Raw genomic sequence first — 286,672 nt, 5'->3', positions numbered from 1 at the left:
AACTCTGATGCAAGACAGAGCAGGCAGAGGAGCCGGCAGGACGGTGCTGCCGGTGCGGGAGCCCCGCGCCGCCGCTCTGGGAAGCGGCGCTCGTTAGAGAGCAGCAGGGGTCCAGTCTCGCACCCCAGGTCAAGGGCCAGAAATGCGCCACGCGGAGCAAGATGCCGTGTCCAAGAGAGTCGCCATTGCCACAACTGGATCTGCAGTAATAGGACTAGTGACTTTCCTGAGTCTTCCTCCACCTGCTGTCTTTTCACCTCTACAGCACAAGCCCTGTTCGATTTATCAAAGCCTCGGAGCCTCCGGAGTGCACAGAGGCTTCATCGCTGATCTAGAAATGTTGTCCTTATTGATAGATCCTCCCGTGAACCTGGTTGCCGCAGGCTGCTGGCTCAGCTTTTCCGCCTAGCTGTGACCGTTGCAGTTGGGATGAACGAGCTGTGGAGAACACCAAGAGACACACAAGCCAAGGAGCCCCTGTTTCCTGTACTTTGTGTGTCGCCACACTGTGTACAGGCAGCCACAATGGGTCTTTTGAGTGAAACGGCCTCCCCCACTAAGCTCTCACAAAGAGGTCGTCGGCATTTTGGGGTTTGTGTTCAGCAGGCCTAAAACTTCTCCAGCAATGCTTTTAGAAGGGAGAAAGCCATCGAGAAGAATAAAAAGCACGACACTGGGACACCGGACTGAATGCTGAAGCTAAAGGAGGAACTAACAAAGTAACCTTCAACACTATGTGCATACGCTTCTTTTGGTTTTTAAATTATCCTTTTTTTTTTTCAGTATTGACTTCTGACCAAGGCAGTCAAAGATTTCCCATTAATTTCAGCAACATATAAAACCAGTTTCATAGTCTCAGTTTGTTTGTTCCTTAACCACTACTAAGGATCTGCTAAAACTGGTTTGTAAGGATGTGAATGAGGTTAATCTGTGGCCCATTTAAAAATCAGATAGGGAGGCTGTAGGATATATATGTATTTTTCATATAGAGTAGTATATATATATTTCATATATATCAGGATAAATATTTCTTTTTTCATCTTGATACTGGTCCCCAGCTACTGTCTCTGCTATTAGTGTTTTCACTTTTACAAAAAGCTGTAACAAATGCTCAGTGAGGATCTTTGCATGGATTCCCACACTACAGGGTAGAAGATACGTAAATAGGGAAACAAAAAGCTTCCTTTCCTCCTTTCTTCCTTTTTTCCCTTTCCTCCCCTTTCCCAGACTGTAGGAAGACCGACTGCCTCTTTACACAAAGTTTGCAAATGTGTTTAGTTCACTGTCAGTAACGCGGACTGTTGTCAGGTCTCTCAGCCAAACTCCCGAGGTGTAAGGGAATCGTTTCAGGCAATGTCACACAAATGTCGCACAAAAACCAACCTGGAAGTTAAAATAGAAGTTCCCTGACAAAGCTTTGGAGCAATTTTGCTGACTCATGATTTGTCGTCTATCTCATGATAGTTGGCATTTTTTTGAGTATCTTACTTTCCATGAAACGGGAGGTAGTTACCTTTTAGCCCTGAGATCTGGAAGAAAAAGTCTTGAGAACATGACGACTTGAAATTCGCTAAAAATAAAACCTGACAAATCACTAGCTTGTTATTACTTATTTTTTTCTTCTCACTGCTTTGATGGGTTTTGAATATTTGAGCTGGTTTATTCTTTCTTTGGGCCTCTTTTTTCAGCAGGAGTTGAACAAGCTTATATTTGAAAACTAAAGATATGTTTAAGAAATGACATTTTTTCAATATGCATTTATGGAATGAAGACAGGCATTTTTAGGACTTTATATTCAATACGACTAGTAAAATGCAGAAGATGACTTGTAGTCCTAATTATGTTAGCATCCTGTGCAGGAATAAACATACAATTTTAAGCAGAGTTTAAATAGTTTAAACATAGTTTTGGATTTAAAGTTACTGAAGAATAAGTTCAGTGTAGGCAGAGGGTGTGTTCCCAGGATCAACTTCATTATGAAAGACTATTTCTAAAGTCAAAGTTGTTGGTTATTCATTTGCAAAGGTCACCTGTCCCAGGCCTCTTTGGCAAGCTTGCCAATAAAGGTGCTGTTATGAAACACGGTTGCAAATTTCAGCTCACTGTTCAAGGGAAGCTGAACTGAGGCCACAGTCTTTCTTTTACATAACTGTCAAAGGTGAATTATTACTATTTTCAGCTGGATGCAGCTCAGAAACGTATGGAAGATGGAAGTGTTACCAAGCTGCTAAGATAGGGGGGCCTGTTTCAACTTCCGTGCAAATGGAGCGGGTTCCTTACCTGCACGGCGTTCCAGCCTGTGGTACGCACGGCAGTCTGTATCCGTTTGCTTTTCTCCATGTAAAATAATAAATAGAAGTTATCAAGAGAATTTAAGGAGAGTTAAGGATACAGTAGCACTGGGATATTCTTACCCTTTGGATCTTCTGGCCAGCCGTTTCCCTACGCTGATGGAAATTCTCAGTGGGATCTTACCATCACAGAGCACAGCCTGCACTGATTCGGATCACGCTGAGTTCAAGCCGGTATAAATTGTGCAGTACCAGGATACATTGCACCCGGAACTGAAATTTGCACAGAAAGCTACTACCTGACCTAGATGACAATTCATTTTCGGGGAGGAAAGCGGTGGGGTTTTCAACACCATTTCAGCTTCGGGCTTTCTAATATTCCAGCAAGGACAGTGGTCAAATGCCCGTGACTCCAGGGAGTTACAGGTGAACCGTCACTGTGTGCTTTCACAATGAGCAGCACATGAACTTGTGCACGTGGGCGATCTGCACGCACGGCTCAGCTGACGCCTGGGCTTTGCTGTCATGGGAAGTCCTACTTAAATAAGCCATTAGACAGAGGACCATTTAAGCACATGCCCAAACCAGTCTCTGTTCTAGTTAGCAGTGAAGTACATCCTTAAGTGTAAGGCAGTGAAATTTAAACGCCTACACAAAGAAGAAAAGACTTAGGCCACCTTAAACATCTGATGAAAGTTAATTGAAATCTGTTCTGAAATGAGGGCTCGCAGGAGGAATGTGGGTGTGGCTCAGGCACGCAAGAGCCTAAGCACCAGGCCTGCCTGATATTAGTCATGTACATGATAATTATGTACGCAACGAGCACCCGGGAATCAAGCTCTCCTGAGAGGTTTATTGGCTAGATTATTTCATAATCTCTACACTTGGGCCAGGAGGAAGAGAAGAGCAACCTGCCGATCAAACCATAAGGAACCGTCATGTGCACTGGACGTTCTTCAGAGCAAAACTCTCGCCAGTACAGATTCAAAGGTACCGGGGAAGAAGCGCTACAGCCTGACCTTTAAAATGTGCAGTCACAGTCACAAAGACCAAGGGATGCCAGCGTGAGCTGCAGAAGAGTCATGAGTCACTTGTGAGATCTGTGCTGCAGAAGGAACACGTTATCCCTTCGCTCTGCTGGTAGTGCCAGTCTCTTTCTGTCTTAAATGATCCATCTGCTGCTGCCCAAATTAGACACACAGCTCTCGCCGTCACTGTGCGAAGCGGTCGCCAACAGTGCTCAGAGCGTGTGGCGTTCTCCGTAGCTTGAGCCTTGCTTAGCATCTCACCTACAGCCAGGGAAACCCCCCTGCGCCGAGCGTGGCTGATGTCCCACTGAAGCCCTCAAAAGAGGAACTGTTGCTGCAACTGCCAGAGCCAATTTGTCAAGGCTAGGTCTGGTGGAAAAATGAACACCTCAGCTGCACAGCTCAGTGCTACTGGAGGTCTGAGGTGGTCGGCTGCTACTGCTCATTTGTCTTCTGCTCCACACAATTTGTTTGGCTCATTGTTCAAAAAATGCTTGAGCTTCAGCTCACCTCGGTATGCTGTTGCTGTTGGTTTGCATCCACTGCATGCATTAACCTGAAACCAATGCAGGAGTGCCTACCAGAGCAGGTGTTACACACTGACATTCAGTTGTTTTAAAGTAGATGATTGTGAAAATACGTGAATCCAAAGAAGCAACCTTCACTTTCCTCATGCTCTCTACCACAATGTATGTATTTATATTGAGATGTCCACAGTTCAAACTATCTCTCCTTGAAAGTTTTACTATTTGCTCTTTGGGGATGTCCAGTATTCAGTTCAGGTGTGAATCCCTGCTTGTAAAGCAGGAGTTCTCCATTTGGCAACCTCTCGGGAATAAAACAAGGAATTGGAAATCTCTTGATGGGTAGGTGTTTCATACTGGAGGTGTTTCTGGCTTTCCACTTCTGAAGAATGAGTAGGTTGCCTTGAAATGATGACATTTGTGGAAGCTCTTTAAGTCTGATGTGTGTTTATTAGGACTTATGGCATATAGGCGGGATGGCTTACAATCTGGGGTATATGAGGAAAAGCATCACAAAATTTATTCTGGAAAAAAGAAGTAATTCAATGAATCAGTTGAGTGGATACCTCCTACAGAAAAAAAAAGAAACCTACATAAGCTCTTGTTCCTACTGAAATTAATAGCCCCACTTCGGTGGTTTTTAAAGGTCCAAGGCATCAAATTTCGTGTTTAGTGTCAAAATCTCGAATCCTGAGCAAACCTGAAGTAGGGGACCGTCGTACAGAGAATACCTAAAGCACCTCTGGGCACTGAACACCGGCGTGGATCCTTGGAGCTACTAGTGCAGCCCATGGGAGGGCAGCACTGCCCCCAGCTCAGCCGGTCTCCAGCCTCACCCCGGGGCATCGCAGACTCCCACGGAAAGGGTCTCCTCTGGTTGGGTGGTTTGGTTATTTTGGTGGTAGTGGCCAGTCTCAGGAGCAGCTTTGTTTCTTTTTCGTAAGGAAGAAGAGTAATTTCTCAGAAGTGGAGGATACAGGGCATCTTCCTTACATCAGCGGGCGCTCACCTCATTCGCGCTCCAGGTCAGCAAGGGCTCTCCAGCATATGCTTAGCTTGAACTTATATGTAAAAGTGATGATGCTTGTGCTTTGTTCAGCAGAGAGAGTTGTTTCATGTGGTTGAAGCCCAAAGCCTTATTTATTTTTTTTGTCCTCAGTTACAGGCTGTCCTTAATAATTGAAGACAAGTGAAGGGTCACAAATTACCCCATTCCACCCTGCCCCCATTTCATCCCTACCTCAAGGGATGTTTTCAACAGGATATAATTATCATCCACAATCATCTACTAACTCTTGAAATAATAGTTTAGTCATGCCTAGCTTTCTCTAGCATGTATTGAAAGAGCAATCAGTATTTGAAAGAGGAATACCCTTTCTTTCCCAGAAATCTGGAAAGTATTACAGGCTCTGAAGAACTAAAAAGCTTGGCCGAAAAATCATTGGTAAAAGGCTGGTTTTTAATTAATAAATTTAAAAACTTTTCTGTCAAAAAACCTCTTAGCATCTTCTTCTCAATTAAGCCATTCAAGATTTACTGACTTTTTCTGCATTTATCCCATTTTTTCTCCTCTCTGTGCCATTTTATTCACAACTGTTCTTCTTCCTTAAATACTTGCCATTGGATATCAGTGAGCTGCAGATGCCTTTTGATGGCCTTTGAAAGTCATTCCCTTAATAAATCTGTTCTTAGCCCAAACGATGTTTTCTTGCTGTGAGCTGTGCCAAGTCTCTTAGTCCCTCCAGCTCCGGCCATCCCTTCTGCTCTTGCGATGTTGGCCAAACAAGGTTGCTCAGTGTCTTTCCTGCAGAGGTCCCAATACTGCCTGCTGCAAGGGAAGACATTATCTGTAGAAGTCAGGCTGCCTCAAGGACAATGTGGATGGGGCCTGGGGTGCTTCCAAGATGGGTGGAGAAGATGCTTCCGGAGCTGGCTGGCTTGGGACCAGTGTGGACTACTGTGTTTGCCTCAGGTCCCCATTCAAGAGCTTCCTTTTCTTCTACGCTACGCTTGAATCATCCATTTTGGTGATAAACTCATTTGGCCATGACAGAGCCTTCCTCTGTATTTGTGCAGTGGCCAAGGCATTGATCGAAGCCTCTAGAAAGTAATAAGATACATAATAAAATAGTAATTAAGAAATCCTCTCTTAGTCAGGGACTCATGTTGCTTTCTATGTCTTTAATATGCCTGGTGTACTTTGAGACTCTAAAAGAATAGCAAACCGTAGTACTTTGAGTTTGTCTGAAGATGATGAAAAAGCCCCGATGATAGAAGGCTTAAATTGGAAAACGTTGTGAGCACACAGTCCACAATGCAGCATTCTTATCTATCTTGACAACCAGCTTTATCACCTCCCAGAGAAAAGGTGGCAAAATCAGTTAAATGAATTACTGTTGCAGCCTTTTGTGGGATCCCTAAAAAGGCACTCCAGCTCCTTGGGAAAAGATGTTCTGTGCCTGCATTTTAAATCATTTCAAGAGTTTAACTTTTTACCAATTTAACTACTAATCAGTGTCAGAAGCTAGCTGCAAGATAATTTTGCCCAATTCTTTCTTTCTCTTCCTTTCCCATTTTAAAGGCTCTCCGGGGATCGCCCTTCTTCAGTCCTGAACACTCTGTTTAAATACTTTAAAAAAAAAAAAAATCTTTGAAATGCAAACATCTAGCTTGGATATGTAGCTTAAATCCGGCATCTAATGAATTCCAAGGGGTTCCCAGCTCCCTCAATTCCTCTGAACATCACACTGACTAATTTAAAAATTCTATTGTCCTAGGAGCTCATGTTTTTTAAGCACTTAGAGAGCATAGTAATGAACATGAGAGAAAAGCCAAAGGAATGTGACAGAGACATGAATTTCAAACTGCAAGTGCCAAAAAAAGTGAACACTTCTTTTCCTTTTAAACAAACTTGCAACCATAAAAGAAAAAAGAAAATAATTGTCAAAACTGATTTGAGACCTACAGCTTAACAAGAGGTTTCCTCTCACTAGATCTCTGGAAATGCTTGGACTTTTTTTGCCATCTGCAAAGTGCTTTTCAAACATTGTTTACTTAATCTTAACCCTCTCCTGGGGGACCAGTGGGAAATTACTGCATTCTTTTTCAAGGTGTAGAAATTGAAACAAACATGGTTAAGCCTCGTCATTTAGGAATTTATTCCCAGTGGATGTAAACTCTTTGGCAATTCCATCTTCAGGAGTGATGGCTGGAGGGAGCAATTGGAGAGGCCAAGAACTGGGAAATTAGAAAGTTTCCAGTGGAAGGGATCTTTAACGGTGAACGGAGATTAAAGGAAGAAGAATATGTAAACTGGAATCATGCTCAGGAGTGGGAATGGTTATTTGGAAGCTCTGTAAAATGCCTGAGAGGTAAAATAAAATCGATAGGCCTGGTGGGGCAAGGGGAGGTGAAGATGGTGCCTCAGAAGAGCATGCATGCTCTGAAGGAAGCGAAGGGCGAGTCGCACAGCCCGCGTGGGGCTGTGGCACTAACCCTCTCCTGTCTCTGTCTTCCTGTCTCCTGTCTGTGAAACAGACCTAATACTTAGGCAGATTTCCCCAGGGAGGGGATGAAACCACTATGAAAACATTGAACAAAGGAGAGCATTTAATGATAGAAGTGAGAAATACAGCTGCACCTCATTGCCTCTGGTTAGCCAAACACTGACTGACCACCATCTACCATTGCCGCTGCAAAGACATTTATACCTAGTACACATGTTTTAACACTGTCAGTTCTCTTGTTTTGTCTTATGCCAAAATATTTGTTTGCAATAAAAAAACCCTGCAGGTCAAAAAACTTTGACAGCATATCTGAAGAATATACACTTACCCTGCCGTGCAACGTCATCAGAATAGTAGCGGTTTCCTTGTTGGCTGTAAGACGTGGTAGGCAAGGTCTAATAGCTTGCTTCCCACTGTCTTGTCTCTCCTGTGGCCACCTCAAAGCTTTAGCCCGAGAAGCTTGGCAGAATTGGTCCATAGTGTGCAATTAATTGCAGATTAAAAATACAACTTCAGGAACTTTGCCAATGAGATAATGTGAGACAGCGCTCTTAGGTGCTCAAGTAGACTGATTTATCCCTAAGCAGTATCTGCCCTTTTAAAGATGATCAGAGCAGCCAAAACTTTTGACTTTTAAAAAAAAAGAAAGAAAAAAAAGCAAAGCTTTTGAAAATTATCCTGCATTGCATTCAGTGTGAATTAGTGAATGATGTCAGACCTGAAAAGTATTGCTTTTCATAAACAATATTATTTGCAATAAATCCTCTACCAAATTGTATTGTAAGGGGGGCAGCAGAAGCAGGATGTTATGTTAGGAGATCTGTATTCCTAACCTGCATTGCCTGACCCTGCCAACAGTCAACATGAAGATCCATTTTACTGCACTGTAGCCATATAAAAAGGAGCTTAAAATGGAAGTAAGATGATTGGAACCAATGAGAACATCCAACAAAATGAATTTGCATTGAAAAATGTTGTTTTGTCAAAGCTGAAACGATTTGTAGGAATGCATTAGCTGTGATGAAATTCTTGATGGTCTCTGAAAACTAGCATCGCCTTCTTACTGCTGACCAGGACACAAACAGAAATAAAACATTGGGATTTTTCAGTCTTGCAATAGATGCTTCAACACAATTTTGTTCTGTTGCATAAAAATAATTTCAAAACCTAATGCAGCTTGATAACACATTTCCAAACGTCGGGAGGGACTTCGTGTCCTGAGGCTAGCTACAAATTATACTTGTGTCTTCTTTGAAGCCCATTTACATGATGACAGGGGTGCAAAATTGCTGTTGTATAAATGAGACTAACTCAGAACATGGGGAGTATCATCTCAAATGAAGCTTGCATATACACCCACAGCGTAAGTATTGGATACTGTTTGTTTTTATAGATATGGCTTTCTATGCCGAGAAGCCTATAAAGAAGACCAACATAGGTGTCATCAAGGAACAGCTAATAAAATAAGAACCATTGAAAGAAATAGACCCTGCCCCATCCTTTAGATCATCATTTTACATATCAGAACTCCTCTCCTTCTGGAAAGTCCATAAAAGTAGCAAATTCTGGATACTGTTTATCGTATATGTATAATGAGCATGGATATTTTTGGTGGAAAATGCTGCCTATTAGCCTCATGCTGTCTTTAGCACAAAGGAGGGGAAAAGTCTTTCAAACCTCAGACCTCACCGGAAGGAAAAGTAGCTGACAGGAAAGCAGGTCGCATCAGTTACAGGAGGCAATTATGGAGAACAGAGTGGAAAAAAGAAAAATGCAAAACAGCCGGGTTTCAGCCACACCGAGGGAGACAAGGTAGAAAGGCTGTGAAGGAGAGCAAGGTTAAGAAGAAAGCACAGGACAAGAAAAGCAGCCAAATAATTTCTAGTGCTCAGGAGAGAGGCCTGAGCGCTGCTCCCATGTCTGACCTGTCTACGTGCCTCAGCTGTGTAAGGGAGCAGGACGACAGTGTCAGCTGCTGGTGTTTTCCTGATCCCACTGCAAATTGGTTCAGGCAGCTGAGTGAGCAAAAAGTTACTGAATTTTTTTTTTTTTTTTTCCCCAACTTGGTAATTTCAGTTTTGTATCCATTAATTTTCTGGTTTGCTCTTTGAGCTGTCTGACCATCAGACAAACTTTGTGTTGCGGCAAAGTGAGTGCCTGGCTGGAACTGTGCTTGTTCCAGCTCTGACTTAGACCAGTTTAAACTGTCATGGAAATACACCCAAGATGTTTTCTAAGCCTAGCGTGAAATCTGCGGGCTTGGGTCAGTGTTAGTTGCTTTAGAGCTATTGCTAGCTCTACACTGGGAATCTCTTCAAGTTCAAAACTTGTTTTTTTGCAGAGACCACCAAGCAGACATCACAGACATAACAGTAATTAGATATCACGTTTGAGCTTACTTAAACTAGCAATTGATTTGGCAGAGGCCTCATCCCCTATTACACATACTTTGAACTATTCAATCTCTATTTTCAATGTTCTTTGCTTAAATCCAAGCAAATCCAGAGTCTTTCCTGAATCCCAGCCCACCCGTAATACTGAAAGACCAGAGAACTTTAAATATTTTTATCTGTGCTCCCTTTTGAGAGACTTTAATGGAAGAGCATGGATATATACTGCATTTGTATGTGCTAATGCACAGGTAGGTTATCCTGCTCTACTTAAAGAGCTGCAAGAAGCAGAGTTACTTGATTTGGATAAGTTATGAATGCATTGCCATTCCAAGAGGCATCCATTCCCTTTGGACTAGCACAGTAAAACTTACTGCATCCTTGTCTGGATAATCAAATTTCATCTGCCAGCAGGCAGGGAAGAGGCTGCTCTCACACAGTAGTGCTCCCGTGGGACTCGAGAGCCATCGGCTGAAAGCAGGAATGCTCACTGACGTGGGAAGGCTGGTAGGAGAAGTGGTCAGGACAAAGTGACATGGATACGCATCAGAGAAAAGCATAAACTAACTGAACAACTGGGCAGAGGTAATGAATATATCCCATGGAGATGAAGGGTGAAAAAATACACAGGACAGAGGTGTGGGATACTATCACAAACTTGTTTGGTCCCAATCACTGGTTTTCACTCACATTTTAAGCAGTGCAATGTGAGCACAAAATGGTTGCCACCACTCACCTTTGCTGGTTTTTACACTGGTTATTGACTGGTGTAAACATAAGTGGTTACAAAAAATGCACTGCTAATCCATTAATGGCATCCAGAAAAAAGCATTTTATGTCCCTACAAAACCTTCCATCGTTAGATCTTACAACAGATTGCAAAGAGCAGTATGGTAAAGCTCAGAACATCTAAGCCAGGCAGGTTTTGTTTCATCTCATGTTGCAGATAGCAAGTTGAAGTGCTGAGAGATGTTAAGTACCTGGTTTAAGCTGCAGAGGCTTGAGCACAACTCAGACCAGTAACTCCCAGCTTGGACTTAGCTCAGCAAAATGAGAACCCTCTTTCCCTGATGTAATAGCTTGAAACAGGAAGCAAGAAAAGAAAGCTGCTTTGACCAAATTTTAAGCTTAGTTTTAAATTAGAGCGAGTAGGTAGTGGCAATATGAAGACCTGGATAATGAATTGGGGGGGGAAAGCAGTGAAGGAAGGTAGGCTAGGGAGAGGTGGTGGGATTAAACTGATGAGATGTTTTTTCTGCTAGCAGTAACAACAAACTGTCCAGCAAAAGCATAAAGGAAACATATATGGTGTGACTGGAGTGTATGCATACATGGGCTAGCTCTAATCCTGCTGCCCCAGGTAACGAGAGCAACAAAAATGCAGCAGAGCAGACTGACAGAATTGACTAACCGGTGGAGACTTGCTGCCTCCTAATACATCTAATACCACTTGGTATCTGAGGGGATTCCACCACACAGCTCTGGGTTGCAAAGTCAGCCAGTGTGTAGCTACCTCGTGGGTATCTGCATGACACTTCATCGCATGGCTGGGATTTGCTCTCGGAAATGGGCCCAGGCGTTGGTCTGGCCAGAGAAGTACTTCACTAGGTCGTGCTGATGAGAAAATCCAGACTTGCCAACCAACTATTAAGAGAAATGAGTGGGTTTTTTCCTGTCTTTGAGGAAGAATCCTTGCCTGTCGCTTTTAATTAGCCAAATTATAGCTGTCATTGTGTTCTGCAGCTCATTAAATACTAGGAGTCTGCTTCAAATATTATGGGGAAATTAAAGAGACAGCTTTGATAAGATCCCTTCTTTCAACCAGAAAGAATATGACTTCTCTTCTATCATGACACTTCACTGAATCAAGCCTTTGTTTGATCCAAGCTCATTTTTCCTCTGCATTACACCTTTCTAGTAATTTCTAAGGACTTTAATAGAGTAGTGCTGTTCTCAGGAAAAAAAGAAAAGGGGAAAAAAAAAAAAATCAATAGATGGACAGGCCTCTGCTACCAGGCGTGCTGACCTCTCACTCTTGCAGCCAGGATGGTTGAGTACTAGATAGCTTTGCCTCAAGATATCTTGCACATAACGTCTTCATATTCTTCCATCAAAGACACACAACCATGTACTCCTGAACTGAAATTTCCCCTCCCTTGCTGGAGTTTATGGAGTTTTGATTATAAATGTGGCACACGCAACTCTTGTAATTTTTTCTCTGCATAATGATTTATCTGTCTACTGGAGGCAGCTGTCGTACAGGCTCTAGTTCAAATACAGTGTATTAATTACAGAAACAGACTCTACCTTTCCACACTGATCATATTTTTTCTTGCTTTTCTGTTGCTCTAAAGAAAGTATAGATCCAAACCTACCTAGATTATAAACCATTCATACTAAAGCATACATTTATATACAAAAAGCACAGGAATAACCAGTGAATAAAAGACTTCCGTGTTTGAATTCTATATTAAAGTCTTACTCCAGCCATAACAAGAGTTGATAATGGATAGATTTCAACTACTCTTACTCTTCTTAAATATTTAATTACAGAAAGCCTTTGGGATCTCAGTCAAGGGTATGGATCCCATTGTACTCAGCACAAATCCAGAACAAAAGGATGGCAAGTTTACAGCACAGATAGAAGGCCAGATGCAGTGGACAATAAATGGGGAAATACATGGAACCAATGGAATGATATTGATCTGTGTGCGATGTCCTGGTCCCAGCACCCTGGTGGCTTAGCCCTTGTCTTTTCTTTTTATCAGCACCGTAAAAAAGCAGGGTGCTTTAAGGTAGCTAGTGAAAGCGGTTAATAAAATAGCCTTGTGCATGCCTTCAGTAAACTCCATTAAAGTAGGAAAAGTGGCATCAGAGAAAACCTGATGGTGTTCATTTCATTAGCTGGTCAGAAAGTGGAGATGGTAGCGTCTAGTGGAGATCAGGTCAAGGGGCTGGCCCTTTTGGTGGGGACAGGGATGGTGTTGCTCAGAGCATGGGCACAGGAGAAGGCAGAGAGAGGGAGAAAGGAGTCCAGAATCAAAATCAGGGAGGAAGGCCAAGTGGGAGCAGTTAGAGAGATGGAAGATGGTCAACATATGGCAATAATATTGAAGGGGATAGAAATAAAATGCTGTGCTGTTTAATACAGGAAAAAGAACACGGAGGAGAGAGGTCAGGTGGGGCAGACACTGGAGAGAAGCTCAACTCTTCCAGTACATTTGAATCTAAAGAAAGGAAGATGCACAAGAAGATGCATGCAAGGACACTAATCAAGGATGCTTTTACATTGCACAAGATCCTGGGAGCAATATAGCTATGTCTACGTGGGGCACTCTCGCCCCCTGTATTTCTGAAGCTTTGCCCATGTTCCAAGTACATTTCCAGGGCCTGTTATTAAATACAAACGTGCTGTTTACTCTCTCTTTCTCTTAGAAATACCAAGTCACCCTGGGAAAATACAGTTAACTTTTATAAAATCATCAGCATGCTGCTTGGTAATTTTAGTCCCATCTTAGTCGCACTATGCGGTTAAAAACTGGGCCACGTGCTTCCTGTTGAAGCAGAACATTGTGTCCCACCTTGAAAGAAACACCACGTTCAAGTGTCCGCATTTAATGGGGCAAACTAATAGGTCTGATGGGGCAGCAAATCTGAGACCTCTATGACACTAGCCCCTCATTTATCAGTCTTGCAAATGTGCAAATAAGATACAGGCTTGTCAATAAAATACATTTCAATTTAATTTTCTCCAAGGCAGAAAAATAAGAGACCCAGAAAAAAAAAAAAATTTGGCGCCTGAATGTCTATCCGTTCATTTTCAAAATCTGCTTTTATTTATCCTCTGGTTTTCATTGATCTCTGGTGATAAATGTGCCAGCTGAGAGAACTTAGTTCTAACAGACAGTTTTTCTTCCCTCTGCCAAAAATGATCAGGTTTCCTCTGTGAGCCATGCTCGGGAGTCTTCAGTCAACTTGAAATATATCTCAATTCAGCGGATTATAACCAAATTAAATACAGCTTTGCTCCAAGAGATTTTTTTTTTTTTAGGGTCTTCAGAATGAATTTTCATTCCTTTTCTGTCTAAAACACACAGGGTTATTGACAGCACGTGTCGGTCTCTGAAATCCAACGCACGTTTCTTACTGCACCTTATTATGAATCCCTCCTCTTCCCTCATCTTTCTCGGCCGAGCATCTCCCCACCTGCCCGCTCTCTCCTTCCCCTCCTGTTTCCAGACCCAAGCCCTCCTCCATCACCCTGCTGGCGCGGTGACCTCCACGCACCCGGCCGTACAGGTCCCCAGCGTGGGGCAGGACCACTCCGAACGCGCCCGCGAGGCCCTTACCGGTGCATCACCCCACAGTGGCTTTCTGCTGGACTTTGCAGGCTCCTGGGCCACCTCTGGGTTTGCTGCTCAGGGGCCTCCCAGCCCACTGGCAGGAGGTGAAAATTAGCTACTCGCAGGTCTGCAAATGGAAAAAGGTGGAAAACCGCTGCTTAAAACCAACCCACTTCCTCCTTGCTGCCGCCAGTGAATCCCTTTTCCTAGGTGGTTTCCCCCGGCTTATTTCCTCCCGAGCCTCTCTGTGTGCATTTGAGTATTTTCTGACTGCAAGCATCTCAGTCAGCTCTGTCCCATCCTGAAGAGCTGAAAATCCCTTTTACGGCATAGGAGTTAATTCAGTGGCAAATCCCAAGGAGCAACTGATTTAAACATTGTTTAATTAAGGGAAAGTGCTTCTTTTAGCCTAGATTTGATGCATCCATATACCCCAAACATACACTTAGTGGTTGAAATGGCTTGATAGGGCATACAACAGCACGCCACATTTGCAGTGTGAGTACTGGCACTTTTCATGTAAAATGCTGGGAGCGGTGAGACTATGTACTAGCGCTTCCCCATCTGCATACCAATACTTCTGAGTTTTCACACAAGGACTTCTGAATTTCCCTTGTGACTGACATATATGAAGCGTGGGTACATGCCAGAAAGCAAACACACGTCAGGAACGTATTTCTACCTGTGCTTGCTCCACTTGGTCTCTGTTTTCTCCCCTGTAATGAAACCTCCTAACCCATTTAAATCAGGAGGGTTACATTTCAATGGTTCAAATCGCCCAACATATAAAGCAGTGGGTAAGTTGAACATTGATTGTGCTTCAGTAAATCAGGAGTTACTTGGGGGTAATTAACTAACTCTGACCTAGTCTTTACCACAAAGGAGTTGGTAGCTTGCACCACAAAGAGGATGAGGACTTGTAGAGAAGTGGTTGCATTTGCAGCTCTATTACTATTATCGTCTGGTTGGTTAATATTAATTAGCAGCATAAATCAAATGAATTTCATTTGGTAATGGTGAAATAATGCATCTATAAATAATGCTCAACACCTTACGTAAAAATAGTTAAAATAAAAAATGGTATGATATTTTACCGTTCCTGAAATCAAACTTCTTGCCATTGCAGAAATTCAATTTTAATGTACTGGTGAAAACCCAGCAAGAAAAGCAGTACAATTATTATTAACAAGTTAGTAAAAAATTCCTATGACACCACCAAACGTTTCACTTCTAGGTGGGAAACATGTTCAACTCACAACTTGACTGTCTGCTTCTGGTTGTTTAACACCAGCAATCTAAATATCCTTTGATCAAGGCTAATGGGGCTTTTTGTATGCAAATTCTCACGGTTCAAGTAAGAAAGTGAAAGTGATTTATAGTACGTGCAGCCAGGCGCACTTGAGCATCACACGTAGTTGGGGCGAGTTGAAGCCTGAAGCCTCGGCACGAGCAGAGCCGGGTGTGGACGGGGTCCGTTGCCCCTTGGCTAGTGGGGCCGACGAGCAGGGCGCCCCGATCCCGGCCTCATGGCGAGCGGTGGGAGGGCTGCTGCTCCTGAGGAGGAGGAGGACGTGGGACCAGACGGTGGTTGTTTAGTTTGGCCGTCCTCGCCTCCCACAGCGGCCGCTCTCTCTGGCAGCATGCAGTCGTTCCCACAGTAAGCCTGGTCTTAGCCTGGGATGCTTGCGTTCAGTTATTGCTTTGGACATAGCCGAAGTTTTCCTGAGGAGCGCGAGCCACGGCACGGGAAGCACATATTTCAGTTTGCAGCCTGGGCCAGAGCAGAGCAGGATTTCTCTGGCAGGAGGAAGGAGGCAGTCGTTTTGCCTCAGGCCTGTCTCCTGGCTGGATGGCGAGGGGCGGTGGCAGGGGAGGTGGGAGAGCTCTGCACAGAAACCCACAGGAATCTCCTCATGGAAAGCCTTCGACTGCCTGAGACACTGGGCTCGAGCCAGGTCCCCTGGGAGTGAAAACAACTACTTAACGGTTTCATAGCCTTCTTTATGTTTATTTGTAAAGCACTTTGCAACAGGTGAGTTAACATTAACTCTGTTCCAAAGAGAGCAGAATCAGACAGAGGTGTCCAAAAGCATCCGGCAAATTAATGGCAAAAATGTAAAGAGAAGCCTGAGCTTCTCATTCACAGGCCACGTTCGAAAAAAAAAAAAAAGAAATCCATGGAAGGTAAGAAAAGCGCATTTGTCTGTAAAAATGTTTTCGTAGGATCACTGTTTGAGCTTGACTCCAGCTGATGTTGTTTAAGTCTGTGAGCAGACAGTGGCTTCGCAGTGAGCTCTCCTTCTCTGAGGAACCACATTGGGAAGAGCCATTTGGACAGAAGGAAACATGGCTTGGATGCTGACAACCTGACTTCATTTCTTATTTCAGGGTGGCTTAAGCCTTCAGAGGTCTATACCAATTAGCTCATAACTTGTTAATGATGTGGTAAGTCACCACATCTCCATTTTGTCTAAGAGATGTAGAAGACAAATTAATGGTCTGCTTTATTGCTCCTTGAAGAAAAAGAAAAAAGTATTTTGTTCCATTTAAAAAAAATGTAGACTCTTAAAATAATATTTTATAAAATTTAAATAATGGGTAGACTTGTGTCCTTGCTCAAAGCCCCGTAACAGACAGCATGTACACACATATACACACCAAAAAACCTGCAAAATGATACAGCAACCAACCCAATGCAAAGTATCGGCAAAGGCTCTGAATCATCCAGGGAAATGCTTGTCAGAATCACTCCTAGAATAAGAGTCTGTGGCTGCTCTGCTCTTTTTATTAGCAGAGAAGAGTTTGATGGCAGTAGAGCGAACCACGTTTTTATTATTTGTTGCACAGGTCCCCTGTGAAACTGCTTTATGTCGCCATCCTTGCTAATTTACGTGCGGAGGTACCACATTGCTCAACTTAACTGCACCCTTGCAATATCAGAAATATGCCTGTAGAACTCAAGGAATAACTTCATTAGCTCAGCCAGGAGAGGGAACTGCTAATCAGCACTAATTGCTCATGCGGGCCTAACGTATATCCTACCAAGTTCAGTAAATACCCAGTAAGTTATGGTACTTCATGTTTTCTACTGTGTGTCAGACTGCAAACCACCCAGCCTATTGCAGCACCATGATCTCCCTCCACAACGCTCCCCCAGGCCTTCATCTCCCCTCACCTTGACCTTATGGCTTTCTCCTGGAAGGAGGGCGAGCTCTGAAGCCAGTTTTGCACGGTGCCATTTTTGTGTCTTTCTGATCAATTGAGTACTCGGCTAAGTTCAAATCCTGGCTAAAACACACAAAGTCTTTTTCCCCCTCATCTCCCCTCTTATCCCCCTCTAGTTCTGCTCATGTCCCAGCTGTATTCTGCCAAACAGCAGTTGTACAAAGCGAGGGTTAAATCAGGCAGCTCGTGTTTGGCCACAAAGCCAGAGGCGGGTTTGGCCCACACTGACTGGCTGCATAACTGGGCTGCGAGCTTGTACCGCAGTGCCACAGCCACAACGCTGCAGCCAGCGCCCCGGCAGCTACCGCTCCTCCGGAGCCCCCCTTGTAATTCCTCCCAGCTTCCCACGGAGGAAACACACACACACACAAGGTGCAAAATACACTTCGCTGTTAGCGTTGCTTATTAACAGTTACTTCAGAAGCACTGTGGTTATCAACAGCTAGTCAAGGTACGGTTTGTTTGCATCCCCTTCCTTGCCTCACTCCAGGCTGAGCCAATGCACTTCACATCTTCCGACGTAAAATACTTCCCAGTGATATCAATTTGCTTCCAAGAGGGCAAACCAAAGCAATTCCTTATGCCATTTGTCCAACAATTCCTTATGCCATATGCCAACAGTCCAACTTGCTTTATGCAGTGCTCATCCTGGTGTTTTATTTCCCTGCAACAGGTAAAACAAAAGGTGCTTGCAATACCTCCTCCCTGCCGACAGCCGTAGCTCCTGTTCCGGCAGGAGCAGCGCTACCAGTGCAGTCGCACCAGCTAGAGCGGGAAATGAAAAAGCCTCCATCAAACTCAGGCAGTCCCAAGGGGATCCACCAGCTCGAGAGCAAGAAAGGCACGTGGCAGAAACTTCATTAAGCAGCTTCTGATGATTTCAGATCTTGGAGTTCACCAAGCAATGAGCGGAGCTAAAGGCAGCTCGCTCTTATAGCCAGCCACCTGCAGGCCACCGACACCACTTTAATGGCCAGCGAGCAGCCTGAGCGCGGGCTGTGTCAGCCACACCTCGATTACAGAGGCCGTATAGAAACTCGTATGGCAGCTCCGTGACACCTCATTTCCTGCACCCCGAACAGTGCAAGAAAAGGCTTGGGTAGCTGAAGACCTGGCCGGCTACATTCACATAAAGTCAGCAGGGGAGCCTCGTGTGGAGGAATATAATGAATTAAACTGGAAGAGGTCCAGGATTCAAGTTACACTAATTATGGGTTTAAAATTAATGTAACACTAAACACCTGCTTCCTTCAATCCTGAGAAAGGTGCCTTAGAAGGGTGTTATGTCTAATTTCTGCTTTTACAACCTTGAGAGGAAGGTGCTTTTACCATGTGAAATTAATTGGTTAGGAGCCCTCCCTGGGCCCTCACATGGAAATCGGAGCCTTTGAAAAAATGAGGGAGTGAAAAAACAACGGCTGTAAGATGAAACTCATGATGGAATAAAGGCAGCACCTTACAGAATTAATTTTACTTTTCCCTGTAATACATCCGTGGTTAGCGTAGTAGTTTTCCATCTGTTTAACCCTTCCTTTTCCATTACAATTTATTTTTAAAAAAACCCAAATCTTTACATGGCTCAGCTATTCCTTTTCCAGCCTGGATTATTTTTCTTTTCCGTGTTTACAACAAAACTAATTTAGGCACACGAAAAGCTGTCAAAGCTGATGAACCTCACCCAGCCTGCCCCCATCTCACACTCTTCAAGGGAGTCCCTCTCTCTTCTGGGGTCCCTGCGCGGCATGGCAGCCGCCCTCCTCCTCCAGGTACCCTCTGACCAGGCACAGCTGGCATCAGCTAAGCAGCAGCCCTGCCTGTGCATGCCACCTGGGAGCAGAAGCAAAGCCACCCGTACAGCACTGCAGCCAGAGGACAATTGTTTAGGGGGCTGCATGCTCCAAAAAGCCCTTCGAGGGTTTCGGGGAACACCTCTGGCCGCAGTCTGGTGACACAGCTCCCACCCATCGAGTGGCAGAGCGCATGTTCCTCTCCTACGTGACCTGGCACGCAGGTGCCTCTCCGTCCATCGCATGGCCTCGTGGAAGGCCAGGGAGGGGAGACATAACCATTCCTGCACGCCGATCTCTAAAAGTTGTGTGACCTGCACACAGCCGTTAACACCTGGGAAATCAATTCCCTTTGGGACTGGCTTACAGCTTGTAAATATTACTCACCCAGGGTAGTTATCCCAGAACAGTTATTCTAGGACATGTGTAGTCACTGTCATTCTTATTTCTTGCAGCAGCTTGTGCTTCCCACATTTCCGATGCCTCCCGTGTGCTGTACTGCACCTGCGGGGAGACTCGTTCTGGTCTTCCAACTTTTTGGGCAACTTGGAGCAGCTGCCATTTTATAAAGGAAAATAATGAAACATAAGAAACATTTTACTTTTCTCTTTGCTGGCTCAGCAGGATCTTTAATCAGGTGGGAACAGGGATTAGCTGCCTAGTATTTTGAGTTTGACAAACTTAGCCCTGAAAACAGCAGCATTGTTGATGTCTTAGGAGTCTCCAGATTCTCCATGGGGCAGTACTTAGAAAGTGGAAACCATCTGACTGACTTGCAAGCATTTTCTTACTCCAGAAAAACAGATAATGAGATAAATCCTCCTCATTCTGCGAGTGGATTTTTCCCAAACTGAATAAAATCAGGTCATTGCTTCCAGCTCTGCGCTAACTGTAAACACCCCTTGCTCCCCACTGCTGCATCCTCAATATGTTGTGGCCCCAGAAGTAAATCCTTGATAAAAAGGTCAAGCAGTCCCATAGCCATCGCTCCAGGGGAAGGCGAGTCCCGAACGGCTGGGAGAGGAAGGTGGGAACAGGCCAGCCGGTTTGATCAGAGGAGGTGGCAAATTACAGAGCCGAAAGGGAAACAGCCCTGAGTGGCTTAACCTGGGCAAACTAGTTAAAACAATTTTTGCACTTGTTGATGCTATTTCAGTCCCTCCGTCTGTAACATCTGGTTGCCTTAGATACATGAGGTAACTACGGCAACTAGATATTACAGGGAGAGGGATAAGAAATAGATCAACATTACTGAATTTGGCAGGCTCTAAAATAGCTTTTCTGTAAAGTAGAGGCAGGTGCAGAAGGTACAACCGCATCGTGGGGCAGTGAATGGCAAAGGTGGCCATGGCAGGAGGATACCCTAGCGTGAGGCTGTGTGAGCACCTGGGGCCATTACCCCTTTACATCTGCTTGCAGCAGGATTACTGGCCAGAGAGCATTAGCAATACTTGGGATGCTCAAAGGGAGATGCCCAGTATTTGTATTGGAGCTATTTTCACAGTAAGCCATCCCATCCCCACCTCCCTACCTGTCCTCCCCCGCCCCCCCCCCCCCCCCCCAAAAGAAAGGAAGGAGCTGGGAGCTACAAGTTGTCCTCCCCAGTTTTCTAACTAAAGCGGGGGGGGGGGGGGGGGGGGGGGGGTATATGAGGTGAAAATATTGTGGTGACCAGAATCACATCCTAAATATCACCACTTCAGTGGCACAAGTGACACCATGCCTTGGTGATGTAATGTACTGTAGTGCCACAAAACAGATCAGAAAATGATGCACAGTTGTCATTTACTGATTATTTTGGTGTTTTCAGAATAATTAATCTGTTAGAAGGCGAGCAGCTTTCAGGCTGTGTATGGTGGCTTGTCATCCCTGTAGAAAGTCATTAAAGTGCACTGAAACATCCCAGTGACCTCTTTGCTCTAGACAGTAGGGAGGAGTGGGTGTTCCCAGATTTGAAAGTGAACCATCCAAGACTGCCAGAAAGACATGTTTATGCCCAAAATGTCTGTCTGACTTTTTTTCTGGCTTGCAGGAAAAGCTGTGTTAATAAATCCGCATGAAAAGCTGGATCCGCGTGCTGTCTGAATATCCTTCACCAGGATTATTCCTACACAGAAATTTTCTCTACATAGCTAGGACAAAGCCTTCATTTCTTACTTGGCTCAAAACTACAGACGTTTACAGAAGGAAGCCAGCACCACTGCTCCATCTGATGCATTTCATTAAAAATACCTGTAAGATCAGGGTGTTACAATAGCTAACCAGTCCCAGTTCTGCAAATGAAAGGCATCATTCATTAATCCTGGCAACATCGTCTTCCTGACCACAAAGGACGCTGCCTTATTATATTGCTTACACATGAAATCCCCAGAAGGTCCCCACATTTTCACCTCAGCATGCTCCTCGAGTGAAGTCTGTACAGAGTTTTTTTTTCCTTAGGATGTTTTCCTCATTAAACAGGCTAGTTGGTAACTAACATAAGGCCGTATTTTTCCCAGCAAATTGCCCTCTTGGAATTCTTTGCTATTTATCTTCACAGACACGAACTAGTTAGATGAACAGAAATGAAATTCAGTCTCAGTAAATGTAAAGTAATACACGCTGGAGGAGTAGTGAGAGCATTTTCAAGCACCTTAAGGGCTCTAAATTAACTACCTCAATTTCATAAAGCGACCCAGGTGGCAGTGCATAGCTCAGTGAAAATTGTTGTTCAATATGCAATCAAAAATGCTGACAAGATATTAGGAAGTTTAAAGAATGGGCTGCAAGTTAAAAAAAAAAAGACAATATTTTAAGACCATTTCAAATGACCAAGCACTGGGCAGACTCACGTATAATATTGTGCATTCATGGGTCAAAAGATTTCAGAAGAGGTATCACAAGGGTTTGGAGGAATTTCATAAAAAATAGCAAATAAGAAACCTTTCCAATCAAAGAGAGATTTGAAGGAGCGAGACTCTATTCTTTAGGAAGCAGAAAACTAGGAGGTGACTTGAGGGCAAGCATGGGAAATGAGAAATGATCTGGAGAAGAGAGATCAGGAGCATCTCCTTTTTCTTCTTTGTAATACAAACAGGGAATATTCTGCAAATTAGAAGATGGGAAGTGCACAACATAAAAAAGGAAATACTTTTACACAGACCGTGCAATATAAATCCCTGGAGATTACTGTGAAAGCAGGCTAGGAGGTTACTGCGTGGGCACCCTTTCCTCTTCTGTACCTGCACTGCAGTCCCTTGCAGGACCATGTGCTGGCTCCTTGGTCACCCCGCATCACTGGCTGAAACCTTAGCTTGCAACCTGAATGAAAGTGGCCATGTAGCAAGATGTATGAGGTCTGGCAGCTAGGAGTTGGGGTACATGCTCCTCTCTACGGGGCTGAAAGCCACCAACAGAGGGGTAGTAACAAGTACGTGACGATAAAGGGCTGCAGCTGCTGGCTCAGTGAATAAAGGTCAGAGCTGCAAAACCTTAATCTACAGAGGAAGTATGAATGTCAAAAACATAATCAGATTCAAGCAGGATTGCAAGTTGTGTGGATAACCACACTCTATCTAACTGATAGAGAATTTATCTCTTTCCATGTAGATGCAAATGGGACTAACCAGCAAGACCTTCTGAAAACACGGTGACCTTGTCAGATACTTTAGAAAAATTACAAACTTTTTCCACCCAACAGGCAACATACGGCCAGGACCTTTCAACAGTGGTGCAGCAAGCTCACCTCCGCTGTCTGCTGTTCAGACACTATTAGCTGGGCAGTGTTTGAAACGAGAGGGCGGGTAGAAGAATGGGGTCACACCACATCAGCTTGGCATAGAGAAGCAAAGTCATTGTTTTGGGGGACACAACCCACCAGAATACTGGTGCATCACGGTATGTTAAACGGTGATGTACATATGTGAAACATCACTGTGTGTTAAATAGTGATGTATATATGTTAAACAGTGAGCATCACTATGTGTTAAGCAGAAAAGAGAGAAGCAATCTCAAGCCAGACAGAAATTTCTCAGAAGTCAATTAGCTTTTTAGCTGTGAAGAAGTTCCCTTTTGACAATTCAGACCCATCTTTAGATCTTTCTTCCCTGTAAAATTGTTGGAGGTGATTCCCTCGCCACCACCAAATTGCCGTGTTAATGTTGCAGCCACTGAGGCAGCTGTGGAGGACAGGCGAGGGCATGGTTCCTGCCATGGGCAGGAGGGGTAGAAGGGCTGTTAGCAAAGGAGGTGTTTGGCGGAGGAGCAAAAATTTCAGGTGAGGAAACATGACTTTTACTCAGAAAGTAAAAAACAGGCTTCAATTTTGTGAGGCCTTTACAGGAGCATTTTTCTTGACATGTGCCAAAATTCATATGTGAAACAGTCACATAAGCAGTGCTGCTCGGTGCGGAACACCTAATGATTTCAATGGGAATGTCGTATCTGGGCTGCTTGCAGAATCCGGGAGCCCTACGTTCAACATAACATCTTTGGTACTGTGTCAGCCTTAATAGGGGATAAGCTGCTCTAATCAGACATCCATTTAGGTAGGGAAAAGAGAGCCTTCAAGTCTTGCTCTTTGCAGACACATGTCTTTCTCACTGTTAATCTGAAAGGTGACATTGATTCTTTTCTCTGTAGTGGAGCCATGATTACTTCATTTATATCTACTGAGGTCTATGGCAAAAACTTTTGTGAAAAGAACCATAAATTTTCACAGCTGACTTGAAAACTAGCATGGGAACAGACAGAAGAAGACCTAAGTCTACTTAAAACTCAGTGAACAAGGTAGTATCCTACTGGGATGAGGGTTTAAGCCCTCTGTATGAGCTCTCTCTCAAGGAGCAGGGCAAAGGCTATATCGCCGAGATTAGGCTTTTTTCTTTATACTGCCATACACAGTGGTTTGAACACGGTACCCACCTTTGGTCATTCCCTGATATTCGAGGCATTAAGCCCTGCTTTAGTCTACAGAGGCAAAAGAGCAGCCGAGGCTTTGTGTGATGGGACCTGGTTTTTATAAAACGGGATTCTTGAGACTGGTTTGAACACAAAGAAGCCAACTGATATTTTTTTTTTAACCTACTAGGCATCAGCAACAGAACTGAAAAAAACTCCTAAGCTTCTCATTTTATACAAGGAAGTGTGGTGGTCTGTTGTGATAGCTGCATGGGCTCTGAACAAAACAGCCAGTGCATCAGAGGAGGAGCGTGGCGGTATCTCAGGCAGTGCCCATGTGGACATGCCCCATCCTCCTCTGCCAGAGCAAGGGAGCCCCTAAATGCTGCAAGGTGTGACTGGTTCAGTGAGTGATTTAGATGCTGTTGGTTGCTTTAAAGGTGGCTTGCTGTACACAAAAGAAGAGGAAGAGATAATGTGCTCTAAAACGAAGCGTGGTGTAACCAGGTCGCACCTTTACGAGTGCTGCCCAGCGTGCTCCTGCCTCTTGGAGGACACACCTGGAGACCCAGGGCTGGGCACAGCCACGCAGCTGAGAGGATGTGCTGCTACTGCTCCTTCCAGTGAAGTTTCTCCTCTTTTGGCAGACAGACTTCAGAAATGCTGGTCTTTCTCCAGGAGCACTGATCCTGAGGGCCACATCAAACAGGGGTCTGAACAACCGCCAAAGGCTGTGACAGCATCGCTGGGCCAGAGAAGCCCTTCTGGCCATCCCCCTGGCTCTCCACCTTCCTGAGCTAGATCTCATCACCCTTTCTGACTTTGAGGCATGCTGCTGCGCATGACTTGACCATTTAATCCGCTGTATTTTGGTCGACTTCCTTCCCTGTTTGCTTCTTCTTGCTCCCAATAACTAATTCCTTGTCCTCTGTAGCTGGTGCTCCTCAGCTTTTCATCCTCTCATCCATCAGGCACCTCATCTTTTCCTCTGCTTCACTGGGGGTACCTGATGCCTCTGCCTCTGTCTCACCATTCCTCCTTCTGTTCTGCCAGACGCCTCCGTGGCCACTAAGCATTTGAGGCTCAGCAGCCTCCCATGAGACACCAAATGCCTCACCCTGGGGTGTCAAGGAGTTAGGAAGTGAGAAAAGATCTTCAGCAAGGAAATATTTCTGGTGCCTTTGTCTTTAAATCTATATGCATGTAACTTTGGGGAAAACAGAGAAAAAATTGTTTCAGAATGAATGCATTTTCTTTAGAGTTTAGTATTATGTATTTACTATATACTATTAATATTACTTATCAGCATTGCATCACAACATTCACTCTTTAACCAACAGTATGTAAAGCTTCTACTTTATCAAAAGCTATCATAGGCAAAGCCAAGTCCTGTTTGTGCTGTTTTCGATGAAGTTTGAATCTGAACACAAATATTCTACTATTTTTTAACACTGTGTGTGATAGCTACTAGTGCAATGAAAGTCTATGAGGATATTACTAGGCTGACAACATTTGCTTTAAAAATGTAACTTTTAATAGTAGCTGTGTTACATTTCCATGCTATTTTTTTGCCTCAATAGGTAGCCTTTGTTCATAAACCAACAATCTTATATTAATGCTTTGTTTTTTAGGATATATGTATACTCTTCATACATAAGCTAAATTTTATCCATACATCGTATTTTACAGAAATGGCAATGGGAAAATACACACAAGTGCATCCCATCTTTAATACTGTAAGTGTCATCATTCAGACTCAAAAATGCAGAGGTTATAGTAGTTATAAATGGAATCGTTTTCTTTGTGTTGAATTTATTATACAGAATGCAGTTCTCACTTCAGGGACATATGTCCAGGTTAGACTCAGCAGGCAAAAGCTGCTTCCATATTGTAATTATCAATACAGTAAATTTCAAGGATTCTTTTTCTCTGTTAAGAAAAGTTTTTTTCCAGAATTTCTACTCTCAAAGGCAGCTCAGAAATGAGAAAACTTCTAGGAAAGGATTTCAAATGGAGGCAACTCTTGCCCCGTTACAAGAGTCAGGTAAGAAAGCTTTAATACTAGCACGAAACAGTCTTTGACTTCAAAGGTTTAATTTCTAGCTGGCACAGGACTGATAAAACAAATCGTTTCCTCTTCAGATTTTGTTTTCTACTAATTGAATGTCCGTTGTTGAAAAGCATGTTAGCGAGTGGCACACAGTGCTGGCTGCAGCCCAGCTTGCCAAGCTCCTGAGTTTATCCATTTGATAAAATACATAATTATGTGCATTGTGTGAGCGCAGCCCAAGGTCCCACTGCCTTTGATGGCTGATAAGATCTCATTTTAAGACCATCAGCATCTGTTCATAAGTTATTATTCCTCCCATTCCGATTTCAGTTACGTTATTTGTTGCGGCTGTTGATCCTCATTGGCTAAGGATTTCAAAGCAGCTTCAGGGATGTAATACATTTTCTGGTTTATGTCTATATTCTTTATATTTCCTTGAAGAATCGCAGTTACTCTATTTATAGACCTTTGTTAAGCTCCGTGACAGCAACCTCTTGGGCTTTTGGCACAAAATTTATACATTTCACTTAAGGATTGGTCGATGGGTGAAATGGATTAAAAGATGTATTTGAAGAGCACAGGAATCATACATTCTCTGTGTACATAGTGGCCTGAAAACAAGAATATGGGCTTGAACTGTGGCAGTGGTGACCTAATTTAGACATTAGGAAGAATTATTTAGCAACAGAGATAGTGACACGTAGGACGATGCTGCCGTAGGACGCTGCAGTGTTTCCATCTTCAGATTGTTTTTAAAGGCAGGTTAGGTTATACGGTATTTTATGTCTATGCCTCCTGTCAGGCTGGCTCTTCAGGACCGCTCTGACTTTGTGGCTCTGCAGTTCCATACAGCTTGCAGGGAAAACGTTGTCTGGTGCGGAGGTGAGGTGAGGCGAGGTGAGGTGAGGCGATCTTTGCTGAAGGCCAGAGCGGAGGAGGTGCTGCTTCGGACCCGAGGGCTCTTGGGGTCAGCTGGCTGGACGTGGCTTCGCTCTCCGCACAGACAGCGAGCTCTCTCCCTCTTCGCCCGCTTACCGAGGCGATGGCACAGGTGCCGTTCAGAGGCCGGGAAGAATCGCGCCTCCTGAGGACGGGCGTCTCTGGCAACCGAACGTACCTCCCCCTCCTCCGCCTTCTCCCGGCGGGTCCGAGCCGCCGCCGCCGCCGTCGCCGCCGAGCAGGCGCTTCCCTGGGGCCCCATCTAGCGGCGCCGCGCGCCGCTGCCGGCAAACGGGCAGGAACGGGCAGGCAGCGGCCGGCGAGGCCGGCGAAGGCACCGGGCAGGGCGAAGGGAAGAAGTGTGTTTGTTGGCGTGTGCGTATCATCTAACGCATGAGAACGGCGGTAGACCTCACAGCTGCACAATATAGTGTGTATGTTATGCTGACGTCAGAGGAGATGGAGTTTTTCGGTGGTTTTGGTGGGTTGTTTTTTTTTTTTCCCCTTGACGCCCTTCTCCTGCCTCCCAAACCAACATAGCCCCGTTTTACGGTTGGAGGCTGGGGAAACAGAAGGGGGCCAGGGCTAGCATGGAAATCTCTCATGCCAGGGTAGGAGGGCAGGCTGGACCCAGCACCTCTGGTGGCAGCCGCGACTCCAGATTTAGGTCATTTTCAAATGGCTGGCTCCCGGGTGGACTGAGGGAGGTCGCAAAGACGCGGGCTCAATGAGCCAACCACAAGGTACTGCCTTTTCTGCCCCTGTGCCTTAAGAGTCAGCCACCTTCACACACTACAAGGACGGCCAAAGCAATAGGTGTCACCACAGCGCTTCAGGAGGGATTGGTTGCTTGGTTGGCCCCAGCCTTGAGGAGTTATCTAAATACTAGGCACAGTCTAATCTCCCATGTATACACATATACATGGCTGCTGAAGATGTTACTTGCACTTACGCAATGGCAAAAAGTAACGGGCTTATTTCTACGCAGCGCTGTCAGGTTAAAAGCATTTTCTTTGGTCTCGCACACAGTCAGAAGTCCACAAGCAATCATATGTGATACTGGCACCGCTGAGGATAGCTAGCATCCACAAAGGCATTTTTCACGCACACTGACTGCAGGGAATACACGCCACACTGGGACTTCTAAGTTTCCATTTTGATCACATTGCTCAAACATGAGAATGAGTCACCCGCCATACTGAAAACCATGACCTTTGTATTTACACCAAAAAAGGAATGATAAGCTTAGGAGAGGGAAAGAAAACTAGAGAGAAAAAAAAAAGAACCTAAACCCAAGCATGTCTTTGCTGTTTGAAACATAGTCAGCTGCTGTTATTCAGATGCGAGCTAAAGAAGTTGTTGCTGTGATTGGGTTTGTTTAGTGTATCTGCATGAGCTCCAAGGGACTCATGTCAGTGGCACTACAGTCCCTGCAGCAGGCATATTCTGGTCACAAGAAAGCAGGGCAAAGCTTTGTGTGTCCGTCCATCCAGTAAAGGAACCACTTGCGCATTTTATTTAGAAATACACTCCATCTTTACTTTAGGGCAATCCTGCCCTTCGGCCATCTCCAGCAAAAAAATTGTGCTGTGAGGGAACAAAATGGTGGCATGGAAGGGTGCTTACTCTCAAAATAACTGCTCAGCAAAACATGGAGATCCAAAAGCAAACGAGTCTTCAAGACTTTTAAAAACGGTTAACGGGACAGAATTCTTGAGTATGTTTTTCCTTATGTTCAGTTTCTTCCTAAAGAAGAACAAAAATACTTAACTAATTTCTAGTATTTTTCATCAACAAAACACCAGCTGCAAAATTTACTACAGGGCAGATAAAAGCGTGGTAGACCCGAATGGGACCTGACAAAGAACATGACTTTGAAGAGAACAGACTTAACGTGCATCAACATTTAAATATAGCAGGCCAGCCTGACTGACAAAACCTAAGCATTGAAGTGGATTCATTTTTATGTGCCTCCCTCTATCATACTTGGAGCATCCTTTCAGACAAAGGGGACAAAACCCTTGCAATGATTATTTGTGTAAGTGAAGATGATGAACTGGACAGGCTTCTAACATAGCCAGGAAGTGTTGCCCATCCAGCAGACAAGTTGGAACCATGGGGTGAGGATGAAAAGAACAGGGGTTGTAGGAAACATTTATGAGCAGCCTGCTGAGAGGATCATTAGAGCCACTTGCATCCATCCCATTCTCCGATACACTCAAAGGGTGTTCTCAGAAGGAAATTTGGCCGTGCACCAGCGGGCAGCTGCATTTTTAAGTGGACACCCCTGTTAAAGAAACATTTTCTGTGTTATAGCATGAGCTCTACCATCTGTTGTCTAGCTCATTTATCACCAGCTAAGCTTCCAAAAAACCCGATGAGGAACTGAAATGATGCAAAAAGCAAATGTCCTTGGGGAAACAGTGTTTTGTATTTCCCACAGGGAGCAAGAACTGTGCTTTAGAAGCGTCTACAACAGTAAAAGGGAGAGAAATAAATGTTAGAACTGATCAAAACCAAAGAGAATAAAGAAAGAAAGCTGCTTCATAAAGGCTAAGTAATTGAGATCTATAATGGCCAGCCTGCATGCTGAAAAACACCTTCTAAATCCTCATTTAAGGTGCTTCATATAATTGAGACTTCATTTAAATAGTCTGCCATTAAAATCCGGTGAAGATCAATAGGAACAGTCTATTAGGGCAGCGGTTTTTGCATTTGAAATGGTTGGTCGTTATGTGCTGCCTTCTGATTTGTCTCTTCCGTGGCTGCCTATGGCCAATTTCACTTCATTTTGTATACACTGATTTTTTTTTGAGAGAGAGAGACACAGGGCTGATTTCATGTGATGGAAACCCTGGATCATTTGCTGGCTGCTTCTTCCCCCGTGGAGACAGGACCCAGGTCTCACTGGGTTACACCTGGTGCTGAGCACTGGGCATGACAAAGCCTCCGGGATGCTGCAGCCCACCTTGCCTCCACTGGAGGGGCAGGGGTCCTCTCCAGCAGCAGCAAGTTGCTGTCTTCTCTCCCCGTCCCCACAGGGCAGTGAGAAGAGGGAGCACGGCTCTTTCAGCCTCTCCTCTTTTTACCAGCTCCAGCCCTTGCCTCTCACTCTCTCCTTCCTACAGGGGGGAAATTTGAAGGCCCATCCCCAGGCACAAGATAAAGCTTTCAGACCTATAACCAGACAAAGGCACAACAGTGGGGAACTCACTGAAACGCTGTTTTTTTTCTGTCATTTTAGAAACTGGCTGAGGAAATAAGCTGTATTAGAACAAAAGCGACAGCTTACAAGCTTTTGAGGAAAGACAGAAAATGTGGAAGAGGAGGAGGGGCTATGCTCTCTGTAAAAGAGCAATTTGAGGATATGGGCAAGAGGACAGGTCAGCTGAGTGCCTTTGGGTCAAAATCAGAGGTGTCACCATCAAGGGAGTGCTTGTGGTGGGTGTCCTGGATGGATGACCTGATAGGCAAAGAGAAACAGGTGAAATCTTCTTCAGACCGCTTGAAGACTGACAATGGCAGCCTTGGCTGCAGTGATAAGATCGTAGAGTTTAACATCCTAAGAGGTGTGAAGAAAAGTAAGTAGCAGAATAAAGTCCCAGAACTTCATAAGAGCAGACTTTAACTTGCTCAGGGAGCTGCTAGGAGGTATCCCAGAAGAGTCTGCCTTGGAAGCCAAAGGTGTTCAGAAGTATTGGGAGACTTTCAGAGACAGCCTTCTCCAAGCCCAAGAGCAGTCCATCCACCTAAGCAGGAAAAGGAGCTGGCACAGCAAGAAACCAGCCTGGTTAAACTGGCTGAGAGAACTGAGATGCAAAAAAGGAACATGTGAGAGATGGAAAAGGGAACAGGCTTCCAAAGGAGAATATAGAAATACCGCTCGGGCATGCAGAGATGCAGAGAGAAAGGCTAAACTGAGCTGGAGCCCAAAATGGCAAGAGATGTCAAGAGTAGCAAGAAAGTACTAACATACTGTATGTATGTTAGCAAGCAGAAGGACAAGGAAAAGGTAGGTCCACTGCTGAGTGGGGTTGGCAAGTTAGTTACAAAAATGACAGAGGGAAACCTGAAGAATTTCCTTCATGCCTTCTTTGCCTTGATCTCCACGAGTAAGGTCGGCCTCCCAAGTCTCTGCGGAAGCAATGTCGAAGCAAGCAATGAACTGCTGACAGCGGGAGAGGGTTGAGTTAGCTGAGGTATGTGTTGGCTTCTCCCAGTTGTCGTCTTCTCCTTCATGCCTGGAAATAGCTTCCATGAAGACCCATTCCATAATTTTTCAAGGGACTCAAGTGAGGCTGACTCATCTGTAATTTCCCAAATCTTCTTTCTTTCCCTTTTTGTAGACGGGTGTAATATTTGCCCTTTTCCAGTCAGCTGGGACTTCCCCTGAACTCCATGACCTATCCAAGATGTTGAAGTGTGGCTTTGCAGTGACATTGGCCAACCCTCTCGGCAGCCTCGGATACATTCTGCCAAGTCCCATTGACTTGTATATGTCCAGCTTGTACAGGTGGTCCCCAACACTCCTGAGCTCCTTTGCCCTCCTTGGGAACCTTTCTAAGTGTTTCCTGGGAAGTTGAAATCAGGAGCAATTTTGTGTATGATCATCTGCATATAATGTATAGAAACCTGCGACTGCCAATAGAAACATGATGCGACAGACCTGTCAACTTTGATGCAAGTAAAAGCTAGTGCAACACCCAAGGATCGATCAAGTGGTCAGGCAGGCTAAGGAATGAGCCAGAAGGGCTGTGGTAATCCTCAGCCAAAACAAAGAAACCATAAGCCAGCTAGCCAAAAGAAGAAGAAAAAAGAAGCAGTGTTAAAACACATCCGATCAGACCCTCTGGCATACTCATCTACCGCAACAGGGTTCCTTAATGTTATGCTGTCATTGCCTTGTTCATAAGCCAGAGAGAATTGTAATAATGCATTTTTCCCTATGTTCGTGCTCATGTATGCTCACATTTTACAAAAAATCCACAACAGATGTTTGACAATGCAACAAGAGTGCTGGAGGGCCTGAAGGCAAGACCGGAGGGCTAGCAAACCTTGCTGCAGAGATGACACAATCACTTGGCGGCCACAACCAGCTTTGGTGCCTTGCAGAAGGAAAAACGGGGCAACCAGACTTACTGAAGTGACAGCAATGGGAAAGGCAGGTATATGCTAGGGTCTGTCAAAGAGGGGGATCCTCATGGGGACCCCCTAGGGTACAAACACTGTATGACAGCAGAGGCCTTTGAAGGTACATGCAAAAACTGCACATTGCCCATCAAGGAGTGCAGCCGTGATTGCTGGGTAGAATGGGTTTGAAGGCATAACAAAGACTGAAAATAACATATATTCAGCTCAATTAAATCATCCTATACATGGTGAAAGTGGGAAGGAAATAAGAAGGTATAAAAACCCCTACAAGAACAGGAAAAAAGGAAGAAGAGAGAGGAATTTCTCATCAGGTAAGGACACCCTGTGTGACCAGCAACACCACTTAAACAACAACAGTTCCTCCTCTGGATTCGGGGGAAGGAATGCTGCTTTTTGATTTACCCCTTACAACATTTTGCTAACAGGGACTCAGCAATCATATGTAAAGTAGTACCTTTTACCATGGAATCGGGTTAAATAAACCAGGATGTTAAGGAGCTATTCGCATGTGTTTTGTTTTCTGCTTCAACCTTCTCACTCAATGAGGTGATTGACACCGCAGCACAAAGGCAGAGTAAACTCGTATGGCAGAGCTCTGCGAGAAATCATTTATTGTATAGCAACAATTCACTCTTCATTCTGGAAATTGGGATAGCACCAGGCAAGAGGAAGAGAGGAGAAACACATTTCATGGCAATCTTTCGGTCTGAAATGGGACTTGTTCCCATCAGCACCTGGGATCGCATGCCACTTGCTTCAGCAGTGCCTGCGACTGCCTGCGACAAAATTACCAGTTCGATTTTTCCAGAGATACCACTGCAAACTCAGCCAAGGTGAATGCGAATTGTTGGCATTTAGCATTGTGGGGAGCAGGGGGTGGGAATCCTCATAGGCCAAATGCTGCCAGGCAGAGCTCTCTGGTGCCCGCATTTCCAAGGGAGAGTGCTGTAAAGCAGCGCTGTGGGCAGGTTGCCCTAGCATGTGCCTTTCAGGTCAACATCAAAGTATTCTTGATGGACTGAAAAGGGCAACAGCCATTTGGAAGGAGGTTTGAAAAACTAGCTTATAAGGTTTGGAGTGGTTCAGCATTCCTTGCAAGAAACCTCAGACAACTTCGTCAAATACACTTCAATTTTCCAGTGACTGTTATTAAGTGTCTATTAATAATATATATTACATACTCCAGAAATAACTTTTCCACACGAAGAATTTGCAGCCATTTTACCATGTCCAGTATCATGTGCTGGCCGAAGTGAATTCCCCAATCGTTGTAGATGGTTTTTAAGGGTGGTGGTGAAGGGGCACTGCTGCCTAATTTGAATGGAGGTATCTGATAAAACCATAGCTCTATTAAATACCTGAAAAGCACAAAGACGTCCTTCAGCAGGGTTCTTTTTTATAATAGACACAGGGGTGTAATTGCTCAGATACCACCAATATGATAAAAGGAAGGGAACCTGAATGGACAAGTAGAAATTACGACATTTTAGTGATGCTACTCCCAGGTATGCTGTAAGCCTTGCAGAGTGATTTCCAATCTCTGTGTGAACATGTAGCAAAGTACACAGATTAACAGCAGTTATTGTCTACATTGATTTTTAATGCCATGTTGTTTTCCATGTGGATAAGAAGGACTGCTCCAGTGACCTTGAGCAAAAGATTGCTCCTTGTTTTCCCATGGTTATATGCAGAATTACTGCTGCCCTTCCAGGCCGGAAGTGGCTGAGTTTCAAGAGCACCTAGTATATTCATCACAGATAATGCATGTTGTGACTCCTCAGACTGAAAGACTTGTAAAAACACATGCTGTGCAGGAGGAGACTTCAGGAATGAGTTGGAACCAGTGCCCAGTTCTCAGCAATAAAGCATTACCACACCAGATCTACAGGAGCTCCTGTTCGGTTCCACGCGTGTGCATGGATGCGCTTGTGCGTTATTGCGGCACATACTGGGCAAGGGAAGCACTTTTCGTTTAAACAATTCTACATACCAAAAATGTTACAAAAGCCTAACCAGGAATGTTTTTATATTCACATTTGACTTTTTTTGGTCAAAATAAGCATAGGCATATAATAATGTATTTGATTTTCTCCATTAATTCAAATAAAATCTTCACTTTTTCTCAAGTAGACCTTTAAGATTTTTATTGTCATTAATTATGTGTATTACAATAGCAGCCAGAAGCCTCCAAATTAGTGCCCAATGCATAGGGCCCCGTTGTACAAACAGGTGTTAAAAAACAGCCCCAGCTCCAAACTGACAACAAATGAAATCATGAGGATAAAGAAGTCCCTTTGGGGTCCATGTCTAAGCAGCCAGGCAGAGACCCAGGGAACACACAGCATGCTGATGAGTGTGATATGGTTTCTTCACTTTTGGGTAGACTCTGGAGGAAGAAAAAGAATCGGATCTGTTGGCACATCGTATTTCCCATAAGGGAGTGGCCACAGCACTGAGATCATTATGACCCATTTCTTCATGCTTGCTGATGATCCTAGTTTCAATCCTTGCTAAGTAGGATCCTGAAACTCAGCGAGTGAAAAACATGTCCTCACTGAGGACACGTAGTAAACTTCCCATTGTCTTCTCTGAAATGAGGATTTTGAGCCTGCTCTCTGGTGGTGGATATAAACAAAGGGAAGAAAGAAGCTGCAGAGGGAGAAGGAGAAGACAGACTTGCAGACAGGTAGTTTACCCAGAGCTGAGCACAAGAATTCAGTCCCTCCTGCCATGTGAGTGGGGCTGGTTGAATGCTTTCCAGTGGGGCTGATGTCCTGGATGAATGCTTTCCAGGAAAATATGACTAAAAAAAAGAAGATTAAATGGGAAAATATCTGCACCACCTTGCATGAAGGTGATGGTGGCTCTGCTTCCTTGTCCCTATTGCACCAATACCTAGGGGATACAGAATTAGACCAGAAGAGGCTAGAAAGAGGTTGTAAAGGATCCAGCAGGAAAGACAAAAGAATGTTATGAGTAAGAGACCCTCAGTCACACACCTTCAAAGATGCAGAGGTAGCTTGGGCCATCACTGAATGGGACAACCTACCTGCCTGGCCAAGTCTAGGCTAGGATGGTCTAGTTTTCTGAAGGCCACGCAGAGATGAGAGGGAGACTGGTTGTTCGTGAGCCGGTTGTTCGTGAGCCCTTTTTGCCAGCCACCCAAGAGAGAGTCTTGCACATTTGTACTGAACTTTACATCCCAGATATATAAATAATGCAGAGTTATTCTCCTGAGCGGTGAAGGTGGCTAAGCCCATCCTTTTGTTTTATGGATGAGAAGCTCATCATGACACAGTAGTCACCTTGTCAGCTTTATAGGTGCTCTTCACCCGCAGAGCAGTACTATTGCAAACAGAGCAGCTGCGCAGTGAACCCCTCAGCTTTAAAACCTCGCTGGGGAGGAGCCCTCCCTACCAGAGACCTTTTCCATCAGGGCAGATGAGATCACACTAGATAAGAGATCCCTTTGCTGTCTGGCAGGAAACACAGCACTGACCCTCCTGAAGGCTCAGACTGAAGATAGCTTCCTGCAGCGCTCACATGTGCAGGAGAATGTCAGAAAATTACCCCTTGTCAGGACATCATTAAAAATACTATCTTTTCCTCTTGGGAGTTCCTTGAGACTCTGTTCCCTTCACCTTTCTCTCCACAGTGGCTGCTGGAGGAGGCTGCAGGATACGGGACCTGAACCAAAGCCAACTGAGTAGCTGACACTCCCTTCTAACTACAACTACTATTATTCTTTAAATCCAAACCTTTGGTCCCATTGCTTATCAGCTCTCAGTGTGACAGTGACTACACTTTGATTTCAGCTCAGACAGGTCGAGCTCTAGAAATAGCTTCATGCTACTTAAGTAAAGCTCTGCTTTCTAATGAAAATACCAGAGGGAATGACAAAATTGTTTGGGCAGATGAAGGAACGTGTGTGTGACCCTGACCAAATTCTCCATCTTTGGGTAACCTCTCCCTCTGCTGTCACTCAGGAAATGTCCACAGCTGGTTAGCATAGACCCGTCCTCCACCTGCTAGCAGCTCTGCGACTTAAACTTCAGTGACGTTATTCATGCAGCAACGTGCCAGGCACATGTCACTCTCACTTTCAGGGGTCTGAATTCCTGTGGTGAGGTGCAATAAGGCAGAGGTGAATCAGGGTCCAAAACTATAAATGCTCTTTGCTTGGGATTAATCTGATATGCTTTTAAGGCGTATCAGCTGTATTTTGCCTGTTATCATGTGCTTGGGGCAGTATTACACATATTCATACCCACCAGTTAGTAATGGGCAGACCAGGATCTTGGCTCTGGCGTTGGTTTGAGACTGGAGCATCTGCTCCCTTGGGGAAAGACGGGAAGGGCTGATGCCACCTGCCCCATCACCACAGGGAGGCAAAGGTCAGCAGCAGCACTAGGCTCAGTGGCAGACGTGGCAGAGGTGGCCGCTTCCTTCCACCACCAGAGGCATCGAGGAGGCCCAAGACCCAGCAAAATGGGTGCAGCTTAGTTGCAAAAAGAAAACCCCGAGGCAGAGCTCAGGGGCCCCTTTCAGTGCGGTCCTCCGCCATGTTGTCCCCTCGCCGGGAGCGCCCCGCGCGCCCAGCCAGCAATGCTCTCCCCCTCACAAAGTCCCCGTCCCGAAGGATCTCCTCAACTCTCCTTTGCCGCTTGCCAGGGAGAGGTGCCAGGGGGTGGGGGGCAGGCGGGGAGCCCACCGCTCCGTGAGGGAGAGGAGAAAGACCTGCCGCTGCTTCTGCAATGGGGGCAGGGTGCCCGGCTTTACATGTGCGCCTGTCCCCACCGGTAACCTCCTCAGGGAGAGCACCACCACCACCGGCACGTGCACCACAAGGGTCCTTTCCAGCTGTAAAATTTCCCGGGAGACACCAGGGCCAGCAACAGTCTCCGAATCTGTCGCAACACCCGGGATGTCAGCAGCCCCACAGCAGCCCCACACCCCCTTGCCGGCTGCCCGTCGGCGCCCCGGCCCACAGCAAGGACACCGGCTTGCCTCAGTTCAACACCTTCTCCGAGAAGTGTCCCAGCTTCCCCTCCTCCTGCACGGGCTGCGAGGCCTGGCCGCAGCAGGACGGGCCCCGCTCCTGGGCCAGGGGTCCGGCGGGCCACCGTGGCCCCCCGCTCCCTGCCGCCAGGCAGGCGCCCTGCAGCTCGGCACACTTCTCCTTGTAGTGCTGGGCATTGCCGGCAAAAGTCTCGCAGCGGCTGAGGTTTTCCTCCTGCACGGGGCTGCCCACGTTCTCCTCGCTCGGTCCCGAGGCCGTTGCCCCCTCCTGGGAGTTTTGGCTAAGGTAGACAACAATGATGTCACCCTTGAAATTCATTACTTGTCCACTTGAGATGAAGGTGGAGTTACTGTTCCCAGTCACATTTCCTGGGGAAGGAGAGGGGAGAAAAGACGACACACGTGATTAATATTTTCCCCTCACGAGATGGACGCTTAGTGCAGTGAACATAATCTGCTGTGGTGGCTTTACTCTTGTTCCATTATTTTTTCCCCGTGACAAGAGGATGCTCTTATAATCAATGCCTTCCACTGGACCTTTTCATTATTTCCATTTTTGCCTCCTCAGGACAAAGCCTGTCATCCACAGGGAGCCTGTCTGGAAGGCTTGGAAACATTTTCTCTCTCAATTGCACCCTGGGAAGCAAGAGAGAGCGTGACGATCTCATGCTCCCCATGCTGCCCAATGCACAAGCTGTGTCCAAACTGCCTCTGCCCGTGGCTTGTGAGGAAATGGTCATTATTTCTAATTATGAGACTTTTTTTTAGAGTCCCAGGCATCACAGTGGGGTTTTTTTCCCCTTTGGTAAACAATCAATCCTACCATGTGGGCTAGGTAGCAGGCTTATTGAATAAAGTACTGAAAGACTTAACGTCAGACCATACAGTCACACAGTGTCCAAATGACACGGAGCTTATATGATTATCTTATATTGTCCTGATCCTCCATGTAGGTACACTTGGGTACTCACCTAGTGCCCTCATGGATTTACCTGGATATACGCTGACTCCAGTGAAGAGACAGAGTCTATATTATAGCAACCTAATGGAGTTACAGTTTCAGTCAGTCTGCCTTCGGTTAGAGATTTTTCAGTATAAATTCAATCTTTCTGCCGTTCAAGGACTGGGTCGCTGACTCAAGTGACAGCAGGACCAGGCTCTGGGAATTAATAAACTTCCCTCAGAGCAGAAAGAAAATAACTGAGAGCAAACTTTCAACAACAAACTAACAAAATCGTTAAAATTTGAAAATTAAACGAACCAAAGCAACCAAGTAAAAAAAAAAAAAAAAAAAAATCTTCCTAGCCTATGAACGCTCTTTCTAAGAAATGTTTTTCCTGCTGTGCTTCACATAATCATTATTTGCAGACTGTGCTGACACCTTTTAGACATTTTCTGCCTTTCCTCATTACGTTCCTCAACACTTGAGACATTCCCATTTTCACTGCAGCTAAGCATGGCCCAGCCCAGAGAAATGCTGTTTTTCTAGCAGCCACGGGTGATGTTTGCACATCAGCAATGGACACTGGCCTCCAGCTGGGCTGAGTTAGGACCTATGCCTGCTCGTAACTGAGTCTGGGTAGCACTCGAGCGTCTCTCTAATAGCCCCCCTCAAGCAATCCTATTTATTTTAGCTAAACCACTGCATTGCTAGCTCTTTGCTTTCTTTCCAAGTGTTGTTGATTAACATGAGGTGTCAATAAAAGTTTTCTCTGCAGGAGTTTTTTCCCTGTTGGTTCCTTCCCCCGTGTTCGATTCGGTTCGGCTGTTTGCCATCAACAAAACCGTTAGGCATAATGGGAGTACTAAAATAACTGTTTGCCTTTATACGGATTGCCTGTCACTTGCAAAAGGTACTGTGGAAAAGTTTACCACTGCTCAGTGACAGATCAAGAATTTAGAAATATATGTGACAGTGGGGAAGGAAAAAAAAAAAAAAAAGGCAGATTAACACATTTATAATGTTTAGTTGAATGTGGCTGGCAAATCTTCACTGCTTTTTGAAGACACCGTGCTGAAACAAAAGGATATTTGAGGCCCAAAAGCACAGAAAAGGGACACGAGCTTCCTGGACTGCACTAAGAGATGTGCTTCCAACCTGGAAAGTATAAGGGACACCTTCAGAGGATAAGTGAAAGCATCATTCTCTGCAACGTTTCAGCCTTTTGATCTCTTCAGACTACCTGATGGTATTAATTACAATGACAGATTAATTTTTGTGGTAATTATTCACTAAGAACTGGAACAATGCAGGCGATTAATTTTCTCTGAGCCATCTAACGGCTTCTAGGTGGTAAGAACGGTTTGTTGCTGCCAAACTGGGCTGGTTTGGGATCTGGAAGTGAAAGGCTCTGCAAAACCATTCCTAATCATGAGTCACCTAAGTCTTCCTGCACTCATGCTTTATGCTGTAGCCCTACACATGACTTGAGGCGGTGATGAACTGACACTTCATGTTCTGACTGCCTCCAGGCTTGGGGCGTTTGAAAGAGCGCTGGAAGGCTTACCTCCATCTCTGGTGGTGACCCCTGAAAGTGGCACCTGTCCAGAGGTTTACTTTGGTTGTCTAGGGTTGTTTCACAGGAGGAACAGAGTTTGCAATTTATGTTGTCATTTTGAGTGTTAGAGAACTAAAACCAAAACTTCATGGAATTACCCATGGCCTTTTTCTTCCCATTTTTTCATCCACCCTCATTTGTACCATTCTGTCTTAGCATGACTTTGTGCAAAGCCTGTGGCTTCAGTTGCTTTGAGAAGCTTTACAGAAAGTTATTTCACATGCATGTTTATTCCATCTGGGCATTTCACAAGGCCCAGCAAAATGACCGATGCCATTGCAGCTCCATGTGCAGCCCCAGCGTGGCCAGGGTGCTTCAGTGTGGAACCTACGGCTAAGCCCTGTCCCACTCCTCGTGCAACCAGGCGTTGCCAGCGCGGCACGGCCATTCTGCAGACAGAAAAAACCCTCCATCAGCAAGCCACATTACCTACAGATTAACTAACCCACACTCTCATACTGCCCACAGCTCAGTCAGTACCTTCTGGCAGTCATGCCTAAAAAATGGCAAATTAGGAACACAGTGTCTGTGCTCAGGTTTCAACAGATGGCACTATAGCATGTATATACCCAAAGGCACAGACACAATTAAAATCCCATATAAAGAATTATGCGGCAGATCTAAGATGGCACTTTCTAGCACGTCGCTTAAATCCAAGCTCTCCTGTTTGCCCTGTTGTTCCTTAATATTTTCTCTTCCTCTTCCTGTCAGATTTAGAAAGAAAAGCAGTACTTCTGCAGTGCCAAATAAGACTTGACTTTCAGTTGTACCTCAGAGTCACCTTCCAACAACAACAACAAAAGATAATCTGTGTTCTCTTTACTACTGCTGAATTTTGTACAGACCAGGCAGTGAAACTGTGTCAGGATTTCAGGAAATTGAAGCAGCAGAAAGAGTATCTGCTCTTAGAAAGATGAACACCGCGCACTTTCAGATTCCCACATGGCATGTGTGTTGAGAGAGGAAGGGCCTTCAAAAGTGTTGGTTTTTGGACTTTGGCAGACTGACAAGAATGTCTCTGTAAGAAACTTTAAGGCACGACATGATTTTAAAGAAGGGCAATTGCTTACGACTGCTGTGTGTATTACAGTAATACTTAGATGTCCCAGTCAAAGCTAAGGTCTCATTACGCTTGGCAGTGCATCGACATAATGAAAATAGAGCATCTGACTTTAAGAGATTATAATCTAAAATGACTAATAACACATGACAGGCAGATTGCAGACTTTTATACTGAAAAAAAGTCTGAGGGAGGAAGGTTTCATCCAGAAAAGGCTCATAACTTCCTTTCTGCTAGTTTTGCTTCAGTGATTTTTTTTTTCCCTGCTTTCATTTGACAATTTTGATATATTTACTCAATTAGTAAATTGGTAGTCAATTAGTAAATTGGCGACAGTGTTTCAGAGTTGTTTAGGGGACAGAGCACTTGTGTATGGAGAAGCAATGTCTGTATGAAATTATTTTTAGGTGAACGCTTATATCCTTAATTAAACACTTTAATTTTTATTAAAGTATTATTTAAATTAAATTAAAAAAATAAAACAAAGAGAAGGGGCTAAAAGCAGAAAATTGAACATAATCTCTTAGACCCAGTCGTGGCCACCAGGTTACAGCCCCAGCTGGAGTTTCACTGACTGCCATATAAATGTAACTGGACTTAAACCTAATGGCAAAAAACGTGCGTGAAGACTGTTGAATGGAAAATCGTCTGTCTGAGCATTACGCATCCTTTCTTGACTCAGCCTCTAGGTCTCTATATTCTCCTCCTTCTAAGTTTTCTCCAATACACACACCTGCTATCACCAAAATACTTCAATAACAGAATTGCCTGTCCTCTGCAGTGACAGCCAGAAGATGGGTTCTGCATTGCTGGTTAGATCAGGGCAGGACAATGGTCCCTCACAGTGCTCACACTGTTTGCAGAATTCACTACAAACCAAATGGTCTTACTATTTCAGTTTTGTTTTTCATGTTAGCTTCAGGGCAATTAAGTGAAAAGGCATCATTTTATTCTTCTCCCCTTCTCCTAAATCAGACCCTCTGAATAATACTGAGCTAGCACAGAGAATAATCCTATATGACTGTGCACAGGTCAAGCCTAATGGGCTTACCAGATACTGGAGGGAGGTCTGAAGTGCTGCTGTTTGTCCCTGAAGGGCTTCTGTTTGTCCCTGAAGGGCTTCTGTTTGTGTTCTGGTACTTCACGTTGGTACTATCCGAAGATGCATCTTCCATACCATGATCACTTGCTAGTGTGCTCTGACCAGCAGAGAGAAAATTCAAGCCACAGGTGCACTGTGCATAGGATCCAGTTTCTGGGGAGGTGGAGGCACTGTCAGCTGCAGCACAACAGGGTTTGCTCCACTTTCTGGGAGATTCCCTGTACGAAATGCCACACCTCACACAGATCTTCTCTGAGTCATAGTTTGTTGCAAAACTATCTGTGTCTTTGTTGCCTGTTTCCTTCAGGCAACTGTGGGCACGTTGGCAAGATTTCTGAAGAAGTTTGTCCGTGGCAGTGTGTGCCCCATCTGTGTCAGAGGAAGGGTGAAAGCCTTGAGTGACTGATATGTCCTCTGTGCTCCCAATCCCTGAAAAGTACTGATTTAAACTGTCGTTCTCCCCTGCCTCCATTGGTTCTGAAAATGACAACATGGTTTTACTGGCAGTCTGACTCAGTGAAGATAAATAATCAGCGGTATTGAGATCCTTATCCATGTATTCATCTTCCATGGGAACTGGTGGGAAATGGTCATCATCAGTCTCAGTTACCACAGAAAGCTCTTGGAGGCTCCCTCCTGCCTCGCATGGCACCATGCTGGGGCTCCCGTTCCTGCAAGCAGTGCGACCACTGGTGCAGCACGAGTTTCCAGGGCCAGGAGACCCAGTGGGGCCCAGGAGACATACACCTTCAGAGGTCTGGGGGACAGCAGCATTCGTGACGTTCACGGTAACAAATGCATCTCTGGGGGGCTCCTGAAAGAAATTCAAAATAAAAATGTGTTTAATAAATAGATCAGCAGAAGGTTATCTTCTAGACAAAGAAGGAACAGGCAGATCTCAGTTCTTCCTCGGTGTGGAGCTGCTGAGGTTGAGCAGCACTGCTATATTTGAGTCTTCAAGTGTAATTCTGTTCTGCTGTGAAACTGACTGGTGATGCCGGGCTCAGCAGGTGTTCAGAAAAAAATCTGGTGGCCTGGGGGGCAATAACATTTAATTTCGGGAGATGACTATTCCTAGTTCTTAAGAAGGCACTTAAGAGTTAATAAATCTAGAAGAGTCGCTAGATTCTGCTGTTCCTTATGGACCATCAATAAGACCTACCTAACTGCTTATAAGAGTTTGGAAACCCTCTATGTGTCTGAAAAGCTCTTGATCTGTGAATGCCTTACTGGGAGCAGAATCTTTATTATCAGTAACTATTGAAGAAAGAAACTGGGTTGATTCAAGACAAGCTAGACAAAAAGAAGTCACACGGGCAAGGTTGCTTTAACCTGGAAAATGTTAGGACAACAAATGCAAAGGCCCATGATGTCATGTTGCCAGTACTTGTCAAAGTAAAGCTATATTTTGGTTGCAGCTCCAAAAAAAGAGGGGTTGGGAAATACTTCAAGGGTTCCCTTGAGTTCATGCAAGTTGTGCTGTAAAGACAGGTATTTGGGAACTGATACCTTTCATTTCTAGCGTCTGTTCAGGCCTTCCAGGATAGAAAAGTGTAAATGCTGCCAGCCACTAATTGCTGTTGATTCACTCCTCTGTCCCAGAGGATCTGAGCAGCGGCCAGTGCAGGAGGTTGCATGAACACTTACGAGACAAAAGAGGAACTGCCTGCTCAAAAAGGTGGGTTTCTTTGGTATGGTATTTTTGTAGCAATGGAATTTGAGTCTTTCAACAGTTAAGCTAGACAGAGCTCCTAGATGGGGTGGTGGGGAGAGCATGCACCTGGGACACCTCAGTCCACGTCCATGGTGTGAGGCAGGCAGTGCACATGAACTTGAACCTGTGCCCCCACCTGAGTGCTTCAAGCATGGGATCTGGTGTTCTTCCAGAGCAAAACCTTTTGTAAGGCCTTACTTTTTTCATATCTGAATGGACAAGAAGGATTTCTGCGAGCACTAGAATTAAAGTGTCTCACAGCCGGTTTCTTTAGCTGATGGCTCTGTGCTTAATGCCTTGCATGTCTGGCATTCTTGGCATTGCCCCAAATCCAGGTTTCTCCCCTGTGAGCACTCTGATATGTAAAAAAGTGCAAACTCAACTGAAGCTTTTCCTGCTCTTAGGATTTAGAAAGGCTCTCTCCTAGGCAGTCTCAGGTGTTCAGCGACCAGTGGGCTCATGTTTAACTTTCTCCTCCTAAATATTTAATCATCACAGAGACTTTTACCACTGTTAAAACTAGCTGAAACCAGAGAGCAGGTTCAGAAGCTATTTGAGAACGGTGATTTCATACGCCTCACATTTACAGAAAACTAGACTGAAAAAGCCGAAGCTTCAAGCATTTTTTGAGGAACTCAAAACTTGTTTTGTAGCCAAACATTAATGTGGAGTCTGCTTCTGGAGGAGTGTCAGGAATGCCATGAGGAAAACATAAACCAAAGAGAGAATGCTAGCGTCTTTGACTTTACCTTTGTTCCTTTTATTTGGCTGCACACTTCATTAGCCCAATTCTGTAGATCTGCTGTAGGGAAAACAAAAAGAGTAGCTGTAACATATAGCAGGCACTGAAGTTAGCCGCAGACCTAAACACCCACAGTCATTCACAATCTGCAATATCATGTTAAATAAAAACCAGTGAGACTGTTTTTACTGACTGTTCAAGTGTCCCAACGTTGGTCTAGCTGAGGATTCATTGTAACTGGAACAGGGATATATTTCTGTGGAACAAATGTTTCCAAGCTCCTAAAATAGACCACGGTTAAACTGTGTTCCACATCAAATGGGGTTTCTTTCCTGGTCATGTGTCACACCAAGCTATGACTGGCCCAATACCGACCCGCTTGCAGCCGTACGGTCTATTTCAGGAGAAGTCACATGGATGGCCCAAAGGCCATGCTCAGACGGGAGTGAGGAGCCTGGACAGAAGAGGGTAAGCCACTGAAACCACGGGATGGCAGGCTCAAATACAGCGTATTCCACTTAATCAGGGTGTACTTAATGGGGAAATTCACTTAATCGGAGTATCATCTCCCAAGGAAAAGCTTTAAGTCCAACAATGCTTTATGGTAAAGACTGCCACTCAATAAAGTTAGCAATTCTTCTTGTTTTCTGTTTATACTTTCAGGAGATTTTGTAGGGCTCAGGTCTCATGTACATTTGAAGCTTATGCTGGTTTTGTATGTCTGCAGACAGATCAGCTATGTAGCCACTGCCAGTTCCCAGCAATGACTCTGTTCCTCTGATGTTGAGTCTGCACATTTACCATCAGTCCTCCTCCAAGCAGGCAGAGCTTCTTCCTGAGCCTGCAAGTCTCTGGAGCTCTGCTTAGCAGGATTTACCACGCAAAGGCAATGAAGGACTGTCACTGCAGAGCAGCAGGGCAGCAGAAAAGTCAAATAAAGAGCATTCCCTTCTAACCTGCTTTGCATCGTAAGTATTTGGTTTGCAAGGAGAGTCACCATTTCCTCCAGCCCATCCCAGGAATTCCAGATTTAGCACAACCCGTGTTCAGTGTGGCAGAGGCAGCCTATTTCTAAAACACAGGCTGAAATATACTTTACAAGAGAGGGTTGCTGTCTTCCCTTCCACTGCTCCCAAAACATTTCATAAATTGCTAGGACTTGGGAAAGGAGATGATGGAAAAACTACACTAGGAAAAGCTTTCCATGATAAGGGGAAGAAAATAAAAAATGAACAGAACAATACGGGTATGTCCTTAACTAAGGAGATCCAGGGCTTAACACAGAGTTGAGCAACTGCTGAAGGTATTTCCGTTGTATTAATAACATATTCAGTACCCCACTGTTATCCAGTATGCCTTTGCTAGAATTTTTCTGTTTTTCTACTTTTACTGTTTATTCTATTTCCTTCTAGTATTTCTTCCATACCTCATCAGAACTTCGGCGTTCAGCTAAAAACATTTCCTCCATCATGTTTTCAAATACACATCAGGCCTTTGTCTTGAAATCCATGTTTTAACCTGTCCAGATGTAGGTTTCAGGGCAGGAGGGAAAGTGGGAAGAAGGAGCCAGGAGATGGTGAAAGCCCCCTATGTCTGTCCCTGCTTCCCTTCGGCCAAGGGGTCTGCTGTGCCACGTGGCGCAGAGCAGCCATGCTGCTATAAAAGCCTCCAGCACCAGCCCTCCTTCATCCACACAGCGGCTGCGTCCACCCCGAGGGCGGTCACCCCACAGTCAGGGCTGCAGGAGGATACCAGGCGATACGCATTATGTGTAAGTGTAATACGCTGGCTGCCTAGGGGAAAGGAATTTGAAGCCTGGCTTTGCACTAGTTAAAGCATATCCATACGGACAGATAAAGGGATAGCACAGAAATTCCAAAACAACTGCTGAGTTTCTTAACCTGGTGGTTACCCATGAAATCAGAGTGCAGAGAGCGCCATGCAGTTGTCACATTCATGAATATCATTAGCTATCACGTACCTGTCAGCTTTTTTCCCTTATTCTTGTAGTATACGATGAAGATGACAATGCCAATTAGTGCCACAAAAAACAAGATGACAATCAACACGTATAAGATCCTGTTTGTTCCTGCAGGATGTAAAGATGACAGTGCCATCAACATGCAGCTTGTACTCAGCGGTATGACAATCCTTGCTCATTTTACCTGCTTTTCCACAGGAGAGGGTTTTTTTTCCTTCCTATTTCGAGTTTCTATAATAAGGACAACAGCTCTAGCACTCATGCAGTTCTGACAAGCAGCCTTACTGAAGGTACCTGGTACCGAGCCATCTCCATAAAAACCAGCGTCTTGGTGTCTCGGAGAGGTGTGATCCAGTCATACTCCTCTGAAAGTCCCCTTGCAAGCTGCCAGCAGCCCACGGGCTGTGCTTGCTCTGCCTCAGGGGACAGAGGACATACATCTCATGGAGACTATAGAATTCAGCTGGCAAAATTTGTCCTTTATCTCAGGTTATGAAGGATCACTACATGCCATGCAAGCAGCCTCCCTGGTACCATATCCACACTGGAGAAGGAAATGGGCAGTGGGCAAGAAGGGAGAGCTACATTCAGCTGAGACTGTATCCATTGCTATAAAATAAGCACGAAGAGAAACTGCTAGCCTTGATACAGATAACGTGTGTATGGAAATCAGCAGGCTGAAAAAATGAAAGAGCTGTAAATGTGATGGAGGTCATGGGTGTAACAGCAATACTGCTTGCCATGCAGTTTCAGTGGGAGGCGTAAAGCTCTGCTTAGTAGTGGACATGGGCCCTAGAACCGCCAGGCTTAAAGTAATCTTTAAAGGTGGGATTTTCCAAGAGTGTTGCCTTGGTTTACAGCTGCTCCCCCTAGAGTCACCCACAATAAGAATGGAGTTAAGCCAGCCAAAAACCCTAGTAAACACATCCCTCCTCCTCCCTGCTACTTTCTAACAGATAATCTGTACTAGGACACATACTGTCTTCCGATGGCTCAGGCATCTTCTGTTCTGCACAAACTGCATCTGACTTGTCAGTCCCAGGCGCGATTTCTGCCATTCCTAGAGATGTACAGCTAAAAAAGAAAGACAAAGAGGCTAGGTTCTCAAAGAGGAAGTTTGTCATGGCTCTTACACTTACGCAGAGTAGGACTTTCTGTTGTAACGTACAACATTTCTCCTGCATTTCTCCACCCGTAAGAACCTCAGACACCTTCTTTATTTTCAGCTGTGTCAGCTCAGCAGTTCTGTTGTTACTGCTCTCTCTTGCTCCCCCCAAGGAGAATTCAAGCTTCAGTGTGAGAATGCCTTTATCGCTGCACAGCCAACAGAGATGCTCTGTGCGCTCTGCAGACAGCCTGAAACACCCCACTGAAAAATGCTTTTGCCCAGGCTTCTCCCTGCCTTCTGGCTGTCGTGGTTCTTTTACAAGATACAGGGACTTACTTGGTCCAGGATTTACACTCATCGGTGGATGAAGCGACCTTTGAGAAGTAGCCTCTGGGACATGGTATACACATTGTGTCCTTGTCTTGTTGCACTGTGTGTAGTAAAGGAAGAAAAACTTTATAGCTGAGCTTCCATGGGTTCCTTTCAGGTGAGGGGAAGGTGACTATGCTCCCCATCCTCCTGCTCCACCACCCCCCCAGCCCCCCTGAAAGCTCCCCTGAAAAAGAAGGATCTTAGATGAGATTAGCACAGCAGTGACAGTCACAAGTAAGCAGAAAAAAGTATGCTAGTCTCACCTGAGCACTTCTCTACATGATCAAAATGAGAAATGACCAGGAGCCATTTGCAGTTATTGTAAAATAACACACAGCTATTATATCCTTCCCCTTCCATTAACTTCCTCATGTCGACGCTATGCCACAGATAGCAACACTAACTGGTACTGTCACTTCTATGAAGCCACAGTAAACAAAATGCTGTATCAGGATTTGCTAGACTGGAGAAAAAACAGCACCACTGTGCTCCAGGCCCATGCAGCATTTCATCCTCCATTACTCTATTATGTGCTGCTTTTTTGGAGTTCCTCATGCTTGGCGCTGCTGTTCCCAGTGTTCATTACAACTCTGAACTTGACTGTCTCTATTTTCCACCCACAAAACACCTGCATTTTGTTTTCGATCAGACTTCAGACTAAATTAAATGTCTGTAATAAATCTTTGCCTTACAAGTCATCTAAAACAGAATACTTGCGCTACCTGAAAGGTGTTAATCACTTTTAACTTGCTTATAACATTATAAAATGGCAAAGCAAAGTCATTGGACAAAAACTGATTTCAAATCTGACCTCAGGAACAATCTCCAATGGACTGCTTCTCTGAATACTGGAGCAATGCGTGACCTAGTGACTCACAGTCAGACACCTCAGCAAACATTAGAAAGGCACTGAACACCTTGCGACTATTGCCATGTCCACATGATATCTTGCAAAAGTCCCTTGATCCAAGATACTACTTAAACTACAGAGGCAGAAGCCTTCAAAATGCAAATAGTCCAGGAGGGTTACATGCAATAGTAATGATAACTCAGATATGCATCTGCTGTTGACAGTCACCTGAGAGCCTAAAGTATCCTCTCTAATGTCACAACCCACACGATGCTGGCCTCATCCTGTAGGCCTGAGCTGGACGTTTCACTTCGTACGTCCCCTGTCTTTATCTTACCAGGATGCTCGACTCCGAATCCTGGAGGACATATGCTATTTCGCTGACAGCAGTCACAGTCTTCATTCCAGTGGTAGCCCATCGTACAAGCACACTGCCGCTGGAACGTGCTGTTCCCTGGGTTCACTTCTCTCAAAGCTTTCCCTAAAAGAGAAAGCAGATGAGAGTAAAAATCTTTCTCATATAAGCCTCAAGTTTATGAACCTCCTGTTCTACCTATTTGCTTTGCTTGAATGCCAGATGCAAACCCATTCATGTTAGAGGAAATGTTATCTTTCAAGAAGCATGAGAGACCCTTGATCAGCACGGGGGTCCTCACTGATTGCACTCCTGAGCAATACTTTTCCTTGTAGCTGCTGTAGAAAATAAAGAGAGCTTTTGCAAGGGTGAGACAAACGTGTTTGTTAGGTGAAGTGAATGCACAGTATGCTGGGCAAAAGGGCATCCTTTAAGATCTTACTCACAGGAGTGAATGGCCCCAGTGAAGATAATCATTATCAGCAGCATGGAGATTATGGTCGCAGTGCTCAGCACAGCACAGAATCTCTGCTATCTGGGGACCTCCCTCTCCGCCAGGCTCTTTTGCAAGCCCAGCCTCCAGTGTTGGGTACCTGAACAAAGCGACTTCCCTAGATCCACCTTCCCATCTTCGTGCTTCACTAATGTGGCTTAAAAGGTTCTTCAGTATGAACAGCTCACCTTGATCACATATTTTATGTAGTAAGCATTTATCTTCTTCGTTCCAGACATCCATATACTCGTTTGGGCCACACGGCTGGCACACGCTATCAGAAGTACCAGTGCATCTAGCAGACATGTACCTTCCTGTGAATGAAAGAAGGACAAGAAGGTCGCTTGCAAGTTGCACACCAGCTGTCTAAGGAGCTTAGGGCAAGTAACAGGTTGGGCTAATGCTGCTGTACTGCTGTGGACAATCATTTCTTCGTGCTGCCTTTTCAGTTCCTCAGTCTGGCCCCCATTTAGTGTGGCACTGAAACATCCGTGAAGCTTATGGCCTGGGAGCAGTCCTATCTACATGCATGAGAATCAAGCTGCTGTCTCCCGCAGTGGTTAAGCACTATTCCAACAAAATAGCTGCCCTGGCTTTTGCTGAGGTCAGCAGGACTGCTCCTGCACTAGAAGGCACTCATAAGCCTGAAGTCATGCACCTGTGAGGGTATGTGCCAATACATTAGCAGAGTCACAAGAGCAAGCTGCCTTACTGACCCACAGAGCTGTTTCTAATGAGCTTTTCGGTTATGAAGCCGGTACAGCCCGGTGCTCACATACCTGGCTCACACTTTGTGCAGCACCGTCCAGAGTATTCATAGTGTTGTTCGCTTTCACACGGTGGAGTGATTTGTAGTGACAACTGGAGCGGAGAAGGAGAGAGGACATGAGAACCAATATACCCAGAGAGCTTCAGACCTACCTAATCACAGTGCTGGCAGAGAGGAGGAAAACTTTTCTTCTGTATAGCATTTTGGATAGCTAAGCAGTAAAAATTACCCAACAATTATGACTTCAAAGGTGCTTTGTAGACACACTAAGAATATGTACTCGATGCTGTACACACAGGGACTTGTAATACAGCCAGGTGATAAATAAAAAAAACAGTCTACAATTTGTCATGAACTTTTGGCCTGCTATATAACCTTTTCTTACAGTACTCTTTTATTTGAAATCTATGACTTTAAAACAATTGTAAAGAAAAAAAATTGGCATAGAGCTACTTCTGTAGTCTCTTCCACAGATATGACCTCAGACCAAGACCCGGGCAACTGACAGTTTTAAAGTACAGCATTAAGCAAACAAGTAAAGTGAACGATTTATACTCCTGAAAAAGAAGAAGTTCCCAGCTTCCCACTGGGGTACACAATACTCCTAGCTAGCCTCAGAAAATATTGGACTTTAATTTTGCAGCTTTTTATGGCTCCCACTGTGTCCTGCAGAGATGGTCTCATGGAACTGAGGCAGCCATCCAGAGAGGTGATACAATTAAGCCAACAGCTTTTTGCTTCCCAAAAACCCAAACCAAACCAAACCAACACAAACCACCCCTCCAAACCACCTGAAACTATTATATGAGACAGCATCTGCAAAGCAGGTAGCAGTGTTGCCTCTAGCTCCTATGGGCCTTCGCATCCCCTCCCTGCTCTCAGCTGCCTGTACACACAGTGGTCCTGCCCACAGCCCAGCACATGCGGCTCCCTCGGCCAGGCTTCGGGGCATGGCTTGTACTGGGGATCTTGGCCAGCCAAGCACCGTGCCCAGCCCCTCGCTCACCCTGCTTTGGCTGCCTGCGAGTCTCCCGGCAGCGGTCCTCCGGGGAAACTCAACACCTTACAACAAGTTGTTGATCTTGCAATAGATAAGATGATTCAAAATCTGGCCCGTAGCAAGGAATCCTTCATTATTGGATACAATTGTTAAAATCTCATTTACTTGGAGAAAGCGGCAATAAAGGTTCTGCTGCTCGTTAAAGGGAGCTTTTGCCACCTAATAGCATATGACAGCGCTGTGCCTACTGTTGTGGTTTAACCCCAGCCAGCAACTAAGCATCACACAGCCGCTCACTCACTCCCCCCAGTTGGGATGGGGCAGAGAATCAGAAAAGTGAGAAAACTCGTGGGCTGAGATAAATACAGTTTAATAGGGAAAGCAAAAGCCGTGCACGCAAGCAAAGCAAAACAAGGAATTCATTCACCACTTCCCATCAGCAGGCAGGTGTTCAGCCATCTCCAGGAAAGCAGGGCTCCATCATGTGTAACAGTTACTTGGGAAGACAAACACCATCACTCTGAATGTCCCCCCCTTCCTTCTTCTTCCCCCAGCTTTATATGCTGAGCATGACATCATATGGTATGGAATATCCCTTTGGTCAGTTGGGGTCAGCTGTCCCGGCTGTGTCCCCTCCCAACTTCTTGTGCACCCCCAGCCCACTCGCTGGTGGGGTGGTGTGAGAAGCAGCAAAGGCCTTGACTCTGTGAAGCACTGCTCAGCAGTAATGAAAACATCCCTGTATTATCAACACTGTTTCCAGCACAAATCCAGCCCCATACCAGCTGCTATGAAGAAAATTAACTCTATCCCAGCCAAAACCAGCACAGCTACTGATACCGATTTCCGTTCCTCTACTTAGCGTTCTCCCCTTGTTTCCTCCAAGTCTTTACTTCTCCTCTTTCTTCCTTTTCTAGTTTCAGCAATAGCAATCCCTTTAAATAGAAAATATTTTTCCCTAAGCACCTTGTCCTCTTCTAATGCTGGGAAGGGTCTTGTAACTTAAAGACGACCAAAAAGGTTGAAATTTTTCTTTGAAACACCACCTTTTGGCCTGGAGTTTAAGCCATGGGTTGGTGCATGACTTGTGTTTATCAAAACTGTGCTAGCTGTGTCTGGAACAGAATAAGTACCTCAAGTCAGAGGTCTTGAGTTTATGTATTTTTTGCAGGTTATAAACAACTTACAGCTATTTTTTTATCATTACAACAATCCCAGGTCAAATTAAGAGTCTAGTCTTGTCTCATTGTTTCCTTGTCTCTTTCTTTGCATTCATTAGCAGTACCTTTCTCATGATGAGATTACACGTTTTTTGGAACAAACATTGCATTTCGTGTTTGCGCAGCACCTCCTGGGAGGGGCACGGGATAACGATCAGTGCTGGCGAGGCGAGAGGCGATCTAGGAAATGGAAAGCCGGGCCAGCCTGGCAGCTGAACAGTGACACTGCTCAGTGTCCCAGAGGAAACACTGAAAACACTCCTGTAATCGAAGGAGCTTATTTTCTGCAATGGACTTCAGGCGGCATCTGCTAAAACACTAAGCTGGCCAGCACGGGGTTGAGGCGACATTGCGGGACCGAGCAGCAGAGAGGTGGTCTTGGGCGACTGATTCCCTATTCCCAGCCATCCGATAATGCAACAAAAGTGATGAGACCAACAACAGGTCCAGTCACTTGCTTTTTGTCACAGAATGTTCTCTTCTTCCTCGTTTGCCCCAGTTTGATAGTTCCTCTTTAGAAGAAAAGACTAAAAAAATTACTGAAGTGTCAAACAAGGGCAAAGTCATCCTTTTTAAGGAAGGATATGCAAATCTGCTAAAGAGCATTCAAGCTAAAGGGTCTGGAATAATTTCCGAGAATCACAACTCAGCCTGAGGAGAAGCAGCAATCCCCTGGCGCTGAGGCTAGGGGAGCAGGCTAATTGCTCGGCCACCTTCTGGAAATCGTTTACATACCTCCATGCTTTACCGTATAAAGAGGGCTATTGTTACGGTATAACTCACAGCTGCAGCTGCATAAATCTACGCTCTGTGTCAATAAGTAGCCTCTTCCACGACCGTGTCCTTCCCCTTTTCACACAAGCCAATGCATTCACAGAGCTGCAATACTCCCTCCTTTGATTTATGCTCAACGGTGTAAAGACAAGGCTCTCGGCGTCCACGTGCTAACTCCGACGTGAGCCCAGCCTCCTCGTGAAGGCCAGGGATTTTGGCCTGATATGGACTGGCTGGACCTGCCAAGCATGAAAGCTGGGAGGAGAGAGGGCAGGAAGGGAAACAAAAGCAACCTGGGGTTTTCTTAGGGTGGGAGCTGAACCTGGGCCCTTTTGCTAACACAGCCCCATTGAAGTCGGACTATCCCTTGTTTAACCCTCTGCCAGAGGACCGTGCACGTCTCATTGTCAAACTGTACATCAGCTTCCCTTGGGGGCTGAGAAGTACTTGCGCTGCTGCCAGCACGATGACCTGACGCTTCGCCATCACCAGCGCATTCCCGCCACAGTGTCCTTCCGAGACGGGGAAGTGCAATTAATTTTGCAGATGAGGAACTCGCACCCGGAGGCCAGCTAGCTTTATGGAGGTGACAGGAAACCAAACCAAGTCTCCCAAGTCGCAAGTTCGCCTCGTAACCCCTGGAACATCCTTCCTCACATCGGGTGCTGGCCTGTGGGTCAGAGTGATTTGGACATCACAGAGCTCTTGTCTAGAGAGAGAAGGGGCCTCGATGAATAGAAGGTATCAACCTCCTCTGAAGTGATTAAATAAGACAAAACCCAGCCTGGTCATTCCTTTAACGGTCTCGCTATTGATGAAGCTGCCCATTAAATCCCACCACCATGTGCAAATGAGTGCTTCAAAGAGCTCTAGGTATCCTGTGTAAATTTAATTCATCACTTAAAAAGCGTGCAAAGCACACAGATTTGCACCAGTTCCTAAAAAAACAGTCAGCGTTCCCACTTGATTAACATTACCTCAGAACAAGTATATCTGACAGGGGAAGAGTCCAGCGGAAAAAAGACAAACCTCCTCCGGGCTTGGTAGATCCAGTTCGGTAAAGCACGCCAACACCCGCTTACCTTTAAGCACATGAGTAGCACCATTGACTTCTTTGGAAAAACAGACATGCTCATGTCAAGGTTTGCAGGAGGACTGTGTTTTGGTGTTGAGCTGCAGGCAGCCTTTTCAGCTTCTTTTTTTTTTTTTGCCTATTTGTTGAAAAGGACGCTAAGCAAGAGTGTGCTTGTAGGGTAGGAGAGCTTTGATGACTCAGAGCTACAAAGCACCACTGTGTTACTCAGACCTTGAAAAAACACACACACAGGTGCTTCTGAAGGGGGAACCAGCAGCATTCAGATTCCTGTCCTCAGGCTTAAGGAAATATTTATTCTTGGTGCCGTTGAGCAATCGGATGGCAGCAGAAGCTGTGTGTCATGGATGCTAAAATTACTTTCTCGCTCAGATGAATATTCAGACAGACGTTTCAGAGAAGATAGAGTTGCATGGGCCTCTTTCCTTTAAAACAAAAAATCTGGAAGAACAAGCTCGGGGGTTTCCACAGTCTTTTTCCCATGTCACTTTTGAACAAGGCCCGTGAGGCCTCAATGAGGATTGCTCATTAGCGATAATCCTAGTTTTGCAAAAATTGAGATGTAAAGGGACACGTCAAAGGGTGACTATCTTAAGATGACACCTTCTTGCTCAGTGTAGTTGTTTCTGGAGAGTATTCAAGTCATCTGTCATCATTTCACTGAGCAAAGCACATTTTTTTCTCCATTTAGTATTACAGAATCAAAGCACCTATGGGAGAGACAACTATGGTCTGTCCTGCCTTGCACACCACTTGTTCTTTATACTTTGGAGCCTGAGTTTATTCAAACCACTTGCTTTTGAAGTCCTTACACTTGCCTGCTGTAGAACTATAATATTTCTGTGGATTTTGGGCTTTATTTGCCTTTGTCAAGAGGACTGAGCTTTGAGCAACATTTCCTGATCTGAAGTAGCCCCTGCAAGCACAGCACCCTGGTGTCCAGCTAGGATGGCCTCTGCAGTCGTCTGCTGCTTTTTCTCCTTCAAATCCGAGCCACTCCCTCTCCTCTCACAGGTACCGATTGTGTGCCCACAGCCTTCCAGCTTCCTACCTGATTTGGGTCAGCAGTATCGCTAAGCAAAACCCAGATTTCTTCAGCTCGTTGCCAGTTTCAGAGGCTTGCCTGAAAAATTATTTAAGAATAAAAATAGAATCTGGCTCTCGACGGGCGCTGCTCTGTGGCTGGTGCTCCCAGGCACTCTATTGAGGTGCATAATAGTAACATGCACAATGAACGACTCTGGAAATTTTTACAATTGTGAGTGTATAAGGGGAAAGAGGAGTCTTATGTTAAAGACTTAATCATAACCATATGGATGCTGAATGCAACAGCTCCTTCATAGACAGTCTTCACTGTTGAGAAAAATTAAATCAAAGCAGCACACAAGTCACAGCTTTGCAATCCCAGCTATTCGCTTGCAGGTCTGTAATCCATCACGAAAATCTCAGATTGTGAATGAAATGCTTTTGGTGATGTCAACTTTCCAGTGACCAGTAAACCACTTCACAGAACTACCACCACATGGTAAAATATAGCCGGGAAATGGCAACAGCTAAAAACTGAATATTATTTCACTCTTAAAAACAGGTCCTTGAAACCCTGCTAGAGCCTGAATACCTAAAGAAGCCAGAAAGAACATGAGGGATAAAACCAATAATAAAGCGGTCAAGAGAAAACTGTGACTTGCAGCCAGCAAGTAGGCAAACAGCGGTAAAAGCCCCATCCTGACTATTCCCCTTGCCCCTCTGTTTTAGCACGCAGCAAAAAGCAAACACCTGAGCAACTGGTGCTACTCCGCCAACGGGAAGGACCATTCATCAATCTCAAACCCACCAGAGTTATTTCTAGCCGGCACACTACGTGAAGGAGAAGTGCTGCACTGACCACTCTTGCAGCGGGGCGGTGGGGGTAAGGCAGACAGGAACCTCAGGTATATCAGATGGGAGATGACAGAGGTGATAGATAGCAGGGCTGAAACGGCTACCGACTGAACCTGTGAATCAGCCAGCTTTCTTCTGTGGACTGAAAACTCGCCATCACATGCACAGCATTTGTCATTCAGAGACAAAGTCATCTCCATACAACAGCCAGAAGTGTACACCTAACATTTTCATCGGCTGGGTGGTCGGTAGCATCTGCATGTTGCCTGCACTTTGGTGCAAAACCTCGTGCTTTAACCTACATGTCCTCACTGCCACAGCAATTCAAAGACTAATAGCTACTAGGTAGAATATTTTAAAGATGAATCAATGAGTAAAAACCCAAAAGCTAACCAAACCAAACTATTTAACGAAAAGGCTCGACAGCAAGACAACAGTCCATAACAAGCAGAAATAAAAACTGCAGAATAATGACATTACCAAAGCTAACACCTAGATGTGCTTGTGAAAAGGCCTGCAAAGGCAAATCTCTTCTAGATTACACAGGTGCAACAGCAGCACTCCATAGGAAAGCTTAGCAGTCTCACCACTCCAGGTACAGTCTCAATGGCTCACCATGAGTAACTCTACACCCATTCATGCTTAATTAAAATAATAATAATAAAAAAGACACTAAAGACATAATCATTTATGGGGAGCATGCTCCTCTTGCACTTGAGTTCAGCAGATTATTTTTCTATACTTTATCAACTGAAGTCGAGTCTTACTGAAGAAATGACCATGAGAGATTTCTTGGGCTGGCCTGTTTCTGGATGCCAGATTAGGAGTTCAATGGGGACTTTTGATGCTGAAAAATCTGTATGTTTATGTACCCCTTCCTTCCCGCATGCCACCAGAGTGGAACATAATGTATTAATCTCTCGTGGTGTAAGGCGAGACCCTGCAATCCTAGCTGAGCTGACGGGGAGAATGAGAAAGCTTGTAGAGAAGAGGGGAAGCCTGCTTTCACCACCTGATGTTCTGCTTTGGCTTCCTTCTCCTGGATTTTAGCATTGCCCATGGAACAAATGCTGAATATTCTGCAGGCAGAAATATGAAGGTAGTGGTAGGGCTGTAGCCCTTATTTTGGATGATGGCCGTATAGAGGGGATGCATGTAACACCCACAGACCATTCTGCCTTGGTGTGAGTTATAATAAGAATTGCATGATCGGATCTGCACCTTCATCATGAAGGAATTGCTGCCTTTATTAAACGGCTCAGGACTGGGCTGAGAATTGGTTCATTTACTCTTTAGGTGTCACCGCAAGGAACCAGCTCCACCAGGGACTGTGGGCCAGTCAAGTCGGTGGAAATATTCCTCCCTGATTTGAATGGGCTTTGGCTCATTTCTGTAAGCAGCCTGTTTTACTACATGTTGTATTGCAGGGGAGAATTTTTTTTCCTGTGAGAGCAGATTCAAGGAATCATCTTGTCCTTGCTACTGAACAATGAAAAGTTACTCAAGAACATGATGCTCATAAGGCAAAACTATTCGCTGTGGCAAAATAACATGCTCAAAATAGATTCCCTTGCGTGCTACATAAGCAATTTTTAGGACTTCATATGAACCTAGTAGCACATTTTTCCCTATCTGTATTCCAGATTAATGGGTTGCCTAACAAAACTTCACAGTATTTTTTTTTCCATACAAGATTTCTTTTCTTTTCCCTCCACTTTGACCACTGACTAAATATATTCTGCACCCATCTGCAGTCACAAATGTTGTTCTTTGTCATTCTTGAACAGATCCTATATACTTTTTTTTTCTTTTGGAGTAGCCACAAAGTGGTGAGGGTGAATGACCTCATTTTTTTTTTTTTTCCCCCTCCTGGGCTAATTGGCTCTTGCAGGGTGGATTAAACCGGCCAGCTTGGCTCTTTTACCGAACACAGCCTTTCCTGGTCTCTTTTATCTAGATTTTAAGAGGGGAGCAGCCAGCGGGCTCTGCAGAGCCGAGAGGCGGCTCCAGGTCTCAGCTCTCTGCCTGCCCGCTGCACTGCCATCCTCTGCCACAGCCCCTGCTCCAGCTTCGCCTTCGGGGACATCGCGAGGAAGAGGCGGGGAGCCACCACGAACATATTTGGCCAAGGGGTGCGGGGAACGTGCCTCCGCCGCGGGGATGCTGGTGGGGTCGTGGGCAGAAGAGGACCCAGAGAATAAGGGTGAGGGCTGGATGCTGCAGTCGGCCGGGGGGATGTATCCACTCCCTTCCTGGGCCTGCGCGGGCAGACCTCCCCGTGACTTCAGTGGGAAATGGACAGGGCTCTATCCTGCCCTGGTGATTAATGACACTTTGGCTTTGTTTGCAGCGATGACATCCTAAGCGTTGTACAAACACCAAAGGAAGCCAAGCCCTCAGCCCAGAGAACTCACGCCCTGAAAAGGCAAACAAAAAAAGGTAACCATGGGAAGCACTGTGAAGAGCAGCTGAGGTGGCTGCATAGGTATGGGACAAAAACCAGGATCTCCCGGAGCGCCAGGCGTAAGTCGGCGTCACTTCTCTGGTGCGGTGCTGAGCCCTCCGTGAGGCACCACATCACAAATATGACTGCACGCTGCGGTGACACACGAACAAAGAAAAAAATCAAAGAAAAATCAGGAAACTTGCATTTCCCCAGAGCTGAAGCATCACACCAAAGCCTGCTGCCACGGAGCAGACGCAACAGCAGAGTGCCCTGGGTGCCAGCGCAGCCTGCAGAGCAGGATTCCCTCCTGCAGCCCACCCTGCAACTTTCAGCCATTGCTGCTTGTGGAGGTCCAACAACAGTCTTTCTTCTACTACATGAACTTTGGACCATTTTCAAAGAAGAGTAAGTCATAAAAAGGGGCAAGTTCTTGCAGGCAGGCTATTGTGTTGTACAGACTGAGGCCTACCCAAGTCCATAGTGCAACCTGGTTAAACAGCACTTAATTTTCGTATTGCATTTATAGCACACAAATATTTGCCTTTGCGCTTTCTGTCATTAATAATGAACCATTCTCAGAGCAGCTGCTTCTCTGTGCAGGCAATGCCAACCAATGCATCCTTAAACCAGAGGGTGAGCAGCTGCAGCAGAAGCCAGCGCCGCCTGGCAAGTTGAGTTTCCATTGAAAGGAAGGGGGCAGCCTGTGCAAGAAGCACGGTGGCAGCCGAGGACGTGATGCACCAGCCATCTCCCTTTCCCTCTTCTCCCCCACTGCCCGCCTCCAGTAAGCTAAACCAGCATCTGAAGCAACCACCTCCTCCAAGTGTCCAGCAGCCTTTGCACCGCAGAGCAGCCCCTTGCAGCACGGGGCGCGGGATGGGAGGAGGTCTGGATTCTGCGGTCACAGCACGTGGTGGCAGGAACCCTGCTGGCTCTGGTCACCACAAACACCTCCTGGAGACCCGGTCATACAGAGAGGAAGTTGGCAGGGGGGAGCAGGAGGAGGACAGCCTTGCAACAGGGGCTACCTTTTTGTTGCATCTACGTGTGTACCTAGTACAGCAGGGTCTTCCACCACTTGAATTCCAAGGGACAGATGGATAAACATAGCGAAGTGGCTCAAATATGATTCCTCTAAATAGCGTTAAAGGTGTAAATGCCAGAGGGCACCACTTTGAGGTTTTCGTGATTTTTGGCGCTGTAGTTATGCATGCATCCCTTTTACCATCTGCACTGGTTCTTGCAGAGCGGTCAAATTACATCCCACTTTCCTGAGCTTGAGCGTGCTTGGGTTGACAGTATCAGGCAATAGAAACAGATCCTTAGGGCCACAGTTAATCTCTCTGCTTGACCTGCATTTTTTTTTTCTTCTGGCAAGAAGAAATGCCATAAATGATGTCGGTCAGTACCCTCGAGATGGCTGATAAGCTTTGAATTCTACTGACTTGTGAAATGTGGTGAAGGTTTGTTTTGGTCCCATTTGTGGAAAAGAAGAAACTACATCAGGAAGATGATGCTTAACATGAAAAGAGAAGCGGCAGAGGTTTCTTAAATTGTGGATTGGTTCAGTTTTAAACGCATTACATTCCTTTTATATGAGGTGCTGTAAGATTTTTCACATGTTCTGGGGGAAACTGCAAAGCAATTAAAAAACTTTCCAGTTTCCCTTGCAGGAACCGTTCCTGCAAGGGCATTTTGACAAGTGAACTAATTGAATTACAGTAACTTTGAAACCCATGCTGTTAACAACAGAATAAATCCAGGAGTTTAGATTAGATATTGTAGAAGTTTTGCTCTACTGAGTGATTCCTTTGCCCCTGATCAGAGCAGAAATACTGGACCAGGAGAGCCCATGATATAACAGAGCACGGACGTTTTTATGCTCTTTTTTCCCCTCTCATCATAAAGACTGTGTATTTTAGGAAGTTAGCAGATAATCTATATTTCAGCCAAAATTTGTCTATATTGCAAAGAATTCCAGATGCTTGCAGTGAGCAAATTTTCCCTATAAAGTAAATATTACGGAGTAGTGGAAGAACCCGTCCCATTGCCACACAAAGGAAGAAGAGTCCTTGGCATTAAACCAGGCAACTGGTTTATTGCATAGTTGCAAATGCACGTTCTCACAAGCTTTAACTCCCATCTGATTGATAGAAACATTTATGCTCTTCACTGGTGGTAAGCAAGGAAAGGGATGTGACTATCCTGTACAAAGAAGCTGAGCAGATCATGCCTCAGAAAGCAAAATACTGGGTCCTTTGACAGGCGCCCAAGACAAATCACTTGGAAATATCTTGTGGCTGAAGCACAAGACAAGGAGGGCTGAGCTCTGCTCCCAGCAGTTCTGCTCTACGCTCCGTGTGTGACCTAGAGCAAGTCACGAATTCTCTGTTCCCGTTTCCTCTTTGGTGAAAAAGATGACGATGATCATGTCTATTCTCAGCAGAATTATGAGTACTCATTAACTTACATTTCCAAATGTTTCTCATTCTTTGCAGGAAATACATTGCAAATATCATTGCCCTACCACTACCCCACCATATTATCGACTCTAAACTAACACAAGTGCGTCAGACAAACTTCAGCCCTACCACGCTTATTCTCACAATTTGTTCCATCAGAAAACAGCACTCTTATAAGAAACCACTGTTCAAATCAGTCAAGCAAAGGAGAACCTGAAAGGCTGGCTGGGAGCAGCATCTCTCCAGGCTTGCCTTGCTTTCACATTCTTGACTTGCACGTTCTGCTCACTGTTGCAGACAGGATATTAGATTAACGGGCTCTTTGACAAAGTATGGCTTATCCTATGTAAACTTACACTACAACTTTCCTGGAGCCCCCTACTATTTTGTACTGCTACTTGTCCAAAGCATTGGCTATGGAAAGTTGCACCCTGTGCAACCACTTACAGACTCAGAATTAAGCACATGTTGAATGCAGTGGAAAGACTTTACACATCAGCCCCAAATAAATACAAGTTCCCTGTTTTGCATCTTCTGAAAGGCTGTGAATTGAGAGGTGAGAAATAATGAGGAGCTCCTCCTGGCCCCTACATCAGGGTACCCGAAACATGCTGGGAGCTATAGCATGGAAGCATCAATTTCCAAGGTTTGGTCAAGAGTTGAGCAGGTTCCAGGCAATGAGGAGATTCCAAAGGGAACAACTGCCCCAAACCCAAATGGCTCCAGAAGGAAGCAAATACGTAATGGTTAGCGACCTGAAGCAAAGGTACGAAGAACACTGAGGTCTGCTCTTCATGCCGCATTGATCACAGTCCTGAACACCAGGGCAGAAAAAAAAAAGACAGATACAGAGGATACTGAGGAACAGGACAAACCACCTGAAAGCTATGATGTAAAAATCACTTTTGAAATATGCAGGTTCATTCATATACATATGGAGGACACCTGGAAAGCAGCAATTTAAGAGAAGCCTAAGGAGCAAGGGCGGACAGAATGAAACATATGTTTTAGAGGGGAAAAAAGGCCTGTGTGGTTTTAGGCAACATATTTAGGACCAGAGATCCAGAGGAAAGGCTCTCAGGACTATGCGGTCAGACATTAAATTGGAAGCTGTAGACAGCAGAGGGTTTTTTGTTTTGTTTTTTTATCTTTTTTTTTCTTGAAGCTGCACCTTGCTCTCAGGGAACCCAGCCACGGCCCAGTTATAGCACTATGTTGAGGGAAGCACTTAAAATGACAGAACTAATCAAGAATAATGAGACACAGAGAAATACTAGAAGTTCAAATGAAAGAAATACAAATGGTAGTGAGGCTGCCAAACATTGATTAATGGAGGAAATAAAGTGCCTGTAGCATGGGATTTGCAAATAGCCTGCCAGCCTAGAAGGGTCTAAATAACCCAAAGGGAGAGGAATAATTTTTAAGCTGTATAATTAGAAAAAGCAAAGCAAGATTCTGCAAATTTAAACCGATGGAGGAAACTCAATGTATGCCATTCACAAGGCTGAGCAAGAGCTGGCTGTAGAAAATGGTCTTTCTGAAAACAGGGGAAGACCAGCAACGATCCCAACCGTAAAACACGCCGACCATTAGCCACCTGGCATCGCACAAAGCTGCAAAAAGAGCACGCTCTGTTTGCAAACAACCTCAGAGCCAAACCTCGCTCAGACCTTTCCCCTTGAGAGGAAAGGGTTGCCCTTTTGGGGCAGCTGACCTGGGACTGGGGTTTGGTTCCCGGCTCTGTCATGAGCGGCACGTGAACCTCTGAGCGAGTCACGTAGCCGGTCTGGGCCTCAGTCTTCCACCCGTGGACCTGGGGTCACAACGCCGTCCCACCTCCTGGGGCCGCTCAGGGGTTGCCTACATTTGGGATGGCGGGGTGGTCAGAGCGCGAGGGGGACTGCACCCCTCTGGGGGAGGCTGAAAAGCTGTAGCTGGGCTGCGAAAACCATACACGCTCGTCCCACGTCTGACGGACAAGTGTGCTCATGCTCTCTTGAATAAATCTGTTCGGTAGGGTGGAGTCTGCCTTATTTTTACTCTACATGCAAATTATATCCCTCAACAACCTCACTGAAAATATTTTCTGGTTTCTCACACCCTGCGCTGGGCAGGAGCAGGCTGTTTTCCCTGTAGATCCTCTGGCTTCCTTTGGAGCTTTGGGTTTGGGCTATTTTGATTTTAAAGAAGCGAGAGAATCTTGTGAGACAGGGCGAGTTGTAGGGAAAAAACGAAAACAAAAACCAAACAACCAGAGGGGAAAAAAATGCAGGCAAAGCTGTTCTGCTAAACTCCGCTCTGCTACTGCCGGCGGTGCAAGATGCCACGGACTCCGACTTCGCCACCTCCTCCGAGCGACAGGCGAAGAAACAAACCTCCCTGGGTGAGATGCGACACCCGCCTTCCCCCTCCTCCGGCTCAGCCCTGGCAGCGCAGCCTTACCTGTTTGCCAGCAGCAGCGAGGCAAAGGAGAAGGAGCCAGCAGCCTGACGGGACGGGCATGTCTGGGTCTCCGTCTCTGCCTCCTCCTGTGGCTCCTTTTCCTGCCACCGAAACGAAACTAGATCCTTCCAGCCAAGCCCCCGTGCCCCGGCAGCAGAGCGAGGCACATTTGAGCTAGCTACTTCTCTTTCTTCCTTTCCTTCCTCTCAACTACACGAGGGGAGAAGAGAGAAGAAGAAGAGAAAAAAAAAAAAAAAAAAAGGGCGCCTGGCTGTAGTTCCCACAGCATTTCCTGAGACTTGACATGCAGGGTTTTTTTTTTTTCTCTCCCCTTTTTGTCCCTCCCTTTCCTTTCTCCACCCCCTGTTACAAGAAGTTTAGTCACCATGCCCACGTCCCTCCTCCTGCCGATGGGGACTGCTTTCCCAGTCCTTCTCAGCAGGGCCATCCATCCACCTGCCTCCCACCCTCTGCGCCCTCCCTTCCCAAGCCCTCCTCTTACCTGGCGTCATCCCTCGCTGTGCATCTGCCCCCTAAGTGCCACCTTCTCCTCACCACCTCTGGATATCACCGTACACTGTCAGAGGACATCCTGGGCCTCGGCCGTGCCTCGGGCAGCCTCCCACCTCGCTCTCTGATCCGCCCTGGTGCAACCGCCCTCCTGCCGGCGCCTGCCCCTGGCACTGGGGAAAGCCTCCTGTCCTGTCCCATCCCATCCCCTATCCCATCTCTGCTCCCATGCAACAACCCTGCGGGCGCCAGCCTCGGCGTTTTGGCACAGCTCGAGGACCCCCCCAAGTGCTTTGCTTCAGCTGATGGCGGGAGCTGGCGGGTGGGATTGCTGCCAGGGGAAAGAAAAGCGGAAGATGTGCTTTGGGAACTCTCCTACAACACCCCACGCCATGCACGGGGTCAGTCCCTGCGACCCAACTTGGGACAGTGCAAAGTGGCTTCTTGACCCCCAAAACAGGCTCATTGCCAACACCACCGACCCAGCGGCAACTGCCTTGCCCGGCAAAAGAGTGGCTGCAGCTGGTGGCAGGCCGCTCAAACCCGGGCGCAGCCCGCGATGCCCCTCGTCTCACAAAGGGAGCAGGAATCCTCTGTGGTGGGGCAGGACAGGGCAGCGCCGCTCGGCAGCGCTGATTTACGGGGGCTGAGGATCCGGCAGAGCCAACCGTGTCATTACAACATCTTCCCTGCCTCCCCACGCTCACACGCTGCTCTGAAATAAGTTGGGAGCTTGCTTCTGACTTGAGCAAATAAGGAAGTTGTTCTTTCACTTGTGTATTTAGATTTAACCCTTGACCAGGCAAAAAAAAAGTTATTTATAAGTTGCTCTACATTTGCAAATAAATAAATAAATTCAAACACAAAAGATGAAGAGGATATTTAAAAAAAAAATTAAAAAAATCCTTTACCTGTGCTGCTATGGTCCGATTTCTGCTCAGGGGAGCGATCCTCAGAGCCAGGGAGCACTCGGGATAGAAACGGCTGCTGGGTTTCTCTCCTGTAGTTAGTGTGGAGGGCCTGCCTGCATGGCAAAACGAAGCTACGACCTTCACTTCACCTCTACGTAGCTTCTAGGGGCCATAAAGCCAGACCCTTTAATCTTCCTAAAGTTCCTTTCAACACTTAACACCCTCAATGTCCTCTGCAAGCGTTGAGCCCTGCCCGATCTGTGCTCAAGCAGGTCTCAGTGCCCACATTCCCCTGCCTGGTCTCCAACACGACATGGCTGTTTGAGCGCTGGTGGCCCCTACATGGGTTTCATGCTCCACAGCAGGCTATGGGGCAAAATGACACTGCATGATGTGCCTGGCTTAGGGACAGCAGCTGGTCCTGCTGCCCATTCACCTCAAGAGCAGCTAGGGCAAGGGACACGCTGATGGGTTTTAGCAAGCCGTAGAGCTTGCAATTGCAGCGTCAGAGCCCTGTTGACCTGCCAGAGGAGTCGGGGTCTCACCACACTTGGGCTGGACAGGCTACAGCTCTAGTACCGAACAGAAATTGAGTTGGGAGTGAGAAGTGGGAGGGATGGCTGCAGCACCCAGCTTGCCCGGTAGGCAACACGTGCAAAGCCGACTTCACCGGGGGCTTTGCAAGGTAAGGCGTGAGGTGCGGGTAACGTACGTGCCTGGCTGCTGGCAGCAGTGCTATTCCCTGTCAGTCCTGGCGGCAGCCTGGTGAGACAGCGGAGCAGCGCTGGGTGGAGATCCTTCTGCCAGAGCCATGTCCACCCACTGCCGAAAACTCGCAGCCCTGTGCTGGCCAGCGTGTTTTAAAATGTTCATATTTAAGGTACAAGGAAATGTTTCTTTTTAAACAGAACAGTCTGTTAAGTCTCTTCCCCTTTCCACATTTAGCACAATACCAAGGCTATAGGCTGTGTTTATTTACCAGCTGCTCATTCTAACCACAGATTTACAGGAGCAAACTCACTCTGTCATGAGCAGTTAGACCTGTTATTGGCTCGCTCTGAAGGTGTTGAGTAACGGCTTTGAAGCCATTGAGTAGAGCCAAGCCCTGTTCAGAGGAGCTCCAGACAGTTCAGTATTGCACGTTAGTTCCATTACTTTTGCATTCTCACCCCTGATCCTGCCTGAAGTATTTCTTGTTCAGGCTGAAATTTCTTTCATTTTCTACCACTATGTGAAAACAGCTTCTTTTTGAAAGCTCAGACATTTTCCTCCGAGTTAAATTTTATGTTTCTGAGCCAAAACCCGCAGAAGCCACTACTGGGTGTTTTATAGTCTTAATTATGTATTGCAGTAGATCGTTAGAAACTGAAATGTGAATGCTCAAAAAGATGAACTAGGGAATATATAGGACAAAGTGCTGTCAATGCTCTTACATCTATTGCATGTATCATTCTATGTAGCACAAGTAAAAACTAAAAACTTATCACCAAAACTGGCTTGTCAGCTTTTTATTTTATAGGAAAATCTGTTTTCTTCTATTATAGAACACTAGGTTTTCTACTACCTTTGCAAAACACCTATTTTGAATAAAACCAAAATGCTTGAAATCTGAAAGTTTCAAACTTATGGTGGCATTCAGGTGCCTCCTGTTTCTGCTCACCACTGTGGCATGCAAGCCTACACCAGACTGGCCTTCGGGATGCTCCTTCTAGAGAAGAGAGATGGAAAACCATGTGCAGCCTTAGAGGTGCGACAGAATCAAAACACTCCCCTGGACAGTATCAGGATCCCTGCCCTGGTGAAGCCTGCCATGGAAAACAAACCATGAGCATGGCTGACTGCTCTCTCCTTAGGTCCTTCCTAAAGAGAGAAAAGTGGAAAGTACATACTAAGTAAGATTTTAGAAGAACTACAGCATTCAATGCAATACTGCAAGTTTTGTAACTGCCTGAAAAAGAAGCCACTTCAGCATCGGTGTAAGAATGTCTCTTTTCCAGGAGCTTGGATAAATGGCGACTAAGTCCCAGGCAAATCCCTGAATTTGACTCCCTTCTTTCCAAAACTTTCAACCTGAAAAGCAAAGGTAAGGAAGGGTTTGGTGGATACACCAGTCGACTGGGCGTCTGAACAGCACCTGTAGGCTCACTTCACATCCCCCGCCACTCCTTCACTTTATCCATGCCGCTGAACTCCCCTGCCCCGTACCTGCACAGGGGCCCCAGCCCCTCACGATGCCCCGTTGCCCCGGGAGGGAGAACTAGGAGGCTGCGTGTTAAACTTGGGTCTTCGAAACAACGCGAAGGAAACCTGTGCAGAGCAGCAAAACTGAAAGGCACGTGGTTGCACCCCAGGATGCCTTTTCACACCACGCAGAAAAGCTGTGAAGGTGCTTCCCTTCCCCTGCCTCTCACATCCTGTCGAGGGATGGGGGATGAGATGAAGGGTTTTGTTGGATCAAGATCAACGTTTTTCTTCCACTAGATGTCATAAAGGTTGGTTAGGGTTTCGGACTCTGAACTAAATACAGGCTTTGTAAATATGAGCAGCTGTGTCTCAGCAGGTAAGCGAGAAACCCAGTGCATGTGCAAAGTCAGAGCTCTAGGAAAGAGCCCTCTGAATCAGGGGGAAGCCGTGGGGGGCAGGTGGGTTGCAGTGCGGCTTATGGAGTATCAGCAACCCATGCACAGAGTCCGTCATGGGGCCAGGGAGAAAGGCTGCCTTCAGCTGCCTCATCACTCGCCACAAGGAGAGGGCCCTACTGGATCATCCAACATGTGGAGCTTTCTACACTGAGCTAAAGAGAAAAAAGGTAGAAAGATATCTGCACACTTTTAGCACAGGGGGCTCTAATTTCAGTTGTGGTCTCTAGCTATCAAAATTAATCCATTAAAAAAATCATTTTATTATCTACCTAAAAAAACCATACATAAAACCATGCCATCAACTTGAAACTGTTTTCTTCCTGTGAAATGCAAGTTTCCATAGCAAACTATTGCCCAAACTCCTTGAGATTTTCAAACACACAAATATTTTTCATGACAGAGCAACTATAATGAAGATCCTCAGTCACATTGGTGTGGTTTACACAACACACCTTTTACAATCCCACAAAAATATACCAGTGCTGAATACCTGTCAAAAACCTGAAGTCTGCAGCATTCAAAGAAAAAAGCTCACAACCAGCGACCGCTAATGTGCCAAATATTTGAAGTACGTGCAAGCACACACTGAACTGATAGGTTATCGCCAACCACTGTGGCAATAAAAATGCCTACATACTTCTGGAAAGAAATACAATGTCATGGTGAATTTTTAACTTTGAGTATTTGTTCATGCTTATAAGAGATACCAACCTGATGACCTCCAAGACTTAAGTCATATATTCATCCTTAGGACAAGAGCAATACTGGCACCAACTGGGGAGCTTGCTCTGTCCTGCCTGGAGATGAGTCTTTGAGGCTGGCCCAAAGACCCACCAACCCCTCAGCAAGAGGGCTGAGACCGCAAGTCCTTTGAAACACTGCAACACCCCACTTCCAGTCCCACAGAGTCACCCTGTCATTTTATCTAACAGCACACTTAATGATCTTGAACTTCTCTGAAAACTCACCTGACTATCGAGATGACTCATACTTGGATGAACAGTGTGCATTCATCCCTCAGCAAAGGATCAAATCTAAACACCACCTTATTGCCTACTAAACGCTACAGCTGCTTCTTCCCCGTTCCCACTTCCTGATCCCCTTGCAACACAGTTAAAGGGAAGGTGTAACAGGCCTGGCAGAATGACACACAGGATCCTACAAGGCACACGCTACAGCAGCGTTAGGAGGACTCCATCATACTGCCTCCACCTCAGCTGCAACTGAAGCTGAAGAAGTTTCTCAGGTTTTGGGGAATGGGAAAAATCTCCGTTGAAGTGCAGGGCAAAGAGCAGCAGCACAAGCCCGCAATCAAAGTAATTTTGGGACACGGTGAGGACCACATGCAATACCAGTGCTGGGAAAGGAATCAGACAGACCACTGTCATGGCGTTGGCCCTTTACGCCAATTTGCGAGTCACCTTTTCAAGTCACTGACTTCTACAGTAGAACCGCTCATGCTCGAAGTTTCTAGGAACTAGAAATCTTCAGTCAAGGAAGCCTTTCACTACATTGGAAGTATGATGGAAGTTCAAGCTCAGCATGTAGTGCAGATGCCTCCTAAGATACAGGCTGTTTACCACTGACTTGCCTGTCTGTTACAAACCACAAAAGCAGAATCATCTTTTCTTACAGCTTACCTATAAGCATGAAACCTGACCAGCACTAAACCTAAAGGCAGAATGCTTTAGAAACAGCTTCTCTGGAAAATGATTACTCATTAAAATTCAGTTACTCATCGAGACTAGTTAACACATGATATATTAGCATACAGTGCTAAAATCCAGGACTTGATAAGCCTACTTATTCAACAGCAGCACTCCTCTATGCCTTTGTTGACCAATTTTATAGTCTAAAACAAATTAGCTACATATCTGAATGTGTGTGTTAGAAATGTCAGCCAAATGCACTCAGTAAGCCACCAAACCAGTTTCCTTGAAGTCTTGTTGCCTGGCACCATAGTGCAATCCTGTAATTCATCAGCATTTACATCTGATGCAAGAAATTCTGTGACTCTACCTCGGATCAATGCCACGCCGATCAGCTTGTTATATCAGCATATTAATGATTTTCTACCCCATGAAGCTTTGCTGGTACTTCGTGATTTACTTAAACATCAACATCAGTAAGTTTCACATGGGAAATTACTTAAAACATTTTGAATGCATGACACCCACCTTTAGAAACTGCACTAAAATGTAGAGCCACTTACTCCTGGAACAGAAGAATGCCATTAACACTGTCACAACACAGAGAACAGAAATATTCCACACTTCTGCTTTTTCTGCACCATTTTGAATCATCTTATCATCCATACGTAGCAATGAATTCCCACAATATATTACAAAAACTCCTCCTTGTTCTTCATGACAGATCTTTTTCATGGATAATTTTTATCTTTCAATCTTAACCTTTTAATTCGCAAACATCAGCTTCCTCATTTTCTCTAGCCACTAATCCATTCAAAAACTGCTTTTAGTTCTCCTAACCAGAATATACTTTTAAGTACAGGAATAGCAACATTTTTTCTCTTCTTGGTGTCAAAGGGGAGTGGAAGAGACTGACAGAAGAAGAATGTGCAGCTTTTCTTAAAGAGTTCCCTTTATTCACCTTGATTAGAAGACAGGAAAAGAGTTATTTGCCTCATTTATAGTTTTAGAAAACAATCTATTTCAGAACAAAATATATGCATAATATCAGTCAGCCTTACGTGTAATCTACAGAAAACATATTTAGATCATGAACTCTCATTCAGGCAGCCATGTACCTTCAGCCCACCGATCATCCTTGCTTAAGAGCACAAGAGTCAATCCTTTAAAGAAAGATTCTGGAATTACACGAGGAGCAGCATGAGACCTTCAACATATCCCCTATTTAAAGCCAACAAGTTGTAGAAGTTCAGGCAGAGTCAACAAAGCCAACATTCCCCCCTGCCCCACCCCGAATCCTTATTTTGGAAAAATCCTAAGCAATTGAAGATAACCCTTTGGGGATTAATTGCTTTCCATGCTGGATATCCAGCTGTCTTCTTTTAATGAAGCATTTTCTCCCAAAAGGTTTACTTAACTTGTTTTGTATAACAACAGGAGGAAAAAAGTTAAATTTAAAATGTTCTGGTAATTCTTTTCTTTAAAGATTTCTCTCTTTTCTTTCCCACTCCTGAACACTACAGTGCCATAGCTAAGAGGGAAAAAAACAAAAAAAACCCCAACCCCCCACACATAGAACAACTTCTGGCCATCTTCTTGAAAATTTGTCAACATTTGGTAAACTAATAAACATGTAAAAAAACTCCTGCAACCAACATATACTAACAGAGACCTGAAATTTAGGAGACAAAACTCCTGAAGACAACCTGCGTAAGGTTTGTTGCCTACACAGATTTTTTTTCACCTCAGTAGTTACCATGACAGGGGAGCTGGTATTCCTGGGATTCTCACTCAAATTCCTCCTCGGATCAACTGGTATGAAGTAAAATGCTGACGAGCAAAAGCTAAACTTTGTAAGGAGCTGGAGAGACTGGACCTAGCTGGGCAAAGATGATACATTTATACTAACAAACTAGAGTCTCATCCCACAATCATCCGTAGTTAAATTGCTGTCACAGTTTTTTGGCTTGTGCCAATTCGCAGGTTTCCAAAGACTGGCTGAAGTTCAGTGTGGGCTAGGAGCCACTCTTACAGGCAGCCCGCAGGCAGCTGCCCTGCTATGGAAAGTAGGAGTTTAATCATAAAACAAGTGATTTTGGTATCATGACTACAGAGCTATCTCTGGCACTGCAACTACTGGAATAGACATAGGAAAAAAAAATTAAAAAAAAAAAGTGTGGCACAGGAGAGGAGGGGACCCTGCATGAAAGTGGCAATAAAGTCACATGACTAGAAGCCAGAGTGAAACAGGCACATGGAGATAGGAAATTTAGCAAGTTCAGTCTCCTATCTGCTATGTAAAAAAAAGTTAAGGCTAAAGAATTTCTGCACATTAGATCTCTCTCCTGTAACAGCTGTTTTGATGTGATAATCTTTTTCGGAGAAGACTAGAAGTAACAAGACAAGGCAGGTATACAAAACTTTTTATTGACAACAGAACAATAGAGAGGAACGTCACCACTTCCCATTCCTCAGGAATGTCTCCATTTCACAGTCAGTCTGCTAAAAGTATACTTTCATGGTAACAAGCAACAAGAAGGCATGGAGCTGTCTGTAATCTTAAGAAAAATGTCTCATCAGTGCAGTGCAAAGGGACCGACAGTGTGCCAGTGTGCAGCAGGACCTGTCACAACACAAACATGGCAGGCAACTGTATATGCAGAGCCAACAGGCACAGACACGAAGCAGTTAGAAGTCTCAAATTATCTCCATTATTTCCATCTAAGGGCAATACGCGAAGTGCTACTCCATCCGTATTCTGTTTCAGAAGTGAATACTTTCTTCCCTCACTCCTTTTGCTTCCCCTGTCCTCAAAGATGTTAATACTTCCAACTGAATGGTACCGTGTCAGAGAAGGCCTGAGCTTCTATATTTTGCTACCTCATACCAGTTCATGCATGCACTTGAGTTTACTTTCAGAAGCTTACATGGACATAAAGAAGGAAAAAACAAAGTGCTGCATAAAAGGATTTAGTTGTTAATGCTTCCTTGCTAACAAAAATATTTGGTAGTTGTTGAAGATACTTTATAAAAATGACATTACAAGGAGTATGTATGCAGTCTACTTAACATTTTAAAGAAACTGCATGTCAAACTTAATTTCAAATACTCTGAAATGAAATTTGAACTGAGATTCAATCTAAACAACAAGATATCTTAATTTTATCTTTCACAGTACACAGAACTGCACACTGACTGCAAGATTAAAGTACTCTTTCTCCTAAGTAAGTTTCCTCTGTCTGCAGAACTGTGCTGGGACCCCTGTATAGTAGCTTATACATTTGTTAACATTTATTAATTTATCATGTTTTTCTTTTACTTAGTGGATGTGCCTCTGGGTGTGTAGACTGGTTGTTAAAGTGCTTTAAAATAAAACAAAAACCCCAACAAAAGGAAACATCCCTCAAAAAACCACAACAGATGTGAGAATTTTATCTGAAGGACTTTGTACAGCATTTACAATGTCAGCATAAAGCATCTGAAACATGAGCATTCCCCGCAGACTGATGCAGTGCAAGCAGTCTCATACATTAGATACTGCAATTCCTCTAGATTCAAGATGCACAATACTTACAAAAACAACCCTAGAAGCACAGACAAATGCTGGTGGCTCTTCCTCTTCTTTTTAGAAACATAATAAAAAAATCTGCATTACTCTTTCATAATTTAAATACATAAGTAATCTCCACTTTTATTACTTCATGACAATGACTTCAAATTTACATTATTTTAAGTACCGTCATAATAGCTCCATGTATAATACAGATATTTGCTGATATCCTGTCAGAAAATAAAAAAAAAAACCAAAACAAAACCCTTCCACTATATAAAAAAAATTATGCTGGAAAGACAAGAATACAGAACAGGGACTTGGTACAGACTATGATTTCAGTTTTATATCAACCACAGTTAACCCAAAATTAACAGATACACAGCGATATTCAAAAGCAGTGCAAATATCTTTGGAGGTTAGAATAAAATTATACTACAAGAACATAAGACAGAAAAAAATTAAAAGGCAAGTACTTCAAGTACAGGAACCAGTCTCTGTGAGGTCCATCTTAGTGTTAGCTGGGAGTTCCTTTTCCCATCTTACTTCTTCCTCTGAAACACATTAGCCAACATTGCACCTGATGTAGTCAGCTGGCCCATTTTGTTCAAAAACTTGGTCTTTGTATCTTCACTCACAAGGCTCGCTGCAATCGACATTGAGCTAGTAAAGTAAAAAATATAGTGACATAAGACTACAAAGGAAAAAGAACGCTGTGCTGTTATTTAATAAGCAACTGAATTGTCTTTGCATTTTAGAGGTCTCAAGATCACAAAAGACCAGTCCATCAAGAACTGAAAAACCATCACCACTAAGCCCAAATACACACTGTTAAATGAATTATCCTGCCCTCACAGTTCTAGTGAAAAGTTGCAAACTATTTTTGTGCACACTACTTTTTACTACCTTTAGAAGTCACCACATTAGCATTTGTTATCTATTTGGCAATTGCTCTAGTGACAAATACCTCTGCAAAAGATCGGCTTTACCTTCTCACTGGAAATGTCAATTTTATTTAACATAACAGTAGTACTGGTTCAGACCAAGGATCTATCTAGCCCAAGTATCCTGCCTCCGACATTGTGACCATTAGCAGACATGTAGGGAAGAGTAAAAGCAAGGTAAGTACACAACAGTGACCTCTCTCCTTAATTTCCAACTCTCTTATTTTCCAAATATTTCCACCTGAGCAGAGTTCAAAATTGGTGTGGACTGTCAATCTAGTAACTCCCAATGAATCTTTATTTTACATTACTTGTTCAGCTTTCCTTCAATCCCCTTGTTCCCCTTGTAAGTTTCTTGTAAGCTCCACCCTGGGGCACTGAGTCCTACTAGGTCTACCCCTCGCTGGGTAAAGAGCTTTCCTTTTGGTTGTTGTGAACTCCTACTACCTTTGCTTGAGTGTTCCTACTTCATATGTACGAGAGAAGACAATGGAGAGTCTGCAGTTTTCCCACAAATTGGACTAGGAGGAGCAAGCCAAATCAATGCTGGACCTACAAGATGCTACAACTTCGAACAACATGTTAAGAAATTATCCCAATGCTGCAAAATTAACTGATTTTTTTTTTTTTAAATTTACAACATATCAGTGAGTTCAACTTCAGATATATGTAACTGTTTAGCTTAGCAGGAGTAATCTGTCTCAAGACAGAGTACAACAAAGCAAATGCATGATAGCAGGAATATTAATAAATATTCCATACTTCCTATATTTGTATTTAAAATGGCAAACATTTTTCAACATTAGACAGGGCCAATTTTACAAAACATTACCAGTTAAATTCTCCCTTGTGAGCTCAGCGTTGACTCTGCGTTTCAAAATTATACTTAAGATCACAAGATCTGTCTTACTGGCACAGGCCAGCTTCCAGGAACTGACTTGTCAGTCTGCACGGTTATAAACAGTTCTGTTAGACACTTTTGCATCAAGGCAGGTCAAGTTGAAGTTAACTCCAAATTGCTTCAACAGAATTTGAATGATTTCTTCAAAGGTAGCAGGGATTCATTCAGTATTTTTTCCTATTTCATACCACAAAAAAAAGGTGCTTAGCGGTAACGAATTCTGGTTCTTTTTAAACAGAGTACTTGAAAAAACAAAAGCGAAGCTTCTCACTAAAGCTGTACTGTGGATTTACAGATAGCCTAATTGTATCATAACTATATCCCCTCAAATGTATCCCCCATCCCTTCTAGTTTTTAGGCTGAAGCGACTCCCTGTCTTCTGCATTTCCACAGTGCCTAATGGACCAAGATCCTTGAAGGGGCCTTAAGTATGCCTCACGTAGCATACCTAAGAGTATCACAAAACATATTCTTAGGTATTTTTTTCAGTACATCTCCTATTAATGGAACAGGTTATTCAAATCAATCATCTCATTTTAAATATTATTAGTTGGTATTTTCTGAAAGCACTGTAAAGTTCCTCATTATCTAATATTTAGTGTTTAAGCATCATTTTACTGAAAGTATGATGTCTGAATTTTTAGTAAAGTTTAAAATTTTGAAAATTGTTCTCAGGTTGTATCTCTTTTTAGACAACATCTGATTAAAACTGACATTTTATTTAAAAATAATAATCTTTTTATTCTATTTTGCAGCCAGTGATGAAGACATACAGCTGTTTTGAAATGACTGACAAACTTTTTAAGTGAAATATTTCTTTCAGGCACAATCACATAGCCAGACATCTTTAGCTTGATTAAACATGTACAGTCAACTAAGGAATCGCATATTTCCAGTTGATAAAAAACTTAGCAGGTAAGTTACTACTACTCTAAGATGGATTTCCTGTGCAATTTCCCTTGATTTCATGATAAAGCAAGGGCATATAAACTATGTAAATAACAGTTTATATTCACTATCAGCTAGCTAATGACAAGAAGCTATTCCAGCCTATGATGTATCCTGGAGTTGTGTGTAACTAGGGAAAATCATTTGGGAAATACAGTACATTCCAAGCATTAGCAACATTAAGAAAATAAAATTGCTCACTTCAGAAAAAAAAGCCTAGCAACTGGTGACAAACCTGTAGTTTTAAGCAAACTGTGCTGTCATTGTTCTAGTGATCCTGAATAACCTTGAGGAAAATCAGGAAATGTTCAATTGACTTTCAAAACAGTTTTGGGGGATATCAGTCATCTGACATTAAAAATTAAGAACTGGAGTGTTTAGAAGTTCATGTTTTCTAATATTATGTTACTGTAAATAGAAAGATAATCCACAACACTCAACATACGTAGAAGTTTAAATATGCCCCAAAAGTACTTCTATTACTTTACAAATTGAACATTTAAACGTAATAATAAAAACAATATGAAATCAAGTAATTTGAGTCTCATGTCTTTAAAAAGTAATCAGAGAACCCAACAAGGCAATACATACCTTGTTTGAAACAAGTAGTCCTATAGAAAAGTCTTTGCATTTACTCATTATTTAAAAAACAAAACAAAAAACAACGCACAAACAAAAATAACGTGTAAACATCAAAATTTTGACCAGTGTCTACATGAATTACATGCTACACAGAATTCTGCCTGTTTTATGGTGAAGCTTTAGGCCAAAACAAACATTCATGCTGGACATTTTATAAAATCAGTTTGTAACGTAAGTTGTTACCCATGATTGAAATACCTCGTTAATTGCTAAAGAAAATGTTTAACAAAAGTGGCTATCCAATATTTAAAAAGACAAAGTTTAATCTTTTTTTAAAAACTATTTCTGTGACCCCATATTATTTGACCAACCTTTTCTAACAGTAAGGGGCAAAGACAAGATAACCAACAACATCTTATGATTGCTTTTACATCCCGTTTTATTTTTGAGCATACATTCTCATGTTGTTAACAAAACCCAGTAGTTTATTTCCTAGTTGCATTTAAATCCTTCGTCAAATATATATTTAACACTGAAATTAGGAACTGAAATTGGCAAGGGCTTAGCAAGAAAAAGGAGATACTCATGTATATGAAAAGGTCACTTCTTCAGTGGTAAAATATTTCATGTTAGTTTTGTACAGTAAAAGACTGTAACCATAGCCTGATTTTGAACAAGAAAGGGGAAGGCTAATTAAAGAATGAAGCAACACATTGTGAAGACTTACCCTTTTCAAATCTTACAGTTTTAAGCAGTTGCATTCTAAATGAAAATATACTGGATGTTGTATCATGTTTGCATTTATCTGTTTCAGCAATGGCTTAATAGGACTAACTGTGATTTCAAAACATTTTCATAAGAGGGAATTTAAGTAATACAGACTTCTTACATTTAGGTTAACATGTCTGCACTGATATAAGCTAAAGCAAGCTAAGCCTAAACCTACATGAAATAAAAGTTGATCACTCAAACTCTAGCCACACAGTGAACAGCTTTGATGAACTAAATAGGTTAAAACATTTGAGAGGCAAAAGCACACATTAAAAACAAAAAATTAAAAATCCTGTCCAACTGAAGAGCAACACTTGAGAATTATGAAGAGCTCAGCCAAGAAATTTTGTTTCATAACCTTAGGTTTCACAGTTCAGTTAATACAGGTAAGATAATAAAACCCCTTTGGGTTAAGGTTAATGGTGTTCTTTAAAGAGACCAGTTTGATATTGCATACATTTGCTGCATTCTGGGAGAGAAAAATAATTCTTTCAGAATACATTTGCCTGAGAAGGAATCAATTTCATATTTTCTAATCATCTCTCCTAAAAGGCTGTTGAGAAGTTGCTCACGAAGTGATAAGTTCATTTACTTCAAAAAAACATTTATCAGACATAAATTCTTATCTTATATATATAGAGAGAGATACATACACTGCTTTTATTTTTTTCTTTACATAGTCAAAGTCTGAGGTGGTGGCTTTTTTATTGCACAAAGAATGAAAACGAAAAATGAAAAGAGAATATCAGTCTGTAGATTAAAAAAAAGAGTCCATAAAACCCAGGCAGGGGAAATATTTGCAAAGTAATAGATGCCCATGTATGCAACTGATTCTAATGAATCAACCTGTTAGTCAAAATATTAAGTCATTGCTTATGTGGAGGGATGTCCTTGCACAGGTTGGTCGGTGAGAGTCTACAGCAATTGCTTAGCATTAGATCTGCAAAGAGTCTGGCTGTTAATTCTGCCTTATCACAATTACCTATTGGGTACCTACTACGCAAGGTACATAGTACAGGGAAGACCTTGATAAAACTAAAGCTTACTTGCAAAAAGTAGGATGGGTCTAATGGGGCAACTAGCAACTTTCTATCTTGCCAAGAATCATTATTGGTAGGTGTTTTCTGAGAAAACAGCTGGCTTAAGTGCCAACCTTTAATATAGCTGAAGGCAAGCTGAGCATTCACCATTCTTTAAAAATAAAAAGCAAATACACAGCTGCTGAAGAATCTGAAGGATACAGGAAGGGGATGGGCATTCAGAGTACGGCTATTGGGGGGACACACAGATATGCGTGCTGGAAAGCTCCATTTAAAGAGAAGACAGAAAGGATAAGGGCAAAAGTACAAAACTCGAGGAAGTAACATAGTGAAGCCCTGGGAAAAAAACCAGCATGAATGAATGCATTTTTTGGTTCTTGACTGACTGGCTATTTATGTTGCAAGCAAGGAACATGCCTGTGGAGTGATTAAGTCAAATAAACCTGTTCTTATTCTGTGAATAACTAATATGTCAAAGAAATATCTATTTCATCATGAAAATTGCCCCTCAACTGGAATACACTTAGTCAGTACAGTCCCTACTTCATAATACTGCCACACAAACAGGAAAGAGGAAAGAAGGTGACCGACAGTGCATTCTTCACATCTTAAAGGTTTTGTATTTCTTCTCCCTTAGACAGGACTTCTATATGACTAGACAGAATCAACTACCTTATTAGAACAGATACAGTACGGATTGCGATTTGTTGTAGAACCTGGACATTTTTAGTCTTAAAATTATTTCACTTCCAAAGTCTAAAGTTCATTTCTAGTACACCTTTAAGAGCTGACACGATGCTCATGTCTCAAATGGATTCTACACTCCATTCATTATCAACTACACCAGTAAACAGGCTAATTACCACTAGTAAAGCATGAGATATTTTATTTGGTGCATGAGAGACTGACTTTTTTTCCACACTGTGTCTCTTCTGTTCAATTGTTGTACACCTTTCCTATTTTAGTCGTTCTCAAACTACCGATTGATTCCAGGATTTTGCCTAAGCTCTTCCAAGAAGTAAATTCTATCAGTTTGTTACAGATAGGGAAGCATGACATAAACAAGTATCAGTAATTGTCTTGATTCCCATGGCAATGTATCAGGACTGAGGACAGATTCTCTTTTTCAGATACCTACTGTTTCTTCTCAAACTCTTCCTGGCAACATTGCTAAGGATTTATTAAATTATATAATAATCCATGAAAAGTTAGCTGCTGGTATGCCATTCCAGGCAACAAAAAGGCAAAAGAACACATACAGCTCATCATAATGATGCTTAGCTTTCCAAATTTGTGGGCCTGTTAGCTTCTTTTGTTATCAGGAGACACACAGATATGATACCACCTCTACCACGAGGCAAATTGATGCATATGCACCATGTGTCTGATGCCTCACTGGAGAGCTGGGTTTACTGTGCATTTGTAGAATGGGTGTTTTACTGAAGTGCAACATAGGTGGCATTTTCCCAAAGCCAACATATTTACTGAACAGCATATTCACACAGGTAGGTCAGTTTATACACTGGAGAAACTGTTCTCGTGTGCGTTAGTCACATGCAAGCAAAGACAGCAGCCTGGAGCAGGTCATTACCATGACCACAACAATTCATTCAGCCTGCAGGCCACCCCCATGAAAGAGGGTTGCAAGGTGCGTGCCACTTGTGCTGCTCTAAGCACTTAGGCCAAGCACTCCCTGCTTTCTCAGATTCAGGACAGAAATTCAATTACTCCTTTAAATGGATAAAAAATTAAGAACAAAGTAACATGGGAAAACAAGAACGTCATTGCTATGATATGAATAAAAATGTATTGTCCTGTGTTTTACACTGGAGACAGAAACAACCACAAACTGAATTAAAGTTCCTAAAATCTGCTTTCAAATACAGAATATGTCAGTGCGGGATTTCTGGTCACAAGCCTTGGACACCATTATGGAATACACTCTGCAGAACATTACTCTGAAGGCACAGAAAAAAGAGAAGTGGAAGTCTTACCCTTGCGGCTCTTGGACGGTCTTGTTTTCCACTTTCTGTTCACACTCTTTTATCATGGAGCTTAAAATAACCTAAGACACATAAGGAAGAGACATACATGACATTTTTTCTTTTACATTAACACTTTGTACAAAATCTACTCCGCAACTAATTCTGACATTAGCAGAACTGTTTAAAAAGTTTCTCTGTTGTTTTTCAAGTGCATTTAAATTCCAGCTATCCAATAATGCCTTGCAGCTAGAAACAACAAAACCATTCAAAATACTTTAAGGAAGAAATGTTTTTTAAATAGTTACAGGAGTTCAAGACTCCCTCCTGCTTCCCCTGGCTTTTTAAAATAGAGCTAAAGCAAACTCACTTCTGTGACACACCTCCTTATCTTCCTTTTTCCAAACAATACGTTTATTTATTAGTGATTAACTTTGACATACATTCATCTTCCCTCTAGAGAGTTTTCAAGTACCTTTTAAAATTCATATCTCTATCAACATTATGCATGAAAGAAAAAGCAAGGAAAGAAAAGAAAAAAGTGTGATGGCATTCTAAGACAACATCTTAATGGAAAGGAAGTGCTAAAGCAAACTTGGTATCATTTCACTGGTGTCTTCCAGGGTTTCTATGAATCAAGGCTTTTTTTCTTAAGCTATTGCAGCGTTAAAGGTTTCTGCAGAATATTTAAGACTAAAAACACCTCTACACTGACATTTTACATTTCTCCAGCATACCAAAAACAAAGGAATGTTTTCCAATAGCAGGCTTTGAAAGAAATCATACAATTCATTGGACAGGTATATAACTCCCTGCCCTGCCCACAACAGTACTGTTTTAACACATTAAGAAAAAAGCATTTGAAACACTTAGGCAAAACAGTTGCAATGCAGAGTGTGAAACTATAAACATATATATATACACACACACACATACCCACTGCATAAATGGAAACTTTCTCTGCTCACAGCTCAGGATAAAGCTAAGCACTTTCTTTGAGACACTAAACTTAAAATCTCAAAGCTACAAGCAACTAAAATTAGTAGTTCTTACCAAAACCTGAATATATACAATAAAGGAAGAAACTAATTTCAATCTGTAAAATACAGATCAGTCACTAATGGTTACTACCAAGTCATAACTATTTTTAAATGTATTTATATACATAAAAAAGCTGGTTTCTGTCAAATCCGTATTAGACAGCTGCAGCACAAAATATCCTTTGAAACCATTTATTACACCGGTAAGACATGGCCTGGTCTGCAGATCTGTGCCACTGTTCACTATTTCCACAAAAGTATTACTTCAACATTTGAAACAGTTTGGATAGCAGGTGTTATATACCATTGAATGTTTCAGAAAGCAGCATTCAAACCTGCGTATGAGTCTAACAGGTCTACAACTCTTACTGCTAAATTTGCTGTCCTTCATTTGCAGAAAATATTATGCAAGTACTTAAGAGTACAAAGGTACAAGAGAAATGCATTCAGAATTCCAGTGAAAAAGCAAGTTTTTCTTTCTGTATTAAAAGAAAACTGAAATTTCTAAGCATAGCGGCCATAATTTTTGTTACTTAGCATTTCTACCTGTGCACTGGAGCACTTCTACTGTTTTGTACATCTGTCTGAATCTAGATGTTCCAAATATCAACAATATGAAGTCTTGATCAAGGGGGAGAATAATTCAGCAAGGACCCAGAATCATTTGAATACCAGGATAGAGCCTTCATCCACTGCACAGCTCCTTGCAGGAAGGCTGCGTAATTCTTGCATGAAGTGGAGCAATTCTTCCCTCTTCCCCAAATTAATTTGTCTTAAAGTTCAGGGTGAAACAGAGGAAAGGTATAAATATAGTATCATATGGCAATTTTACATTATGATGTTGCACATACTGCTTACACCTATTCCCTTGGGTTCTCTTTGTTTGGTCATAGGACTGGTTATGAAATCATTTAGACCTCCTTTAAGAGAGATATTTTAGAGATGTAACTCTATATTTAGAGACATTTAAGAGACATAACATGTGCTTAAGTATTATAAACAATACTGCAGATGGACTAAATATTTTTATCAAGTATTGATTATATCTCACTATCTTGCAACTCAAAATCCAATTATTTTGAAAGGAAATAGAAGGCAAGTGGAGAAGGGGGAAGAAGGGACTTGACATGGAACTAGAGATGCTGGCAAAGTATCTGAAATGTCTGCACAAGGTGAAATGTTTATTTTAAAGATGAGAGGGTCTGTCTTAAATGCTCAACTTGCACTTTTGTTTATATGAATGAAAGGAAAGCAAATATGAGGGATAAGTGGTAAACGCTGCCTGATAGCATCACAAACCAATTCCACAAATGTTACATTTCCAAGATAAGCATAAACTCTGTACTGATGTTAGAGCCACAAGAGCTAAGACTCTGTGAATATGTGTTTTTGTAACTGATATGCCATTTGAATCGTGAATACCACTACAGTGACCAAAATAATGAGAAAAGGGTTAATTCTGTTTATGCAAATGTCTAACTCTGAAACAGTAAATCACATTTACTTCAGAAAACATAATTTTAAGACAGAAGGCTTGAAAGACAGACACTAGAACTAACTGGGCCTCAGAGGTCTCTATCATGGTGCCTACAAACACCCTCTTGTAACAAGGAGCTGATTAAGCACCAGATTTCCATTTCTGCAGTAAAAGCTGTAGTGAGTTTTCTAACCCACTGGAGCAGGAGTAAATGTTTTTAAATTTATGTTTCTCTCTGGCTAAAAAAATAAAGCACTTGGCATCATGCCTGAAGCCAATTAATCAGAGTGTTGCAGAATGTGGTAAAGGAGGATTGAGAGCTGTCTTTACTTATTTATTTATTTTTAATCCTATTTAAGCCCTCAGTTCCTTCTCTGGCTACAAGACTCAAACTCAATGAAATAAGTTCTTTTGTTCTAATTCAGGGCATCTTTTGAACTGACTATGTGCTTAAACCTTAGAAGTTGCACTAACTACTATACAAAAATGAAGTATTAGTATTTGTATCAGTTATCCCATTAGTGAATAAGATAGAACAAAGAAAATTAAACTAAAACCAACTTTTGCCTACTGCAGTTTTCAGACACGTTCTTAGACTTCCCAAAGCAGAATACATCTCCCAGCTCTCTCTCAATACAGAGTATCATTGCCAGATCTCCTCCAGTGCTGCCTGTAGTAAGGAAGTGCAATTCTGCTGCCTTTGACTGATGCTCAGGTCACTACTGTACCTTCTGACTCTGCCCTCTGAAGTCAGATTCTTTCTTTTTAGGTCTGAAAGCTCATCAAATTAATTCACAGCCTGTTCCACATACGGTAAATTATATAAAATAATATAATAATACACAGAAAATAAAAGAATGAGACTATAGGCTATTAGACTGAAAATATAACTGGAAGAAGGGACTTTGTTACGAAGTATAAGAACTTGGAACTCCTAGAAAACATAGTCGCCTCAATTAAGTCACTTGCAAACGTAAGAAAAAGTAATTACTTTTCTGAAGTACAAAGTAATCCATGAAAGTGTAGTATTAACCTTCAAAAACCAGAAAGACGTTCCTTTGTACATTTTGATTAAATCTTTTCCTCCATCACTTGAAATGTTCATACTGTCAAGATTTTCCCAACATGCAACTAAACTATGTCTCTCGTTTTCAGCTACTGACTTAATATCTATGCATTTCAATCTTGTTAGTGTTCATCCTCTTCAAGTATTTACAAAAAAGGGCATAGACATACGGCCAAGATTTTCAAGTTTCTCAATTCAGCTTCTCCTGCTAACTCTTCTCTTTTGCTACTTTCTGTGAGCTCTTCTACCAGAGGTGATCTTCTTAGCTCCCATGTTGTCCTGTCTGCTTATTATAATCTGCTTTTTACAATTCACAGAATCACAGAATGGTTGAGGTCGGCAGAGAGCTCTGGAGATCATCTGGTCCAACCACCTGCTCAAGCAGAGCCATCTGGAGCCAGTTGCCCTGGACCATGTCCAGACGGCTTTTGAGTATCTCCATGGATGGAGGCTCCACAACCTCTGTGGGCAACCTGTGCCAGTGCTCAGTCACCCTCACAGTAAAAAAGTGTTTCCTGATGTTCAGAGGGAACCTCCTGTGTTTCAGTTTGTGCCCACTGCCTCTGGTCCTGTCACTGGGCACCACTGAGAAGAGCCTGGCTCCATCCTCTTTGCACCTTCCCTTCAGGTATTTATATACACTGATAAGATCTCCCCTGAGTTTTCTCTTCTCCAGGCTGAACAATCCCAGCTCTCTCAGCCTTTCCTCCTATGACAGATGCTCCAGTCCCTTCATCATCTTCATGGCCCTTTGCTGGACTCTCTCCAGTAGGTCCATGCTTCTGTACTAGGGAGCCCAGAACTGGACACAGTACTCCAGATATGAAGTGCATCCCATGTATTTCAGGACTATACTTTCCTCATCCTTGCCTATCATTTCTCTCCTGCACTCCACCAATTTTCATCCGCATTCAAGGCCAGGCTGCATGGGGCTTTGAGCAGCCTGGTCTAGTGGCAGGTGTCCCTGCCCATGGCAGGGGGTTGGAACTAGATGACCTTTAAGGTCCCTTCCAACCCAACCCATTCTATGATTCTACGATATTGTGACCATTAATTTTAGTGTACCCTTGTTTTGATGAAAAAACAGATGGTAAAAACATTTCCTTTTTCTTCAGTCTAAAAAGATCTGTGTTTCTACATGCATTTCTGAAAGTTGAATATTTCTCTGCAGAGGTCCTTGCCTTAGAAATACCTTCTAAGAGACTTTACTGTTTTTTAAATCATGTGACCTATTCCTTATAAAAAAACCCCTCAGTGCTATGCTTGATGCCACTTACGAGTAGCTCTCCTTAACTTTTGCTTTTAAATACCATTACATTTCAATTTTTGCTGCCACCTGCATCTCATACTCAGTTAGTAAACACAGCTGCTCACCTCATGCTCTGGCGAGAGATGTTCCATGTCAGTTCGTAAACACTTAAGTCCTGGTAAAAAGTGATTGACCATTAAATCCTCTGAAATAACTAAAAATGAGGTTGTTAAGGTATTATAAGGATTGTCTGCTGAAATTACACAAATTCTTTTTCTGTCTTCTGACAATGTTATTCTACTGAACACAGGGACAAGCTACAGCAGCAAAACCGAAGAAAACAGAACAACATTTGGCACTTCATGACTAATAAAAAAGAAAGAAGATCTTAAACATATTTAACTTCATATATTTCATACACCCACACCATTCTTTTCACATTTTTTCTTAATTTATTGGTTAAGATCAATGGCTTTGTTTTTGTAGCCTTTTTTAAAAAAAAAAAAAAATCTGTCAGTTCCACTGTATTAGATCTGGCTGAGATGGAGTTAATTTTCCCCATAGCAGCCCTCATAGTGCTGTGCTCTGTATTGGTAGCTAGAAAGGTGTTGATAACACACCAGTGTTTTGGCTGTTGCTGAGCAGTGCTCGCACAGCATGAAGGCTGTCTCTCCAACATTCTCCCCTCACCAGTAGGCTGGGGGTGGGCAAGATCTTGGGAGGGGACATAGCCAGGACAGCTGACCCAAACTGACCAAAGGGATATTCCATACCATGTGACGCCTGCTCAGCAATAAAAGCTAAGAGAAAGGAGGAGGGGGGGTGGCATTCATTATTATGAAGTTTGTCTTCCAGAGCAACCGCTACATGTACTGAAGCCCTGCTTCCCAGGAAGTGGCTGGACATCACCTGCTGATGGGAAGTAGAGAATGTTTTGTTTTCCTTTGCTTCCACATGCGGCTTTTGCTTTATTAAACTGCCTTCATCTTGACCCATGAGTTTTTTTCCATCTTATTTTCTCCCCACCATCCTGCTGAGGAGCGGAGTGATAGAGCAGCTTGATGGACACCTGGCACCCAGCCAAGGTCAACCCACCACATCCACCTTCTGTGAAAATCTCTTCTTTATACTGAGCAGATCATGTTTTACATCACATATTCAAAGACAAACTTATTTATTTCTCAAGTATTAATCTTCTCCCCCCACCAGAGAATTAACAGCTAAACTGCATTAATCTTCTACCCCCACCAGAGAATTAACAGCTAAACCTCACCTAAAAAAAAGGATACAACAACAGGAAAGAGCACTGTAGGCTTCAAACAGGTGGGTAGCGATATCCAGTCTCTTCGAATCTACAGACTGCTGGTTGTTGACCAAGGCTAACTTGTGCAAGTGTGGAATAACAACTGTAAAAGTAAATACTGGAATAAGTATTTGAAATTGCTTTCCGTAGACTTGCTTAGCATTAAACAGTTGCTAAGTGACAATCGCAGGCATCAGAAGCATCACACATCAGTGTGGAATAAGAACTGCAAATAATGGCTTTTGATAGGACTGCCCTTGCGGATTTAACTGATCAACTCAAACCTGAAATAAAACTGTGGTAACACCACCTAAAATAAAAAGGTACCTCAGTGTACCTTTGAAATAGTAACAGTTTACAGAAAATAGTTTGCAACATTATTACTTAGCTGTCTAAAATATGCTTCTATTTTATAAATGCAGCTGATAAGCTAGTGACAGAGATATGCATGTCATGAGAAACCTTCACTGACTATAGAGGAAGCCTATCTAATGAGTTTAGCCTGCTAAACTAGATGCCTGCAGTTCGGAGACATGATAGCTCCTCATGCTTTGTTTACAAGTATCTTTAAGACAGTCTAACAATCGACTTTGCTCTTCTATGTGCTTTACATTTCAGGGCCATGAAAAAAAGCTGTTTTGTTCATCTGGGATGCACTTACATTTAAAGATATGTGGAATACTTGAAATTTATATGCCAGCAGGGGGTGAAGCAATGGGGGAGGGGGGAGAGGAAGGCATTTTACACATCAAGTAATTAAAAAAAAGACAACTTCAAATTTGCTCTGCAGCAAAGTGAACGGTCCCCTCTGGCTCTGAAATCATTCACCACCATGTGCTGGTGTTCTATATATACACCAATGTCATGTACAGTGAAAGTTATATTAGCAAAGTCTTAAATACTGGGACACATCGAACTCTGAAAACAAGAGTTTTCATCAAACTTTTTGTAAAGACAAAAAAAAAAACAAAACAAAACAATATAACCAGCATACTAATAGCTTGGGGACAGCAAGAGGAAGACTGCATCTTCCCACTGATGCAACTTACATTCATCTCTGAATCTGGGCTCAGCATTTGGTCCAACTCTTCCAAATGTTTTTATGATTTCTGTATGTAGAGAATGCTGGTCTTGATATTGAGGGTCCTCCAGGAAAGATGCCAGCTGCATTTTTACTCTTTCCAGAAGCTTAAATATTCCCAGAGAAATAAAAAGTATACAAAAGAATGAAGATGCTAGAAACTGTTACGGTCAGTTCAGAGCATGTCTGTAATCTTCCATATTTCAGATGACAAACCTTGGACCTTCTGTTAATTTACAATTTTTTCTGACAGGATGTTCCAAAGTCTTCAATGCAGCTCTACAATTTAAAGACTGTTGACAGTGTTTTAATCTGATCTATCTTTAACTATAGACAGGTGCTTCCATATAGTCGGTGTTTCCTCTGTTTTGATACTCACATTTTTTACCTGCTATTAAAATTTCCCTCTTACTATTAATATCTTTGGAGTTTTCCTGTTTAATTAGAACTGAATTCACATTGGTTTTTCTGTAATGTATCTCAATTAGTATGCTGAAAAATTTTCTGCAGAAGACAGATGCAAAAGTAAGCATCATAAAATCAACGGAATTAAAATTAAAAAGATTTCTTCAACTAAAGGCTAGAAAAACTGAAAATACAAATATATCTAAGATGACATAAGTATTTAATTTGCATTCAAAGTTGTAAATATAACATTTTCTGATACATTTTGGAAGGCGATATCACCTCTGTACTCTAAGGCTTATTATAATTAGTGTCAATGGATACAGTAATTTTTGTGTGGTAACAAAAAAGTATTCTTCCCCAACTGATTATAGGCATGCATTCCAAGCTACAAAATTGTAACTTATCCATCTTCCAAGTACTTGTGAGTCATCACTGACTTCTTACTCACATTTCCTCAAACACGTTCTTTTAGAGTATGTTGAAATTACAGGAAGAATGCAAGCTCTGCAAAAAGTTGCGAGGACTTTAAGAAGAAATTTGATTGTACAGTTATTATATAAAACAAAATACAGTATTTCTACTGCTTACAGCAGAATCCTGGGTGTCTTTTTCAGAATTCTGATTTATTACCAAAGTTTCATCACTTAAAAAACAAGGAGGAATTGCATATCTATATTACCCTCAAGGATTATTTCAGTTATGTCACTATGATGTCTTTTTAATGCCATCTTGGACACCATGGGCTAAACCAGCAGATATGACAGGAACTGCAAGAGACTTGTGCCCTTCTAAAGTAGTCGGAAGCCAAACAGGATATCCTAAAGCATCTAAAATGGTACAATATACTTATGTGGAGGTAACTGAATCCCACCATGACTTTTTGGTTAGCATTTTAAAGTAAAGCTATTTTATTTGGAAATAATGGACTTGGATTTCTCAACTGTATTGAAGAAAGTTTTAAAAAACATTTTGAGCATGGGATTTCCCATCTTCTAGCACAGGCCTCCCCCTCTACATATGTGTTTTTCTTTGTTTATGTTTGGCTTGATATTTAGAAGGTAATGTTTTTATTAGTTAAAAGAAGGGTTGGTTTGTTTCAAAAAAAAAAAAAAAAACCAAACCATTGCAAAACTGGAAAGCATTTTGGAAGAGGATATAACAAAGGAAGAAATAATCTATAAGCTGCTTTTTTTTCCCTCCAAGTTCATTAATAAATTACTGGATTTCTGGATTTATCAAAAATCACCCACTTCTTATGGTACAAAACCAACAGCCTGACAACAGGTGTCTTACCTCTCTCTGAGTAACAGTTTCCATGATGGTCCCAAAAGCAGGAATTGTTGCAATCCTGACTGAACTACAACAGAAAAATAGAGTCTTTAAGATGTATTAAACATTAAGAATAAACTTAATTAAAAATAAAGCAAAATTTAAAAATTAGTACTTTAAGTTACATTAGTTTCTAGCAATGACAAAACAAAAAAAGCAGACCAGGAAAAAGACAGACAGGATTAACTCAAGGTCTCAATCTGAAACTCACAATTCAGGATCACTGGACAAGGTAACAAGGGCCGGAGCAACCCGCTTGTCAACTAAGGCTTCACTCATGCCTCGAAGAGTCAGCTGTAAACCAGTCAACATGCAATAAAAAATGGTTTGGTAAACTTGAAGAACTGGGTTAGCTGTGACTGAGGATGGGCAGGCAGACTCTTGGGGTTTTTCTTGGTTTAGTCACTCACAGAAGACATTAAATGATTAAGACTCTATTCATGCTCTAGCATTTATTAGTAACAACCTGTTAGCGAGATTAGCAAAGCATCCCTCCTTAGCTTGAAAGAAATATCACATCAGAATGTCCAGGAAATGAAGTACTATGGTTGTCTATCAGAAATTAGATACAGCCAAAACTATTCTGCATTTCAGTAATGCAGATGATATTTAATTTTGCAGTAGTAAAGCTGACAGCATTACAGAACATATTAACATCCAGCTTTCTGCTAGAAATGATGTAAGCAAATTTCAAAACTGAGAATGTGATTAAATAAACATAAAAATTAAATGACAGTAAGTTTTCTATTTAAAGTTTATTCAGCAATTTTATCCAGTTCTAAGTGTTGCAGTAAACCTTTTTATTTACAAATAAGTGACTTAAAAGTTACATTTGTTTAAAAGTAATTCATTTTTTGTTCAGCTAGAATAAGAAACAGAACTGATGGTTATTTCTTCCTAAGTATTAAGAGGGATGCCAGGTATATAAGACAGTCAGGAAACTTACATTTCAGGGTCACTGGAGAGAGTAATGAGAGCAGGAACAACTCTCTGAGCTACCAGAGTTTCATGTACCCCCTTCACCAACAGCTGAATGGTCGGAGCAGGGGGGTATCACAGGTGATGCACGGAAAGAGCGAGCACAGTATCATGGGAAGAAGAACGGCACAACCAAGAGAGAGAAAGAAAAAACACAAAAAGCAAACCAAAATTAGAAGCTAAGCAAATACTGCTACACTAGTGCTTCATATATGCAAAGGCATGAAGAAAGCTGAAGTGGTCTGGCAATCAGCATAAACCTGACTCATTCAACAATACGATGATGTTTTCTCTATTTTCAGCTATTTTAAAACTTGAACGCTCAAAAGTTTAGCAAGTAATTATGTATTATAATTCAAATACTGATATAATTATGTATTATAATTATACATATAATGATGTATAATTAAATACTAAAGCAATGCCAATTTGAGTTTGACAGTTTAATCTAAATGCTGTTCCTAACTCAATGGAATGGTATTTATTACATTATGTGGCTGTCACACGCCATAGATGTCTTTAGCTAGGCCAAATGTGTGTAGTTTTCCCACACTGAGTGATACCTTTCAGACCTTTTACAATGTGCCAAACAGCACCTTCCCAGATGCCACTAAGCTTTCCTCAAAGTCATTCAGGACTATTTTAGATTTAACCGCCATCCAAGCAGTATGTATGCAAAACTTCCCAAGTTTCCCTTGCTGATCTACGCAGGTAGAAAATGGAGAATCCTTGGATTATCCATGAAATGTATTTCACCAAGTCTTTTTGCAAACTAAGGAAGAGATATATTTGTTGCAGTACATCCCAAATGTTAAAAACTGAGATCACAGTGAAATTTATTACCCATAAATATGTTAAAATTGTTTGAATTTAGATGTTCCCAGGTGATTTATTTTTTTTTACATTACTTATGTAGCTACACATAAGCGTATGTTTCCTGCATATGTAGCAGATGCCCTTTATATGTTTTCTACATATGAAAACCTACTAATTTTCAAAAATGACAAGTTCCAAACTGTCTCCATATTCAGCAAAACAGGTTTTTTTTGTCTACATTAATAAAAAAGGGAAAGTTGATATTTCTATTTTGTATCTCAGGTAAGGAAGTCTGCATGTACTTGCTGATTTTAGGAGATAAACATAAAAAGCTTATCAGTAGCTTCTGTGAGAAATTTTAGATATCTTTTTAATATTTAGCTATATCCTAATTACTCAAATTACATCATGAACACAAATTAAATTCTATGCTTTTCTCCCCAGCAGTGTAACAAGAGAACATGTAAGATCCATAGGGCATGGGGAAAGCAGCAGCTGTCAGTATATCACACAGTACTAAAAGCAGGCAATATTTACACCCTCTAACACTAGAGAAGGTTTTATATTCTGTTATTTGTTTGAGCATTCCTGCCTTACCGACTCTGAATTTAAAACAAAGTACACTGTGAAAGATTGGAAGGAACCTGACTTTCCAGAAGCCTTCTACACAAAGCAGTAATTTTTATTAAGCAATATTTGTGTGTGCATGTATGTGCATGCATGCATGTGTGTGCATGCATGGGTGCACGCATGCGCTGAACATATTGTGGCCTTACAGATAATAACTGGAGAAGGAAGAATGGGGAGAGAATTGTTAAGCTATGTAAGACCATATGCGTTATTGCTGCAAAGCACCTGGAGGGGGAAAGCTGCAACTTCCTATACTTGTTATTCAGAAAGTATTAGGAATGTCAGTTCAACTACTACATTTTAACACTAATACATTTCATGATTATTTACAGTGGCAACAACTTAAAGTGCTGATGTGTTGAGCTTATAGGCTACTCTTCAAACAGCTGTTAAGGACATAGCCCACTGACCACAATGATCTTACTCTCATATACAGATTTACCAATTTTCCTGTTGATTAAAATAGGGAATGCTTACTATTTTCAATTTTGAACAAATAGGGACTTGAGTTTTCTTTACTAATCTTATTTTTGAGAAAAGCCTAGAGGTAATATAGTGCTTTGAAAAAAAATGCTTGGGATTCGTATAATTAGCAAACAATTTAGAATGATCTCAGCTTCATGACAATGTGCGCTGCCACGCTTCTAATTACGGTAAAGCATGGTAAACAGCATCATTCTGTCTTACAGAAAATAAAACATGCTTTATAATTCAAGTGTCATTCTGAAGATAAGTGTTCCTAGCCTTGAACCTAAACAGACCAACAAAGCTTATAACTCAGCTGTGCGCTTCATGTTCAAACCAGCAGCAGTCATATCCGTTTGCATCAACATTCAAATGGGAAACTACTGACTGAAAACATTAACACAGAAGCAACAGAAACAGCTGGATGGGCAAAGCCATGTAGCAGCATGTAAGGTTACAGTGAGACAGACAATGCAAATTTTTATCCTGTTTTCATTTCTCTAGATCAATGTGTGATCATTACTTATGCATACTACACCTTAAAAATGGTAGCACAAAGCTTCCTGCCCCCAAAGGAAAGAAGGGGTAGAATGGCTCCAAATCACTTCTGTGTCCTTCCAATCCTTAACAGACTATAAAGGTTTGGTAATGCAATCTGGCAGGCCCACATCACGGCAGTCTCTGTGCCGCTGTACAGACCACTGTGCTGCTCAGAATCTTTATAGTTCTCATATAGCTGTCCTGCAGGTGACATACTCTTTGTCTTATTATCTAATCACTGGGCTTTGCCATTCAGCAGCCTCTGAGATATCAGAAATCCCTTGAATGAAGGCATCTTCCAAAAGTGAAACAAACCTCTTCACACAAGTGACTTCCCAAACTTACATATTGCCATGTATAAATATGTCTGCTATTGCTATCAAGGAAGTGGCAATATGATACTATTTTCAAGTCAGAAAAGTGTCTGCAACAAAGTTGCCTATGCTTCGTAAAAACTGAAGTATACTAGGAAACAAGCAGTCAAAGAGCATGCAGGACTGCCTAAAAATAATCAACATGCAGTTGCATTTGAAAAGAAACTGCAACCAAGACAACAGCCTGTTGTAACTGAGGTCTTTCACGTTTAGCTAATGCTTATTAAAAAAAAAAAAAAGCTTATCATTACGAATATAAAATATAAGCAATATTCTTGTCAGATTAAAAAAAAGACACCCCCCCCCAAATAACAACTCAAAAATATTTTAAGGGTGACCAAAAATTGCCATCTCCTTTTCGAAGGGAGGGGGGGGAAAAAGAAAAAAAAAAAGACGACAAATTTGGATGTTTTCAACTGAAGTCTCAGGATATGTCTTAAAGTGGCTGTTTAGTGCTTTATCTGCAATGACTTGCAGAGTTGCAGTAAAGAACACTAACGGTTAAGTGCTTTTTTTTCGAGGCAGACTTGAGATTTGTTCTTGCAAATGGATACAAGGTGGCAGGTTCAGCTACAGGTCTACTGCAAAGCTATCCAAATGAGTCAAATGTGGAAGAAACACACACACACAAGAAAGATAGTGTGATTAGAAATATCTCTAACATGCAAAAAAAAAAAAGGTAATCTCTTTGTTCAGCAAGTGGAGTATGTCTCAGAGTTTTTGTATATGCCTTTTTTCATTAACACTTGATGAAACAAAGGCATGATGAGGAAATAAAAGCAAATTTATTAGTTAATGTAACAGTCTTTATTCTGAACAAATTTATAGATGTTAAGGGAAAGATGAAGCTGTCACTATGTGGCAAGTAAAGTAATCGTAAATTATTTTAATTTTTACAAAAAATACAACATTGCTTAAATGTATGTCTTTACCACCATATTTGGCCCCAACAGAAACTAGTTTGAATCACAATGCAAATGCATTGTATGAGTATACATGAAAAGTACTGAAAACCAGTAACTTGTGAATTAGGCTACTGATGATGCGGTGAATAGCAAAAGCAAATGTTAAAACTCGGAGAGATGCTTGTTTATGTTTATCTACAGACCTAAGCAAACACATTTGACAATGTATTTAACTCTGGTTTGAACACAGTTTAGCAATGAAATGCGTTTTCATAATCGGAAAATGTTTTTCAGCATGCAATAATCAGAATGCAACAATCAAGTCAGCAGCAGATCAAAGAACACACACAGTTACTACAGAAACATCTTGCAAGTGGCTAATGACAAAATGCTTAGTGAAAAATGTGCTATTGAACAGAGAACAGATACAGAAACCACCGCACAACAACTTCCTGCTCCATCACACAGTACACAACTTAAGCCATTGGTAATTTTTAAGAATGTAGTAACATTATCTGAATCACTGTTTTTAAAAATAAAATCTCGTTTTAAAAAGGTGTAAAAAAGTTCAGATAACACTTACCTCAAACATTCTAGCAGCTGTACATCGAACAAGAGCAGAAGTATGGACAACTCCATACCATAAGACAGTTAATAGCAGCTCATGATAAGCTGGGTTTGCACTAAAAGAAAACAGTTGGGCAATCAAAAAAAAACCAAACCAAAACAAAAAACTCCCAAACCCTGAATATGTTCTTTGTCTACAAAATGTAGTCTCAAGAATCCATTGCTCAACAAATGGAAAACTCCAACACATTTATCCTTTCTGAAGCATACATAACATTTATCTCATTCTGAAGGATATGGAACATGTTGCTGTCCAGAGAATATATTGCATTTTGAAGTTCATTTTTTAAAAGAAAACTTTAAGAATACAATTTTCAATAAATTATGACACTGAACTGAATGCAAATACATATCTAGAACACATCATAATAGTATGGAAAATACAAAATGAATTCCCATTTTATTCTTAATGACTGATTTTTGCAGGTTTTTTTGTTTGGTTTTTGGTGCTTCTTTTTTCACACTTCAGAATTTTTTTACCACTACATTTTTAACCTAGAGATTAAAAGTTTAAATTTTGTGAGATACCAAAGAAAAAAAGCAAGTATATGCTTTATTCATCCGAAGCATCACAGTTATTAAAATTACAGCCAGATTGGCAGCTTTTAATAAAAACTTCTAACTTAGTTAGATCTAGTTAACTCCAAGGCATATTCTTTACCCCAGTTCCACAAATGAAGCTTTCAGGCTGTCAAGAGGCGCATGGGATAGCGAAAGCATGGTCATTACATCTTCTAAGAATCCAACTAACAGCTTGCGGTCTTCTTCCTGAAAGAAGAGTGTACAATGTTGAATGTAGAAGTAGTACTGCTGTGGTTGTGATGACCTACAGCTACGAAAGAGAGAAACTACGAACGAGAACAAACTAGATTTAGCCTTTAACAATCATCTTATTAACTTCAAAAATGTGGTTTAAGAACAAGAACCTTTCAAAGCAAACACAAGAAGAGACTGTATTTCTGTATTTCATCAACTAAGCACATACTCGTGCATAAATTATCCAAATTGTTTTACTAAAGAAATTTTTAAGAAAAGTACTTAAGCACTGTCACGGCTCCTGACAGTTTGTGATTGCTCACAGTCCACTAAACATCTGTGAGATGATGACGTATTTATTTTTTCCTGTAAGCTACATATATGCCAGTCCCTAACTGCTGGTTACTGGAGGATTAGGTAGTATTATTTATGGAGTGTTTATTTTAGTGCTAGGTAACACTAGAATTTTAAGACTCCAACTATGCCCAAAATGGCAATCTACCTGCTGAACTGTTTCAGTAAATTTTGCAAAATTATGTTTGCAGGGGTCACAGTTAAATGGCCAAGAACCCATTTATGGAATAACATTAATATTTTTGATAGAGGCACATGGCACCTGTCAATGTCTGAGAGTTAGCAGTGGTGAAGATGCCAGATGTCACTTTAAGATTTACTGAATTCAGGTTTTAAGACTGATGACTATCACCTAAACATAGTAGACAACCTGACTAGAAAACTTTGCTTTTAAATGTGTTTACAGCTGCCCACTTATCCACCTATCTTCAAAGCACAAGAGCACTGTAAGTTTTCAAAGAAAACAGTAAGGGTTTTTTGGTAGAACAAATTTTACATGTTATTATACATTTAAAAAAGAAACAGATAAACAAACCTACCTGAATATAACATGTAAGGACCCCTGTTGCATAGATGGGAACTGTGGCTTTTGTTAGCACTCCATTACCTGCTGTGGAATCTAATGAAACACAGTGAAGAATTTAGGTTTTATATATACATATATGTGTATATATGTGTGCGTGTAATATATATACCATAGACTTATATGTTTATATGTATATTCACCTTTTTATATATACATGAAGAATTTATATACATATATATACATATGTACATGCACATACGTGCTAAAATAATGCTCAAGTGGTATTTGGATTTGAGATTTTATTAGTACTTTACACACACAATCTACAACTTCAGTGTTCCATTCAGATTAAGATTAGATTTTCAACATTTCAGAAAGATGACAAATTTGAGAACTGCAGTCTGAAAATGTTATTTGAACAAGAGATTGACAGGTTTTGTCCAGTTGCGGTTAATATCAATTTTTATTCATTTGAGTAAAAACCTACTTACCTATGTTTTCCTCAGACAGTCTTAAGATTTCCTGGAACTGTGGTTTTACCTATGCAAAGGATGATGAATCCCATGTAAGAAAACCTGTTACCAGTGTCAACTAACTTAGGAAAAAATTAAGAGAAAAAAACCCAAACCAACAGAAAAAGGACATTTTGAAAGTACAGAAAGAAAAAAACCTTTAAAAAGCATAGCCAGCTTTTATGAAAACTGAAAATATGACATAAGAGAATAAAAATTTCTATTGAGTACCCACACTGAGGTAGCAGTATTTAGCACCCCTGATAACAGAAGCTGAAGTCTCTTGGCAATATGCTTAGTTGGGTGTTAGGGTTTATGGTTTTACCCAGCTATATGTAAAAAAAAAAAAAAAAAAAAAAAAAAAGTTTTAGTTTTATGTCTTTGCTATCCATGAAGTGCTCTCTTCCAAAATATAGCTGTGCTAATCAGTATCAGAACAATTTTATAGATGCAAGGGTTCTAACGATAACTTACAGAAGGGGCTTTCAAAGACCAGAGAATGGTTTTAATCTCCTCTCTGGAGGCAGCACATAATGCTAACCCTGTTTTGTAATTTTATCTTTAGGCAACCCTCTCGTGTTTTATAATTTCCCTTTAAAATATTTTTTAATTATATTCAGAAGTTATTTTCTTGAGAAAAATTATATATATCCTTAATAAAAATGTTTTGATATCATCTATAGAAAATATTTTGGCAGGGAAAGCATTAATTTTAAATTTCCAATCAAGTACAGGCTAGAGTACTTATGTACACCACAAATGCTGAACAGTATGCTGTTCTGAAGAAAGAAAACAGTTAAATCACTAGAATTAGGATGTTCTCTCCCACTATCTATGCCATTCACAAAGCAAATATGAAGAATACAGGTTAAAAAAAAAAAGCAACCAACCAAATCCTTCCTTGTTGGGCAAGATGAGAAGGCCATTCCAAAATGGCCAGAAACAGAAATCAAAAGGATGCAAACAGAAGTTTAAAAATAGTAGGTTTGAACGTCCTTATGGAAAAGCATCAGTGTGACATGCAAATATAAGTGGTCACAAAGTGCAGGCATTCAGACACACTGTAAATATGAAGAATATATGTTATCAAGGTACTCTTTTTGTAGAATATTTAAGGTAATATCTTACCTTAGTGTTTGTAAAAATTTTCCCAAATGTCCTACAAAGTCTCCAGAAAAATCTAGAGAACTCATGGACACAGGCAGTTGATGCTACATTGATCTTGCCAACTACTTCTATAAGCTGTGGTAGCCTAAAAAAAATTCAGGAAAACAAAAGGATATTAAACACTACTCTGATCTTTTGTTTCTCTCCAGTTATATTTGTACAGATTTGCTGTTTATATTAATAAATATATATACACACACAGAGCACTATTGGTTGTAACAAAATTTTCTACGTGTTCTGTACAATTCCTGACCCTTGAAGAAAGCAAGGCTTTAAGTGCCAGAAAAGTCTGACCTGTATTTTCAAACATCTGTTACTGCAGAACAGTACATTTCATGAGATATTCAGAACACAACAATCTTCCCTTCAACAGAGAATTTACTACACTAGTGCAAAGATGGAAGAAACAATTTTTCGGAGCAAGCAGTTACCTACACATTCTGCTAGATAGCTGATATTTTCTGAATAAAATCAAAGTCAATTCAGTATGAAAATTAAAATGCCTAAAAAAAATTTTCAATCTTTTCCTCTTTAATAATTCTTAAACACAATCATAATTAAAATTCTTGTGTTTAATATTGTTAAATATAATCATGCTGAAGAACTATTAATTTTGACACATTTTAAAATTAGGAATCGTAAGATACAAATTAACTCACAGTTGATTGACTACCCATAGCAAAGTCTCCCAGCCTGTGGTACCCTCATGTTCTAGCTGATAGTCATACAGTTGCAACAACACTGCTAATTGTTCACGGCTTCCAATGATGATGGCCACATCCTGAAGAGGCGATACGGGTCGGGGAAATCTAGTGACTGTAACAGCAGAGAACAAGCGATCATGAACAAAAGAAGATGAAAATACCTTGGAGGGACGTCAGTAAAGATAGCTAAGAAAGTCAGAAGTCTTTAGGGCCTTCTGTGTAAGGTTATCAACTCACTTTTTAAAAATCAGAGAGTTAAATCCATCTCTGAAGAGATTATATAACCCTCACCTAAAAAGAGAAAACACCAGTAGAGGGAGATTATGGAATTATTATCATCAGCATGGCTTCACCAAGGGCAAATCTTGCCTGACCAACCTAGTGGCCTTCTATGATGGAGTGACTACATCAGTGAACAAGGGAAGAGCTACAGATGCTATCTATCTGGACTTCTCTAAGGCCTTTGACAGGGTCCCCCACAACATCCTTCTCTCTAAACTGAAGAAATATGGATTTGATGGATGGATTTTTCAGTGGATAAGGAATTGGCTGGATGGTGGCATCCAGAGAGTAGTAGTCAATGGCTCAATGTCCAGATGGAGATCGGTGACGACTGGTGTCCTTCAGGGGTCTGTGTTGGGACTAGTACTGTTTAATATTGTCCTCAATGACACAGACAGTGGGATCGAGTGCACCCTCAGCAAGTTTGCAGATGATGCTGAGTGGTGCAGTTGACACACCTGAGGGATGGGATGCCATTCAGAAGGACCTGGACAAGGTCAAGAAGTGGGCCCATGTGAACCTCACATGAGGTTCAACAAGGCCAAGAGCAAGGTCCTGCACTTGGGTTGGGGCAACCCCCGGTATCAATACAGGCTGGGGGACGAAGGGATTGAGAGCAGCCCTGCCAAGAAGGACTTGAGGGTTACTGGTGGATGAAAAGCTGGACATGAGCCAACAATGTGCACTCACAGCCCAGAAAGCCAACTGTATCCTGGGCTGCATCAAAAGAAGCGTGGTCAAGGGAGGTGATTCTCCCCCTCTACTCCACTCCAGTGAGACCCCACCTGGAGTACTGCGTTCAGCTCTGGAGTCCTCAGCACAGGAAAGACATGGACCTGTTGGCGCAGGTTCAGAGGAGGGCCACAAAAATGATCAGAAGGATGGAACACCTCTCCTATGAAGACAGGCTGAGAGAGCTGGGGTTGTTCAGCCTCGAGAAGAGAAGGCTCCAGGGAGACCTTATTGCGGCCTTTCAATACTTAAAGGGGACTTAGAGAAAGATGGGGACAGACTTTTTAGTAGGGCCTGTTGTGATACGACAAGGGGTAATGGTTTTAAACTAGAAGAGAGTAGATTCAGACTAGATATAAGGAAGAAATTTTTTACTATGAGGGTGGTGAAACACCGGAACAGGTTGCCCAGAGAGGTAGCAGATGCCCCATCCCTGGAAACATTCAAGGTCAGGCGGGACCGGGCTCTGAGCAGCCTGGTCTAGTTGAAGACGTCCCTGCTCATTGCAGGGGGCTTGGACTAGATGACCTTTAAAGGTCCCTTCCAACCCAAACCATTCTATGATTCTATGATCCCAAAAAACACACCGTAGATTTACAGTAGAGTGACTTGCAGGCAAGGTTTCATGACTTCTATGGCTACACTTTAATCAAACTGCTCCAACCTTTATATATGAAGTAGTTTTTGACACTCCCCACTCCCTCCTCCAACTCCTTAATTATTTGAATTATCAGAAGTTTACACCTAAAAAGCAAGGCCTCAAAAAAATTCTAGACCATTAAAATATCTGGGGACTGAAAGCCTGCTACACCAACATTGCTTGTCTTCTTCTCAGTTCATGTCAAGCATACTTAAAATGATTCAGCAATGAAGTTAAGCAACAAGAGCATCATCTTTCCTACTGCAAAATTTAAGAAAGCAAGCCTGCAGTTCCTACAATGATACCGGATTAGTGAAAAGTACATGAGATTTTTTTCCTCCCCTTTTCTGGAGGAAGAAACTGTCAGACTAGGCTGAAGCCTGAAATTTTTTAATTCCTTATTTAAGTAGTAGCCACTCAGGAAAAAAGTGCTCATCTTCAAGTGACTCAAGTCAGCTGAACGAGTTTTACAATGGCATGCTTAACATTTTCACATTAATATCGTACAGTAACGTATCACTAGCTACTTTCCAAATTCTCCTTTAAAGTTGTTGGCCTTTCTTTGCATCTTCACACACAGCACTACTATCAGCATGTGGCAGGTATTACCAATAATATCTTTAAAAAGTATTTGTAACAGAAGAAAACATTCTACAGGCTAGGATTGCTGATCTAAGTATAACTTCACTATGAGGCCATTCAGTCTGCTAAGATATTACACAGATATATAACAGATGGTGAAGCTCCTGCACTAGGCTGTATTTTTCCCACTTCATAAAATTTTTTATTTCTAAGAATTAACGGAAACTGAGGCCAGCCTTCTTGAGCTATTATTGGCTATTAGTGGAAATCAATTCTTCAGAAACCTTTAGGAAGTCCAACTGAGGATTGCTTTGCTTTCTCAAAAGCTTCTTTTAAGAAGTAGAGAGAAATAATGAGAGATGAAATAAAAACTTTTTTTGTGATAATCAGGTGTCTCAAGCATAGAAATGGGTGGAAAAAGGAAGCATTACTTAAGGATTTGCTAAGGGAGACCAATATGAAGAAAACATTTAAGAGAAATCAGAAAAAACTGTATTTTTTTTCACAATTTATGTTGTGTATTAGGGCAACAAAGTATTTCATTGCAAGACTCTCACTGGATTACATAAAGCTATGTCACTGGGCACAAAGAAGCCATTTTGCCTGCAACACTGGCTGTAAATACAGATAAAAAAAATCCTAAAGGATACCATTTAGTTCTCCTTTATTCTGCTGGCAATCATTTTGTAAATATTCATGAACTACATATTTCTTTTGCATAGATAAGCTGATATTTGTAATTAGTTAAATATCTGATAAGGGTTCATGTCAGACTGATTTCTTTCATAGGAATGAAGTAGGAGCAGAGGGAGGAAAGGAAGTAGTAAGATGTTTTCCCAAAAAGGGAAAAACAGAACAAAGAAAAAAGTAATGAAAAGTCAAGACAAATCTTCCTATGCTGGAATCTGCCTTTAAAAAAAAAAATCCTCTCTGTCAACTCAGCAACATTAAAGAAAGAAAATTCACAACATGACAAAGGTTCCCTGAATTTCCTTCTCTGTACTTGCTATATATGAAAATACAACAAAAAGAACAGGTGGATTAGAAAAAAAGGCTTGGGGACATAAACTTAAATCATTATTGTACAGACAGTGTGCTATAAAAATCTAAAGTTTACACATGGATTCTGCAACTTATGTTTATGTAGTAACCTTAAATACACACAAACCCCAAGTAAATGTGGACTATGGACTATTTCCTGAAATTCTTCCTTTGCAGTTAATAGCGATTTGAGATTACTTAAGTTTATAAAAACTCCACATATCAGAAATTAATCATTTACCTTCTATTTGTGGTACTTCTCCCTGAAGTTTAGCCTTGCTTGTGAAAGGTGCATTCTGTAGCACCAGTGCAAACAGCGAAGGAATCAATGACTGCAAAGCAGACAGATACATGTGGAGCTTATGTTCATCCAAGCCATGTTCTCCTTCCTGAAACAAAGAGGACATTTACTTAAAGTTTTTGGTTTGGATGATGTGTTGCTTAGGCATGTATTCCCTGGCAAGAGAACAACACATCTGTGATGAGCTTCTACACAGAGACACCAATTATATAGTAATTTATCCTAACCACAAGCTTACTTTGTGTCACCATCCAAATCTCCCTGTCACCCTTAAGTCACTTCTACTCAAAAGATTCAAGCACAATAGCCTTTGCCATTTAGTAGTTCATGTCGATGAACATACTGATATTCTGAAAGGACATTTTTCAGCGCATTTTGGAAATGTGAATCCTTGGTCTCAGAGACCAATGCATCTAAAAAAACTGAATAAACTAGTCGCCTGTACTCTGAAAACAAGCATCTTGGTTAAGTGTCTTAGATCATTATGAGATACCCTGTTTTCCAGAACTTTCCAGATATCTACCAACGTGTGCAGACAAACTGGCTCATAATTGCAAACAACGTAACTAAACCATTCAATTCTACTTTTTTTGTTTAATAAATATTGCACTTTATTAAAAACTACGCTATGTGACACTTAAAAACAATTTAAATATAGGGCAAATGCACTCAGAATAACACATATCATCTGGTCACAGCCCCAAGCAAATGTTTTCTGAACTGCACTTTTATTATTTGGCTAGAAAGCAAAATATTGTTAAAGAAGAATATGTTTGGTTTTGGGGGTTTTGGTGTTGTTTTTTTTCCTTCTTCCGAAGGACAGGTAAAAGTTATGAAGTTACAACAAAAATCTCCAGAAAATTTTTCCCCCATAGAACATTAAGTAGCAATTATTTACATTTTTGTATTTTTTTTTTAAAAAGCCTACATATGTAATAAAGATACAAAGAAAATTCTCAAATGTAGAAACAGCTGAACACACACCCTGAGCAATTTTTCAATTTTATGAAGCAGTGTAGGTATAAGATGGAACTGTAAATTTCCCAGTTCTGTTGTCCAGGCAGCGTAAGCAGGTAAAAATACCTGATGTGTTGCACTAACTACACGTTCTGAAGGGTCTCCTAAAGCTGAAAGCAGCAGTTCAAAGCCCTGGCAAAAGACAATGAAGAATGTAATTATTTTCCTAAAATTTATGCTAAAGTTTCCCCCTCAAAACATGCAGACTAGAAAAAGATTGTAATCTATTTTTAAAACTTTACACTAATAAAAATAAAACAAGATAGTACATGGAGGCCTTTGAAGAGATATTCCCACCACATCTACAAAGGGAAACAGTAGGTGGTTCAACGATCCTGCTAGTATTTCTATACAGACAAGTTATCAGAATCAATACACATTTTGCCACTCTGCCTTCAAAAACTCAGACAGGATTAGAAGTTCTTAATTTTCACTTATCTGAAATATTATTAGGCAGTATTAAGTTGAACTACAAGTAGGCTTTGTTGTAGTAGACAAATCTCTGCTAGCAAGTGATATCAAATTGGCTAATAGCATCGGGTGGACAATGCAGTGGTATGTTCTTGAAGGCAAATTATGAATTATTAGAGAAGCTTCTGTATAAGGCTTATACCGGAGGTTCTAATGATACTTGTAAGTACATGTTTTATTTTTGGTCTTGGTGATACAATAAAATCAGCATTCATATAAACCATCAAAATTTTTAAAACTATCTGGAAAGATTTAATAAAAATACATGAAATTACACATCCCCCTATTCATGAAATAACTATAGAAGACATTTTATACATACAGAACCCAAACCAAATTATACCTGTTGATATTTGTCTGGATCATCAATATATCCCATAATGATGCCAAGGCTTTTGATTACAGCTTCTCGTACCAGATCTGCCTTATCTTCCATTAGCATTTGCTGCAGCATGGAAAGTACTAACGAACTACGAATTTCTTTCTGTTTGTAAACAAGAAACATACTTGTTAAATCCAATGAAAGAAGAAATGTGGGTTTATATCAATTTTTATAAATAATTTGCACTTCCATTAGTGCTCACAAACAAAATCCGTTCCTCCAACCATAGATCGCTTTATGAATATTACACATTCAGTTTTCACAACAGAAGATGAATGAATATAAAATGTCAGTAGCCTCATTAGAGAGCCTTTTGTCCTACTAAGCACAGAACTCGGGTCCTTTAATTCATATGGAACCAAAAATAACTAACAGCAAAAAACCTACTATAGGCCTAGACTTGAAACAGAATCTTTAGTCACTGCATTGCTAAATTGGAGAAGTGTTTTTTTAATTTGGGTTATTTTCCTCTTTCTCTGAAGCTTCAAATTCTAGTTTGCCACTGGCTTAATTTTGCTGCTTCTTCTGACTGGCAGCACTCTTCATGTAACATTCCACAGTGTCTGAAGCACTCTATTATTGGGTGCCAATTATTTGTTCAGAGATTATTTCCTTAACTGGTCCTAACTATCTTTACTGAAACAAAGATGATTTTTTCAGAACATACTGTTTTTAAAGACATTTTATAGCTAGATTGACCTGTATTTCTTTATAATAAGCTATATCCTCCTTAATGTGATTTATTGAGTCTCACGTGTGTGACAAAGTAGAAGACAATGTGACTGTCTATGCATAACATACACACTTGGGAATATTTAAAATTATAAAGGATGTTTACATTATGAACAGATTTTCACCTTGCTTTCACTAGCAAAGTATTTAGAGTCAGTATGAATACTTACTGGAAGGTAAGGTGCTAGAGCTCCACAGGATTCTGCTACCAGTAGCCGTCTCTCTGGGTATTTGTGGTTGATCTGGTAAAAAGAAACAGAATGGCTATTTGCTTTGCAGTAACCATTATTCAAAATGTGGTTAGAATGAACTGTAACGGAGGGATATGTCTGCACCTCTTAGATAAACATTGACTGTGCCCATAGAAGTTGCATATGGGTCCTAAGCAGCCTCAAATTCTTGCACTGAGGCATAAAGGCAAGGCAGATACAGTCTTCTCTAGCTGTCCTATACAATAAAGCTTATAATAAGAGAACAATCAGAGAAGCATGTATGTATATGCAGTAAAAAGAATGGTGGAAAGCAGCGTATGGGCTGCTGTACTCTAAAGAATATGAATAACTTCTGAGCTGGCATGTCATGAAATAGTTTGCCTTGTGTAGCCCTTCAGGAGCACCGTTCCTCTAAGAACTACACAAGTGCCCTCTAGTGTTCTGAGCCAATCAGTGTAGCATAGCTGCCTAGGTCTTGCTGAGCAATCGAGGTCAAAAGAAGACACACGTACTAAGCCAAAAGGTACGTGCATGCTATTGAAGTTCTACTCTCAAGTCCAGCATAAACATGTCATGCCTCTAAAATGTGACTGAAAACGGCTCCTATTCCCAAGAACCTCTTGATCCTGTGCTACCTCCCCTTTCCACTCAAAGGGCGTTCGAAAATTGTGCCTTACAAATTTAATATTGACACTTCGGAACCAAGTTTGCGTCCTGGTGGAGTCAGCCTTAACGACCAGTGTAATGGTTGTACAATGAAACATGTGATATGTTTCAATATACTTTGTGAATAAAAAATTTTAGGGTAAAATGGTGAGAGGGAAATCTGAATAGTTTGATCCTTTTACATAAAACAGGATATGCATGTGGCGCAACCATTTCTTTCTCTCTTGCTATGCAGGGTACAGCCTTGGTAAGACAACCATCTTACCACAGAAAAGACCAAGGTACTCACTGCCTTCTTTGTCTCAGTCTTTACTGGGGAGACTTGCCTTCAGTAGTCCGAGGTCCCTAAAACCCATGTGAAAGTCTGGAGCAAGGAAGACTTACCTTTGGTAGAGAATTATCAGGTTAGGAAACATTTAAACGAATTGGACATACACTAGTCTGTGGGCCCTGATGGGGATGCACCCACGAGTGCTGAGGGAGCTGGCTGATGTCATTGCAAGACCACTCTTGACAATCAACGAAATATTGTGGCAATGGAGGAGGTTCCTGAGGACTGGAAGAAAGCAAATGTCACTGCTATCTTCAGGAAGGGCAAGACATAGGATCCAGTGAAACACAGGCCAGTCTGCCTCACATCAGTTCCTGGGAAGGTGTTGGAGCAATTAATCCTGGAAAGCATTTCCAAACATATGAAGAACAAGAAGGTGGTTGGGAATAGTCAGCAATGTATTTATATAGGAAAAACCATGCATGACCAACCTGATAGCTTTCCAAGATGACTGGCTCAGTGAACAAGGGGAGAGCAGTGAATATTGTTTATCTTGACTTCAGCAAGACTTTTGATACTGTTTCCCGTAACATCCTCATTCACAAACTGATGAAGTCTGGGCTAGGTAAGGACAGTGAGGTGGATGGAAAACTGGCTGAACTAATCACAGGATCAAAGAGTTGCAGCTGGGGGCCAGTCCCCAGTGGTGCACCCCAAGGGTTGACTCTGGGGCCAACAACGAAGACGTATAACATCTTCATTAATGACCTGGATGACAAGACAGAATGCACCTCAACAGGTATGCAGACGACACAAAACCGGAAAGAGTGGTTGATACACTGAGATGGGTGTACTGCCATTCAGAAGCACCTCAGCAGGCTGGAGAAACAGGCAGACAGGACTCTTACGAAGTTCAAGAAAGGGAAGTGCAAAGTCCTGAACCTGAGCAGAAATAACTCCCATGCACCAGGACAGACTGGGGGCCAAATGGCTGGAAAGCAGCTTAGCAGAGAAAGACCTGGAGGGTCTGACAGATACCAAGCAGAGCCAGCAATGCACTCCTTGCAGCAAGGAAAACCAATGGTATCCTGGGCAGCACTAGGATAAGCATCACCAGCAAGTAAGGAAAGTGATTATCTGTTTTTACTCAGCACTGGTGAGACCACATCTGGAGTGCTGTGTACAGCTCTGGGTTTCCCAGCTAGAGAGACAAAGACATATTGGAGCAAGTCCAGCGGAGAGACATGAAGATGATTAAGAGACAGGAGTATCTCATATATGGGGGGAGGCTGAGAGAGCTGGGATTGTTTGGTCTTGAGAAGAGAGAGCTCAGGAGGGATCTTATCCATATATATAAATATCTGTACCTATCTGCAGAGAGTTAGAGAACACAGAGGTGCCCAATGAAAGGACAAGAGGAAATGAAATACAGGAAATTCTGTTTTACTGGGAGGGTGGCCAAACTTGGAACACGTTGTCCAGAGATGTTTTGGAGCCTCCATCCTTGGACATATTAAAAACCAGACTGGACTTGGTCTTGAGCAACCTGCTCTAGTTGACACTGTTTCAAGCAGGGGGCTTGGACTACAAGATGTTCAAAGGTTCCTTCCAGCCTCAGCCATTCTGTGATTCTCTCAATTCTACTGGCTTAGGAGAAACTACAGATGAAGACATAGTAATAAACCAACTTTGGACAACTTCTTACCTCAACGTTATTTCCACAGCACACTGAAGAATAGTACCTGACTACTGATGTAGTATTAAGGTCTTCAACTTTCTCACTGTTCTGATCTGAAATCACCAAGAACTCTCTCAAGAATGAAGTGTGGCAAAGATCATTTGAAAGGGACTCAAATGAACAAATCATGAGCCTCAGGACTAAACTGAAGTCTCAAGCATGCGAGAACACTGAGTGTGTCTATCATTATTTTGCATTCGTTCATCAGTAGGGCACCTGTAATATTTTTTGGAAGTACAGAGATTTCATAGATGAGAAACATTATGTGGATGCAACAGGCTGCTTTAATACCTATAGTACCTTTGACTTACATGCCATCTTTCCAAATGCAAATTCCCTACTGGTAACAGAGATACACTTTGCCTTCTGGAGCTCTGCCTACCTGAGGGAAACAGCAAAGACTAGTTTCAACTGGTTTAGGTGGACTGGCAAGGCAATACAAATATCACCCCTGATATTGCAAAGACATACTGACACACTGGAGGAAAAAAGACTCAGGTTTCCACAAGGTTTGTGTTCAGGGAAGATTATTAGCCCTTGGAAACTTAAACATAACTGTAAAATGTTTATTAGCATTTCTTTTCTTTTTGTCTTTAATAAGCAGTAGTACAATTTTGGAAGCCAATTAATTGGTCACTAGTCCTGAGGGAACTTTTAGCATTCACGGAGCCTTGATCTAAACTCAGATGAGCCAGCTACCAAATTCTACCTGCGAAGAGCAGGTAGAAAGATCACAAAGACTAGCCTGATAACTCCAGCATGTGTGGATGAAAATGCTGAATCTTCTGAGGGCCCAGCCCTTTGCATCTGTAAATAGATTTTGGTTGGAGACCAACTGCATGAATGCTTTCATGATTAAAGCATCTACTGAGAAAAGGTAGAAAATTATGTGTATTTTTGAGTTCCTTCTACAAACTCAGTCTTGTTACGATGAGATTCAGCTGGTATTTTGCCGGAGAAAAGAATGACCTGGTTTCAGTACTGCAAAGAAAGTCTGGCAAACTGCATTAAATAAATGCATGATGACATATGGCTTGGCAGCCTGATATGCTGTACTGTTACAGTTGGACTTGTTTCTCTTTTGCATCAGCAATTAGCAAGAAACTGGTATGATGAAGATGTGCTCTCACTGAGGTGAGACTTTTTTTAAACACCGTTTAAATTTCATGAGAAGGACTAAGAAAACAAAATGTGGTTTATTTTGTGTTCAACTACTATTGCCATGAGTCCTTCATTTAATCAATAGATCCATCAGTCATACATATAAGCACAAATGCTCATATGATACATATTTCTACTGTCAGAAAGCATTAAGACTACTAAAGCTTGGACTTTATTGTAAAACACAGATGACCGTGTCATGCAACAAACAGCAGACAATTATCAGACCAGAAAGACTGTGCCATCAAAGCAAGCATTACCACTCTGTCATGGCTTAGTTATTCACTGTCTTTTAGGCAATGATGAACTCCCTTTTCTTCATCATGGTAGGAAAATACCATGCATTTTCACCGGAACTCATGTTGTTCTGTTTCTATGCCTCAGATGAAACAGTAAGAGCATTTCCGTTTGGTAGTTCAGTTATTTCTATTAATTTAGAATATCTGTGGAAAAGGTCACTGTGATTCTAGAAGTCACATGTAACTTCAGGCTGCTCTTACAGGTGTAAAATCATGCCCATCTACAGGGGACTTATTTCTGACTACTTTGATCTCTAATTTTGTGTTTAAGACTTTAAACTAGCTGAAGTGTGGACACTGCTCCAGGGACTTAATACAATATAAAAACCAGCAAATGAAATCTTTGAATGAAAATGGATTTCCAACAGCCTGGAAATTACAGTATGAATTATAAAGGCACCTACCTAGCAACAGGTTAGGCAACACTGATGATGAACATGCGCATATCTACATTTCAATACAACAAACATATGCAGGTATATGCAGGTAACTAGAATCTCCAGACAGTCTTCCACAAATTTGCTGCTTCTGAGTTCTTTTTGATGTTATATAAAAGTATATATAATGAGGACAAAGAACAGCCAAATACCTTTCTGAAAAGTACTTTGAACTGCCATTCATTGAAAAACAAACCCAAAACAACCTCCCCTCAAACAAAACTCAACATTTATGAATTTTTAACTAATTTTCCAGTGTAAAGCACAAAATAATTAGTTACCTGTTCCCAACACTGTGGTAAAAGCTCTGCTTCTACACGTGTTGGTCCAACGTGTCGGGCAAATGCCACACACCCAGTCAGTATCATCTGTCTGAAAACATAAATTTAAAGCTTTAATCTGTTTATAAAGTTCTATGATATACAGAATATATTCTTTAAATTAGGAAAAGTAGATGCTGTTAGGCAACAGGTAATTGTCTACAGTCAAAATTTCACACCATACACACTGACTTAAAGGCTAAATCTTAAACTGAAAGCCACTATTGTCCCTGCTCATTGCAGGGGCGGGCTGGACTAGATGACCTTTAAAGGTCCCTTCCAACCCAAACTATTCTATGATTCTATCTTGTTTTCTATTTAATATGCCTTTTGCAGAAACTTGCAGATCCCAAACTCCATGAACCAGAGCCTGGGAATCTCTGATTTGGGAATCTCTCATTTCCTAATGTCTGAGATTGGGAATCTCTGACTAAATCTCTCATTTAATTCTTTTTACTGAATACTATGATTCATCATGCAGTAAAAGGATCTAAATTACTTAATACTATCATACTATCAGTATTTTAGTCAAGTACACATACTGCTTTTATTTAGAAGCATTCGTGAGGTTTAATGAACTTCGTTCAAAACAAGTAACTCAATTATTTTATGACATGGTTTTGCAACACTAACATGCAAGTTACTGTCATCTCTCCCAAAATACCGGACTTTACTCTTGTCAGAAATCTTCTAAAGCCCATTATAAAAGGGAAGCAATTAATCAATCAGTAATATCTACGATCACCCAAGTAATTTGTATTTATATTCTTGCATTTTTTAACTTTCCTCAGAGTTTGCAAGAAATCACTGTCATTCCATCAATTTCATAGGCACAGAGATATATTTAAAATTTCAATAAAATTGTACTTAACTGTCATTTGTGATATTTTAACTTCTATTTAATGAGTGTTTATCTTGCTAAGATTTTTTACTTCTAACTATTTCTCCTGTTAATAGGATTGGAATGATACCAACTTTGCATGCAATTCACTGGTTGTATTTACTTTTAGTGCCTACATCAACACTTAAATAACCAGTTTCAAACAGTAACACGTGGACATGAGACACTCATTTTATTACCCCCCAGTAAGATTAGGACACCATTGAGAATTTGTTCATTTTTACTTTGTGGAAAGTAAGCCAGAATTAATTTGTTACTGTTTTAGTGTCATGTCTAAACTCTTAAATATTTACTCCAGCTAATAGTATGCCCTTAAGGTTGAAAGGTAGAGATTCTGCTGGTTATTTCTTAACCAGTTATACAATATAGTCCATCAAAAAAAAGACTCATTCACTTTCTCAATCTTTTCAAGGACAAATAGTCTATTAAAAAGATTATTTTTTTTCCCCCAGCATTCTGTAGGCCAACAATCAGAGCAAGCTCTTTGGTTTTGTGTTGTTTGTTCCCCCCCCCCCCCCCCCCCCCCCCCCCCCGCCTCTCTACCACGTACAGAGAACTAGACCTTTGATCAAGGTAAAAAGGTTGGGGGAAAACAAAAATGCAATGATTAGACAAGACTCAAGAAATCAACAGCTGGTATGTGATAGCAATATGGAGACAAAAGCCTGTGGTAATTCTGAGTTCTACAACAAACAAAACAGTTATTTGAATGCCTGTCTTTGGTTCTACAGACTGTACCTAATCACAGAACTGCACAAGAGAACATACTTTTATAAGATATTAAAAAAGCAAATAGCAGAATACAGTAATCACTTGAGATCTTCTGCATTTGAAATGGGGAAAACCAAAATATGTAATTTTTTTTTTTTTTAAAGCAAACCTTCTCCATAAAGTTCCATGAAATCTCAAAATTAACTCAGATTTCCTTTTACCTTGCCTATAAAGTACGGAACTTTAAGATATTGCAAAAATATTAAAAAATGTTTTAAATATTTTACTGTAACTATCTTAAAAACATATGACAGCAGTCGGTATTTCAGGGGAAGGAAAGGTTGTAAGGATCTCAACAACAGGCCACTGAAACAAAAAATGTTAACACTAAGCTGTTGCAAAAATTGTAGTCTAGGCTGGATATGGGAAAAACTTCTTTCTACTTATTGTCATAATGATCTCTTTTGTTAACAAGATGCTGGGAATACTTCCCTCAAAGAGCTCTCTCCAGGTTATGCAGTTATGATCACTTAGGCAAAAACATAAAGCAAATCAGTATGATTCAGCAGAGCACTAGTTTGCTTCATCAGTACAGAAACCAAAGTGAAATCAAGAATCAGACTAGAGGAATAAGGCAGAAGTTAGAGTAGAACAGACATAATTTAACACTTCCAAGCTCTTTCTAGAGGTTTTAGAAAGTGACTGCACGTGCTGGTAAGCAATTCAATCTTATATTACACAGTTCAAGGTTCTTCTGTCACTCCTAAAGGTTATATTAAAAATTTACTTACTAGAGTTTTCCTTAATATGTCAGCAAGTTATGTGTGTTCTGTAAGAGGTGGTATCATATGACTGATGAAAAGTCATACTAGATACACTAAGCTTAATGTATTTTAGCTTCTTTTCATTAAGAGTGCTGCTTCTGGGTACACTACTTGGAAATCTTCAAGAGTTCACATTTTGAACTATGTTTTAACCTTGTCCTAAAAGACCTCAACATTAATCTGACTTCTTGATGGCTCCTTAGCTTCCAAAACCAACATAATTGTCCAAAAAGAAGTTTAAGTAAAGCTAACACATTCTCTAACACTTCCTTTGCAGAAGAGAATTTGATACATTTTGAAAAGTTAACTACTACATTAATAAGCAAAGCCTTGAGGATAAAAGTGGCCTTGTTAAATAGAATGTTAGTATACAAGACTATGGCAATATGCCATATCTGCACGCACCAAAAAGCCTCTCACATGGGCAAGAAGTATAATACAGGCTTTCTGCATAATTGTTAACATATTTACAAGGTCAAATATTTAAAGTAAAATACCTATTTTAATGGGTTCATTATTAGAAATGCAATGCCACATTTCATCTCTTGCATTTAATGAATTAAAAAAGTCAACTTGTTATCAACTGTTACTTTAATGTGTAATGTAGGCCTGCACAGTATAGCAGAAAGTAAACATATAACCTATGAGATAATTAATACCATTGTCCTGGTGACTAAATCTGAATGTCTTTGCTTACTTCATATCGCATAAGACTGCTAAAATATTATTTAAACTTATTCAGATAAAAACTAGCATGCATAATACACTTCCCTACAAATATATAAGTATAAAAAACCAACCGAAATTCTGAATAAGTATTTTCTATCTAATTTGTATTCAGAATCTCTTTTATTTGATGGAATTTTACTTATTCTTCAGTCAGGTGTTATGCCACCTTTAAAACAGATTATGATTTTTATGTGTGTAAATGTATAGTATGTATATACATGTGTTGTCCTGGAGGTTATGGCAGAATATTCTTCCCAAATTTCTGATGAAAATAAGTTATTTTTAGATATAAATCTCTAACTCACAAAAAAGAATGAACAACTTCAAGGAAAAAGCTGCTTGGATTTTCTTCTTTCTTAGCTGCTGGAAAATACACACCTAACTGCAGCTAAACAGCCCTATGAAAAATCTACTTGATAGCCCAACAGTCCTGTGACAAATTAACTACAGGAGACTACAAGCGAGATTTAACTTCCTTCCCCCCCAAACACAAAATAATTTTAGCTTCTCAGTTTGCATGGGACACTCAAAACATTTTAGATAATAGCAGGCGTTTCAGAAGCAGATTTCTAATGAATCTGAAGTAGAACAAGGGCTGTATCTTTTTGTAATTTCAGTCTGCATGGTGCCACTGTGCTACGAGTTGCTTTTATTTATTTATTTATGCGTTTTTTGTCTCCAAAGCCATCTCTTTCAATTGTACCTCATCTCTAAATTTTACCATGGGAACAATTTAGAAAGACACCAGAACACTTCAGTTTCAGAGAATCTTCAAAAGATATGCTTTCCACCTATTTCATAAAGCCTATTTTGTCTGAAGACACAATGATAGACACAGATGCTTTACAAAACATCTCTAATAAAAATAATGGAAGAGCCACAGATCAAATATGAAAAATCTTTCCACAGTTAGAGAAGGAAACATACCAGCTAGGGTACTGTCTTTCAACCTTAAGGATATTCTTATCAACATTGGTACAAACAAAGTCAGATTTCCTGAATACCAAGGAAGAACTAAATTTATAAAACAAAATAAAAAGTATACTTTGTTTCAAAGTCTTAACCAAAATAAAACAAAGCTCTTAGCACTTGTCAGAACTAGATCACTGCTTCAGTCTTCTGAATCTTTTTATTGCTACCATAGTACTGAACCATAAGTAGGAAGAGTACTATTTTCTCATGCTATCTTCCCCAACGAAACATGGTAGTTAACTTACAAATATACAGATCACTAAGACACACAGAGACAGAGGTTTAAAAAAGCTGTTTTGATTTCTACATCAACCATTGCTAAGAATTATAATCTTAAAGCTCATTTTAACAAAGCGTTTCAGTTCATCTTTAAACAAAAAAGGAACTGAAATGTTACCTTGCAGCTTACCAAGCACATTCTTACATTTCAGTAACTAGAAAGTACAGGTCATGGAAATGGAAAGTCCTGAAGTCCACATAAATTTGTCAACACTATACCAGCAAAATATCAGCTTAAGTGAAACTTGGTTAAAATCATCCAATAATATCCAGTTTCTATTAGTTCTGCTTCTTTGACAAAGAAAAAAAAGTTCCTTCTTGTCCCGCAACACACAAACACACCTTTGCTCATCATCTGGTCGTTTGATCAAATTGAACAGTATGTGCAGAAGCTGATCTCTCTCTTTGGGTTCAGGATGGAGGCAGGCTGTACACAGTATGAGTGGGATCAATTCCTAAAAAGTTGTGGGTAGGAGAAAACCAAACAAAGTAAAAATGCTTTGGGCATATATTCATTAAAAGCAAAAGAAACTAAGAAGATAAATCTAGCCACATAACATCAAAACAGTTGGAGAAGATGTTTTAGAGTCTTGATCTCTTATTAAGTGACCTGAAAAAAGTGAAGGTCTACAAAAGTTAGAATTATTTTCCTGCTAGGAAAGATCAGGGGAGAACCGGCACATGAAATAAAAAGCTCTGCCAAGATTACAATTAACATATGCAGGTCACCTGTAACCAGAATTAGAGGACAGTCATGGTTTAAATTGTCTTCACTACCTACTGAATTGAAGCAAGCTCCCCAGACATCTATGGAACAAAGCTCCTATGGAAAAAGCTATTTCCGATGCCATGGAGTTAAAGATTAAAATTTCCAATTAAGCATGCACACTGTTTTGTGCACAAGTTTGAATAAGCACTGAGAAACATACATTGGTAAAGGTGACTGCAGACAGATATCCTCTATTTTGTGTTGACTGAGAACTATATGATTTTTTTAAAGGTTTGTTGGGGTTTTTTTCCCAATAAAGAGGCAATATCTGAAGCTGAATTTTCTTTTTAGAGCAATTCAATTCCCTTAAGGAACAAACTACCAAGAAAATACTGTGTAAAACGTTAAACGAAAGAAAATATAAGGCTGTTCACAATAGTGAAGACCTCCTCCTTTCTAAATATGCCTTCAAAGCTCATGGTATTCATTCCCAGAAGAAACAAATGTTTCTAAAACACGAACTGGAAGTCCCTTTCCTTGACCCTTGACATAAGCCTTTACTCCAACCGAGTTTGGAAGCCACACAATTTCTAGGTGATTTAATATCTTAGGGACAGAAACATCACATTGGGAGGTCGGGGGAAAAGAACAAGACAAACCTAGGTGTCTGCAGAAAAAACATGGGCAAGTAATCTGGAGACTTCCTCTCCCACCTGCCACATACTTTTGAGCCTCTTTCAGCAGACAAGCTTTTTGTGAATTAATAAGCTCTGACTAACAAGCAGATGACAGTGGGAAACACTTCTAAAGTTACTAGGAAAGATTATACAAAACATGGAAAAATCTATAGTTATTTGTAATAACTTTGCAGGGAGGTGCCAATTTCTTCTCACAGACATTCAAAGTGACCTATTCATGATGTTCTTGAGAGTAAGCCTATTAAACAAGGTGGACATGTGGAAACAACATTAAAGACACCCTCACGGCTCAACTTGTATTTTCCTAAACAGCAAGTGCAATGTTTATTTTAAACATAGAACAATACTCTACTTCAGAGCGTTGTCTAAGCTAGTCAACTCCTGATAAGCTTTTGTTTTTATTTTACAAGAATTCTACTCAGCATGCCATTTTTCCCCCCTGAAGATGACCGAGACCCATCCTAAAACGTATTTTAACATTCTGGAAGATATTTTGGCAATATTTAACCCAATTATGGTACAGATTAGGGAATTTATTATGAGACAGAGGAATGAATGTGGAAATATACCACCCACCGCTTAAAAAAATCTGAAAGTACAGAAAGAGAAATGAGAAATAAATTTGAACAGTTTGGACATTTCTATTTCTCAATATTTTAAAGTGAGCCAGTTTTGGTTTTTTTTTTTTAAATAAGTGTAGCACAATGCAAAATAATGTGAATTGAAAACCTGTACTAAATAAACTTTACAAATTGCACTGCATGAAGAGCTAAAAAACTTTCTTCAGCTGAAAGCTCCTTTCCCTCTAGAATTTGCATGTTAGATTTTATTTTTTGTACACTTAACATTCAGTTTTTGCCCATTCGAAGTTCTGAGAAGGTAGGGGGCTTAACCTATTTAACTTTTTGTTTTGTACTTCACAGAAGCATTTTCTCTCCTGCAAACACTGCTTTAACTCAAAAAGATTTGAAAAAATATTATTAAAAAAACCAACCCTGCCACTCTAATTACCACTACTTATACACTAAGCTAAGATCTTTAAAAGGAAGAAATCAGATTGCCATTTGTAGATACACAACATAATTACTAACTTCACCATAAAGGATGTAGCTCATGGAAAAACCCTTAGTCAAAAAAACCCTGTGTTACTTTACTGAGATCTAACTTTCTGAAATCTACCCTAAGTTCACATTATCCAACTGGTCTTGCAATTATTCTTAAGTACTCCTTATAAAGAATTTTCTAAAAAGGAATATAACCCATGAAATGGGACGTGTATTTTTTATGATCTGGGGTTTTTGTTTCATCTGTTGAAATCATCACACTGACTTCACTTTCCTAGCATGTTTGAGTACCTACTCAAAAATCTCAATTGTTCACTCAGAACTACTGCTAGGTTTCAAAACAGTGCCATGAGCTTTTTTTTTTAAAGCTTCTTTTCAAATTTAAGGAAGTTAAAGTTGTCTTTCTCCAGCTGAGTCTGTATGAAAGGAAAACACCTCCGAATAGTCACCTAGATACTACTACCTTGTGTGTGAAAGGCTAATGAGTAACCTAACACCAATGACATGGGGCAGATACAAGGCTGGTTCTTTACCTTGCAGAAAGCTGGTTATTATAGCTGACGGAATTAGCTGTATTTTCTTGTCCATTGGTCACATTCTTTCATGCATACTATGGGAGAAGAGAGTGTTCTCTGCATCGCTGCATCAGTGCTTCTACAGTTCCTTCTATTAAGGGGAGTGGAGAAACAGTGAGAAGTCTTGAACAGTGTTTTATGTGCTCCCTATAGACTTAATGGACAGGAAGGTAAAACTGGAGGCGATAAGGACTTTCTGTGGGACAAGAACAAAACTGCTCTCATAAACGGACAAAACAGGTCAAGTGAAGTCTCCCAAAGACTTTAAAGGGGACAGATTCTTCTCAGGATATTCAGGATGATTAAGAACAAAAAACAACCTACAAGCAGGTTCGAGCTCATTCCTTCCTGTTGCTAAGGGCCATAGATGTAGACTTGTTTAATCTCAGATTTTTCATTCTCAAAAACAGCAGAGAAGTGCTGTAGAAAGCAGTTATTTTCCAATAAGATGCAATAATATTAGCATTTGGCTGTTTAAATTCAAGAGGAAAGCTCGTAACAGCGTTATGGAGACTGTATATAATTATTAATAATCAAGGAGAGGACTTCCAGTGCTATTTGGAACACTCTGCCTTCCTTGGGAAGGAATACCACTTGTGCTGACAGTCATAAAGCAAGAACATAAATAAAAAAAAAAAAACCCAAACCCAAAAACAACCACCCTCCCTCTATTTAATTTGGGATCCTTCCTAAACGTCCTGTTCATCCCCAAGTTCCTCCTTTCCCTTTTGCCTCTGACTTAGGAAAACTGATTAGTTCATGCTGGTATTAGTCAACAATACCAGGAGTGACTTTCAGAACTGCGATAACATTTTCCCGTTAGGTGCCAAGCAGACTGCCATTATAACGTTGTCAGCACTTGCAACTTGATGAAATAAAACATCATGTGTCAGAGGTCTCACCTCCACTACTGAAAAGGCAAGTTCGTATCTGAGGCAGTTTATATCTGTGAGCTACCCAGATGCAGAATAGGGAGAAAACAGTTATTTTGTTTTTACTGTGAGATAAGCTACATACTGGCGAACGACGGACAAGGCTATGAAGCTGACCTAACACATTGCACAGGAGAACTGAAACAGCCCATCTTCTCTCTGTTCTACTTCTGTGTAACTGTCCACATAAGTGTCTCCAAAGAAAAACTCACTTTTTTTTCCACCATAGTACCTTTGGACAACTTCTCCCTAACTTATAACAACATGTTCTGCTATCTTTGAACAGGATTCACTATTTGAGCTGATTCAAGTTCTCAATAAAGGCAACATTTACATGGGCATATGGAGCAGCTCTTCATTATGGTCAAAAGAAGGTGGCTTTTTAATGGTAACTGGTATCACCTCAACTATATGCAAAACAGTTCCTCCTACATATTAAAAGTATTAAAACAAAATATTAAAGTTTGTGGTTTTTTTAAATGCATCCTATGGCAAGCATTTGTCTATTTCACTGACAAATTTCTTACAAGGCAGCAAGGAATTTTCTGTGTTGTTGCCTTCATTATAATTTTTTTTGTTTAACATTCTGACAAGTCTTCTACATCTTAGTTTCTCTCACTAATTAGCATCTTTTTGTTGGAGTGTTCATAAGCTAAATAATTATCTCAAAGAATAAATTTAATTAGGGTTAAGTGTCAAGACTGGTTACTTGAATAGCTTAGGATAATAATCTTTTTTATTATTTCAAATATTAATGTAATAATATGGCAAGCAGGTGACAAAATAATATATAAACCAGGATGACATTATGATCGATTTTGTAAATGTGTCCCTTTTAATCTTCTCTAATAGTCAATGTTTATATTGTGAACCAATGCTATGTTAAAATTCTTCCGTAACTTAGCCTCTGACAACCAGTAAATAAAATAAAATGATCTTATCTGCAGCAACTGAAATAGCTGCAGGTACTAACAAACTACTGATATGGAGTCTCTTGCGCAAGAATGTATTTGAAGTTCAGAACTCATTCTTTTAGTTTTAAAAAGAAAAAATATTTAATCATAGGATTAATACATGACTCAGAACTTTGCGCTACTCATCTTATTAATATTAAAATTGCAACTCTAATTACATTTCATGGGATGAGACTATTATTCCAGGATCCAAATTAAGCCGCTTGTAGATTTCAATGGGATGCTTTTACATAAGAACCAATGCAGATATGGGTGTGAAAAAACCTTTGTACTTCTTTGTTTATATCTACTGTTTATTTGGAAACTCACATATAAAACTACTTAGTAACAATTGGCAATTCAATTCATAAACATTAAATTCAACTCCCTGCATCCATGAATTATGTTATTTTTAAAGATACGGTGTGGAAAGACATCAGCTTTCAGACTAGAGATGAAAAGGATACTCTATGAGATTGAGTTATTTCATTCTAAGAAAACTACACCAGCCCCTCATATCCAGAGAAGGGAACTAAAGGACTTAAATTAAAAAATGGTTATGTCTCTCTCTTATGTGTGTGGGGGACAACCCCACCCCCAAACAAAAAAGCCCCCCAAACCAAAACCAACACCCCACGTAAACCAGAAGAGAACCAGCAAACAGACTGTGGTCAACACTATCCCTATTTTTCAGAAACACAATCTATAGAAGCCTACCACAATCTAAGTTTTACAGATTAACAGAAAGTATTTTAATTGTTCATTTAAATTTTTCTGTTCTCTCCTATTCTGTGAAATAGAAACAGACATTTAAAAGATACCGATGGCTGACAATTTTCATGCCGAAGAACTCAAACTTATATACCTTTATCCATATCCAACCAGAATGACATCTGCTTGACACAGCCACTGGAAACAGCCACTTAAATGCGCTGCCATGCTCTGACACAGCATTCTTTTACATTTTTTTAACAAAGCCAATATTTTATGACTTTTAAAGCGTAAGACGGAGATGAAAATCTGTAATAAGATATTCAGCTCTACTGTGTTTTAAGAGCTACTGACAAAAAATGTCAGAAAATGAAAGTGCCTCAGTGATGTTTATGTGTAGTTACTACACGTTAATGTGAACAACTTTAAATTACTTCCTCGAGTAGAGTCGAGAATGGCACCCATTCAGAGTTTGCAGACTCAGCATTATCTTTGCTTTGACTTTACAAAGAAATAAAAGCAAAACTATTTTTAACATATTGAACTCTATATAAATAACAGTTTCTCAGTAAAACCATTAGCATCATGATTTTGCTAAGTTTGCATAACACAAATGAAAGTTACAGAAACTAACCTTGGAATAATAGGTGACATGAAAGGCATAAATAGTTAAGGAAAAGTGTTTCTTGATTAAGAAAAAGAGTAACAAGCTCCTGATATTAAGCCAAAAAGTTTACTCTGGCCCAAACTCTGCTACAGGACTACATACTGCAGAGTGTGAAAGTTGTACGTACAAGCAAGGTAACCTCCTGTTACCTGACAAAAAGATACTGATTTTTACATCTTATAAAGGGTGAGAAATCAGTATGGCACTGATTAGTTATTGCAAAAATTTTAAAAGATTGCTTTTCTCTAATTACAGTTTAGCCAAAGGAATCTTTTTATGGTATACCTCTTGACAAATAGAAGGTGGCTGATTTTTTTTTTTTTTTTTAATCTTAACTGTGTTTTAGTTTTAAGCAGTAAAAACACAACTGAGGAAGCAGATGCCAACACAGATGAAATTTTATGAACTCAAGCTGCTCATTTGCAAGAAGCGTTATCACAGACTGCACACCCAGCCAAAGAGGGCTTTTCTGAAGAATAGGTTTTTAGGATTTTGTTACTGTTCATTCCAATTACTATTTGGCTTGCAGTATCTCCTTTGTTTGTGAGTGCATTCACATACAAATCTAAACATTGACATTCATGTTTTCAAGCAGTTAGGATAAACTAGACACTTGGGATAAAAACAAAATCACATTTATATGTTGAAACATGGAATTTTAATGACTATGAATTGCTTTCAGGCAATTATTCTATATTATGCATTATTGATTTTACCCAGTTGAACTGCTCTTTTAGAAACAACTAAAATGATCCCCTCAGCCACCCTACTCAATACTGTATTTTTCCTTCTTTCTTATCTTCCATCGCAACCTAAACTACAGACACTGAAGAATAATTAAAGCTGCACCAATACACAAAAGTAACATAAATAATTTCAGAAATGCATCAGACATTCTGACACTAACTGGTTGCTCAGATGTCAACTGTAATATTTACTGGACCACTTATTACCAAGTCAGGCAGGCTGCTACTGACCTTAAGAGGGTTAAAAGCATTGGTGAAATGGCTTCTGAATCTCTGGTAAAGGACAATACCTACTGAGAGACTGTCAACCTCCACAAACCCAGTTTCTCCAAAATGAAAATGTATAGCACAACATTTGCAGCTTAAGATTTTGCAACCAACTTCAACATGATGGATGCTTAAAGAACAAAGATAGGTACTTTAGGAAGTCATCACAAAATTATGTTTAATTCTCATGTCTAACACACTGACAGTATAAGATCTTAAATACTACCACTGTATCTTTTCAGAGCAGATTGGTGATCATTGTAACCCGAACCAGTTACGTATCTTTCTCAAATCAGTGATCTTTTGGTGTATTTTTACACCGCTTCTCTGTAAAACTGTGCTAAGATTCTCTCGCGATAAGGTTGTTTTCGAACAAGACCCCAAGTTGTACCTTGTTGAAGAGAGCCTAGTTCTTAGGTTACCTTTTGTAATACTGATAACAAAATACTAACAGATGGTCTACCCAAGTTTTCCTTCAAATTCCACAACTACATCTGAAAGAACATTACAATAGTTATAGCAACAGGTGGTAACTGAGAAAAGCTATTTTTAAAGCAAATTTCAATTCTCAGAACATTAAGTATCCCATGCAATCCAGTTACACAATTCTCACTTGTGGCTTTTTCAATCAAATTGAAACAGATGATTCATTTAAGGCAAAAATACATGTAATCAAATGTAACTTCAACTGTAAAACAAAAGTAAGTAGGAAATAGCCTAAAAGGTTACAAAAATATTAAATGCATTACACAGATTATGCTACAAGCTGTGAAAAGAAGCCAAAATACCACATCCTGCCAAGCAGAGGGAAGGAAAGGAATAAATCAGAAATCAGAAATTAAGCACTGATCCAGGAATATTCACAGAATTATTCTGAAAGACTATTAACAGAACCATTTCCAGAGCACCCAGTTAACACCCCCACCTCCTCAGAAAAAAACCCCTTTTATAAAGTTTGAGACTTTCAAAACGTGGTACATCTCAAACTCACCATGTCAACTGCTGATAATTACTCGTATATTATAAAATTTTAGATTATAGGATCAGTACAAATTTCTTGAGGGTTTTTCAAAGCCTTAAAATGAATTTATGCAAAACGCACTACTAAGTCTACCATACTGTAGGTCCCCTCAACAAGGACTAAAACTTACTAAACAAGCTATGCTACTTCAAACCCTTCATTTTGGTGTCAACCATAAGGCTGTTGAATTTTTGTTTAATATATTTCCTTGTTTTTATTTTTTACATATTTGGTAATGTGCAATATTTACAACAAAGCAATACAAAACCAGTCATTTTTTTTCCCATCTTCAATCACAGTCTTCCTTTTCTACACTATATAGTATGAATGATCATAAAAAACACCATCTTCATTTATATTCAAAATAAACATTACATTTTCATAATTTTATTTAGCTTCATTTTAAATTTAAGGAAAACACATAAGCAAGATTGCTAATTTTCTTATGAATGGGGTGTTTTTTATGAACTTTATCTTGGCTGATACATGGAACTTCTAGAAAAAGATGGTAAAATAAATTTTTTGTTGAAGTACATAGTGCTGCAAAAGAACCTGAACATTAATCCTTATTAAAACTGGCAGATAAAATAAACCAAATTTAATGTTTGAACTTACATCCTCTGCTCTTTATAACACACATTAACCATGGTCTTCTCTAACAAAAACATTTGTGCTACCACAAACAGATGGACCTACAGTAACAGTTAGTCTTGCTGAATGCTAATGGGTGCCTTAAGCAAAGGATGAAATATTAGGATACCATGCAGGTTTACTGAACTCACCTGACAGAGGTGTAAAACCATTTTCTAGGAGCAGAGATGCATGCACAAAAGTAAGAACATGATTGCAAGTAACAGACTTTCACGAAATTAGACACATCATCTTCAAAATGAACAAGAAAACATCCTGGTAAAAATAAGTAGTAAAATTTCAGGGTTCCTCACCTCTCGCTTTGCAAGCAGCACATTAGGAACTATATGAGGCAGGCAGCGTCCCAACATTAACATGACACTTTTTTCACTGTCTGCAATCCGAGATACCTAGAAAACCAAGTTGCTTGTTTGTTGGGTTTTTTTTTTTTTTTAAAATGAAGCACAGGAACAGAAAAATATCCTTTCAAAGGAATAATAAGAAATGCAGCAGGCTGATCACTTACCAGAAAATATTTAATTTACTCACACACATTAAAGCCATAAGTTTTTGATCTGGCAGTAACTTCAAAAGCATGAATCCACTTGTAGAAACTCAAAACTTCCCAGTAATTACATATCTATCACTAGGTTTCATATTTAAGCTAAAATCTGAAAGCATATCTTTATTAAGTTTCATGCACATAAATTTATCTCTCCATATATGGTAATAAGTCTTGTTTCAAAGCAATTATTGCTTGTTTAACTATTGCTGCCATGCAGAATAAAGGATCTTCTAGATAACGTCAACTGGGAAATATACCTCTGATCCCAAACGGCTGTCTGCTGACATCCGACAGAAAGACAGTAGTGCTTGATGGAAAGCTGGTGACAATTTCCTGAAATATTGTCAAAAAGGGAGGGGGGGAAAAAGCATAGATCAGAAAGGTGACCGAACAAGTCCTCTCACTCTGGTTTAACCAGCTAGGTAAAATGACATTCAGCAAACATGTTTTAAGTGAAGCATACTGCAGAAGTTTTTGTTTAAAATTATCTTTGACTTTTAGGCTGTTTAGTTTGTAGCAAGAAAAAAAGTGGGTGTCCTAATTAAGAAGTTACTTTTAGTTCCGAAAAATGTAACATCTTTCAAACTGCTGCACAGACAAAAATAAGACTAAAGCATGAAGAAAAGGAAGCTTTAGCAATACAAGAGGAAGCATACAATTATGCAAACTGGGGGGGAGGGGCGGAAATCACAAGAAACAGTATTTTTGCTTAATGCTCTGATTCTGCACATTGCATAAAAACATTTGAGTAGTCAGTCACTTACAAGCTTCAGGATTAAATAGAGATTGCTCAACTGCCACTTTGGGATCTAAACATTGGATTCAAACCTATAGTGAGAACCTCAAAACTAACCTTAAATTGCTGCCTAATCCCTAATGTAGATGTGTATCTATAGAAGTACTGCCTCATGGCCATGCATAGCACCAGACAACACAGCCGAGCTACTCAAACCCTTAAGCATACACATAAAACCCTGATAAGGGTCTTAAAACAACCTTGTCCCAGGAGGATAATTTGGCAGAAATGTTCTCAGAAAACAATTACTTGACTGACCATTACATATGACAGGCAAGTATCATCATCAGCAGCTTCCTATTCTTCCCAGTAATGACAACTCCCTCTGCCTTATCTGAGGCCTGTATTTAGATGCCAATCTAACACTGCCTCATCCACTATGCTTAAAGACGAAAAAGAACATTTGCCTTCCAAAACATGCACAGAAAGCATCTCAGCCTGTATCATCATCTGCTGTTTGAATCCTCTAATGACACTATGTGAGTTTAAGGGGGGAGGCAATTCCTATTTCTTAGGTGGAAAGTGGTATCACCTTTCAACTCTTAAAAATGCTGTTTTGTGCACCTGAGCGCACAAAATCCTATGCACATGCAATTATGTGTATGGACATACATATTTTTATCTAATAGATTAAAACATCACACTATTTACAGTAAATACATCATTATTCACCCTTTTCTAACCAAAAAAAGCACATTAAGAATCTAAGTTCCTACTTATAATTGTTTATACTAATTGAGGAGGATACGGATAAATATACCAGAGTGGTTTTCCTCTTCTGACTATTTACAAAATATGATAAATAAGAATTTATGTTTATTACTTAAAACCAAGTTTCTTTCCTGACAGTATGGGTTTTTAAAATACGTTTTAAATTTTAATGAAGTAAGTTTGTTTGAATTCCAATCAGCTTGGTTTTGTGCAAGGGTTCACTTTAAAAGTTACTAGACGACTCAGATGGTAGCAAGTTGTAAAGGATCTCTGTTTAACAGTATGTTAGACCTTATTCTGTAAAAGTACTCTTGAATGACAGATTTACAGGCTCTACTCAAGGCTTTAAGGTTCATTTACACTAGGAGAACAGGAGCAAGTGTTGCAAAGCAGCAGCTTAACATTAAGAAAGTGGCAAGGCCTTGGCCAGCCCTTTGCCTGGGCTGTCCTTCACCTCAGCATTCGTTCCGCAGAACATCAGATCCTACCCACTTGAAACCTTAATTAAAATCCTACATAAGGGCAAAGTTCTATCCCCATTTTGCAGAGACTGAAAACTAACTATGACAATATGTCACTGAATTTCCCTGTGGGTTAATTAACAGCAAGCTCTGGGCAGCATGGATCCCACTATGATTGCTGGCTATATTTAGAGTCAAGAAAGCTTCTTGATGAAGTCTAGTGAAATGTTTGATGGCTATGCTGGACAGAAATGATGACAGACCCAGGCCTCTTGCACACAAGTCAGTGGAAAGCCTTTTCAAGGGCCGACAGATGCCAGTAGTGAAGATGTTCAAATATAAGAAAATATGATGAATACAAAAACCAATGTCCTGGTTTCAGCTGGGACAGAGTTAACTCTCTTCTTAGCAGCTGGTACAGTGCTGTGTTTTGGATTTAGTGTGAGAATAATGTTGATAACATGCTGATGTTTTAGTTGTTGCTAAGTAGCGCTTATCTTAAGCCAAGGACTTTTCAGTTTCCCATGCTCTGCCAGCAAGCAGGTGTGCAAGAAGCTGGCAGGGAGCATAGCTGGGGCAGCTGACCTGAACTAGCCAAAGACATATTCCATACCATGGAACGTCATGCTCAGTATATAAGCAGGGGCGGGGCGGCGGGGCGGACGGGGGACAGGGAGTGAGGGAGCGGCTGTGTGGTGCTTGACTGCTGACTGGGGTTAAACCACGACAACCAAGCACTACTATTCGATTCCATATAACACTGGGACAAGAGAGTCAATTTACTGAAAAAGTCAGTGACTGCTATATACAGAAAACACCTTGTATTTGGTGCAGACTACCAAACACCTAAAATGAGCTGAATAAATACATGAGGTGCAGCCTATTTAAACTGCTGCTAGTGCTTTCTACCACAATCTGTTAGACAAGGAATTTTTGCAATGATGGCCACATCCTCATTTGCAGGCATGCACGCACAGCTGCTCTGAGCGCAGTCACACAAAGCAGGCTCACTTGCTCTTCTATCCTCTCTTCCCATCTGGGCAAGATTTATGCCAAGAATCCACTCCCTAGTGACAACAGTAACAATCTTGCCTTTTAGGATAGAGTCTTAGTTTTTAACACCTCTTAATACATTCTGAATAAATTGTAGTAATTGTCTTCTACAAATAACCACCCCTGGACTGAAATAAATAAATATCCAGCACTTCTATCATGCTTCTTCTCCCACAGATCTCAAAATACTTAACAAATAATATAATTCTTAATGAAAAAAATTACTGTATTATTAGAAACCAAGTGCATAATCCAGGAAGAAAATTTAGTGATACGGATCTATAAAACACTTTATCAAATATGGTTTTCTTTGACCCTTCACTGACATGTTAAGCCCAAAACTCAGTACAAAAATAGCTACATATTACACATGCATTACTTATTTCTGCAGTGAACTGCATTTGAGGGGACTTCTGAAGTTAACTCAATGGGGATACAAGGCTTTATTCAACTAGTTTTCAAATAAATCCACATGCAGTTATATTTAAAAGAGCTGTGCGCAGCAAAACAAATTCTGTTTTTCTAGAGAATACTGTCATAAACCCCACTGGAGATACTTCCTCACTCAGTTATCTCATCCTATTTTGATACTCATCCTCACTATCCCCAAACCATTAATCTAATAGTCATGCACTTAATGCCTCCCAGCACTCCCAATTACTCTGAGGAAAAGGAAACTTGCAACAAGTCACAGATGAAAGTAGGTAGACAAGGTTATAGCAATCAATGTATGACAACTGTAAGTTTTGATTATTACATAGTCTAAATACTCAGCTAGGATAGGAAAGAGACTAAAAAAAAAAAAAATCTGGAAAGCTTAAATGGAACCACTGCAAATTTTCCAGAAAAATCTAAGCCAAAGTTTTACTTTCCTGTTAAATACTAGTATCTCCAACTAGAAGAGAAGACATTTGTAGTAAGACTCTAAGGTATTGTATTCAGAAATCAGAAATCTTTCCTCCTGTTCAAGTCTGAAGTTAAGGTATCACTGAAAAAGTGCCCCTGCCCCTAGGACTCAGTACAAGAAGTTCAGGAAATGCAGAGAAAACAGGATACTTAGGGTTTGCAAGAGAAGTTAATTACTAGCAGCTGCAGCAACTCTTGTTTTTCTTCTTCTCCCCCCCCCCCCCAGCTTGTATTGATTTTCCATCTGCACAGAATATCACACATAGATTTCTACTAGGTATTTTCAGATGGAAGGTAATTCTAGAAACATATTACTGTATCATCACCAGCAAAAGAACGCATAAGGGAACTGACAAAATACAAAGCAGAATGGCTACCTGCTCTCCTAAGAATAGCAATGGTAAGACCATAAGGTGAGCTACTTGGGCATCTTTGTCCACAATAGTAATTTTGTACATACCCTCATTAAGTTTGTGGTCTGTGTTACTCCTGATGGCTACACAGTGGTTTATCTATTACTTAATGAACATGTTACTTCCCCTCTTCACTATAATGCTTAAAAAGACTGTAGATTGGAGAGGCTTTCTCAAGAACACTCAGACACACAAACTCAGTCTCCATGTAATAACACAACATGAATACCCTATTTTAACTAAAAGAATCATAGTTACCCAGTGAAAACTTGCCCCAAATTCAAAACTCAAAAAGCAGAATGTCATCAGACACCTTTTCTGATTATTAAAAATAAAAAAATTCATACAGCTCTCAGATACTCAAAGAGAGTTATACACATCTACATAGGAGAAGTAAAAAATTTCCCAACCACTCTTCAAGCAGAAACAATTTCATTATGAAATTAAAATTTAAAAGAGAATGGAAATATCCTGTCTTTCCATTCACCATTTTGATTTTAGCTTTTTTGTTGTTGTTGCAAGGAACAGGACTCGTTTTAGAAACAAGTAGGAGGTGAAAAGAAACCCTTAAACTTAATACTAAAAATGTAGGTTTGTCAAATGTACTCCTTCCTAAAAAGATTAGGAACAATATGAAAATATCAGCACTATACCCTAAAGGTATATTCAGTCTTTTATTTGCATTGAAAACACAAATGACCTATGAATTCTGCCGAATTTTACTGTTAGAAAAATATCTATTAACTTTACAAGAATTTTTAATTAAAGCATTCCAGTTTAAAACTTATCACCAACCTATTAGGTTTATCGAAGTGGACTGCAGTTTTAGTTGACGGAGCACAAGAGGACAGTTTCTCTGTTTCTTTACAGGGCACAGAATTTGACATATCATCTTTAGCAGTCCTTGAATCCACTTCAGCTGATAAAGAAAGGCTTGTTTCCTCAGTGTTTCCATGTTTATTGTCATTCTCAGAGCTCTTGATATCCAAGTACCGTCCATTGTCCTCTGAGACTGTGAGAGGCACTTGTTTTAAAGAAGGATGGGGAGCTACACCATAAACTGTTGACACAGCAAAGTTTTCATTCTTGAGAAAATCTATTTCACTAAAAAAGGAAAAGCAAAGAATTAAATACTTTTGTAGCTTTCATGAGAAGGTTGTTGGAATCACAAGACTGAAGCACAGAAATAAGGACAACATACTGAAGAGCTCTTTTCAACTCCAGTATGTTCAAAAATGCCTTTAATAGAAATAATTTATAACACACAAGCTGTTCAAATAAGCACTGGTTTAATAGAGTTCTTTAGTCAATAATTAGCAGTAGGAAAAATGTTGCACTCAGAGTGAGTGAATCAATGAAGTAAGTGAATAACAAGTGTTATCTGCTTCTGGCTGAAATCGGAGCACTGACACTTAACTTGTCATGAGACAGAACTCCATCTGGGATGCAAAACTTAAAATACTACAGTGGTGAATTAATATATACTATCCCATCTGGCTTTGAAACTGTAACTATGCAAGTCAATAAAGCCACTTAAAAATTATGCATTTGCCCATATGTTATATTGGTGCATCTCTTAAGAAGAATGATATCTTACAGCTTACAGAATCATATGTTTTCACCAAACTTTAAAGTCTCTTTTTCTGTGGTTGTTAAAGATACTGTCATTTCTACTAGTCTTGCTGTGTAGAAAGAAAAACTGTGTTGAAATAAGTCATTAAAGTAAACATCTTTCTAACAGTGTTTGCAAGCGGTACACACCATAGTACTAGAGGAGTGAAATAAAGCTGATTGAAGAGAAAACCTACACAAAACACATCAGAACTGATTCTGTTTTCAAAGTAAAGAAATTCCTTTGAAAGAACAAAACTGATTACAAAAATTAAATTATGTAGGTAATAAAAGGGAAATAGTCAGTTTGAAGTCTCTTCCTTTTTCTAAATCAAATACCACGTATTAAAAAGGAAAGATTGCCCTGCTCTGAAGAACTAGTAATTTTTTAAGTGTAAGTTGTATGTTTTCATATATGTGCTAGAAAAACATTGAGGAGTTATTCCAACATTTAGCAGCAGTTGAGCAGATTGATAAGTACATACCTCTCAAGTCTTTGGATTTGTTCCATCAAAGACCATTTCTCACTGTTTAACACACTAATTTGATCTTCTAATTTTTGCACTATTAAACATTGCTAAATACAAGATAGAAATAAAAGAGTTTAGTACAATAAAGTAGTAGTGCAAATAGCTGAAACATTTCTTCTGTACAATCTCTTACTTCTATTGACTGTGGTGTTGTTTCAAATACAGGGACGCTCCCAAGTACAGGAGTAGCAGCCTCTAACTCATCATCTTCTACACCAACCGATACATCCACCACATCTCTCGCAGTAACATGATGGTTTCCAAAGTCACGATAGAGTTGTAACAGGTCAGGAGGTTTTGGAATGTTCAATCCTACATCATCCCAAAGTTCAAAATCCTTCAAAGGAATAAAAGAAACTAAAGTATACAATATACTTCCTTCTGTTTTCATTTCTCTTCCTCATTTGACTGCAGGTCATACAACAGCAAAATAATCACGTCAAGATTGCATTTTAGTAAAGGACAGGAAAGCTTAAATCAGATAGCAAGAAACAGAAGTAGAAAAAGGATACATTTCATGACCCAAAGCAGTTTCACCCTAAAGGCGCCTCTAGGTAATGTACTAAAGAGAGGACCTTCCAAAAACACATAGATCACAATTCATTTTTTTTTCTAGGACACGAACACTTTTTAGAACCAGGTATGATGTTGATCAAATTCTAGCAGAAGCCAGTGCAATTGATAGAAGGCCTTCTACTGACAGGGGTATTGTTTTGTTCTCATCTCATTCACAAGTACAGGCATAATTTTCCAGAAGCAGAGAGTCAAATAGCTCTGTAGATGATGGGGTGCATATTATCAGTGAAATTTGGACATAACTGTATTAATTGTGTAGAGGTGTAAACAATACTAGGGCTTCCTGTCTCAAACCATCACTATATGTCCTTCATTTTCTCATTGACATGTTACCATCAAGATTATTCCATGTCTGTACATACAAATAAGCATGTGCACTGTTATACAGGAGTTGTGATGGTCTCTTTAATAACATTAAATTTCAATTTTTTTTTAAATTTTTTTCCTACTGTTCATGATTTTCACTATATTTTTACATAGTCTGGTTACATACACCTATTCGAAGAAATATTATTTTCTGAAAGAATCATGTGAATAATCTAGAAAAAATGTGCATTCTATATGTTAATTGTAGTATGTTTATATTTACTTTCTAGAATTAGAACTTTTTTTTTTTGCTAATTGTCTCACAGCATAAAACATTTTCAGTTGAGAACACATAAAAAGTAAGGATAAATTGTTCATCTTTTCTCTTTTGGAGGCTGTATCGTCACAAGTATTTGTATGAAACCTAGCACTGTTAAAATCAAATCTTAAGTGGATGATCCAGAAATTTTATTTAACAACTCATTTTCTTTACAGATTAGGATATGAATTGTAGAAAAAATACAGGAGGACTAGTTATAGATAGAACTGGCTGAAATTCAATATTTAATATTGAATTCAATATTTAATTCTTCTGGCAATATTCCAGTTTTGTGCTGAATATATATTGGGTGTTGATGTTACTGGGTGTTTTGTTCACCCAGTAACAGTCAGAATGTAATTAGAACCTTCCAAACATGTGAAGAACTTTTTCCCATGAAATGCAAGCCAATAAAGACATAAAGCTGATCATCTTAAGAAAAATGCATCAAAGCACAGCTATGTTTGGAAACATCTAAGATAACACCTTATAACAAGAGCTTCTCCAAGACTGTATTCAATGTCACAGTAGGATTAAGTATACTCATACACATATATATGCCCAGATGACAACAAACAATAAGTATATTGTATATCCTGCACAAATCAACTGAGTATGATTTACGGCAAAGATTACATTCAAATTTTACTACATCCAGATCTCTGAGTTTAACTGAAAAGGTGTCCAGCAGAATCCAGGAAAGTGTATAAGTACCTAAAACTCAGTATTTTTCTCCTTGTTTTGCGTTCTTCAAAGAATGCAAGCATTCTGTCTCCTTCTTACAAATTTTGGGAAAATACCCCTCAAAGTGCTGTGTTTTCAAACCATGCTTAATATATGAAAATGCTAACTAACTTATTTAATTCTTAGAATACTCACATGTATGAAGTGAACTACATGCACAGGAAATATCATTTAAGTTCACTTGAATTTATGACAAGATCAGAATATAGAAAGCAGACATGTAAAAAAACACAAGAAAACTTTACCTGATCATGATTTTCATCTGAAAATGTTATTGATGTAAGCTTGTAACTATTCTTCAATAAAAATTCATTAACTAGGAAGTTTAGAGCTCTTTTCTCAAGAGGTCTGATTGGCTCCTGGAAAAAAAGAAAACAATACACTACATCTTTGGTTCATCTTCCTTCCAGCTACGGAAGCGTATCTGTCTTAAAGTCCATGCAAAGCTCAGTTATCACCAGCCACCTACCTGAATTTCAGGACTTGATTTATAATTTTTTCGTTCCTGCAAAGGAACTTCATTTTCTGGGGAGGAAAAAAAAGTAACTAAATTTTACTCTTTCACACAGGATGAGCTCAGCTACTTCTACATTGTTCAAAGTAGAGACTTAAGAAAAGGTTTATGTACACCACCTGCAGCCTGAGTCAGGTTGGCTCGGAGGGCCTGTATGGTCTCCTTGGCTTTCCGTAGTTCAAACTCCAGGACTGGACAGGGATTTGGATTAAACACACACAGGCATCCAACCAAGGCAAGGGAAACAAAAATAAAATATAAAAAGCAAGGATGGGTGTGAAAAAAAATATACAGTTTGTATTAAACAGAAAGCATGCAATCTTTATGGAACTTATGAACACATGCAGCAGAGTTGGTCTGAAAGCAAACTGGTGAACATTTTCCATAGTTTCATTTGCCTTGAGTTAGCTAAATCCAAATTTCAAGCTGTCTGACAAGGACTCGCTGTAGGGTTTTGGGGTCTTTTTTTTTTTTTTTTTTGTTCCTTGCTTTTAACTTTGCATATTACTGGGAAATGCTTGTTATTTCTTCCCCACTCTTACAATCAGCTGATACTGCCAAATGTTTTGATTTCTTGGGGCTAGGGGAGTATGTGGGCAATCAGAGGACAGATCTAAATGAAGCAAATACATGCTGGCAGCAGAGGAAGCTGTCTCCATGTAGCAAAGCTTAAACCATGAAGTGAATGTACTGTCCCATTGAGACTACAGATTTTTTTTTTTTAAATAAAATTATACACTGAAATTTTAGTAGTTTAAATGGCAGAACTTGAAACATACTTTATTTTACTACTAAGAATAATCTCGTTTTAAATCTCTATTTAAAAATAGTGGAGTTTTAGGAATACCCTAGAGTTGATTAAGATTTTGAATTTAGTTGAATACATTTAAGAGATGCACAAGACCAAAAAAAAGCAAAATATGCAGCTCTCCTATAGTGCTTACAGAGAAGCCTGAAACAAAAATGTCTTTGCTCCATTATTCTTAAAAGTTTCCAGTGACTCTAGACTATACAACACTTTCAATGATCTAGAGTCAACTTTAGAGATTCAAAAATATGTAATTCTAGCTGCTATCATCACCTGCTCCACCCCCCTAGTCACTGTTATGTGTTTCTCATGTTCCAATGTTTCCTCCAGAAAGGGCCAGTAGTGCTTTGTTTGCACTGGAATTTCATGTGTTCTGATTTTGAGGTCATATGTATACTGCGGCTTCAAATTTTAAAACCCTGTACCTTTGCAAAACATGTAGTAAATGTTCTTTTTATAGCCATTTACAGTTAGAGCATCTAAGGGAACCTATTTAAGGAATTACCAGATAATTGCATGCATTTCATTAATTCTCAGATTAATCTAATCACACTTAAATATACAGTTACCAGAAAGATTCTTGTACTTAACTAGAAGAGATGAGCACAGAACAGCTACCATACTGAAGTGTTAAACTATTCTAAATAGATTATCTAACATTTACTTTATTCCCATGCAAAACTAAGTGTTGCAGCTGCTTTTTATTAAGAAAATATTAATGAGATTTTTAATCATTCCTGAAAACAATTTAACATGGCATTTTGAAATATTTACACAGAGGACAATGCATGGCAGAAACACTGCATTGGCTCTTCCTTGTAAGAAATGCTACTGAAGACTGCAAATAAAACTGTTTCCTCTTTTGAACATCTGTTACTAAGAATCTTTTGATAATTAGCACGCATGGAAAAAAAGATTCACTCAGTTTGCATTTTTCCATAAAAACTGAAGGAGTAACTACAGTACACCACATTTGCTACATGAAAGTAACTTGTTTGATGCACAGAATTTTACTGCAGCGATACAAAAGCGCAACTGAGGATACGATGAATAAAATATGTAAAATCTCTCTAGTATTCAGCAATGCTGATCTGCAAATACTTCTGTGCAACAAAGTTAGAAAATGCTCTTGTAGTAAAGTATCTAATAATTTTAGCACTTCCTTGCATTTGAGTTACTAATTCACAGTTATGATTCTAAGTCGTAAGCTACTAATTTGTTAGTTTTTGAAAATTGTAAAGAATTCAAATTAAGTAATTCTTCTGATGGAAATGACTATGTGTTAACATTTTATTCTTGTAAAATATTTTCAAAGACCAGAACAGTTGCAGATCAGGAGTGCCCTGCACTAGAATGATATAAATAATAAAAAAAAGTTAGAAAAACAACACAAACTAGAAAAACTCAGGAATCCCATTAAGGAAAATAGGAAAAAGATATGTCTGAAGGCGTAGAAAGCCAAAAAACTCATGTCAGACAAACCCATGTCAGACGGCAAGAATTAATTTTTAGTGAACTGTCATGATGCTGAAAATTCTTAGAAGCCATTAGGACTTTATCCATTCAACCTTAAACGTAGATTACTCTGCTGCATGTTTCTCTGTATACAGTGGAAGATTCTGGACATAGTATATTTGAGAAGTTGTCACTTCGCAGCATGTCACAACAGCCACATAGTTCTACTACAACACAGCATTGTCACAGTTGTACCTCATCTCCTCGTCTTACTAATGCCACCATACAAACCTTGGTGCATCTAAGTCAGTCACAAATTTAGCTTTTATTTGAAGAAGTTTGTTTCTAGTTTTTTTATATAAACATAAATATTTGTAAATAGCTACAACATAATTTCAATCAAATTTTAAATTATGATTAAAAGCTCTTTATTTTAGAAGCTATACTGAAATGCAATCTTCTGCCAAAATATGTAATGATTTTTAACTCAACATGTGTACTAATGAAATCAACACTGGAAATCCCCATTTGTTGACGATATGACATTCTCTTAAATAAAAAAAGCAACCTCTAACCCCTTTCTTTGTAACCATTGTCAAGCACTGACTTTTAAAATAAATGACCTGATCTCTCTCTCCCCCTCTCCTTCCATTGTAAAGCTGATGTATCTTAGAGAAGTTAAGGCTTCAAAAGCATTGATAAGGCCAGCTAAAGTTTAACCTCATGCTTGACTGAACTGATAACATGTATAACTCATTATAGTACTTGGTGAAAGGAGCTGACACTCCTTAAGAACGATGCACAGAAGAGTTTTGCTGCAGACAGCCTAGAAAAGGAAAGAACCAAATTGATTCTCCTCTACATCAGGAAAGCAGACAACAGAAATTTAGAGCTCTGAGGTTGGTTAATCTTCCTACAAGGAAAGGGCATTTCTGAACAATCTGTTTTGCCTTAGGGGAGAAAACTGTTTCGAATTTAAGTGGCTCTCTTGCTTTTTCTTTTTCTAAAGAACTCAAATCACTACAGCTACCATTCTGAAAACAAATTACTTAGACTTATTTAAAAGAGCTGAATCTTTCAAGCAAGCAACTAAGCATTAGACCAAGATTTTCAGATTAGCATTTTTTAAATGTTTCAGTTTTCATGCAGCTAATCTAATACACCTTAAGAGAGAAGCACATATCAGGAGTGGGTAGCTTGGCTTCATTTTCAAATTTCAAAGCTGAGCAGAATTCTCAAGGATCTTATTCTATTCACTCACATTTGTTAATAACTTCGTAAGTTACTGAACCATAGATTGAGAAGGTAGCTATAAAGAACAACCTGCAACTTGGGATATTGAACAAGTTGAGATCTATGTGAACAGCAGTCTTGTTGGGCCAAGGCCAAAAAGTTGAAGAAATAAACAGTACTTCTAAAAATTTTCAGTACTTGCTTTTGTACAAGCAGTATGTTTTCCAATTACTCTAGAATTTTACATTCTATATATGAATTATCTTGTCAAGACTTTTGCATACTCCAGTATGAAGTACTTCAGACAACAGTAGAAAGGTAGTTTTATGTTGTGAAGCCCCTATATGGTATTCCGGCATTTTCTTTTAAGAGTAGTTCTCCTCTGAAGTATCAAGGCCCCCTGTGCTTACCTAACTTTCCTCAAATTTGGACAAGCTTTGTTGTTGTTTGTTTCTTAACTGTCATTTCAAGTTCTTCCTCCTTGTAAAGTAAATGTAGAACTCTAGATGTCCTAAATTATGCCCTCTAAAACATGTATGACATCCCATCACATTTCATGGATTTGTGCATATATTTTGAGTCAATCAGAAGAAATTAAAATTCTCTGACTATAGTTAGCAATGAAGCCACTATCACAATATACTTCAAGACCTGAGGTTTCCTAATTCCCACTTCCCTGATACAAATCCGAAGAAGAAAAGAAGTGACCACATTTACAGTCAGTGTGAAACACTTCCGGACGTAACAAATAGACCTGAACCAGAAAGTTGTACTACAGCACGAGAGATGACTATCAAGCTACAAAAATTATGATCAGCGTGAGAGTTCATGAGCAACCTAACAGAGAACTTGTTATCATTCTAATAGTGGGAAGCCAAGACTTGACTCATTAGCCTCTTTAATGCTTTTAATTTAATGAGACAGGACCAGCTACAGAGAAGACCTGAACCACAGCAAACTCATCTTCAGGTTCAACCTTTGGAGACTATCGACCTGGAAGGAAATTAAGGAGGCTTACAACTGCTTAACAGGTCTTAAGACAGGAAATGGGAAGACAAAACCAGACCCACTTCCAGGATGAACAAATTGAACACAGAATGTTAGCGATTGTTGTATTACAGATGCCTTTTGTGTTTTGGTTTTGTTTTGTTTCTTTGTTGTCTTTTTTTTAAGATTCTCCTCTGATTTTGACTGCATACAAGTAATAGTACTCATTAAAAACATAAACAAAAAGGCTCTATAAAAAGCAGAAACTGCGAACTTAAGTCTAGATAAATGAAATCCTCAAAAAATAGTCAAGTGGTTTTTGAACTTGTCTCTTCCCTTCCAATCCTGACAGGGACAGTATTTTATTCTGCTAATCAGAGATACAAAGTCTAGCCAGAAATCAATGCTAATGCAGGGAGATCTGAGAACACAAATGATTGAAATGGAGTTTGATTATGAGAATTAATTTTATTATCATTGAAAACACAGCATTGTGTTTTTAAAATTATCAGATTCTCAGAACAGTAGATGTCAGACGCAGGTTAGCAATACTAAATATTTTGAATTATGTGAAGTAGGGGGTTTAGATCACAAACATACTTGTGCACACGGTCAATTTAAGATGCGGCAGCAGATTCAGTTCCTTAAGACTGAATGTCAGATGACCTATTTACACCAAACGCTGTGGGCATTTGACTTCAAGTTAGGCATACTCTTATTCCACAGGAATGGAACAGGTTTCCCATTCTCTTGTTTTATGAAAATTAATATTTGGAGATTTACTAAGCCTAATAAATCCTTCAGTACTGACTTTATCTTAGCACCGTTTCAGCACTTAATACATTAATTTAGATTCAAGACTTATTAGTCTTAGAAAAGAAGTTGTTTCCATCTAGTAAACTGCAAGTGCTAAGGATACATATATTTTTTGAAACTCTTCATGGATTACAAATGTATCTTCCAATTTGTTACACAGCTCATAACATATTTATGTTAACGTCAGGTAGATAAGGAAGAAAATTGATGTTTTCTAAACTGCACTTAGTTTTGTCATGCTCATCCACATCCTAACTGGCTTTTGTGATTTGCATCTTTTCAGTCAAGCTGATTACAATATTATAGAAGAGACTCACTTAGCTTCCTTCGATCAGATTTCCCAAGCGACAAGTTCACACCAACTCTTCAAAACGTGTTCGCTTCTAGGCCAAATTTTGATTCTAACACCAGATGGAATGAACTGGGCTAACAGATTTGAAATACTGAAATCCATTTCAAACAAGAGTCTTTCTAGTTATTTCCAGGAATTTCTGGATTGGTAGAATAAAAAATATGGCAGCTAAGTCTAACACCATCCATAATGGCAAAACAGAAATATGATGGCTTCAGATGGTATACATGCACATTTTTTGATTTGGTGCTTTCTAACATTGCCACGGTATAAAAGTATTCGCAACTGGATATGTTATAACTGCAGTTTTAAAGTCTTTCTGATTCCGGACTAGTTTCTTCTAGTGACTGATGTACATTTATTTCCTATCCTTCATTTGACATTTGACTAGGGAATTGATATGGAAATCATGGGTTCTGTCCAAACAGTAAAAACCAAAGATAACAGCATGAGAAAGGCATTTACAAAAAGAAACTATTCAAACCTCACTCTGAGAGCTATCAAAAGAAAAATATGACTATCAGATCATGGCCTCAAGCTTTCACAACAGATTACAATTTTATCTCCTAAGCATCAAAGCTCTTCACTGAGAAGAAAGAATATGAGAAGAAATAAGCAGGATGGACTTCCAGTTATGTTTCAAAGTGCATTTGCAGCTAAGAACTACTTCAAAAGTAGAAGTTATAAGCCAGAGTTTGTTCACAGAAGGAACTGGATATGACAAGTTTTTGAAACCTCTACTGATACAATTTTTTAATGTGCAAATTAAGTACTTATCAGTTTTTTTTGAAGTTTATTGCTCAGGTAGATGATTTTAAACAGAACTGAGGCAAAAGATTTCAAGCAATTATAATTGAACTAGAAATTTAAGTAGAAATAGGATATTTTGGAAAATTTTGAGTCTTCACAAACATCCAGAAATCATATCCAGTCTTGCTTTGTTCAAGTTCTTACGTCACTTTTTAACACCTCTTTGAAAAACCTCTCTAAAGGAACACAGAAATGTAATGTAAGTATCCTGCCATATAATTTGGTTGTCTATTACATATGACAGTGGTCAATTAATATACAGTAATCGTTAAAAATCTCTACTTTAGGATGTGCTTAAATTTAGTATTTAATTTTAGGATATATTAATTTCATACTGGAAGTAATCAATATTTTGTCATCAATGTTCCGTCAGAAGATTAATGGTTCTACTGGATGTCAATTCTGACTGGTCTTTACTTTCTATAAGCATCTCTAATCCAATTCGGTTACTAAAGACAGCTCCAAGCAAAGCTCAAACTAGCTCTTTCAGTAATACTATCGCCAAGAAATATTGACTAGAAACAGGAAAAATCTACCAAGATGATGAAAAAATTAAATATTCGGAATTTGCTTGTTTCTTCTTTGTATTCCAGGATACAATCCAGAAATACTTGGGTTCCTCACACACACTTTGTTTAGAAGATTAGCTGTGTATTTACAATTATTGCCTCCTTCAAACTGACTATGTATATTGAAAAACACAGTAACTAGTAATAAGAATCTGGACGTTTCCATATAATTCGAAGAACAGTAAATACCTATAGTTCCAGACTAGAGAACCAAAATACCTGAATTTGCTTCCTGTTGATGAATTTAATCCAGTCCTTTACCTCAGAAATACTGGCTGGGTAAGAAAAATGAGATTTTCCCAACACTTTTGTTTCTTCTCTCTGGATCAATACTAGTTGCCATTTCAGACTGACCAAGAGAGGAAATTTCAGAATCAAGAGCCTTTACAGAACTATGCTTCACCAGCCTTTTCTTTGCTTAAGAACGTGACAGTGTTTCTGCTAGGATGAAGCATGGTGGTTCAGAGCAGAGACAACAGTGTGGAAAAGAGACACAGCAGCTTGCATCATCTCAGGTTTTATAAGCTAAACTATGTGAACAAAGGTCACAGCATGGACAACCTTCATGTGCTCATGATATTAAACTATTAACTGACAAGAAGTAAACGGAGTTCTGTAGCAGTTTGTAGAGAGCTTTTATGGGTTTCTCTATAGAAGCTGTGAATAATTTAGTATCTGAACTTAGAAAAAAGCCTGGATGAGAGAAACATGGCTCACATGCAAAAGAGATTATTATAATAATTTCAAATATAAGAGAAAAGCAGTCTGTCTTTGGCGAGATAATCATAAATCCTGAAATTAAAAATGCCACAGGGTCCTAAGTTCAGAACAACTGCAAGAGGCAAAAACCCCTGTCACTTCCTTGAAACAATCTTATACAATCAAGAAATCAAGTGGGAGAGAAGAAAAGCACTACAATTAAGATTTGTAGCAAAGAAGATTTATGGAACTGAAAAAATCCCAAATTTACTTTGGGTTTGGTAATGCTTGTTTTATCTACATGTAAGCTGTATTTAAGAGATGACTTGCTACAGATCTTTACATCAGAAAGCTATCACCCATGTAGTAGTCACAGACTACTACATAGAATATTTTAGCATATGTTTCAGCTAAACAGTAGTAGTCAGCAGGCAATATCAAGATACTGTTCTATTGTCAAAAACTGGTCACAATTTTCAAGTATACTGCTTGCTTCTACCCCTGGTGACATCTGGAATCATACAGAAGTACACCTCCCTGAATTTTTACAGTAATTATAGTAGAAGTGTCTGAAACAATTATATTAATAAGTGACTAGTTAAACCACCACAGTGAAGTCTTGTCATCTTCAGGAATGTTCATTTAAATATACTTATGCTAGAAACAACAAGTCAAACGGTAAAGTTAGCATTCTATGATTCTTAAATTATACAAAAAACTTACCTGCTACTCTTTCATCTGTTTCCCTATTGCCATCATCAGAGTATCTTGCAAAATCTAAGGAATCAAGGGTACTGATGCTTCCAGCACGATCTGGGGGGGGAGGGGAGAAGAAAAAAAAAAAAAAAATCAGAAAAAATCCTGAAGAGTTGACTGGCTTTGATAGAGAAAGTCAAAACATCTTCTCATTTCAGAAACCTTAAATCAAAGGCTAAGTGTTCTGCAAGACTGAAATTTTACTGCATTTTCTGAAAGTTTGTCTCTGAACAGAGTATGTCAGTAAATTTGAAGAAATACAGCATTACAGCAAGTTCAGTGAACAGACACTGTACGAAATTCACCCTTGCTCCCCCCACAAAAGGCAGCATTTCTACCCTGTCCACAACAGATGAGGAGCAGTACAGTGTAGCGCTTCCCCTTTTCCACAAGGGCCAGGGACCTTTGCTTGGACATGCAGTTGAGCATGCACAAGAAACCAAATACAATCTGTTCTGCAACAAGTTCCAAGCAGTTCTGTTCCCATTTTACAGAAACCTCTAACTGCCCCAAATACGCTACTTCCTTTTCCCTTTTTTAGTATTTTAAGGCATATTAATGTGACCAAATACTTTTCTACATATCTCCTGATGTAGCCATTAACTTCAGTACATATGCACTTAATACAACATTTACTAAGGAATGCATTACCTAGCAAAATTAAAGCAAAGCAAGTACAGTTCATGCTATTGCAGGTATAATATTCACACTCTAGAATTAAATTGTTAATAAAAAAAAAACATTCAAGAAATTCAGTAACCAGCATAAGGTTTTGGTCTGACCTTGACATTTTTCATTGGGGGCAGGGGGTGGGGGTGGGGTGGTGAATCAAACAAAACGCAATGTTGATAATTTCAAGTCTGTTGAAGCACACCTTCACCTTTTTATTAGAAAAAGGCGCAAAGAAATTCCTTGGCGACAGAACCCGAAATAAATAGAACATGTTCCTAACAAAATTGAACATGCAGAAATTATATTAAGTAACTTCGTATCTTTCCCCTCGTTTTGAAATTAATTTCTACGTAGCATTTCAGAAATAATTTTAATTACATTAGAGCTGTTGTTACATTAACAAAGACCAAACTCCATAGGGCTGTCAAAAAAACTCGTTAACTGTCAGTGGAAACAGAAGCAATTTCATCACTTGTCAGTCAAATTCTGTCGTGACTAACATCACAGAAAGTATTTAAATTCCTCCTCAATTCTGCATTGTGTCAAAAAAAAAAAAAAGAATCTATTAATGAGTTTCTTCTTCGTACATTTGAGCCTAAGTTGTCCCTTAAGGTCTTGTGACACCCTCTCTACATACAAGGCAGCACTAGACTGAAATAAGAACACCTGGGTTGAGATTGATTAAAGTATCTACGCTCACCTGAAAAGCTATAAAAATACTAAATTTGCCAGCTCTAGCTGAGTTACACAGTACCAAAACTAAAGTGCCTGGCAACCCTAACTTGTCTGTTTTATGGACATAAAGTATATGATAGGATACAGTTTATATTTAACCACAATTTTTTTTTCCCATGACTATGCTTTGTCATCCAGGCAATGAAACAGACTGTTGCTCCTCAACGAGTCTCTATTCAGTATTTAGTTTTAAAACTCACTGTTCATTTGCAGGTTCTGGTCTTCTCTACTGCATTTTTTCCAGACATTAATCTGATTTAGTAATTCTCTCTAGGCTGTTCTATAGCGCTTAGCAGCATAGTACAAACTCTTATTTTTACAGCATCTTTGCAAAATGGACCGTTGTGAAAATAAACCAGATTTTATATATGGGGAACCAGATTTAGAGTGGTTAAGTTCAGAAGTAAACATGAATTTTGCATACACAGTGTGAAAGTCTTCAGAGCTGACTTTTCAAAACACCTAACATCTTGTTCAGTAAGTATTGCTCCAATTTATTTCATTGGGAGCTGCAAGATCATTTTTTGAAAGCAAATTCAAGACTTGCGTTAAAGAAACAGACAGCGTTTCAATAGAGATCTCAATGAAAAGCTGATGTTTAAGAAGTGACCCAGTCTCATACACAGCATCACTACGGCAAAAGCAGAAATAGAACTGTTTCCTCCTGCAGTCTTGCCGTGTTCACAGATCAATAGTCTATTTCTCTTATGAAGCAGGTGACATCAGAGAAACAATGCTCAAATTTTCAGATAAAGTCAACCACATCATAACTACTGAAGCATCCAAAGCTGTAAGCAACAAAACCTTTTTCATATGCCTAGTGGGGGGAGAGCCTTTGCCTCTAAAGCATGCCACAACTGATAAAACAAATCCAGTCATAAACCACAAACTTACTTGCCAAAGCAGCAAGAAACTTCTCGAAAAAAAACCAGTTGTCTAGAAAAAAGCATGGGGTAATCAAAGTCTCTACCAGGATGTACACGAACGGAAGCCATTTAAGATCGTACCAGCAGCTGTAAATCCAACAATTCACAATTCCCAACCAGTGAAACAACATCAGTTTTACAACCTTAAAGGTCCTTATAGAAACTAAATAAAACCAAGGGTTTTTATGATTTTAACTCCCAGGAACTGCCTTAAGCACCACATCTACATGCACAGCAGCGATTTGTATGGTTGAAATTTGTACATTCACCATTTAGATTTCTCCTTATCATTACAACATTCATGAAAACAGCAAACATCTGACACACTGTTTACATACAGGTTGGCATTATAAAGAGACACAAATATCTGGACTCAGATTGATTAAACCAAAAGAAGATGTGGTGAGGAATACCAGCCTCATGGCCTGCTTGCTGCTACCATTGCTTCCCTCTCCCAGTAATGCCGATCCTCCTTCCCATTACAAAAGTACCTGCCCCAGTTATCATCATCTCCCAAGCATTCTGTCATTACTAAACCAAGCCAATTTGGGTGCTAGAAGTCATTATGTCCACAGTGTTCAATCTGAAGATAAGGTTTAAAATGAAAACTGTCTTTATGTATCTCATTGGTGGAACCTGAATCTACACAGAAAACTGTATACAGCTATCCAAACAAATGCTGAAGGAAATGAAACAGTAACAGAGACAACTGCATACACACACAGGCTGAACAGTACCTTCTCAACTGAGTGTCCCACTAGATGATACATATTGCAGAACTCAATCAAGTTGGGAAATTACAGCTTCCATAATGCAACTCAAACTAAATGGTTAGCCTGAATAATGTAACAAGACTTCTACCACTACTTTGCTATAGGATATCACCTTGAAAATATGTGGTATGGCTACAGAAGTGGTTCCTGCTGTTAAGGTAAGAGGCCACCAGCGTTAAAAGCACTTCAGCTGAGACATCTGGCCAAACTGGCTCCACAGGCACCAATGAATCATCAGTGCTAAGGTTATACGCTGCCAAGTCTCAGCTAGAGGGAAAGCCCAGTCACAGACACTGTTGCGCTGCCACAGCTCCCACTGAAGCAGGTGTTTCAAGCAGCAGGAAAGGAAGTGATGCGGGAGCTGCTCCCTCTGCCTTCAGTGCTGGTGCAGCTACTTGTTTCTGCTACCCACCTGGAAAGACAGACTTCCACCACAGCCAGGCTGCGTGAGGTCCAAATGGCAGCTCCACCCCCTTGCACTCACACAGCAAAGCTTGTAGTGCCACATGGCCCTTGCCTGCCTTGGCTACACCACAGTCTCTGCCTCAAGGCACAGCTGCTGTGTAGCCAAGGCCGAGGGGAGAGTGGGCAGCAAAGGGACCTGCTGCTTCTATCAAATGCCACGGCAGCACTAGTGACCTGGATCTTGCCTAGCTGGGACTAGGCGAGATGAATTTCGGAGCCGTTATTGCACAACATATTGAAGCTTCTCAAGGAACAGAGCCAAGCACCGCACAGACACTTAGACAGTGGGTTTAAAGAGCAAGGAGGGATTTCTGACAGAGCCTACTAAGGTATCAGCCATGGGATAACAAGGTGAGAAGAGAAAGCTAAATGAGACAGTTAACTGAAAATACCACCCAGAAAGGTGAGGACTGGCAAGCCCACCAGATCTACCAACAGTAGTCATGACACACACGCGCTGCCTGGCAGGGCTGTGCCAAAGACTGCCCAAAGCTGAACAGTGGCAGGCCTGCCCCATTGCTTCACCTACCTAAAATGTCACTGTGGGGGTAACTGTATCTGTTGCATCACTCCTTACCACTGTCTTTGTAGGCAGTCATAAGACTAATGCCATCATCCAGAAAATTAGGGAATAACATCTTGTAACCTCAAATTTTATGCTTCCATAAAATCCTTCCATAAAGGATGAACCTGCTCAGCAAACAATCAGAGGGTGAAAACAGAACTCCCTGCTGGCAACGCAACCGGCCTCATTCACCAGGAAAACGAGCAGGGCTGTTTGAAGGAGAGGAATCGGCAAGGGAAGGGCCGTGCTCAGCCATGTAGCTCGCCTAAGGAATGTGAAACATCATCGTTTTCATAGAATCATAGAATGGTTTGGGTTGGAAGGGACCTTAAAGATCATCTAGTTCCAACGCCCCTGCCATGGGCGGGGACACCTGCCACTAGACCAGGCTGCTCAAAGCCCCATCCAACCTGGCCTTGAACACTTCCAGGGAGGGAACATCCACAACCTCTCTGGGCAACCTGTGCCAGTGCCTCACCACCCTCACAGTCAAGAACTTCTTCCTTACATCTAATCTAAATCTACCCTCTTTCAGTTTAAAGCCATTACCCCTTGTCCTATCACTGCATGCCCTTGTAAAAAGATTCTTCTCCAGCTTTCTTGTCGGCCCCCTTTAGGTACTGGAAGGCTGCTATAAGGTCTCCCCAGAGCCTTCTCTTCTCCAGGCTGAACAACCCCAACTCTCTCAGCCTGTCTTCATAGGAGAGGTGCTCCAGCCCTCTGATCATCTTCGTGGCCCTCCTCTGGACTTGCTCCAACTTTTTCTGACGTACAAATAGTTGTACTCCAGTACACTGAGTGGAAGTATTTCAACTAAAGCATTCAGAAAAGAGAACTACTTTCTGAACTGAAAGGGGAAAAGAAAAACATCAATTTTTTAAGGAAAACGTATTTCTCCACTTAATTTTTTTAGTAAAAAATAAAAATCTTAGGTTTAAGTTATTTGGCAAAGAATAATCAAAGCAGAATCTTGCAGGGGAAAACCGCTGAAAAGCAGAAGTACGCTTTGGCTGAATTTTGTTTCTTTTCTAGAAAAAACCCAATGTGACACAGCAGTGGGAAGCCATTTTGCTGTCATGATATGCACATTCTTACCAACAGTCTTCTGTGCATCGATTTTATACTTCTTTCTCTAGTATCCTGAATTAAACCACTTTTTAGTCAGCAAGTCCTTTTTGCTAAAAGCTTTCCTAGTGAATAGTGAAAAAATAATTGCTGTCAGTTTCACGTTTCACAAATGGTAAAGCAACATAACAGGAACAGTTTTGACAAGCAGGTATAAACAACTCCAGAAAGCGTATCACTGCAATATGGAACAAGAGAGTGTCACAGGTGCATAGAAAACAAGTGAAACAGGCTTAGGCTTTTCATATCTCATACTAGTGAAATGCCAGGAGATAGAATGGGATAGTAAAGGAGAGCCTGTGTATAGTTCTTGTCTCTTACCTCTACCACTGGAAAAGGATTAACAAAATCAGAAAGCTAAGATTCATATTTCATACTCAAAGCTAAGAAGTTTTTTAATCCATTTGTTGAAAAATGCAATGTTTTTAATTTCACTTGTGAGGTTAAAAATCAGGCTCACCACCACGTTTTGCTTATTAACTTATACAATCTTTTAAAATATTGCTTCATTCCAGAGGAAAGGGATTTTAATTCCTTTCTTATTCCCAGAACTGTCACCTGCATGACATGCAGATTTCTGCTGACAGCTTTTGTTTCCTAGGCATATTCAGCTCTTTCACTGAAAAGCTGAGTATAACTATATAAGGAGGAAAATGTAAAAAAATCTCAAACCAAAGTGGTACGTCCCCTTCCACTGACATACATAACATGAAAGAGGTTAAGTTTCATTCACTCTGATGGTAAAAAGTTTATTTTTACCAGCTTACCTAAAGGGACACCAAGAGGGATCATATTAGCCATAGTTTCACAGTACATGAATTAAGCAGAAATAAGTTGCAGTCTTCTACAAAAATACATTATTAAATAATCTTTACATGAGCAGAACATTGTAAATCAGCTAAAAACACAGACAAACCAAGCGATACTACTTCTTGATAGAAAGGCTCAAGAAAAAAATTTTAAAAATTAAACAAATCTTTTAGAAGCTATTTGAATTTACTTCGCAAAAAACTAAATTGATTTTTAAAAATTACTAGTTGGTAAAGCAGCCAGTAAGTTGTCATATTTTCTCTAAGATCACAGGAAATCACATCATCATGTACTAACAATTAATCAAATTGAGCATACGAAGACCAAGAACTCCATCTTTTTCCTTGAAATTCAAAGAGAAGTAACAATGATACTACGCTTGTATCAAAACAAATTCACTTTGCATCTTTAAGTGTTCTCTTGTACTGAAAAATATCTGTAACCCTGAAACAAGACTGTTGCCATATTTTAAACTGATGAGCAAAATAGCTGGCTAACCACATTTTAAACTGATCAGAGAAATAACTGGCTACTGGAAATTTGGTTTTGATTAGCATCCATATGGAACAAGATGCAGTGCAAAGTGAATCCTTCCCAGTCAAGATCAGAGAAGCTTTCCACTGAATATTCCATATACTAGGACAAAATCTGTCCCAGTTTAAGCCAGGCTTTACATGAATTATATGGTTATATATAGGAAGAAACAGCTGTAGGCAGACAGCTCACACATATAGGAAGATACACCCTTTTTTTGGAGATAGTATAAGTCCAAAGTCCATTAGTCTGAAGAATAACTTATGCCTATCATGCTATTACAGAACCACCATCTAGACTTTTCAGGAATCCAAGGTACAACTTACTTACAAACCATCTCAGGTTAATGCCTTCTAGCTTCTCCTGAATAAAAACAGATGTTGCAGTTACATAAGTGAATGATCGAGGCCATCAAAAATTATTCCTTAGCATCATCATCTTGATGGCTATTTCTAGAAAAGAAAAAAAACCAATAGGACTCCAGGATGCAATTTTCTGCAGCACTAGAAATAAGTTGTACTTCATTCTTGAACTGATCATCGAAAACTTGTTTTGTAGAACAAAATTATTAAAATAGAGAATTGCCAAGGTTTAATTTTCTTATGAATTAAAAAACCCCCATGATAATTCAACCAACAGACATGCTACACCTTAATATATGGCAGTAAATTAGACTCCAAATGTTATGAACCACCATATAATGAAAGTAGCTGGGGATTATAAATGTCAGAAAACCATGTAATTACAGCTGTATGTGAGAGAATTCAAGCAAAATTTTTCAATTCTGAGATACTCTTTCAGATCCATGAAAAGTGAGAAGCTAAAAAAGCACCCTACCGCAATGTTTTTCAACCTACAACCCATGGACTGTTACTTAGACAAGCTTTAAGATAATGAAGGATGTAGTTCCATGTAACTTTAGAAAATATACAGAAGTTTTTCCTGATAAGTTGTGCTATTGTTATGAGTTAAGCTCTCCCTCCTCCCAATATACACATACAACCCTTCTTGCATGGAGGAACTCTGATGGAAAATTTTTCATCCAAAAGAAAATTATGTCATAAGGAGATCAAAGCTGAAACTTTAAGGGGTCTGCAAATCAAAGGTTGGAAAAAACCTTCATATACATCTGGAAAGGACAACAGTACAACGTATTTTATAGGGTACAGCTTATCTTTACATTTAGGACATCCAACCTAACTTTTAAGTTCAAAGAGACACAGGCAAACCAGCAAGTACTCTGATACAGACCCCGATTGAGAAGTTGCCTTAGAAACTACTCAGGTCTGCCACTTTTTCCTTTTTTTCTCTGTGCTACAGGTATAATAGAAGAACTGTTCAAGTTCAGTCCTAAGGAAATGCAAGTGTATAAATATATATTTTAGATCTGTTTCTGTTGGCGGTAAAGAAGTCAGCAAACTAGGTATTTTACCTACCTTAAATATTCAGACCTAGAGTAAACTAGCTCTGATGGCCATGCAACAGATGGCCTGCTCTCTGCTAGAGATACTGGTCTGAAAAAGCATGTCCTGGAATAACTTGCACTTTTGGCTGTCCTGCACAAAATGACAGGCACAAAACAGCAGACGCCAAGCAAACTGGGGACAGAGACTATCTGGGAAAAAGAATTAAGCTTTCTCTTGTATTTACTTGCACATGTTTAAGCCCCATATTAATACTGAATATGCATATGTGAGTAAAACAACTGGCAAGAGGGATAGCATTCACAGAAGATGTAGAATAGTGTAAAAACCTTTAGAGCTTTAATGGAGTCCTTTCTACATTAAATCAAAGAATCAGACATCATTAACACTTTAACGAGTGATTATCAATTCACAGTTTGTATTTGTGGCTGCATTATGTAGCAACTGAAATAGGTATCTTGTGCAATACATATGAATAAATGAATTAAACTATTTAATTCCCCATAAATGATACTGCAAATTTCTTTAAGCCTTACCAGATTTCACAAGACAACTCTGGAGCAATATTACTTTGAGAAGTCTTAAATGGCTGCTGCATTTAAAACTTCTGATATGTTTCAACTTGTTCCAAGCTTACCAATGCTGGATCAGCCAGCAAAGCAAACTTGATCCACGGCAGCAGATATCTGATCTAGCATAAAACCTTTATGGCAGAAACAGGCTTATGTATCAATTTTTTAAACCAATTTGAACTTGCAGAGTAAATTTTACCAGATCAACACATTCCACATTGCTATGGTAACTCTGAGATGGAACGAAGAGCCTTAAGTAATTCATTGCATCAGGCACTAAATTGTAAGCACCTAACCTATCAACCTTGTTTTGCAACTGCAACTGCCTCTTTTGCTCTCTCCCAGATGTTCTTACTCAATGAGATCTGCTGAATTCTCAAAGTTGGTATGTTCTGAAAAGAAGTCCTCAAACCATCATCAAATGAAAAGGAAACTAAGTAAAGCTACTATAATAAAATTAACTTTCAAGCTGTCAGAGCAATCCACTTACAAATTACCTGGAACAGGCATTCAAGATGATCAGATAATACTAGTCCATGACGGGCAATCCAAACCAGATTAGAAACAGATGATCAATACATTTACCTACTTCATATTACTAACAAGCTATGAAAATTCATAGAAAGTATATGAGGGTCAAAGCCTTAAAGCTACTTGGAGAAAACTAATCTATGCTTGTTGGCCAAGAACAGCAGAAAAAAATAACCAATCACCACGTATGTGAAACAAATACTTCGTAGGTACATTGCAGTAAAAAGATACAAGCCTCACTCCCGTGACAGGCACACAGCACAAGCTCATGAGAAAGACCAAATTACAAGTAGAAAATAGATAGATCTTGCACCCTAGCACAGAAATAACACACTCACTGAATTGGGTTAAGATACAGATGCACCTGAGCTGATCTCATGGAGAGTCATACCAGTAACATACTGCTTTTGGGGGGGGCTTACTGCATAGACAGTCTCAGGCAGCATCCAAATTAGTTGAGCCTGAAAGAATTAAGCCGGCCCTGCACAAAGCCATTTGAACGTTGCTGCAGTGAACACTGAGATCCAGGGACACATGACCTTGGGGAAAGCATCAAACCTAGGCTGGCTCCCTACATATGTGCTGCAGTGTGCTTGAGCTACCTGAGCTTCCAAAAACCAAAAAGCTAAGGGAGAAGCATGTCACAGAGGTATTTCTTCCAGCTCGAGACCCCAGCTGGCTTCAGCAGAAATCAGAAAGCATCAACAGCACCAAATTAACTCCATATGCTCAATGTTGCAGCACTGCATTTCCCAAAATGTATCAATTAACTTGCATTACAAGGATTTTTCCATTCTCTGCAGTAACCCAGCTTTCTGTTATACTCTCTGACATCAAGCAAAACTATATCAATCTAGTCCTTAAATGGCTCTTTGCTGAGGGACTAAAGTGTTTAGATAACACCCACCTTAACTCTCAAGCACTGTATTCTCTCAGTTTTCTTCATATTTCAATTCTAGTATGTTCCCCTTTCCCTGATTTCTACATTTATCTCAGGACAGTAGTAAATTTTCCAGTTAAGTTTTAACAACGTGTGTCCACATGGATTCTATAAAGAATTAAAATAAATAAATCTAAAAAAAAATTAAAAACTAGCAACTAGAGACTGAAGCATGTCTCCTACGAGGAGAGGCTGAGAGAGCTGGGGCTGTTCAGCCTGGAGAAGAGAAAACTCAGGGGGGATCTCATGAATGTGTATAAATACCTGAAGGGAGGGTGCAAAGAGGATGGAGCCAGGCTCTTCTCAGTGGTGACCAGTGACAGGCTCACAGGCAATGGACACAAACTGAAACACAGGAGGTTCCCTCCGAACATCAGGAAACACTTTTTTACTGTGAGGGTGGCCGAGCACTGGCACTGGTTGCCCAGAGGGGTGGTGGAGTCTCCATCCATGGAGATATTCAAAAGCCTTCTGGACATGGTCCAGGGCAACTGGCTCCAGATGGCCCTGCTTGAGCAGGGGGTTGGACCAGATGACCTCCAGAGGTCCCTTCCGCCCTCAACCATGCTGTGATTCTGTGACTATTTTTGCCATGATTTCTCTTACTCCAAGTTTTGTCAAATGACAAAACAGCTGACAGCTCTCTCTCCCCTCCAACATCAAACCAAGATGAAAAAGTACTTGTTATATAAATAAGAAATTCTTATTCTGTGAGTTTTTATGTAATAGTGTTTCCTTCAATTCAACAGCGAAGTAATCAGCTGCATCACCATCATGCAGCGTTATATTGCAGGAAGGGAGGAAGTAAATTGCCTCTCCCCTATGACACACCAGGGGAAAGAGTTCAGTATTTCTCAAGGGCTTTTTCAGCTTGGTCTGTCTTGTAAAAAAAAAAAAAAAATCTGTAAAGATTTTACTTTTCATCCAACAAACTCAATATACTTTGTGCCATGTCTCAGGCACGTGCATCATAAATAAAAATACAAGGCCTACAACCTTTACTGAATAACTCAAAGTTTTAGCCTATGCTAGAGGAGAGTTCAACTCAGTTCCCTCAAACCTGCATCTTTACAATACACTAGAAAACCAAAACCAAGTAATACACCGAAGATGAAGAGTTATAACTTTGAACACACACCAGCATAAGGTTTTATGACTTATCTTTATATACTGATAGGAAAGAGACTTCTGATGCTATATTTTAAATAGTTCCATATATATAAATTACCCAATTCAGAATTTGTAACAAATCCTAGTTTAGTTTGAAAGTATGAGAACTTCCTGAAAAAAGATTTTTTCCATATTTTCATTAATTTTGAGTTTATAGAACATACAAGTCCAGTATTTACAAATTTTAAATTAACAGAGATGATGGACTGCACACAGATCAGCTTCCAACACAGCGGATATCAATACCTACTTGATCATGACTTGCTTGCAAATACTAGACAAATCTTTTTATACCAGGTAATGAATCTCATATAAACTTTCCAGCAAGCACTCTCACATCTGAACAGAATTTACAAGTCACATCTTCAGTCAAGAAAAAGATAATTCTCAGGGAAGAAAAGCTACAGGAAACTCAATATAACTTTTACGGAATTGAAATTATGTACAGGGCAGCTTAAAGAAGCTTCCAATGATTGGTTCTGAAATGCAAAGTTCTAGCTAATCTTACTGCTCTTTCCCTTCTTCTCTCCCGCCTCCCCCCCGCTCCCCAATCTCTCCCTTCCCTAACAGCAAAACTGTCAGAAGGAAACGTGTGCTGCCTCAGCACAAAGCCTGCTCGCTTTGCTGAAGCTTTCAACCAAGGCATTGTTAAACTCACACAGAACTGAACTAGCTACAGTGCCTATATATAGAAGTTCACTTCTGCCTTCCCCAACATACAAAAGTAACAGTAACTCTGGCACAAGAACAGAACAGAAAGTCAGGACTAAAGCAGCTAAATTCCCCCTAGCATATCTGTAAACATCCTAAGAGAACAAGAACACGCAAATACGTTACTACAACGTAAAATATAACGTGGACATATGGCACACTTGTGTCCTGGTTTCGGCTGGGACAGAGTTAATTCTCTTCTTAGCAGCTGGTACAGTGCTGGGTTTTGGATTTAGTGTGAGAATACTGCTGATAACACTCTGATGTTTTAGTTGTTGCTAAGTAGCGCTTATCTTAAGCCAAGGACTTTTCAGTTTCCCATGCTCTGCCAGCAAGCAGGTGTGCAAGAAGCTGGGAGGGAGCATAGCCGGGGCAGCTGACCTGAACCAGCCAAAGGGATATTCCATACCATGGAACATCATGCTCAGTATATAAACACAGGGGAGTTGGCCGGAGGGGGAGTGGATCGCGGCTTTGGCATTGGTAGCGAGTGGTGAGCAATTGCATTGTGCATCACTTGTCTTTTCTTATTTCTTTTTTTGTTGTTGTTGTATTCTTTTTCATTACAATTATTATTATTCTTAGTTAGTAGTGTATTTTTTATTTTTGCTTTAGTTATTAAACTGTTCTTATCTCAACCCATGAGTTTTACTTTTTTTTCCTTTCCTCCTCCCCACCCCACTGGGAGGTGGGAGGGGGAAGCGGCTGCATGGTGCTTAGTTGCTGGCGGGGGTGAAACCACGACAACCTGCTACTCAGTGATTACTTGATATTTGCCTGCCTAGTACTAGTGGGTACTAGTCTGTCCTTCTTTGCTTATCAATGTCATGCTTATCTCATGCTACTTTATCTTGTTATTTCTTTGTGTAGTTATACCCTTACGGGGACTAACCTGTCTTCTGAACTATCTACCATTACATCTCAAATCACCCCAACACAGACGTCAGCCAAAGCTTAAACCAGCCACTCATCCATCAGAAACAGCTTCAAGCAGACCTGGTTTCACTCATTTGACAACTCCAACAGTTGTAGAAGTCTTAAGCTAAGACGCTCTTAAGCTATGACGTGCATCTCACTGAAAACTTTTCAGAAATACCAGCGCCAGTAAAATGGAGGGGGGTTTACAGCAGTCACAACTGGAGAAAGTTCACCTGGCTTCTCTATCAGTAAAGCCAACATCAGAGCACTATGAAACCTCAGTTTCATCCAGGCATTACTGTTTTCTGGCAGGTCTGCAGGGAACATGGCTCCCCTTTCCTTCAGCATTACATACAAATCCCTTACTCTTTCAACTGTTTTCTGTACTTCTTTTAAAGAGACAACATTCAGTCTCTCCCATCTGTCGATACCAGCAGCTTTGATTACCTATTTATCCACACCTTTCTGTCCTGTCCTTACCAAGAGGAGCATCTTTCCCAAATCAGGTAGTAAAACCACTGTCTCATCCACAAGTCGTCATTCCACCTCGCAGCATCTGGAGAGGCAGCCAACAAAACTATACATTTTTGCTTACTTTCATAAAGTTACAAACAGAAGACTTGAGCTGACAACAACAAAACACCTAACAAACAAAGAACTAGTCATTAGAACAACAGAAGTTATTTGTTTTCTTCCCAATTTCCTATCTTACTTGGACTGCCATTTAAGCTGAGATATAACGAACCATTTTGAGGTAGCCCTGTTCTGCTGTATATTCATACAAAACAAAAATCTGGTGAAACACTGATCATGACAAGGTCCTGCACATAGTCACAATGTCTGTAACTCAAGATTGAGAGCTGTTACCAAGACACTCCTTTCTCACAAAAGCATAATCAAAACGTTCTTCCCACATGCCTTTTTCCAGTAGGACCCATCTGAATTTCAAAGGCTACAAGCAAAACCAGAGATACTTCACAATATCTGAAACAAACAAAAAAATAATCGAATCCCAAATTGTAAACAAAGCCAGGAGCTTACTATGAAGAAGCAGCAAGACTTTGTATTTTTGTACTCACAGATTAGCTTAATATAACTGGAATCAAGTCCCCAGAAAGTTATAAACAACTTTATTTCAGAAATAACTAGAAACAAATCATCTCCTGGAAAACATAAATGTAACATAAATGTTTAAACCCCTTCTTTATGATTTTCATTAAAGCTATTTCAAATTTTGAGACTGTTGAGCTTTTGTAGCCATAAAGAAAAAATAAATGGCAGATTTTAAAACTAAAGCTAGTTCTAACAGTGTAAGCTGCATCCCTTCAGGAAAGGGCATTTGCCAAGCATAGCAATCGAAGGGCATCATATCAATCACATTAAAAAAAAAAAAAGGTTTTGTCACCCACTATGCTCAAGCTTGAATTATGGTCACATGCATATACAGGAAAACATTTGAGATTTAGGAACAGGGATGAGACATTTGAGCCACAGTTTTATTTCTAAATTTCAAGTGTCTCAATTTGTACTGTACTTTCTTGTGTAAAGATGATAGGGAAGGGGACAAATTTAAATTTAACATGTAGGTGCTAACCAAAGCCTTGTAAAAGATCTGGAATGCTGTATGAAGGAGGGACTTCCAAACCATACCACTCACATGAGTAGCATTAGAAAAGTGGTATCAAAATGGTCTAGCAGATGTGGAGCTACTGTTATTGAAACCAATGGAAGAAGCTGTCATAGAAGTTTGGGAAGATCTAGCAGAGATATAGGACGTGAAGGATGACTGTACATAAGTGCTGTGCATCTTGAGGAACAATCTTGACTCCTTTACAGAGTGAATTTGCTTCAAACTAGAAGAGCAAAGATGCTAGACGCTGTATTTCCGTATTTTTCATTTCAATGTATCCTAATCTCTGTTCACAGCTGTGACATTACTGCTGCTGGAAAACAGAAGGGTGTTTTCGCAAAAAACTAAGAAATCCTAGTCATCTGACTATCATTTGCTTTTGTAACCAAGTGCTCTGAAGCATGGTTCAAAGACAAAACAGCTTCTAAGTCACTAGCTGACCACATGATGCTAGTTGTTTAAATCCTATGATACTTCATTAAAATCTCTTTATAGCAGTCTATAAAAAGAAAGATAAGAAAAAACAAAATTTCAGCATGCACTCATAGTTTAGCTTGCCTGAAAGGATTCTGAGAAGTGCCAATGAACACTTGCACTGAAATTCTCCCATTCTGTATAGGAACACACAGTACGAAAGCTTTCCATTGCCCCGTGGAAATCCTCAGGCAGCATTCCAAACATACTTCACATTCAATAAGAATTGCCAGTCACACTTTTTCTGCATCCACTCAAATTATCAAAAACCTCAGTGTAAAACCATAGAAATTCATCTAACTTGGGGGCAGGGAGGAGCAGGTGCAAAGCTAGTGCTGAGAAGAAATTCTGACTTTAGATATCAACAGAAATAAAGAACATTTTTTTTCAGTCTGACCACATTAAGAATTTTTTTCAGTGAAGCATAAAATTCAAGTGACCTTGAAATGACAATCATGCCAAACTCTGCTACTTTCTACATCAACAGTTTCTATGAAGAAAACTATTGGTTTATTCTCAAATACCTTTTGGCATGTTAAAGAGAGAGAAGGTACCTGCACTACTCTCACATACATTCTCTGCAAGTCTCCACGTGAGGATCCACGAATGTGGGCACAACAGACTGGACCTCTCAACAAAACTGAACTTTTTGACTAACTTAGGATACTATTCAGACTTACTGTTGGATCTGACCTGTGGCGTAGTCCTCTACCTAAATCCCATAATACCAGATGCTTAAGAGGCAAGTGAAAAGAAGTCTTGCAAAGACCATATAATTTTCAGCCCATCAGAGTCTTCTGCAATCTATTTTTTAACATTTGGAAATTGGCATAAATTCAGAGGCATGAGACTATCAGCTCTTGTTTACATCAACCTGAATCAGGCTGAACAGCACTGTCACAATTGCTAGCTCAATGCTAGGCTCCAGACTGCAAGAAAGTCCGATAGCAATAAGTTCAAAAATCTACTTCACCTATACAAAAATACATTTTTTTTTCATTGTTCTGGATCTGTCACCTTTCGGTGTCACTCAATGTGAACTGCCTTTTGAATCATAGTTGAGACAAAAAAAATCCTTTGAAAAGCTAATCTGTTGTAGATATCAGATTTCAAGACACTTACACTTAACCTTTAACCTAGAGCCTAGCATGATATTTATTTTTAGCACACCTCAGTATTATTAAACTGCTCCAAAATAAGTTTTAGTCCCCCCTGCTCTCTCTTTCTTCCCTGCCTCCTCCCCCCTTTTTTTAATAGTGATGTCCCATCGCCATTTATCATTCAGCAGGTCAGCACAATAATCATTAAGATGTTCTCACATAAGTGTACATTGGTCTAGGATTGCAAGAGGTCATTTTTTCGCGTGCATAACACCACAGTTACACAGGCTGCTCTTTTTCTAATTCTACTGGAGTATGTACATTATCAATAACTGGAAACAACATATCATGTTAACAAAGAAAAGAGAATGTTTAATCAATCGGATGAATTGACTAGAATCCCCAAGGAAGCTGCTTTTAATGAAACAGAAATTTATATTAGTTTGAAGCCTTGAAGCATGAGTTTTTCCAACATTCACCAATCTTATAATGAAGACCACACACTCAAATTCTCAGTTGGACAGAGCCAAGTATGAAATTCTAAGTATTCATAAACAAGATAACCAGAATATAAACAACACAGCATGAATTTAAAAAAAAATCCACACAATTTTTAAAAGATACTGAAAAGCAATAACAAGTTGAAAGTTCAGATGTCTCCTATTAGCCCAGCCATCTAGACACTATTAGTTGTTTCCAAATTTTAAGTCTAACTGCATGTCTTTGCAACATTAGAAACTTTTTTTAAAACAAACAAAAATATGGGACTATTTACAAAATGCCTTTAGGTGTCTTAGAATACATATACACATAAATCAGTCTTTCAACTGTCTGATAACCACAACTCCTTTCATTTCAATACCTTCCCATGAGTTCATTCAGTCCTCAAAAGTCAGGTGGCTGGACAGCTTCTCTCTCAAAGCCACTTCCACAAGCTACTTCCTTTTTAGGACTCTACACTTCTTGACAGCAACACTGATAAGACACACAAGTAATTTTATTCTAAGCCATCTGCTCTACTATTAAAACTCAAAAGCTTTTAAGGCCAGCTACATGATGATTTTCCAAATATCTGCACCACTTTTTCTCCCAAAAGCTATACTCACCCAGTATATTTACCGCTCCCAACTCCAAATCCCAAAATGGTTAGCCAAAGACTACAGGCACTTGGTAAACATGCCAGCGTTAATTACAGGAAACATTGTATTAGTTGTGCATGACCTGTGAAACTCAGACCTATCCTTGGATGACTTAGCCACTCCTACACATCAGCAGAAATAACATGCTGGCTCCTGACACCCCATTTTTGACAATTTTTAGACTTTAAGTGTAGCAGCCATGGCTTAACACCCAAGTCTTTCTCCTAGCAGCATACGACTTATCTCTTGACAGTAGGCACTAAAGAAGGCACAAGAAACCCCGAGGCAGCTAAAAATTAAGGCTGAAATTTCCATCCCTCACATTTCTTCCACATTTGACACACGCGTGACCTTCACAGGAAGACTAAGGCTCGATAAGGTTCATGAGCGGGACCAGGGTAACATCGGTCCTGGCACCTCATCTTCTCAGCCCCGGCTGCTCGGCTCCTACAGTCTGCTCTAGTCCTGCACGCAGGTTACAGAAAACAAGAAGCGATGCAAAACGCCTTCCCCGGCCCACGCTTCCCCCCAGCTTCCCCAGCGACACGCACCGGCAAGGGCCGCTCCGTGAGGCATCCACGCCCAGCCCCGTGCGCCCAGCGGCGGCTGCCACGGCTCCCCAGAGCCCCCTCCTGCACCACCCGCTGCCCCCGACCCGACACCCCCCTCTCTCCCCCCGAGTCACTTACTGAGCTGCCCGGACCCGGGCTCTCTGCCGCCTGCTCCCCCGAGCACGCTGCCGCCCAGGCCGCCCAGGGCCCCGCCGGCGGGCGGCGTGCCGCTCTGCCGCTCGAAGTTGCCCGGGTTGGAGAAGAAATCGCGGAGCCGGGGCAGCTCCCGGCCGCTCTCCAGCAGCTCCGTGTGCAGCTCCAGCGCCGTCAGCAAGAACTGGTCCCGCAGAAGCTGCGCCGCTATCGCGTCCATCGGCACCCGCGGCGGCTCCCCCGCGCCGGGGCCCGCGCCGGCCCCGCCGCCCGCCCCCGCACCGCCGCCGGCATCGCCCGGCGCCGCCGCACGCAAACCCGGCAGCTCCTCGGGGCTCCCCGCGGCTGCCACCGCCTCCTGCTGCGGGTATGCCGGCCCGCCCGGCTCGTTGCTGCTGCTGCTGCCGCCGCCGGGCCTGGACTCCTCGGGCTCGTCCTCCTCAGAGTCGCTGAGGAAGGGGTTCACGCTGCTGCCCCCGCCCGCCGCCGCCATCTTACAGCCCGACAGGGCACGACCGCTGCCAAGGCGCTACCTCGGCAAAGCCTGCGCGGAACCGCCACCTCCGCAGCCACTCCTGGTGGGGCCGGGGCCGCTGCCAACCCCCTTCGCCGCTGCGGGCGCTGCCGCCGGCAGCAACGGCAGCTCCCTCCCGCCGTCGCCGCCGCCGCCTCCTCAGCCACCTCCCACTGGCCCCACTACCGCTTCCGGATGCCAACTCTCGCGAGAGCTGCCCCGGCCAACAGCGAGCAGCGCCCCAGCACCCGGACCCTTCCCCTCCAGGCCTCGCGCCCGCCCCCTCCGTGCGGGAGACGGGCGGCAGCTCAGGGCGGGGCCTGAGGGAGCAGGAGGTGCCCCACCCAGGGGCGGGGCTCGCGGGCCACGCCTGGGCGGGGGGCGTGGCCGGGGGCGGGAACGGCCCGGCGGAAGCGGAAGTAGTCGGGATTCGCGGCAGGGGAGATGAGTGAGTCCTAGCGCGTGCGCACTGAGCGCATCCCGGGGCGGGGGGGCTGCTGTCGGGTCGGTTCCCGGGGGCTGGGTTCCCGCTGTGGGGGTGGGGGTGGGGGTGGGTCTGTGCCTTCGTCTCCCGGTCTCCGGAGAGCTTTGGCTGGCCTAGGGACCATGTGGCGGCGGCCCGGCCGGTGGCGTAAGGGTAGAGGGGGTGCGGGGCTCGGCTTCGGAGCCCGGGCTGGGGCCCAGGCCCCAAGGCACCTGTCAGCCGACCCCACGCCCGAGTTGTGTTGGCTGGGCCAGTGCGGGGCTGCCCGGGGAAAGGCGGCTCCGTGCGAGGGCCCCCGGGCCGGGCGGGTGCTTGGGCGGCCTGGGCTCCGCGCCCCCCATGGGCGTGAGCCATCGCCCAGCATCAGGTGTGCCTGGCGGGCCGGAGGTTAGGGAGGGTGCAAGGACGGGTGGTGGTAGGTTGTGTATCTGGGAGGGTGACGCTGTCACTCTTAAAAAGATGATGCGAAGCTGTTACCTTGTGTCTTACCTGGCAAGGAACTCGAATTGAAGCCGGGGTGTAGCGACAGGTAGTGTTTGCTACCGAAGGAAGTTCAGCTCACTAGAAATGATGCAGAACAGGGTCAGCATCGGTTTGTGTTCTGTTTCATTGAAAACAACGTCCCGTTCCCACTCATAGGAGCTCCGTTTGCATAAAGCTGATTCACTAGGAGTTATTTACTTTACTGAGAGCAAAACTGGGGCTGAAATCTTGGTAATAAAATAGTGGCAATGTTTTGTGGTGATACCACGATCTAGAAGCAATATTCGGTACTGTGAATGCAAACTATTCCATTCATATCATGCTAGTATGCTATAAAAGACTGGTGCTTTCCTTTTGATTTGCATAAATTTTTGTAAATAGTGTAGTCAATTTTGCATTCTGTCCTATAATAAACTTTGAATTTTTTTACTAACTTACTGCTTTATGTTGTCGATATACAAAAAGAGATTAAGTAGTGGATTGTGAACTGGTTGTAGCATAAAATAAATTGGTGGTATATTGAAAATGCTTTAAAATTCGACTCAGACCACAATAAAAATAAAAAGAAAAATATTTCACTGTTGGTGCTCCGGTGGAATTAGGAACCCTTAAAGAAACCTTGTGCTTTTCCCTTTCCTTTCTGGAGAGTTAAAGCACGTTAAGTATAAACTTGATAATAGTTGATATGCTGGTGTTCTGCCTCTTCCCTTAAAATGGAGGGAAAAACTTACTGATGTCCTGTAGCAGCCTCTGGTGGCGATCGGCAATGTGTACATGTGCCTTGAAGTTGTTTAAATGTGGTTCAAACACTAAATTCTACCTTTCTTTTAAGAGACTTGTTTCTGCTGACTTCTGTGTGCTGTTGCAGTAAGGACTAACTTTTTTCCCCTCTTCCTCACCTAAAATAATGTAAAAGTATTCCGCTGTTTGTTTGGGTTTATGAAACTAACTGAAATATTTACAGATGTCATTCAGTTGCTCCAAAATAATTTATGGATGGCTGGGATAAAGTTAACACAGCTGAAATGTGTATTCCAGAGCTGAAGAATGTAGGGAGAAAAATGTGCTTTTAACAATACGCTCTAAAACAGTTTCTTATTGTATACCAAAGGGGTATTGTTTTGAGAGACCTGAGAAGAAAACCTGATAAGGCAAGTGTAGCACCTTGGAGGATGTGTGAGGCAGAAAAAGATGCATAAGTTCTGGAAACAAAGCATTATATAGGTCTACTTGAGACAGACAGCTACAAATTAACTTTGTCTTCATTTATTCACTAGTCGTTCTGAGAGAGACAGATTGTTCATCAAGCTGTGTCGTCTCTTACTGGAATTAATGTTTCCTTCTAACTTTTAAAGGACTCGAGTTCTGTATCTGAAGCACAACTTACTGAAATACATCTAGGTATTAGATTACATCTAAGTATTGATTTCTAAAAACGGGTCTACCAAGCTAAATATCCAAAATACAAGGGGCTTGTAGAAAAAAGATCTTCAGAGTTTTTTGGAGGTGGTGGTGTATAAATAATTTTTTCAGTCTGTGCATGTTTTTTCATGAACTTTTAAGCTCAAGAAGCTTTACGATTCTTGAGATGGAAAACAAGTAGAAAACATTCAGTCTTTGCTTTTACTGTGTTGATTTTGGTAGGAGTGTTAAGTCTTGAGCTAATGCTTCAAAGTTTATCATATGATCAGTTTTGGGTTCCCTCTATGCTGTTTGGTGGGGTCATGTGTGTAGGGTATGCTTGCTTTCTGTGCTACTCTGGTGCAGTTTCAACTGCTCTCACAGTGAGTGAATGTACCGTTTAAGTCAAGCTATAAGAGGTTTTCTGTTTCAGCTTCTGCAGACAAGGTTAATTTAATTTAAAAATAAATAATTCTCTTAGGTCCATATTGGGTTTTTCTGTGCTGAATACTTGAAATGTATGAATTAATGTGCCTAGTGAGTCCTACAGTGAAGTAGGGTAGCTTTTTTTCATCTGATTGGAGTCCCAATTAAGGCACAGGGAACAAAATAATGGAGGAAAATCTGAAGCAAATCTGATTTCTACTTTAAAATAATTCAGATCTGTGAGTTCTGCCAACTCTTGCTTAAGTCATCTTCTAAAACTGAGCTACCTGAGAGAATCTTTGTCTGTGTATATTTATTTAAGACTAACTTTTAACCCCTTTCAAAAGAAACTTTACAGAAGTTATGATTTTTGTGTTTATTTTCAGACCTTAAAAAAATTGAATTTCAGTGCTTTGTAAACTGTCTGACCTCAGAAATATTTTGGTATTCTGCAGGAACTGATTAATGCAAATGTTGAGACTCATAATGTTGGTAGTTTGTGCTTAAAGACCTCTGCCATTTCTCTGAAATTGTATCTGTTCCAGTTTTAAGGGCATGGTTTTTAATGAGAATAGCTTATATCGGTAGTTAGTAGTTACTTGTGTGTTAAGTACAGACGTAGCTTTACCCAGAGAAACTGACTTTAGAAAGTGCTTGTTAAATTGGGATTTGGAGTAGAAGTAGTACAGCAGTGTGAAGGGACTCTTGGAAATATTTTCAGCCTCACCAAAAATGTGATAATGTCCCATGAAGTCAGATGAGAACCTGAATTAAACAAAACAACCCCCCCAAATCCCTTTGAATCAAAGTTTGGCTGTGTTTTTCTACCTCTGAAACTGTTGTTTTGAGCATTACTGTGAACAGTAGATATTTGGAAGCCTCCCATCAAAAATACAGTGAGCAAACACATTCAGAGCCTAAGGACTAATGTAGAAAACTTGTTCAAGCTTCATGATGTGTGTATTATGTTTTTGTGAGAATGAATAGATAGGAAAAAATGCTGTTCCAGTTGAGTGAGGAGACATAATTTGGGAATAAAAGATACGACCTTTTGTAACACCACAAACACTGGAGTATTGAATTGCTTGGGCTTCGTTCTCCCTAGTCCGGAAGATGCAGTGTGTTGTCTGGAAATGTAGGCTGCACGGAAAGCTGTAGTAGAGGGTAACAGACCACTCTGTCTAAGATGGTATGCCTTACCGTGCCTCACCGTGGTGAAGGACAGTGTAGACGGGGAAGGGAAACAGTGCACTGAAGTATGAAAACGATCATTGTAAAGTCATTCTTGAGTTCTGAGGTCTAAAGGTACTAAATTCAAATGAAAAGCTGTTTTGCCTGAATTTGTTAAGGTGTCTTTTACTGAAGCTTTGTGGAGGTCATGACAATTAAGGCTTGACATTGAAAAGGTCTTATTTATTCCTGTCACTGCAGAAGCATGGGCCAACTTGCAGAGATGTTGCTATGCTGACTCCATGCTGCTGCTCTGTGCCTTTGAGGGTTGCCTTCTTCACTTTATTCCTCTTCAATTTAGGATTTGCGCAGTTTTGCAAAAAACCCTTATATTTTCCTTGTACAGCCTGCTGTTCTTCAGTGATGTTCAAATATGAGGGGGAAATATGATAAGAGAGATTTGAGACAGCCTGTGGAGGAGGTCATGCAATGAACTATGATGTTAATAAAAGGAATACAACTAGTGTGAGATGCAGGCTTCAGAGAACAAAGTGGGAGTCTGAGGGCATGCTTTGAACATGCAGAGTTAGCACTGTTGTTGGGAGGAGATGCAGTCCTGTCCTGGTGCCAATGCAGAGGTTTGTTTTGGGAATTAGGCTGGGGTACTAAACTACAGTGAAGTTATCTTTACTCTTCCTTCCTTCTTTTTTCTTGAGGTTGTTTTCAGTTGAATTCATTCTCCAGTCTGCTTGACTATACAGTTGTACAGATGGCTGTGCCAGCCCAAGGAAGAGGCTTGGCATGGGAATAAGTGGGCAGGAGCAGAGGAGGACAGGACAGCTCTCTGCAGCTGTACTGGGTTCGTTTTCCTTGTGGTATTTGTGACTGTGAAGACCTCTTGTTCTTTTAACTGCTACTCCCGTGACAGCCATTTTTGTGTAAAATATCTGATAAAATATATTTGCCTTGCTGGTCTTAAGTATTTTGGAAAACATGCTTTAATTACAAGCAGGTTTCTGGAGATGGTAGAGTAGAAGTGAATAACTGCTACACAGAAGTGAATAATAGACTTTTTCTGTCATTTCAAAACTAGCTGGTTGTGTCTTCCCTGAGAGCAGATACTAAGATAGGCAGACTTTGCCTTTGTGTTCTTGACATGCAACTGTATTTGGTGTCTGTCTCATAATAGTAATTGTCATCTCTTTGGAATCTTCTGCCTACCAGTGTTGTATCCCTCACCTCTGTTGCCAGCAGAGAGATCAGGAAACTACAAATGATTCTACATTTTGGGGGGAAGATGTAATATGAGAACTGGAGAGATGTTGCCCATCTGTGTTCTCCAGGTTTCAGGGTCTCTGTCTAACAGTTTTTGTCTTGCTCTCTGAGCTTTTTTCCTGCAATGAAGCTATTGCCATTTTTTTGCCAAAAAAGTTTGAGTGGTGGGGAGCTTTCATTTTGAATCAGCTGTGCCCCATATTGCAAAGAAGCAGAATACTGATTATTTCCAGGAATCATTTCCTGGCTCTATTAATTATTAGAGTCAGTCAGCAGCTGAAAAATAAAGGTGTCTTATAGAAATGAAAAGTGGCTTGGCTTTGTCTTAAAAACAAATGTGAGCTCACAGGGTTTCAACAGAGGGTGTTTACAAGTTGATATATCATAAATGATAGTGAATGTTAATTACTTTGTTAGTAGAGATTGCTGTAGGAGTAAAAAGAACTTTGTTCTAAAGTGAACATAAGTATTTCAGGAAGCAGTAACTGATAATTTGAGTGGGTTTTGTGCCTTATGCACACTTACGAAAATGCTTTCTATGTGAACAGCTAGCAACTGTGGCTGCTAGTGGAAGAGTTAAAGAGGAGGTGACTCCTTTGCATAAAGATTTCTTACTAGACCTCAAAGTATCCTAGGACAAATACTGTATATACTTACATTACTACTTGAGAACTTGAATGCTCTCTTGAAGGTGATACAATCCATCCTTTTAGTGTTTTTCTGCACTTTACAACTTGGCCATTGCAATTTTTTTTTTTTTAAATAGTTTGTTTCATTTGCTGATTGAAGGAATTGGAGATTTTTTTTTTTCCCCTTGTGCTTATTTCTTTGTGACGAAGCAGTGCTTCCTGACAGCATGTTTTGAGGGTGGGATTTCCTAGGGGCTTGGTCTGCCGTGGTGCCGAGTACTGGGGTCGCACCCGCGAGCACGATCGGCTTTGCGGGGCCCGGGAGCGGTGCAGGACCCTGGAGAGCGCCCGCCTGCCGCGGGTAAGGGGGGGGCTGCGTGGCCCTGTCCCGGGCGGGCGCCGGCCGTCGCTCCCCTCTGCGCTCACGGGTTGCTCTTCTGAGCTCTCCTCATCGCTGGATTGTGTCGTGTAACGCGTCTCCGATTTGGATGGCTTTCCTTATGTATGTTCACCTCCGGCTTCAAATGGGTTTTTGGTCTCTTACCTCTGTCTGCGTCAACTTTGCTGTGAACTGAAGTTTGGTAGGTAAAGATATGTAAAATATCAATTGTGCTAGCCAGTTAAATAGTATTCAGTTATATGTTATATTCAACTGGCTAGCATAGTTAAATAGTACTTTTGAACTCAAAAGCTCTGAAATCCTTTTTAAAAAAAATGCTTTTGAAAGGGGGGGACCCTACAAATTGATTGTTTAACTTCTATATTCCTTTTATTGAAAGTATTACTGTATGCTTAGAAGGTTGTCCTGTAGTCCTTTTTTTCCTTCAAACTGAAGCTGTTGGCAAATTGACATTCAGAGGCTTATGTGCAAGATTCAACAGATGTGGCTTGTTACTATTTGACATAATTCTTGTTTATTTGTAATGGTTGATATTGATAAGAAAATGTGACTTACTAAAAGACCACTTGTCAGCTTTTTTAAACATTCCTTATTCATACTAGCTTCTATGGAACATACTTTAAGCACTGTTTGGTTTTTTTTTTTTGTCAAAGGGTGTTTTCTTCTCTGTATGTATACAGAATACATTTGCAAGCTGGTTTTGCAAAGCTCAGTGCAGCTGAAAGTTGTTCTCTTTCCATCCTTTTCCCTGTGTGCTCTACGTTAATATTTGTTGTATGACTTTGAAGAGTTTGATCCTTGTCGCTTTTATTGCTAAAGGGAAGAACTGTGCTGCTTGTATTGGTGCATGTGCTTTATTGCATAGTTTTATTACAAATCTCTTTAAAAATATCTCAGAGGGCCTTCAGCCTTGGTTTGTCAGGGAGGGCTCCAATGAGACAGCAAGACTGCTGTGGCAAACTGTCTTCCATGCACTTGCATTCTCTTAAGTGCCGCTAGTCCCTTGACCCTAGCAGCTGTCGAAGTTGGTGGGCTGGGTTCTGTTAGACACTCTCAGGCTGACGTTCTTTCCCCAGAAGTATCCCATGAAACTTGTACTAGGAAAAATCTGTCTACAAGATCTCCAAACAGGGCAAGAAAAAACAATGACAGAAAAAAAAAATCCTTATTTTTTGCAAGAACAGAGAAATCTGAGTAATGCAAGACACTCTTGGCAGCACAAAAAGAATTAAACAGTCCATACTGAGATGAAAATATGTTAAGCTGTAGAACAGTGGTGCTTGAAGAAGATGTGCTGATAGAGTATTGCTGAATGACTCCAAAGTCAAGAAATACCCAGGAGGATTTGCAAATACCTCCTGAAAATAGGCATAGGCCCCCCCAAATGCTGTTGCCCAGTGAAATAGCTGATACGCAGCAAAACCACTCCGGGTTTATTGTTGTCGGGTTTTGCTTTTTCTGAGTTCTGAATTTCTAGCTGCCTGCATACTGAGCAGATGTAATGCAGAATTTCTACTGTTCATTTTTTCTCCACTTGGCTAACAAGTGTTACCAAAGGGTAATGCTCTTCTTTTCTATCTCATGCCTCAAAGTAGTCATTGTTTCTTAAAGAAGTACCCTTGTTGTCTATGTCAGTGCTGTCCTGTTGTCAGTGTTGTTCTCAAGTATGGTTTTGTGCCTGCGAGACTTGTGGATACAATTTCCCATGTTTACTAGATAATTCAGAGAAAATTGCATAGGCTGACATTGGGTAACTGATTTGCAGTACGTTCAAGTATTAGGACACTTGATGGTTTATTGGCACATTGTAGGCCATAGTCAAATTTCTCCTTGAAAAATTTTGGCAAAAGAGACTTTTTCTAGGCAGGCAGAGTGATTTTGATTATCAAGTGGTGTTAAACAGAAAATTAAATATTCTTTGAGCTCTTTGCCTCAGGTTTGGATGTGCTTTACTGAACCACATTTAAAATTTAAAAAAGATGTCATTTGTTATTTTAATCCCTAAAATGTTCAGTGAAGATGTTGAACATAAAATAATTTTAAACAGATGGTTTGAATTACAAAAGCCACTTCAGTGCAAAAGCAAGTGGAAATACTGTAGTTGCAGTTTCATTGTCTGGCAGAGCATGTTATGCCTCAACAGAGAAAGAAAATGAAATTTTGGAAAGGAGGGAAAGGGACTTTATCATTATCCTACTTCTATTCATAGTATGATTATACGATGAAGTCAGGATGAGGATTTTGGGTTTCATATGTTTAAGTAGTGTGTAAAGATATGAGAGTGAGTTACTCTGAGACTGGCTGGTAAGTCTCTTGTATAAATTAATTTGTGCAGTCAATAGGTGTATGTGCTGTGGCAGCAGGAATGACTTGATTGCATTTCTTGACTAGTGTAACTCTTTAAAAATCTGAATTAGTAAAAGAATAGGGTAGGGACTGCTAGTACCATCTTAGATGATGTATAACTGCCATACCATGCAAAATGCTGTCAGGTAGACCACACGACTTCAGTTTGCTCCCCTGCCCTAAGCAAAAGGATCATTTTTTATGTACGGACAAATTGTACAGTCACCACTTTGACAGTTTAAATTACAAAATACACAACACTGTTTAGCTGAAAAATGTATTAGTCAGCCAGAAACATAGCAGACATTCCTGTCTCTTTCTTTTTTCTATAAAAGATACTTACCAAGGCCATCGATGCTTATTGAAAATGCATTTCCAATGGATTTTCTTCATCTTAACCAACAGACTTGACAGTATTAGTGAAGCATGGTCCCTCTAAAATAAATGACTAATGTATCCTGAGCTCCCTGTCTTGACACTTTATTATCCTTAAAAAAATATTCCTGCCAATGGGGCATATTCCATGTAGTATTTTGTGTATGTTTTATTGCATATGGGAAGAAAGAAAAATAAAGAAGGGAAATGTTACATTTCTCACAAAGAACTATATTGTATTGTGGTGCAAGTACGGTTTTCTTTGCCTTATAAATAATGCTTAGAGATTATAACTTCAGAGGAATGCAGCTTAGATGTAGATTACTTTGGGACAATGAGGGCTGCTCTTAATTATGTCAGCCTTCCTGTTAAGCACTGAGCAACCTGATCCAGCTTGGGGCTGTAGATGTAGCTTCTGTGGCATGAGTCAAAAAAAGGAAAAAGAAAAAAAAAAAGTCTTGCCAGCAAGTTATGGATCCACTTGAAAAGAGGGAAAAGCTCGTGTGAAATAAACTGCCTGCTTCTTGTCTCTGATGGTTGGGCTTAGGTGGCTCATTGCAGCTGTCTTGCTCCCCTGCCACCATCACAGTCTGGGTGTTTTAGTCCTAGCACTGGCATGACTGTTGGTGAGGAACTTGCAGCTAATAGCGGGATTTCTTTGTATTGTTTTGATAGCTGCGAGTAGAAAGAAAGAGAGGGTCTCTTCATGCCCTCTGCCACCAACCAGGAGCTGAACTTTCTCTCTGAGGATTCTGAAAAAAACCCCAAAACCAAACCAACAAACCAACCAAAAAACCCTTCTCTAATCTGTGTGAATCACTTTATTCTGGAAAAATAATTAATTGCAGTCAGGAGGTCCTTGCTGCTTTTCTTTCTTTCACCTCCTGGAGTTTAAGAAAGGTGTCCGCTGGTTCTGCCTTGGTGTCTCTTGGAACGATTGCTCCCCTGCATCTGCTCGCTCTCTTCTCTGCTCGTGTACAACATCCAATAAAGTGAGAAGCTCTGAAGTCTGCTGAAGCCCCCGGCGTAGCCAGGGCAGTGCTAATTTTCCACTTGCTCTGTTCATGTGGACAACTTGTATTTAACAGGCAGTGAGTAGCTTGGTGGATCTTTAGTACTTTTCTGTTAAGGATCCGAAAAGGGTCTGTATTTAAGAATCCACGCCAGCTTTGTATTGACTCCAAATTGTTAGAACAATGAATACCTTATTTGGATAGTTTAAATTCTGACATACTGAAGGTTGGACAGTATCATTATTGGCTCTGTATTTAGTTTAGGAGGTGGTGACAGAAGGAGAAAAAACGTATAAAGAAAAGAATAAATCTGAGTCTCATACATAGTTTACTAGTTGGGCTGAGTCTGTAGAGGAGGTGAATTGGCTGTCTGAACTGTATTATACCAAGTGATATGTTTGGATGGATAGTAAGAAATGGCATGTGGCAAATAGGTTGCAACATGCTCCTCTATTATTTACAAGACTAGAAGCTTCTTCCTCTCCTTTTGGTGTGATAGACAATGGCTTAGAAATAAGTAGAATAATACAGTCAGGATTTGGGCAAAGCTCATGCTTTGCTTTGTGAAAATAAGGACTGTGGGAGGTAGCGCACTAAGTCACTTGCTAAGAGATTGCCTGGGAAAGTATGAGGACACAAAAATGCTGAGATATCCTTGGCTTAAGTTTTCTTGACAGAAAAATGTAAGATATATTTTCAAGTGACAGTTTGTTTATCCACCTGTTGGATGGCCAGGCACCTGAGGGCAGAGACATTTTTGCACTAGTAATAAATACTTAGATGTGGCTCCTTGTCCTCCAAAGTGAAAAGGGCGGGGGGGGGTGTTTAATACATTTCTATTTTTCTTCTCTTGACAGGCTGTGGCTTTTGCTTTTTCTTATAAGTTATTGCTTAATCCACTTTTTTCCTTTTATCCTTGTTATTTCTTCCTTTTAGCATGCATTGCGAGGTTTCTGCCTTGAACTATTAAGCACCAGGCTCTACAGAGAAATTTGCTCATGCTGACCTCTGTAACGGAGCGGGGAGGAGAAAACTAAAGGAATCTCTTCCTTTGTGTGGTATCGCATAGAAGCTGGATTTCGTTTCTGTATCTCATGTGAGATACAGAGAAATAGTATGTAGATAAGCATGTTTCCTGCTAGGGCAGATGCATACACAGTGCTAGCTGTGCTTTCTGTGTGCCTAGAAGGCATGAGAGTAGACGCTATAGGTTTGAGGGATGTCTGAGCACCCAAATTTTGCTGGGTTAGCTGCTCTCTACTTTTCCCACCCAGAAAAGCATGCCAGAAGGCTGCTGGGCACCAAGGAGTTTGATACTGATGCTTCCATTTGCAGCTCTTCCTGATGCCAACAGGCCTGTCAGAACACCTAGGAGATTCTGTTCAGCCTCTGGTTCCCACATTGAACCTGCAGGTTCAGGCTGGCTTTTGAATCACCCTGTCAAATGGTGATGCAAAAGCACAAAGGGGGAAGAAAGGAGGAGTGGAAGAGATCTCTGTATGGCACAGGACTCAGATGAGTGATGATGTGTGCATTTTCAAATTTAGAGGTGCTGTCAGCTAGTTCCAGCTGTTCCTGCACTGGTTATGTGGAGGCTGTGTTCACTGCTAAGTGACATCCCTCCTTGGACTTGCAGTCTGAGACCTTGCATTGCATCTTTGAGAACACAGATCAACTGATGATTCCACTCCTCTTGGAAATATGTGGGGGAAAAAAGGTGTAATGCTAGAGCATATCATAGGCAGAAAAAACCCAGATGTCCCAGGAGATCTACACTGAGGTTTTTCCACAAATCTCATTTTTCCTAAATCTCCTTTTTCTGACTTATGAAGATAGTGTCCAGATCTTGTAAGGAAAAGGATATTTTCAAGATAAATATTTAGCTTTCCTTCTCCATAGTGATGACCTCTCATGCAAGAGTGCAATGGAGGAGAGATGACCGCAAGTATCCAATTTATACCTGAGGTGAGAGACACTCATCTTTTTCTTCTCTTCATGCCACAAATGCTTGTAGCTGCAATTATACGGCACAAACATTGCTTAACATTAATCCTTCTTTTCTATGGAGGTCCATTCACAAATCCCAGAGTCTCTTTTTACCTTCACTTTCTTCCTTGATGGGTTACCTTTTATGGGTCAGTGATCCATGGTAAATCAACTTTTAATAGTAGGATTCTGGGAGATGGATGGCTGCTCCAAGAAGAGCTGTTTTTTCTCTGTTGCCTTGGCATCCATTGAACTAATGACTCTTCATATCAAGTACCTAGAAATGCATGGACAAAATTATCTTGTTCCACAGCAGAATGAAAAGTGATAGCCCATCCTAGATTTTAGAAGCTTAAATACCTGCAAATGTGAATTCAAGTGACTTTGGCATTCCCAATTAGGGAAGAGGGTTGTCCTCCAATTTGCAGGACATCTATTCTAACACTTAAAATCCAAAAGTTTACAGTTAAATGTTGATGTTGATAGTGAAATGCTGGTGGTCTGGCCATGTCAGCTCTGTCGGCCTTAACTTAGATTGTAGCTGGGGCGACTGCTTTATCTCTATTTCTAGGAGACATAAAGCACCCTCATTTTTCTTACCAGTGTAGGTGCAAACTGAAGAAGACTTCTGAATGGTACCTCTGATGCTCTTTTTGATTTCTTTGACTTCCTGTCTTGCTGGCTTTTTTTAGTTAAAAGAACTGTATGAAGTACCAGTTGGTAGCAATTCAGCCAAGAAATGAACCAGTATCAGTCAAGACCTGTTTCTGCACAGCAATGGATCACTTAGACAAGCTCTTTCTCAAAATGCAAACTGTTTTTTTATATGGGAAGGGGCCACGGTGATTGCAGTGTCTGTCACAGGCAGCGTGCCTGGCAGATCCCTCTGGCTGTCTTCAGTCTCTAGGAAAAGCTTTCTGGAAATTAACTTGCCCATTTTCATTCATGTTGCCGTACCTTTTAGGCAAACTAATGTTTCTGCATCATGGGTGAAAACAGAAACTTAACTCTGCATTCAAGGACCCAAGCCTTGCCCTTCCCCTAGGCATCGTCTCCCTTTGAGAGGAGTAATGCGCACAGTTGTTCTTTTCTGGTACAGTCTCATTGCTCTGCTTTGTCAGATCTCTCCTGCATGTGCTGTTCAGCTGTTAGAGAAGAGGATCTCTACAAGAAATGTCATTCAAGTGCCTACTTGCTTTTCTTTCGCCCTTCTCGATAGTCAAATATGTATCTGTATTGCGGGCTGAGAAGAAATGGCGGTATGCTCCAAGTGACATAGCATGTGTTGAGAGGAGCTGACGCTGAGATGGGAATGGACCTGTGGATAGCTGGGTCCAAAAAAGCCTGGTCTTGGGTGTTTGTCCTACAGGGGTAGAACGGGTGATTTGGTTTGGAAGTCCCAGAGAGACCCAGGCAGTAATAAAGAATTTCCTTTTCCAGTGGAAACCAGTTACTGGAAATGTTTTGTTCTTCCATGATACTTTGGATGTTTGAAGAGGATGTATTTCACAAATCAGCTGTCTTAAATGAACTTTAGGCACTTTGGGCTGGCAATGACCAAGTTTAGTTGTAACTTGATCAAGATGAAAAGGTGGAGAAGGTCACTGGTGCCTCTCTAGAGTTGCTGTTGGCTGTATTTAAACTTTGTTCTTTGAGTTGGAGCCTTCTCTAACCACAGATGAGTGCTCTTTTGCAACACCTTGCCCAATGGCTTAGTAGTTTGAAAGCAAGACTGCTGTTAGGAAAGGGCACCAGGTGCCGTTCTGGCATTCAGCTGAGATGCAGTTAGGAGCTTTCCAAACACTTTATACCTGTGGGAAAGTATTTGTAAGCCTGAGGATAGGATGCTCTTCACAATGTTATGTCGCAGTGATGATGCACAAAGTCATTCATTAAAGGAGCAATGTAAGCTAAGCTAGAGGCAGAAGGAGTGGCTATGAGGGACGTGGCAGAAGCAGGTGCTTTGGGAGCTGTCTTGAAATCATCTTACGGTGATGAGCAGTTGGATATGTTGTGGCCAGATGAATAGTGTAGTGTAGTCAGACTGTGGTTGCAAAAGAAAGTATCTTTTTTTTTTTTAATTAATTCTGTAGATCACTATAGTCTAAGACAGCATTAAATTTGAATTGTGTTGATTGCACTCTTTTTGCTGCAAGCAAGGGCTCAGGCCTGGGGAGAGTTAAAGCAAAGAGAAATAGCTAGTGCTGAAAACAGATTAGGTTACTTATACTTTAATTAGAAGAATTTAGAATATGTTAAGCTATAGAATTGTAGCACTGGGAGCATACAACAGCAAGTATCTGATTGAAGTAACTGCTTTGTTTAGTAGGGTGTTTAGTCTCATCAGTTTAAGGCATGAATAGTTTGGATTCTCTTACCAAACACAATTACATCAAAAGAAAAAGCCCTATGGAAAATAAAACTGATGGAATAAAATGAGGTCCGGCATTCAACTTAATGGTATTTCTGTGACTGTGGTTTCATGTATTTAAATTCATGCAGGAACCCTGAGTACTTAAAAACAAAAAATAAACAAACTGATATTTACAAATATTCCAAGTCTCTCTTGGAATCTTGCTTGTAGACATAGAAGCATGTAAGTTCCTGATTAATGAAAAGTTTTTGTTTGATCACTTAAGCATGACTACTACATATCTCTTTGAAATGCTGTATTTAGTTATCTTGATCTTGTTACGTAGTTTTCTCTCCAAATCTCTAAAATGAGAAATTACTATATTAATGTTTCTGATTAGGATTGGAGTTGTTGCATCTGTGTTTCAGCAGGGAAAATGGGTGGAATTGGAAGTTATGGTTAAGTTGCATACAGATCTTTTTCTTTGGATTAGTAAGTAATAATATATATTAACTTTCAAATCTTTTTTTAGTGTGTGGGTTTTTTCTCTGGTTTTCCTGGCCCTTTAAAATTTTTATTTTAAAAAACATCTTTCAGAGTTTTGATCAGAGTTAAGGTTATGTGTTAGTGAAGCCTTTTTTCTTTATTTGATAAGAATAATAGTCTTACCGTGTGGTGGCTGCCTGTGTCTGTCCAGCTACTGGAATTCTGTAAGTAACAAGATAAACTTATATATTGTCATTTAGAAGCACTAACAAGATTCTGAAACAAAGTTTCTTTTAGAGAGAGGTGTGTATTTACATGGGTAATTGAATATCTGAACCTTCCAGGCTGTTAGGAACATCTGTTTCTAAACTGGTGAGTGGAGGTGTTGTTTTGTTAAGGTTGATAATTAGCTAATATTTAAATAACTAAGTTAGCAGCCTGGACAGCACTAATAGTACTTTGTCAGAACTAAGCCTCATTCAGGCTCAGATCCAACACTTACCTGAGTCAATATACATATTTGCGTTGCCTTCAGTAGGCATCGTATGAACCCCTCGGTACACATGGCAGACACGTACATTTCCAGTGTACATGTTATTAAGCATATTTGTATCCCTAACCTGACTTCAGAGGATGACAGGGCAGAAAAAACATTCAAAAAGGGAATATCATTATCGATGAAACATAATCTTTCAGCTGTTGTGCTTTTGTCACCTGTTTTAGAAGAGGTATAGTGTTCTGCACTCAGCAGAGCATCTTCGTTCCTTTAAAAGCAGTTTTCTGTTTCTGGGCAGAATATGATGAGCCCAGAATTGATAGTAAACTTAGAAAAAGCAACTTTGGATGGATTTTTGCTATAGGATGGTTTTTCCTAGCTGTCTTTGGCTTGCGTTTGCCTCAACAGACCTCAACACTGTCATGGCATCAGCCGGTAGAGGGTAGTATCTTCATGGAGACATTGTGTTGTCTGAGTCTTCTTTCACTGATGTAGGTAAGAAAAAAACTGTTGAATATCAGACAAACTGACTTGATTCAATGGTCTTCTGAAGCCATCTGATACCACACTAAGCACCAGAGATGAGTTGCTAAGACATAATGACTATCTGAAAGTCTGAATTAGCCATGCAGTGACTTTTGACCAAAACTTCTGGGAAAAAGCTTGTTGGAAGCAGAGATTGATTATGGATCCTGGGTAATGACTGTGGTTATGGTACTCCTGTTCTATAACAAATGAAATAAATATTGATTCTGATAAGTCTGATCTGCCTAACTTTATTTTTCTCACTCCCTCTCAGTGTTGGACTTTGCCTTGGCAGCCTGCTGTTGCCATGGGTATACCAGTCTTCATACTTGCCGGTCTCCTTGTGCATTGTGTGTTCTTGGTCTCCATTTTTGACATCTACTTCAGCTCTCCCCTGGTTCATGGTATGACTCCTCAGCAGACTCCACTGCCACCTCCGGCAAAACGTCTCGTACTCTTTGTTGCTGATGGTCTGCGGGCAGATTCACTGTATGAATTGAACAGCAATGATACACCCCAAGCACCTTACCTGCGGTAAGTCCATCTGAAAACACTACTGATCCAGAAGATTTCATTTCTAGAGGCAGCTCTATGTAACATTGAAAAGAGAACAAGAGGAACAATGGCAACTGTGGTGGCTTGGGTACTGCCTTCCCTCTGCCTTTGAAGTAACAAACTTTGCAGAGTTACACTCAGCAGAAATGCATGAATTTGAGTTGGTGTCCCTTGTTGTCAGTAAAGCTGCTAAACCATGAACAGAGTAAATTGAGTCAATATTGTTCTCTGAAAACTGCAGCTAGCCAGTAACTGAGAGGAGTGTGAACTTTCTCCATTCACATCAGCATGGTATCAATTCTGAAGCCTAACAGAGTTGTTAATTTAAACTGCTTCCTGGATGTTCAGTTTAGGAGTAGTAGTTCATTAACGTGCTTGTCTTCTAATTCTAAGCTACTGATGAAGCTTTTTAAGGAGTGATTAAAAAAGATGGCCTGAGTGGATCTAACAGCAGGCTGCCACTTCCTATTTGTTCCACCCTTCCTGCCTGCGTGACCCTGCTGCCTCCCTTGTGCTCTCTAGTGTGTGTCTGATTGCTTAATGGAATGATTTGGTTTAAGATTGAGAAAAACTAATCCTGCCAAAAAAGAGTGTTAAAAGTCATATCCTTGAGTGCTTAAAACTAATTTTCACCAACCTTCCCTGTCTCCTTATATCAGTATAATTATTTGATCATAAGACAAATAATTTCTTAGATTAAAAAAAGTAGACAGTATTAAATAAGACTACTTTTGTGCAATAGCACTGGTCTGGCTTGAATATCAGAGCAAACCTGAATAATCAATCATCTGAAGCTGTTAGGGCACTTGCAGTCTGCTACAGAAATCTGAGGAGCCCTTGCTACAGCACTTGCCAGCTTACATGGGATTACTTGTACCTGCTTCTCCTGTTAGTGTTTTTGTAAGGTGCTGTCTGCCACTGGCAGATGTCTGCCACATCAGTGTGAGTTTTCCATGTTGTCTTTTAGCAGTGGACTTCACACTTCCTCCAGAGCAGTTTCTTCTCTTAGCAGTGAAACTGTTGGTCTTTTGCACCATTGACAAGGTGTGAATGCTGTAATGGCCCCATCGCTGGGAGCAGTGGTGGGTAGAGGCTAGGAGAGAATGATAATGGATATTTTTGCCATTAAGTGGTTTGAGTTTTTCAGTTTCAGCCATTCAGCATTATCACACCTGTCTAGAAATAAAAAGTTAAACCATGCTTTAGCTTGTCTAGTGTTGGGAAGTTTGCACTTTTTCTGTCTCTGCTTTACCTTGTTTGTGAAGTTACAGACTTTCTATTTCAAAATCTGTAGAAGTAAAACATTGTCACCTGCGCTGAAAGTACATGGGTGAATGGAGGGGAAGAACTGCCTTGTAACAAGCAAAGATGCTGGTAGGTTACTGAGTAAAATAAAATGCCAGTAGAGGTTTGAAGTGCCATCTGTATTTCTCTTGTCGTCTCTCATTCTGCATATAAATACATATGTGTGTGAGCATGTGTATGTGAGAGATGATGAAAAGAAAAACCATATGGCATGTTGTGCCTTCTGAAAGGTGGTGCGCCAGGCAGTCTAGGGCATATCTTCAGCTCTATTACATATACTGCTACAATTTCGAAGCAAGAGGCTCAGTGTTTTGTCAAGGAACCTTTGAGCTACACAACTTCTGTAAGTTAACCTTGTAAACAGGTTGACAAGGTCAGATGTTGGTTGCTGGAAGTGTTTCCTTTTTTTATTCTGCCAAGTTATTGCTGTCTGAGCTTTCCTTTTTCAATAATATTAACCCAAAGTATATGCAATTTAATATAAAGTTCACTTTTTTGCACATTCATTCCTAAGCGCCAAGTGTTCAGTCCCTTATCCGCTTTATAGTAGTGGGCAGCGTAACAGCCAGATTACTTGTCTCATCCAGGTGGAGCACTTTGAGAACTACTGCATTGTTAATGAGGAAAGATTGTCTTTAAATGAGCAAGAACCATTCTTGTAGCAATGTGCTATAAATAGAAGCAAAGTTTTAGTAGGTACATAAAATTAATAACAAATATCCATTAGGCTTGGAGCAGATCGCTAGCTGATGTATGCCAAGTACCCAGTCTTTTCTCTTACAAATATTCTTGAAAAATCTGTTTTTTAGCAGTGTTGTGATAGCTGTGAGGGATGGTATGTGGTCTGAATTGCTGTGGTGGGGATTTCGGGAAGATGTTTTCTTCCTTGCATGTCATGTTTCAGCTGTATTACTGTATCATACTCATATTCATCATTGTTATTATGGGTAGCTAATGTTTATACTGTCAAGTAAATTAATTTTTTTAAATGGTTCTTCTTAGTAAAAGGCTTTGAAATAATTCAAAATAGCTAAATGAATTTTGAACAGGCAAATGACAATATCTGGCTATATTTTTTCTGCCTGGTATGTGTTATTGTTGACTTCGGATCTTGTGATACAGCCCCACAAAAGCAAAGGTAAGGGATTACTTTCAAACTCAATAGAAATCAAATTCTAATTAAAACAATTTTCTACCTGTTGTGACAATGAAGTGTGAGGAGGGCCAAAAGTGTTTTATTTTTGTCTTAAATCTTCCACTAATGCTAGTGCAATACATTTTGATCAGTCTCCAGTGAGAATAAATTAGAAAACACTTTAACTAATACTTAAATCCTTTTTTCAAATTAGTACTTTTTTCAGTGCAACTTGTCTTAAAACCTAGCTGAAATGAGAGCTAGGAATAACATGTCAGAATGCTCTATCACCTTTTACATTTTTCACTGTAATATTTGGGCTATTCCAAATAGTCCTGTGAGCTTTCAAGTAGGCCTGAGAATGTGAGGTCTAAGATGAGTTAAAAAAAAACCAACAAGCAAACTGTGAATCCTGCAAGCTTAGAGTGGAGCCTGAAATTTTAGGTTGTGGTTTGATTCTTACTTCATTAGTGAGAAATATATTTAGAACTGAGTGTACAGATCTTGTAGTTAACAGTTGTATAAAATCTCTGTTAAAAATAAAGTTACAAAGCGTGAACTTAGAATCTACTTGGGCTAAAACACATCTGATAAAAATATAGCAAATTTTGTAGCTTATATCATGAACAACAAAAATACAATTTCCTGGTAATTTGACTCTTAAAAACTGCTTTGAATTTGTTCAGAAGATTCTGCTGCTTTTTTCCTAAACATTAGCATAACGTATGTCCTGGTGTGTTTTGTTTTCTGTCTTTTGCCCCTTGCTCTGACAGTGGGCAGTGAATCTTTCTCTTCTTCCAGAAGATGGAGACAAGAAAACAGCATATGGTAATGCTCACTGCTTGCTCTCCGACAGGCTCCAGCTGTTCCTATCTTCAGCAGACAAGAGTAGTTTATGAGGCTGTTTCTTACATTTGGGCTTTGTCCTCTATTTTCTTTGCTTTTTATCTGTTCTAACTATTGTATGTGCATAATCCCTAGACAATTTATGTATTTCTGTATATGTGGTGAGAAGGTATTCTCCTTCACTTCAGTGTAATTGCAAAAAATATAAGGTTTACTTAAATTTTCTCCATTTTGCTGAAAGGATTTGCACCTTAGATTTACATGGTTTTTAAATTCTCTTGATGCTGGCTTCCGGTATTCAGCACAGATAAAGGCAGACATCATCACAAGAACTAATTATAATTGAGTATATTTAATGAGTAAGAGAAGATTGAACTAGACACTTTCAAGCTAAATGGAAAGAACAATGAAAACTAACACCAGGCAGAAACAATCTGTTAGGGAGAAAAAAAGTAAGCTATAGCAGAAAGCAGCAGAAAAAAATAGTATGTTAATTCTAAGCGTATTAGAACACCAGCTAAACTCATCTGTTTGCAGTGCTGATGGGCCACAATAGTAATGTTCTCTGTGGGGTGTTATAATATAGAACTACTTGCAGGTTAATGTTCTGCTTGTTTTGCTGCACAGCAGGCGGTAGTGAAAATCTGTTTTAGTCTGGGTTTTTTTTGCATTTCCTGCCTCACATCTACCTGTCACTCTTTATCTGCAATTCATTGTACTTTCAAGAAGTCATAAGCATTAACTGCCTTGTATCCTGTTTTCAGGGGTATTCTAGAGAATAAAGGCAGCTGGGGAATCTCTCACACCCGGGTCCCAACAGAATCCAGGCCAGGGCACGTTGCACTTATAGCTGGATTTTATGAAGATGTCAGTGCAGTTGCTAAAGGTATGCTGATCCTAAAGCTTTGAATACTGTCCTCCAAAATAAGGTGTTTCAGTGACGTGCTGGGCTTCTGCATGATTATTGATAAATACCTGCATAGTGGTTTGTATACCAAGATTATATGGAAAAGAATAATTTTGAGTGGATTTCCCACTCTTAATATTGATAGCTATGAAAATAGCTTACATAAGTTAATATTTTCTAACATGGTAATATTTAGCACCCTGAGTCTAAAAGCAGAGGTATCTTTTGGAGTGACCTCTTCATGTAACAGAGTTTTTAATTGTCATTTGGGTTGTAATGGGAGATGACTAAGTAGATGTGGCAAACAGGATGTGAACTGCATTGTCTTAGCTAAACCATTGCTAGGCTGAGTTGGAGAATCAGTAGCAAAATAAAGTGAAAAGCCCAACTGTGTTTTGTCCAGAGCTAGCTGTTACTGCATGCTTGGTGGTTAATAATGTGGAACAAGCCTTCACATTACTCACTTGGTCTTTTGTGTGGTCCTCTGCCTTCCCCCAGGCTTCCAGGCCTGAACACTTGTAATGTTGTGTGTTGCTTTTGGACACGGGAGGTAAGAGGAATTACTTGATCTTGTCCATGTTCCTAATGAAAAGGTTCTTCCTTCTGACATCTGCTGCAAATGCAGGATTGGCAGGAATTGCCGTTAAGAGCATCTCTATATTTCTGTCAGCTGCCTTGTCATGCAAACAGAAGATCTTGAAGGTTTTATTGTGATAAGGTAGAATGTGACTGCTGGAAATATGATACATGAGTGTGTAATTTATTGCCTAAAATGCCAAAAGCTGAGTTCAGACAACAGGGCATTTAGAATTCAGGAGAATTTTAGCTGTTTAGAAGGTAAACCATCTGTGTGTTTTGTCTGTTTGAATCCCTGCATAATGAGATTGGCTTAGGTTTTCAGCTCACTTCTTAATGAATGGGGGACTAATTGCAAATAGAGGTTGAAATGGAAGTACAACCAAGACTCGCAAAGTGGAGTTCATTATGAAATAATATAAGGGAAACTTTAAAAAAAAAAAACCCAAAACCTCAACATTTTGCATGGACTATCAATCTTAGCAGTCACTGAGATCTTCTGGCAACCCCATTTAAATCCAGGTGTGTTTGTTTAACAGGATGGAAGGAGAATCCAGTGGAATTTGACTCTGTTTTCAACGAAAGTAAATATACTTGGAGCTGGGGAAGCCCAGATATTTTGCCAATGTTTGCAAAAGGTAAAGTTTAAATTTTGTGAATCTTTAACACATAGTTATCAGGTGGTAAAATAGAGACACTTAAAATTTTTGAGTTAGAGAAGGTGAATGAAGTATTTCCAGTTTGTATATTTGTGTATACCTGATTTCTAGTTTGTGAATTCAAGACTGGGTGGAGAAAAAGCGGTAAGCTTTTCAAGAGGATACCCCTATTTATTACTCATCCATTTAAATAGGCCTTACCTAATTCTATCAGCGTACTAAAGGAAACGCACCCTTAGTTAAAAGGACCTAATATTTTTTCTTTGGTTGAGGTTTAAAGCCCTTGTTTGCAAGCCTGCAGCTGGGGTTTTTCTTCCTCTGCATGCAGCTCCCAGTGACTTGGGTGATAGAACTGCAGCTATGCTTTCTGAGTGTCTGAGGTGGAGAAGTAGCTTATTGTGGGTTATCCTGCTTCTACTCCAGAACAATAATGTGTAGAGGGAAGAACTATATGCAAGTAGGAACTGCCTGGTACTATTCCTGAAGCTGAGGTCTTTTCCTCATGGTGTGCAGTGTGTTAAAGTCTTGTCAGCCCACTGCAGTTGGTCTTTGAGCATGCAGAGATTGCTGAGCAATGCTTCAAACATTTAAAGGGTCTCCAAGTTTAATTTCTTTTTGTTCTTGGAAGAATGAGGGCATGTACATCCTTTCACATAATCTCAGAATAAAACAGACAGAAGTGAAAAGGGAACAAGCTAGGGGCATATGCTTCTGTTCTGTTCTAAGTATTGGCATTGACAAATCAGAAAAATGTGATAGGCAGGATAGAATTGGAATCTAATATTGGTTTGGAAAAAGTGTACATCATATTTCTCATGATGATTCTTGAACTTTTCTGAACTCCAGTCTCTTCCCTCTCTCCTGATATTCCCCACACTGTTCTTTTCTGTTCTTTGCTTGATCCTCATAAATTTATGGTAAGCTGTAAAAATATCTCCTGATAATTTCCCATGACCTCAGATTACAGCTTGTATTTGCTAATATTGTGATGGTGGCTGGAGAGAGGGGAAAGGTAGTACACTGCCCTTGTACAGATTATTTACATTTTTGGAGATATGTTCTTGGGAAAATATTTGGGGAATTCAATAATTTCCCAGAGCCCTGTCCTTCTACTAGTTTTGTTTGAGGAAGAAGATAAGCAGAGGACTTGGAAGCAGCTTTGATGTTATCTAGAGGGATGTACAAGGGTAATACCATACTATTGCTGTGTCTCTCAATATGGCTTGTTCTGTTCTGAGTGGCATCAACAAAGGAGCTTTCTTTTGCAGGGAGAGGGAAGTCCTCCTAAATTGAGAAAGGTTTAGTGCAGCACTGTATCTGAGAAGTAGATGCTGTATGGGAAAATGGATCATAGTTTCTCATGATAGAAAGGTAGATTAACTTCTTTTAGTAGAAAAAGGTATTTCCCCTTCTTCCAAAGAGGAGAAGTTTTATAATACAGTAGGGAATGGAATCAAGTGTTTGTTCTTTAACTTTACTTTTACAAAAAAGGCAAAAAGGATACAGGGGAGCACAGCTTAATTTCTCTCCCCCTTTCCATGTTGCAAATTAGTGAGGTCACAGGACTCTTCTTCTGTGTATTTTATCATGCCAAAATGTTCAGAATTTTATTAACTGTTTCTCCGCTTTCATTGAGTGATGCATAAAGAGTATATAACGTGAACATGTGCTGGTTTTTGGGAAGGAGAGAAAAATCCTTTGTTTCCTGTCATTGTCTATGTTCTTCAGGTCCTTTCCTGTCATAAAATAAATATTTCAATGAAATGGTTGAGGATTCTGTAGAGAAGGTAAATAAAATGCTTACAGATCTCATTCAATATCAAAATAGATATGCATGAATCTAAACTTCTTGAAGTCTCAATGACTGTGTAATTAGTGTTTTAGTCTGAGAAAATGTCTGAAGTACCTTTGGAACTGGTGTGCAATTTACTTACATTTAAGCAGGATTAAAAGGTATTAGTTTCTAATAGTTAAATTTACTTAAGCTACACAAATTCAGTGTGCTAATTTTAACCTTATTTTCTATGATATTTTTAGATTATGACCTTCAAATTATCTGAAAATAATGTACTTTGAAAACGCCTATTTTATTTCCAGAATGTTCCTTAAGATTTTGAGGTTTTTCTTCTAGACTTGCCAGAATTTGAGGTTTGACTTGAACAGTCCAGTCCTGAACTGTTTTGTCATGGGTCGAGGTTGGAGTATAATCCAGAGTATTAAATGCCACTCTGAAAAAGGAGCTCAGGCTGTTGCTTCTGTTAAGGGAAGTAGATATTAGTCCTTTGCACCCAGATTGCCATTTGTTCCACAGGTTCCCTTTCTCTCTCTTGGAAACTAGCAGCAAGCCTAGGGTCATTGTTTAGCTTGAGTATGAAGAACGGTATCATCAAGACCATGGGGACAATGGGGACAAACCTTTGTCAGGGTTATTCTGGACAGACAGACCTGTCGGTCTCCTTTTCTAGTTCCTTGTTCCTACAGTGCACCAAGAAAAATGCAGAATTTCTTACATTCCTTACCTGGCTGTGTTTGATAATAGCTCTCTGATGCCCATGCTCTATCGGCTCAGTCTCTCACTGTCGTTGTGCCTTCATTCTTTTTTTCCCTCTTTTGTGCCTGCAGAATTTGCTAGCAGAAGTCTCCTGCTGGTCTGGGCTCTGACCCATGAAAGGCTTATTGGACACAGGACCTGCCCGCTAGCAGAGCGAGAGCTTTGCTTTCCGCAGGACATAAATCGTATTGTAAGAGGGTGATAACTTGATCTCTGATCCTAATATTTGAATATTGATGCTGAGGGCTAGATGATGTGCCAGACGAGTCTGCAGTAGGAATAGGTGGTATCTGATGTGGGAGTTTCTAGCACCTCCAGTTATTTCCCTTAGTGTAATGGCAGCACCAAACCCAGCAGAGCTCTGTGCTCGCTTCTAAAGGATATTTTCATCCCTGGCTTCCTTCTACTTCTCTATCCCATCTTTGCTTCCTCATCCCCAGACTTAAAGAAAATATTGGGTATACTGTTGCCTACCACCTCTCAGATGACAGAAATAAAATAATATTTTCTAATATTTGGCATAGTAGGGTTTCTTATAAAAAAAAAAAAATCAGTTACTTTGTAAGCTATGCAGGCACTCCAAAACTTTCCTAATATGGCTTCATTTTGCCACTGTTGATAGCAATGCAGGGTTGGGTGGGATTTTTTTTACTCTGGTAGAAATTAGAAATGGGTAAGTAGTAGATGTGTTTCTTTGCCCCGTCTGCAAACTGCATGCTTTCATTTGGCTTCTGTGGTGAGGCACCTCTCAAAGACAGGTCTTCTTGGGTTTGCTGTGGCACTGTGGAAAAACAGTACAGCACTCTACCGTCTTAGACCATCAGTCATCCTGACAGTGATGGCCAGGGCTTATTTCTTCTTTTGAACTCATTTATCCACCAACTGGAACTCCTGAATTAACTTTTTAATGTCTGGGAGTATTTTCTTCCTTTTCTTTCAGACTATGAGAACTGCAGCGAGTGTTCTGGGTTATAAGTAGTAGTAACGTCTCCTGGGGGGCAGGACGGAGCTGCACCAGAAAATCTGTGCCAGCTTTCATCTTCCTGGCATGAAATATCTGCATCCCTTGTGTGGGTTTGGACATAATCTTGGTTAAACAGCTCCCTTATACTGGGATGTTAGTTCATTCACAAGCCTGGAAGCTTACAAAACTGCATTATATAATTGTGACATCCAGCAAATCAGTTATATTCTCTCTGGCCATCAGCTGATTGAAGAACATTTTCTTCTCTGGGAGTTTACATAGTCACGGTAGAAATAGCATCCTTGAGCTGTTACAGCTCAGCCATTGACTGAATTATTTCATTAAACCCCACCTAACTTCAGATCTTTCCAGAACTTTAGAAGTTTACTTTCTTCTAGATCTTCATCATCTTTTCCTCCCTTTCTCTGCTTTGCTTTCTTGACAGTGAGTACAGAATGAAATTACCTTGTCCAGATGCTGTGTTTTCACATCAGTGGCCCTCATGTTGTACTTTATGCCTGAACATAGTCCAGTAGTTCTCCCTTTTATATTTTGAATCCAGGTTTTAAAGATACAGACTTTGAATATTGCCTTTCTGAAGTTGTCCACTTGGCTTTCAATACTGTGTTGCCTCCTGGAATTGATGTACAGTAACTAAGTTACATCCCTCCTGTTGCCTTCCTTATATGTGATATATGATGTTTTCCTGTGTAAAAGGCCTCATTGATAGGGCATTGTCTTGTACAGTTTAACAACCAAAAGCTAAGTACGTTTTTTTTAAACACCCCCACCCACCCCCCCCAAAACATGTGTGGTCAAACAAGGCTCTTAATGTGTAGCTTCCTCTGTTAGAAGTTTCTCAGTGAAATTCCTTGTTTCAAAACTGAATTCTGTTTAATGTGCTTTAACTGGGATTTATTCTACTCCTATCTGCTTTTCCATACTTTATTTCCTCACCTGAGCATACTGGATAACATTGCTCCTCATTCCTCTGAGGTGCTGATAAGCTAATGAGTTAAAATGGTATCCAGGCTTCAAAAAACCATAAATTATGGGAAAGTTTAAAATAAGGAGAAAACTTGTTTGACTTCTCTCAGGATTGTCATTCTTGATAGGTTTCTACTCCTATGCATTAATATCCATGTATTTTTGACTATGAGAAAAGGAAGAAAACTTTTCTCTGTCTCCTATTCCATCTATATTGTTTTTGCAGGTGCTACTGGAGATCACGTTTATACATTTTGTTACACTGCAGAAAGTGAAGACTTTGGAGCACAAGATGCAGCCGAGCTTGACACGTGGGTTTTTGATCATGTTAAGGTGAGCAGAGAATCTTTTTATTTCACCTGTGTATAAAAAGCACAGCTGGATGTTAACTTTATCATAGAACATGTTAACTTTATCATAGAACTAGAAAGTAAGAAATCTTTGAAAGACCTATCACTTGGGGTCATAAGTAAAAATTACTTGAATCAATTATCATGACTAGTGTAATGGAAGCTTAGAGGAAGTATTTGTCATTCAATGCTAATAAAAAAAAACCTAACACCAATAAAAGTACCCTTTAAAAACATTCTTGGCTTTTCTTTGTCTTAAATTTGCGTATAATCTGAAACCCATCTTAGCGTACTACAGACCCTTTAAAATCTTGAATGTGATTAGTTAAGGATTTTATAACAAGTATTATGGCATGGCAGAAATGGTAAGTCTTCATTATGAGAAAGAAATGGACAATATTATTGACTTAATTTTTGTCAGGCTTGTACCCACTATAGTTATACAGTGTGGCTTGTTCTGATACACATAGCTGGCTCCTGATTATCTACTGTGGTTCATGCTATGCTGTGGCTGCCAGAGGGGTCATGGTTGGTTTGGGGGTGGGGGCGGAGGCAGCTTAGGCCCTGAAGCAGTATAACTTGTTCCCGTGGTGCTCTGCTCAGCTGGCTTGGGTCAGTGCTGGTTCATGACTGTTGTCTTCTGTGATGCTGTCACTGTAAGTATTAATAGTCCAAGGCACATAGTTACTGATTATTCATTAATTCCTATATTCATGTTATTCCATGCTTCCTCACTTGCCCTGGATTAAGAAAGGCTAATAGTGGGTATTGGTGTATAAATATCTATATCAGTGGAACAATTAGGTGAGTTACTTTCTGGATCTCATAACAATGTTAATGGAGTTTAAGGCTTAATAAAACTTTTTCCACAAGCTCTCTGGGCTGTATTCATTAACATTAGCTAACCAGCATAAATCAAATTAAACCAAAAATAAAACCAAATAAATCAATAAACCAAATCAGTATCTATATTAGGAAGCCAAGGGTGGGTCTGCTTTAAACAGTGATGTAGGGTGGAAAAGTTCATTATACTTTGCTGATTTTCAAAGGAATTGATTTTCTGAGTTTGCAAGTGAAAAGATGTTTTTTTCTAACTGCCACCCTCTCCCTGAATGTGCACTTGTGCCAGGTTGCATGTTGTAATGCATATGAATAATACAAATCAAATTAGGCTGTCAAGTACACTTGAATAGCTGTTGTCTTAAAGTTGCACCCTGCTGTCATTTGGAGCTGCACAGGTATGTGAGGGTGGTACTACCTTTCTTTTGCTTCAAAACACCCAATGGCATTTTTTCTTTCAAACTATAATGATATGTTTATTATATATGTCATTACTGATAACTTTTTCCTTGGAACCAGCACCATTATTTTAAAGACTTATTTTGCCCATCTAAATTTCATAGTGTGAATGGATAGGACTTGATTGACTGGTGTAAAACTCTCATTCCATTAATCATCTCTTCAATTACACACCAGTGATTACTTCAGAAGTGTGAAACTTGAGGCTGACTGAAACTGAGGTCACTCTGCTATTGTAACTCGAGCAACTCTCAGCTATGCTGGTGAGATTATATATAAGTAACAGTGACAATTTGCTGAAATCTAAATTCTGCTTTGCCTGCTCTTTTTTTTCCTCCTTTGAGTTTTATCTCAAATATTTAACAACATATCGTTTAACTCTGTTGGGCAAGGTGGTCCCTGGATTTCTGCCTCTTTAGGAAGTAAAAGACACTAACGTGTACTCCCTCTCTACTGTGTAGTCAGCAGGTCCCAAGCATCACAAGGGCCACTTGTGGCTTCCTCTGCCTCAAAAAAGATGGGGATAAAATGGAGAATGGCTAACTAATGTTTGGGCTACTAGTGCTGGCACCCTGAAATTGCTTGTTCTCTTAAAAAGCGTTAACTAACGGTAACTCAGTAGGTCAGGAGATGTGAAATTCTGACTAGATTTGTTTGTATGGATCAGAAGCAGATTGCTTAAATCAGGAGTGGAGGAAAAAATGTATGATACTTGATAGTTCCTCTTATGTCTGCTCCTGGTACAAGGTGATCCTAGCACTTTCTTGGGGCAGAGAAAATTGAGTACAGACTAGACTGGGTGGAGTTTCTATCTGCGGCTGGATTAAAACTCAGTAATTTTAATGTGTGGTAATAGCTTGGGAGTGGCTTGGAGATCCAGATGGATATGGGGTTGATTGACTGTGAGGTTTTTTTCTGGTTTTGGAGTGGTTTTTTTTTAGAAACCTTCAAAATAATTAAGGAACTGAGCGTAATTTAATGTGATGTGGCCCAACGGTTCTCGGTTAAATAACCTTTACCTAGATCATAGTTTGAGTCTGTGCTAAAGAAAAATTAGGGAGCAAAATACTGGGAGTCTAGGTTAACTAACAGGGGAAAAAAAATGGTCTTTTAATGCATTTCTGATTTTTTTGAAGTATTTTGTGAAAAACAGTTTTATAAGATTGAACTCTTTCTTAGGGTAAAATTATTAAAATTCCAGGAACTCAATCAGTCTTGGAGATGAGTCTCAGTAATGGTCTAAGCACAATTTATTATGACCACAGGGTAGGATATGCTCTAGATATTCAGTTGATGTCTTCTGACTTAAATTCACATGTAGGTGCAGATGGCAAACATTTCTTTCTTTTTTTTTTTTTTTTGTTTTTTCCTTTTCTCATTTTGAACACAGTACTTCATTCTTCCTTTGACCCCTTTCTGCTGGAAGAAGGCCAGACCAAGCCTTCAGACAGTCCCTTCTGTGCAGGGTTGGGGCTGGAGTTCAGAACTGAATGATGTTAAACTTTGAAGCTCTGCAGACAGTGCCATGACCTGATGTTGATTTCTGCCAGTGGATTTCAATACAGATAGCTCTGCTCTAACTAGCAGTACAATGGTTGAATGGTTTATTTTAAATATGTGCAGGCGTCTTGTGCATGAGCATGCTCAACCGATATAAACCTGGCACATATATGTTTATCCTGCCTTTGTATGTTTATTTTACATCTAGAAACTGGCATAACTATTTAAACTCTCACATCGGCACAAATTAGCGTGCACAGCTTTAATCAACCAATTTAATTAAGTTGTCCTGGATTTGTGTATGAAGGAGCTTTGTGAAAAGAAAAAGTTTGTTTGGTCTCTTTCTCCCTGTACATCTATGAAGTCAGTAACAGTTTATCACCTCTATTAAAGGATCATGCTTCCATGGAGGACTCTGTTTGGGGGAACAAATGGTCCCCCGCAACTTACGTTAAACATCTGTGGAGTCCATATTTTGTTCAGACATCAGTAAATCCTGTATTTGCTAGACCTTCTAGGTAGTCTTTTTTCTTTTTTGTTTTTTCCTATCCAAAGAGGGAGATGGTACTAAAAGATTTCACATAGTTGTAACCAAACTTCTCGTGTAATATTTTAATTAGTATTACATTATAATTAACTTACAGTTTACTGTGAATGTTTTAATGGGAAACTTATTGCTGATCTTACTAAATGGCGTATGAGTTGTAGTCAGGGCATTATTTGTTGTTAGTTACCAGAAAATCATAGAAAAGTTGCCAGAATCATAGAAAAAGAAGGTTGGAAGAAAGCTGTAATGGTCATTGAGTCCAACTCCCTGCATGAAGGAGGTCCAGGCAGAGCAGGCTGCTCAGGCCTTGCCCAGTCAAGTTTTGAGCATCTTCAAGGGCAGAAATTCAACAGCCTCTTGAGCACCTGTTCCAGTATCTGACTACAGTTATGGTTTAAAAAATAATTTTAAAAAGTCTCTTTATCTTACTGGAAATCCCCACATTTCAAACTGAATTTCCCCTTGTCCCATCACAAAGGCCCTCTAAGCAGTCTGGCTCAATCTTCTCTTCACCCTCCCAGTAGATGGTTGTAGACAGCAATGAGGTCTCTCCTTAGCTGCATTTTCTTGAAACTAGAGAAACTGAGTTCTGTCAGGCTCTGTTGTTTACTCCCATCCCTGAAACTTCTTGGTGGCATTCAGCTTAAATATGCAAGGGAGATAATATTGCTGAATAGAGCAAATAAAAGGGAAACAAAAAAATCGAGACAGAAAGATATAGTTAATACATAATGGTGGCTTGGAAAGTAGTGTTGAGTGGCGGTAGGTCTCAAGTTTTGTGAATACTGACTACCAAAAAGAAAAGGTGTTTAGCAGGCTACAAGGAGATACAAGGATAGTGCTGGGCAAACAGTTCAGCAACCTCCAGAGCAAGGTGAAGTGGTTTTTGCCCCTACTGTTTGGTGTCCTGCTTACCAGCTCACCACCTTTATCAGCCTAAGATAGCTCCTTGTGGTGAACTTCCTATTTGGTTTTTTTCAGTAAACCGTTTAAAAAAAATGTTCCATGGGATAAAGTTTGGTATTTGCTCTGGGAAAAGATGCCACATCTTAGGTTACACTCATCTTCCCTTTGTTGTCTTGTTCTTAATTAGCTAGAGGTTGGGCAATCTCTTCTGGTGGCTACTGCTCTGGGTTATGAGGTGGCTGGGGCTGGAGAAGTGGGATGGTTTTGGTACGTCATGGGGACTCATCTGGTGGGAGAGGAGAAGCTCAGGCCTTGCCTTCCTCACAACGGTTTCTTTCGCTTAATCAGTCCGTGGTAGAAAAATACCTGCCTTTTAATACTGATCTACAATTTAGGATTTAATTTTGGGAGTTTTCTATTTGTCTGTTTGGATATGTTGTTTCCTTTCATTTAATTAAAAATAAGAAAACAGAATTATACTGTATCCTGCAAATTACTGGTGTGCTCTGGAAGGCTTCTTCAACCTGCGGTCAAGTATGTGCAGGTGGATGGACCCCTGTGGGAAATTGAAATCTCCATAAAAATAATCATATTGCTATTGAATGTGATTGGATTTTGTTCTTGTATCTTTATTTAAAATATCTCTGGAATTTGGTCATGATTTTGTTTGGACAAGAGCTGAAGTTGAGAGCGTGCAAATATTAGTCCATGCGGCTTGCGTATATTCAGGGAGAAAAAAAGATGGAATTGCGTATTGTCATGTTTTCCTGACACGGCTTACTATGATACTCTTGCTGCCAGTTTGGTCTTCCTCTGGGTACAGTGACTTTCGTTTACACAAGGTGTGAGCTTTAGTTTATAAGAGCTCCACGGCTATCACAGGTGTGTGGTGGACTGCTGTGTCCTTTGGTGGCAGAAATGGTTCACTGGCTCTACCAGCATCTTCCCTGGACTCTTGCGTGAAATTTGAAGACACTTTCCTTTATATTAGTGTACTGAAAGGTCCTCTGGATGCTCCTTGAACTAAAACCCTACCTAACTTTGTTTCCTTGGGCAGTGCTGTTACTAAGGAGATCATATTGGAATAGCTGTCTGCCTGCATTTTGCATTGCTGTAATATGGCTGATCTAACACAGAATAGCCATGTCAAGACTCATTCAATCTGAGGGGAAAATCCCCCCTGGCATTGGCCTCAGGGATGCTTAAGTAGGACATGTGCAAGGCAGGTGTATGTTCTGTAGTTCATGTATTTGCAAAGCATGTCTTGTTTTGTTCTGTTTTAATTTAGTTTCTGCAAACAAGTTGTAGCTTGGTATCTCAGTCCTGCAGAACCTGCTTCCAAAGCAAGAGTATTTGAGACCTTTGCTTCCAGCTTGAAATTGATAAATCAATGGAAATGTAAAGCTATAAGTGGTGCTCAGGAATGGCTCATCGTTGTGATTATACAGGAGGCAAAGCAGGGATGATAGGCAGAAATACCAGATAACTGCATAAAGAAACTAAAAAAAACAAAACAAAAAAACCACACGAAAACAAAAAACAAAACACCAAAAAAAACCAACAAAAAAGACCCCTCAACTTGAGGAGTGTTGCCTTAGATAAGCTGAAACTGTGGACTGACTATATTGATGGTAGTTATTCTCCAAGAAGTAAATTGGGGAGTAGTTAATTTTTCTCTTTCGTAACTCTAATAACTACTAGTATTTTGACATGAAAACAGCTGCGTTTTAGTTTTAATAGACTGCCTATAATCTTTTTCCGTTGTACTCAGATTAATATCTTAATGGCTTATTCCATACAGAGCTTCTTTAATTCTTCCAGAAGTAATCAAACGTTGTTCTCTGCACTGAATGAAGAGAAAGTAGTTCTGTTCCTGCATTTGCTAGGCATAGACACAAATGGACACGCTCATCGGCCAAACTCAAGGTAATTGAGAGATTAAGCATATCTTTCTTATTAGTTTTAAATGCATACAGTAACTTTTTTAACAGTGCTATTTATCAAGCCTGAAACAAGACTTGTAGTCTTGAGGGTTTCTACAATAGGCCATATATGTCACCATGATTACTTATGTTCTGAATTTTCTGGTGTTTTTGGTTTTTAAGGTCTCCTCTATAGAAGTGACAGATTTTTTATATATACAGTGTGCCTGGTTATACTCCTGTACTGAAGTCTGATTTTTAGCAGATCGTCTTAGTTATAGTCAAGACATAATCTAGAGGATATGTAGGAAATTGCAGTTTTAAATATAAAATGGGAACAGTTCTCGGATTCCCCATTGCTGAAATGGTATGGTTGAATTTATAGACAACAGTAAGCTCAGGAATAATGGCTGCAAATTCCAGCATTATGTTTTAGCTTTCCTTAGGACACTTGAACAAAGAGAAGAGTTTAGATTAACAGTACTCATCACCAATTCATCTTGAAGTGCATTATTTGAGAACTTTCTTTTCATTTCCTCACATACTTTGAATGTAGGATATTATATCTTTCTCTTGATTCTTGCATACTTTCAAAATCCTTGCTCTGACTTCCTGCATCATTCCAAAGTTCATACTTGCTGTATGTCTTATGTTCTTTTTGTTATGATTTTTTTGAAGATAAGAGTTTTAAAACTGACTTTAGCAACAGCAACAAATAGAAAATTAGTTAGCTGAAAGTTTATCATGGTCACTTTTTCTAAAAATATACACATTTTTTGGTTTAGCCTCTGTTCCACAAAACTCTGGGACCTGTGCTGATCTGTAAATCATCTCAAAACAGTCCCTGCATGGTGAAATCTTTCTTTGCTATTTAGTTACTGGCTTAAAGTAATTTTTGAAACTTACTATTTAAGTGTTTGAGTTTTCCAGAATTCCTTAGTTTTAGCGTTCTCCTTAACTTGCCTGATAGCTGTGGGTGATTAAATTATAGTCTTCAATCAGGGGCAGGTCAAATTTGAAATATAAATAAACATCCATTTGAGACTGTAGTTTCAGGAACCTTTAAACTGTGCTGTGACAATTTAGTATCTCACATAAGACTTAGAGGAGGAGAGATTTTACATCTAGGATGCCTTTTGTTAGCTTGAAGTTCTGTAGAGGATAAAGCTGTCTATAATCAAAGGACTGGGCATTGTGACCATGGATAACTTGCTTTATACCAAGTGTGAGAGCCACCTTGAATCTAACAACATTTTTTTAAATTTTTCTAGGGAATACAAAGAGAATATTAAAAAAGTTGATGAGGGTGTAAAAGAAATTGTTTCGATGATTGAGAGTTTCTATGGAAATGATGGAAAAACTGCATTTATTTTAACTTCTGACCATGGAATGACAGATTGGGGTGAGTCTTTTTAAATGTTGAGTCAGCTGAGTTTATGGGTGAGTATCTGGAGTGCGATTAGAGCTCTGTCCCATTAGAAGCTTTGGAGCCCCTGCTTTGATTTGATATCCTAAGTGTTGCTTGTATATGAAACCCATGCAAGTTAGGAAATGGTTAATTGGCTGCAGGGGCCCTCATCAGCTCTGTGACAGCTGAGTTGCATATCTGGACAGAAAAAAGAAAATTAATACAGTAAAGCTTAACTCCCTTAGTGCCTGCTAGTAGGGATAAAAAGACCTGAATACCACCTCTTTTGGAGCCTCCCTGCAGAAAACTAGCCCAAGCAGGAGGAGATTGTGTTATTTGACGGCCAACAGCAAAGTTGGTCTTGTTCCAGCCCATGTGGGAGATATAGTTTTCACTTTGGTGTTCTGAAGCACCTGGAAAAGGTGGCAAATCTGTCCAGGAGCTGGTGAAAAACTTTGCCGGGGGGGATCTTTTTGCTTATTTTGGCCTTTTAGGCATAGCAGAAAGGATGGGACTGCTGTGTCATCTTCCTAGAGGAGGCTGGTGCTGGAGACTAGGTGGAGCAGCTGAGAGTACAGAAAGGAGAGTGAGGCAGGTGGCTGGCCAGGCTGGTACCCGCAGAGGGCACTTGTTAAGGGCATGACCACAGTGGCCGAATTACTTGAGGCAATTTTGGTGTAACTAGATTAAGGGCAGATGAGAGGAGTTGACAGTGGTGAACTCATTTAGACAATTTTTTTTCTCCTTTTTAATTTTTTAAAGAAATTAAGAACACTCCTGTCCTTGTGTGCAGCCAGTGAAAGCGATAAGTCTCTCTTCAGTGCTGTGTGTGTTTGTAACTCCTAACTGTGATACTTTTGAACCAAGGATGCTTCAGGCGTGGTCTCGGCAAAATTCAGCATCTTATTCTGTGTGTGAAATCCTAAACTTTTTAAATGGAAGGGATGCAGACATTTTCTGTCATCAGAGATGACAAAAATATTCATATATTTATTCAAAATCAGCCTAATTACCATCTGCTCATTTGCAAAATAGTCTGTTTTGAATATTATTTACTCTTGAGCTGACTGCCACTTGCAATAAAATTTTAGTTCTGGCATATATTTTTTTTGTCTGTTTCAAGTAATCATTTCATAATTTTTCATAAGTGAGGTGTGTATATATATTTTTTTATATATATATATGATCATAGGGATCCCAGGAGGTTCAGCCACCTACTCAAAGCAGGATCAGCTTTGGGATCAGACACGGTTGCTTGGGCTTTGTCCAGCAGGGCCTTTAAAACCTCGAAGGATGGAGCCTATGCAACCCCTTTGGGCAGCCTGCTTCACTGCTTGCCTGCCCTCATGGAGGGGAAAAAGTTTTCTTTATCTGCAATCTGAACCTCCTTTGTTTCAAATTATGCCTGTTCTCTCTCATCCTCCCACCGTGCACTGCAGTGAGACCCTGGCTCCGTCCTCTCTCAAAGCCCCTTGCAGTGGGGTACAGGCAGGATGCTCTGTTACACCCTCCCCAAAGCCATTTCTTCTCCAGGCTGAACAAGTCCCAGTCCCTCAGCCTCTCCTCACAGGACGAGTGCTCCTCCAACTGATTTTGGGGGCTCCCCACTGAGATCATTCCAGATGGTTGATGTCTTTCCTGTACTGGAGGGGCACAAAACTGGATCCAATGTCTAGAGGCTGTCTCACAGGTGCTGAGTAGAGGAGGATAATCCCTTCCCTGGATTGTGCTCCTGTTACCACAGCCCACGGTGCTGTAGGTCTTCCTTGCTGCCAGAGTGTGCTGCTGGGGTGTTCTCATTGTGTACTAGATCCTTTGAAGGGGGAATAAAAGGTAATAGGAGTAACTCTTCAGGCTTTGAGAACCACTGGTCTGTCATAGTTTTCTGTCATCTCTGTCTTGAAGAAAAAGCTTGATCTTCTGCCAGAAGTGTTAATAACTTTAAAGTCGACTTTAGTGACTCCAAGAGCAAACCCAGAGATGATGTTCAGGCCCATAGCCAGCAGTCTGAAGGATAGTTCAGTAGCTTTTTATTTGAGCTTGTAGTATCAGCAACTGCTGCAGTCTTTCAGTGGTTGTTTGCAGAATGGGATATGTACCAGTTTTAAAACAAATTAAAAATTAAAAGGGCAGGGGGGACCTATTAGGGAAGAGAACATGTTCTGAACTTGACATGATCAAAGAAACTGTGGTTGTTGGCAAAGACCAATAAAATCACTTGCTTTCTCAGTCTGACTCCATGATTTTGCTTTTAAGCTGATCTCAGATGGAACTGCTGACCACCAACATAGGTTGTCCCACACCCACCCTCACCTTCACCACTTGTTCCTGCTACCATCCTGGCACATACTACTGTGTGGTATGCTGGACTAGAGAACAGCAACTAAACAACAGCACCCTTTCCCTCCATTTCCCCTGCAAAGGTGTGTTTGGAGGGTGCTGAGGGGTGGAACAGGGAACTGACACAGCTGAAAGTAATGTTCCCCCCCTGCCCCCCCCCTTATAATTCAGATCAGGCTGAAACCTGGTTCTTATAACAGGGGGAGGGTAGATACAGCTGCCTTTCTCAGCTGTATGTCCCTTAAAGTATTCATGGAAGCAGAGTCTCAGTAAAATGCCAATGGAGCTGGTGGCTCAGCTAAAACGAAAGCTCACCAAAAATTGCGCTTTCCTCCTGCAATAGAAAGAAATAACTGATGCCTGGAAGATGGAGGAAGCGCTCTCTCCATCTGCTCTTTTCCCAAGCTCTGCAAAGAAGAGCAGTTGTTGCTGCTTTTGAGCCCAGAGTGTTCCTTCCAAGGGATTTCTGAACATCGGAAACCTTATTCCCAGACCTGTGTGTTCTTAAGCTTAGGGCTGTTTAAAGAAAGCAAAGCTGGCTCTTCAGCTCTGCCATAGTGATTGTTGTACAGCCTCAATGCTACTCCCAATTTCATACCTAATTCTGGTTTTTGTTTTGTTTTTATTTTAAAAAAAAGCTGTCCTTAAAACAATGTGTTATTCTCTGTCCTTTGTAATTATTAAAATATATACACACACACACACAGAGGGAAGAGTGTGTGTCTATGCAAATACAAGGAAAATGTATAATCTTGTAGACTGTGCAGTGACCAGCATAGAGTTTGTATAACAAAGTCCTTCCCTTTGAGACTGGGTTATCTCACTGCTGTGATACCTCACCCACTGAGTTCAATGACCAGTGTTTCTTTCAAGCTTGTGTGGCTTCTGCTTCAGTGCAGCTGCTGTTGAGAAATCATAGTTTTAAAGCTTCCTCCTTTTGGCATCTGATACATTAATCTGGAGGGAATTAATTTCCCTGGGGAAGGAAGTCATGTTTTATCAATTTTTAAGGAGTGTGCTACCAGGCTTTAAAACCTTAAAAATGAACTTGTATCACTGGGGAAAGAATGACAGTTGCAATGCATATTGTCTCCTGGTTTTGAAATGGAAGTCTAATCCTTATTTGGGGACCAGAGATCAGTTCTATATGATTTTTTGGGCATGTGCCTAATTTTACTCAAATCAACTATCCCTGGTTTCCATGGGATGCTCAGAATAGGCACATGCATGTGTTTTGAGCAGGAACTCCTCTACACCTTGAGGCTTTCAAATACTTTGGCTTTAGTTTCTGTATGTTAACAGTTTGGGGTTTTTAGTATACAAAGTTATATCTTTATAGGCTTGACTTAAGTGGTACCGATTTCCCAATTTGCAAGTTGAATTTAGGCTTTATTGTTAGTGGCATAAAAATAAGCTATAAAGCTGGAATAGGTTATCTGTAACAGGATTTTAGTATGTATACTGTAACAAGAACTTAGTACATGTGTGCATATATATATAGGTTTTGTTTGTTTTTACACCATGTGTCTTAAAGTTTACGCTTTTTTTGGTTTGGTGTATCTTAGGATCCCATGGAGCTGGTCATCCCTCAGAAACTTTAACACCACTGATTGTTTGGGGTGCTGGGGTGAATTATCCACAGAAAGTCACATCTCAGTTCTTTGAAGACAATTTTTTGAAAGGTAGGTAAAATACAAAACTTAAGTGCAAGATTTTGGTGTGAAGGGAGGTGTTTAACCATTACATCTGTTGATCTTCACTGACTTCTGTTCCGTTACAGTAAATATGACTTGCTTTGTGTGGTGTGGAAAGAAAAGATGACAGGGCATGCCTATGGAGGATATTGCAAAATGGGGTAGATAATATCAGAGTCGGTTTTCTTTTCTAATCATGGAATTGAAGACTTTCTCTCTTTGGGTACAGGAGGCTATTCACACTCCTAAAACTTAGTTCCAGAGGAGACTTAATTCTTAGGAAGACTCCCAGAGGTTAAAAGCTACTTGTACAGAAACATGATAAGTTGACATGTCATAAGACTCTTTTCTAGCTTCACAGTACAACCCTGGGGACTTTCCAGGGGCTGTCTTGTCTCACTTGCATCCTTGTGGCTGTTGTGAAAATGTAAACAATCTTTCTCAATGAAAAACTGTGACTCTTTACTGTTATTTTTCCCTTTTGTAATTTATTTAAGAAGAGTAAACTTTTTAAAAAGGAATGCATTTTTAATATTTCAAATATATAATGTAATAAATACTGGCTTACTGAAATATCAATGGATTTCCAGAACAGTGTGTGATTAAACTGTGCAAGGTCTTCGTCTTTCGTATGCCCCATTCTTGTAGCCTGCTCTATTTCTTAAGATGCCTTGAATCTCTCAGGTTGTTACTCGCGATCAATGAGGTAATGACATTCTATTTTATTGGATTGTTTGTCAAGCTACATTAGAGAAGAGAAAACAGGCAAAAATTACTTCAGCCCTGAGGTTTTAATGCTGCCCTGCTCTTGAGAAGGTATTTGGTAACAGGTTAAACAAACAGGACTTCTCAGATATAGACCATGCTAACATTTCACTCTTTGTGATTAACTGCTGCTATAAAACTGTGACATCTCTGATAAAATTGAAAATGAGTTGTAGAACAAAAAATACAAAACAGAGTAAAACCAACTGATTTTGGTGTCTGTGATGGCTGATCTGCTAGACTTCTAAGGACACTTGATGTCTCTAAGGGTTGATCTGTAATAGTTGATTTTTACAGCTGTTTTCTTGATTCTCACCAGCTTTAGTACAAACCTCAGCGTTTGACTTCAAGCAATGATGAAAATGGTGTGAGAGCATTTCAAAAAAGACGAGTATTGATCTGACTTCCAGGTACATAATAGGGAAAGCTTTTTGGCTATCATCTGTTAGGAAATGTGTATTTTCTTAAAGGAGGGAATGTGTCTGCACCCTGATGTGCCTGCTTCATATTTTCCTTCTGATGGGTTAAAAAAAACCCCAAACCACAACCAGACAAAAAACCAAACACCCCAAAGCAAACATCAGAAACTCCTCCCTTCATTCTGGACTTGTTCTGCAGCTTTCCAGCTGTCGAGCGTGTTGTTGGTCTGTTTAGACACTATCTTTACAGGTTCTTAATGGACAGCGATAATCTCAATTGGAGATATGAGTCTCTCTGAGTATATTGGGAGTTTGAATCTCTATTTGAGTAATAAGTATCTTCTTAAAAAGTAAGTATTCTATTTATGGTAGTACATTATAGCTTCTAGTAGGCTATGTAGCTTAAAAGTAAAGAAAAAATTGTTGAAATGGAACTTGGCACTTTCACAGGTCAATATAGTTCAGCTACTCCATTAAGTTACAATCCCAGATATTTTCACAAAGCTAACGTATGAAAGAAAAGATGCTTAAAAGAGGTCTCTTGAAAAGTTCCTTGAATTTACCTTTCCTGCTCCATACAAATGCAGCTGAGACTGTGTGCAGGAGAGGAGAGTGTTTTCAAGACTGCAGTGTCACTGATGTATGCAGGTGTCCGACTTCTATTTGCGATTGCATGCACCAGTGTTCAAGCTCTTGCGTCTATTGATGATCCTTCCTAATTTCTCTGAGTTAAGAGTTCATGGAAACAGCAGAATATTTCTAATGCTCTGTTCAGTGCAAGCAAGCTGTAGGCAGCTCAGTGAATTGTCTTTCTTCTCATCATTGCCATCGAGAGTCGATACCCCCAAAGGCGGTGCCAACAGGCAGGACTTAGTCCGTCCAATTTGTCATGGAAAGATTAATGTGCTCCTTGGATGGCTGGAAGGGCACAGTGTCTGCTCTGGGATGACAGCCTTCTCCTCATCAGTCCCTTCACCTGTGCTCTGCCTTCCCTCAGGCCTGGCCATACAGTCATCTTGGAAAGATTTGTGATGGCAGTCCTGCATCCTGTGGGCAACGTGTAGGATTACCCATTTGGCTGTTGGCTTGACCCTTCTTCAGAAAGAAAGAGAATACAGAGCTGTTCTCCGGCTCCTCAGCGCAGGCCCTGCTGGGTGGCATCAGGGTGCAAGTCCAGAGAAGCTTGTAAGTGAAGGCACAGCGTTGTGCAGCAGAAGGAGGTGGGGTGGTTGTTTTTATCTCTACACACCCCTGTTTTGGAGGGAGCTCAGCCTGCTTTGCCACGGCTGAGGGAGCTCAGTGTACCCCTTCACTGGTTTTGCTTCTGTGAGGTTTTAAGTGAGATTTTCTTTGGTTCATGTAGCCTCAGCCTCTTCTTGAACCGGTGCTTCCCTGCCATTTCACCTGGACTGTTTCCATCTGACTGCCCAGTGGGCTGCAGTAAAAGCAGGGCAGAATTAAAGAAAAAAAACCCTATCAAGCGGCTAGAAAACTGTACTGAGCACTGTACAGGAAACCTGGACAGTGAGCTGGAATCGTAAACCAGCATGGGCAGCACGTACACCCAAGGCACCTCACTCCCTGGAGTACAGCCCGGACTGGCCAGTCTGCAGGTGTGTCACAGTCCTCGGGAGCTCCTGGGCTCAGTGTCTTATGGCTCCTGGTCCAAGGCAGATGTCTTCAACTCTGCCTTTTGGGAATGTCTGAGTAGGGGTAGTGGAGATGTAAAAGCTTCTGACAAAACTACATGTTTCTCTAGCAGAGCTACAGTTTCTTCCTACCTTAAGCACACTGGAAAACTGTCTACATGCACACAACATTTTTCATTGGAAAATGTTATTTAAAGGAAAACAAAAAATGCATTTATATAATAGAAATATGGGTGAGAGTCTATATCTCTAGAAATATAAACCCATTTCCTTTTCTGAGAAGCAAAAGGAAGCAAACTTGTTCATTTTAGTGTGAGTTTAACACAATTCATGATTAATGCACATGGGTCAGGGCAATCCCAAGCACAAATACAGGCTGGGCAATGAGTGGATTGAGAGCAGCCCTGCAGAGAAGGACTTGGGGGTGCTGGTTGACAAGAAGCTCAGCATGACCCAGCAATGTGTGTTTGCAGCCCAGAAAGCCAACCGTATCCTGGGCCGCATCAAAAGAAGCGTGACCAGCATGTCAAGGGAGGTGATTCTCCCCCTCTACTCCGCTCTCGTGAGACCCCACCTGGAGTACTGCGTTCAGCTCTGGGGCCCCCAACATAAGAAGGACATGGACCTGTTGGAGTGAGTCCAGAGGAGGGCCACGAAGATGATCAGGGGCTGGAGCACCTCTCCTGTGAAGACAGGCTGAGAGAGTTGGGGTTGTTCAGCCTGGAGAAGAGAAGGCTCCGGGGAGACCTTATGGCAGCCTTCCAGTACCTAAAGGGGGCCTACAGGAAAGCTGGAGAAGGACTTTTTACAAGGGCCTGTAGTGATAGGACAGGGGGTAATGGCTTTAAACTGAAAGAGGACAGATTTAGATTAGATGTAAGGAAGAAGTTCTTGACTGTGAGGGTGGTGAGGCACTGGAACAGGTTGCCCAGAGAGGTTGTGGATGCCCCCTCCCTGGAAGTGTTCAAGGCCAGGTTGGATGGGGCTTTGAGCAGCCTGGTCTAGTGGCAGGTGTCCCCGCCCATGGCAGGGGCATTGGAACTAGATGATCTTTAAGGTCCCTTCCAACCCAAACCATTCTGTGATTCTATGAATGCAGATAATACTTCCCGTGTGTTGCTGTGGGAACTCACTGTAACTGTATGTCTCGCTGCTGTTAAGGTACATGGCTGCTCTTCAGAGTGCTCTTGGGACCAAATACCAGTGGACCTGTGCTCAGACCCGTGAAGCTAGTAGTGGTATGAACTAATTGCTGAAAATAAGTTTGGTACATGAAATACTGCAAATGTGGATGTTTCCTGTCTCAGGCCATTTTCAGCTGAGACAGGTTTGGGTCTGGCACAGACAGGGTGTATCAAAAGACAAAGGGTGGTATGGTCTAGGATTTCAATGCCTGTTTGGAGAAAATAAATGAGATTGAGCCAGACCTTTGAGTGATGGTTTACTGGTATTTTTCATGAAGCCTGTTTCTGGTACATTTAAACTTCCACTTCACATAAAGCCAAAGGATACTTTTGGGCAATGTAGCTACACTGTCAATGGTCTGAGGTGCTGGGCAGACTCCTGCTTCCATCTGTGCTGTTTCTGCGGTGTCATTTCGGCAAGTGGTGTTAGCAGGGCGGTGACTGGCCTGTTTAGCTTTCTGTGTGTACTGAGGAAGGTGGCTGTGCCCCTGTTGCTAACGTTAAGTTTGGTTCCCAAGTTGAGGGTAGGTGTCCCCAAAGTCTTTACTGCTGTACTTGAGATCTGCTCTAGGTAGGTCATTGACAGTATTTTAAGTACTGTATCAGCAAGTCTCTTTCAGCCCCTATTGTGTTTCCCTGTGTATCTGATTTTTTGTTTTAAGCTTGAATAAAAAAAAAAAAAAAAGCTGTGTGTCATCTTTTTTGGGTGTTTTGGGGTTTTTTTTGTTGGCTTTTTTCCTGCTTATGTTATTTCTGTGAGTAGTGGGGCAGCAAATTTAAACATTAGGAAAAGAAAACATGAAAAAAACCCAAATCCTGCTAAACTGTTTTTAAATAACTCTCCACCCCCAAAGAAAACAGACAATTTTCTCTTTATCTCCTTAGAGGCTAATGGAGAGCAGGAAAATACAGTTTTTGAACCATCTTTTTGTATGATGCACCACAGCTTTAGGGGCTTGTACATTTGGCTTTGTCTCTGCCTTCATTGTAGTTGTTCTGATTGCTAAATCGTTGAACTTTTCCCTTGAGCTCGCTCTTGGCCGGTATTGCTTATGGCAGACAAGAAGTATGTTTGTACCACTCTGTACCAGTGTATTTGGGACCTTGGGTTAACCTTTTTTAAAAACTATTGAAGAGATTTAACAGCCGTTCTCCTAAACCTGAGTTTGAATCTTTTAGTTGGCACAGGAGGTAATACATCACTTTCTATACTGTGCTGAAAAAAATAAAAACCTTGGACGTTCTTCAACTGATCTGGGTCACAATTGCAGGCAGCAATTTATCCTGATGGATAAAAGAAAATGTGAACTGAAATGAATGCTTTTTGTTGTTTCTGCCTGTTGAGTTCCATCTGTAACCCCTCTTGAGCTAACATCCTAAAGCAAAATCACAATTTTCTTTAGTAACAACACTTTACAGAAAACGGCAACAAGACGTTAAATGTCAACTGAATTATCCCTTTCAAATGTGTGTAGATTAGCTGTTCATGTGCTCTATTATTTCTTGCAGAATGGAAACTGGAGAACTTGAAGAGGCTGGATGTCAATCAGGTATCAAACATACCTAATTTAATAGCTCATAAATTTTCACCTTAAATTATGAGTTTTGTGTGATTTAAACTAATTTCATAAAATCATAGAATGATTTGGGCTGGAAGGGACCTTAAAGATCATCTAGCTCCAACCCCCCTGCCGTGGGCAGGGACACCTTCCACTAGACCAGGTTGCTCAAAGCCCCATCCAGCCTGGCCTTGGATATGGTTTATGGAATTTGAATGAATGATCACACTGATGTAGCATTTCCCTGGAACGTGTTACCTAAAAGTTAGAGTTGCAGGAACCGCACCCATACCAAACATAATATGAAAAAGTTTAAATTGCTTGTTAACACATGGCAGCTATTTACAACTTCTCGTCCTGAAGATGCATTATCACACCACTTTTAGTTAAGTGATCATATGCCGTTGTAGAAAGCGTGTAGTACAATGTGCCAGGTACTCCTCAAACTCAGTGCCAGTTACCCAAAAGTAACTTGAATAGCATCTGACACGTTTTCAGAGTGGGATTTGGTTTTGCAAACCTTTAGAAGTAGCTTGTGATGCTTTCCCTCTACTTTCTACTTTGAAAATGTTCTGGAGCTGAGCTTACACCTCCTCGGTATCTCCTATGAAGGTGCCTAGCGAAACACAAAGAAAGCATGGTCTGATGACCGTGTTTCCCAAGTTTTTGAGCATATGCTGTATGCTTTTTGCTACACTTAAGTTAGCCATGTGTATGTTCAGTTTAGTTTTTCAGAGCTATCTATTTCAATGTCTGTATTTTGTCACTTTTTCCAGAAGTTGCTGTCATTATTGAATCAAACCCAATTCTTGCTATACTGTTAAACTGTGGTTTTTTTCAACAGGGTCTGTGATTATGGCCCAGCCACTTAGCAATTTAGACAATTTGTACTGTAAAGGAAGAAAAAAAGATGGACGACTTAACCCTTGATACTAAATCAGCCAAGCTTTTTTAAATCATGATGATAATGCATGTACATGTGTGCACCTGAAGCTTGTTTGCTTCTTACTTCCTATCATCCTATGAAACCCAATATATGAATAACAGACTCCAAACCTGCTCAGACAAGGGAAATAAACTCGTGCTAGAAGGTTGAAGTTGGGGTTGTTCTGGATCAACTGCTTTCAGCAAAGCCCTGGTACAAAATTGGAGATCAGTTTTCCTCTCAAGGTTGGCAGGAGTTATGGGAGTGTTATTTTGAGACTGTATAGAAGAGTCTCGAGTGTCACTTTGTTCTGTAACAGAGTCCCCAAAGGCAGAGCTGTTGTCCTGTAGTACATGTGGGTCTATGGGTGAAAATAGCAAACTAGACTTCTGATTGCTTTTACACTACATGTAAATTGTCCTCTACAAATAATGGTTTGGAGTCTGCTTCTGCACAGTAGGTCTGAGGCTGGAGCAGTGCCTGTGGTTTCAGTAGTAGTTTCTTCAGATTTGTGCTGGAGAAACAAAGAATTTTGGTGCATAGTTTTATATTAAAGGAACATATAAACCTGGTGAGAGGCAGTGTTTTTCATCACAAGTAGAAGGTAATGGTAACTTATTTTATGAGATGCCTTGTTGTAGATTGAAGGGCCTTTTTGAGGGCTGACTGGACACAAATAAAAGTGCAGAATCCCCCCTCTGAAGGGGAGAAGGTGAGTAACTGGCACTGTGGAAACACGGCATAAGGAATGCTGTGAAGAGCAGTATATTCAGTGTACTGCTTAAAACTGTAAATATAAAATTAGTTCTTTCTGTGGTATAAATAGTCATAAAAAGTGGTATGGCTCTCTGAGTACAGTGGAGGTACTGAATTCCTGTGAATAAATACTGTGGGGGGTTATATTTGTATTTTTGAAGCTTTATCAGTAGTGGAGCCTCACGTTTTGCATCTAATCATGCCATGATGACTACTGGAAACAAACAAACAAACAAAAAAAAAACATTATAAAGGAGAGTTGTGTGTCATAACTTCACAGTATTATACCATTTACTTTTGCAAATGCAGATACGTTAAACTGAATTTATTAGCTCTAGAGACTGGAATTATATTAAAATGGGAATGCTTCTGTTTGCACAGGCTGATATTGCACCACTGATGGCTTCCCTTATCGGTGTGCCTTTCCCCCTGAATTCTGTGGTAAGAAGTACAAACATTTTTCCATATTATAGAAATCTGCTCACCATAGAGGTAGAGGTGTTGGGAACAAGACTTGAGGCATGTGAGGGGAAAGATTATGGATTTGGTAAAGTGCTATAGGGTATGGAGACTGTAGTTTTAGCTTTATGTGTATGTGTTTTCAGTTCAGAGTATAAACTCAATCTTTTTATATATTGTATAGTGCTTTCAATTGGAAAGGCAGCTGATCCTTTTATAATCTGCAATTTTATACTCTTGAGCTACATAAAAGTTTTTTGTTATTTTGTTTTTTAGGGGTGGTAAAAATGCAATATGGTTTGAATAACACTTGATTTTGATCATGAAAGCTGAGCCTGTAAACAAGCTGGTTCCTGCAATTTAATGTTTAATTATTTCTTGTTTAAACTAGCGTGCTTTCTTCAGATGGTATCTTGTGCCTCTAATTTAGTGAACAGTGAGTGCCCTCACTGTGAGATGACTTTTTCTTTGAATTTCTTTCGTATATTATTACATAGTCCAAAGGTTGTCTCATAAATATCTAATTGACAATTAGCATTATGTTAGTGTGCTTTCATGCTGCTTGTTTCACATTTAAAACACCTATTTACAGCACATTTTTCAAAATATTTGTTCTGGAGACTCTGCCCCAAATTCTGTCCCCCTGTCCTGCACTCATTGCTGGTCATGCAAGGAAAGCTGCCCAACATAGCGTGGCACAGGAGCTGCTCGCTTTCCCATCATGAGTACTGGGTGAGTCAGGCCCAGGCAAGGCTTTGGATGGAAGACTTTTAGGTATTTCAAAAATGGCTTCTGATTAGAAGTTGAGGTTGTATTACTATATAGTATATAGTTTAATAACAACTTCTGTTATTTACCTTTTTTGCATTCCTGTAGGAGCTGGGATATTATAAACGGTCCCTGTGATGTTGAGAAATGATGTGAGAAGAGTATTTCCAAAGGAGTTACAGTAGCTATTTCAGCAGTAATTTGAAGTATTCTTACTGCTCATTTGACCTGTGATTCAGTTAGAGAAATTCCTGTTTCTTCATTTAAATTTTTTTATGTATATATGTATTTTTCTTCCCCAGGGAACTCTGCCTCTGGAATATCTGAACAATAGTGCTCATTTCAAAGCAGAGAGCATGTTTACCAACGCTGTTCAGATTCTTGAGCAATTTAAGGTAACTAAACATATGGTAAAGAAAAATATGTCTTTGAATAATAGTTGGTGCTATGTGTAAAATAATTATACTAGGACATACACTGTATATAGCATGCTGTAATTCAAAGGATTAAAATTGAATTGCGCATACTGGGTGATGTTGATTGACTAGCTGTGAGCCATATCTGAAGGAGTTTGAAAGACTTTAATAAACACCTTTTTTGTAAGGAGAATCAGTAACTTTTTTATTCATTCTTTTGATGTTTATCGATATTAATGTAAACCTACTTGCAGTATGTTGGTAGAATCTGAGTGCTGATAACTGAAAAGCGAGATACTGCCTTTGCAACAGGGGCTGGGAGACAAGGCTCTAAGTCAGTATCAGTACACAAACAGATCCAAAAGGTAACAGGCACCTGTCTATGAAAGAAATTAAATTAGCGGCCTAATTAACTTTTAGCTAATGCTGTCGTATCTGTTGTTTTGCTCTGCAAGTGTTCATCTCTGGCTTCTCTGTCTTGATTCATCTAATATCAGATATTATTGTATTATGAGAACACATACGTGGTCCAAACAAAAAAAGGTTATGTTTCACTAGATGCTTTTCAACTGTGGAATAAGAAACAGTCCCAAATCCAAAAATCTCACTTTTGGCAAGACATATAAATGCTCTGAGGGAAAACCATCTTTTCCACAGACAGGAAGCTGAGAGAGAGAACTGTTGCCCTGTCAGGAAATCTGTGTGATGATGGTGGAGCAAGGAACTAGCCTGAGAGTACCTTCAAGAGATTAGTACCATCAGCACCTTCTGTCCCTTGAATGCCACGTTCACAAATGTAGTTTTTGTGGATACCAGGTTCGCAGTGTCAGCAGCAGAGTCACTTCCAAATCTATGGTGGAAAGCTGGCATGTAGCAAGGGAAGTGGCTGGCTGGCTGTGAAGTTGAAGCGTGCTGGTAGAACCTCCACAGTTGGAAGACCTCTGCTCTAAGAATTAAGGATGTGACTCAGGTCTTTTTCAGTTAAATTGGTGTCTTGGGAATTATTTAAAAAAAAAAAATCTGGTCCTTCTTTTCTTTAAGTTTATTTTATTTTGTCATTTTGTAGTGCTAAATTATCTATTTTCTTGTTGGCTGGCTTGTTTCTAGCATTATTTTGGAAGGATCATGTGTGAATCTCCTTTGCATTTCTCTGGTGAAGCAGAAGTAGCGCACTGGCTTAGACATGCCAAGTGGGTTTTTACTTTTCCTGTGATGGACTGACCTGACCACAGTTTGTACTCCCTGGAGAAGATGTTGCCTTGGATGGATAGGATGAGAAGTGCAGGTTGCTACTTCAAGCTGTCAGGTTTTGGGAGCAGTATGCTTAGAAAGTTCCTGCCTGCGCTTTATGCCGACAGTGAGACTCGAGTCAGGCTGCTGCAGGAGGCCTTAAAGATGTTTTGACAGGCCTTGGGCAAAACGGCTCTGACGGCATCAAAACCTTCTATTTTTATGCATGTGCAGGTTAATCAATCTAACAGCATTGCTTCAGCAGTGTTGCCGCAGTGTACTAGTTCCCATCTGGCATAAATACCGGTTTCATCGAGGGAGGTTGTCACTGAAGTCTGGTAGCACTTCTAGCTGTATCTTCCCTTTATCCTGCAAACTGTAGAAGTCCTTCTGTGAAAATCACTGGCTGGGGAGTGGTTTATTTTACCTACTTTAGAGCAGATCTGGGTTTCCAGGAACTCAAAGGAGTTACACATACAGGAGTATAACACCCAGTTTCCTGGACAACATATCGACAGTGTGATTTCATTCCTTTTCCAAAGTCTTAGAACTCTTCTGTGATTTTTTTAGTTTAATTCCTGGTACAATTTTTAGTCTTGTTGCAACTTGCATATAATGGTTTAATGCTTTTTTATGCAGGTTAAGATGAGTCAGAAAAAGGAAACTACACTGTCATTTCTGTTCACACCATTCAAGTAAGTGTCTGTAAAAACTATATATATTTTACCTGATTGTTTGTCTGATCACTTCGGTATTTCAGTGAGATGCAACAACAGAAATTTGGTCTCTTCAGTCTTTTTTTTTAAATGACAGTGTTTATCTGATTATGAAACTTTGCACTAGAACTCTATGCAATTAACTTCTATTTAAAACTTCTGGTTAGAAGTAGATTTCTTTTTAAAAAATCTATTCCTTACAGTTAGTTTTCTGTTAAGGGTTATTTGCCTAAGCTTTTTGACAATATAGCTATATATAGACTGCATGGTAATTTTCACTGACTTTTTTTTTTGCTATATTCTTTTAGCATTCCTTGGGAGATGTAAGTCCCTATAGGGTCAGGAAATACAATCTGTTCTTGTTTATATATATATAAAAGTTGAACTAAGAATTGTTTCTTCTGTGACTTAAAATCTGATGAAAAACAAACAAAACACCTTGCATCCAGAAAAGAAGCTCAAAATCTTTAGAATTTGTGTTGCCTATTGTTAGTGTTTCCAGGGCTGTTGAAGAAGTCTCTGTAGTGATTTGTCTATCTGCGAGCTCTGTGTTCTAGTGTGTGGAGCAGTTACTGACCCGCTCACCCTTCAGTCTTATCCAATTAAAGCTGCTTTTTCCTTTTTCTTCCCCCCCTAAAACATTTTTGAAAGCTTTGCTATGGGTGCATGTGATACTGTTCAGTTTAGCTTTCAGTTTGTGGAGTGTTCCAAAAACGCTTTGTCACCGAGAGCAGCTGTTTTCCTTTGGGAAATAAAACTGATGTTAATTAAGATCTTTAAATCATAGGAGTGGTAAAAAGTACTTGAATCTCTTCCTGTGAAGTATGTTTAATTGCTAAATAAGATTGCTGTCTTTCTGAACAGAGATTTACTGTGTTATTTTATATCACTAGCTTCTTCAAAGGGAAGGGTTCAAGACAGTCTCTGAGGCATAAGTCAAGTCAATCTTGGGTACATAATGAATGTTTTAGATCAAATTCTGATTAAGAATGACAGGTGCATTATCAAAGAATTTACTGATCTGTATGGAACAAAAATGCCATATGGAAAGGATGGTCCATCATCTTTGATTCTGTAGGGAAAGACTGTTAGTTTGATTTCACAGCTCTTGTTTAAATTTTACTTTTCCCCAAGAAATAAGACTGATTCTGTAAAATAGGATGTGTTTTTCTTAATGTTAAATTTATCTTTAAAGGAACTAAATGTTACTGATTGCCTTATGGACTAGTGTCTTTCTTTTTTTTTTGATATGTTGAATTGTTTTAAGTGGAAATGCCCAAGACATTTATCACTTCAGAAATATGGCTAAAACTTGGTATGAATATGTTGTTACTTTCGGTATGGTCCGTTGCAAAAATAAATTTATTTTACTTTCTTTAGGTATTCTTAAAACTTTTCTGAATCAGAATTTGGGTTAATGGTCCTTCCAGGAAAGGTTTTTGTATGAGACCAAAATAATTCCTTGGATGTGTGAATTACCTTACAAAAGGTGCCTGTGCTTGCATGTTGTATGGGTAAAGACTTTCTTTGGTTCCTCAAGATGACATTGTTTATTTTCACTCTAGGAAAACAAAAAAAGACCCATACCACAGATGGTCACACATTAATGCAAATACTCATCCACAGTGTGCTGTGGCAGGGGAGTTTGGCCAGATTCTAATTAGTCTTCACCACTTTCCTTGACTTTCAAAACTTGGCCCATGTCTGGGAAGCTACCAAGGGGCCTTGTCCAACCAGTTACTAATAGTTGGGATGAAGTGGTTGAACACCAACTTATTTTTAAGCAGATGAGTAACTTCCTAGTGCTCCAGCTTGCAGGAACTGAAGGAAAACCTGAGGTAGTTTTAGACATGACCTGTCTGCAGATCTATCCCCTCCTTTACGTGGAGGTGACTGACTGTGTGTGAGCAGTGAATGCAAGCCTGAGCTTCAGCTGCAGGTCATGATCTGATGCATTAGTGTAAGGCAATCCTCATCAGTTCTTCGAAAAAATTTTGCTTGAATCAGAGTGAGATACTGAGGGAAAGGCATGTACCCCCTTCTGCTGACTTTACTGTGACACTAGTTTTTTGGTGGTAGATAAAAGGGTATAGAAGGGTACAGTTACTCTACTTCTTTCAGGAGAAGTTAAAAAGGCAAAGTTGGGGACAGCTTACTCCTGTATCTGGAGCAAGAGATCTCTTGCTATACTGTGCTACGTTTCAGAGTAATTGGTAATGGTATGGAGATTGCATTTCTGCACAGCTATACGCTATTTGGACTTGTCAGCCCAGGTTTAATGGAAGGTTTGCCTGCTAATTTGTGTTAATCTATGGTTGGCCTTGTCCACTGCTGCAGCTGAGCGCAGTTCTGTGCTGTGTTTCCGCTAGGCACTACTGTCCTTTCATTAAGACAAGAACAACTTCTTCCACCACTGTTCATTGATTTGAGTTGTACAAGGGGGTTATATCCTTTTTTCATCCTTCTGGTGCCTGAAATCTGTAACTTGAAGCTCAGAAAGTGTGTGCTCCAGCATAATGCTTTATTCCTTCCTTGTTTATTGGAGGTTAGTGAAGCGTAATTCATGTCTGAAGTGCTTTGGGACCATCAAGTTTATGTAGAAATTTAAAATATAAATATTCTGTTTTGGAATATTACAGATTTTTTTTTTATATTACAGCATCTTGATAACCTGAAAACGAACGAAGATATCTCTAAGAATTGCCTTTCTTAAAGTATTTAGATTAAATGGTGTAGTTGAATAGAGTCTGTGTAACAGAAACATAGCTAAGAGTTCCAGAAGAAATCTGAATCTAACATTTCAGATTGAGACATTCTGGTTTCAGATAAGTTGATACAATTACTATTGAAGATGTGTTTATCTGGGAGGGGGGGAATACATTAACAAATAATGCGTTCTGTAGAAACTACAACTTATCATCAGCTTAATTTTTCAGCCAGGAGGGGGGGAATACATTAACAAATAATGCGTTCTGTAGAAACTACAACTTATCATCAGCTTAATTTTTCAGCCAGAAATAGCATTAAAAGGTTTGTTTTAATATCCTGTGGGGGAAATCCTGTTTCCAAGCTTGATTTTCAAATGTTTTATTACCAAGTGACTAGAAAACTATTCATGATCTTCAGATGCAATGACTTAAAAACTAGTGTTGAGTGGTATGTTGACTATATTGCACCAAAAGCATTAAGCTAGTTTATATATATATATAACAAGCCTATTTTTACTCCTTATTTACACAACATTGGCAACAGAGAAAGTTTCTCTGATTGATATAAGACTTCTGATTTCCACAGGGAATCTCGTCCCTAGTAGAAGCATGGCTGACACAACGGGCAGGGAACGAAGGAGGCCATTAGAAATGTGCCCTTTCCTACTTGGATCTAAATTGTACCTCTCTCTGAAATCCATCTGTCAAGTGTATAATGATGAGGAGAATGGAACTGATCATTGTGTTGTGTGATGGAAACTTCAATAGTGTCTACTTGACCGGGTTTGAGGCAGATTAGAATGTGGGTAGCTGTATCTATTAATAAGGGTGTGTCTGGCTGCCAGTAATGCCATTTTCATTTTGTCAAAGTGCCTTCATCAAGGAACAAATCTGTGTAAAAGCGTATCTTGACACTACCTGTGAAACTGTTGGGAATACTTTTCAGAAAGAGCTCAGCTGCAAGTGTCTGCTGATTCTGCAGGGCAAGGTTGCACAGCTTGTGCCCAGGGGAATGAATATGCAAGAGCAGAAGAGCGTCCCTTGCTTGTATGCAAGATACCTGCAAGGCTGATATTGAATAATTGTTTAGAATACTTATCTGCAATTCCAGTTGGATACCTGGAGGGATTTACTGTCTGAAATGAGTTTCCTTCCCACTTCCTTCCGCTCCCTGCCTTTTTTTCCCAGCTATGAAAGACTTTTCAAAAATTACTTGCTTAGCAAAATCAGAGGCTTTTCTTATCACGATTCTGAGATGTAGGCACAATGCTTTGACCTTTATGTGTAAGAAAGGCAGGTACCAAGATGCCAGATGCTTTGAAGGAAGAGTGAGGGAGGACAAATCTGAAGATTGCTGACGGAGGAAAACTGATGTCCAGGGTAGTGAACTATCTTTCTAGCTTTCTGACCATTTGATGTACCTTAAGGCAACTGCAGAGCTGGCACAGTTCGAAGAGGAGTGTGCCAAAAGGCCAGATGCTACTGTTGCAAAAGCATTCCCAAAGTTGGCATCTCTGGGCTGTGAAAGTAATCCTACCAGGAGTAGCAGGAGGACCATTGCAGTGAGGTGAGTAGATGGGACATCAGTTGTTGCACTAAAATCCTCTTAAACAATTAATGCAATTTGATTATCCCAACAGGTACTAGAGATTTAAGATACTAAATTACACAAAAGCACAGGAGTGTTTTTTATGTATCCCTGGTGTATACAGTCCTTTCAGGGAAGACTGTGCTTCCAGCTGTTCAGGTTCTGATGCCTCACAGTAAGATGGCAGGAACAGTAGTTTAAGAACCATATACAAAAAACAAGAGATGAGCAGCTGAATTATAATCAGTGCTTGCTTTCCACTAGCTGTGCTTTTTTGTCGAATGTCTTGAGCAGTTTATGTCAATAAGGGTTTTTTTAACAGGAAACAGCTTAAGTATCTTAAAGTCAAGATTGTATCTTCTCATATATGAAAAAATTCCGTACTATCTTGATGCTGCATTTTTAAAGTAACTTAATTGTTTGAATACTACATTTTAATCATCCCAAATACATATTTTTTGTGTGTATAATCAAGTTATAACTTGCATAGTTATATAGAAAGTCACGGCATTTTTAATGTGCACCGTACAGCTAGTTAATAAAAATGTGCCTCTCCCTCACTGTATGAAAATGTAACTCTTTCCCTTTCCTCTACCCTCCAATATGAACTGAGATATAACTCCCTTAAACATTTGCATGGATTTGCTGCAAGGAAGTATCAATCATGTAGACTGAGTCTTTCCACATAATTGTGCATCATGTATTTGTCATGGTGATAGAAAAGAAAATAGTTCTTTCGTAATGTAGACTGTCTTTGAAGATGTACAGCAACTTCAAAGACATGCCATTTGCACAAATACCTCTCTTTTCTTCCTTTCTCTGACGACTGGAGATACAGCACTACATTGTTCCCTCTGTCTGATGGCCTTTCAAAACTTAAATAATAGGTATTTCTACAAAATTGACATTTGGAGCAAAGTGAAATAAGTGATTTCTCCTCCACCATAAAGTGGGGCAGAGTCCCTTAAGATGTCAGTAAACATCCTTAGTAACATAGTACATCCTTTGAAGCATCCTGTTCTTGTTTTGTTTAAATAAATGGCATTTATTTAAATACGTTAGTATGTGAGATATTTGTGATACATGTGATAATGCCTTGTAAGAGCAAACATTAAGAATTGAATGTCAGGAGGAAAGGGTGAAGCTACTGCAGCAGGGAAGGGTATTTCTAACAGCGATTACTCTCCCTGTCTATTTGTCTGAATACTTTGTGTTTCCAGAGGTACCTTGATTTAGCAGAGACACTGATTTATCAGGTAAGACATTTCAGCCCCTTTATTCCGTGGTCAAAAGTGAGGTACAGCAGCTTCTGTCAACTTCTAGTGAACCCTGGAAAGGCAGCCAGCTTTTTCCTTTCTCCACTTTGTCCCCACTGTGTTACCAGGTGAGAATCTAGCCATCAGCCTGCTTCTGGGGCAGCTGGTACAAGCAGGCCAGTATGGGCACCTTTAGCCTCTTGGTGTTGGGGAGGCAGACTGGCAGCCCTCGCCCGTCCGCCCTTGGCTTTCGGAACCTGTGTATATACATGTGAACAAAACGTAGAAATGCAGTGCTGTAGAGACAAAAGTGCTCAAATGGAAATAATGGCTTCATATTATTTTTAAAAAAGACTGATTGAACAGTAGATGTATTATCACTTTAGGGAGAAATCAGCGCCTGTGCTATAAAATACATGTTCTTTGGCAAAAATGTCAGCTTCTCTTTCAGTAAATAGGCTGTGTCTGAAGCGCCCTGTTCTAAACGCTGCTGAGGAAGGAGGCAATCCTCTTAGAAAGCAGGCATCCTGCTGGTCTCGGGTTTCAGCAGTGCACTCAGGAGCTTTTCGTTTGTACATGAAAAGGTTACTGGCAGCAACTTCTGCACAGGAGGACCAGGCATAATTGGATTTACTATCAAGTAGGAAGTAGGTGAGGTCTTTAGAAGGAGCTAAGAGGCTAATGTGTAAGATAAAATATCACAAGATCTATGTGTATTTCTCTATTTCCTTGTATAAATCCCTTTGGCCTTTTCTTGGAATTTGTGAGGCTTCATGCAATGAGGGTGAGGGAGGGTGTACAGGCAGGTGGTAGGATGGGGTGGGCAGAGGATGTTCTGCACCGGGTCATGAGTTGAGAGGCAGTGCAGGGCTCTTTCTGGATCTCAGTAAGAAAGGCCCAATAACAAATAGCTTAATAAAATAGTTGTTTTAATAAGATAAAAAGACGACTATGGATAGTAAGTAAATCGTACATCCCTTCAGGTGCTGGGTACCCTGCATTCGTGCAGCATCAGATGGAGCCCGGATGGGTTTTCCCACGGTGCTGCACAGATCCTGTCTGTGGAGAGGTTCCCTCTTTTTGGTCATTTAAGCTACTATATGATTTTCTTGCAAGAATCAACTCTAGTAATAATTTCTACTGTCAAACAGAATGGAGGTTCACATGAGAACTTCTTGCTGCACTTCTAGATAAAGATGAGGACAGGCAGGCAGCGTAACCGCTGGTACGGAGTGGGAGCTGCCTGCAGGCTCCTCGGTTACTACAAGCTGGCTGGGTTTGTCCTGCGGCCAAGGATTTGTGCAGCACAGCCTGGAGCCACACTGGACGGGCAGCACGGGTCTGGGCCTACTCAGGTTATCTGTCACGTGGATCACTGACTCCTTGATATACGATGGTCTCCTGGTCAGGATCAGTGGGGGGGCCTGCCCAAACATGTGTTTTGGTGGCCCTGGGGCCCAGCTATTAGGTACCTGCCCAAATACAGCACAAGCTGCCTGCTCCGGATGCAACGGGTTGGAAAATGGTCACTACAGTTTAGGTTGGCATGTAGGATTGTGGAGCAGAAGAGGACCTGTGGCACAACACTACGTAGCCACAACACTGCAGATATCTAGATCCAGCTCGATGTATGACATAAATCATCATACATTTTGCAGAGGTCAGGGCTGACTTACAGCATAGGTAGGGCATTTAGAGTCAGCATGTCCCCTACAGTACTGAAATAGAAGAGACTTTAAAAATGGTGTGTTTCCTTTCTTTCAAGGATCTTCATCTTCCCTGTTAAGCAGTTTCCCTTTCCAAGGCTACTGCATCATGTCCTGCTGGCTCTTCAGGCAAAACCCCTGCCCCTGCTAGGTCCCTGCATCCAGCTTTTCAGTTCTGCTTTGAGCAGGCCGGAGGGACCGCTTCGGAGCGTGACCTCCTCCCTCCTGGCCTCTGGTTGTCCGCAGCTCTTGCCATAGTAGTTTGCATGAAAAATCTGCTGTGTGCAGCCCAGTTATCTTAGTTGTTTCTCTGTTTAGTGAATTGGCAGCTGGCAGTTAGCTTGCCCACTCCTTTTTCTCTCATCTCTGCTATCTAAAGGATTTACATAAATATCCTAAGGCACTTTGCTGTTGAATATGCGAATATGCTGCATCAGGGACGCTGATTTGTGGAAATTAGAAGACTATTTTAATTCCCAGAATTTGACAGTCCAGGATTAGACCATTAGCAGTCAGACCACTTCCTGCGGTTTCACTGGTGTCCTGCTGTTTCCTCCTTTGCATATTTGTAAATCTGAATACAAAAGTATACATGTACTGGTAGGTTTTTGCAATGTGTCAGTAAAGATGCTTTTTGCTGTCTTTGGCCTGTGGAGGTGTGTATCCTCTCACTTCATTTCATTATGCTTTAAAGAACAAAAACCTCAGAACTTAAAACAGGAGCCTCTTACTGGCTTTTATTCCTTTTCTTTCTTTTGGAGTGCCTGATGCATGCAGCGGTGCTTTTTAATGCTTCTTAAAAGAAAAAAAATTGTGAAGATAACTGAGTACAACCCTACAGCTAGACTGGCTGATTTACAGCCTAACTCAGTAGTCAGAAAATCCAGAAACACAAAAACCTATTTGAAATTTAGGCACTCCAAGACTGAAACTCCTGGCAGTGGAACAGCAGGAGAAAAGAGAGTAGATCAAGTTGGGATAGGGAATATTGAGGGTCCTGGGCTTTAAGAAACTGTAATAAACCCTTTAGTGTAGGTTTGTGTGGGGTGCCTTTTCTTTAAAAAAGCACAGCTTTAGCACACTAAAAACATCGCTGTAATTTTTTTATCTGTAAACTACAGGCATCTTGCTTCTGAATTATGAAAATCAAGTTTCATAGGACTTGCCTGTTTTAGTAGCTTATCTGAAAACATTTTAATAAACGATTAAAATTCAGGCCATCTAAACAGCTTAAGGATCACTGAGTTACCCACCAAATTGTTTAATCTTTGAAACTTCACTCTTTGATCAAAACTAAAACATATGCAAAAGACTGCCTCTATATCTCATAGTATGTGCTTTCAGTCTGTCTTTGGCAGATACAGTAAAACAGTTCTTTCTTTTGAGTAGGCGCATCTAAAGAACTGGAACCGAACACATTTTGAAAATGGGAAAAATCAGCTTCTGCCTATTAAATTTCATGTAAATATGTAATTTGGTAAAGTCCATAGAACTGTAGCACATTTTTTTTTTCCTGATCATTGCCGATAGCAGTATCATGTACTCTGTACTGCACAGCAAGTTCAACAGAAAGTAAACATCATGGTTCCAGACTTTGATTTTTTTAAATATTTATTTGGTCAATTTTTCCACGTTTTGCTGAATGAACTCATGACTTTGCATCACTTGCCATTCACTTTCTTTCTGATGATTCTCTCCTGTTGATGGAGAAGTGGGAAGGTTTTATATTGTGCATTTCATTCCGCTCCTACAAGGCTGTGTACCATACCTTCAAAAGAAACAACAGAACAATAAAGTTAGGCTAGTTTGTGATTGCACTATCATTAATATCAAGTCTCTGCACTCATGGGTTGCTAACTGGGATGAATTTGATATAGAGCAGGAATAAGCATGCAATCGTGTTTCTGCTAAATTAATAGCGTTCAATGCAAGATCTGTGTGTCTACTTGCCCATTACCCACCTAATGCTTTCTGAGGTGCTGTCTCTGTTGTACGATGGGAATGTTTGAAGGCAGCTCTCATGGGAGACTGACTTTGTTTTTGAAGGCTGTTGCCACTCTGAAAAAGGCTTTGAAAAAGTGTTGTTCGATTATTTGTATGACTTTTGAGTAGCAGCCCTGCAAAAACATCGGGCCAGTCTTACATCCGCACTTTCAAGATGCCATTTTGCCGGCAGTGGTGATGTGGATCAAAGCAGTAATAGTGGGTCCTGCAAGTACTATTTCAGCTGATTGCAGAATTGCTGGACTGGAAGCCATCTTTCTTCCTTAGTATGGCCCTCTCACAGAGGGATGGGTGGTAACAGAGTTTGAACATATTCAGCTGCTTCTCTTGCTGGTAGTTTTCTCCCATGGTGAGAGCAGAGAGGCGCTGGCACCTGTGCCCCTCAGCGTCCAAGTGGCAGGGGGACAGGGGTGGGTGGCAGATTCCTGGGATGCTCTGCAGGATGGTGCCAGTGGAAGAGCTTCATGGCGAGAGGGGCAACGTTAACCTGGGCGATTTCTTTCAGGCTGCAAGTTACTAAGATGCCAGGGATCTTCTTTCTGGAGAAGAGGACAAGAACCTGTGATTGCTCAGCCTTTTGGCAAAAGAGGTTGCTGGAGTTGTTTGGACAGTGGTAGTCTGATGCCTCTTTTACTGCTAACAATTTTGGAGTTAGAAATTTCATAGCAAAGCAGGTGAGAAGGTCTGCCTTACGTGGTGTTCAGGAGAAGGTAACCCATACAAAATCCTAGCAGGTTTTATTCAGATGGCCTTGCTCCATCTTAGGGCTGTCACAAGGTTCAAGGGATGTATATCCTTATCCTCTAGCTTTTTTAGTTTTGCATCAACAGGAGGAGTTGGTCCTTTTCTCCCCATCCCCTAAACAGCCAGTATGAAAAGTTAGAAGACTGAAGTTTGCTGAGCAGCTACTTCTGATCTGCTGCTGAATATGGGTCATAGAAATGTGATCACTATGTCTTCTGCAAATCTTGCCACTCTTAAAGGGTTGTAGGATGCACAGTATTTTTTTTTTCTGATGGGGAGAGTGAAAAGGCAGTGATAGAAGGGTGTAGATGTGCATGAGCTGACAATAGTCAGGTACATGGAGTTTGTGTGTGTTTGGAGTGAAGCAGCTGAATTAAATTTGTTTTCATCTGACAGTGAGCTAGGAAAAGGTCTCAGCCCTTCTCTTTGTACATTGCATCTGCAGGTCTGTGATGCTTCCTTGACTTTCATTATTAAATCTGCAGCGTTTTAAGTGTTAAACTACTACAGATCCTAAGGGATTACTTTTTATGGTAGAATTCTGGAAAATATACTGTACAATAAAATGTCTATAAATCATTACCCAAATAACGAGGCATAATAAAATTAACAAACTAGCAGTGGTGGATACACATGTATTTGCAAGACATCTCCTTCTGTTCCAAGATTTTTATTTCATAGTTTGGCTGCAGCATGCTACCTGTGCCGTTGGGGATGGTAATTTCTGTAGTGTGATGATAAACAAGACTCATTGGCCAAAGAGAGGTCCCCTTGACATTGCTATGGTGAACGTGCTTCATCACAGTCTTGTTGTTAGTGCTGTCAAATAGCTTAGTTTATATGAAGCGTGAATGATGTGTTGGAAAGATTAATTTTGTCAGGTATACTTATGACAAGGGTAGTTAACATCTCAGAAGGGATAGTTTACAAGCACTTGCATGATTAGCCCAATTGTTTTGTTTCATAATTAATTATGTTTATTCATGGATAAAGCTGTGATTTCTGTCTGGAACTAGAAAGTTAATCTCTGACAGCCATTGTGAAAAACAGAATTACTCTTCTGGAACCACCATCATAATCTTAAGTCCTCAGAATTCTGATGATACTGTGAATACATATATGTTTATAATATATGTGACCATAGAGTTCTTGGTTTTTCTTTTAAGTTAAATCTCAGAGTACTACGCTTTACAGTGCATGTGTTTTGCAATACTTTCAAGAAAAGAATAGGAGGACAGAGTTGAGTCCACTGACTGAATTCTCTTTGTGTGTGTTTGTTATTTAATAGGACAAGTATTTTTCTGTTATGGAACAAGACTTTTGATTTTACTAGTCAAGACTATTCATCTGGAATTTGATAGAAGTGGATTTTGGTGATGGGTAGCAGGGGGAGTGTATGCATACATACTTTAGTTTTCTTTATAGAGTTCAGTATCTTTCTAATAATGATCAGTAAATTCACTTCAGTACTATTAATATTAATTGCATGGATGTGTGTATTAAGTGACCTTGAGAATACATTGACATACTAGTAGTGCTTCTGGCACGTTGCACACTAAAACATAGGGAAATAACTTTGATCAGTTTATTCTTTTCTAACACTATCTGTCTTGTATTTGAAACCTCTTAAATAGTTTAAGTTAAAATTAAGTGTTGCTAAGAATAGTTCAAGCTTTAACTTCAGATTTAAATTTTCCTTGTGGTTTTGTTGTTTGGTGAGTCTTGTAGGTTTTATAGAATCACAATTTCTGAAGTTCCTGGCTTCTTTCTGTAGAAAAATTTCCACTTCTGTTCATGGCTCAGCTTTGTCTTTTTATGCTTTCTGCTACATCTAGCAAGGGGCTCCTTTTAAATCTCCCATCTACTTTGTCAGCTTTAGGAAGTGAATCACGGTCCTCAATGGATGATAAGCTGCCTATGGTGAATTATACCCATTCCTTAACTGAGAGATAATCAGCATATTTGGTAGCTATTCTTTCTAGTCTGGTGTGAGATGCAAAAATTCTCAGATCACTTCTTTGAGTTTTTGCTTAATACAGAGGTAAAAAATATCTTAAGATGACGATCAACCCTTGCATTCAGGACCAAACTTGCATTTTGATACAGTTATATATGAACGGTCCTTAGTTTCTGGTGGAATTCATAAACTTTACAAAAATAATCTGTAGACAATTGTAATTCAGCATCTTGAAAAGCATGCATATGGAAATAAGGTAAAATGTGTGTTAGATGTTAGCTATTGAAAATTAACAATGCACCTGCTAATGGTAACCCCATTTGACAAAATAATTGCCTTCTGCATTTGACTTACTGAAGCTTTACTGTTTAAAAACCCCATTTATTCTGTTACACCATCCATGTACAGAGATCCCAGGTGCTGTCATCTAAGAAGGAATAGGTAAAGACTATTGTTCATTAATAATAAAATGATTCATTGAGACTAAAAAGATAATTAAGGGGTTTATAGCTAAATGACTAAAGATGTAAAGTGAACGATAATTTTAGCTTATTAAAAATTTGCATTGAATGTGACAAGGATAAAATCCACAGAAAATAGTATTTGTAAAACAATAAAAATAAGACAGTGAACATAGGAACATCTTGGATGTATTTAAGTCCTAAATAAAGCTGCTTAATATTTATTCCAGATTTTTAAAAATCCTTCCCTAAAAGCTAAGATACCTTTTTGCCTCCTGTTAATCTCTACACATGGTGAAAACTCCCACCTTGGTTTGGTGTTTTCCTCCCTTTCTCCTGCCAAAAAACTTAGCAAAACTTGAGGGTTACAGATTTCCTCGAGGCAGTACTTGGGTCTGGTTCGCCCGTTTGAAGAATTGATTCTAACTTGAGTCATCATCAGCCTTGGTGCGCGCTTGCTGGCTGCATGCTGGTAGCCCTCGGCCTGTGGAGCTGTAAGGTTGGCTTTCATAGGGATGTGTCATGAAGGTGCAGGAACAACCAGCATTCACTCTGCTATTTTTTCAACTCTGTTTTCTAAAATCCTCTGTTCTCTCCCCAAACCTAAGGTGGTCAAACACTTACCATCACTTTGTCATCTTTTCCTCCCTTTTTCCTTTTCCACGGGACCTCTCTCTTCCTACCTGTTTATAGATACCATCCTTCGATTCTTTTCTAGATTGAAAAGAATCAAACATTTTTTAATACAGTTATTTCATTTACTCTTCTCAAAAGTAAGATACATTGCTGCTCCTATTATCCAGTCTTTTAGAAGACTCCTGCACAATACTGCTGTGCTCTGAACTCAAGGAAACAGTATCAAAATATACCAGGATGTTATTAGTAATAAAATTTCAGATTGTTCAGGCACAGAATCCTTTCAATATATATCAGGGCTCAAAAGATGATATATATGTGGTGTTGATGATGTATCGACTGCTTCTGGTTTGTAGGCAGGAGTGGTTCCCAAGTGTTTGGGAGCTGCAGGAATGAGCGTTTCCATGCAGTAGTTGCGTAAGATCGGGACGTGCCCCTGTGGTTCAGCTGAGTGACCATACAGGTGATTGCTGCTGATTTCAATAGTACGAATGAGACCCCAGGGCCGGTCCTGATTTGGCACAGCCTGAAAGGTGAAGTTGGTGGTTGTGTATGAGGCACGGGAAGGAGGCATGCAACTGGGCCATCATGTGCTGGGGATGCTGAGGAGATGATGCTGTGCCACAGCAGTGTTGTGGAAGGTGTGAAGGAAAACTGCTGTATGTGTTCATCAGCTATCAGAAAGTTGTGACCCGTGACAGTTTGCCTGTGGTGCCTAGAGTGACAGTGGCTGTGTTGTGACTTATAACTGGCCCAGGGTAAGCCTGGGATCCTCTGGCCTGCTGCTGTCCTTAACTTGGAATAAAAATGGTACAGGAAAAATGGCTCCTTCCTTCTTCGTTTGGTGGAGGTTGATTGACTGGCTTGTTTCTGCATGTTGCTACTTTCTGTAAGGGAAGAATTGTAGCTGTTATTTAGGTTGATGATCAAATTCATTAAAATCAAAGAGATTTTTATTGCTGACCTCAGTGTAGCCAGGTAACTGCGTTATCCCCTGCTCTGGGGACTCTGCTAACAGCTCCCTGTGTAACAGGAGACAAGCTCTCATTTTTCAAAGAGAAGATTGCTAGGCTTCATCTACTGTTAGTGTGGAACCTGAACAATTCATCCTATGCTGACAGGCTTATGAACTGCTTACAGCCACCTATCAATAATTCTTGTGTGTGCAGTGCTTCTTGTCCAGAGCAATGGTCAATAATAACACACAAGGGAGATAATTTTCAGCAGTATCAGGTGGGAACACCTACATAAAAGAAACGTGTCTTAATGGATAGATCTTGGGATAAGTTAGACAGCAGCGATGTTGACACAAGTGTGAAGATGAATGTAGAGGAATGGATTAGTTCCAGTTACCTAATTACCTCTAATGAAGTTCAGAATATTTTGGTATGTTTCATTCCAGAGTAATTTTTTTATTACAAAGTTAATTTTTTCTGCCTCTTCCTCTGCTCGTGAAAAGAAGAAACGTTAATATCTCTTTATATTGTTGTACAGACCACTTTCTGATTCTGAACAGATCAACTTTTTAAAGAAAACAAGACTATATATTCAGCAGCAGAAGTACGATGAAGCGGTAAGTCTGTTTTTGCTATATGCCTTCTAGAAACCTTTTACAGGAACTTCTATTATATGTAAATATTTAGATTTGTTTAACTTGAAATGAAACTGGGAAATAAAACTTTTTTCTTTCCTTATGATGGATGTCTCACTTATTAACACAAATAAAATCCCACTGTAAGTCTCAAAAATTTTGCATTTTGACATCAGTTCTAATGAATAATACTGACTTGCTGTATTTTTTCTCATACTTCTTAAACTGTTTGTTACCATTCCATAGTATACTAACATACAGTGTAAGTTTTTATTTTCCACTGTAGAAAAGGGTAAATTGAGAGAGAAACTGAGGAATGTAGTTTGTGTTCACACTTCTTAGGCTGCTAGTTGCATGAAAAAAAGTATGATGTCTTGCTCCATCGTAGATCCTGTTTTGTTTTGTTCTTTTACCTGAACCAACTGTTCTTGTTTTTAATTTCACATTTCAGTTTGTCAGAGAGTGGCAGCCGTACGTGGAATCATTCTGTACTTCCCAGTTCCGGTATTACTTTCCTAAGCATTTGCTACCACTCCCTGTGCAACAGGGTACTCGATGGGTGCAGTTCACCAGTCCTTGTATTCTGACATTCACAGAAATAATTTGTGGAGCTAAATGATACAAAGAAGTCTTTCATTTTAACAGGTTTAGTTTGATCACTGACTTTTGTGTTAAAAAGTACATGAAAAAGTTGAATATGTTAGATTACATTTAACCTGCCAGATGCGTGGAAGAATAATTCCATTATGTGTTAGGATTCAGTTCTTTTTCCCTAATATGTTTCTCAGGGTAATAAATTACTATTTTATGCACAGGACAGCTAAATCTATTTTATACCTTGTGCCTTTTTATTTACCTCATTGTAAATTGGAAATAGCTCAGTTTAAATCAATGGATCTATTTTGCTGTGGGAGCAGGTTTTCTTTTTAGTTTCCTAATACTACTACTTGGCTGTCACACGTTTACTCATAGGAGACATTTTCTACATTTCAGCAGTAGACCCTGCGAGTTTGTGTTGTTGGTTACATATAAATTTTACCTCTTGTTCACTTGAGTGCCCCGTGTGTCCCCGTTCACTCTTGATCACTAACACATCGGGCTTGTGCCTGTGCCCTGGTTATTCTCAGCTTCTTATATCGCAGTGTAGAAAGGTCGGTGCATTACCTACTGCTGGGCTACAGATGATTCTTTGCCTCCTCAACTTTGCATCTCTTTGCATTGCAAATATGCATTCATAATTTTATCCTCAGGACTGACGTGATTTTGGGTGAGTTTGCTCATTGGCAGACTTGTGATCTCTTCAGTAGTTGACATACCTTTTTCTGTTGATTGTTGCTGTTAAGTCCCAACTGGATACCTGGACATATAAAGAAGCATCATCATGTATGCTCAACTTCTTATTATACTCTTCCTTACAGATCTTTTAATCACCAGAGAATCCTCTGTGATCACAAATTACACAGTTGAGCTTCCCATCTTTGGGTAAATCACAGGGGTCAGCACACCTCTGTGTAAGGAATGACACTCACGGTAGGAAAAACCACTGTCTTGATCATGGTGTCTCCCCAGTGGAGGTACTGAATAAGGGGACCTGTGATTAGACTGGGTACAACCCTTCTCATGTCCAAATTATTTGCATCCTGAGAGCCCCAAGCAGCTGCTTTGAATGAAAGTGGGCTCCAGTTCAGTCTCTGAATTCACGTCTGGTGCTTAGGCAAAGCACTGGGTGTATCAGGTACTACTGAAATGGAGGACATCAAACCCCAGGAAGAGGGTATTTCAGGCTGTGGAGAGTGACCATGTTTTAGCTGCATCCATAATCCTCTTCCTATGTAAATGTTGTGCCTTCAGAAGCACATGACTGTTTTTGGGGGGAGTCACTTATACTGGAATATATATATGGTCAAATGCTCATGGGAAAAACAAGTGGCATGCTTGGTAGTAGGTGGTGGTCAAGGTGTGCTATCTGTGTAGCTTTCACCATCTGACCACTGTTGTGGCCAGGGGGGATGGTGAAGGAGCCAAATGGTGGTTGACTTTGTCCAACAGGAGTCCAAGGCAGTGTGTACTCCAGCAGTTGGTGCTGGCCAAAACACTATACCTGAGCACAGAGAGGACACATGTGCCAAGAGTGGCGGAGCTGCTTGAGGTCCAATTGCTGTCAGGTCAATTTGTGGAATGGAGCTTACACTATTCTAAACTGTTGCTTATATGTTTTGTCTGCCTCCTAGGTATCTCTGTGCAAAACCCTGATTAACCTTGCTTTGGAAGGCTTGTCTTATTACCATACTTACGATAGATTATTCCTGGGTCTGAGTATTGCAATGAGTTTTGTGGGCTGGACGACTTACGTGATTTTGGTGATTATCAAGACCCATACCAATTTGACCAAGACTGTCCAGACTAAGAATAAGGTAGGTTGGAAACATGGAATGATTTTTTCTATTAGTTTTCAGCATTATATGTATGCTCAGTCTCTCTCTGTGCGGGACAAATTGCACACCTTCCACTTCTTTTGACTACATGTGGAAACTGGCAAGCTGTGGAGTTTTCAAGCTACTGTAATCCTGCGTAGTGTTACTGTTTGGTCCATTTATTATGATCAGTATTCCTAAGCCGTGTAAGTCTGAGTATGCAATTCTGTGCTTTCTCAGTTTCTTCCTTCCTACAGCTGTGCATTTTACTAGATGCTAATGCAAGTGTAAGCAAACATAGTGATTTAAAACTATTAGAGGGTCTGTCTTTAACCAGAAGTCAATTTTCAGCATTAATTGTAGTAAAGTCAGCACTCTGTTGTAGTAATATTTGTTTGGAAGAATACAGACTTCAGGCTTCCATTTCGATTTTTGTTCTTTACTGTAAGGCCCAAAAAAATTAGCATGTAAATTATTTTATTGCTGTCCTCTTTGGGAATGTGAAATCAGTTTTCAGAAGCTGTGCAGTCCAATCATGGCGCTTTTAAAATGTATAACCTGTTTCAATAGAAAGGTGAACTGTGGTTTTACAGATCATCTTGCTCTCATGCTCTTTGTGATTTGCAAGGGTGCAGCAGAAGACATCAAAGATGAAGGAAGCTCTTTTTGACAAGGTTATTATGGTTTGATTTTTCACAATGTACAAAATCCTAGGAAATTCATTTACTTTCAGTCATTCATTAGGAAAAGAGATACCTCAAAAAGGTGAACAGGCAAAAAGCTAGCATTTCACTAGAGAAGGATTAAAGCCTTGAGGGGGGGGAAAGGAAAAAATCTCCCAAACTTCAAGAATTTGTTTCAGAATAAAAGGAATTGTTTCATTTGGTAATGTAAATGAGAATGAGCACTCACTTAGCATCTTTACTGCCTTCAATATATTACTCTGAGAAAATTCCTATCATGCTATCTTGAGGTTTTTACTACTGGCTGAAATGATATAGTCTTGGCCTTTAATGAAAATGATCAAACAAAATTGAAATGGAAAATATTCATAAGTGCTGTACTGAATGATTTAGGTTTTCTTTCATCAAATAACTGAGAAGAAATAATCCAAGATGCATGTTATGTTAGATATGAACAAAATAATTACAATAAATAGACTGAGTATCAGGCATATTAATAACTACATTAAGCAAAAACTTCACATTTTTAGTTGACATCAGATTTTCATTTGGTCTATTGATTTTACTTGTTGAAGACAAAATTTATGCTGGTGACACTGGTAGAAAAAAAATTAGGTTTCTTAGTTCTTTGTCTATAGAATTTTTCTTTCCTCAGTTTTAGTTAAAGGTCTTTTTCTGTAGAAACCTTTTTTAGCGTTCCTAAATACTTAGGGAATCACAGTGTGAGGCTAATGCGTCATATATGGAAGTTATTTGGTTTATAGCTAATATTGGAGCTACTTAAAGAATTTTGCTGAGAAACTAATCTACCATTGACAAATAGCCTTCTGCAAAGCACAGCCTTATAAAATCTGAAAGGAGCCTCTGAATAATGAAACTGCATATCCTGTATATATCATCTTTAAAAGTTTTTGGCTTCTTATGCTGCATATAAAGAAAACTTTTTTTCTTTTAGAGTAGTGTGTTGTTTCGCTTAACAAGAAGCCTAACCTTTTAATCTATTTTTAAATATCCAGAGAAAATGCAAATCTGGTTTCCATTTTCAATGCATGACCGACTATATTGGACTCTATGTCTCTATATGGAATAAAATGTTGATTGTATGTGTTTACTCATTCAATGACAAATTATATTGTGTGCATATCTGATCCATACATATTCATTCTGTCTATATGTCAGCAAATGTAAAATTTAAAAGTAATAAAACAAAACTGCATTAGGTCAGCTTTCTATATGACATATTTTTTCTTACTTTAATGGCATATCTTAGCAGAAATTCTATTTTAAAAATCATTTAGAACTTGCATTTGCTGTCAGTTTAGATCAAGGCAGTTGTATGTCAGTTACGTGGCGGGGGGGCCAGAAAAAATGTGAACCCTTCTGTGTGAACTGCTAACTGAATGTCTTTTCTTCTCAGCATATTTAACGTAGTCACGTATCTGTCTACATAACTCATTCAAAGAAACTGGCATTCGTGTAGAAGAAAACAGTGTCTTCAGTCATTACCTACACAATCCACTGAAGACTGCTCAGTCACTAAAGCTGCCTTTGCTATGTCAAGTTGCAATACATAAAGATAAAATTGTTTATTTAAAACTTTTACATAATATTCCCTTACCAGTAATTCTTCTGATATCTGAATGTCCCTAAATAAGGAAGAGCAGTTCAATGACCAGGTAAAAGGCAGATGCAGAGTGACTGTTTAATGCTCCTCTTTGCACAAACAAGAGATTGCTACTACCTGATGATTAAGGACTAGCCTACCTGTCTGAGATTACCCATTTTAAAAATTTCCTTTCTCTCTTTGATGTTCCCCCTTACAGCACTCTCAGTCCGAGAACATGTTTCTTAGAGTACATGATAGGGAGAATGTTCTAGTCTCGTATCTTTTTTTTTTTTTTTTTTTTTAGAAAAGCCCAAAGCTGGTGTTGGAGGTTAGGATTAAATGTAATAACAGTTCTAGCTATGCTAGGAACCTTTTAGTGCCGTGCAACTCTAGTCCTCTGTTGTATTTTGAAATTGTATGTTCTTTGAGTAAGGCTCCTGTGGAATGTTGGTCATGAGCCTACTTCAGTAGCTGTCCCTAGATCCTGAAGAGTTGGGTTTTTTTCCAGTAGGAGTCAATGCTTTATATTTTAATTAGGTCTCTTACAAATGTCTCAAGCAGGAGGAGGAAACATGCTAATGGAAATTTCATTAAACATTTTGACCGTAATGCTAGGAACTTGAACTCAAAAGGTTATGCTCCAAGTCTGTTTTTTAGAATCTAAATTTAAGATTTAGACTTTTTTCCAAGACCCTTAGCATGTCTGACTTCCAATGGATTTCAAGTATCCATTGAACATAAATAACATTGCATACGTTGGGCTTTCAGATTGTACAAGTGTGCCTTGCCTGTGCAGATTTTACTGCAGGACCTCATGTAGAGACATATTTAGAATTAGATCTTCAAATCCTACTGTTGTCTTTTTTCATCTGGCTGGAAACAGCGTCCAGAGTTGTGTACATAGACACAAGGCAGCTTGAGTGGCTGTGTTAAAATAACATTTGCTTTACTGTGTAACTAACAAATGGAAAAAAGTGTGTAGTTTAAAACATTTTATTGCTGTTTCAGGAATGTTTGTCCAACCATTTGTTTTTCAGGAATCTACTGTTCTCTTCTACGGTTTTGCCTTTGTGGGAATGATAATAGCTTTTTTCCTGTTGATTCAAACATGTCCTTGGACATACTACATATACTGTCTCTTGCCAGTACCAGTATGGTATGCAGTTGTGAGAGAGTAAGTAAAGAACACATTTTACGAAGAATGTTTTATAAAACTAGGTCTGTGCTTCCTTTTTGTTGACGATTAAATTTTTACCATAAGTTTGGGAGAAAAAGTTAGATATAATTTCATTAAGCTTCCTGAAATGCTTCCTGAGACATTACAGAGGACTCTGGTTTATATTTCACTTGACATATAGAGTAGTTTCCAAACTGACTGATACAGCTGCCAATTCTAGAAGATATCTTTTCTGTTAGCAAAAATAAATTAATGTCTTTCCAAGATGAAATGTTTTTAGTACTCTCATAACTGGAGCAAAAGGGTGCTAGAATCTTGGGCAAATACCTGTAGCAGCTGACTTCTTTTGTAAAATGGGAAAGGTTGTTCCTTTTCTTCAGTAATTTTGAAATAGACTGATCCTGCAAAGTGTCAAGTATGCTGAACTCCAGCTGCTTTTGGAGAACATGTGCTAGTCATGTTGAGGATTGTGCTCTGACATCGAAACAAACGTGTCTTGTTTGGGCCTCCTTTTACTCCAAATCCAAAAATACTCGTTACCTTCTGATTTCTATTACTTACCTAATCTACTGGCAATTCCGTAGATACCAACTCAGTATTATTCAGAGAAAATGAAACCAACTGCAGTTAGATAATGAGCTGCCTCATAAAACACTGGAAAAGCTAACTGGGGATTTTTTTCTCTCTCTAAAGCTTCTGAATGTTTCATCAGTTATGATGGACATTAAGCACAGCATAACCAAAAGTGTTCATAAACTCAGAGTCAATTTGGATAAAGAATAATCTGAAGCTTGTCCAAATACAGGCAAAGATGTGCCAGAAATGGGAGGGAAAAAGCTGGAGGGTTTTATTGTAGATTTTATATCAAGTAAAACTGGGCAGAAGGAGCCTCAGGCCATCATCCACTCTGTTTCTAAACAGCAGGCAGGATCAGCAATACCTGAAACATTTCTTGTGCTCTGACCCCCTCCTCGCCCTTCAAAGGTAAAATCCTATGCTATTTCTGTTTTTTAAAAATAATTATTATCTTATTCCATCATTTTGAACAGAATTCCTGTTATTCAAGACCTTGCCGCAAATCTCTTGTCACTTCATATCGGTCAGTCTATAGGATTCTTCTTGGTTTGTACACTGGGAATTGAAATACTAGTAAGTATTTTATCCATATGTATCAACAGGGTATCTCATTGCTAGCATTCTACTTCTTTAAGGAATTGTAAGTTGTATTAATGTGCTTGTTTTTCAGTCTTCTGTTGGATTTTATTTTTCTTTTATTAGGTCTTCAGCTTTTTCTACCGCTCTGTGCTTACTATTGGTCTTCTTGTCTTTGCTGGCTGGCCAGTGATCACACAGCTCTGGGTTCAAGCAAAGGTACTGTGTTGCTTTGCTAAAAAAGAGCATTTTAAATGGCTAACAGCTGATTGCATCTTAGGATGTTGGGACTGGTCTCTTCGGGTGCCGCTTTAGATTCTGGTTCAGTTATGCTCTTATTCTGATCTCTGTAATGGGCAGCATGTAGCAAGGCAAGGGAGTTTAATATGATCTGGATAGATCTGTTATACAAGATAAGTAATAAGACTGCTTAAGAATTTTGGGGTAGTTATGAGTTAGCTATCAGTTTTCTGTTGTTAATGATAACTAAAAATGCTTGACTTAAAAATCATATGAAATGCACATCATTTATCAAATTGTCAGTGGCAAAAGTGTTGACGTGCATGACTGGTGGAAGTGCCACCATTTAAGTAATATGATCATTTATTGAAAAAAAAAAAAATTGAAGATAACTGAAAAACACCTGTCAGTTCATTATTGTCTGCAATCAGCTGGCACACATTGTTCTTCAGAGGCAGCTTTCTGTACTGTTTTTCCCAGGAAAAAACTCCACTTTTGTAGATATGGGTGTGAAGTGGCACAACCTTTAATATAAGAGACATTTCTTCCATTAGTTTATTCAAACATCTCTTATTTCATAGGATACCTAAAACCTAGAGTTCTAGGGTAACATTAACATTTTCATGAAAACAAAAAAAATTGGAGTCAAGTTGCTAAGTCTTGCTCTGCAAGAACTGTCAAGATGGAGGCTTGTATTTGTTTATTTACAATTTTTTTATTGTATTTGAGTAATCAAGTAACTCATCTTAAAGCTGGGTATACACAGAAGATGTTTTGTAGCACTGAAAATTTCCTTTCAGGAATTTGAATCTGACTTGAGCTCGAAAACTTTAAGTGATATAGCTCTTAATGTCTTTATTTAGGGTAAAATACCTGGGACAGGTTTTTTTTTGCCTCCTAGCAAAGAATTTAGAGAACTACTTAGGCAATTATGGTGGTTAAATCAAATGGCGTTCAGATTCAAAGACTGGAAAATGTTACCATCTTGCTAGAGAATAGGTGATTAGTTAGCTGCTGCAAGGTTCTGATGAGATTAGTTTTATTCCTTTCTTCCATAAGGTTACTCATCAGCTTTCTGGCGACTGCAATGTGTGTGAAGGCCACACTTTGAGAAACTGCTTTTAAGTATAAGCTGAGCTTTAATTCTCATTGTCTTTGATAGGATTTTAACAGCTATGTAAATGAGATTCTTTTCTGTATTAAATTGAAGTGCTGTGATACCAATGACCCTGTGTCCTTTTTTTCAGTTAATTTTACTCTTGATAGATGTAGGGGGTTTTTTGCCTGTGGGAGATGCTAGTAGCTGTTAGTAATTCGCTGAAGTACTTTTTTCTGATTAGACAGTTGTCTGTCCACATGACCTCCAAAAAAATCCCATTTGTTTTTCTTCTTTTAGACAAGAGCATTGATCTGGACTCTTCTGTGTGTGCTCCTGGCAATATTTCCTTTAATGCCTGTTGTAGGAAGAGAACCAAACATTCCTCTGGTGTAAGAATCTCATCTTTTTCTTTAAACTTTTTATTTCCCTCTTTGATATTCAAAATTTAGGCTTACTTTTGATATATGTGAGGAATTGTATTATTGAAAGCTGGCTGAGACAGGTATTGAAATTCAGAATTTAAAGAACATGATTATAGAGACCTCAGTTATTTACTAATGTGAATGAAAACAGACTTTTAATTCTTTTGCCACACCCATTTGCTCTTTGCATTATTCTGTAATTTCTTGTCAAGGGAAACATTTCTCACAATACAAAAATTTGCAAATTTTACGTGAAAATAAAGGTCATCATTAAAGGAGGAGCTTCACTGGGGTGCAAACATGGTAAATAGTACTGATGTATGTGAATAAGAACATTTATTCAAAAGCAATTTACTTTGACAGCATCTTTCTGAATTCCTCCATCTAATTTTGAATAATCTGTCTTTGAATAGACTCTGTACCTGATGAGATAGTCAGGGAAATAGAACAAATAGGATAGGCAAAGCTCTCTTCTTCCTCGATGTCTCCTTTGTCTCGTCTTTTTCCACTTCTGCTTCTCTGTTCTGCGTTTTCTGGTGTTGCTTGTCTGATTTTCTACAGTTGTTGATTTACATTTTTTTCTAGTGCATCTGTCATCTGTGCCTCTCCTCTTGTGAGCTACTCTTTCATCATACAAGCATTCTCTCATATCTGGATGCAATCCAGGTAGTTGGCCTGAAGGCATTAGGCTTGTGGTATCTTTGTAGTTACTGCAGAGAGAAACTTGAATTGACCTAGACTGCAATGGCTCCTTCTGCTGTCTGGCAGAGGATACTATGCACCATCAGAGCCAGGGTGCCTGATCCTCAGTAAAATATGGGATTTGAGCAGTAATATATGACTGCAGATAGAATTATGAGCCCAGATATTTCCAAAATTATTGACATTCTGCCTTGATATTTTTCACTGTGATTTAAATCTATCTACTGAAAACCCTTCTTAGTCTTGATGCTTGGGCACGTTAGAAGTATTCAGGACAGATTTGCTTTGGCTATATTACAACCTCTCAGCTGTATATACACATATATATATTTCTGCTGGTCCAAACTGAGGTTTTTTTATTCTTTAGATCATTTAAGCACAGCTTAGAAATCAAAATGGAATTAAATTACCTTCAGATCTTCCTCCCTGACACATCTTTACATTCACCTTACCTAGGCTGTACATCTTCCTATTTGTTCTTCTAATGAAACATTGTACCTCTGAAACAGTTTGTGCCTGTCTGAATCTTGTCAAGGGAGTTTTGAAGCTGAAATGGCTTGAAGCAACAATTAAAAATATATGTATATGTGACACTTCAGGATATTGAAGATAAGGAGATGCTGGGAGAGAACATACAAGAGGGAGAAATTAGAGTGCCAGTGAGAAATAGGTGCATTTATTAAATCTGTTCTTGAGCAGTGGCACTATATGTCAGGTCAGGGCTTCTTCAGTACATTAATAAAACTTGTATGGTACAAACAGGGAGCTCCTGACTCAGCTGAGTCATAAAAAGGAAGCATACAGGAGGTGAAAGCAGCATCAGATGACCCAGGAGGAACATAGAGAAGCTGTCTGAATACACAGGATAGATTAGGAAAGCCAAAGCTCTCCTGGAGTTGAATGTGGTGTGGGATGTAAAGTGCAACAAGACAGTGTACAGCAGGAAAAGGTAGACTAGGGAGAATGTGGCCCTGCTGCTGATTGGGTCCGGGACCTGGTGATGAAGGACATGGAAAAGTCTGAGGCCTTCTTTTGCCTTCATCTTTACTGGTAAGACTGGCCATCGGGAACCTCAGCCTTCAGACTGCTGAGACCTGTGGGAAAGTCTGGAGCAAGGAAAACATAACCTTAGTGGAAGAGGATCAGGTTAGGGAACACTTAAACAAATTGGACATGCACGAGTCTACGGGGCCTGATGGGATACACCCAAGAGAGCTGAGGGAGCTGGCCAATGTCACTGTGATAATCTTTGAAGCGTTGTGGCAACGGCTGGTGAGAGGGGTTCCCGAGGACTGGAAGAAAGCAGATATTATCACTGCTATCTTCAGGAAGAGCAAGACAGAGGATCCAGGGGACTACAGACTGGTCAGCCTCACCTCAACCCCTGGAAAGGTACTCGAGCAACTAATCCTGGAAGCAAACCATTTCTAAACATATGAAGGACAAGAAGGTGATTTGGAGTAGTCGGCATGAATTTATGAAGGGGAAATTACGCTTAACCAACCTGGTAGCCTTCTAAGATGAGAAGACTGGCTCAGTGAACCAGGGGAGAGCAGTGAATGTTGTTTATTTTGACTTCAGCAAGGATTTTGATACTGTCTCCCATAACATCCTCATACACAAACTGATGATGTACAGGCTAGATCAGTCACCTCCACTGACAGTGAAGTGGACTGGAAACAGACTTAACTGTCAAGTTCAAAGGATTGTAATCAGGGGCACAAAGTCCAGCTGGAGGCCAGTCACTAGAGGTGTACAGCAGGGGTTGGTACTGGGGCCGATACTGTTTTAACATCTTCATTACTGACCTAGACAGAAGGCACCCTCAAGTTTGTACATGATACAGAACTGGGAGAAGTAGTTGATGCAGCAGATAGACGTGCTGCCCTTCAAAGGGACCTCAACAGGCTGGAGAAATGGGCAGACTGGAAGCTCATGAAGTTCAAAAAAGGGAAGTGCAAAGTCCTGCACCTGAGTAGAAATAATTTCCATGCACCAGGACAGTCTGGGACCAACTGGCTTGACCATGAGCCAGCAATGTGCCCCTTGCAGGAAAGGCCAATGGTTTCTTTGGCATCACCAGGATGAGGAGGAGGAAGGTTATTATTCCTCTCTATTCAGCCCTGACAAGATGCATCTGAAAGTGCTGTGTCCAGTTCTGGGCTCTCCAGAAAGAGAGATGTGGACATACTGGACCAGGTCCAGAGAATGGCCATTAAGATGAGTGAGGGATTAGAGCATCTGTCACAGGAGAGTGAGTGAAAGCTGGGACTGCTTATCCTGGAGGAGAGATTGAGAGAGCTGGAACAGGTTATTCTGGAGGAGAGTAGACTTCAGGAGGATCTTATCAATGTATATAAATTCCTGTCTGGGGGAGAAGAGTAAAGAAGATGGACAGATTCTTCTCAGTGTCCAGTGAAGAGACAAGAAATGGGCAAAAATTCAGATACAGGAAATTCCATTTAAGAAAAAAGGTTTTTTATGCTGAGGGATGTCAAGCACTGGAACAGGTTCCCCAGAGAAGTTGTGGAGTCTCCATCAGTGGAAGTATTCAACACTCAGCTAGACATGGCCCTGAGCAGCCTGCTGTAGTTGGCGTTGCTTTGAGTAGAGAGTTGGACTAGACTGATCACCAGAGATACCTTCCAACCTCCATTCTGTGAGTGAGTTGCCTGCAACTGTGTTCCTGTATTGGTTAGATCGTCACTTGAAAATTGGTATTGAGATATGCCTAAGTAGCCTGATTTTACTGAATGTAAGGTATTTGTACATTTTTTTATTATGCTTGAGAAAACATGAGTGGAGCAGTCACAAATGGACACTTTTGTTAGTAGTCTCTCAGTGGAGATGTCAAGGGACAAATGGAAGAGAGGACTGCATGGTTTGACTACTTCCATATCAAGATTGTAGCATGACAGAGAAATACATGCAAAAACTTCTGCTGCCTTTACGGTTCTTCTGCTTGCTTGATGACTGAAGGGAGACAATTGGAGGTGATATTAGTATTGATCTTTTAGTGAATCATGTCTGTTATTTTGGAACAGTGTCATAATTAGCAGATTTACTCAGTAATGCTAAGCAGTATTTTTTTCCCTGTGTTTATGTGATGAGTGACAATCTTCCTGTTAATCTTGCTGTTGCATTTAAACAAAGCTATGTATTTGATAGTAATAGTGGTGTAATCACCCTGTTGGATGACAAACCTGACAAACCTTGAAACCACTAACTTTAGATCACTGATTACTGTGTTACTATTTTTTTCAAAATATTATTTGGAGGTAATCAAAAGTACCTCAAAATAATGGGTGACAGATCAGACATGTGGCCAAAATGGAGATTTTTTTTTTGCCACTGCCATGAAAAGAGCATAACTGTATTTGTGGATGGCAAGCTTGTAAAAAAAAAAAAACAAACAAAAAAACAACAAACAAACAACAACCCCCCCCCCCAAAAAAAACCCAAACCAAAAAAACCACAAACATCCCCCCCATCCACCAACCCCCCAAAAAACCCCAAACAACCGACCACTACAAAACAAACAAACAAACCAACCACACTTGATTCTGGGTTGGATTTTGTTTTTCTAAAGCTCGATGTTGAAGTTTCCTTAACATATTAAGTCTTGATACTGTAATGAATTATTTCATCTTAGTGAAGAACACTTCTATGAAAATTTCCTGAACCTTTTGATGATATTTCCTGGGATTTTATTGTTCTTTTGTTTGTTTTTACAGAATAGCAACTGGTTTGCTGACTCTCTTGATCTCTTGCTTCTCATTGACATCTCTTTGTCAAAGCAAAAATAAGTACAGAAATAACGAAGATCTGAAAGTACATTTTTATCAGGTCAGTTGCTACTTTTCAGTAATTCTGAATGTTAGAGAGTTTTTACGTGCAAATTTTTACATACTTCCTAAGAATGTGTTCCTACCAAGGCCACAATTTTCAAGAAGAAAATGATTGTTCCTAAGAGTTTTCCCCTTGACTATTTCAAGAAGACCGTGTGCTCATGGTAATATGGAATTTTAAGTATCGTAATGCTGTGTTCCCAAAAGCTCATCCTGTGCACATTTATGTGTATTGATACATAGATGTGCATACGCATTTTGATGCTCTACTGAGAGAGTTTGAGAGTTTGTCCTGCCTTCAGTCTGTGTATGTAACTTCCAGTGACCTTTGCAGGAATTGCACATGCACACTAAGGACAGGCTTGCTGGTTCAAAGGGTTCTTTCCAGTTTCTGGCTGTTGAATAACAGTGTGAGACTGATACTGAGCTGGTTTTCTGTTGGTTAAATCTTCTTTCAGATGAAAGATGAGATTTTTTTCTTTATAGCTTCATGAAATAGGTAGATCTTTTCATAGTAGGTGATAATTAAGTTCTAGAGAGCCTGTAAGATTCTAATAATACTTTGCATGTCTGCTGTCCTCTTTTTTTTTTTTTTTAACTTATTACAATATAATGGTTTTATTTCAGGACCAGCTTTATTGGTTATGACTTACGTGCTGGAGTTTCTTATTGAGCTAAGCAATGCATTCATTATATCAGTGATTTAGGTACGGAGCTCAAATTGATTAAAAGGAGGAGGGGAAAGAATAATGAATGCTTAAAATGCCTTTACCTGAATGTGCACATGTGTATAATTGTTGGTGGTTTCTCTTAACTTTTCCAGCTTAACTGCAGAAAAGAGGTATCAGTTCCTTTCCTAAGCATTTAGGACAGATATTTTCAGCATATACTCAGCAGTGGATTTCTCACTGGAATGCCTGAAAACAAATTGTGCTGGATGGGGGAGTGAGAAAGCAGCTGGGTAGGCATCTGGCAGCCAGCCAATGTCAACTTACCACACAACTGCTGCAGCATCTCATGCGGTGTAACTTTGTGGAGAAGCTCACAAATGATGAAATAGATCTGTAGTCAAAAAGTAATGGCAGACTATTCTTGAGCCAACTTTAGAGAATCAGGAAATCCACTCACAGAGCCCTGAGATACTTAATTAGAAGAAAATGTTCTGCCTGCTTGTTCAGGGAGTAATGTCTTTGTTTTCTCCCAACCTTTAAGAAGATCATAAAGCTCCTCAAATTGCTTCTTAACCAGAGGATATTTTACAATAGTGACATCTAATTACTAGTCTCTATTAGATTTTTATTTCAAAAGCTTACTTGGGAATGGAAAACACGGGATCCACCATTCACACTCTGGGTAAGGAAAGGATTGGGAGGGGAGATTATTCAGACTTAGAGGGGGAAAAGGACATTACAGAGGCATTACCAATTTCTAAGTAAATAACTTGTTTTGAGGTTAGGTTGCATTTAGTCGCTTTGAAGCATACAGGAATACAAAAGGAAAACGTTTGTCAGAAGACTAGTCTTTCTAGGCAATGGAATTCCATTGTTCTCCTTTTTCTTTTTTGTTGGAGTTTTCAATGGGGATGGGGAAGGGGTTAATCCTCAAAAATGTTGGTTTGGAGCATTTTGAACACATGAGTTTTGATTTACAACTCCTAGGCAGTTTTAAGGGGGAGATGAATCCTCTTGTCAGCTGAAGTCCTCAGTCAGATGAAACATACCTATTTTGCAATGACAGACAGTGATCAGGGCACTGACATTCGTATACATAAGCACACACTATCAGGTTCCTGCTTTGCATCTGACAAGGGGTTTCTTATAAGTAGTTTTTGCAGCTCCCCCATATGTGGTGTTTGGAGGCAGTCACTGAAGGTTATGCTTTCCTCTGATAACATTGTTCCTTCCTACACAGTAAACTAAGATTGGTTGTTTGGTGTTTCTTCATTTTTGGGGATGAGAAGATAGATTAATTTGCTACAGGTAGATCTTCTTTGTGTGCCACTTTCCTCCAAACATTGAGTGAAGTGGAAGGGAAAATATGGCGTCCCTTCCTCATACTCTTTATGGTTTGTCTTGGGATTCCCCTAGCCACTCTGCTAACATCTTTTATAGATTCAGCTCTAACTAAAACCCTTTAAATTACACAATGGAGAAGGAATAGCTGGTGTTTCTAGGTTTTTTTTCCTTTTAGCAAAAAGCCTACTTATCTGGCCAAATGTCTCTGATCAGGATCCCCTGACCCTGGTTTTTTGGTTTTGGGGTTTTTTTTTTTTTTAAATCCTTTTCCTCTTTGTTTTGGTAGTGTCTGTGTGCAAGAAGCCTCTTTGAAGTCTTTCATTTCACCTCACCTCAAATTTTTGCATCTGCTCATTTGGGATGAGATGCATTTTCATACAAGAAATATTTCCCAAAGGCTCAAGTAGTTCTTATTTGCTTAAGTTGTTCTTCACAAGTTATTTTGGAATTGCATCTGAATAAAGACGCTTCCCTTTTCAGTTCTCTTCCTATTTCAGTCACAGAGAGGGATTCATCACAGCCTAGGCTTTTTGTTGTGCTTATGATGAATTTTTTTTCTCTTCTGAAGACGACTGTCTTCTTTCTTGTCCAAGTGAGCTTCTTTTTCCATCTGGGAATTAGCCTGTGGTGAAGATATCATGCCTGGTAAGGAACAAAGCTTGTTCCATTACATTAATTGCTGTCCTTTTGGTCAAAAAGAAACCAGAGTTGGCAGAGACCATCAGAATAGGAAAAAAACCCGCCAGTTTGCGTGTAGTCCTCCACAGAAAAAATAATTCCCTCCGATCCAGTCCTGAACTATGTATTTTTGTATTGGTTTCTCCATGAATGGTGCAGAGTGTATACCTTAGCAAATGAGTATGAACTACATACCTGTATGGATCTGAGAGGCCATTTACAGGCTACTCATTTATTCACTGGTTTTTGTACCTACACACTATAGATTTCCAACATGGGTATTAGCCTTAAAGAAACAAAAAAGTCCCAGACAACCAAACAGCATGATCAAAAAGATTTTTCAGCAAAAGTGTATAAATAAAGAAATTTTTAAAAGTAAAAATGCAAGCTTGAGTAACTTCATATGGTTACCTTTACATTTCTGTTACAAAAGCTTCAGTTATGTTTAGACCTAATTTTGAAGTTTTGATACATGTCACTGTTTGCTTAAGGCAGAAGATATTAATTACATCCTCAGTTTCTGAAAATTGCCAAGAGTTTCTCAGGTTTTCTCTTCATATCATTAAAGCAGGAATAACACTTTTTTGCTGAATTTTGTTTGCTGTGGCAAGGAGAGAATTGTCTTTTGGTTAATGCTACCATTATGTCTTCTAGTGAGGTGGGTGTCGGTCTCTTTTCCCAAGTAACAAGTGACAGGACAAGAGGAAACGGCCTCAAGTTGCACCAGGGGAGATTTAGATTGGATATTAGGAAATATTTCTTCATTGAAAGGGTTATCAAGCACTGGAACAGGCTGCCCAGGGAAGTGGTGGAGTCACCATCCCTGGAGGTATTTAAAAGACGTGTAGATGTGGCACTTAGGGACATGGTTTAGTGGTGGACTTGGCAGTGTTAGGTTTACGGTTGGACTGGATCTTAAAGGTCTTTTCCAACCTAAATGATTCTATGATTCTGTGATCTTTGAGAAGTCATTAAGGCTTCAGGAATGGTGAAAACAGGAGTTAGTTATAATCCATCAGCTAGCCTGCTGCAGTGCTTACTGTACAATATTTTTTTTTTGCTGGAGAGAATACCACTTTCTCTTTGCCAGCAGTTTCATAGGTGAAGTCCAGTTTTTGCTGCACTACCAAAAACACTGCTGTTTTCATTGGTTGATAATGTTAGGCCAAGTTGTTATTTCTAGGAGGCTTGAACTTCAGGTGGGTCCAAGGTGGTCAGTTTATTAGTTTTGTCCTCTAAATTAGGAGGAGAAATAAACAGTAGGAACCTATGTCATATCGGTGGAACTAGGGGACAGGAAGAGTGTTTTCAGCCAGCCTTGTATAGTGTCCAGCTGATGATGCTGGTTCTCCTACCATTCTCTCTATGGGTTGTTATGTTAGATGCTTAGAAGAGCTCCCGGCCAGAGCTGCTGGTGGAGAGGTGTTGGGACTGCAAATGTCACCCTTGGTTTCCTCTCTCTAGTTGTGACCTATGGATGAGTGTTTCTCGGAGGCCAGCTCTTAAGCTGTTCAAGAATAATCTCTGAACTTCAAAGAAGGTTGTGAAGGGGGAAAGAAGACAGATTCTTAGCTGGTGACCTCAGTTCACATCTCCAAGTTGCTTCTGTGCTCTTTCACAGTCCTGGAGATGTAGGTGAAAGCTGAGAGCAGTTTGAATGTTACTTAAACTGTGAACACAGGAGTCTCAAAAGCAGATGCTGAGCCCTTCCCTAGACACTGACATAGATCTACCAGCAGTAAATTGGGTTTACTAACATGCCCATGTCATCACAAGTCTTCCAAGGCACAAGATATATTATGGGAGATGACACAAAGTGAGTGCAAAGTGACTTCACCAGTGGCTAGGGGATAGCAGAGGGATTACCAGAGCTCGTGACACTAGAAGAAGTTGAAAAGATAGGTCAAAGGGGAGAGATCTGGCCTGAATACAGCAAAAGCATCCCAAATAAACATCAGAGGTCCAAAGGGGCCAATACCCTGAGCTTTTGGAGGCTTAATGCATTGACCTAGCTTATTGATGTCACACAGAAATACAAGTTACATGTTCTTGTGGCTTGAAACTAAGTAGAAGCAGCAGACACTGAGCACCCATGAAACCGGGCCAAAAAAGGATGCTGACTGCTAAGAGTATCCTCTGGGCAGGTACCACTAGGTATCACTGTGTCTGGCAGGGGAATGGCAGCTATTCGTATGGTAAAAAGTCACGGATGTGAACACTGTGTAGTTGCTTTGCACTAAAAAAGCCACAACAGGAATTATATCTGGTGATGCAGTCTTAAAGCACATGTTTGCAAAGTACCGTGCATGCTTGATTTGCCTTTTAGTGGAACTGCAGAATTGTGAATAAATAGCAGTAATTTAAAACTTGGCTCACGCATTTTCTTGGATAATTGTCATCTTCCAAAAATAACTGACTCATGGGGTAATTTTCCTAAGGCTTTTTGCACCTACTTGATGACTGAATGGTGTCTCTTGAATTAGTCAAGGAAAAAAAAACCCTCTTCAGCTTCACTGCTTCTCCAAGGCAGAGGGCTCTGCTTGAGGTGGCTCAGACAGTTTCATTTGAACAGTCTGCTAAGATTGCAGCTTCTTTCCATCTCTTAAAATCCACCTCCTATCTGCTCTGCTGCTGCTGTCTCTTCTTACAGGAGCTGTGCTGCCCATGCAAAGCTCTTGCCTTAACTAGCCTTCCCCTGCACCCTGCACCTGATCCTGCAGCAAAGCCAGAGGTTCTGCAAGTTCTTTGTGGTTGCTGTTTGAGGACAAGTGCTCCTCGAAAAACTGGGAGCGTATGTTTTCTGTGGTTTACATGAGTGTTTAAGTAGTTACTCTTGACAAAGAGCATATCATGATATCATGTCAAATCAGTGATCCAGGGCACTTGTTTAAACTATTTAAAAATAGCACAAATAATGAGAAGAATTAAAAAAAAAAACTAGAAGGAAGTTTTAAAAAGCATAAATTGTAAAAAGCTAGAAATACTCGACACTATGTGCCAGACTTCCTGTTCTTATGTTGATTCAGGTGAGGTGTTTATGCAACTCTAAAGAATATTTACATATTTAGTATGGGATGGCAGAGATCCATACATTAATTATGTGTTTCATTGTCTGATTTCTTCTTTCTAGATGTTGAGTATTGCACTTTCGACATATGTTGTGAGCAGTACCCACGACAGTCTTAAGAACAAACAGGGATTGCCTGTATTGAATCAAATTATTAGCTGGATGACTCTAGGTAAGAACATCTTCCCTCCCAAACTTGTCTGCTGATAGTTTGTGGGGTTTGGGGTTGGGTGAGGGGTGGTGACACTTTTTTATTAACATCTTACTTCTGCACATATTCCTTTGTTTGACTCCTAATAGTTCTTCCATGTGTTCACTATTCTTTCCTAAGTGAGGTTTTTTGAGGAATGTGTTAGGAAGTCTTCTAAAATATTACTCCTTTGTAGGTTTGTAAGAAAATGCAAACAACTTTGATTTACAAGTAGCTTTATCTTTTGTTTTGAATATTCTGAATATCTTGAAGACCCCTTTTAGGGATATAACAGTATAAATTCCCTTTTTGTTTCACTTGGAGCCAGATAAGGGTGATCTGAGATGTTTTGCAAGCAATCCAGTTAAGCGTAGGCAAGTGAGGAAAGGTTGTTGCTGTATTTCATAGAAACTTGAAGTTGCAGCTGATGGCAGAGACCCTTGGGGTATGGAAGTGCTTTTCAGAGCTGCCTTGCAAAATACCTGTGAACTAATGATTCTAATGTATGTTTGATATCTGTTAGAACCTAATTATTAAAGAAAAAAAAAAAACAATTTACAAGTCTACGGATTTTTCACCACTCTAAAATTAAAATGCTAGTGCCAGCAATAGATGCCCAGAGCCTGGAGAGGGATCACAGGTCAGCAGGAGAGCACCTGAAGAGCAGCACAAAGGAATTCCAGCCAGTAAGTCAGCTTCATCAGGGGCCCAACTTAAATGCCTCTATGCAAACGCACGTAGCATGGGGAATAAACAAGAGGAGTTAGAGACATGTGCACGCCTGCAGGGCTGTGATCTTATTGGCATCATGGAGCCTGGTGGGATGGCTTCTATGACTGGAGTGTTGGAATGGAAGGATACAGGCTCTGTAGGAAGGACAGGCAGGGGAAACGAGGAGGGGGTGTCACCCTCTATGTCAATGACCAGCTGGAGTGCATGGAGCTCTGCCTAGGGATGGATGAGGAGCCGATCGAGAGCTTATGGGCCAGGATTAAAGGGAGGGCAGGAACAGGTGACATTATAGTGGGGGTCTGCTACAGGCCGCCCGACCAGGAAGACCGAGCAGATGAGGCCCTCTACAGACAGATAGGGGCAGCCTCACATTCACAAGCCCTGGTCCTCATGTGGGACTTCAACCACCCCAGTATCTGTTGCAGGGACAACACAGCAGGGCATAAGCAATCCAGGTGGTTCCTGGAATGTGTTGATAACTTCCTTCTCCAAGTGATAGAGGAGTCAACGAGGAGAGGTGCTATGCTGGACCTTGTTCTCCCCAACAAGGAGGGGCTGGTGGGGAATGTGAAGCTCAAGGGCAACCGTGGCTGCAGTGACCATGAAATGGTGGAGTTCAAGATCCTTAGGGCAGCGAGGAGGGCGCATAGCAAGCTCGCTACCCTGGCCTTCAGGAGAGCAGAATTTGGCCTCTTCAGAGATCTGCTTGGTAGAGTACCATGGGATAAAGCCCTGGAGGGAAGAGGGGCCCAGGAAAGCTGATTAATATTCAAAGATCACCTCCTCCAGGCTCAGGAGCAATGCATCCCAACAAAGAGGAAGTCAGGCAAAAACACCAAGAGGCCTGTGTGGATGAACAAGGAGCTCCTGGACAAACTCAAACACAAAAAGGAAGCCTACAGAGGGTGGAAGCAAGGACAGGTGGCCTGGGAGGAATACAGAGAAATTGTCCAAGCAGCCAGGGATCAGGTTAGGAAAGCCAAAGCCCTGATAGAATTAAATCTGGCCAGGGACATCAAGGGCAACAAGAAAAGCTTCTATAGGTACGTTGGTGATAAAAGGAAGACTAGGGAAAATGTGGGCCCTCTCCGGAAGGAAACAGGAGACCTGGTTACCCAGGATATAGAGAAGGCTGAGGTACTCAATGACTTTTTTGCCTCAGTCTTCACTGGGAAGTGCTCCAGCTACCCCGCCCAAGTCGCAGAAGGCAAAGGCAGGGACTGGGAGAATGAAGAACCGCCCACTGTAGGAGAAGATCGGGTCTGAGACCATCTAAGGAACCTGAAGGCGCACAAGTCCATGGGACCTGATGAGACGCATCTGTGGGTCCTGAGGGAAGTGGCAGATGAACTGGCTAAGCCACTATCCATCATATTTGAGAAGTCATGGCAGGCCGGGGAAGTTCCCACTGACTGGAAAAGGGGAAACATAACCCCCATTTTTAAAAAGGGGAAAAAAGGAAGACTCAGGGAACTACAAGCCAGTCAGTCTCACCTCTGTGCCTGGCAAGATCATGGAGCAGATCCTCCTGGAAACTACGCTAAGGCACATGGAAAATAAGGAGGTGATTGATGACAGCCAACATGGTTTCACTAAGGGCAAATCATGCCTGACAAATTTGGTGGCCACCTACGATGGGGTTACAGCGTTGGTGGATAAGGGAAGAGTAATGGACGTCATCTACCTGGATTTGTGCAAAGCATTTGACACTGTCCTGCATGACATCCTTGTCTCTAAATTGGAGAGACATGGATGTGATGGATGGACCACTCAGTAGATAAGGAATTGGCTGGATGGTTGCACTCAAAGAGTTGTGGTCAACGGCTCGATGTTCAAATGGAGACCAGTGACGAGTGGCATTCCTCAGGGGTCGGTATTGGGACTGGTGCTGTTTAACATCTTTGTTGGTGACACGGACAGTGGGATTGAGTGCGCCCTCAGCAAGTTTGCTGACGACACCAAGCTGTGTGTTGTGGTCAACATGCTGGAGGGAAGGGATGCTATCCAGAGGGACCTTGACAGGCTTGAGAGGTGGGCCCATGCGAACCTCATGAAGTTCAACAAGGCCAAGTGCAAGGTCCTACACATGGGTCAGGGCAATTCCAAGCACAAATACAGGCTGGGCAATGAGTGGATTGAGAGCAGCCCTGCAGAGAAGGACTTGGGAGTGTTGGTTGATGAGAAGCTCAACATGACCCAGCAATGTGCGTTTGCAGCCCAGAAAGCCAACTGTATCCTGGGCCGCATCAAAAGAAGCGTGACCAGCAGGTCAAGGGAGGTGATTCTCCCCCTCTACTCCGCTCTCGTGAGACCCCACCTGGAGTACTGCGTTCAGCTCTGGGGCCCCCAACATAAGAAGGACATGGACCTGTTGGAGTGAGTCCAGAGGAGGGCCACGAAGATGATCAGAGGGCTGGAGCACCTCTCCTATGAAGACAGGCTGAGAGAGTTGGGGTTGTTCAGCCTGGAGAAGAGAAGGCTCCGGGGAGACCTTATGGCAGCCTTCCAGTACCTAAAGGGGGCCTACAGGAAAGCTGGAGAAGGACTTTTTACAAGGGCCTGTAGTGATAGGACAGAGGGTAATGGCTTTAAACTGAAAGAGGGTAGATTTAGATTAGATGTAAGGAAGAAGTTCTTGACTGTGAGGGTGGTGAGGCACTGGAACAGGTTGCCCAGAGAGGTTGTGGATGCCCCCTTCCTGGAAGTGTTCAAGGCGAGGTTGGATGGGGCTTTGAGCAGCCTGGTCTAGTGGCAGGTGTCCCTACCCATGGCAGGGGGGTTGGAACTAGATGATCTTTAAGGTCCCTTCCAACCCAAACCATTCTGTGATTCTATGAAATGGATTCAAGATTAATGCAGCTGAGTGTGATCAGTGTGTGTGTGAGCAATGCTCTCTTTGTAATGTAGGTTACTTTGAAGCGTTTTCCTTTCCATCATGCTTTCCTAACTCTTTGTAGCCTGCTAAGCTAAGTGGGGTCTCTGTGTGGATGAATTCTTTGCAGTTGTAAAGTTGATGAAATCAATTATGTTCTGCTTGGCTTACTGGAGCAGGAATTGAGGGTAAAGGTTATCTTTCTCTCCTGTGTAAGGGTGAGAGAAAAACATTTCTCATCTAAGAGATGATTTGGGTAGTCAGAGAGGTCTAGAGTTTTGAGGGAAAAGTATATTAGAAATTCTCTTTGCTGTGGGTGATGTTTCTATGATAAAAATAAAGCTAACAGTGAAGTAAACTGTATGTACTCAAAAAGTCTACTTGCTGCCACGGTAGTATTGAATATTTTAGCGAAGTCTTTCAGACTGGAAATAATCATTTTAAGTGAATATGATATACAAGGTAGGAGCTTTATGTACTTGCTGAAATTGCTCTACATAATTAAATACAGAACTAAGCAGGTAAAAAGCTAAGGCATCCAACAACTTGTCCTCAATACTCCTGTTGGAGAGAAATGCCTTGTCACGACCATAACCACAACTAGCATCTGCCTTGTCACTAGTGTGTACCACAAATGTGGCACCATAAGAATTAAGGTACCAAGGTCTACTGTAGTTTTTCCAAGGTTGGTGGCATTACAGGTGGTCAAACTCCTCTTCATCTTTTTGCTTAGTTGTGGAAGAATGGCACTGTTACTTACTGAACTCTCTTTTTGCACCTCTGTGTGTATTTATATAACCAGAAACACATAGTTACCAGTATTTATTCATAATAAGACTGATACGAGTATTATTATCATGTCAGTATGTTAATGAGACTTCTGCAGTTTCCTAGCAAATTGTTCCCCCCTCCCCAGCTATTCATTCTGATTAATATGAAGCCTACCTTGTTTAAAGTCTTAATTTAGGCCTAAAATTATTTTTTTGAAGAAAGATTGGGTTTTGGAGTACCAGGCAAATGAATTAGTGATGAGTGGGTTCCTGCAGGCCTGTGTCCAGCTGGCTTTAACTGTTAACACCATATGGTTCGTGCAGTGTACGTTAACCACAAATATAGAGGTAAAACTAGGAGGCATGAAGTTAATCCGGCTGCTTCCCATGTTCTTCAGAACCATCTTTACCTTAGCAGATATTTCTAAATGAATGTATATTATGTTTTAAAGTTTTCATCGGTGGAAATCTGTCATAGCAACTTGCCAAACTTTGAGGAATTTGGTGTCACAACTGTGCGAGGGACACATACAGAGATTTGTATAGGTCAGCCAGAAACCTGCAGGTCTTTTGATGGTTAATATCTGATGCGTCATATCAGAGATGGAAGGGAAAGGCTAGTTATCACCTACCAGCCACTCATCTGTTCTCATCTATGATTGCGCTCAGAGTGATACACATCTGATGTGTTGAGTGTCATTCACAGAGGCTGGTTGCCACACTTAATTTCTTTCTAGCCGTTCTGAGTTGCAGTGAGGTCCCTGGAGTTCCTCCTTGAGTCGGGCCTTCTTTAAGTATAGAAAGCTACAAGTGATGCTGAAAAGCTGGAGCACCCTTGAAATGAAGTCACTTACTCTGTAATTGTAGCAGTGGCCAAGGCTGAAAGCCAGGAAATAAAACGTACTGACCCACAGGTGTTAGAAACAGCCTCATCTCTCTTTCATTGATATGTTTACTATAAATACTAATGTATACTATGACAATAAGCACAAGCGAGCGCTTTCCATATATTATAGTTTTATTTCTGTTCCTTAATAGAGTGATTATTAATTATGGCTTACTGTTGATGCAGTCTTTGAATGATTCAGTAATGTGAGGGCACTATACCACAATGAAGAATCACACCAATGTTATTTGTCAGCACACCTCTTTATAAACACATAAAATTTTCATATTAAAAAATTTAGGTTTAAAGATTAAATTACAGCAATGCTTTTCCTTGTCCCTTTCCTTGCTTCAAGCACTGGCCACTTTTCCTCTGCTTTTCTTCCTTTTCACTCACTGTTCCAGTAGCCCATTTCTTCTCTTCCCAGTTTCCTCACCTCCTGTAAGCTGTTGGGCCCTGTCCTCACCTGCAGAAGTTTCCCAGCTGACAGAGCCTCTTTAGAGGCAGCATGGGCTCTGCTAACCAGGGCTGACTGGGCAGTTGAGCAATGGACTGCACTAAGGAGCGACATGCAACTCTTAAGATCCCACACCTGCATTACAGAAATGCGTTACAAGTTGAAAGCAAGAGGCATGAATCATGACAGATAGGTCCCCTGTAGTTCCTTAAATATTCCTGTTTTAAAACTTTCAAGTAGAGAAGCTAAATTAAAGTTGATGGTTTCTGTATCTTTACTACCAGTATTTTCAGTTGCACCTCAAAATGTGGCAGGTTTCTTGATCTAATCCAATGGAGCAGTGGCTCTGTAACCACAGTCTTTGAGCTGCTGGAGGTCCTTGGGACCATGGTAAGTGGTTCTCAGAGTGGTATTAAACAGTCAAGTTTGACTGTTTTTTGGGGTAGTGCTTCTGCGTCATCTTAAGGACTTATTAACATCAGTTCATGAGAAATTATGAAGGCTGTGAGGTAGAAAGCCAGGGAATTAAAATAAGAGAACTGAAATTACTTTTGTTAAATATTAAGCATTCCAAACATTGGGTTTTCTTTAGCAACAGTAACTTCTGAAAATAGAAGGGCATATATGGCCAGTATTGAATTTCTGTACGTAAACTGTCAAGATTTGAAGAATGTTATCTTGTTACCAAGGATGAAATGTTTTGCATGTAGTGACTGACGGATCTCTTTTTATTGCAGTTTCTTCCTCGGTGTTGCCGTTACTGAGCCCCACATTTCTCTTTCAGCGACTGTTCAGCATATTGCTCTCCCTGATGTCCACCTACCTGCTCCTCAGCACAGGGTACTTCTTTCTTACCTTATTTGGATTGGTCTTACATATGAAAATCAAGGGCTAAATGTGAAACTGCTGAATCTCATGAACATTTCTGTTAAAGGTGTAATGTGTGCTTCCAGCTGTAGTCTCACCATTTATCTCCTTGTTTAGTTTCCTAAATAAAATTTCAGGGTAACTTCCATAGTCCTCCTTGTATTATAAACACTGTTTTGTTGACATTCTTTTCAGCTAGACCAAACAGTGGCTGGAAGGGTATGTATTCAAACAACCTTGCACCAAAATAAGAAAGTCTGGTTTCGTTTATGTCTCTTGTTGTTTTGGCATGTGCTTTTCTGTTCACAAGCAAAAGGAAATAACTTCTCTCCCAGCTGCTCAGCACTGGTGTATAGTTATGGCTTAAATGATGTGTGACAGGAAACAGGTAGCCCTAAAATGAGGGAAAATTTTATTCAGAGAGATTTTCATGGAAGTAATATTTTTCAAAGTGATGCTAGTCCCCATAAAGAGTAGGGCTTGCTTCTTTTGGGGTAAAAGACAACTCCTTAGAGATTATAAATGAGGAGAACGCTGTGTCAGCCAACCCTTTTTTTTTTTTCCAGACTCAGTAGCTCTTAAGAGCATAATTAATGGAGAGTATAGGAACCATTCTTTCTGCTTCCCCTCCTACTTATCCTCTGGATTTAATTACACTGGAAAATTAAGTGGAATAAAATATCTTGCAGCAGACATTTTGCAATAGCTGCCTCTTGTGGATACTCTCATTTTAGATGAAGCATCTCTTTTTTTAATCTCTTGCCTCCCTTCTTCCCACTTCCCCGTTAAGATTTTGATCCTAGTCTTAGTCCTGTCTGCACACACACGCTTAGACTCAACCTTCTTAGCCTGTCCTGGCTACTGGATAAAGCATGAATGTTGTTCTCTGAGGTTGGTAACCTCCCTCTTTGTATTTTGGCCCTGCAGCAGACCACTTAAATGCTGACAGCTCTCTGCTGTCTTCCTACAATGTTCAAATAGACCAAAAACTTTTGGAACAATTCTTTAAAAACAAACAATCAAACAAAAAAAAACCCCAAAAACCAGTCACAGCAAAAACAAGGCACTCTGCCAAAAGCATCCAGTGTTTCTCTCCTCAGTGCTCTGTTATACCATGTAATGATAACCCCATGCATTGCCCAGGTAATTACAGCACGTCTCTAGGTGCAGTTAAGTGGAAGTATTGAAGCCAGCTGAAGAGCATGTTGTCTTCATGTTTAACTGCTTGTTGTTCTGATAATTAAAGCAGAAATGTCTATCCAAAATTTTTTGTTCCAGTTTGAAACTGCTTTGTAGCTACGCTAGTGGGGGGCACAACAGAAACAATACCAAGATTAACTGCAATGATTTTCATATTTTTAGACAAATAAGTGTGTGTCCAAGGAGGAAAAAAATACACAGGAAAAAAATTTACAGTCTTGTCAGTATTAGTGTCACAGTCAGTGTCAGTATTATAATTTTATCCTGAAAGAAAAAAAAACTGAGAGGCACCATGAAGTGCAACTGAGATGTAGAGGGCAAGGAGAAACTGATATTATCTAATGACAATATACACCCCTAAGTTATCTGGGGGTTTTAATCTCTCACATAAGTACACTCATAGTTTGCTATGTTTGAGTGCTGTAGGAGCCAGAAGTACTCCTCTGAGATTGGGGGGTGTAGCTAGAACAGCTTAGCGGCCTTGATTAGAGCGTGGCTTGATGCTGCTGTTGCAATGGATTGGTATATAGTAAAGAAAAGGACATTGCACTTCAGTGAAATGTAGTGCTCTTTTTATTATACAGATGCCTCTCTCCTTGGAACTAGACTGAGATCACCAGAATGAGTTTGTGTGATTAGGTCCTAAAGAGACACAATCTCTAGTTGCTGTCTAGGTTGGACTGTAATCCCTCAGTTCCAAATAGCTCTCATTACAAAATTTTCCATTTTGCAGAAAATGGGTGCCAAATGTGATTCTTTTTTTCCTGTTTCTTTTTAATTTTATTCCAGTTTTGTTAAAATTAATCATGACACAAAGGGCACTAATCCAATGTTGTGGCAGCCATCAAATGAGAAAATGGGTGCAAAACATGACAAAGCTGAAGCAGCATCTGTTTCTCCTACTTTTACCATTTAATTAGTGTATGGCTTTAAACTTCAACCAACCAGCTGTGGGTACTCCTCAGAAATGGGGAGAGAAGGGGGAGAATGCCACTAGGTCTTTGGTATATCATTTGTATGATGAAAAAAGAAAAGAAACATGTCAGTATTTGATGCTAAATAGTTGTTAGTGACTGCACTGACTGTGATTATTATGTTACTCTTCAGGTATGAAGCTCTGTTTCCACTGGTGCTGTCTGGTTTGATGTTTGTGTGGATAAATATGGAGCAAGAAGCACTGCAGCACTATGGTCTTTCACTCAAACCAAAGGTAACAGCTCCAGATAGCTATATCAGGTTAATTATCAGGTGGTTTTTTTTTTTTATCTTGAGGATATAAAAATATTCTGAGTGGTTTTCATAGAGCAACACTTTGCATTTCTTTAAGTCTAGGAAGCCAGTATCAGCTGTTTTATGAAATAGGAATGTGACCTTTTAAGAGAGATTTGTAATTTACGTTATTGAAGATATTCCACATCAGAGCCATTTCTAGGAATGCAGGAAATCAGTTTGACTTAGTGGTATGTTCTATAGGCTATAAAGCTCTGTTCGTCAAGTGTAGTGCTAATTCAGCACAAGGTACAGTAACTCTTTAGAGTAAGTACAATGTCACTGTACTTTTTTTTATTCTGATGGCAGAGTCACAAGTGAGAGGCTGAAAAGAAATAATTTGATTTCTGAAATGACCCATAGGAAATACCAGAAATCTTAGTTTGACTTTGTCCTTCCACTCTTCCTTCAAGGATGGAGTTTTATTTCTGATTAGACAGACAAGGAGCCAGAGACTAACTTGAAACTAGCACCTTCTCGGATTTGCCTGGAGAGGGAGTTTTGTAATCAATGCAACTTCTCTCACCTTAAAATTTAGTATATTGTCAGCAATTTTCAAAGCCCATGCTGCTCGCACTGCTACTTAGCTTTTAGATTAGGTCAAGGTTTAACAAACTGTGGCTATGCCATCGATTCGGTTAGAGCCGAAGTGCCGGTTGCAGAGTCGTCTGGGTGCTCGGAGCCAGGCAGGTGTGCAGCACAGCTCTCCCACACTTCTCCCAAATGTGCCGTCCTTGGTGCAGGTCACAGAGAACCTGGGTACAGATGCATGGGAGTGGCCAGAGTCACTTATAAGAGAAGTGGCGGTATACATCTTTCCTTCCTTTTGCAGCTCATAATAATTAGGGAGAAGTGCCGGGAGGTGAAATCTGAGCCAAGGCAGTCACCAGAGCAGACCTGACACATACTGTGGTTTTGTGGTTCTCCTGCAAGGGAGGCGGTTTTAAAACTTCAGAGAGAACAGGCTTTACCAATTCAAGGTTGAACATCAGAAATGTAAATGGGAATCGCTTTTTATTTATGCTACGTATAGTTACAATATTTTGTGTGAGCATGTTTTATAGCATCTCAAGTGATAGAGAAGGAATCTGAACGTAAAAATGTACACTTAGCATGAGGCCGCGATTGCAACTGAAGGTTTCTAGCACAGCAGAGTCATCTGTGGGATGTACTTTCTCTTCTACTCTAGAACCCACTCTACCTTTGCATCTTGTAGCAAGGCATCTGTGATGCTTGCCTGTCTGATGGTGGTCTAATGTTCTGTTTGTTTTAAAATAAAATTCTGTTAAAGCAGTATTAAACAGTGATGAACACTTCATTAATCAAATGCAAATGAAAAGAACATAAGTAAGCTATAATTAAGTTTCCTGTTGTCACTCCCTGTATGTCATTTGACTTTCGGTTTCAAGTGAAAGGAACCATAATGCTTACCCCTGCTTCCCATTTTTAGGTTAGAAAAATCATCTCTAGAATGCCTGTTAATATATGCCACAAAGTAAATCTTGTATTAGAGAATCCAGCTCAGTTCTCTGATGATGTGAGATTATTTTTAATTAAAATGTTGTCAGTGTTGAATGTCTATTACTTGAATTTTTTACTTTCCCCAGTGAAAAGGAGTTCATTGACCTCTTAAACTCCCTGAAGACAATTTCTCTTCAGGTCAAGTGATATTGTGCTGAGAACTGAGTGAAGGAGATGGAGAATATTTTAGTATTCTCATTCACAACATAAGTCAACTGAGGATAATTGCAGTCTTTTATTTCTGTGGGTCTTTATCCACATGCTCATGTGAGCAGTGAAGGTGCGTGTGTGTAGGAGGAATATTTATGATGGAAAAAGATGAAAAGTCTAAGGCATAGAAGTTCATTTTTAGTGTAGATAACAGCAGAAGCTCCACTGTTCATTTGATCATCTCACTTGTACAATCTTTCTGGCAGATTCATTAAAGCATAATGAAAATATGGGAAAGGTTTGCAGACCTCATCATCATACTGCTCTAATAACAGCTGATAGGGAAGTAGGTTTATTTCTCATTCATTTCAGTAAAAATATGGTGGTTCTATCAAAGTACCTCAGTTGATATTCAGTATTGATTTCTTCTGCTGTCTTTCTAGCTTGCTATTTTCAGCTTCGCCTGTGCTACTGATATAACTCAGTTTCGACAGCTCCACCTAGATGACGTCCGCAGGTCTTACTTCTTTGTATCCTTTTGCTGGTTGCTGCGTTCCAGGGAAAAGATGGGTGTCGTGGTTTAACCCCAGCTGGCAACTAAGCACCACACAGCCACTCACTGCCCCCACCCAGCGGCATGGGGAAGAGAATCGAAAAAGAAGTAAAACTCACGGGTTGAGATAAAGACAGTTTAATAGGACAGAAAGGAAGAAAATAATAATAATGATAATAATAATAATGAAATGACAATAATAAAAGAATTCGAATATACAAAACAAGTGATGCGCAATGCAGTTGGTCACCACTCGCCAGCTGATGCCCAGTCAGTTCCCAAGCAATGATCCGCCCCTCCCGGCCAACTCCCCCCAGTTTATATACTGGGCATGACATCATATGGTATGGAATATTCCTTTGGCCAGTTTGGGTCAGCTGTCCTGGCGGTGTCCCCTTCCAACTTCTTGTGCCCCTCCAGCCTTCTTGCTGGCTGGGCATGAGAAGCTGAAAAATCCTTGACTTAGTATAAACACTACTGAGCAACAACTGAAAGCATCAGTGTGTTATCAACATTATTCTCACTACTAAATCCAAAACATAACACTATACCAGCTACTAGGAAGAAAATGAACTCTGTCCCAGCCAAAACCAGGACAATGGTTTGTTTCAAAAGGCCCTGCAGTCAAAATATGTAGCCTCGTAGCCACTGGAAACAGAAGCTGGTGAAGATGTTTTGACTCATGTTGCTCAAAAGACAATGGTCTTGTACATTATGTTTTTTGATAAAGTAGTAAAAAATTCAGTACAAACTGCACTGTTTTGGAATCTGGCTCCTGGGCCACTTTGAAAAGTTGGTCTCTTATGACCATTACAGTTGAGGTAAACTTCCTTCTGAGGAGTCCTGTTTTCAGTTTGGTTTTGTTTTATTACATTTGGGCTGGAGGGAACTCATTCAACCTTCACAAATCAGTTGGAAAAGGTGATATTAAAGTTATTCTCATTTTCTCATTTTTAGAGTATGGCAGTGTGTTAGGAAGAAAATGTTAGGGGGCAGGCATTGGCCATGGCCAGGCAGATGAGATGAGAAGGAAAGTTCCTGCAGACTCTTAGTGAAACGTGTTCCCAGAATCTGGCCTAGAATTATTTATATGACACATGGTTTCTCCTGTTAGAAATTATATGGGCCTGGGAGGGAAGAGCTGTTTGTTCACTAACGTAGTTATTTTGCATTACTGTAACTGAAACTACAGCTGATTTTTTTTTTTTAATACTGTACAGACTTAATAACATTGTCATTTTTCTCTTCCATCGTGGGACTGCAGTTATGTGAGAGGTATTTGGCAGCAAGGGTAATGGGTATACAAGTGCGAGAGAAATTATGAGCCAGTCTAGAACATATGGGTTTCTAGTGCAGGTGGGTTATCATAGCTGGAGCTGGGGAGGGAGGTGTCTCAATACTGGTTCCTGCAAAAACAGGCTTTATAGTTTGTAGAATAACCAAATCTGAGAGGGTGGATCACAGTCGCAGAGTCTACGCTGTTGGAATTTGGGACAATGCTGTTGGACATTGGGAACCTACAGCAGAGGAATTATGACAGATACCTCATTAAGAAGGCAGTTCAGCACCAAGGAAGGAGGCAAAACAATTTGCTAGGTGTTGAACACTTGTGTTTGCTTTAGACTGTACCTGAAAAGCAGCTGAGACAACTTGCAGTAAATTTATTGATTTCATTTGCTATTTTGCTATTTTAACAAAAAATAGCTAACTTTTAGTAAAGCTACTGCTGTATATCAGATGCTAAAAATTAGCCAAAACAAAAATCAAACACTCCAATTGTATTTTTTAAAGCTCCACCATAGTACTACTTTAATCTAACACTTGAATGTAGCAGTACTTTAATCTCATCTGAATCTAAAACACTTGAATGTATTTTGTTCAGGTCCTGAAAAATACACAATTTGCAGGTCTCCTTTGCAGTGAGCAGGTATGATACACACCTGCTCAAAAGATGTTTTGGCTTTTTTAATTTAGATGCTGTTTAATGTTTAGAAATAGTGGTATTAGAAGAGAAACGTTTTCTACTAGAGCAGTCACATTGCAACTACGACCCTGTGAGCTGTATATCTTAAGATTGTCTCAAGGTTCCTGTATAGGGCCCAAAAGTCAGCATGTGCTGAGGGACCTTATAGCCTGATCTTCCAGAAGAAGATTCAGGTTGCTTATACTTAGCATTTTGATTAGACCTATGTGCTACTGGTGTTTTTTTGTTTTATTGAAGAACTGTTGTTCTTATAAATCTTAACTGGCAGAACTGCGCTATGCTGTTAGACTGCTGCGTTACTAAACTTGAAATGATGTGATACTCTTGGGAAACATAATTTCTTTAGTTATGCTGACCTAATCCTTCCAAAATATTGCATGCAGAATCCCAACAATTCTGCTGAACAGTTGGTAGCAAATTGTTTATGCAGAGACTTAAATGATTCAGTGCAGGAGCTATAACAGGAGTGGAAGGACCAGAGGGAGCTCTGGCAACAGCAGCCATCATCGCTGACTAACCCTCTGCCTGATGCAAAAAAGCAGTTAAAAACCATTCTTCGACTGAAGAGAGGTGAGCTATAATGGGCCCCAATGAGCTCAGGAGGTAGAAAAATATCTTTCATGGGCTCATATAGCAGCAAGTGTTGTACCTAGATGAAAAGGGTAGGGTTTATCAAAAAAATTCCAGCTATACAGATACTGCCAGAGTTGTCCTCCCTCCCTCAAGTAAGGAAAACACTGTGAGTCCCATGTTGCAATGGATAGACTCAGCATAACCTTTGGACAACAAACCTATGGGAGGGATAGCATAGGAACCTTTAGTCTTGTTTCATAGCCAACTACCTCTTCCATGGTCAATTCCTCAATAAAGCCATCTTTTGGTGTGCAGTACACATGCATATGTCATTACTTTCTGCAAAAGCATGTGTGTTTGAATGCACAGCTGGGATTGTGGTCCAGGGATGTTCCTATCTTGCTAGGTAGGGGCCCAGAAAAAACAAGCTGCAGCTTTCTGGCAGGGGCCTCAAGATAGGCTCTAAAATCTTACCCAGGCAGTCCCTGTCTTTTAAAACGGACATAGTCATGTGTGACATATTTGGTAGAGCTAGACAATACTTTGGATTTTTTAATGCGGTGTAAAGCTGTAATAGTGGGTCAGTTTCTTGTAGTTTCACGGTAGGATTTTGAAAGTAGATTGGAATGAAGGGGGGAAAATGCTGGTTTTGTTTTACTGAGCCATTTCTGTGGTGTATTTTCCTTAAATACATCTAGGTTTTCTTCATAGTGACTGCCTTTTTTGGCACCGGAAACATAGCTTCTGTTAACAGGTAAATTTTATTCATTGATTTGAGACACAGGGTACAAAAAATTCTTCCTGCAATTGGCGTACTAAATATAAATTTGGTTAGCAAAATCAGGGCAGCAGAATTAAAGCAATAGTCAGTGGAATAATGATAACAATTTATTTCGTTTCTGCTCTCTGTAACATGTTCCCTAAGAGCCTGAGCTTCTTGGTTACGAGGTCATCTCAATTTCCATTAGAAGTTACTGGCAGCATGAGCAGAGAGAGCTCAGCTGCTCACCAACAGCACGGCACCTCGAAAGACACGAGCAGAGAAAAATTGTAGAGAAAGAAAAGTGAGGTAGGCAGTCCCTGCTAATTTAATATTTGAGCAAGAGAAGAGAAAGTTGGAAGCCTTCTTTAAAAATGTATATACACACAATGTGTTACAGGGGTAACTAAATGCTCTGGTTTTTTAATGGAAAATGCCATTTCAGAGATATGTTGTAATGTCTTTTTCATGTTTCTCTAGTTTTGATCCTGCTTCTGTCTATTGTTTCTTGACTGTGTTCAGTCCCTTCATGATGGGAGGCTTGCTTCTGCTGAAGGTTAGTAATCTTACCTTAGTGGAATTCTCTCAAAGAACTGTTTAATAAATAACATATCACGTACATGGTTGTAACTTTGCAATTACAAAAACATATATATGTATTTGAGCTTCATTAGCCTTCTTAACCATGTGTGAAGCTTTCAGCCTTTGTAGTGTATCTAGAGACGGATCCTTCTGTTTCCCAAAAGAGAGAAACTAAAATGCATGGAAGTACAATTTAACTGCATTAGATCGGTTTATTGTATTAAAATGGAAATTTTAAATGTTGAAAAGACTTAAGTTATTTAAAAAATTATAAGCTTTCCCTATAGTATAATATCTACAGAAACACAGAGGGTATATATATTTTATTAGCTCTATCTACATTACATTAAGTACAGGCTTTGAATGCTCTACTGATTAGGTTGTCATTTTACAATCAATATTATTTTTTATATTTTTTAATAGTCTATCAAAGATTGGATTGCACATCTTGTTTGCAGGCAAGGTGTGGGAGCTCTTTTCTAATGTTTGAGTAAAGGATCTGCTGGAGCGGTAAAGAGGCAAACAGGAAGGGAGACATGGAATTTATGGGTTATTGCTAAAATAAGCAGTATTTCCTGCCTCTGCCTTTCTGCTGCTTCTGTCCCAGAGAAAGCAGACTTAAGTTACAGGTCTACTGCGTGTTATACTGCAGGACTTAAGTCAATAATGCAAACCTTCTGGATGCGGGAGAACAGGTTTTAGCAATGCATTTACTCTGCTAACTTAAGGATTACAAGTCAACTTTGGAAAGAACAAAAAGTAACATTCATGTTTCTAGCTTGTTTTTTTTGTTCTTAATTTACTGATCTGTTTACATTTGCTTGACTTGGCTTTGGAGGGGCAGTGTGATCCTTGCCTTACTGAATACATTCTGTACTCAGATTTTTTTTGTGGTGGAGATGAGATTGTCCTGTTACGCTTGGAGCTCTGCAGCCTGTCATATGAGATATTGGATCTGAATAGTTCTGTCTTCTGGCCTTTTTAAGTATTTATCACTAGTGCTAAAATGGATAAATGAAGTGAGGATCATTAATGTGTTTTAATTATAGTTTTCCATATTGCCTCATGGCTTATTTCACTGCAGTTCAGCTATGACCATGGAAGGGGTTTTTTATTCATTTACTAAATGTGCTTCCTGCAAAATGAGTTTCTACCCTTTCTTGCCAATATTTTATTTTTGTAACATACACGTTTTGTGATAATTTCAAAAGCAGGAAAATGTTTCCGCAACCTGCCAGGTTGTTTTGTAAATATGGCTATAAACCAAAATGTTGCTTGTGTTTTAAACAGGTTGTAATCCCATTTGTTCTGGTATCATGTGCTTTTGAAGCTGTTCAAGTCACAACACAACTGTCTTCTAAGAGGTACAGTAAGTGCTATATTTCTGCATTAATAAGGGTTTCAAATCTATTTTGCAAGAATTCAGAATTGTCAAATCGCAATCTAAATTTAAAAAAAACAGTAGATCACATTGTTACTTTTATTTGTTATTACGGTTTGGGGTTTTTTTCAGTGATTTTTGCAAGCTCAGGAATTCTTTTCTTAGTGATAAATGAGTATAAATAGAAGTGTTGGCCCTGTCTGAAACAATCAGATATTTAATATTCTTTATTGACAATACACAGAAGGAGCACTTTTCCCCCCATAATGTAGAAAAATGAGCAGAATTTAAAGTCTGATTTTTATTTTATATTGCATCTCTGCCTATAGTATAATATTTTTAAAATAACCCATTTATAATATAACCAATTTATAGCTTTGTAGCACTGACCTCACCACAAATAGCATTTAAAATAAAAAAAAAAAAAAAAAAGGCTGGATGCCTTTCCATTGCAGTTCAGTGCTTCCCAGGTGTGTTCAGTATTACATATTTTTTGCAATAGGACTAGATGGCTGCCAGTCCTTTCCCCATCTCTAGACTTTTCAGAGAGAATGAGACAGGTGCCCAGCCTCGCAGAGTGCCGGATCCAGACTTGAAGTACCCTCACGCTTTTCACTGTCCCAAGATTTTTACTTTTTTTAACTGTTAGCCCTCCCTACCCCTTTCAGTGGACCCAGTACACATGACTGAATCTTCTGCTCATCATGTGAGATTACGGATGGTGCTGAGACGGAGGAGATCCCTGTCAGCCACATGATTTTGAGTTTGTCGCCATGGGATATTGTGCGGGGTTGACCAAAAATCTTGTTGTCAGTGGCAGGGGGACTGCTGGGACTGTCCCCTGCATATTGCTCAGCTGAGCAGGAGGAAGCTGCCCTTGCTCAGTGTGATGCCCTCTGCCTTTCTGTTTGTTTTCATCCTGCCCGTGCCCTGCCTGTTGTCTCCTTATATACCACCACCCAATACTAATGAGGGACAGGGCAGCCCAAAATCTGACTTCTTGTTGGAGGGGCGGCACAAGGGTCACCATCCCTTTTACCTTCTCTGCCTTAGCTGTGTGTGCAGTGCGCTTGGGCTGTCCCTGGACCCCCAAGGAAGGGTATTCGTCCTCCACACTAAGGCTTATACAAGAGCAGGGCTGCGTTGAGGAATTGGGGTTGCTCAGAAGACCAGCTAGCAATTTCCATTTCTAGGGCTCGGGCATCATAAAGGTCAGCATTTCCTAACTTGTGAATGCTTGCCTTGGCAGCGCTGGTGGTATTGCAGGCTTTTGTGGAATGTACATCTGAGTGTGTGAGAGGGGAAACAGTATTAGCTTCTTAAACCAGGGGACATGAGTACGGAAACAGTATTAGCTTCTTAAACCAGGGGACATGAGTACATCTGTGCCGCTTTATGAGGCTGTGATTGTAACTCCGGCTGGTATTTGTGCCGGCTTCATTTAGCTGTGCTCAGGTAACAATAGCAGTGATACCGCCACAGCGTCAGCTTGGGAACAAGGCAGAAACCACAAGACATGCCCAGGATCCCTGGAGAGATTAAATTAAGCCATCACAGGGGACAACCTTGTCTTTGCAGTGTATAAACATGCCCTGAAATTAGTGTTGTCCTTCTGTTGTGAAAGGCTTCCTGCAGTTCAGAAGGGCAAAAAGTAGATTTTTGTGATTTGGACAAATTGCTCCTAAACTCCCTGTTACAGATTAAAGATTTTTTTTTTTTTTTTTTTTTTTTGCTGTTTGTGGGGAATGTTCTGTCAGAATATGTTCTTGGAGCTTCCCTGTGAAAACAGCCCTCTAGTTGAGTGCCTCCTGGGCACTACAAGATTGCAACATCCTATCTGAGCCATAGGTAAGTGGAGAGAAGCCTTTCAGGGCATCTGAGATACAGTTGGTTTGTTGCATTCTTATTTACTAATGAAGCATAGCTGATGTAGGCAATATCAGAAGCTTCCTTATCAGGAGACATTGGTATGGGTGTCCCCCCAGTACATGCTCGTGCAATGCTGCAGCAGGACATCTTCCCAAAAAAAGCTTCATGGATTTATGATGGTAGTACTGATAACTTACCTGTACTCTAGTTAAAGACTTTTCTGTTAATGGGTCAGCTGTTTGCAACATTGCTTCAGTGCCATTAACTTAGAAACTAGTTTTAACCAGTTATACCAATTGCTTTCATGTAATTTAGGTTTTACATAGTTTAATGAAAAGAAGATTAGGTTAATGGGGGAAAAAATAGCTCTACGTACTCCCGTCTGCTTCCTTTTACTGGCCACAGCCTACTGTCCAGAAGTAACCTGCCACCTGACAGAGAGGCCCATGGGTTTGGGAGCACGTCACGAAAATGTTGGGCGTTCCCAGAGCAGCTTACGGGCACCCAGAGATCTGGAAGGGGGGCGAGCACCTCCTTGAGCAGCCTCCTGTCCAGCAGGGTGGTTGTCAGGATAGGACTGATCAGCTCAGGTATCTGTCTGCCTACACCAAACAGCTTTGCTCACTCTTGAGTCCATCTTGAAGCTTCTAAATCAGCTTTATTTGGCCTAACTGGCACATGAGCTCCCTGCATCAGGAATGGGCAGACGCTGTTTGTAAGATGCTCTTGTTCTCCAAAAAATGACTCTGTTAGGTTTCTCTGTTGCAAAATTGAAACTCTGTTAATGTGAAACGTCTTTTTCAAGCAGGGTGGGATTACAAATGCCAGATGTCCTAGTCATATATTTTAACTGTTCTGTAATACATTGAAATGTATCTGAGTGATTGAAAGGCAAGTGCAATAAATCATATCTTATTTTAATTTCTTTATAGGGGTTTTAATAAGCTTTGTAACATCTGTGGCCATAAATAAAGGTTGATGGTCTGGGTTGTTTGTTTTTTTTTCTTTGCAGCCTTTTCCTCATTGTTCTTGTGATTTCAGACATTATGGCTTTGGTAAGTTGTTGTTTCACGTTCTCTTCAAATAAGATCAAGAAGCAGAGGGTTCTCCTAATTCCATCTAGAGAGATCTGAATTTGTTTCAGACTTCAAAGTTTTTCTAACTAGGACAGTGAATTGGATTGAATCCTAGCATAATTTAGAGATAAAACTCCTCCAATCACCGCTCTTTGAATTTCATGTAATTAATGCTTCTGAAGAAGCAATATTCTCATAATAATAAGAGACAAAAATGAAGTAATAAGTTATCATTCTGAGTTTTTCATGTGCTTTCCAATCAAATTCCTAGGAAGAATTTAAATAAGAATATCAGTTTTAGCTGTGTGGAGGGTTTAGTTAATTTTTCAGGAATTTTGAACCTTTTACTCACCCCGCCTTCCCTTGAAAAAGAGAGGAAAAGGAGAAATGCATTACCCACCAGCTCTGTTAGAGTTGTCAGAATCCAGGAGATCAGCAACATCCAAAAAGACACTTTGTGCCCTTTGTAATAAGCTGTTAGGAAATGCTATCTTCAGAAAGCTTGCGCCCGCAAAGCAGGCTAGCTAAAACAACCCAAAGCTGAACAATACCCCAACGTAATTTTTACAGATTAAAAGTACGTTTTCGTTGCCCGCTCAAACTGTCTTCAACCCAGCAAGCAGTGCCACTGGGTATCACAAGGTAAACAGAAACCTTTTCAAAGCAGCAGGTAGAGCTGATGTTCTCACTTTGTACATGCTGGTTTAGTTTCATCCCTTTGGAGTAAGCATTCCTGGTGTGATTTCCTTGTACAGTGTGATCTGTGGATCTCACCTGATAGGAAAAACAGTGAGTAAAAAAACCAAATAATGAGTAATTTGTCCGTAGAGTGAGAAATGGAGAAGGTATAGTTTTAGGTAGTTTCAAATAAATCTGTGTGACTAATCTGATTTTTGATAACTTCCACAGGAAAAGGATTAAAATACCAATAAACCACACTCATAGCATTTCACTAATAAAATCAGTCTAACTAGACCAAAAGAAGAGTACAGGCATGTACTGGTGTGTAGCAAGCCCCAGTATATCCAGGTCTTGTATCTCACGTATTCTCCTATTTTGGTTTAACCATTTTAAAACAATTATCAAACACGTACTTGGTGTACAAAACAAAATATTACTGAAGAGGTTTGATATGCAGGAGCTGTGTGTATATCAAGAAATGAGAAAGTTGGCAGGAAAAAAAAAATAAAGAGAACTGGTTTGTGGTTTTGAATCAATGTGGCCACCAACTAGAACTTGGGAGATTCACTAATGGACAAGTGCTGTCTTCTCCCAACAGTATTCCCATTTTACAGGTTGGGAACTGCCAGAGTTGTCTGAAGAAATTTGTGACAGAATTCCATGAGAACAATATGCAGCCTTCTCTTTGGCACTAGGCATTGTTTGGGATCCCGTTATTTCAAACAATAAGGTGGCTTGGCTTTTCTTATTGAAAAAGTTCTCTGCTGGTAATCTTCTGTTTCTTGGAGGTCCAGCTTGACAGAACTTAGTCCATCTTTAGCTGTTTGTGTTTGATACCATGTTAAATCTGATACCATGTTAAATCTGTTTCTGGCTCTTAGACTATTCTTTACTTTGGTCCAAACAAGCATTCCTGGAAAGGTCTTGCCCTTGTTCTACTTGAAGAATTAGAAACTTGGAGTAAGCAGCCTGAAAACATGGTTTTTAATTTTGTGTTTCAAATTGTGCAATGTTGATGTACTAATCAAAGTTGCTTTATTTCCTAGCATTTTTTCTTTTTGGTTAAAGATTATGGAAGCTGGCTGGATATTGGAACAAGGTACAGTATTTTTTTGCCTCCGTTGCATTTTTAAAAGGCTCATAGGTTAATATCCTATGTTGTTGTCTACTCAGAACTCATAAAGAGATAAACAGAGGTTGTTTATCTACTCAGAACTCTTGTAATTTTTTTCAATTACTCTCCTTAATCAAACGCTTTAGTGATGTTCACTGTACTTAAAACGCATGTGCACGCATGTGTGCACACATGTATAGATGTATATATATCCCAAGCTAAAAGTTGTGTCTTAAAATCTGTGCCAGAGCTATGTGGAGTAAGTAATGAATCTAGCATGGCAAGAAATACAGTTAGGATTTGTTTGATTTCTAAAGAACAGTAATTACACAAAAAATATTTTAATTACTGTTTTGCATTTTAATTAGTTATAATTACTGTTAAAATAACAATTTCTCAAAATTGTTAATTGTCTTCAATCTAGTTAAGCCTCCATATACAATCCCCTGTGAATTAATGAACCTTGTGCAAGTATGTTGGTGGCTATCCAGACCCATGCGTTTATCCTCCCCTTAATTGGGGAAGAGTAAATCTGTAGCATTTAAACATAGAAATCACAGCTAAAATGAGAGAATTTGTTTTGCATTATGTACTAGCCTCCACAGCATACATCATGGGGTAGGTTTTCAACTGTGCAGTCTCATTTGTGAATAGTCCAGAAATAACAAATACAAGGAATACACATTTCAGATTTACCTTCCCTGAGTTGTGGAAATAGATATTATGCTGTAATAAACTTAGTAGGGAATGTGTTGTTAATAATCCAGCCAATCTGGTCACTTGACACTGTTATTTAAACAGAAGTTGAATAGTGACCCATTGTTAATATTCTGTTTAGTCTAGTCTACATTTACTCTGTGCTTTGCTGAGCCCCAATGTTCCCTCCAGTGCATGCATGCATGTACACACACGCATGCGCACACATATCCTGCCTGTTTTCTTTGGAGGTTCAAATTCCTGCTTCTAGCTACCTCTTGAAGGTTCCTAATGGGAGGAGATACAGTTAGATCAAGTAGTGGAAATGATGCTTTAACATCACACTTCCTTGCTATGGTCAGTTTATGGTAAATCAGATGGCCTCATCCTTTGGTTTGAATTCCTATGCAGATTAATAAGGACATTAAAGACCTCAGAAAAGCTCTGTTCTGCTGGGGAAGAAGCTTTCTAATTGGGAGTTAGCAAGCAAAAATACAAATTGTTATAAGTACCCATAAACTTTCTCTCTGATATATGGTCTTCATAGCATAGAGATTTACAAGGGTTATAGATTGTTGGATCTATTTCAGCTGGAAGTTTGCCTTATCCCAGAGAGTTTAGGGGAGCTCATTATGCACAACTGTAATTCTGCCTCTCCATGTCTGTGTTTTGAGCACTGAAGAAAGCACTGAAAAAGTCCTTTCAAAAGAGTAATTTGTGATTAATTTTTAACGTGGTAATGCACAATGCTCAGGCAGCCTTAAATTTGTCATTACTTCACTTTTGAGTGCTTGACTTTGTCACCTATGTTGTGTTATTGTAGTCTCTTTATATACGTTTTATATGTATGTGTGTATATGCACATAAGATAAAAATGACTAGGTTGCATAAGAAAAGAGGTGAAGCCATAGGCACAGAGCTGAAGTGGTCCTTCTTTTACCTAGCATGAGCAATATTTTGGTGCCTGAACCTTATCCTCTGAGCAGATTTCTAATGTGTGATGCTCAAGCTTGGCAAAATTAGCAGGCAACAGCAGAAGAGGTTTTTTTTTTTTTGTTGTTTATTCCTGAAAGGGAAGATGAGCTTCATGGGGTTTTGGGCGATTCCCAAAACCAGCGGGAGACAGATACTAACGTGGCTTTTTCCTGTCCTCCTGTTGCAACTGCAGTGACAGCTCTGTGGCATTCCCATTGCAGTGTTGTCTGTTGTTGCTTTGACAGCAAGGTCTGAAAATATCCCATCTCAGTTGACATTTTAGGTATTGCCAAAATTTTCCTGAGAAGGCTGAGTCAGTTAAGGAAATGACGGTTCTTTTTTTTTTTTCCAACTGTTTGTATCTCAACAAAACCTGTGTAGGATTTCATGGAACAAAGAATAGGAGCACCCTTAGGGACAGCTGCTCTCATCTTTTTTTTTTCTTTCCTTTTTTTTTTTTTTGTGGCACTGATAGGAAGTGTGTGTGTGTGCGCGCACACGCAATTACAGGGTTCAGTTTATATTACTAGTTACCAATGTGGTGGTTGACCCTGGCTGGACACCAGGTGCCCACCAAAGCCACTCTGTCACTCCCCTCCTCAGCTGGACAGGGGAGAGAAAATATAGTGAAACGCTCATGGGTCGAGATAAGGACAGGGAGATCACTCAGCAATTACCGTCACAGGCAAAACACACTCGACTTGGGGAAAAAAATAATTTCATTTATTACTAGTCAAATCAGAGTAGGATAATGAGAAATAAAACCAAATCTTAAAAACACCTTCCCCCCACCCCTCCCTTCTTCCCGGCTTAACTTTGCTCCCAGATTTTCTAGCTCCCCCTCCAGCGGTGCAGGGGGACGGGGAATGGTTTGGTCAGTTCATCACACGTTGTCTGTGCCGCTCCTTCCTCCTCAGGGGGAGGACTCCTCACACTCTTCCCCTGCTCCAGCGTGGGGTCCCTCCCACGGGAGACAGTCCTCCACAAACTTCTCCAATGTGAGTCCTTCCCACAGGCTGCAGTTCTTCACAAACTGCTCCAGCGTGGGTCCCTTCCACGGGGTGCAGTCCTTCAGGAACAGACTGCTCCAGCGTGGGTCCCCCATGGGGTCACAAGTCCTGCCAGCAAACCTGCTCCAGCGTGGGCTCCTCTCTCCACGGGTCCACAGGTCCTGCCAGGAGCCTGCTCCAGCGCAGGCTTCCCACGGGGTCATAGCCTCCTTTGGGCACATCCACCTGCTCTGGCGTGGGGTCCTCCACAGGCTGCAGGTGGATATCTGCTCCACCATGGACCTCCATGGGCTGCAGGGGTCAGCCTGCCTCACCGTGGTCTTCCCCATGGGCTGCAGGGGAATCTCTGCTCTGGCACCTGGAGCACCTCCTCCCCCTCCTTCTTCACTGGCCTTGGTGTCTGCAGAGTTGTTTCTCTCACAGATTCTCATTCTCTCTCCGGCTGCAATTGCTGCTGCCCTGTAACTTTCCCCCTCCCCCTTCTTAAATATGCTATCCCAGAGGCGCCACCACCATTGCTGATGGGCTCGGCCTTGGCCAGCAGCGAGTCCATCTTGGAGCTGGCTGGCACTGGCTCTATCGAACATAGGGGAAGCTTCTAGCAGCTTCTCACAGAAGCAACTCCTGTAGCCCCCCCACTACCAAAACCTTGCCACGCAAACCCAATACACCACATCATTGAAATCACAGGTGGAAAAGCAGCAATTTAATTGCCCAGTGAAGATTCATTCCTCTAAAGTCTGTCAGAGTCCTGTGGTATATGTGCCACACTTGCAAAGCTTCTGATGTATATTTCTGTACTCGTTCTTTTTTGTGGTGATAGCTTTCTATGGATTTTCTAATTACCACACTTCAAAACTTTTGTATGTCCTCTCTCTTACTAAGAATGTGCAAGTTCAGTAGGAAACTCTCATTAGGCAATACCTGGGTTTTCCAATACCAGTGCTCAGAAGTTTCATGTGCAAGAGCTGGTTTTAAATCCTTTGCGATAAAAAGACGACCTTCACTGCTTTTTTATGGTTATGTTTTGTTTCCTAGTGGATCTCTCATTGTTTGGAAGTAGGGTTTGTTTACTGAACTGACATTTCCTTTTTTTCATATTTCACCCCTAACTCCTGGCTTTTACATCTCATTCTACCATGCCTTAGCCACATTACATGTCATTTTACTGTGCCTCATATCTGCCTTAACAATGTGATGTCTTTATTCTCCCGGTTGAATTCACCGTGCCGCTTAAGTATTGTCTTTGAATGTAAAGAGATTTCTACTTTTCCCACTCTTCCAGATCATTAATGAAATGCTGAGCAACAACAGATCCAACATACAGTCCTATATTACCACATTCAGCAAATTATCAACGCACCATTGATTCCTTCCTCTCAGTAAATTATCAATTACCATAAATATTTATGGCTTCTTAGAAAGTTTTAAAGCCTCTTTGCTTAATGGTCATGCCAAAATCAGTGTGAACTTGTTTTTCAGAGAGTGCTTTTCATTGTTTTGATACAATAACACGATAATAATCTTGCAGTGAATGCAGAACTCATAGCAGTGGCTTACGCAAGCTTCTGAGGTCTGCTAACCTTGCCCTCTACCTATGTATCTTGACATCACCCTAAATTGCATCATATGCCCTAGAAGAACACACCATTACATTTCATAAAAATGATAATGCAGTTTTCCTAGTATTTTTGATGTATCAGTGTGTAGTACGTGATCATGAGAAGTTTGTTCCGACAGATTGTTTTATTTTTGAATAACAGACAAATGGAATAGCTAGCTTTTTGGCTTGTCACTAAAATAATTTCTTTATGGCTTAAAAGGTATGTTTATCTATCTCTATCTAGAGATCTCTATAGATAGAGAGATATAGCCTTTAAAGCCTACTATATCTATACAGGATATGCAATTTGTAAATAGCTGTATATTCAGATAGTCAAGATAAAGCTTCTTTATATGACGGTGTTATATAGTTTTATACAGACACATACTGTACTACTCCCTTCCTCTTTTTATAGCAGTTGCTGGAAGATAAAGAGATACAATCTTAACTGTTCTTCTGCAGTTTCAAAGTTCAGGGGACATAGATAAAGCACAGGAGACTGTTTTTTAGGTTTTAGGATAACAGAATCAATTTCAGATTTGGGATGCTGGGGCTTCTAGGCCTGACTATTAAAACAAAGGTTTTGTAACTAGGAGGAAAACAGTGTTTACCAACAATTTTTAAAACAGGAGCTAGGAGTGATGTGCTTTGTGATTTGTTTTGTGTGAAACAGAGGAGAGAGGGTGTGGGATCCTGGCTGGAAATGCAGGAGACTTAAAATTCACAGTCTAAATCTGGGGTCTCAGTGTGTACTTGGGAACAATCCCACAGTTCAAAGTAGCATGTCATGTAGAAATAAGGTCCTCGGACTTTTCTGGAGAGTGCTCTTCCAAGTCCTTGCATGAGTTGTTTTTGTTTTACTTGTTTTATTTCTAGTTTTTTAATTGCTATGGTAACTTACTCCATCTTCCTGTCTTCCCAGCTTCTAATCGGGTCTGCCATCTTAGGAATTAGCCTGTCTTGGGAGAAAGCCACATTTTGGAGCAAGATTGATTCCCCCTGCCACCCTCCCTCATTTTTTTCTTGTCTTTGATTAGTACTTCTCACCGATGTACACTATCACAAATAAAGCCAGGAGATGGTGGTATCTCATATGTTCTCCTTTCGGTTCCTTGCCACCAAAACAGATGTCTTCCTCCCTGATAAAAATATTTTCCTAGCACCAGGTTTGCCTGTTGACCTTGATCCATACATAAGGCACTCACCTTTCCATTGAACAGTGCTGCCTTACCTTAGATCATCTGTGATCCCCTACACCAGATACCTCTTCTCTACCATTACCTGTCCCTGCCCATCTCATCCTTTATAAGCATTGCCCCACTATGCTATTCTCTTGTACCTGTTTAATGTCTCTTCTTCCTCCACATGGATCTAACTTGCCTGGAGCCTAGGATCTCGCTCCTTTTACTAGCTCAGGTTTGACTTCTGATGGAGGAAGCTTGTTTTGAGAATTACCTGCTTTACTGTAACTACAGATCCAGTCAAGGGTGCAGTTCTGAGTTGTATAGGGATCAAGATTTTGCCACTGCTGTTGTGGCATATACCTGGAAGAGTCTTGCTTTGTTTGTTTGTTTAATTACAGCATTATCCCAGCCTGAGAACTAATTTACCAAGCAGAGCTGCCTGTAGGTACTGCAGTACCAGTTGCTGATAGCCCCAGAGATGCTGGCTGTTTGTAGTTATGTGACAAGTAGACTGAAACTGTTTTAATTGTGCTTTATGGCATTATATATATATATATTTCTTTACTCTGAATATCTGATATTTTAATAAAAGAGCATAATTATTCAGCCTTTTGCCGTATAGCAAAGGAGAAGTGTGTGCAGCACTCTTCTTTACAAAAGTACGGAGGACCCAGTCCCTCAACTGACAGGTAGCTAAACAGTTTGTGGAGACATTTTCCTTTGAGAAAGCCCCTCTCTGTGCCCCCCAAAATCATTGATTAGCACCCACATCTGGAAAAGCTCCTTTTGGGGCAGACAGGAACTCAGATGCCTGTGTAAGGACCATGCTGATGGCAGGAAGTCGCCAATCCTCTGGTGACTGTCTCAGGGTGTCTGTAGGAATAAAGGCAGGGTCTTCATTTCACTTCTGATTTTCGGATTTCTCATTCAAGCTTTCTTTGAAAGCTAGAAGGAAAGTAGTGTTGCTACTTACATGAAAAACGACAATTCTCATGCCAGATGAGAAGGAAAGCTGAGGTGTTACCAGTAATGCATGAGACATAAAGCCATCCAGCTATTTACCAGAGTGGCTGTTCCCTTAAGAGCCACGCAAACTTCTATACCTGTGGTGCTTGTACAGTCCCCAAGGGCACATTACGCCATGAAGATAACTGCAACAAGGGTTTGACTTTCAGTTGGCAACATGTCCTTTCCCATGGAGAACTGAAACCGAACCTGTAACACACCTGGGTGGACTTCCAAGGGCAGCTCTTGAGGGAGTTGTGTTATCTTTGTTATTGTAAATGTGCTGTGAACTACGAAGTCCGAAGTGCACATCCCAAGGTGAAAGCAGGCTTTGTGCCTGACTTCATGCTCTCGCTGTGTCTTCTTACACCTTCCCCACGGAAACAGGGCAGGAGTATGGCTCTCATAGGCATACTGCTCTGCTTAACTAAAGCTGGAGGGGGGAGACGCTTATAGGAAAGGCACATAGGAAAGATGGTTCCTGTCTGATATTTTAAACCTTGAGTTATTCACATTAGTGAATATTTTCAGTTGTGCTGCGTACAGGTAGGAGTTTACACAGGTGCAAGCTGCAGGCTGTTGGGGTGGATTATTGTCATGATTTAACCCCAGTCAGCAGCTAAGTACCACACAGGCACTCCCTCACTCCTCCCCACTCCCAGTGGGACGGGGAGGAGAATCGGGAAAGAAGGTAAAACTCGGGGGTTGAGATAAGAACAGTTTAATAACTAAAGTAAAACATAATACTAACAATAATAATGATGAAATATAATAATAATAGTAATGAAAAGGAATATAACAAAAAAAAAAAAGGAGGAGGAAAAAAAGAAAAAAAAACCGGTGATGCACAATGCAATTGCTCACCACCTGCTGACTGATGCCTGAGCAGTGATCTGCCCCTCCCGGCCAGCTCCCACCTGTTTATATACTGGGCATGATGTTCCATGGTATGGAATACCCCTTTGGCTAGTTCGGGTCAGCTGCCCCAGCTATGCTCCCTCCCAGCTTCTTGTACACCTGCTTGCTGGCAGAGCATGGGAAACTGAAAAAAATCCTTGGCTTAAGATAAGCGCTACTTAGCAACAACTAAAACATCAGAGTGTTATCAACATCATTCTCACACTAAATCCAAAACCCAGCACTGTACCAGCTACTAAGAAGAGAGTTAACTCTATCCCAGCCGAAACCAGGACAGTTATGCTTGTTGAGGTCTGAGCCCATTTATGCTAGTGGATTTTTGTAGTTGATTTCTTAAAACTATGTATTTTGAGCAAGGTATTTGTGAGAAGGTGTCGTGGTTTAACCCCAGCCAGCAACTAAGCATCACACAGCCGCTCACTCACTTCCCCCAGTGGGATGGGCGAGACAATCAGAAGAGTAAAAGTGAGAAAACTCGTGGGTTGAGATAAAGACAGTTTAATCAGTAAAGCAAAAGCCGTGCACGCAAGCAAAGCAAAAGAAGGAATTCATTCACCACTTCCCATCAGCAGGCAGGTGTTCAGCCATCTCCAGGAAAGCAGGGCTCCATCATGTGTAACAGTTACTTGGGAAGACGAACGCCATCACTCTGAATGTTCCCCCCTTCCTTCTTCTTCCCCCAGCTTTATATGCTGAGTATGACATCGTATGGTATGGAATATCCCTTTGGTCAGTTGGGGTCAGCTGTCCCGGCTGTGTCCCCTCCCAACTTCTTGTGCACCCCCAGCCCACTCGCTGGTGGGGTGAGGAGCAGAAAAGGCCTTGACTCTGTGTAAGCACTTGTCCTGGTTTCAGCTGGGACAGAGTTAACTCTTTTCTTAGCAGCTGGTACAGTGCTGGGTTTTGGATTTAGTGTGAGAATGATGTTGATAACATGCTGATGTTTTAGTTGTTGCTAAGTAGCACTTAGCTTAAGTGAAGGACTTTTCCGCTTCCCGTGCTCTGCCAGCAAGCAGGTGTGCAAGAAGCTGGGAGGGAGCAGAGCCGGGGCAGCTGACCCGAACCAGCCAAAGGGATATTCCATACCATGGAACATCATGCCCAGTATATAAACAGGGGGGAGTTGGCTGGGAGGCATGGATCGCGGCTCGGGAACTAACTGGGCATCCGTCAGCGGGTGGTGAGCAATTGCATTGTGCATCACTGGGTTTTTTTTTCCTTCCCCCCCCCCCTTCCTTGTTTTGTTATATTCCTTTTCATTACTAGTATTAGTATTATATTTCATTATCACTATTGTTAGTATTATATTTTACTTTAGTTATTAAACTGTTCTTATCTCAACCCACAAGTTTTACTTTTTTTTCCTTTCCTCCTCCTCACCCCACTGGGAGGGGGGAGGGGGAAGCAGCTGCGTGGTGCTGAGTTGCTGACTGGGGTTAAACCACAACAGCACTGCTCAGCAGTAACTAAAACATCCCTGTATTATCAACACTGTTTCCAGCACAAATCCAAAACATAGCCCCATACTAGCTACCATGAAGAAAATTAACTCTATCCCAGCCAAAACCAGCACAGAAGGTTTAGTCGGACTCAACTGAAACAGAAAAATCTTATAGCATGAGTCAAGTCCCTTTCAGTGTTCTCCATCCACTTTGGTCAGACCTCGGCTCCTTTGGTTGCTGGTATCCTGGCTGTGGAAGAGCTCCTGCTCATTAGTGAACTTTTTTGGATTACTTTTATTCTCTCACGCTGGTTAGTGGCCCAGCTTTGTTAAGAGCTGGTGCTTCTCCACTTCACAGAGCTAAATTGCGCTAGGCTAGCACCAAGGTTATCAGTCTCAGGGTCGTGAGGATTGATAGTGTCGGCATTATGAGCTTTACTGCTCTTCCATGGCTAAATTCTCAAACTGAATGAGTCCTCTGGCAGAAATTCCAGGTCATTAAACCAGCAAGTGCTCCTTGCAATCCTTTTTTGTGACTAAACTCAGACTTCATTGAGTCTGAAGTTACCCTACTTGTCCTAAAGAGCCATCCGCTTTAAAATAGCGGGTATGGGTGCATCAGGAGGTATGGTTACCTCTCATGTCAGAACGCCAGTATCTTCAGTAGTCCCAGGAAAAAAAACAACCAGCTGCACTGGATGCGTGATGGACACAGGTGCAGCAGTGTTTCATCTGCAACTCTAGCCTGAAATGTCACTGGATTTGGAAAAATTCTGATTTCTTAATGGCTAGTGGTTTACATGAACAGCAGCTCGATTCAGACATTGAACACAGGATGCTGAATATCCTAGGTCAAATCTCAGTCTGACCCTAAATAGCCCATCTGTAACACTAGTGAACATCAGGTACCAGAATTCGAGCAAGTGGAGAACAAGCTCTCTGCTTGTTATCCTTTTAATTGTTAGTGACTTAAGGACTTCCTAACGCAGAAGCTGCATCTTCATATTGTGTTTATTAGCCACTCTTGAACTCATTTGTTTAATCTCTTTGAAACCATGTGTTACCACAGCAGAGAATTCCGCAATTTTTAGAAAAGTTGAGTGAAAAAGTAGTGGGGTTTTTTTCTTAAAGCTGCTCATGACTGGAATACTGTTTTCTCTAGAGAATTGCACTTCAGCTGACATAAATGTCTGAGTTGTCTTACTACAAAGCAATGTCTACCTGATGGCAAGTTCTCCCTAGATTCTGCGTTATCAGTTCACAGCAAACGAAAGTTTTGCAATGGTTTCAGTCACATACATTGAATTACCCACTTGAATGAAAAATACACCCAGTACCTCTTATTCACTTGGTATATGCTTGGCTGTGTTTTATATTGTCCCCACCATTTTATTTTGTCACAGACTTTTGTTTTTACACAATAGTGCTGCTATAATAGTTGTCTTCTGGGAGCAGCATATATAAAATGACATACTAGACTAATAATTAAGCCTAGTTAAAAAGAAAAAAAAATATTCAGAGGGTTGTTTGTGTCAGGGGTTTTTTTACTCTGCAAATTTGCATTTTTCTCTCACTTCTTTTATCTGGCTTCTCCTTGCAGCATTAGCCACTATGTGCTGGTGATGTCGTTGACCATGTTTATGATGCTGATGAGTGGACTGGCCCAGCTGCTAACTGCACAGAGACTTGAACTTCCCAGAAGGACTAAGCACCATTCCACATGATAAAGCGATAAATGTTCCTGCCTTGTTCCCATCCTCAGGCTTCCTCTGAACCAACCTCCACCTCTGGAATGTAAATATAAGTTAACGGACTAGAGTGCCAAAATCCCATCCAGGGATCCGAGTGCTCTGCTGATACAGATTAAATGCTGTCACATGACTGACATTTGTGTTTAGAGATTGCCATTTAGACATCAATGGGGCTAAAGAAGCCTCAGCTTTATTCTCCAAGCGTACATATTGCTTGAAAATAAAAACAGCAACAAAATTCTTTTTAAAAGAAATAGGCAACCATCTTTTGGGTTTTTTTTTGGTTGTTATAACTTGTCTGCCAGCTGTTTGTCTCACACATGCTCACTCTCATTAGGAGTCTGCAAAGTCCTAGCTTCATTTCATGTCTCGCATAAGCATCTTGCAGACTAAAGCATAAATGAAATCAGTTTGGGCAGATCACTGATTGTGTGTAGCCGATGTGGCATACGCATTTGAATATCTCTGAAACTGGCTACGCTTTTTGCAAGCTGTGTCAATGTGCATGTGAGAATATGTTGAGGCAGGTTAAGACTGGTGCGCTGTGAGGCTGTTGCTGTAAGACAACAGCTTTTAGCTAACCTTGGTGCAAATTGCTGCCGCTGACCGTGCTCGCCTGCTGCCTCCTGTGCTTGCATGGGCTGAGCAGTATGCCAGCTCAGGTAATTGATCCAAATGAAAAGGAACCTGATTAAAGAATTGTAAAATAGCATTCAGACAGATTCCCTTGTCCAGCTCGTGATGGGGCGGGCCAGAAGGTTAGGGCTGATTGTTTCAGTGGCAGCCCAGAGTTAGATCAGCATAAAGAGGTCACGAAACTGCAGCTGGAGTTGGTGGTTTGCATAGAGTGATGCCACACGGAGGCTTTTTTCCTTTGTTTCCTTGTTTTCCTTTCCACTTGTGTTCTGCTCCTGATTACAAGCATCAGCCAGGGTAATGGCTGCGCCATGAATCAAACACAGACACAAATCCCCTAGTTGTATGCTGATTACAAGTGAGAGCAAAAAGCCAGGGTGCTTAGCGGCTCTGCTGTTGTGGGTGCTTCTGGGGACCCAGTAACTGTAAATCCATTGCATGAGGCTCTGAGATGGACTTGTAACTTTGTAGCCCTTCTAACAGCAAGAATCTGCTGCCCTACCAATGGCCCAGAGTTGATTAAGTACCACATACGACAGTGCCCACCTAGACCTCAATGCTTCATCATTCCATGAAGTCATCTGTTGCGAGAATTGCACAAAAATTTTATCTCCTGACGCAAAAATTGTGTCTCCTGCTCAGCAGGAGGCCTGCACAGAGCCAGGTGTCCTGCCTTTGAAACAGCTTTTTCCATCTACACCATCAATAAAAGGGCCTTTGAAGCAGATCCCTTTGCACAGTGAAGGAAGCGAGTGAAAGAAAAAAATTTCTTCTTTCTGCCCCATTGTATGATGGCATCACTAAAAATTGTGCTATGTAATATCCCTGTGTCACAGTCGCAACTTGCAGCCAGGCCTTCCTATCTGGGAGCTGATACATATGGTACGTGATGCTGGCAGCTGAGGCTAGACATTCATCATGAGGGCTGCTCCAATACTCTTTCCAGCCATCTGGCATTTGGCCGTGGTCACACGTCTGTTTAACGCTCTGGAAACTAGTCATCCCTCTGCAGGAAGTTTGGCTGGGAGAAACCAGTCACAAACCTCCATCTGCTTGTTGAGTGCTAGAAAAATATCATATCACGGGCCTGCAGTCATCCGTGCAGCTTTGGGGTGCCCCTTGAGAGTGTCTGAGCACTGGAGAGGGAGCCATTTTTCCACTAGGTAGTGGTCCGGTGGTCTTACTGGGCATGTTGCTACCACAGCTAGCCTCAGTCACAGGAGATATTTCACATTTGTTACCGACTGTACCCGTAGAGTTGCATGCCGGAAGGTGGGCATGCGCCCACTGCTGGTAGTGGTACCATACAGCCAAGGCAAGGAGCAACCATGAGCAAGTGGAAAGTTGCTGCTTCAGCAAAAACTATGTGTAGGCATGGGAATCTGCCACACTTGTTATCTTTAGATCCAGTAAGTCTCTGCTATGGAGAGCTATCCCCACCTCAGCCCCAGTCTACAACTATCTACAGTGTACCGTGTCATTGCGGGGTACTGTATCATCAGCTTTGTGTGACCTAACTGATGTCTTGAGACCTCTGTCTACAGCGCTGTCATTTCAGTATACACAGCTATGGGCATTGAGCATCCCAGCCTCCATTGCTGGAGTGATTTCTTTGCAAAACTACTGTTTGTAGAGCAAATTCACTGATGGGAGCAGCTGAACAGCTGGCGTTGGTGTGATGTGAAGGAATTGACTGAAAAAGTAGGAACGTGGGACCCACAGGGCTGCCACCCTGAAGGCACATCTTCTGCAAGCATGTCAAAACTGCTTGTTATCTGTGACAAGACCAAGTGGATGTCCTACCTACTAAGTGAAAACACTGGAGGTACATACTGTCTGGTGCTGCAGGCTCCCCGGGAGAATGCACAGGAGCTCAAGCCTGATGTCTTTTCTTACCACAGGAGGCTGGTAATAAAACAGCATCTCACCCCACTGCATCTGGTGCTGCTCATCTATGGCGGTAGGAATAATCCATATACTCTGGTACGCAGGCAAGTGGAAATGGCTGTCCAAAGTACAACCTGCATCAATTATTCTTTCTGCTTATGGCTTCCATAGTGTCTCTTTCCACAAAGTAGGTTTTGTTTTTTACATCCATTCTTGTAAGAGCAGAAAGGAGACGATGAGCAACGGGGGAGCATTTGCAACACGCGCGTTGGGTTTTCCCCAGTGCTGCTCTGCAGGGGTCTGTTCGTGCTTGCCATTTGCTCTGGTTGGGCCATAGTGGTAGCAACCTTAGCTGACCTTTCCCTTTCCCCCACTGGTCCCTTGCATCTCTGTGCCATTTGTGAATTCAGTTTCTAGCCGAGGCCGCAGGAGTGCTGGAGAGCAGCTCTCATGGAGAGGCAGGATTGGCTGTGCTATTGCCCTGTCTCCCCAGGGGAGGCTCTTGCCGAAGTCTTGGCCTGCACTTTTGGGTTTACTCCAGCACAGGGAGGTGTCAAAAATTCTCCCACTCAGCTACTTTACACAGCCCCATGGAGTGTGTGACAAAGTCGACTCTTCCCTCCCACGGATGTGTGTTCCTCTCCTTTCCAGAAACAGATGTCATCAGCAATAAAAAGTCCTCCTCAACCTTAGGAGCTAAGGTAGGGAATAAAATTTTGTATTCAGCTGAGTTTAAGCTTTCTTTTCCTCTACTTGTGGGTCTCCGAGCATCGTGCCTCTTCATGGGGCCCAGACAGGGCTCGGGCCACAGAAAGGGGGGCTCTGACCCAGCAGTGCCTTGCAGGCCAGTGCAGGTATCACCCAGCCCCTGTGTTCTCTGCAAAGGGCACGAAGGCAGAATTACCCCGAGCCCTCCTGCCTGCCTTCTTTCACCTGCAGCAGAGTTGCAGACTCTCTGACTCCTAGAGCAGGTGAGGCTCCAGACAGTGAAAACCTCAGGCAGGGAAAGGCAGGTAGATCGACATTGTTATTTATGCCTGGGGCTGCACAGTTATTTTTTTTTTTTAACTATATTTGTAGTTTTAAAACCTCTGCAAAGCTTATATCTTCTTGCTTTCAGAGGCATGGACCCCTGAAGAGCTAACCATAAACCTGGTGTGCCCATCTGGTGGTGTAATGCAAGAGAAGCTATACTGAAGAGCAGCTGATATAAAGATCTTGTAATCTTCAGTGCTAGGAATTGTTCTCTGCTATTGTGTTATCAAGGCTGTACACAGCAGCCTTTTGATATCCGTCCAGGGAGTGAGCTGTTTCTTCAGAGATGATGGAGCTCAGATTGTATCAAGACCTCTTATGACTCAAACTAAATGACTTCCCCTTCCCCCTCACAGAGTAAATCAGATTTTACAAGCTTTGGCAATTTCAATGCATGCTGTGGCTGTTGGTTGTAAGGCTGCTATGGCCTTCACATTCTTGAATGAGAACAAAGATATGAATGAACATTCATGGTCTTACCCAAACCTTGCTCTCTAGCGTCGCCCTTGAACGGCGGTGTCTGGTTTGGCCAAGCCACAATACAAATGTCATTTCAGCTCCTACCACCCCAGCTAATCTGTAAGGGTGAGATGCTCATTGCTTTTCAAAATTGTCCGCATGAATCCTGCAGTCCCTTTTCCTGCGTCTTTGGGGTGGTGAGGGTACTTCTCTCAGATGCCTTTGGCAAAGAAGATGAGAGCATGGAGGGTGCCAGGCTTGCTGCTGCATCCTGATAGATGTGGGGTGCTGTGAGCAGGACCCAGCTGGAGAGAATATTTTGGGGAGGTACAGTTGTGGTGGGGAAGGGAGAACATCTCTCTCTTGTACCTGCTCTAGGGTGTGCTCTGCATCACAGTGGTGGGGCAGCTCCAGGTGCCCCCTTCTCCATCATCACATGGCTTCATCCAGCCTGAAGGCAAGAAACTTTGACTTTCTTCTCCTGTGTGTTGTCTTTGAGCAGCTGCTTTGTGAGCTGCCATGGCTGGGGAAGGTTTGGGAACCTATCTTGCTGCCACGTGTGTGGGACAGCCCCAGATCAGCCCTGGGCGTTCGTGAGACAGGGCTTGTGGTGAGCTGGAACTGACCGTCACAGCAGCTGGTGGTCACCAAACTGTTTACAACTCTCTCCTCAACTAGTGTCTCCTGGACTGGTTACGTTAATAAGGATGTGCAGAGTTGAATCCAGTTCATTGGCTTAAAGAGGCTCTGAATTCAGCTGCTTCCTGCAAGGGCTCCCTCCTCGCCCTGGGGCAGGGCACAGCGTTTTAGCATTTGAGGAGGACTGAAAAGGGGAAGGAGAAGGCTGAAAGGATGGCACTCCCCCTCTTCCCATGACCTTTGAAATCACGCTTGTCAATATTTTCTTTATGTGTTTATTTATTGACGGATGCTTGGCAGCAAGCTTCATAACTTTCTAACTTTGAAGGTGGATAATATCAAGTGGAAATAGAGAAAACACACCTTATTTTGTTTGCATTTTATTTTCCATGTGAGTTGTAAGAGCAAATACCTTTTTTTTTATTATTTCCTTTAATGTTACGTAAGGTGAAGCTGACATACAGGTTTACCTTTCATTTGGGTCACTACCACTGACAAAGCTGTTAATGGCTGGATTTCATCCAGTGCATTCTCTGAGAGGGGCAGAGAGAAAGCACCGCACCAAGATCACCAGCCGAATGTGCTTGCAATGGGAAACAACCAGTGATGGAGCCCGCTTCTGCTCTGAGTTTCTTGCCACCTGCAGCCCTGCTTCTCGAGGTGTCACCTCCGCTGCTGGGAGGTCCTTTCTGACCTGAATTGTCCTGTGATCCAGTGTACAGGCTGCCAAGTCCTGCACGCCGTGTGCTTGGGCCAGTGGCTGAGCAAGGGACAGGATAGTGCAGAGTCAGGCCTGGGGAATTTAAATTTAAATCACTGCAAGTGCAATCACACCCAGGTCCAACATTTTTGCCTCGCAGCAAGATGGGAGGAGAAGTATGAGAAAGCCATGTGTCACTAACAAGGCTCTTCGCTGTTCTCACCGCCTCCTCTTCCTCCTCGGGGGATTTGCAGCATTGCTCCAGCAGTACCTGCCCAAGCCCGACCCCAAGCTTCAGCAACCGCAAGCTGATCCAAAGGGCATGTGTCCAGTAACAAACGTCGCAAAATTGAACCACTGGCATTTAGGGTTGGGGAAATCTCTGACCAAGACCTAAACTCCTCTAATTAAACTTAGCTTATTGCTCTTGCAGGAATGCTAAAGGACGAGGCATTCTGAGTGCAGTTCTCGTATTGACTTTCTGTGGAGTAACCTTTATATATCTCAATAGACGTGGCCTTTTGTGCTGGACTTCATTATTCTGCCTTCTTGGCATGTGAGACAGTACAAGACAAAAACTGCAGATCAATTTCAACAGGGGCTGAATTTGGTGGTGTGAGTCCCGGTGAGCACACAAGCAGAGACGGGCTCTGAAAATACTGTTATTTTATTTTTGTATCAATTTCCATATTAAGTTAAGAGACACTAGAACTTACCGTACAAAGCACTGCTATCCAGAGCTATATTTAGCTGCTCGGATGTTTGTGTCTCCATCTCACTCGATCTCCAGAAATGGGTGGATATTTTCCATCATGGGCTTTGAGTAGGAAACTTGTTATATCTGACCTACTGTGAAAGGAAAATATCCGTTTCACCGCCGTGCATTTTTTCATACAAGCGGTATCTTTCTGCATCTCTTCTAACCTACATTAACACATTATATTTGCTTTAAAATGCTACAGACTTACTTGCTTTAATGTAACTTGGCAATTGACTGGTATTTACGGCCAAAAGTAGAAATGAAACGTGCGTGTCATTTTTAAAGAATTACATAGTGAAGGAAAACCTCCTAGTACTTGGGATGACAGCCAAATCTTCATCCGGGACATGAATCGAACACAAGCCTTCCGAAACGTTGTCCCAAGCTCCTCCATTTCCTGGGGCTTTATCTCCCTGCCAATCCCAAAACAATCCTGCAGTGAATCCTGCCTAAGATTTTTTTCCCCGAGCGTGGCTTTCGGCAGTTCCCCTCGAGGATCCCTCCTACCTTTGCTCCTCCACCTGTGTCCTAGGTGGCCCAGGACCCGACCTGGCAGCCTGGCTCTGCAGCAGAAGCTTGGGAGTGTTTGCAGAGTTAGCGCGCAAGCCCAGGACGGTTCAGGGGACGAGTTTTGTCCTGTTCGGTAGGTCATGATGGCAACCGGTCTATCATGGGGGAGCGTGTTCGCTTGGTTTGCTGCTTTTGTTTGTTTGTTTAGGATTTTTTTTTTTTAATGATACTTAAAGCTTGGGGTTTGTTTTTTTTCAATTAATGATTGGGAGACCAGCTGTCGGCATTAATTCATTTTAATATGACTCAATCTGAGAAGTGTTCAAACTTCCTCTTAGAAAAAGTGGCTGACTGCATTTTTTTTTCAGGCAGTTTGCTTGACTGTAAAAATAAATTTTTACAAAAATTGCTCTACAGAGCAAGGGAACAGACTCCATCATTTTCTCTTCCTGGTACTCATTTCTTGCAAAAGTACCTGACATTTGGGGAAAAGCAGCATTTTCATTAGTGGATGCATGGAAGGCCCCATGGGCAGGAGCACAGAATAACTGGCTCTGCAATCTACAGAACTGCAACTAATTGTATTTTAAGGCTCTATTTCAGTGAGGTACCATTGCCACCTATCATTCCAATACAATATATTGGAACTGAATGGCAGTAACTATATTTTCTCTCCTCGTGGCCATTTTAATTCTTTGTGAAAAATCACGGGAGCTGTGAGCTTTCTGAATACAAAGCAACAGGGCACAGGTAAGTGGAGGTGACATTCCCGTGTAGTTCGCAGCAATTAACCTCAGTGAGGGAAAGAAAAATTGAAATGGTCACTTGTGTTTGGGAGAATTACCTTGTGATACATTGCAAATACCCTCGTTGTAGGCAGTTGTTTAACTTAATCTTTGCCACAGTTATGCAAATATGCTTATCATGCATTTGACAGCTTGCTCCCTTTCTCAGTCTGGGAGTGGCGGTGTGTGTAAGATGGATCGATGTACACGCTCCTAAAGGCAAAATGCGTGATACTTGTCAGGTTAGAGCTAAATGGCGTTATTTATTTGTTTATTTTGCAAGTCTGTGAATGCACCTCACTATTAAGAAGAGGAACACAGTAATGATTCTGTTTAATTAACAGAGAAGTAACTTTCTTGCCAGTTCTAAGTGTCCATCTATCTGAGATGTCACAGGACTGGAGAACTCCTGTAAAGGGCTGAGAAAGCATTATTTGTGCTTGGTGTGCGGAGCTTTATGAAAGCAATTTACATATTTGCACACTGAAGCACAACTACCAGCACATAAGCAGGGTGATAAATGATTAACTATAAAAGATTGACAGTTTGGGCAAAAATCCAGCAGAGCACTTAAGCAGGTGCTTAACTTCAAACAACCTGGCTCTGCTGACTGCGGTGGGGCAGTGTCAGGTCCTCTCTTAAGTTCAAGAAACTGCTCGTGCACTTCAGTTAAACATGTGCCTAAGTGACCTGGAGGACCAGAGTCTGGCTAAGAGAGCTTATAAAAGGGAAAAACTTTCTTGTATATTGCTTAAATCAGGATGGCAGCAGTAAGTACGACAGTAAAACAGATCAGAGCTTGTCACCGATGGAGCATCCCCAGCTCCTGTTGATGAAGAGGGAGTTGTCAGTTGCCTAGCATTTCTCAGACTTAGGGCAAAAAGAGAGATATTCCAGCAAAAGACTCATCTAGTCTGCCCATTTCAGAACAACGTTTTGTTCTGTGCGTTTTGTTCTGGTTTGTTTTGTTTTTAATTTTTGGGAACATAAACATATTAAATATTTTATTGTTGTTCCATGAAAATCTCATTCTGCTTTGGCCGAATATTGCTTTCACTAAATGGCTTAATTGGAAATGGAATTAGGCCAAAAAAAGCCAAAACCCCCAACCTCCCAACAAACAGTGTTTTTGTTTTCCAGTAACTAGAAACTCTTCTCCAGCATTCATCTTGCACTGGCCTCATGCTACCCACCAGGAATCCTGTTGGTAACTTTGCTTCATCACAAGCCACTTTCTTACAGTGTATTTGGAAGTTCCTGAAGCTGGAGGTGGAAAAAGCTGCTCTGAGCCACAAGTGTTAAGCAAAAGTTGAAGGTCCAAATCAGGGTCATTCTGATGAAGTTGGTTTTGGACTCCATGTAACAATGCAGGAATGTTTTCATGTGCCTGAGTGAAATTTAGCAAACTAGAACTACAAGCGAAGTCCACTGCTTTCTCCTTTTATCCCTTCTAAAGGAGACTATTTGGGCTTATATCACTGTCAGAAACATATGCTTCTTGGGTTACTACTTCATCTCCAGCAGATACCTGAAAGCAATGGCTACTCTGCGTTCATCAGGCGTTCACTCAAGCACGCAATCTGCACAATGATCCCTGTGGGCTTTTACATCACCACAGAGCAGCACATGCTACTGTTGCATGTTCTTTGCTTTTTGGGAAGCTTTTTGACTCCATAATTTTAATTTTTTTTTACTTTGTTTTACCTCTGCTGATATCATCTCTCTTAAAATATGTCTGAAATTCATGGTGGTTGGGTGAAGCTTAATTAAAGCGTGTCAATGTGATGGTGTCTTTCATTCAGGAGACATGCAGGAAGATGATAATCTCCTTTTTTGGAATAAAAGTGAATGGATTCATTGCCCAAAACATAGGCTCAGGATAATTACCAAGAAACAGAACAGGATGGTGAAAAGATTTTTCTAGGGCCCAAATTCAGATCTAAGCAATAAGATACTGTTACTGGAGTGTGTATTTTCCAGAGTAGCCAGGAAACAAGCAGAAAAAAGCATCTAGAAAGTCCTGGAGACAGAAAAAAGTTGGAAGTATGATCCAGAGAGAACAGCTGAAAAGTCTTTTTACAGGTTTGAGTGCAGGCTAGAAAATGATAAAAAAATTATCTCTGATTTGAATCGGACTATCTTCAAGGCTTTTGTGTTTCTTTTTTTCTTTTTTGCAAAATCAACAGGATTGCATAAAAATACCTGAATCCCTCAGCAATTTCTCCTCCTAATGGAAATAACTTGAAAGACACTGAACAATGATCAAACAGCATGACATACAACTACTATGAAAGTAGCCATATTTTTGTAGTCAGAGGGGAGGGGGGCCTGGAGCTTTCTCCATATCTGTTTGAAGCATCAAAATAGATTTTATGCTTCTGTAACGCATGGACCTTGGACATAAGCCAACAGCCGCCGAAATCAGCAGGAATTTCCCAAAGCCCGTGGAAGCCAATGGATCAAAAGGTCAGTTGTAGGTAGATCAACAGTCAAAACGCTCTCTCAAGAGCGTAACTTAAAGGCTGGTTGTTACAAAATCCAAGTGCTTACGGTTTTTGTAAGTCTATTATCATTCCTTTTTTAAAGCCAGGTTTGATATACTGGACCTACGTGCAAGTCGTGGCTTTCTGGTACGCTATCACAGGTGCCACATTGCTGCAGCTTTTCCAAGTAATGGTTCTGGTTGAGGTGACGAGCTGACTGTCTTCTCCTGTCCAACCCACCCCACTCCCTCCAGCCAAATCCTCCAGCTCCCTTGGTCTCAGATGTGAAATCCCAGCCTTCACTCAGAACTCTTTGTATACTGGTCAATTCATATGAGCGTGGGCAGGAGCAACACCTGATCGGCTGCAAAGAGGGAAAAATCGCGAGCATTCATTTTCATAATCAATCCTGATTCCTTGGGGAGAAGGTACATTGGGGTGGATTTTATCACCAGCAAATTAACTTGAGAGTGGATGAGGGATGTGGAAGAGGAGCTTACAACTCTTCCATTACCATTATTGAATGGTTTGTGTTTGCTTCTGTTACTAAAGGAAAGTATATGTATAGTCTTTTTTTTTGTTCTTTTCCTCTGGACTCAGACAATTCAGAAATCAGTAAATCACATAAATTCATATCAGGAGAGGCAAGTTTATTGTTTACTGTTTTAAACCAGTTCTTCTGTTTTGTCTTGCCTGCAAAATCCTTCCTGCTTCTCAAATGCAAGATAATGCAGGCAGGCAGTATTTCTAATATAAGCCAGAAAAGATGTAACGATAAATGTTTAACTGCATTTTTCCATTCCATATGCTGAAAGTAAGAAAAGGGGGGGGAATAGACATGTTAATGATATCCTATCATCATCATATTCTCTTCAGCTAACATGGGAGGAGGATGCATAATTACCTGGACAGAGACTAAGTATATTGACTTCAGTTATTCCTCAGCTGGAGCTGTTTTTCAGTGTGTGGGCACAAAAAGCTTTAAGGAATAATGCATAAAAATGCTATTATCTTTGGAAAAAGCAATATTCAGTTGGCTTGGACATTATGTAGGTGAAAGCACGATGGGTACCAAGACTGCCGAATACATTTGCATGAGATCAGTTAAATCATCTAAGCAGAATGACGCCCTATCTGTTTCACCCTACGCTCAGATGCTGGGGAACTTGGAAGCAAAAGTAGCAATGAAGATGCAACACTGCATGAGTAATTCCATTATTCTTTTCTGATAAAAGAAGAGGCACAAAAAGGTGGGAAGAGGCTGACTAGTCATGGGAAACGCTAGTGGGGAAATCGGCAGCTCTGGGTTCTGTCACAGTGTGCGACCTCGGGCAAGTTGATAAAGTGTCTGGGATCACTTTTTTGCACTTGATTTCATTTTGAGCAAAACGTCATGACACCAAAATTCCTACTGCAATCCACAGCATTCAGTAGGAGGCACAGCCCACGTCAGTACTTCCCCTGTGAAATGGGAAGCGTTTGAGAGGATGACCCACACTTTACCCCTTCTCTGAAAGGTTAATAGCCTACCTGGACATGAGGGGCAATTTCCTATCGCTGCCTTTGTACTGCCTGCAGCTGGAATCTGACCTCAGTTGGGGTCTCTGGGAACCACAGTAATGCAAATAATAACACCCCCCCAGCATCGGCGGCCAAACGCCATTTCCCAGGTTTTGATTGCCTGGTGCCCCTACGGTCCAATGACACCTGCTGGAGCCGAGACAGACAGTAGCCTTTCCGGCATAGCACTAGTGTGTGCTTGCCAGGATGGATGGGGTCTTTTTGCAGGCTGGTTTTGTGTTGTTCTGAAGCCTTCATAGGCAATTTGAAGAATATGTCCCCAGGACATCGTGCTTTGGAAAACAGGCATAGGGATTGGGGCGTGTTAGCTCAGCTGCGGTTTTATTGGCAATATGGGACATGAAATAACACAAAGTTTTCATCTGGCCATAGAAATGACTAAATAGAAGTACTTTATGACTTCGGGATTGTAACATTCATGTCATGTCTCAGCATTTGCAGATACAACAGATGAAGCAAATTAAATTATGCATGCAGTAAAGGAATGCATTGTTAGCCACAGTCTTTGTTAACTGCAAATAAATGTTAGCCTGCAAATAAATAAACACAAATAACTGGAAGACGTATCTTGAAGATTTGGTAGGTTGGGGGGGGGGGTTGCCTTATACTTATATATGTAATATATATGCATGTGTGTCTGTCTGTAGGTGACCCATCAGCCATACCTGCTGCACTTGTTACCTGATGGGTCTCACAGTGTAGGAGAAGCCACATAGCTGCACATCCCTCATTTGCATTCCAGTTGTATACAGCTTTGGCAATTTGTTTATGCAACTGAATGTATGCAATCATCAATAACACAGTCCGCAATAAGTCTCAATTAACGTTGCCGCAGGAATCTTC

General features: G+C 40.7%; 3 protein-coding genes across 4 annotated transcripts; 1 reads left to right on the top strand and 2 right to left on the bottom strand.

The window, feature by feature from the left end:
* Positions 1-37,120: 37,120 nt before the first annotated feature.
* Positions 37,121-63,613, bottom strand: TNFRSF11A (TNF receptor superfamily member 11a). The gene is made up of 10 exons (XM_050892663.1): positions 63,554-63,613; positions 50,246-50,327; positions 49,655-49,780; positions 48,956-49,099; positions 47,733-47,826; positions 47,268-47,362; positions 46,289-46,396; positions 44,315-44,367; positions 41,801-42,665; positions 37,121-37,500 (listed from the first exon to the last, which is right to left on the bottom strand). The coding sequence occupies exons 1-10, from the start codon at positions 63,611-63,613 to the stop codon at positions 37,121-37,123; spliced, it is 2,007 nt and encodes a 668-aa protein (XP_050748620.1).
* A 9,067-nt stretch (positions 63,614-72,680) lies between these two features.
* On the bottom strand, positions 72,681-159,456 carry RELCH (RAB11 binding and LisH domain, coiled-coil and HEAT repeat containing). Of its 2 annotated transcripts, XM_050891445.1 has the most exons (30): positions 158,857-159,456; positions 140,921-141,010; positions 132,588-132,659; positions 132,424-132,479; positions 132,200-132,313; positions 130,143-130,346; positions 129,965-130,056; positions 128,664-128,972; positions 123,786-123,861; positions 123,278-123,373; positions 123,116-123,139; positions 114,333-114,445; positions 109,536-109,626; positions 104,641-104,712; positions 103,700-103,840; positions 102,853-103,017; positions 101,809-101,956; positions 98,246-98,402; positions 97,548-97,671; positions 96,399-96,447; positions 95,921-96,000; positions 94,933-95,039; positions 94,228-94,327; positions 89,883-89,965; positions 88,901-88,964; positions 87,168-87,306; positions 86,105-86,221; positions 84,941-85,029; positions 79,996-80,066; positions 72,681-73,478 (listed from the first exon to the last, which is right to left on the bottom strand). In XM_050891445.1, exons 1-30 carry the CDS (start codon positions 159,362-159,364, stop codon positions 73,358-73,360), a joined length of 3,672 nt encoding a protein of 1,223 aa, XP_050747402.1. In that variant the 5' UTR covers positions 159,365-159,456; the 3' UTR covers positions 72,681-73,357. The 2 variants fall into 2 exon arrangements, with proteins under 2 accessions (XP_050747402.1, XP_050747401.1); XM_050891444.1 differs by lacking the exon at positions 123,116-123,139.
* An 11,890-nt stretch (positions 159,457-171,346) lies between these two features.
* Positions 171,347-274,579, top strand: PIGN (phosphatidylinositol glycan anchor biosynthesis class N). Its single transcript, XM_050891291.1, has 29 exons — positions 171,347-171,352; positions 175,508-175,767; positions 179,839-179,960; positions 181,097-181,195; positions 185,945-186,051; positions 192,122-192,246; positions 193,514-193,644; positions 197,556-197,672; positions 203,211-203,251; positions 205,323-205,382; positions 206,471-206,563; positions 208,454-208,509; positions 223,085-223,163; positions 225,413-225,595; positions 228,922-229,058; positions 230,111-230,210; positions 230,340-230,432; positions 231,850-231,941; positions 236,411-236,522; positions 242,348-242,456; positions 248,929-249,031; positions 251,366-251,468; positions 253,642-253,728; positions 257,007-257,062; positions 257,549-257,624; positions 258,941-259,014; positions 261,913-261,955; positions 263,704-263,756; positions 274,204-274,579. Exons 2-29 carry the CDS (start codon positions 175,541-175,543, stop codon positions 274,325-274,327), a joined length of 2,802 nt encoding a protein of 933 aa, XP_050747248.1. The 5' UTR covers positions 171,347-171,352; positions 175,508-175,540; the 3' UTR covers positions 274,328-274,579.
* Positions 274,580-286,672: the final 12,093 nt, after the last annotated feature.

This window comes from Gymnogyps californianus, chromosome 2, assembly GCF_018139145.2.
Source record: "Gymnogyps californianus isolate 813 chromosome 2, ASM1813914v2, whole genome shotgun sequence".
NCBI lineage: Eukaryota > Metazoa > Chordata > Aves > Accipitriformes > Cathartidae > Gymnogyps > Gymnogyps californianus.
The sequence above is the reverse complement of the archived record's forward strand: the minus strand, read 5'-3'. Positions and strand labels throughout refer to the sequence as shown.

Excerpts from the sequence above, each read along its gene's own strand:
- TNFRSF11A (XM_050892663.1), bottom strand. The coding sequence starts at position 63,613 with ATGCCCGTCCCGTCAGGCTGCTGGCTCCTTCTCCTTTGCCTCGCTGCT. Across the intron at positions 50,328-63,553 it reads TCGCTGCTGCTGGCAAACAG|TTGTCACTACAAATCACTCC; the intron begins GTAAGGCTGCGC and ends TCTCCGCTCCAG. Across the intron at positions 49,100-49,654 it reads ACATAAAATATGTGATCAAG|GGAAAGCTTTGAGAGAAGTG; the intron begins GTGAGCTGTTCA and ends TTTCTCTTTTAG.
- RELCH (XM_050891445.1), bottom strand. The coding sequence starts at position 159,364 with ATGGCGGCGGCGGGCGGGGGCAGCAGCGTGAACCCCTTCCTCAGCGAC. Across the intron at positions 95,040-95,920 it reads TCCTTACATGTTATATTCAG|GAAGAAGACCGCAAGCTGTT; the intron begins GTAGGTTTGTTT and ends CTCTTCTTTCAG. Across the intron at positions 85,030-86,104 it reads CAGTGCTCTTTCCTGTTGTT|TTATTTCAGAGGATTTAATG; the intron begins GTATCCTTTTTT and ends CCTCATTTTTAG.
- PIGN (XM_050891291.1), top strand. The coding sequence starts at position 175,541 with ATGGGTATACCAGTCTTCATACTTGCCGGTCTCCTTGTGCATTGTGTG. Across the intron at positions 181,196-185,944 it reads TTTGCCAATGTTTGCAAAAG|GTGCTACTGGAGATCACGTT; the intron begins GTAAAGTTTAAA and ends TTGTTTTTGCAG. Across the intron at positions 205,383-206,470 it reads CTTTCCCCCTGAATTCTGTG|GGAACTCTGCCTCTGGAATA; the intron begins GTAAGAAGTACA and ends TTTCTTCCCCAG.